Source organism: Manis pentadactyla, chromosome 2 (genome assembly GCF_030020395.1).
Source record: "Manis pentadactyla isolate mManPen7 chromosome 2, mManPen7.hap1, whole genome shotgun sequence".
NCBI lineage: Eukaryota > Metazoa > Chordata > Mammalia > Pholidota > Manidae > Manis > Manis pentadactyla.
The window spans coordinates 79,714,899-79,958,691 of record NC_080020.1 but is presented as its reverse complement, the minus strand read 5'-3'; the positions used below and the strand labels follow the sequence as shown (position 1 = coordinate 79,958,691).

Sequence of the window (243,793 nt, the reverse complement as noted above, 5' to 3'; positions counted from 1 at the left end):
ATTCCTGGGATAAGCTCCCATTTGGTCAAGATGCATTATTTTTTATTCTTATCTTATCTTTATATTATTTTCTCTCCACCCAACAACTGCAGAATACACATTGTGCACACTGAATATTTACCAGCTCGGACTACACTGTGGGTCACAGAATAAGTCTTAATAAATTTAAAATGATTCAAATTATTCTAAGTATGCTATTGATGGGATTAAATTGAACTAGACTAGAAATCAAACACAAAAAAATACCTGGAGAAGTCCTCAATATTTGGAGACTACATAACATAGAAACAACCCTGGGTCAAGGAAAAAATCTGTAAGGAACTTAGAAACTATTTTGAAGTGAAGGAAAATGAAAATACTGTGGGGTACAACTAAAGCAGTACTTTGAGGGACACTTACCCCGCCAAATATTCATATTACAAAAGAAGAAACATTTCAAATCAACCTCAGTCAAGAAACTATAAAATTAATTTAAAAACTTAAAGAAAAGAAGAAAGGAAATAATAAACCTAACAGCAAAAATCAGTGAAATAGAAAACAAAAATAATAGAGAAAATCCATGAAAGCAAAAGCTGGCTTTGAGATTTTGAATCAGGAAAGTTGGTAAGATTAATCAGGGAAAAAGATGACACAAACTACCAATTCAGGAATGAGGGGGGAGAGACTGAAGATATTAAAAGGACAATAAAGTAATACTGTTAACAGATTTTCATCAATCAAGTCAACAACTCAGATATTTTTACAACGATTATAGCTCACTCCATAAGAACATCAGATATTTGTTGAATTAGGGTATGTTGAGTCCAGGCTTTAGAAATAAAGCCATTTTCATCCCCAAGCAGCTCTCATCACTGGAAGGAAAAATAGCAAAGCTTAATACTGATGCGTGCAGAAGAGTGAGGGGCACGTGAGTCAGGAAAAGCTCTGGGGAGGAGTCACTTGGCTGAGGCATTTTTATCAGAAGAAGACCTGCTGTGCGTGAGCGTGGCAGGAGGCCTAAGGTAGCCCTCCAAAGCCAAATCCCTGCAGACTGCCTGCCTAGTGCCCCTTGTCTCAGACATGTCCTAGCCCTTTCCGTACGCACGCTCCCAGCGGCTGAAAGTCCTGCCGCTAAGTCGGACTTCGGCGGTCGTGCGCCTGCGCACTCGAGCAAAGCGCTCTCAGGAGTGGGGGAGGCGGCTGCCGGAAGTGTGACCTCTCGCTCCTGCTTAGTGTTCCTATCCGGGGTCAGGTAGGTCTTCCGGGTGTTACTGACCGGGCTCTCTACGCTGCTCTTTCGGCGACTTTTTGGTCTTCCGCTTCTTGCCACAGCCCCCAACTGACCATACTCCTGCTGGCCTTGCCTTTTTCTGTGTGTCGCTTCTTCCCGGCAGCCAAGCCCGGAGCTTAAATCTCTCTGAGTCCGGAGTCAGGCCTGGCCATTCCGCGGGCCACTATCTTCTTTGGCTCCCGCGGAACTACAACCGAGCGCGCCGGGCGGTCGCCGCTCCCGCCTCGGAGCTCCTGGGCGGGCAGTGCTGGTGTGCCCGTCTTAACTCTTAGCCGAAGACAGCTGTGAGGGGATTTCGGAGAGGGACGCAACCTTGCAGCCCAGATAGGGGGCGGTGCGCGGGCAAGTTTTTCTGAAACTGTACGGTTTTGTCTTGCGTGGGAGGTTCCGGCAGTGCATATTAGATATCCCAGACTTGTGGGTGGACGCCAGGCCGCTGTACTTCCTGAAGAATCTTAGGACCAATTACTTTTTTCACTCATTTCTCTTCCTTGCGCCTGCCCGCAGTCTAGGATCAAAAGAGGAATCTTGGGACTCTTGCATGGTGTTTCAAAGGGTGGTGAAGAACTAAGGTAAATATGTGAATTAATAATTTTAAAATTTAGGTTTTCAATTAAATGGGATTGACATTGCCTTAGTTCCTCACTTTACAGGGAAGTGCACAGGTTAGGACCCTGCCAGATTGTTGTATACTCTTCTTTTACCGTTTACTTAAGCCTCTGTAGATAGGCTTTTCATTTATTTTTCTAGGCCAGAACACAACGGGGTTTATGTGTCTCACAATTTCTGGATTATCCAAGTATCCTGCCTTGTTTTTCTCTCTTTCAGCTCTTTGTTTAGAATAGCAGTTGTTTAGATTGCCTATGCCATAGGGTGAACAAAAAAGAAACAGAGAAACTTTAAAACTCAGGCTAAATCGCCAACTTGTTAACAGATTCATGATAAATGATTTTGTGGAGAAAAGAGATCGTAATTTAATACTAAACCTGTGTATTTATATTACAGGTAGCATACTCTTTTTGTAAATACCATCATATTGTATGGTTTATTAGCACAAGGTTTTTGACATGTACTGATTAACAGCCAAAAGGCTCTTAATATGTATGTACTGATTAACAGCCAACAGTAGTAACATTACTTTGTTGGCACGATAGCCCCAGATTTGATCTGGATATGTTGTGTAACAGTCTCCATGTGAAACGGTTCATTTGTCAGTCATTTAGAAATGGCTATTTCAAACCATCTGACAGGATTACTTTTTAGCACTTTGATGGAATCTAATTCTTCATAAAAGTGAACATCCTTTGCAAAACCTGCAGGTGGTTTTGGAAGTGGGTGAGCAGGATTTAGGAATTGGACTATTTATATTGTGGAGAAAATAAGTGAGTTTAGGCGATCAAAGGTGTTGGAATAAAGTGAATAGGTAGCTTGATTTAGCCACTACAGTTCTGTTTTTTATGCTGGGTTGATTCTGTGAAATTCCAGGTGCTAAGTTACAGGACCAAATACTTTATCACTAGGGATTACTTTGTAATCTACTGTATTACAGCCTTCTCATGTAGGATTATTTACAAATAAACCTATATAGTTTCCAGTTGGGCCAATCTTAGTCAAGAAACAGTCCTTAAGATTCTTTCCTTAATGCAGGAACTAATGCAAGTTTTAAAACAGTTCAAAATTTACCTAGATAAATCTTCTTATAGTTAAGTACCTATTGAGAAACTGGTAACTTTCAAGCTAAGAAAAATAGGGCATGACTAATATCTGGATTTTATTGATCATAAAATTTCTTATACCTGGCACCACAAGTTAATGTGGATAGTGGTTCATATAGATCATTCTCTACTTAATGAAGAAGCCTTTCATTCAGAATGTAAAGAAAAAGAAAAAAATTTTGTGGAGGCCCCCTTAATTCTTCTATGGCCATAGTTTTGCTGTATTTTATACTCTGAAACTTTATATTCTGTTTAAAAAAATTGATCCCTTATTTATGACAGATTATTATTTTTGTGTCATTTTTATCTTCATCAAAACCAGTGTTGAAATGTAATAGAAAAAATGTTGAAATTCATGGGCTTTGGTTTACTTCCTTATCTCTAGAGGGTCATGCAGAATACCTATGTTGTGAAGCATTGAATGCCATTGGTTAAATTCTTCAGGAATAACCCTCCCTACTTTGAGGGTTAGCCTGGTTGAGCCAGATTTGAGGACCAAGATTCATATGCAGGAGAGCCTGACAGATATTTTGTGGAGGGACTCCAAAAGCTTTGGTACTTATCTGGAAATTTGGAATAGACAGACCTCGATATCTGCCTTAAAGTAAACTTATGGCTTTAGAATCATTCTAAGCTTTTAAGCCTTGGATAATTTGGTCATTAGCTTTATAGAGTACTTACGGGCCACAAAACATCTTTTGACTTATTCTTAGCTTGAGTATGGCGATGTGATGGGATAGAAATAAGGTGAGATATGGGCTATCTCATTTTGTGTCTTCAAGTCTGAAAGAGTGTGTATATGACTTTACTTGGGTCTAAAAGAAAAAACAAGCATATTATTTATAGGTATAAATAAAATGTCTAGAATTTTAACTGAACAGATCCAAATAAATCTGAAATTAGAACATTTTAATTCTAGTTTTTCTGAATTCAGATTCCTTCCTTTGATTAGATCTGTAGTATCTGTATTCCAACAAAATGAAATATCAAGCAAAATTCACTGTAATAAATTGTATTTAATGTCATTTTCTCATGGATCCTATGGAAAAGGAATTTTGTTTTATGGGGATCTGGGTCAGGGAAACAGAGTAAAGAAGGCCAAGAAAGAGGGTGAACCCGGCAAAGGGTAGAGCAAGGCTTTAGTTACTAGTCTTGAATTTGGCATATACTTTTCATAAAGGAGCCTCTGGAATCCTTCTGGTTCAAGGTATTTTCCTTTCCTCTGAGCAGTGAAAATCAGGCAGAACAGTTCAGCAGATATGATAGGATTGATATTTTCTTTAAATCTCAAACAAGAGATAAAGGCCTGCTGAAGAAAGCTGACAAACTCTTGTGTTCTGGAGGTAACACCTTGTTTCTGATCCAAACTGGAGAATTAGGCATTTGGTGTGAGGTCTTCATGGCTCTAGACCCTTGTCCACAATCTGTTATAAACCCTGGACTGGTCAATATCATCTGTGGCCAGCCTAGGGAATTTTAATTGTATAGAATTGAAAAAAACAAGGAAGAGAGTACATACAATTGATTTGTTTCTTCCCAGATTTTTCTCTTTTTTTCTCTGTTGTCTACTGCTCCAGTTTTTCTAACCGCCTGGTTTCAACCCACGGAGGCAAATGCCATTTCTTTTACCTGCTTAAGTGTTATTTTCCTCTTGTTATAAAAGAAAACAACAAAAACCTAACTTTTATAGCTCATTTGGATTGATACTGTACTGAAAATGAGATTTTAGCACCCTTGTGCTTTTAGCACCTTTCATAATAAATTGTGATGTATATAAACATGTAAATGTATGTAACATGTAGTATAAGAATATATGTAATTATCAAAGAAATACAATATATGGTAAATGAGGTATAATAAATACATTACAATTCGTTAAACCAGTATTTTCAGTGTGAGAACCAAGCAGGTACCTGATTCTATTTCCTTTTTTATATGATCTTTTGAGTGTGTTTTTTCTGTAGTTCAGTAATCTCTTTTATTTTTAACTTGCTGCTTTTCTATTCCTATATTTCTGCTCTGTTAGCAAACTACTGTCTGTGGTCAAATACGTCAGGTAATCTAACACTTAATTTTTAGTTTTTTCCCTCCTTGGATATCTCTTTGAAGCCCTCTATACTCCTGCTCTAATTTAAGCTGTTAAGCTTCCGTTCACCATCATCCTGGGGAATTTACTTTGTCTCTGGCCTGTATCAGTTCTTCCTTTTCCTAGATCGCAGATACTCTTTTTCACTTTTGATAACTTAAACGTCTAAAAAGGTTTTTAGTCACCCTTACATTGATAATAGCTGGGTACAGAATTATATATAGCTTGAGAGCATCTCCTTCAGAGACCTAAAAGGCGTTGACTTCATTGTCTTGTGGTTTCCACTGTTGTTAAGAGAAATTCAAATTCATTTTGATTACCAGCCCTTAGTTTATAACATTTTCCTCCTCTGTAATATTTTATAAGCCTCTTTTTCTTATATTCTGAAGTGTCACCATAACATGACCTATTTTTTTAATTAAAAATTTTTAAAAATTCTGCTTTGTACCCATTGGTTCCTATAAATCTAAGGATTGGTATTTTTCAGTTTTAGACATTTTCTTGTTTTATTGGCTTGTTAATTTCCTTCTCTGTATTTTCCCTGTTCTTTCTGGAACTTCCTTTATATTGGATGTTGGACCACATAGTTTCATTCTATTTTCTCTGTTCCCCCTGCTGTGACCAGTTTTTCCTTTTAGTTCTAAGAGATTTCCTCAATGTTGTCTTTTAATTTTCTGCTGGATATTTCTGCTTTCAATTTTATAATTTCCAAGAGCCCTTTCTGTTTTTTTAAACACCATATTATTGTTTTATTTATGCAACTTCTTGATTAATTATGGATATTTTGATTTGGTTTTTGTTTGTTCTTGGGATTATTTCTGTTTATTCCTAGGTCTTTGTTTTCTTCTGGTAGTCCGTGGATGTCCTTTTTAAGTGAGAGGTACTGGAAATCTAACTGGAAGCTCTGTGTGTGTGTTGGGGGGAGGGGTCATTCAGAGACTTCATTGTGGGTTGGTAGCAAGCTTAACTTTTTCTTGGTGGAAAACTATGACTATGTTATATGATTTCTCTCTCAGTTATTCCATAGATGAGTTTTCTAATTGCCTGTTGGGAAGGTAGTCTGGAGATCTTGTTTTCACTGTGTAGACTTTACTTAATACCTATTTTAATTTTGTTACCTTACCCTACTATTTGTAAGTTTATAGCCTTTTAGGATCAGTCACTCTAAAGAGTATTAATATGTAGTTCCCTGCCAAAGTCAGTGAATGGTTCTAATAGCTTTGTATAGTAGTGCCCCCTTATCCACAGGAGATACATTCCAAGGCCTACAGTGGATACCTCAAAACCCTACATATACTATTTTTTTCTTATGCATATATACCTATGATAACATTTAATTTATAAATTAGGCACAGTAAGAGATTGAGAACAACAATAACAAAGTAGAACAATTATAACAATATATTTTAATAAAAGTTATATGAATGTGGTCTTTCTCAAAATATTACTGTACTTGTGATGATGTGAGACGATAAAATGCCTCCATGATAAGCAGAAATGAGGTGATTTATATAGGCATTGTGATGTAGCATTAAGCTACTGTTGACCTTCTCAGAATATGTCAGGAGGATCATCTGATTCTAGGCCAAGGTTGACTTTGGAAAGTGAAAGCTTGCATGGAGGGGGAACTACTGTGCATGGGTTTTCTCCTGTATACATTCCTATGAAACAAACCCTCTTTCATCAGAAGTCCTTAATATAAGTTATTTATACTTTGAGAAGAACCTTAGAAATTTATAAACAGATATTAGGTGATACAAATTCCTTCCCTTGTTTGATCAGATCTAAATCCTAGGAATCATGTTATCATATGATGGCTTATACCTTTGAATAGATTAAATTGGGAATAAATGTAAAACTCTGTAAGATTTTATTAAATGTCTCCCTTGGGTGGTTTGTTTTTAATTATTAGAGTATGTGGTGATAACTTGATTTGTAAAAGATTTGTTGATATTAGGGTAAAATTATCAGGAATTAGAAACTTGCATATATTTTAGTATCATTTGAATAATATGCTTAACCTAGATTTAAAATTCATTATTAGTAAGTTTTTTTGTTACCTGTAGTGGGTCTTAAGAGAAATGTTTAAATTTTTAAAAGTAACTTTGCAAACACAATTCATAACTTCATAACTAATTGCTTACAAGAGCAGATACTAAAATGTTCAAATCTTGTGACTATAATCATTTGTCTTTAAAACTATTCTAGGTAGAAGAATACATGTTCCCAAACTCAATTTTGGGTCGCCCACCTTACACTCCAAACCATCAACAATCTAATGACTTCTCCCTGTCACCAACTTTTTATTCACACCAGCAGCAGCTTGTAGATGCACAGTTCAACTTTCAGAATGCAGAGTAAGTATGGTGATATTTTGGTTCATATCATTTCTAAATTTTGTTATCGGCTTGACAGATTTTTTTATATGAAACATTTCAAGTTAGAGAAAATATTCATTGCCTTGTTTTGATCAGTGAAATATTTTTCTGAAATTATTTTTTTGTTTTTAAAAGAAAAAATGTTTATTACTATTTTGTTTTTTGGTAGCTTGTCTAGAGCTGTGTCATTACAGCAGTTGACATATGGAAATGTCAGTCAAATACAGACCTCAACTTCTCCTTTATTTCGAGGAAGGAAGTAAGTACTTCTTTACTTATTTTATTAAGTCATAAATTATTTACTTAGTAAGTATTTAATAATTTTAAAAGGAAAATTTTTCATTTGTGAAAACTATGTAACAGTGTATCTTGTATTAAAATTGTATGGACACTGCCCTAAATTTGTTTTCTGGGACCTGCGTCCTATCACAGGATTTAAAAATGTCTATGAATTTAAAACATTTTGGGGACACTTGTTAATTTGTTCCCACCATTATAAGTTTTAGATGGAATGAAGCTATATTTCTTCAGAAAACTACTTTTAATTGAGATTTTTAACTAAGTTGGATAGCTTTCTGTATTTGCAAGGGCTGCCATAACAGAGTACAACAGACTGAGTGGCTTAAACAACAAATTTATTTTCTCACAATTCTGGAAGCTAGAAGTTTAAGATAAAGAGTAGGCAGGTTTGGTTTCTTCTGAGGCCTCCCTCCTTGACTTTTAGATGGCTGCTTCCTCTCTGTTTCCTCGCACGGTCATCCCTCTGTCTTGGGTCTTCTGTGTCCTGATCTCATCTTCTAAGGATACTAGTCTTACTGGATTTGGGCCCATCCCAATGACCCCATTTTAACTTAATTCTTCTTGGTGACTTACTTTATAGTCACATTTTGAGGTACTGGGAGTTTGAGCTTAACCATATGAATTTTAAAGGGAAGCAATTAAGCCCAAAGTACCTTCTTTCTAATAAAGTTTGCTATTTGACTTATCTAAATCTTAATACAGGTAAGTTTCCATGATAAATATTATTAGAGTGAAAATTTCTGCATGACATAAAGCTTTCTATAGAGAAGTCAGGAGCCAAATAATTTTAACCAGTTTGATTAAAATAAATTTATGTGTTACAAAGTATAATAGAACTTCAGAGGTGATTAGTAAAATAAGATTTGGCAATATTTGCAGGATGTTACTATTTAAAGCCTATATAAACATTCCGTAACTTTTATGTCCAATTAAATGTAACATTATTTAAGAATTACTGATCACTCACTGTGTAGTAGACATTGTTCTAAGGACTTGAATGATCTAAGTTTCACAGTACTTTATAAGGTAGGTACTGTTAGCCTATCCTTATGTTGAGGATAAAGCTGAAGCACACAGATATTAAGCAACTAGTATTCAGGTAGAAGTGGCATAGCTGGGACTTAAACCCAGATGGTCTTGCAGTAGATCCTATGCTTAGAAACACTATAAGTTCTTCAAAATTGTCATGGTGGAAGGCTATATATGATTAAAGTATTGACTTTATTCAGATTTTTATTTTCTAGAAATTGCCTTAGTAACCAATATATGAATCATGAGTGAAAAATAAATTCCATTAGTTCGTAGTTAACATGTATTTTTAAAATTAGAATTGGCATTTTCAATAGGAGATATTCATCACATAAAGCTCTAAATTACTTGTATGTTTAAAAAAGTATTAAATATACTCATACGTTTCTAGTACTACACACTTTTATGTATGAGTAGGAGTTCCAGTTATTTTGTGGGTCTGTCAAGGAGAGGAATTGGCATACTCCCAAAAGAGTTTTATAATAAAAAACTTCAAGTAGTTATGCATGACTCATTATATTTTAGAGCTTCAAAGGAATTATACCATTTCCTATGGCATAAAGTATTATGTATGTGAACTACTTAATATATCAATGAAGTAAATATCTTTTTTCCAACAAATAACTTCTTTTAAACAAATTTTCCCTTGCCTTTTTATTTTGAAAAATTTTAAGCCTCTAGAAAAATTTAAATAGTACAGTGAAAACCTGTATGCTCTTTATCTAGATGTATCAATTAAAATTTTGCTGCATCTGTTTTTTTCTGCTTCTTTCTCTCCTTACCCCGCATTTTTTTCTAGCTCATGTGAAAGTTATTGACATCATTTCACTTTACTCCAGAGTACATCAGTGCATTCCACTTAAGAACAAGGGTGCTGTCCTAATGACCAAAATATATTGGTCATGCTCAAGAAATATAGCATTTAATACAGTACTGTTCCCTGAAATGCAGTTTATTTTAGAATTCCCTTAGTTGTCCAATGTCTTTATAGCCTCTTTAAAAGTAAGTTTCTCTTAGTTTGGTCTTTTCTACTGATGAAGCAGAATATTGGTGGACTTACAGAGCCTTTTTTAAATATATACCACTCAGTTCACTTAAGTTTATCCTCCTTATGTTAGATTTTTGGCCTTTTTATTTATTGTTAGTTTTTCTATAGATAGAAATTTTCCTGCGAAGTTTTCACTGGTGAGATGAAACATTAGAGTAGTTCAAATTCAGGTGACTAGCCCTAATGAATATTTATGTAATTTGTTTTTTATATGCATTATTATGACACATTTTTCCTAAGGCATCTCTTGTACTGTAAATCAGTATTTTAAGATTCACATAAAGCTAATGTGGCCTTGCTGAGAAAGTCAGTATTGTCATCTGCCATTTACATTTTTTTAATTGTTTTCTATTTGCTGTCAGAAAATTATATCTTTAATCACTAAGGTATATTGCTTGTTTTCAGGAGATTAAGTGATGAAAAAAATATTCCTCTTCATGGTAAACGGCCACGTTTCTATTCACCTCACCAAGAGCCAACTGTAGTTAACCACATAGTGCCTTTATCAGGTGAAAGAAGATACTCAATGCCGCCATTGTTTAATACTCACTATGTACCAGATGTAGTCAGATGTGCTCCACCTTCTCAAGAAATACCATTTTTAGAACCTAGAGAAATCACACTGCCTGAGGCCAAAGATAAGGTAATAATAATGTTGATTTTAGTTTTATCTTTTGGGAAGTTAATATAAATAATGATTAAAAGTATCAGAAATAGCTAATGTCTTGGATTGTGTAGAACATGTCTTTTTTGCATTGTTTGAAATACTATTCAACACAGGTTTTCTGTCCAACTTCGATTTTTTGATTTTAGTTAACTTTTCTTTTATTAGAAGTGCAGCTTTCATATCAGGAAATGAAAAATTTTCTCTAATTCATAAAAGCCTAAAATGTTTGATTTCTTAGTTTAGAGAACTATTACTTATTAGTATAGAAAAACAAGTTTTCATATAGATACCATAAATAATAAAGCATTAAAAAACATTTTCTTTTGGGATATTTGTATTTGTTGTGAGGTTTTTGAATGTCAAAAATAGAGAATCTAGGAATTATTGAGGAAGTAATGTAGTCAAAGTGATATGATCAGGAAAGAAAGATTTGCAGAAACATGATTGGTAAAAAACATTTCAAATTAATTAAATGAAATATTTAATAATTCTTGGAAAATGACATTATCAGCTTTGGGGAACAATGAGTTATTTAACACAGTATTAGCATCTCTCTTCCCCTTCCATCATAGTTAGTGAAACAAAAAAATTGTAGATATTTTAGAATATAATGTAAATATTTGCATTCACTTGGCTCATTTATTATTTATATTTGCTGTTTTGCGTTTTCAAAGTTGCTCCACTCTTGAGAAATATGACATCTGTAGGCTAAGCCCCTGTCAATCGCCAGTTGATTATTTTATCTCTATGGATTTGCCTATTCTGGACATTTTTTATAAATGGAATCATACAGTGTGTGGGCTTGGATTTTTCACTTAGCATGTTTTCCAGGTTCATCCATGTCATAGCATGTATCAGCTCTTTATTTTTTAGAGCTGAATAATATTCCATTGTATAAATCATACCATATTTGTTTACACATTTCTCAGTTGATGGACTTTCGGACTGTTTCCATTTTTTGACTCTTCTGAATAATACTGCTATGAAAAATCTGTGTGCAAGTTTTTGTGCGGACATGTTTGCATTTCTTTGGGTGAATACCTAGGACTGAAATTTGCTTGGTTATGTGGTAATTGTATGTGTAACTTTTTGAGGACCTGCCTGAGTGTTTTCTAAAGTGGCTGTACCATTTTACATTCCCACCAACAGTGTATGGGTATTCCAATTTCTCTACATCCTTGTCAGCACTTCTTATTGTCTGTTTTTTTATTATAGCCATCCTGTTGTGTATGAAATGGTGTCTCATTGTGATTTTAATTTTCATTTCCCTAATTAATTATGTTGATAATCTTTTCCTGTGTGTTGGCCATTTATGTATCTTTTTTGGACAACTGTCTATTCAGATCCTTTGCCTGATTTTAATTGGGTTATTTTTTAATTGTTTGGTTGTAAGAGTTCTGTACATATTCTGAATTCTAGGCCTTATCATATATATGATTTGCAAATATATTCTCTCTATTCAGTAGTTTGTCTTTTTACTTTCTTGATGGTGTCCTTTGAAGCACAAAAGCTCTTCATTTTGAAGCAGTCCAGTTTATTCCTTGGTTGCTTGAGCTTTTGGTGATGTATCTAAGAAACCATTGCCTAATCCAAGGTCATAAAGATTAATGCCTGTGTGTTACTCTAAGAGCTTTTAGATTTAGGTCTTCTGTCCATTTTGAGTTAATTTCTTATATATTATGTAAAGTAAGGGTCCAACATCATTCTCTTGCTGTTAATCTTGTTGTCCCAGCACTCACTTATTTAAAAACAACTGTCATTCTTTTTTAACTATGAAGTAAGAAAAGCAATTACATGCAACCAGTGGGAGGGAGGATGAAGCAAAGTAAACTGGAAAAAAAGTAACTTGAGATGTTTTAGTACCATTTCCCCCCCCTCCCTTTTTCTCCTTTGTTTGCTTTTTTATTTTAAAGAAACTCTTGTAATGCTATAACATAAGAACCTGTGGTATAAATCAAATCAGATCAATTTGAATGAATGTATAAGAATCTTTTACTGTGTGTCAGTTTTTAATATATGTTGGTAGGTAGCCTCATTTTATATGGAAATTATTTTGCATAAGTATTGAAGCTCTGTGTTTTTGCTTGTATTTGTATTAGCACTAAATAACTTAGTTCAGCATATATGGACTAGGTATATGTTGAGTCTCGGTAAATTTAATAATAATTCACATTAGTCAGTATATGTCATTTAGTAAAGTATGGTTCCAAATCAGTAACTCCCTATTTTCTTTGTAGTATAGAAAAAGATTCTCTTAAATCTTACAGTTTTGGAATAACCATTTATCTAAGAGGGATTAAGATATATTTTGTTGTTGAACCAATTTCTTTGAGTGTTACTCTCTACTTAACTAGTTGTGGGACAAAGAAGGTAAGGGAGTAGTAGTTCTTTGTTCATTCTTTAAGTGAACACTTTGAAAACTAATGTTTACTGATGTCTCTTCTCTTCTAGGCATTCTACATATGCTATGTCATTTAGTCTTTTCAACAACCCGTGACATGGATATTATCCTAATTTTACTGAGGCTCAGAAAGCTAAATAACTTGCTCTAGGTCACGGCTAGTAAGTGACACAACCCAAGATTTGACCCTTGTCTCTAATGATGTAAAGAGGAGGAACTTAAGATGTTTAAAATCAGGGATAGGGAGATACCATTCTTAGAAGTAACTGTAATACCAGGTAATCTGTGACAATAATAGCTAATTTTTATTGAGAGTCTTTCTTTGCCACCAATGTACACAACAGTTTGTACAGTTTATCTTTGCTACAGTGTGAAGTGAATGAGAGTTTCAGTGCACAATAAAAGTGGAATATTGGTTTGGGGCCTTAAATGCACAGAATTCCATTGAAGGTCTTTGAGTAGAGAAATAACAATCAGATTTGCATTTTTGGGAAGATAGTTCTTGCAGTATAATGGAGTTTGGTTTGGATTTAGGAAGGCCTGAAATATGGGTGACTAACCTGCAAGATGCTAAATTCATTCAGATGAGAGGTGCTGAAGCTTTCAGTTACTACAAATAGTAGTGGAAAAGGTGTGAGAGACCATGCATAAGGGAAATTGATAGAATGTTTGGAGTGATTGAGTATAGAGGAGAGTGGGAGAGAGGGACATCAATAACTCAGTTGATTCTGGACTACTAACAGAGATAAGGAACCTAGATTTTGGGTGTATAAGCTAATTTAGGAACTAGTCAAGAGCAATCTGGAACTGAAGGAGAATATGCTATATAACATTTGTGCTCTTGAAAACCTTATGTTCTGTAAATTGCACACTGAGAATATAGGGCTATGGGAAGCCGGGGTTAGAGCAGTCTACTCAAAACTGCAATAATTTTATAACAAGAGCACAATGAAGAATAATAATTGATATCTTGGGAAATAACTTGGATAGACCAGGTAGGCAGCTAGCATGGCTGGATGCTGCGGCAGGGGATGTTAAAAATATGCAAAATAGAGATCAGATGTTGGCTTGCAGTGGGCATTGAGACAGGGCAGTTCAAAGTGAAGCTCTGAGTCAGTGAGGCTGCTATTTATTAAGGTAGACACAAAAGGAAATACACCAGCGGAGAGCTGTGTGGGGCTGTAGGTCTGCTTTATTGAAAGGGAATCCTCAATGCAGACACTTATTTTCAGTTGACTAAGATCTGTAAGGACTTCTGCCTGTGCAGCAGCCAAACTGAGGGCTTTTTTTCTTAATGGTGAAGGTTATAATTCCACAATTTCAGCTCCATGTACAAATCCCTCAACTGACACATTAAATTGATACCATTTCCCTATTTACCAGTGGTCTATAAGCTAATTGGTATTGTAGAAAAACATGTCGTAGCTGAACTGGCAGTATATATTTCAGAAGCAAGGGCAGAGCCAGAGAGATGAATCATGATGTCACCTCCATTAAAAGTGATAATAGAAACGCCTGAAGTAGATTAGATTCTGTATTTAGTATTGAACAGATATTTGTGGTGCTATGTGCTACAATGTTGTGCTAAGCATACAAGGTCTCTTCACCTGTGTACATACAGTATATGAGGGGAAAGCCATTAAAAAATAATCATGCATTAGCACACATAGTGTAGCGGGGGTGACGGGGAAGGCAGTACAGTACAGAGAAGACAAGTACTGACTCAGCATCTTACTACACTGATGGACAGTGACTGACTGCAGTGGGGTGTGTGTGGGGGGACTTGATAATATGGGTGAATGTAATAACCACAATGTTGCTCATGTGAAACCTTTATAAGATTGTATATCAATGATACCTTAATTTAAAAAATGTTAAAAAAATAATCACGCACATCACAGTTTTATTTATATATTTACAATTAAAATTGCTATGAAGGAGAATTGAAGAGTGATGAGAGAATGTATATGAGGTCTCATGCATGATTTAGGGGAAGTAATGTTTGACCTGAGATCTGAAGGATGAGTGGGAGTAACTAGTGAAAGAGTTGGGTGGGGGTGGGGGTGGAGAGAATGCTTCAGAGAGAAGGAACAACAGTTTGGAGTTCCTAATGTAAAAAGGAGCATGGAGTATGAAGTTCAGAGGTTTAGATGACCTAGTCTAACCTATCACCAAATCATATCAATTCCACTGCTCGAATACAGCTTTAAATTCACCAGTTTCTCTGTCTTAACTACCAGTACCTCCTAATTCAAGGCACCCTTTCACCTAGAGAATACTACAATAACATCTACATCCACTTGTTCAACTTCATACAATAAAGTCAGATTAATTTTAACTCCTCCCTTTTCTCTGCTTAAAAAAAACTTTGAAGAGCTTACTGCTGTTCATAGGCAGAAGACCAAAATGACATACAAGTACTCCTCTCCCCATTTTTCTTAACCACAGTTCAGCCATTCCCCCCTAATCAAACTCTAGCCACCTTGGCCTCAGTTCTTTGGATCCAAGACTGATTGAAATAGGTTGGGGAAAGAATGGGAAAACAGAAATGGAAATAAAGAGTATTAATAATTGTTTTGGGAAGTTTGGCTTTGAAGGGGAGGAGCTAAAGGTGGAAATGGAACAAAGGAGTTTTTTTTTTTCTTTAAGGTGGGAGAAACTTTAGCTACATATAAATTTTTATGAAAAAGATTCAATGGAGAGAGAAGGAATTGACTATTCTAGAAAGAACAAAGCAGTCATGAATAAAGTTTTTAAAAGGTAGAGAGGGTATGAGTCCTGCCTAAAGGTGGAGTGTTTGGCTTTGGGTATAAGAAAAGCTTTTTAGAACTGGAGGATTGGAGGAGAGGATAGGTATAGGTTTGTACATATGAAATGGAGACATCAGTGGAGATGAGGAGCTTCTTCCTGTTTTCTTTTTGAATTACTGTGCAAGGCCATCTGTTTAGAGTGGAGAACATGTAGTGGGATGAACAGGTTTGAGAATAATGGAGAAGGGTTGAAATAACGTTGACTGAGTGCAGAAAAGAAACTGACCAGAGAAACAAGAGTGGAGGTTTGAAACAGTATTTGCTGGGTAATATAGAGGGCTCACTTAAGTTTGGTAATAATAAATTTATTAGTACTAATAGTAAATCAGCTGATTCAGTCAACATAAGGAAAATATTTTGTTAGCAGTGTTAATTACTTTGAAACTCATATTCTGTGTTTTGCAACCTTAAAAAATGATATCCTCTGAGTTTAAATTTTTTTCTCCATTTTAAAATCTTTCATCTGTTTTTCAAGCTGCTGTCTTAAACAGACCTCTGTAAGTCAAAAACCTGAGTTCCTTTACTGAACTATTATTTCACTCTAGCTTTTAAGTGAATATATGGTTACTGGAACAAAAAAGAGGCTATAGAGGAATCTGAGTTAACCAAGCTCCTGAATTCTCTCATAACTGTTCTTTGGAAATTCTGGTTAGTTTGAAGATACTGTGTGAATTGAAGTAATTTATTTGAATTTTGAGTTGAGAAAAGATTAGGCCAAGGTTTTCTTGGTACTGATAAAATAACAGATGATTATGAATTATTAGAGATATCTTGTGTAGTGTTTAATTTTGGAAAGGTGCAAATTTCATGGAGCCTCTCGGCATTCTTGGAGGAACAGTTTGGGGACAGTTATCATACAGAGCTCTCAGAGTCTCTATCTTAAACATTTTTTCCCCTAAATTTCAATATCCCGCTTTATTTAGAAACAGAACAAATTGAAAAGGGGGATAAATTAAAATATTTGTAAAGCATTAGCTCACTGATTTTCAGATAAACTGTGTGTCGCCACATCTTCTACCAGTCTTTTTTGCAGCTTTACCAAGATGAGTGACAAATAAAAATTGTATATATTTAAGGTATACAATCCGATGTTTTGAAACATGTATACATTGTGAAATGATTGTCATAATCAAGCTAATTAACATATCCTTTACTTCACATATTTTTTTGTGGTAAGAACACTTGAGAGATACTCCTAGCAAATTTCAAGTGTACATTACATTGTTATTAACTATAGTCACCATACTGTACATTATGTCTCCAGAACTTACTCATCTTATTACTGAAAGTTTGTAACCTGACCAACATCTCTTCATGCCCACTCCCTCCAGCCCCTGATAACCACCATTCTGCTTGGTGCTATGAATTTGACTTTTTTGGATTCCACATATAAGAGAGATAATGCAGTGTTTGTCTTTCTTTATCTAACTTATTTCACTTAACATAATGTCTTCTAGGTTCATCTCTTGCAAATGGGAGAATTACCTTCTTTTTAGGCCAAATAATATCCCATTATATATATATTCCATTTTATATGTATTTATAGATAAATAAATCATATGATAGTTCTATTTTTAAGTTTTTGAGGAACCTTTATACTGTTTTCCAATATGGTTGTACCAACTTACATTCCCACCCATAGTGTATAAAGGTTCCCTTTTCTCTATATCCCTGCTAACACTTGTTATCTTCTGACATTTTGATAATAGCCTTTTAATAAGTGTGATCAGTAATGTTGAACATCTTTTCATGTATCTGTTGGTCATTTGTATGTCTTCTTTGGAAAAATGTCTGTTCAAGTCCTTGGCCACTTGTAAATCAGGTTATTTATTTTTTTGCTGTTGGGTTGTATGAGTTTCTTAAATATTTTGGATATTAACCCTTTATTGGATATATGAATTTCAGATATTTCCTCCCATTCTATAGGTTGGTTTTTCATTTTGTTTATTTTTTCTTTTGATGTGCAGAAACTTTCTAATTTGATACAGTCTCACTTACTGATTTTTGCTTTTGTGGCTTTTGCTTTTGGTGTCAAATCCAGTAATCATTGCCCAGACCAATGTCAAGAAGCTTTTCCCTATGTTTTCTAATAGGAGTTTTATAGTTTCAGGTCTTACATTTAACTATTTAATCCATTTTGAGTTGATTTTTGTGTATGGTGTAAGTGTATAATTTCATTCTTTTTGCATCAGGATATCCTGATCAGTTTTCCCAATTTTATTGAAGACTATCCTTTACCCACTGTGTAGTCATTATTCATTAACTGTTTATGTGTGGTTTTATTTTTGGGCACTCTGTTAAGTTCATTGGCCTTTATTATGTCTGTGTTTATGCAGGTATGTACTGTTTTGATTACTATAGATAAGTAATATGTTTTGAAATCAGGAAGTGTAATGCTTCCAGCTTTGTTTCGCTCAAGATTACTGTAGCTATCCTGGGTTCTTAGTTATTCTATATGCATTTTAGGATTGCTTTTTCCATTTCTGCCGTGGAAATTTTGATAGGGAATGCATCAAATCTGTAGATTGCATTGGGTACTATGAATATATTACCAATTTTATTTCTTCCAATCCATGAACACGGAGTATCTTTCCATTTATTTGTCATCTTCTATTTCCTTCATCAGTATTTTATAGTATTCAATGTATAGATCTTTTACTTCCTTGGTTAAATTTATTCTTACGGCTCTTTTTTTTTTTAAGGGAAGTATCATATATACAATCTTATATTGGTTTCAAATGTAAAACAAATGGTTCAGCAGTTACCCATAGTAAATCTTCACCCCTTCTAGTTACTATCTGTCAATGCAGAAATATGTTACAGAATCATTTACTATGTTCTCCATGCTGTACCATCTCCATGACCAACTTATATTATAATTACAAATTATTGTGCCCCTTTATGCCCCTCATCCTCCCCACCAATCCACGCCAACCCCTCCTTCTTGGTAACCACCAGTCCCTTCCCAGTGTCTGAGTCTACTGCTATTTTGTTCCTTCTGTTTTGCTTTGTTTTTATACTCTAAAAATGAATTAAATCATTCAGTATTTGTCTTCCTCCACCTGACTTATTTCACTGAGCATAATACCCTCTAGATCCATCCATGTTGTTGCAAATAGCAGGATTTCCTTTTTTTTTTAATGATTTTGTGTATATGTACCACATCTTTATCCATTCATCTACTGATGGACACTTTTTGCTTCTATATCTTGGCTGTTGTAAATAATGTGGCCATAAATATAGGGATGCATTTGTCTTTTTGGATCAGGGATTTTGTTTTCTTTGGTAAATTCCAAGAAATGAAATTGCTGGGTAAAATGTTATTTCTATTTTTATTTTTCTGAGGAACCTCCATACTGCTTTCCACAATGATTGCTCCAGTTTACATTCTCACCCAGGGTTCCCATTTCTCCACATTTCTTGCCAACATTTGTTATTTCTTGTCTTTTGGATAGCGGCCATTCTAACTGGTGTGAGGTAATATCTCACTGTAGTTTTGATTTGCATTTCTCTGATGATTAGTGATGTGGAGCATCTTTTCATGTGTCTGTTGACCATTTGTTTGTCTTCTTTGGAGAAATGTCTCTTCAGGTTCTTTGCCTATTTTTTAATTGGGTTATTTGTTTTTTTTTGTTAACCCCTTACCAGTTTGAGTCATCTACAAATATATTCTCCCATACTGTAAGATGCCTTTTTGCACTGCTGATGGTGTCCTTTGCTGTACAGAAGCCTCTTAGTTTGATGTAGTACCACTTGTTCATTTTTTATTTTGCTTCCCTTGCCCGAGGAGATGTGTTTGGGAAAAAGTTGCTCATACTTACGTTTACGAGATTTTTGCCTATGTTTCCTTCTAAGAGTTTTATGGTTTCATGACTTATTTCAGGTCTTTGATCTATTTCGAGTTTACTTTTGTGTATAGAGTTAGACAATAATCCATTTTCAATTCTCTTTTTCATGTAGCTGTCCAGTTTTGCCAACACCAGTTGTCGAAGAGGCTGTCTTTTCCCCATTTTATATTCATGGCTCCTTTATCATATATTAATTGACCGTATATGCATGGGTTTATATATGGGCTCTATTCTGTTCCATTAATCTATGGGTCTGTTCTTGTGCCAGTACCAAATTGTTTTGATTACTGTAGCATTGTCGTAGAGCTAAAAGCCTAAGGCCCCCAGCTTTGTTCTTCTTTCTCAGTATTGCTTTGGCTATTTGGGGTCTTTTGTGGTTCCAATTTTTAAAAAATTCCATATGAATTTTAGAACTATTTGTTCTATTTCATTGAAAAATGCTGTTGGTATTTTGATAGGGATTGCATTGAATCTATAAATTGCTTTGGGCAGAAAGGCCATTTTGACAAAATATATTAATTCTTCCTATCCATGAGCACAGGATAGTGTTCCATTTATTGGTATCTTCTTTAATTTCTTAATGAGTGTTTTATTCAGAGTATAGGTCTTTCACCTACTTGGTTAGGTTTATTCCTAGCTATTTTATTCTTTTTAATGCAGTCATAAATGGAGTTGTTTTCCTGATTTCTCTTTCTGCTATTTCATTTTTAGTACATAGAAACGCAACATATTTCTGTATATTAATTTTGTATCCTGCAACTTTGCTGAATTCAGTTATTAGTTCTGGTAATTTTTTGGTGGAGTCTTTAGGGTTTTCTATGAATAATAGTTATGTCATCTGCAAACAATGACAGTTTAACTTCTTCCTTACCAATTTGGATGCCTTTTATCTCTTTGTTTTGTCTGATTGCTGTGGCTAGAACCTCCAGTACTGTGTTGAATAAATGTAGTGAGAGTGGACATCCTTGTCTTGTTCCCTATCTTAGAGGAAAAGCTTTCAGCTTTTTGCTGTTGAGGATGTTGGCTGTGGGTTTGTTGTACATGGCCTTTATTATGTTGAGGTATGTACCCTCTATACCCATTTTGTTGAGAGTTTTTATCATGAATGGATGTTGAATTTTGTCAAATATTTTCTCAGCATCTATTGAGATGGTTATGTGGTTTTTATCCTTACTTTTGTTAGTGTGGCATATGACATTGATTGATTTATGACTATTGTACCATCCTTTCATCCCTGGAAGAAATCCCACTTGTTTGTGATGGATGATCCTTTTGATGTATTTCTGAATTTGGTTTGCTGATATTTTGTTGAGGATTTTTGCATCTATGTTCATCAGGGATATTGGTCTGTAATTTTCTTTTTTTGTGGTGTCTTTGGTTTTGGTATTAGAGTGATTCTGGCCCTCATAGAATGTGTTTGGAAGTATTCCCTCCTCTTCTACTTTTTGGAATACTTTAAGAAAGATGGGTATTAGCTCCTCCTCAAATGTTTGGTAAAATTCAGCTGTGAAGCCATGTGGACTTGGGATTTCGTTTTTTGGGAGTTTTTTTTTATTAGCAACTTAATTTCATTGCTGTTAATTGGTCTGTTAAGATTTTCTGTTTCTTCTTGGGTCAGTCTTGGAAAGCTGTATTTTTCTAGGAATTTTTCCATTTCTTCTAGGTTGTCTGAATCATTGGCATATAAATTTTCATAGTATTCTCTAATCTTTGTATTTCTATGGTATTTGTTGTGATTATTCCTTCTTCATTTCTGGTTTTGTGTATGTGTATACTCTTTTTCTAGATAAGTTTGGCTAGGGCTTCATGTTTTCTCAAATCACTGGTTGCTGGTTTCATTATTTTTTCCTATTGTTTTATTCTTCTCTATTTTATGTATGTCTGCTCTGATCCCTAGGGCTCTATTCATACAGTGTATGTTGTCTGTCAAAAAAGTTTTGAAAGCCACTAAGATGTAAATTTATCTCGAAATTGTAGACCAGGACTCAGCACAAAACATCAAGTGAAAACTTATTTTGTTTGTTTGTTTTCCATCCTTCTTTTATTAGGTAGTTCTTTCTTGGCCATATTATTTCTTGCTTTTTAGTATGTGCCTAAAGGCAATCACACATCTGGGAAAGAAATCAGTAATTATATTGCCTAACCAGCATGCCAATTTATAAATTAAGAAGGCTCTACACTGTGCCCATACAAAAACATAATAATACATTAACAAGGAGTTTGTCATTTTCAGCATGACATTTTCCTGATCTATTTTATTTTAATTTGAAGAGAGAGGAAATTCAGTATCAAGAATGAATTTATATTTTCTTTACATATCTAGCCTTATTTTGCTCAGTAATTAGTATCAACTTTTTCTAGTTACATGTGTAACTAAGATTAAGGTAATGAGAGAGCCTCAGGAGTTGCTAATTTTTGTTGAAATGTTTATGAACTAGTGACCTGGTTCTGTACTATATTCATTTTTTTTCTTCTGTCTTGAAAGTTCACTGCTAATTTGTGTTTGTTGTTTGTAGATAGTACTTATATTTAGCCAAATGCCTGTTACCACTTTTCATATGTTGTAGAATATAATCAGATTTTGGTAAACCCAGCTGAGAGGTTTTTTTCACTTTCTTTTTATGGGAGCCACGCTAACAGGGACAGATGGAGAAACTGCTGAGAATACAATGTGAAAGATGGGCCTTAAGGTTTTATTACTGACACAGGTTAAAACTTTTTTGAATCCAAATCCATACTTTACTTGTCCTTAATGGTTTTGTTGACCTCAGAAAATGATAACTTTATTGGTAATTTGACCTGAGTCTGACTTTGCAGACAGGTTATAATTTTAGGAAAAAGAACATATATATTTGGCATAAATACTAATTTTATATTTTAAAATACAAGTAAATCTTTTTCTATAATTTTAACAGATACAACTTTTACATATAGTGAGAAGGAGATACCTACTACAATTAATTTTAATGTAATAGGTCTTGGCAGGCAGGCTGAACAGGTAGTATTGTAGAAATTTTGAAAACTTTTAAGAGTAATCTATTTAATACTTGTTGGAATTGCTTTTTTAAAAATAATGATAAGGAAATATTTGCTTCTGAATGAAACAAAAGTGAAGTTACTGAAGTGTCATTATGCATAGCCAGCTTACTATTACATATATGATATAAATATTTGATGCCTGATATTCAGCCAAGGAGATTTCATAGCATACATTACTTTTTTTTTCGTAATTATCTCCTAAAATGTTTCTTTAAATTTAAGTAATAGAAGTCTTATTTCAGTATGTGTGTGTATTTCTTTTGAGTTTTTGTCTTAATTGGACTCTATTCTCTGTCTTCTGTTCAAGGATATAATAACAAAACTTGATAATGTGAATCCCTAAGTAAATGGCTAGATGTTGAGGAAAATATATAAAACTCTATTAGATCTTCATTATAGTAGTACTTCAGAGAGAAGATATGTTTCCATGAATGTAAAAAACAGAGAGGAGCAAATATGTGAAATTTCATATTTTACACATAATCAGAGTTTTTCACTTCTGACTGTTTCTACATGAACATGGTCATTCAGGTGAAAGAACTTTATAAATATAGTAAATTTCATTTGAGCATTGTAGTAAAGAAATTTATTTCTTTTTGTTATTCAAGAAATGTTGAATACCTACTATGACTTCTAGGATTGTGTTGATACGCCTAATTGATTCTCTAAGTCAGGGGGTTGGCAAAACTTTTTCTGTGAAGAGCAAAATAATAAATACTTTAGACATATGGGCTACATGGGGTCTCAGTCTCTTATTTTTTTTTCTTTGTATTTTAAACAGTGCTTAAAAACATAAAAATCATTTTAGCTTGTTGGACCTATAAGACAGTCCAGAGACAGTACTTGGTCTAAGTGCCATAGTTTGCCAACCCTGCTCTAGGTAAATAAAAAAAATCATTCAAGCATCTTTTAAAATTAGAAAATAACCACTTTTAGTGGAAATGTTTCACAAATCTTTTATAAACTTGGATGCCTTTTTTTTGGCTTTTTATTATGGAAAATATCAAATACATACAAAAAGTATAGTATTGTAAATCCTCATATCACTAAGCTTTAACAGTTACCAACATATGACCAATCTTATTTCATCTGTACATGCCTCCTCATTAGTTTGAAGCATATTAAAGGTGTCATATTATTTGTAATTATTTCAGTGTTCTGGTTTGTTATCTTTATTAATCACTTTGCCAGTACCATATTATATTGTAGCTATATAGTAAGTCTACAAGTTAGGTAAGGTAAATCCTCCAATTTTTTCATTCTTTTTCTTGGCTATTTTCAGTCTTTTGACTTTACAAATAAAATTTAAAATTGTTTTCACAATTTCTAGAGCCAAGCCTACTAGAGCCTACTAGGCTTTCATACACACACACACACAAACACAATTTTTTCCCCTTTTTTGATTGGATTGACTATAAATCAGTTTCAGGGGAATTGACATCTTAATAATAGTCTTCTGATCCACGAACCTGGCATATCTCTCCATTTATTCAGGTCTTTAATTTCTCTCATCACTATTCAGTAATTTCAGTGTATAGGTTCTTGTATATCTTTTGGTATATATATACTTCTAAATATTTCATGTTTTATTATCATTTTTTAAAATGTAAATTTCCAATTGTTTTTTGCTAGTACTAGTATATATACTTAGTTATTTTTTAGAAAATTAAAACATAAGAGAAAAAAACCTTGGTTTGATATGTTACATTAAAATTTCCATTAGTTTGTGGACACTTCTGGCTTTCTGGTGTGCTTTATTATCTGTAGAAATGTTACTCTGTTTATTCTCATTTTTCTTATAAAACTTGGTATGGGAATTGGCTATAATCCAGTTTAGGTGTTACTTGTCCAAATTTTTTTCTGTCTTCCTCCCATTCTCACCCCTCTTTCTGAGATCCCAGTTCTCTTCTCTTATTTGTGTTTAGGTGAGATGGCTTTTTCTGTACTATTTTTAGATGAGGAGGGTTGGGCAGGCTAGCTTTTCTAGGTCTATGGGTCTAGGAATCCTTTTCTGTTGTTAGGTAGTTTTAAGAAATATACTTCCTGAGACCATTTCTCTTCTTCTTAGCTTCTTATATCTAGAGCAGGATTTCTCACTCTTACAATATTGGCATTTTGGTTAGATAATCTTTGCTGTGAGAGATTGTCCTCTTTGTTATAGGATGTTCAGTGGCAGCCTGGCTTCTACTTACTACTTGCCAGTGACCACCCTGTGGTGCCTCCCGGCTGCCACCCACTGTAATTTTGGTAACCAAAAATGTTTGGAGGCATTGTCAAATGTCCTCCGGGAGTCAGAATTCTTCTAGTTCTAGATGTTGTTTCCTTTGTCCCAAATAGCTGTGTACTGCTTTGTTTATATTTTACATCTTGGCAGTTTATGCTTGGTGTGTTGCTTTGTCTTAAACGGGTGCTTCACTTAGATCTGAAATTTCTGATTTTACTGTGAAACTCTTGCATTTACCTGTGAATTGTAGCCAATGACATTCTACACTGAATTGGACTCCTCAGTACCTGGAGGCTGTTTGATTCATGGATGTTTTGGCTTCAGACTGCCCCAAATCCCTTTCCGCCTGTTCCTCTTAATGTTTCTGATATGATGTGGAACTTGCTGCTAAAGGTGTTTGGTCCCAGTGCTTCTTACTTTGCCTGTGAGTGATACATAGTCAATTAATTGTGTCATATTTATTGGTCATGTTTTTTTATTTATTTATTCTTATTCTTATTTTTATTTTTATTTTTTTATTTTGGTATCATTAATCTACAATTACATGAAGGACATTAGGTTTACTAGACTCCCCCCTTCACCAAGTCCCCCCCACATCCCCATTCACAGTCACTGTCCATCAACATAGTAAGATGCTGTAAAATCGCTACTTGTCTTCTCTGTGTTGCACAGCCCTCCCCGTGCCCCCCCAACACTATACATGCTATTCATAATGCCCCCTTTCTTTTCTGTACAGCAAAGGACACCATCAGTAGAACAAAAAGATATCCTACAGTATGGGAGAATATATTCGAAAATGACAGATCCGATAAAGGGTTGACATCCAAAATATATAAAGAGCTCATTCTCTTCTGTTGAGAAGTCTGATGATAACCTGATGGGTTTTCCTTTGTAGGTGACCTTTTTTTTCTCTCTGGCTGCCTTTAATACTTTGTCCTTGTCTTTGATCTTTGCCATTTTAATTATTATGTGTCTTGGTGTTGCCCTCCTTGGATCCCTTGTCATGGGAGTTCTGTGTACCTCTGTGGTCTGAGAGGCCATTTCCTCCCCTAGTTTGGGGAAGTTTTCAGCAATTATTTCTTCAAAAACACTTTCTGTCCCTTTTTCTCTCTCTTCTTCTGGTACCCCTATATTGCGGATATTGTTTGGTTTCGATTGGTCACTCAGCTCTCTTAAAATTCTTTCATTCCTGGAGATCCTTTTATCTCTCTCTGCATCAGCTTCCCTGTGTACCTGTTCTCTGTTTTCTAGTGCATTAATGGTCTCTTGCATCTCGTCCATTCTGTTTTGAAGTCCTTCCAGAGCTTGTTTTATTTCTGTATTCTCCCTCCTTAGTTCTTGCATATTTCTCTGCAAGTCCATCAGCATAGTTATGAATTTTGTTTTGAATTCTTTTTCAGGAAGACTGGTTAAATCTATCTCCCCGGGTTCCTTCTCAGGGGAAGATGTAGCAGATGCCGAAGCTGTCTGGGTTAGTCTTGTCTGGATCAAATTTTTTTGCCTTTTAATGTTGATAGGTGCAATGGTGACCTATTGACTTTCTGTCAGCTGGGAGAGCCAAGGCTTTCCACTTTGTCCTGGCCTTTCTTTACTGGGACAACTGCGACCCCTATTGGCTTGTGTTGGGCAATTGTGTGTAGACTGGGTCTCTGTATCTTGCCCAGCAGGTATGGAGGAAGCTCCCTTGCTGTGGGCGTGGCCAGCCTCAAGCTGCTGCTCTGCTATGTCGGGGCCCCGGAGGGGTAATAGACGGGGGGCTGTTTGGCTGTTTACCTCCGTGAGGGGTCTCAGAGCTGTTGCCCAGGAGGTTAGTGCACCCGGAGTTCCCTGGAATTTTCAGCTGCTGGACTGTGACCCAGGATGCTTCCGTTCAGCTGTGGCGTCCCTGTCCCTTTAAGACTTTCAAAAAGCACTCGCTTTTCTTTGGCACAGGGGTGCTGGCTTCGGGACCCGCTCAAAGGTCTTGCTGTCCTGTTTCCCTAGTTTCCAGCACTCCACGCATGCACTGTGTCTGTGCTCTGGTGCGGATGGCTAGGGCTGGGTGTTTAGCAGTCCTGGGCTCCCTCTCCCTCCCCGCTCTGACTCCTCTCCTCCCGCCGGGAGCTGGGGTGAGGGGTGCTCGGGTCCCGCCGGGCCGGGGCTTGTATCTTACCCCTTTCACCAGGCGCTGGGTTCTCACAGGTGTGGATGTAGTCTGGATGTTGTCCTGTGTCTTCTGGTCTCTCTTTTAGGATTAGTTGTCTTTGTTGTATTTTCAGAAATATATATGTTTTTGGGAGGAGCTTCCCACTGTCCTACTCATGCTGCCATCTTGGCTCTGCCCCTGTTGGTCATGTTTTATTTCTCTTTGGTTTAGTTAGATTTGTTCATTTTATTTTCCTAGATACTGTCTGTTTTGAGGGGAGAGGTATTCAGGGTCATTAAAAAATTATGTCCCATTCATCGCCCAGTTTCCCAGACTGCCTCTGCCTTCTTAAAATGAATATTCTAAACATGATTGAAGAAAATGTTCTAGATGGTGGGTGAGACTGGTGCCTATTCATGGATTTGAAGAAGGCCTAGATGGGGAGAGATTGAAAGGCAAGTGAGAGACTGAAAACCTGATGGAGGCATTTGTGCCTTGAGTAACCAGAGGGATTAGCTTTGAATAGGGGAAGAAGACAGTTTGTCTAACAGGAGAGGTAAGAGATGAGGTTTCACTCAAACATGCAAGTTTGCAAGTTTATGGTTAGGAAGCTAAGGAATGTCACATCTGGTACCCTCAATTGTCTTAGTGAACTTGAGTATAAAGTTGTCTGCTAAAGAAAGTAAGAGAACTGTAGAGGGCGTGAGGAAAGTAGCAAAGATTTTGGAATGGTGATGGTGAATATCTAACCAGAGAGATGGAAGTAATTGCTGAGTGATGCTAAGGGACGTCCTTAGGCTAATTCTTAAACTCTTAACTTTGAAAGATGCCAATTTTATGATTCTTAATCTTTTTTTTTTTAGTTTTATCTTTTAGCAACTTGAGTCAGAGAAGGTGTGTGTTTGTATTGACCTAAGATTAGGTTTTTGCAGTATAGGAGTTAAAGCATGACGAAAGGATAATGTTGTTAAGGCATGATAAAAGAGAGTGTGGTTTAAGGGATGCATTGTGGGATATAGATGGGATAGAAAAGGAAATCATGCCATTTGAGTGTTGATAGGTTAGGAAAATAGAGAGGATTCAAAGGAATCCAGTTCTGCATGGTTCTAGAACAGGTATGAGAGGAGTAAGAAATTAAGAAATGGACAGGAGATTGAAGCCAAGATAGAATACCAGAATTAAAAATTTCAGAGCTAGAGAAGTTTTGTTTTTTTTGTAAGACTACATTATGGCTATAAGAGTGTAGCACTGATGAAGAATATTGGGGTAGAAGAAGTTCAGAAATGATAGAAGTACGTTGTGATATGTAGTCCTTATAGATATAGAAATTACCTATGATGATGGCAAGAGTTGAGTTGGAGGAAAAAGTATGAACCAGATAGGTAGATCAACAGGAAGATTCATCCTTGGATGGCAACAAGAAAACAGGGATCAGGACTTTGTTGTAAGAATGGGAAAGAAGGTGGTTTGCCATAAGCACAGATGACCAGAGCCTTTTCTGTCATATTTAGTATTTGTAGTATGAATACCAGAGGTTGGGCAAACTTCTTTAAAGGGACAGATACTAGATATTTTAGACTTCACCACTCACATATGGTTTCTGTAACATATTTTTAAATATTTGTTTTTATAACCCTTTAAGAATGTAAAAACCTTACATTCTTAGCTAAATTTGTCTTCCCCAAACAAGTAGCACCCAAAGGTTATAGTTTGCTGGTCCATGGATTATACTCAGTGAATTATGTGTGACTGTACTTTTCTGTGACTTGTCAGTGATGCTTTACTGTGTAAAATTAGTAACTATTTCAGTTTCTCAGTAACTGTTGTTACCTGAGTAGTAGTAGTAGTTTTATTAAGGAGATAATATATTTATTTTTAAAGTACTCTCAATAGTATTGTTTTATACTTCTCAGTATGGAAATTACTTTTACATTTCTGAAAATTTTTTTTTTCCCATGGATTCAAGTTGAGTCAGCAGATATTAGAGTTATTTGAAGCATGTCAGCAGCAAGTAAGTGATTTAAAGAAGAAAGAACGCTGTCGAACACAGCTGCAGAGAGAAATTCAGCTGTTATTTCCACGTATGTTTCCCTGTTTTGCATGCCCTTTATGTATATACATTGCTATTTTAAATTTTATGTAGTACCTTATCATTCTCTCTGTTTCTCTAGGAAGCAGACTTTTTTTGGTTGGGTCTTCCTTAAATGGATTTGGTACCCGGAGCAGTGATGGTGATTTATGTCTGGTTGTTAAAGAGGAACCAGTAAGTAATGAAACATTTATTCCCACTGTGTTTCTCCTGTAAAATCATTTTAAAAAAATTCATAGAAAAGTCATTGAGGAAAAGAACTTGTTTCAATTATTTCTTTGAAGTCTCTGTTTATAGTAATTCAAGGAAAACCAAGAAATGTTTCTTTTTCTTTTAAGGCATGTACACAGTAAGCATCATGGAATTTAGTATTTATTTATTTCTGAATTGTTAATGTGAGATGCCTTCACTGTGTTTTTAAATAGCTCTGCCTCTGTTTTGAAATGTCATTGCACTGGATATGTAACCAGAATGCAGCAAAGAAGAACATGTGTCAGTATTATCTTCTTGATACATTTCTTTTCCATTGGAATTCTCAGTGATTCTATTTCTAATTTTGATTTTTTTTCTCCTTGAAAATACTTTGCACTTTAGAGTTCTTATTTGGGGAATATAAGAGAGAAATTTCACTGAAATTTAAAATGATCCTATTGTGATTTAATAATTTTTTCTGATATTCTGGCTTTATTTCTCTTTTTTTATTTAGCAACCAAGTTTTGTTATTTAGTATTATGTTTATTTGAATTTCTTGTTAGCCAATACTCTTGGGTATCCTTAATACCACAACAGTTGGTGTTCATAAAACTGACCTGAAGCAGTCTGTTGAATATGCTGAGGTCTCTTAAATTAATTTCAGTATAATTTTAAAATGCCTTACTATAGCCTACCTTTTTAAGAATACAAAAAAAGTCTGTTGAATGGTAATACATATTTTTACTATCTGTTCCTCTTGCTTCACTCACAAAATTGGCTTCCAGTTACTGCAAATCAGAAAGACATTCTAGGAAAGAAACTCTGGTTTTTTTCTAGGCTTTGAAATCATATAAAGGAAAAGTAGAAACAGAAAAACAGAACCTTAGAAATAATAAACATAGTAGAGAATACTAGAGTTGTAATGAAAACTTTCAGGAAGTTAAAGACTGCACTCAGGTACATACTGCTTAACCTCCAGTCATGTTCGCATGTCTGAATCATGTTGCCACACCTTATACAGAGACACCGTAGATTTGAACCTTATCTTTAAGCAGATGACAGTTGAGATAAGGAAGTAAAACATGTTACAGAAAGTTAAAATTCTATTCATTTTTCTTGAAAAATATTCCTTTTTGTATGTTTATACTAAGGGGGAAAATTACATAAATGGCTGTTAAAATATTTCTTTTAAAATTGTGTTTCAAATTTAAAATCAGGAACAGAGTTAGAAATGTTGATGTGAAAGACAGCATAAAAGTTGATAATTTTTTTCCTATAGTGTAATTTAGCATATATTGAAAAATAGCTCCAAAGAAAAGTATACTTTGTATGTTTTCTCTTTGTGGAGATATATTAAGAAAGTAAACTAAATTTAGAAAACTAATGAAAAGAAAACACCTTATTTTTAACTTTTCAGTGTTCTTTTTTCAGGTAAATCAGAAGACTGAAGCATGGCATATACTCACCTTAGTCCATAAACACTTCTGTACTAGACTTTGTAAGTCTGATATGCCTCAAGTTTATACGTCATCTGACAAAACTATTTAAAATGTCGCTTACTTTATGTATTTTCTAGTAAGAATTGTCTGTTTTCTGGTCAGGATAGATACAAAGTGGATCTTTAATTTTCAGATAAATTCCTTTTAATTCTTGTTTAAAAATAAGAGTAACCTTTTATCAATAATTCTTTATTGAGTTTGCTTACAAGATATCCCACTGAATGCACTGGGGAATTCAAAGATAAATAAACTTCAGTTCTTTTTCTCAAAAGATTATATACAGACTGTTAAGGCATGAGTATAAATAACTGTAGCACCAAGGATCCATGAAAAGCCAAAAGAGTGATACAGATGAAGTCTTGCAGGTGGTCATGTAAGGCAGAGAGAATTTCATCTGTTTTGCCTTGAGGTGTGATTTATGACATCAAATTTAAAAAATACGGTCACTGAACATGAAGCCCAAATGAATTACTACAACAGAAAGCAAAATTGTTGATGAGGCCATTTTATTGTAAGATTTTATTCTTTGAGTAAGATAACCAAGCAGATTTTAATCCACATAGTAAGCCATCTCAATTTATTTTAAACTTTCACAAAGTATTGAAGTCGCATAACTGTGTGATGTTGGAAAGACATTTGTCCATCTACTGAACAGGGATTACTTAATGTGTCAGGCTTTGAGCTGGAAAATACAAAGTCAAGTAATAAGTTACTGCCCTTGAAAAAATATCTATTGTAGAAGAGAAATAAATCAAGCAATTAATATCAATGGATTTTTTTTCACATCTGTAAAATAAAGTAATTTGTACCTTAAAGGCTTTTTAATAGCTATTATTAGAATGAGAAAATACTAAAAATGGAAGAGACCTAGAGATCATCTAACTCAAATGAATTTCAGTTAAAAGTTAATTTCAGTATAATTTAAAAATGCCTTACTGTAGCCTACCTTTTTAAGAATACAAAAAAAGTCTGTTGAATGGTAATACATATATTTACTATCTGTTCCTCTTGCTTCACTCACAAAATTGGCTTCCAGTTACTGCAAATCAGAAAGACATTCTAGGAAAGAAACTCTGGTTTTTTTCTAGGCTTTGAAATCATATAAAGGAAAAGTAGAAACAGAAAAACAGAACCTTAGAAATAATAAACATAGTAGAGAATACTAGAGTTGTAATGAAAACTTTCAGGAAGTTAAAGACTGCACTCAGGTACATACTACTTAACCTCCAGTCAAAAAAAAGTGTTTTTTTATTGTTTTTTAAGTAAACTGGTGATCAATGGTTTTAGTAACTTGCCTGAGGAATATAGTTTGTTGATGTTAGAACTTGTACTTGGAACTCAAGTTTTAACTCTAAATCTTATTTTTCGTTAAACCTCACTAAATTCCTGCAGTTGAATTGTACTGGAGGCCTGATGTATTCTGAACATTTTTAGTATTTTCCTAATTTTTTACAATCAATATGTATTGCTTTAAACTCAGGAAAAAAATTTCTTCAAATTTGAGGGAATAAAAAATACATATATGTGTGTGCTCTTCCTGTTAGAGATCATACTTATTAGAATGCATCACAGCCCCATTTATCATGTTGCAAGCATTTCCACACTTAAGATTCTTTGTAAATATGATTTCTATGGCTGCCATAATGTCTTGCCATGTGCTGTACTGAAAAAGCTGTCTGCCTGCTGCTAGCCTAGTTTTCCTGTTTATTTGCTGTGATGAACTTCCTCATAAATGTTATTAGATATTAGACCACATTTTTGAAAATAATTTTAATAAAGCCCTCTAAATGGTATTGGAAGTTCTAGTCTTAGATTTCGATACGTCCCTTCTTTGCTTTCTTCCTCAAAGACTATGTTTTCTTAAAATGTCTTAGCTTAGTAAAATACTACTTTTAAAATATGTACATTGGAACTATGGATTTGTGGAATATTCACAGATATTTACATTATCTTATATCCTTCAGCTGGCTACATTGAGAGACCTCAGCTGATTCGAGCAAAAGTGCCAATTGTGAAGTTCAGGGATAAAGTCAGGTAGGCAATTACCGAATTCCCTTTTTTCAGTTGCTTTAGATGGTTTTTAGATCTTCTTTGGATATAATTAAGAAATGTATGCTATAGCTTAATAACTTCATCAATTTTTAGATACCACTTTTAGAAGTTACCTATTATAATTTGGCCTTTGAAATGATTTCTTAAACTAGTTGGAGATATTCTTCATGCTTAACGGTACTTATTCTGCTTGACATTATGAGTATTTGAGACTGTCCAGTTTAAGAATATATGTATATTTACATTTCAGATTTTTAAATCTCTTACCTTTTGGAAATGTAATGTACTCTTCAGAACATATCTTAATTGATGAAATTTAATGTATATTTATATCAAGGTGATTATAAAATATATCTGTATAGTCTACCAGCCTGGGTTCTGAATTATTACGGGCATTTGAATTAGGGTCTTTTATATAACATAAATGTAAAATGTTAATAAATATTTATTTCATTGTTTAAAAGGATTTGTTGTTTTCTGAAAAATAAATAGGATTATGGTAAATCAGGGTTTTCTAGCCCAGATTTATAAAAGTGATACTGAAATTGTTATATGAATGTAGGGGTAAGTGTATATGCACAATTGATCTTCATTATTCATGGATTCTGTACTTAATGAATTTGCCTAGTTGATGAAATTTATTTTTTAACCTTCCCAGATTAACACTTACAGCACTTTCGTGATCATCAGTAGGCACACGCAAAGTGGGGAACATTTTGAGTCACCTGATACACTCTATTCCCAGCTGAGGTTAAGCAGTGTGTAAATACATAATACACTTTTTATCAAGTAAATAATGGTAGGGTTTTCTAAAGCACAAAGCTATGGAGGGATAAAACAAACCAAACATAAAAAAACTGTTAACTAATTGTGATTTAAAAAATACATGGTTTTAGTTATATAAACAACTTTATCCTCTTTCTATTTAAGATATTATGCAAGTTTTTTTCATGGTCAGATATTCTTTAAAAATAGCATTTTATAGTTCTTTATACAAGCCATTAAAAAAAAAACTCCACTTCTAACATCTAAAGATAACTGATGTTAACATTTTGGTGTAAACTTTTCAATCCCTTTTCTATGCATATGAATGCATGCAAGTTTTTAAATTAAACTTGAAATCATACTTTTTAAATTAACCATATATCATGGACACTTCCTGATATCATTGAATATTTTCTGGCTTTGTGTTTAATAGTTTTGTAGTATTTCTTTGAATATGTCATCATTAACTTATCCATTCCTCTGTTAGAAGTAGCATTTTATGCATAAAATTCTTTCCATACTAAGGATTTCTTTAGTATTTGCAAAAGTAGAATATGAAACAAGTAATGTGTATATTTTTAAAGCTCTGAATTCTTATTTTTAGAAAAGTTTTTAATTACAGACTAGTTTCCATCTAAATGTTTTTTTCCCTCTCTTTAAAGTTATACAGAGGAAGTACAGACTGGTTTCAATGTTAGATTTGCACAACATAATTAAAGAATGTTGCTCCATCGTTACCATAGTTTCCCAAAGCCAAATATATAATATCTGAAGTGTTAATACCACTATCCATTTTTATCAATGTGCATGGATAATTGAAAGATTATAGGATTTCTTTCCCCCAAATAAGAAAAATCTGGAATGGTAAATTTAAAAGTTTTATTATTAAAAGCTCTGGAAAGGAATTTTGTTAACATTTTATTTTAGGCATTCTTTTAATTGAAAAAACTCATTGTTAAGAAGTTGGTCCTGGAATTTTATCTAGAAAGAAATCAAAAAATTTAAAATTTCTTTTGTTAAGGATAATTAGAACTTTAACAGTATATTATGGGTCTTTCAACCATAATCCTATTTTGTATTTTTAATTTACTAAGTCATATGAAAATGATAAACCTACTCCTTTAAGTGCCTCATTTTAAGGCCTTTGGCCTTTGGGCCCATGCTATTTTTATATTATTGGATGGATGGATATTAATTTAGTTACTATAGGGAGTTAGCTGAATTTGTACTCGAGCTAAAGTGTGTTTTTCTTTCAATAGTTGTGTGGAGTTTGACTTGAATGTAAACAATATTGTTGGAATAAGAAATACATTCCTTCTCAGAACTTACGCATACCGTGAGTTTTTTATTTCCAAATAATTTTTGGCTTCTGTATTTATCCTTCATTCTGTATTCCTTTTTAAAGATGTTTGTAGTAAATCTTGACATCTCTTTAGTGGTGTCATTATGTTAATATATCATGTCTCATTATATGCATAATAAGTTGCTATGCTAGTCATACATACACTGCCAGAGTTACAGACCAATAAAATGAATGTTAATAGTTGGTAATTTTTAAAAGGTAACTAAAGTATGTTTTAGATGTAAGACACATTTATAGTAAACACAGTGTTTAGTACAGAGGGTGTCAGTGCTCTATTTATTGGCATAGAGTTAGTCAATGATGTAAACTTTCAAAGAAATGTAAAATCTTACCATTTTTAAGTTTTAATTTTACTTTCAGTTGAAAATCGAGTTCGTCCATTAGTACTGGTGATTAAGAAGTGGGCGAATCACCATGAGATAAACGATGCCAGTCGTGGTACTTTAAGCAGCTATAGTCTTGTACTGATGGTTTTGCACTATTTACAAAGTAAGTATTACAGGGTTTTCCCAATTGTTAAAATGGAAAGACAGTTAAACTTCATTATTGTGTCTTCCCTGTTGACTCTATTTAAAGTAGCATTTAAAAAGTTCTTTCTAAGGCCCATAAAAAACCATATTTCCTATTTTGTTGCTATGAACACATGTTTTAGAAATGTTATCCCCTGGAAAACATTATAAAGAAGTTTCACTGTATTTTTATTTTTTTGCATTGTCTATTCACTTTTGTATTCAAAGTACATTCATCACAGTATCGTGGACCTATTTACTTGAGGCAGGTGAATGTTCAGAAGGCCTATAAAAATAAGGTCAAGCACCATTAATCATGTTTTTTATTTTTCACTTGAGACAGGAATTATGATTTTCTTGTTGGTCAAAGAAGCTTTTATTCCGTGTGAGCTGGCATGGAGATTGGGTGAAAGACTTGATGTTCATGTAATAGAAGATCATACATAAGGATGTCTAGTGTCTGGTCTGTTCTGGGTTAATGATATTTCCACAGTTTAGAAAGCAGTATTGTAATATTTATGTTCATACCCTTTGACTCGATTCCATTTCTAGGAATTTATCCTAAGATAATAATTAGTGATGCATACATAGATTTATACATAAGGCTGTTTTTCTGGTGTTTGTTGAAATAATAAAAGATGAGAAATAATTAAGTTTATAAGAGTGGGGGAATGATTAATTAGAATACATCTTAGTATGAAATTTATGCAGCCACTAAAAATCATATTTTTAGGATTTAATAAAATATTCATATATGTAGGTCATATATAACATGATACCAATTTCATTTTTAAAATAGCTTTTTGGATTTTGTGTATATAATTCATATGTACACACATATTGAGAAGGTATGTGCCAAAAATTTATCAATGGTTAATTATGGATAGTAGAATTTTTCTTTATATGTTACTATACTTGTAGATGTTTTATAATATATATTAAATAAGAGTGTATTTCTGTTTGAATGATGGAGTAAGAAGAATTTTTTTGAGTTTAGTGAGAGAGACTTATACTAGTTAAATGGGCCAGTTTTATGAATTAGTCATCAGAAAGGTTAGTCTTCCTCTTTGTTGTTAAAAAATTTCCAGCTAATTATAATGCACGTATTATTGTTGCTGACCAGTTTGTATGTACACTAGTTTGATGATTGATTTGCCCCTCCAAAAGGATTTGAAACATAATGTTGGCTATTTTAGATAATGCTTTATATATCATAATCATTTTTTGTCCAATTTTGCAGTTCAGTCTGAAACATATATTATTATTGATGCTTTTTTAGTGGACTCTGTCCTCTTGTGGATTGCAGTTCACATTTATTAAAAATTGAATAGATTAAAAATATTTCTTTGAAGAATAATATGGCATTCATGTACCACCACATGGAGTCTATTCGATTTTTAGTTTTAGTTGTGACTTAAGAATTAGATTTGACTAAAGCACTTAACACATATGAACATCCATAATATGTGCCCTTTGCCTCCATTCTTATGGGTTACATTAGAAATTTTAATTTGATTGCCTTCTTTAGAAAAATGTGCTTTAATCACAGATGTCTCAGGGTGGTTTTACAAACAAGCTGAAAATTCAAACAGTATTTTATCAGTTTAATAAAATCATGTTAAATTTTGGTCTAGATTTTGTTAAACATTTTATTCTTAACAAAGTGATCCCATTTATCAGGGTGGTTTGTAGCTAATGGCACTATCATCAACCAATTTGTAGGTCTTTGTTAAAGGACATCAGCTATCAGAGCTAATGTGTAACTTTGTACTTTGACAAATTTAAGCCACCTTTCCTTAGAACAAATTAGAGAGATTGAAATAAGCTGTTGAATTTTTTGTCATACAAGAGCCTGCAAGGTGTATTGAGCAGTTCCAGCTCAGCCACAGTGAACTAACTAGTGTTTGTGATTTTGGCCAGGTCATTCTGTCTGTTTGGCCTTAATATTCTCATCTATATCAGGAATAGTTGGATTAGATGATCTTTAAGTTTTAACTTCTTAAGTGCTTTAATATCTTTTCAGCTATGAATAGAGAAAGGAAACAGGTCCTCTGTATGTAAAGCATTGAAAAGATTAAAGCATTTCCTAGGATGAATTTCAGCAGTCATCAATAGACTACAATATGCTTAAAAAGGTGACTGTTAAAAGTGTGAGGGAAAAGCCCATTGAGAAGAGATTTACTGATAATCTAAGACTGAGTTTGGGGCAAAAGTATCAATTGGTTAGAAATAATAATATAAATGAATATTCATAGAATATTTACCATGTAACCAGGTATAAAACTATTTCTTAGGCATTTTTTAATTACTGCATTTTCAAGATAAATGGTTGCATAGTGTTGTTGAAGATCTGTTTTTTTTTTTAAGTTGAAATTTTGATGAATCAGTATGCAATGTTTATGTGTATAAGTTTGTGGGGCCTGACCAACTCTTATTTGACCTGCAGGCAAAGTAAAATCTTGTATTTTAGGTATGCTCAAGGCATTATCTGTTGATCAGATGCTGCAATAATAAGCTTTATTTTGTCTTATTTTGCTTTTGAGAGAGAAATTTAAAAGATTGAAGTCCATATTTTTTGAGTAAAAGTAGATGGTATAGTCAGATTCTTCCAGAACATATATTGCTTTGAGTAAAATAAACATCTGAAAGACTACTGGACACTTTGAGCTTATCAGGTTAGTGTTAATAAATAACTGCCACAGTATAGTAATTGTTTCTGCAGTGTGGTGACCTTAAAAAACAAGAGCCAGTTATATAACCAGCAAAATGAGTTTATTTGGGAAAAGCAGAGGAATTGCAATTTGGGACAAATACAGCAAACCATAGGCAAGGCTGGAGAACAGAGGAAAAGCGCTCACTTTTATAGGGGAAAGGCGGGTAGTTGGGAGGGGCTCTTTCACTGAGTTCTCATTGGCTGGGTTGTTGCTGGGCAAGGAGAAGTTCTTACTACTTCTTGTTGGGGTTTTTAAAAAGTAAGCTGCTTCTTACTGGGTAATATGAGTTATGCTTCTTTTGGTGAGTGGTAGTGCATGACAGTCTCCTCTTCCAGGCTTCCAACTCCATTTTAAATGAGGGTTTCCTTTATTTATTTTCACAAAAAAAAGATTTTTGAATCTTTAAGGTTGTCACATAAGGGATTTACTAAGTGATATCCCTGCCCCCTACAGCTTCCAAATTGATTCGTTCTAAAGACTCCTGGCAATTAATTCTAAGACTCTGAACCAGTGTTTAGTATTTGTTTTGCTCTCTTAGCATTCTAGTTATATTTCTAGAATGGGGTAAATTTTGTTTTTAATTCTCTATAACCTTTTCTTTGTTCTTTTTTAAAGTATAATTTACTAGGAGAATTCAGTGGGAAAGGGACTCAGGTTTTTAATTAACTAAGTAAGTTCTAGTAAGATTTTCCAATATGACTTCTATATTTTAACAAAAATAATTAGAAAGCCATTAAAAATATAGAGACTTTTAGAATTAAAGTGACCGGGGCTTGAGTTTATTGGTAGAGTCTTCCAGAATTTTGATAATTTGAATGCCCATGGGAAAAAATATGTATCCATCCTACTTCCTAAGAGTCATTCTGGTAAGTAACAAGTGAGTTTTTCCCCTAATATTTTCAGTCATACTCTGTGAGTATTCTAGACTGTCATGGAATTTTTTTTAATTCTAATTTCAGTTGGCAAATGAAACAATACAGAAGGGAAATTGAAATATTTTGTGATAGAAATTTATACATATATAATAATAGAGATCATGTAAGTTGGTCATAATCGTAGATTATATGTACATTAATGTAGTCCAGAAGTCATTTTAAAAAGTTTTGCAAAATAGGAAACTAAAAGTGAATTAAAGATAGTTGCTGATTTTATATATGATGTATTTCTAATTCTTAAATACATAGTTTGTCATATGGCACTATATTTGGTCTTTAATATTAAATCTTGAAAACGCATTGTTTGTATCTTATGATACTTAAGACATTATATCTTACAGTTATTTCTTATATTGTGAATGAATATTAGGCACTTTGCCTTTTGTGGTATTCTATTTACATTATAATGTAAAATTAATATTACTGCATTTAATTAGGTTTTATTTAGATTAAGTTACTGAAGAGTGAAGAATGACAAAAAAATAAAGTAGGAAGATAATGATTCCTTTGTATGAAATTTTATTTTATAGCAGATTGGTGAAAATCTTCTGATTTGGTTTCTAACCTTTACAGAGGCCTTCTTTTTAAAAATTAATGAAGTTGAAAATTTGTTTTTCCAGTTTTTCTTTTTAATAAATCAGTTTTCCAAAGCTGTCTCACCTTTGGTGTTTTTTTTTTTTTTTAAGAGGAATTAAATAATAAGGACAATTAGGATACAGCTGTTGTTCTTTCATGATGTAGTATCATTGGACCGTACTTAAAAATTTTTTTGATAGTTAAATCCATCTTAGCAATGTCCATTCCGTATCTATAGAACAATCCTTGTCTTATTTTGTGTGTGTGTCTGATGTTCGACCAATTGATGTGTGTCCATTTATTGATGGCCTGTTCTGAAACCATGTAAGGAACATTGGTTTACATAGAAATATAAATAGTTTATTAACAAATCTTAAATTGTCAACTTAGGTATCTTATGAATTAAAATTTTTAGTGATCAGAATTAATTTCACAAAATATAAGGCAATTGTTGAATTTTAGCAGAAACCCTTTTAGTCTCATACCTGGGGTAGAGCTGACAAATTATTGCTTTGTAAAATGAATTATGTGAATCACAGAAGCTTTAAACTTTTTCTTTTTATAGCCCTACCTGAACCCATCCTTCCATCCATCCAAAAAATGTACCCAGTAAGTGTTTCTTATAAATTATTATAATACATATTATGACAAGTATATGTGGAACTATTATATGCAGTATTAATGTAAATATAAAAGTAGTAGTAGTAAACTTCTAAGTATATGATAACATTTCTATATAAGCTGAGGCATTGGCCACTAGAAAATTAAAAATGTTTCATATACTTTTTCAAAAGACTGATACTTTATTTGGTTAATGGCAGACAATCTGGTCATTTATCTTAATGATGTAATTTTTTGCATGGTGCTTATGAGTATCACTAATAGAAATTAAATATACTCAGTCAAGGCCAATTTAGACTTATTCCTGTTTTCATGCTATTTTTAAGTCTAGTTTTATAAGATTTCTTTAGTTAGAAACTCAGAAGTTTTTTAGCCCATTGTATATATACTATGAAAGCTTAGGAAAAATTAAGTAGTTGAACAATTGGATAATCATTTTATCTTTCATTCAGTCTTTCCAAATAATACACCACAAGCGGTAACATTAATACACTATCCTTGTCTGCAGAATATTAAGAATCCTGCTGAATTTGAAACATAACAGAAATGAAGTGTGCCTGCTAGAAAAAGTTAAGCATGTGTTCAGTTTGAGTTTAGGGAAAACTTAGGTAATGTACATATTCATAATTATATAAATTCTTTTGTTTCTTTTCCAGTTTTTTGTGTTCTTATTTTCCAGAATTCTCTGTTTTCTTATTTTATACCCCTACCATTTCTGTTTTCCTCCATAGTCATCCTTGTTCCTGGTTTTATTTGGAAATAATATTTAAGCTACTTGTTTAGAATGTTTAGCCAACCTTCTGAAACCATATAACTTTTACCTATTAGTTTCATTAACATAAAAGAAGAACTGTTTTCTAAACTTAATAAATGGTCATATTTACAAAGGAAAACGTCTAGCTTGAATGAACAGTTTCCAAAGAACTTAATTACTTTATATTATACAAAACATAATAGGTGTACTTCACATGGAACCTAATTATAATTGTTTGATAGTTAATAAGAACTGATGGTTTGCTTTTGAACATCATTTATCATTGTAATGCACACATGCGTTGTGCTGAATAGTAAAAGGTTCACTGTAATAGAGTTTTTTTTTTAAGGTGGTAAACTTTATGTTAAGTGTATTTTTTTAAATTTATTTATTTTTCTTTTGTTATTATTACTCTACAATTACATGAGGAACATTATGTTTACTAGACTCCCCCATCGCCAAGTTTCCCTCCCATTCCCCATTACAGTCATTGTCCATCAGCGTAGTAAGATGTTGTCGAATCACTACTTCTCTTTGTGTTGTACAGCCCTCCCCGTGACCCCCCCACATTATACATGCTAATCATAATGCCCCCTTTCTTTTTTCACCCCCCTTATCCTTCCCTTCCCTTCCCATCCATCCTCCCCAGTCCTTTTCTCTTTGGTAACTGTTAGTCCATTCTTGGGTTCTGTGTGAGTCTTCTGGTGTTTTGCTCCTTCAGTTTTTCCTTTGTTCTTATACTCCACAGATGAGTGAAATCATTTGATACTTGTCTTTCTCCGCCTGGCTTATTTCACTGAGCATAATATCCTCTAGCTCCATCCATGTTGTTGCAAATGGTAGGATTTGTTTTCTTCTTATGGCTGAATAATATTCCATTGTGTATATGTACCACATCATCTTTATCCATTCATCTACTGATGGACACTTAAGTTGCTTCCATTTCTTGGCTATTCTGAATAGTACTGCGATAAACATAGGGGTGCATTTGTCTTTTTCAAACTGGGCTGCTGTGTTCTTAGGGTAAATTCCTAGAAGTGGAATCCTGGGTCAAATGGTATTTCTATTTTGAGTTTTTTGAGGAACCTCCATACTGCAATGGTTGTACTAGTTTACATTCCCACCAGCAGTGTAGGAGGGTTCCCCTTTCTCCACATCCTCGCCAGCATTTGTTGTTGTTTGTCTATTGGTTGGTGGCCATCCTTACTAGTGTGAGGTGATACCTCATTGTGGTTTTAATTTGCATTTCTCTGATGATTAGTGATGTGGAGCATCTTTTCATGTGTCTGTTGGCCATCTGAATTTCTTCTTTGGAGAGCTGTCTGCTCAGCTTTTCTGCCCATTTTTTAATTGGATTATTTGCTTTTTGTTAGTTGAGGTGCGTGAGCTCTTTATATGTTTTGAATGTCAACCCTTTATCGGATCTGTCGTTTATGAATATATTCTCCCATACTGTAGGATGCCTTTTAGTTCTATTGGTGGTGCCTTTTGCTGTACTGAAGCTTTTCTGTGTCCTCTGCTGTACAAAAACCAAAAAATTTGAGTTTTTATCATGAATGGATGTTGAATTTTGTCGAATACTTTTTCAGCATCTATGGAGATGATCATGTGTTTTTTGTCCTTCTTTTTGTTGATGTGGTGGATGATGTTGATGGATTTTCGAATGTTGTACCATCCTTGCATCCCTGAGATGAATCCCACTTGGTCATGGTGTATGATCCTCTTGATGTATTTTTGAATTCGGTTTGTTAATTTTTTTTGAGTATTTTTGTGTCTATGTTCATCAGGGATATTGGTCTGTAATTTTCTTTTTTTGTAGTGTCTGCCTGGTTTTAGTATTAGAGTGAGGGTGGCTTCATAGAATGAGTTTCGAAGTATTCCCTCCTCTTCTATTTTATGGAAAACTTTAAGGAGAGTGGGTATTATGTCTTCTCTATATGTCTGATAAAATTCAGTGGTGAATCCATCTGACCCAGGGGTTTTGTTCTTGGGTAGTTTTTTGGTTACTGATTCAATTTCTTTGCTGGTAATTGGTCTGTTTAGATTTTGTGTTTCTTCCTTGGTTAGTCTTGGAAGGTTGTATTTTTCTAGGAAGTTGTTCATTTCTTCCAGGTTTTCCAGCTTGTTAGCATATAGATTTTCATAGTATTCTCTAATAATATTTGTATTTCTGTGGGGTCCATCATGATTTTTTCCTTTCTCATTTCTGATTCTGTTGATGTGTGTTGATTCTCTTTATCTCTTAATAAATCTGGTTAGGGGCTTATCTATTTTGTTTATTTTCTCAAAGAACCAACTCTTGGGTTCATTGCTTTTTTCTGTTGTTTTTATTCTTCTCAATTTTATTCATTTTTCTCTGATCTTTATTATTTCCCTCCTTCTGCTGACTTTGGGCCTCATTTGTTCTTCTTTTTCCAATTTCAATAAATGTGACTTTAGACTATTCATTTGGGATTGTTCTTCCTTCTTTAAATAGGCCTGGATTGCTATATACTTTCCTCTTAGAACTGCATTCACTGTGTCCCACAGAAGTTGGAGCTTTGTGCTGTTGTTGTTGTTTATTTCCATATATTGCTTAATTTCTGTTTTAATTTGGTCATTGATCCATTGATTATTTAGGAGCATGTTGTTAAGTGTCCATGTGTTTGTGAGCCGTTTTGCTTTCTTTGTGCTATTTATTTCTAGTTTTATGCCTTTGTGGTCTGAGAAGTTGGTTGGTAGAATTTCCATCTTTTTAAATTTACTGAGGCTCTTTTTGTGGCCTAGTATGTGGTCTATTCTGGAGAATGTTCCATGTGCATTTGAGAAGAATGTGTATTCTGCTGCTTTTGGGTGTAGAGTTCTATAGATGTCTATTAGGTCCATCTGTTCTAGTATGTTGTTTAGTGCCTCTGTGTCCTTATTTTCTGTCTGGTGGATCTATCCTTTGGAGTGAGTGGTGTGTTGAGGTCTCCTAGAACGAATGCCTTGCATTCTATTTTCTCCTTTAGTTCTGTTAGTATTTGTTTCACATATGTCAGTGCTCCTGTATTGGGTGCATATATGTTTATAATGGTTATATCCTCTTGTTGGACTGACCCCTTTATCATTATGTAATGTCCTTCTCTATCTCTTGTCACTATCTAACCGTCTAACTTAACTCTCTTATTAAGCTATTACAAACACAGTCTGATGATTCTTTATTTCTCTCCCTTCTTATTCCTCCTCCTCCATTCTTTATATGTTAGGTGTTTTATTCTGTACTCTTTTGTGTTTCCTTTGACTGCTTTTGTGAGTAGTTGATTTTATTTTTTGCTTTTAGTTAGTATTTGGTTGGTCTGCTTTCTTTGTTGTGATTTTATTTTCTCTATTGACATCTATCTAGCCTTAGGAGTGCTTCCATCTAGAGCAGTCCCTTTAAAATATCCTGTGGAGGTGGTCTGTGGGATTCCCTCAACTTTTGCTTGTCTGGGAATTGTTTAATCCCTCCTTCATATTTAAATAATAGTTGTGCTGGGTGCAGTATTCTTGGTTCAAGGCTCTTCTGTTTCATTGCATTAAATATATCATGCCATTCTCTTCTGGCCTATAAGATTTCTGTTGAGAAATCTGATGATAGCCTGATGGGTTTTCTTTTGTAGGTGACCTTTTTTCTCTTGCTGGCTGCCTTTAACACTCTGTCCTTGTCTTTGATCTTTGCCATTTTAATTATTATATGTCTTGGTGTTTTCTTCCTTGTGTCTCTTCTGTTGGAAGTTCTGTGGGCTTCCATAGTCTGAGAGACTATTTCCTCCCCCAGTTTTGGGAAGTTTTCAGCAATTATTTCCTCAAAGACAGTTTCTATCCCTTTTTCTCCCTCTTCTTCTTCTGGTACTCCTATAATGTGAATATTGTTCCATTTGGATTGGTCAAACAGTTCTCTTAATATTCTTTCATTCCTGGAGATCCTTTTATCTCTCTCTGTGTTAGCTTGTCTGTGTTCCTGTTCTCTGATTTATATTCCATTAACAGCCTCTTGCACCTCATCCAGTCTGCTCTTAAGTCCTTCCAGAGATTGTTTTATTTCTGTATTCTCCCTCCCAACTTGATCCTTTAGCTCTTGCATATTTCTCTGCAGCTCCATCGGCATGGTTATGACCTATATTTTGAATTATTTTTCAGGAAGATTGGTTAAATCTATCTCCCCAGGCCCTCTCTCGGGGTTTGTCAGGGTAATTCTGGACTGGACCAAATTCTTCTGCCTTTTCATGGCAGTAGAGGTAGTTGTAGGAAGGCAGTGCGTATGTCAGGTGGGAGAACAAAGTCCTTTCCTGCTTGCTGGTTGCCTTGCCCTTCTCTGCCCCCTGTGTCAGTTACCCCCACACCTGGCACAGCCTCCAGATTAATATCCTCAGCTGCCATGGGCGGGGTTGTCGTCAGGGTAGCCCAGAGCCCCTCGGGGAGTGGCAGGCGTGCTGGGTGTGCTCTCCTGCAAGAACGGCGCCTTGCCTCGGTTTCCTCTGCCTGTGTCGGGCTGTTGCGCATTGGCGGCGGCCTTTGGGTCTGGCCCAGGCAGCTGCACTCCAGGAGGAGATTCTGGTCGGTTGCTGTGGGCACCGCTGCTCCCCAGCTGCTCTGCCGCTGCATGCACATGCATGGCTGCTCAGCCACTGCCGCAGGGCCGCACCGTAAGGAGAACTGCCGGCAGGCTGTTGATCGTTGTGAGGGGCCTCAGGGCTGGGTTGCCTCCCAGGGGTCTGGGGTGCCCAAAGTTCCCTGGGATTCCCAGCTGCTGGGCTGAGTGTGCCAGGATGCTTCTGTCCAGCTGTGAGGCCCCTGTCCCTTTAAGACTTTCAAAAAGCACTTGCATTTCATTTGTCCCAGGGGTTCCGGCTATGGGGGATCCGCTTGCAGATTTTACTTTTCCGTTTCTGTAATATCCAGCACACCATGGAATGTGTGTCTGCACTCCCAGTGCGGATTAGTAGGGCTGGGTATTTAGGAGTCCTGTGCTTCCACTCCCTCCCCGCTCCGACTCCTCTCCTCCCACCGGGGAGCTGGAGGGGACGTGCTTGGGTCCCACTGGCTTCTGCTTGTATCTTACCCCCTTCGTGAGATGCTGAGTTCTCGCAGATGTAGATGTAGCCTTGCTGTTGTACTGTATCCTTTGGTCTCCCTTTTAGGAATAGTTGTATTTGTTGTATTTTCAAAAATATATATGGTTTTGGGAGGAGATTTCCGCTGCCCTACCCACGCTGCCATCTTGGCTCTTCTGTTAAGTGTATTTTTTGAAAATTTAATTGGTAGGTCATCCAGTTCTGGCTGTGGTTTATGGCAACAGTTTGGTGGTCAAACCTCACTTCTCCACTTACAGCCGTCAGACTTGGGCAAATGACTTAGCCTCTCTGAGCCTCAGTTTGCTCATTCGCTAACTCTGAGGAGTTTCACATCTGAGGCTTTGAAGGTTTTACAAGCTCTTCCTGGGCTGCATCTACAGGTAGGCGCTGGGTCCAGGTGTAGGTGGGGACACTGCTGGGGGCGCTGGGTTTGGGTGGAGGCACAGACGCTGGCCGGCTGCTGGGTCCAGGCGCTGGTGGGGACACCAGCAAGCACTGGTGGGGCGGCTCCGGCCAGGGGCACTCATCATCCCCCACCTCTGTCATAGAGTTTTGTTGTAGTGGGAACTTCCTATTTGTGGTAGGTCTTCTACTAGAAGGCATTTGTATCAAGAACCTTTTAGAATTTGGCTATCTTGTCTTCCTTTTAAAAACTTATTTGTGCTATTATGAAGAACAATTATAATAAGTCTCCAGTATAGCTAGGGATCAGTATTTATCCTTTCTTAAACATTATGAAAAATGAAGGCATCAGAAAGTATAGAAATAAAGGCAATGTGAGCAAAATTTTGGGCCTTATTCTTGAATGGTTTCCTCCCTTCATAGATTATTGATTCTTTAGATCATACTGAAAGGTCAAAGATAATGACCAGGTGTTTACTATTTCATTTTATTGTCCCAACTTCTTTTTTCTTTAAGACCTAGGTTTCAGGGTAGAAAGATCTGAGTATATTTTTTTCAGCAAAAGATTGTACTAGTTGAGGTTACCCTTTTAAAGAATATTATGTTTTGAAGAGATGCTTCCACAGAAATCTCACTTAAAATCCCATGCTACATGAAACTCTTTTTACTAATATAAAATAGTGATGAAATCTCACTTTAATGCACTATGCTTGGGAACAGAGATATTGGCTCTTATCATTAAGATACCTAAGTTCTTACTGTTATATTCTAGGTTGAAGAGCCTCATTTTTACTTGTTTTTCATTTTTCTTATTATCTAGCTTTCTTCTATGACAGAATCCTGACTTCCCTTCACATACAACACCTCTGACCCTGTATTCTCCATCCCTGGTTTGTTAATAATCTCATTTCTATACCTGTAAGAGGGAAATAGATATAATACTAGCTCAGCTCCTAGGCCTTAAAAAATACCAATAGCAAGACCTGTTAGATTTAAGAAAGTCTTAATTTGCTTCCAGGTGTAGTTACATTGTCATAAATAGTTAAAATACATTATATAGACTGTAAGATTTATGCTTACATAAACCCTGTCAGCTGATTACCAGAGTCCTTTTCCATCTGATGGAACAAGGAAATCTGTTTGTTTCTTATTACTAATAACTGTCATTTACTTAGTATCTATTTTATGTCAGTACACTGTGAATTTTATACACAGTATCTTTAATTCTAAACACATAAACTTGTAAGGTATTATCTTTGTTTCACAGATGAAGAAAGGTCTCAGAAAAGTTACATGACTGATCCAAGCTATGTAGTCACAGATTATGGATCCAGAAATTGGTATTTTTTCCTTTATACTATGCTTCTTAAGGAAAGGCAAAATGGTAGTATATCATTTATCTAATTCCTGTTGCTTGTTTTATTTGTGAGTCCTATTGTATATATGATTATTCATTACAGAGATACACCTTTCTTTAAGATAGGACAGAATTTTAGCTTGTATAAATAAATTTGGGAATGGTTTAAAACTTTACAGTAACAAAAGAAACTTTGTTACTTTACAAGGGAACAAAGTTCTTTTAAATTTTGAGCTTTTCTAATAGAGTTAAAATAGAATTTAAAAAGATAAAAATTTTGAAGTGGAATAAAATTTGTTCACCAATATGTTCTTTTTAGTCATTTTCATAAAATTTATGATAATTATTTTAAAAATTGGTATGGTATTTTGATTCAGTTACATTATGAAAGAAAAGGATGAAAGACTAAGTATAACTATCTTAAAGTATATCATGGTATCGCATTATTGATTATTACTAAATTCTTACAGACTTAAAAGAGCATGAATGTTAGAGGGCAGAATATTAAGGTAAAGAATGTAGTTGAGAAAGTTTATAAACTCAGATTAAGTTTATGAAGTGATCTTTATTTTAATGCAAGCATATTATTAAATTTATGCTAAGTAGATTTATCAAGACAACTTACTGTTTGTTAACTTCCCTAATGGTATCTTCATATTCTAGGAAGCCATTTATGATAGCAGAATAAAGATGTAAGAAAATAACCCTTTTTTTTGTAGTTATGAAATAAATAATTCTGAGAACGTAGAGTTCCTCTGTACAGTTGTATGTTGAAAATACATTAAATTGTACATTTATATGTGTGTATATATACATACATACACATCTGGAAGCTTTTCTCAGTTTTAGTATATGGATTTAGTTAGTTATGTAAAACAGGCTAAAAATGAATACCTTTGAAAAGAAAATAAAAAATTTTTGATGAAGATTTATTTTTTAAATGACAAAAAGCTAGTGTTTTAAAATTGACATTACTTAAATTTTAAAAATCATCAGGAAGTTAATTTTGAAATAATACCTCATTGAAAGTTTAAGGAGGTAACCATACTGCATTATTGTATAAATGCATAGTTACAATAATAATGATGCCTGGCATATACTAAATAATTATATAGGTAATGCTATTGCTGCTGTGCTTTACATACATTATATCATTTAATCTATCTAACAATTCTATGAGTTCTGTTGTTTTCCTTATATGATAGGTGAAGAATCAGAACCTTTGGAAAGCTAGGTGACTTGGTTGGGCTCATATAGCTAACTGAAAATGTCAAACCTAGGTCTGACTCCAAAGGTTATGCTCCTAACCACTTCATTATAGTACTTCTACTTTATCTTAAATACTTGTGTTGATTTCAAAACTTTAAAAATCTCATTAAAAGCAGGTATAAATTAAAGGGAATTTAATGATCAGTCTTTAATATACATCACCAGGTTAGTGGTGATCTGTTTAAAATAACAAAGCTTGGTAGAACTTTTAATATATCATATAGTTTTTTCTCTGTTCAGGCAAAATCCCACTTACGTACTCCATATCAGTTATATTTTTCTTTCAGATCTTCTTCAACATTTATTTCTAGGGTGTAATAACTCATATTGTTAGAAAATTGTGCAACTTAAATTTGTTTGCCTTGAGATGGAAAACAGTTATCTTTCATTTAAACCATACATTATTTTGAAGAACAGTGACCAAGTAAAAGGTATTAGCCAATCTAATTTATTCCAGAAAGTATTTAATTATCCAAGTTTCAAACTTTGAAGGTAAAGTAAGATATGGTCTGTTCTGAGAAAAATGATGGAATCTGGCAAAAGGTGTTGCCATTTTTGGTAAGAAATTGTATGGGCAAAAACAGTGAGACTTTTCAGGATTTTTAAACTTGACATTGATTGAAGAGAAAAGTCAAATATCTAAAAATATCAGCATTTAAGTACCAATTGGAAATGTGTTCAGAAATTAAGTCATTACACATTTGCTTTTTAGAGTAATAATAAGATATAGCTTGAAAATCAATAAAGATGTCTTCCCTATGTTAAGCAAACTGGCAGTAAATACCAGTAATCTGCCTCCCCCCCAGTTATTTAAGAAATAGATGTTACATTTTATCAGTTAAATTGTTTTCCCATGGATTTAGGTTGTAATTTTAAGGTTCCTTTTTTTCCCCATTGGCTTTTGGGTTCTGCTTTATGTGCTTTCTAAAATGTTAGCTGAAGTTCTTCCTGCGCCTGCCCGTCCTATCCAAAGTAGCATATATTATTCTTAAAGACATCGCAGTGGGGGAGCTCCCTTTAAAAATATATTCTTTGATGAAATTTTTCTCAAAGCAGAGAATCTTTCTGTAATGTGACTGATTACCAAAAAATGAGGATTTCGTAGGGTTAAATGGTGTTTCTGTTTACTTGTAGCTTTTTTGGTGTACCCTCCGCCTGCTCCCTGCCCCACTTTCTAAAGTTTGGATTTCTCCTGAAGTTTTTCCTCGGTATATATGACATGGCTCTTTTTGTATATAACTTATGAATAAGAACAGTGGGACTAAGAGACGACTGTCCAAACTGTTGGTCTAAAGTCATTCAGCATTTTAGTAGAGTAGGTCTCACACCTCTTCAGTGTTAATCTCACAATTGCTGGACAAAATAAAAATTTTAAAAAGGGCCAATTTTAAGCTTAAGGTAGGAAAATGTATTCTATTTCAGCATTAGTTCATAATTGAATATACTGTGCTAGGTTCTAGAAATCAGAAACTTTCAGAAGAAGGGATTCAACAATGACCCAGTTTTCTTTTCCTTGTCATTTGAATTTATGTTATACATTCTTGTATAATTTGCCAAAAAATAATATTTAAATTTTGCAATTTTAAACAATGTCCTAAGTGTATACTTAGTAAGTCAGAGACAAAGGATGGTAGAGGCAGCGCCCCTGCTCTTTCTGCTTTTACTCTTTATTGTTAAGTTGAGGCTTCTCTCCTATTCCACCTAGTCTTAGAAGCAATTAAGATTTCTACTTGAGTCTTGTAAAACCAAATCTGTTAGAAATGTAAGGGTAAGTCCCAGGCTTAGGAAGGCCAGCTTTATGATTATGGTTGGAGTAGAATTTCTTCTGAGGAAAAGGTTATCACTTCTTGGTAGTTAAAGATTATTGATAGAATTATAAGTAATGGGGCAAGGGAGGGGATTTTCTATTTTCTTGCTCCTTTGTACTGATGATTTTTGAGGACTACCATTAAATAGATACACTACCCTGTTTCTTGGTATTACATCTTAGTTGTTTAGGGAACCTCTATTTTTCAGTGTTAGAGTTATTGAGACATAACAATTGAATTGATATCTATAAACCCAGGGTTGACCTATTAGATAATTGGGAACTTTAAGTACAGCAGTCATTCTGCTGTTTTACCACTTGCTTTTTTTTTTTTCTTTATGTTTCTATTCTGATGGCAAAGGGGACTATAGAAAACCCTTCTTGAAGGCATTGTGCAAATTACTTAGATTATTTTCTAACATGGGTATGTATTACCTGAGAATCTCCATGATTCTTTAGAGCCAGAGCTTGGTGCTAATAGAGGAAAGATCAGATATGAAAATAAGTGGCATACCATAGACAAAAAGAATTAAGTACCCATTAGTATTCTTCTAATCAGTGTGTTGTCTGGGCCTGGATTACAAGCAAATGATATCCTCCTCTATGAACATTGTGGTGGAAGTTTGCTGAATATTGCTTGGTAATACAGTTTCCATCTTGTTTTCCCTATCCTGTTTGTCTTACAAGTTCAGTTTACATTGAAAGTCTATCTTATCTTCCCTCTAAGATACAAAATGCAAAAGTGAAATAAAACCCCAAATTTAAGTTAGCCAAAGTACTATTCACATATTAAAGTTACTTCAGTGGCCTTTAGAGAAATTTTAGGTGGCAGTTAAAAAAAGCTCTTAACCTTGTGCTTGATACATAGCCTTCATAAAGCAGAACTACTCTTTATAGAAATAATTAAGAAAGATTTATATTTATAAAGAAATTATATGTTATTGGATGGAATTTTGGTATGTACAGTAAGTTTTATTTACGAGTTAGAAAATCTTTGCTGCTGTAGAGATCCATTTGGTTAATAGAGTGATACACCTCAACGAATGATGGAATATCTTAGTTTTCCAGGTATTTTCTGACCTACTCTAAACACTGGTGAAATCTTTAGTGGAAGAAAATCTACAAATTGACAACATAAAATTTCTGCTGTCTTCTTCAGAGGGCTTTAGTTTAGGTCAGGATTTAAAAATTTTTCAGTGTGTGTTTTATGTGACATTTTTCTTTCTCTTTTGACAGGAATCTTTTAGTCCTGCTATACAACTGCACCTTGTACATCAGGTTCCATGTAATGTTCCTCCTTACCTCTCAAAGAATGAATCAAATCTTGGGGACCTCTTACTGGGCTTTCTGAAATACTATGCTACAGAATTTGAGTAAGTGAAAGTTCAAATTGTGTTTATATATAAATGAATGCTACACATTTGGTCAGAAGCAATATTTACCAATTTCAGTGCTATAAATTTGTCCAGAAATGTGTAGCTTATAAAATTTGATACCTAACAATTATTAGATGCTAAATAGATTTCATATTCCTAGCTAATAAAAAAGGTATAGTTCAGTAAGCCCAGTTTTAGTTTGTTTTAATAGCGATCCCATTTAATGTTTAGCTGACTCTTCATAGTAGGACCCGAGTAAATGTTTGTATTGGTCTAATGTAGGTGCTGTGTAGTTTGGAACATCTCTTTTTTTAGAAGTTCAAATTTTTAGTAAAACCAGCTAAGACAAACTTGGGAAAAGATATACTTAATACTTGACATTTGAAAAAATAGTTGTTAGTGTGTTATACAAATCAAAGGATAGTCCTTTTCCTGTTTTGTTTTTATTTCCTGAGGGTGATGTGGAAGCAGGAAACACTAAAGTGGGCATAGTTTAAGGACTGTACATAACTGAAAGTTCTAAAAATTCTTATGGGAATTCTTAGGCCAGATGGAGTGGGGTTAGGGATTGTTTAAAGCTCTCCTGATGAATTTAGAAAAACCTGAAGGAAAAAAAGAGGACTTAACTTTTAAGAGTTAGAGGAGTAGTGAGGTTTGTAGAGGGGAATATTAGTAGTAATAAATTGCTATTACCAGGTGGGAAAAACTGTTCCAAGCAGATTATATGTATTATCTCATTCAGTTTACATAATAACCATATGAGATGGTATTATTTAATGCCCATTTTACCAATGAGGCATATAGAAAGGTGAAGAAACTTGCCCCATATTCACACAGCGAGTAAGAGGAGTATTTCAAATAGTTTTGACTGCAAAATTTACTCTTAACTGTGATACTTTACTGCAAAGTTTCTATCGTCTTACCTGCTATGATTGAGTAGCTCTAGAGAAATATGACTCATATAAGATGATTTGAAACACAGGGCATTAATGAAGAGATGTTGTTTAAATTCCTCAAAGTAATTATACCAGACTGTTTGTACCTGTTTTGTTTACAGTTGTGTCTTCGGTACCTAGCCCATTGCCAGATAAGTGGGTATTAGAAAAGTAATTGGTACAAAATTATTAATTTTGAAGCAGAAAGTAAGATTATGGGTATGATTCAAAGATCCTCAAGATGACTTAAGAATTAAGATTTGGTTAAGAAAAGGAGTAGGAAAAGTGCTGGAGGAAAGTAGTAAGAATGAAGTTAACACTAAAAATGACCAGGACCAGAATGTAAGTCCAGGCAACAAGGATAAAATGGAAGGAGCCTCCATTTATATAAAGGGAGGGAAGATTTAAGACTATATAAAACATAAGAGACTATAAAGGTTATTCTAGAGTTAAGATTCTTTTAAGATATTATAATAACAGTTCCTCGTGTTTAGTGAGTATTTATCTAGTACCCTGCAGTATTTTGAGTGATTCCTGTACTGTTATATCATTTAACCCTCACAATAACCCCTGTCAACCTTCTTGTGTACTTGAAAGTTCCCTGTGGCAATTTAGCTAGATAGTGAGAGAATGGATTCAAATTTAGGTCTGATTCCAACCACATTCTTAATTGTTAGACTGTATTGGCATCATCTGTTGTGTCATATAAATTAGTCATCGAGGGAGATTTGTACAGAGGGAAAAAGAGTCCAAGAAGAAAAATATATTTCTGCCATGTATAGTTCATGATTAGAGCATCTGGATACAAATACCTTGAAAATTACCCACTTTGTTGGACTGAAACAAAATGGTAAATGTGTTAGTTTGGTATAACAGAAACTAGCTTGGCTGTGCCAAATGATAATGGCTGGGATGATGATGCTTGGAAAGAGGTTTTGAACTTTTGGACACATTTGTTAGTTCTATGATACATGACAGGAGACATCTTCACCTCTTTCATCATATAGTACATTTGTCAAGTGTGTTGTTTCATACCAAATACTTTCAGAAATTTGACTGTAGGGAGCACAGCCAAGAGTGTAGTTGTGGTATTGAACTAGGTGCTGTGCAAAAGAATTCTGGCAGTTGTTAGAAATACTTGTAAGGATTTCTTCTGAACTTTGACATAGTCAATTAAAAAAATTCTCTTTACTTGAAGACAGAATTAAGTGCCTGTTAAGAGATGCTTGAGTATATAATTTAATAAATGTTGCATAAAATTTATATGGCCATTAAAATATACTGAGATTTTCTTATTTACTTTACTCACACCTTTCTCCTAAACCTTGCTGCTGAAAATTCTTAAAGTGAAACCAAGCTTCTAGAGCTGCACTTGGAAAGGGGAACTGGCAAAGTAGGGTAAAAAGGAGCCAGGTGCCTCAGGGACTCTAGAACAAAATATAGTAAGAACATAATAATTTTGTATCAAAACAAAAGAAAAATTTAAGTACTAAATCCCTTATAGACTCATAGACACTGGAGATTCTAGGAAGCTTAAAGTTCTATTTTGTAATCTATTATTTTATAATGTTATATTTTATAATTGTGTTTTATAAGCCTCTTTATTCCCTGGGTACCTAATTACATGTTACTGCTATTAATCTACCTGCTGAATCAAAAATACATTCCTACATACTTAAAATTTTTTTAAAAAGGAAATTATATAAAGGCCTAATATTGCTATCTCCTTTCTTACTCAGATTTTTTCCTCTCATTTTATTTAATCAATAAATCATTTAGTACCTCCTGTATACCATGCTATTTTGTATGCACTGGGGATATAGCAGTGAACAAAATAGGCAAAAATCCGTGTCTTCATGGAGTTTACAGTGTATAGAAAATCAACAAACAAAATTACAGTATGTTATCATTTGGTGGTAAGCAGAGAAAAACAGAGCAAAAGCAGAAAGGAGGTGCAGATGTGTGTAGTTTTTGCAGTTTTAATACCTGTATTGTAATTGAATACTTAGCATGGTAAAGGAAAGTCCCACTGAAAAGGTGACCTTTGAACAAAGACTCAGTGGAGAGAAAGGTGTGCTTTACAGTCTGAGAGAAGAGCTTTTCAAAAAACGGAAAAGCAAGTGCAAAGACTCTGAGGTAGGGGTTTGCCTCAAGGAATGGCAGAAATGATGTCAGAAAGTTAGGGAAGTCAGCAGTTAATTTTGAAGCCTTTGGCTTTTCCTCTGGGAGAAATGGAGAACCACTGCAGGGATTCGGTAGAGAAATTACATAGTCTGATTTAGTTCATAACAGGTGAGAATAGACTGAAGGGAGCCAAGGGTAGAAGCAAGGAGACCACTAGAAGGATATTGCAATAATCTAGAGAAATGATGTGGCTTGGATAAAGGTAGTTGCAGGGGAAGTGGATGAGAAGTGGTCAGATTCTGTTTATTTTGTGTTATTCAATAGATTAGATGTGGCATTAAGAGAGAAGAGATGAGTGACTTCCAAGTTTTTGGTTTGAGCAACTGAAAGGATGGAGTCACCATTAGGTGTGATGGGGTAAGAGAAGGAGTGTTACTGAGTTTGAACTTTTTAAGATTGAGATACTATAAAATGTTCCAATGGAGATATTGAGTAGATAGTTCAATATGCAAATCAAGAGTTCAGGAGAGAGGTCACAGATCTGTACATTTGACAGTTGTTAGCTGATATTTAAAGGTTTGAAACTGAGAAAATCAAGAGAATATAGATATTAAAGAGAAAAGTCTCAAAGACTAAAACCTTTGATACTCCAGTGTTAAGAGATTTACAAGAAATAACAAGATATGGAAATATGTGACACATTGAGGAGAGAGACACAAATTCACAATGTAGGTATTCTGTGAAACAATTGGCCTAGTTTCTTAAAAAGTCAGTGTCATTAAAAAACAAAAGTAGAGGGAACTTTTCCAGACTGAAGAGGTGGAACAATAAATACAATGCATGAACCTTGATTAAAACCTGATTAGGGTGGAGGAGTTGTATAAGACACTTCAATTAGTGTTAACTCTAGATATTGTTTGTGTTGTAAAGGAGAATGGCCTTATTCTTATGAGATGTATATCCAAAAATAAATTTTAAAAAAAGTTTCATGCTGTCTACATCTTCATAAATGTTTCAGTTCAAAACATACACATTAATACACAAGCAAATGTGGGAACATGTTAACAGCTGTTGAATTGTTTTTGAATTTTATGTTTTTTAGTTTTTCTCTTTTAAAAGTTTCATAATACAAAGATGCAATTAAAATGTGATTAGGGATGAAAAGGAAATAATACATGTAGTCTAAAAAGAAAGAATAGTTGAGATAGGAGGAAAGCCAATAGAATGTATTTTCTTGGAATCCAGGGGAGAAAAGATGTTGCCAGGAGGAGGGAGTGATTATCTGTGACACATTTTTTGATAGATCAAGTATAAGATAGAGTCAGAAGCTGACTTTTGGAGCATTAGCCCATGTGGAGGCCACAGGACCCTTGTCAGAAGCAGTTTCTATAGGGTAATGGGGATAACAAGCATCACTGGTGTGGGCTCAAGAGAGAACAGGAAGAAGAGAATTAGATACAGATAGTGTAGTGTATGTAAACTCCTCTAGGGTAAAGAAGCTAACACATCTTGATAGCAAAATTGATGATACCAGAAAAATACGTAGTAAAAATATTGAACAGTTTGAGTTGAGAAGGGCTCAAAGCTAGAGTACAAGTGAAATAGGAGCACAGAGAATCATTAATAGTAATTTCATACCAGTACAGTAAGTACAATATGTAAATACAGAGGAATACAAGTGAATTGATGTAATGAGAGCTAGTGGAAATTATCTTTTGATTGCTTTTGTTATTCAATGAAAGGAAGCATGGACAGCAGCTGGGAATGATTGTGAGGGAGGAAATTTGAAAAGTGAGGAGGATGCATGCGTTGTTATGTCAGAGTAAATCAGTGAATTAATATGATTGGTGAGTAGTAGCCCATTTAGGGTCCTTTGAGATAATCATTAATTTAAAGTGATCATAAATTTAAAGGTCAGTATGTTTCATATTTTCCCCCATCCATGTTTACCTGCATGGGAAACGATTGGAGTGGGCAAAGATTTAATTATGATTGTGTTGTTTTAGCCAGGGAAGTTAGTGCAGGAAGGGGTGTGAGAGCATTGAGAGGATATGCAAGGGAGTGATTTTAATAATTAACCATGGACAGAATATATTAAATTTAGTCTTGAAAATACAGATACAGGGATGCCTGTATTTCTTCCATGTGGAAGTTTCCAATAGTTAATTGTAAAAATGATCCTGGGCTAGTAGAAAAGTCAGAGCTGGAGAAAAGGATTTAGAAAAAAAAACATCAGAATATTAAAGCCTTGGATGGGTGCTCTAACATTAGGAGAAGATTGAAAGAGGCAAGGCCCTGATGGACACCAGTATTTAAAGGGTCAGGCAGAGGAAGAGCCAGTCAAAACAAAATAAAACTCCAAGATTAGCGTATAGTTTTCTTTCTGCTTAAGAGGTTTGAAATCTCTAACAAAGTTTTCTTTTTGTTTGCTTCCCAGCCTGTAATAATGCAGAACTATATACATGTTCGCTTAATTTGACTAGGCTTAGTGTGTATGCAACCATATGGTGTCAGACCAATAATTGTGACTTTGTTAACCTTAATTTTTTCCTTGTAAAATTGCTGAAGACTACATTCAATTTAACCAATCATCTCCAAATACTTTGTCACAAAGAGAATGGCTAGAAGAGTATATAAGTGAGTACCAGTCTTTTATCATGATGAAAAAAAGAAGCAAGTATCCTACTAATAAAGTAATCTCAGTTTTATATTCAAAAGACTATCATGTATTATCAAGTTTACTTTAGATTAAATTAAGCTCCATACCTGTCCTTCTATAATTTTCTGACACATCCCTCTTTAAACTATCTTATTTTATTTACACTTTAATTATTGAGTGACAGTAACATTTTCACATGGCAAGCAAATTATGGTAGAGAAATATGGTATGGTAAAATGCTTAGGTTAGGGCCTGTTTTCAAGAATAAAATATTTAGGGAAAATACTTCTAATTACCTTTTGGATTTGACATTTGAATTCACCTCTAAAAGTAAAAATAGTATAGAGAGGAGCCAAGATGGCGGCGTGAGTAGAGCAGCGGAAATCTCCTCCCAAAACCATATATATTTTTGAAAATACGACAAATACAACTATTCCTAAAAGAGAGACCAGAAGATACAGTACAACAGCCAGACTACATCTAAACCTGCAAGAACCCAGTGCCTCACGAAGGGGGTAAGATACAAGCCGCAGCCCGGGTTGCACCCCTCACCCCAGTGCCCGGGGGAGGAGAGGAGTCGGAGCGGGGAGGGAGAGGGAGCCCAGGACTGCTAAATACCCAGCCCTAGCCATCCGCACTGGGAGCACAGACACACAGTGCGTGGTGTGCCGGATACTAGGGAAATGGGACAGTAAAACCTGCGAGCAGGTCCCCGCAGCAGGTGCCCTTGGGACAAAAGAAAAGCAAGTGCTTTTTGAAAGTCTTAAAGGGACAGGGGCCTCACAGCTGGGCGGAAGCATCCTGGTGCACTCAGCCCAGCAGCTGGGAATCCCAGGGAACTCCAGGTGCCCTAACCCCCTGGGCGGCAGCGCAGCTTGGAGGACCCTCACAGCGATAAACAGCCTCCCACACGTTTCCCCTCTGGTGCGGCCCTACCATAGTAGAGCAGCAGCCTGAGGCCAGCCATGCGCACAGCAGCCCCAGCCAGTATCAGAGACCCCGTCTGCACACAGCTGCCCAGCACAAGCCACTAGGGGTCACCATTCTCACAGGAGAGGAAGGCCACAAACCAGCAAAAAGGGATGTTCTCCCAGCTGACACATGCACCAACTCCCCACAACTACCTCTATTGCCATGAAAAGGCAGAAGAATTTGATCCAAACCAGACTAACAGAGACAACCCCTGAGAAGGAGCTTCGGGAGATAGACCTAACCAATCTTCCTGAAAAAGAATTCAAAATAAAGGTCATAACCATGCTGATGGAGCTGCAGAGAAAAATGGAAGAGCTAACCAACAAAGTAGGGAGGGAGACTACAGAAATAAAACAATCTCTGGAAGGACTTAAAAGCAGAATGGACGAGATACAAGAGGCTGTTAATGGAATAGAAACCAGAGAACAGGAACGCATAGAAGCTGACACACAGAGAGAGAAAAGGATCTCCAGGAATGAAACAGTATTAAGAGAACTGTGTGACAAATCCAAATGGAACAATATCTGCATTATAGGGGTACCAGAAGAAGAAGAGGGAGAAAAAGGGATAGAAAGTGTATTTGAAGAAATAATTGCTGAAAACTTCTCCAAAATGGGGTAGGAAATAGTCGCTCAGACCACGAGGCACACAGAACTCCCAACAGAAGGGTCCCAAGGAGGACAACACCAAGACACATAATAATTAAAATGGCAAAGATCAAGGAAAAGGACAGAGTTTTAAAGGCAGCTAGAGAGAGGAAAAAGGTCACCTACAAAGGAAAACCCATCAGGCTATCATCAGACTTCTCAACAGAAACCTTACAGGCCAGAAGAGAATGGCATGATATATTTAATGCAATGAAACAGAAGGGCCGTGAACCAAGAATACTGTATCCAGCACAATTATCATTTAAATATGAAGGAGGGATTAAACAACTCCCAGACAAGCAAAAGTTGAGGGAATTTGCCCCCCACAAACCACCTCTACAGGGTATTTTAGAGGGACTGCTCTAAATGGAAGCACTCCTAAGGCTAAATAGAATCAGAGGAATATAAAATCACAGCAAAGAAAGCAGATGAACCAAATAGTAACTAAAGGCAAAATCAGCTACCTGCAAAAGCAGTCAAAAGGTGCACAGAATAAAACACCTGACATATAAAGAATGGAGGAGGAGGAATAAGAAGGGAGAGAAATAAAGAAACATCAGACAGTGTTTATAATAGCTCACTAAGCGAGTTAAGTTAGACAGTAAGATAGTAAAGAAGCTAACCTTGAACTTTTGGTAACCACGAATCTAAAGCCTGCAATGGCAATAAGTACATATCTTTCAATAATCACCCTAAATGTAAATGGACTGAATGCACCAATCAAAAGACACAGAGTAATAGAATGGATAAAAAAGCAAGACCCATCTATATGCTGCTTACAAGAGACTCACCTCAAACTCAAAGACATGCACAGACTAAAGGTCAAGGGATGGAAAAAGATATTTCATGCAAACAACAGGGAGAAAAAAGCAGGTGTTGCAGTACTAGTATCAGAGAAAATAGACTTCAAAACAAAGTATAAAGCTCTACTACAAAGCCACAGTAATCAAGACAATTTGGTACTGGCAGAAGAACAGAGCCACAGACCAGTGGAACAGAATAGAGACTCCAAACATTAACCCTAACATATATGGTCAATTAATATATGATAAAGGAGCCATGGACATACAATGGGGAAATGACAGACTCTTCAACAGTGGGTGCTGGCAAAATTGGACAGCTACATGTAAGAGAATGAAACTGAATCATTGTCTAACCCCATACACAAAAGTAAATTCGAAATGAATTAAAGACCTGAATGTAAGTCATGAAACCATAAAACTCTTAGAAAAAAACATAGGCAAAAATCCCTTGGACATAAACATGAGCAACGACTTCATGAACACATCTCCCCGGACAAGGGAAACAAAAGCAAAAATGAACAAGTGGGACTATATCAAGCTGAAAAACTTCTGTACAGCAAAGGACACCATCAATAGAACAAAAAGGCATCATACTGTATGGGAGAATATATTCATAAATGACAGATCCGATAAAGGGTTGACATCCAAAATATATAAAGAGCTCATGCACCTCAACAAACAAAAAGCAAATATTCCAATTAAAAAATGGGCAGAGGAGCTGAACAGACAGTTCTCCAAAGAAGAAATTCAGATGGCCAACAGACACATGAAAAGATGCTCCACATCGCTTGTTATCAGAGAAATGCAAATTAAAACCACAATGAGATATCACCTCACACCAGTAAGGATTGCCACCATCCAAAAGACAAACAACAACAAATGTTGGTGAGGTTGTGGAGAAAGGGGAACCCTCCTACACTGCTGGTGGGAATGTAAATTAGTTCAACCATTGTGGAAAGCAGTTTGGAGGTTCCTCAGAATGCTCAAAATAGAAATACCATTTGACCCAGGAATTTACCCTAAGAATGCAGCAGCCCAGTCTGAAAAAGACAGATGCATCCCTATGTTTACCGCAGCACTATTTACCATAGCCAAGAAACGGAAGCAACCTAAGTGTCCATCAGTAGATGAATGGATAAAGAAGAGGTGGTACATATACACAATGGAATATTTTTCAGCCATAGGAGGAAAACAAATCCTACCATTTGCAACAACATGGATGGAGCTATAGGGTATTATGCTCAGTGAAATAAGCCAGGCAGAGAAAGATAAGTACCAAATGATTTCACTCATATGTGGAGTATAAGAACAAAGAAAAACTGAAGGAGCAAAACAGCAGCAGAATCACAGAACCCAAGAATGGACTAACAGTTACCAAAGGGAAAGGGACTGGGGAGGATGGGTGGGAAGGGAGGGATAAGTGTGGGGAAAAGGAAAGGGGGCATTACGATTAGCATGTATAACGTGAGGGTGGGGCATGGGGAGGGCTGTGCAACACACAGAAGACAAGTAGTGACTCTACAGAGTCTTACTACGCTGATGGACAGTGACTGTAATGGGGCTTGTGGGGGATATTTGGTGAAGGGGGAGCCTAGTAAACAATGTTCTTCATAAAATTGTAAATTAATGATACAAAAAAAATAGTATAGAAATTATATATCATATTTTATGATTTGAAATATATAATTTAGAAATATTTTAAATTTCTTTGGAAATTCAGTTGAATCACTCTAAATGGTAGTGATTTAAAAATTTTTTTTTTTTCCTCTGTGAAGTACTTCAAATGATAGTCATTTAAATAACTGCATTATTTGCAGTGATTATTGTTTGAAGCTTAGATGATAACCTGGTTAAGGATGATCAAGTGAATATAGGTACATCACATATGTTCTGTGATCTAGTTTTAGAACCAGGTACTGGCATGTAATATAAATTTGGGATTGGATTTAATAGATACAGAGTGGTGAGGAGAGTTCTTTGATTTGAGGAAGTAAAAGTTGTAATTTAACAGTAGGATACAGTATTTCCATATTCTGAACTTGCTAAAAGAAAATCTTTTAACATGTTCCCAGTTTTAATTCTACTGCAGATGGAACTATCCATAAGTAGACATTAGAAACAAGTAGTCTCAGGGAATGAAAGGAAGCATGGACATTTTAATAGTGAAATTTCCTTAAGTGATAAGAAGTGAAGTAGTTCAAAGTGTAATTCTACTGTAATGTTTGGTTCAGGGATGTGGTTAAATAGCTATCCCCTTTACATTTTTGTTCTTGATGAAAGTTTTAGAAACACTTGGGCCTATAGGGCAGTGTACTACTTTTCTGTTCAGAGGCCATAGTAAGGGAACTGCTGTACATGAAGAATCAAAAACTTCTTACTGTAACCAATACTAAATATTTCTCTTTGACAATCCTTTATTTCTAAAAAGCATAAATTCTGATAATATATTTTTAAAGAACTTAAAGCTGCCTTTGCAAAAGTATTTCTGAACTGAACTCATGATAAAAAATAGAAAATTATTCTTAAGGATTTTTTAAAATTCTCAAATGCTTCATAAGATGCAATCTTGGGCATCTTTTCTTGCATATTTAACATATAATTAATCAATTTTCCAGAAGCACATGCCATACTGGACCCATGATTATATGCTTTTGGAAGAGTAGGATTGGGAGAGTATTGGAGTTGGAAGGTCCTAAACCATGGTCTTTCTATTCTTACTAAAATCATGGAGAAAACTAAATATAGCTGAAAGAGATATCAGCTATTCCCCAAATTCATTTTTCTCTTGCATACAAGCTGAGAGGTCATATGTTCTAGAATGTTTTTGAAAACAAAGAAAATTGTACTTGTACAAAACTATTATAATCATAAACAACTTTTGAATAAACAGAATGTAAGATCTGTATGTACTTAAGACTGGATAATTTACCTTCAGGCATGCTGATAAAATTGTTTTACTTAAATAAAACTTCATTGTTAACAGCCACATATGATAGATAGCAATAATAGTATGTTTTTTGTAGAGTATTAATTTTGTTTTTCTAAAACAGCACCTACTTGCTTCTATTGGAAAATTTCAAAATTTTTTCCAAGTCATACAAATAAAAATGCAACTGAAAAAGGATTATTTTATACCAGAAAATGACACAAGAAGATTACCTCTCTCTTAAAAAATTCTAATGAACACAGTTTTTATATTTTTTGCTGACTGGTTTGTACTAAGTTACTAGTTGAACAGTGAAAAAAATACATAAATAATTCAGCGTCTTGGGGCTTTCTTTCTGTTTGGGGGAGATAACACAAGCAATCACATAAAAAAATAAGCAAATTGTTAGAATATAAGTGCTATGGAGAAAAAAGAAATGGAGAGGGACATTGGGGATTGTGCTGAGGGCTGAGGCAAATTTCAGTATTTTATGAGAAAATCAGATTATATGTCTTACTATTGATATAACAAAAGTAATAAGAAATAGTTAACATGATTAATATTTTTCTTCTTATAGCTGGAGCAGTCAGATGATTTCAGTTCGTGAAGCCAAATCCATTCCCAGGCCTGATGATTTTGAGTGGATAAATAAATACATCTGTGTAGAAGGTAGTTTGCTGTCTTGATACTTACTTACTTGAATAATTTCAATTTCTGAAGTGGTTTATAAGCCTTTTAGTTTAAAATTGTAATTTGATTTAAAAAATAATTTAAAATTCTTTAGTTGTAAAACATACTAAATATGAATCTAGGCATTTAATCTTTCTGTTGGTAAGATTTAAGCCATCTTTATGCATCCCTCATGCTTGTAGTTGATTGAAACTTAATTTCATGACTTGGAGATGAAAGAAAATAGTATTTTCATGTGATGATTGATATTCTATTAAAATAAAATGGGCTCTTATATTTTAAATATTGATACTTAATGCAGGGTAGGTTTTTATAAGTAAAATTGATTTTTACTTTAAAAATTAAATGCTCTGAAGATATTCTGTTCTCTAAAATTACATGTATTTAAACATTCCTTAAGTCAGTTGAAAACTGTTCAAGAGACAGAATTGTTCTCACAAATGACTCAAGTTGATGACTTGTAAGTCTTGAAGTTAAAAACAATAAAGGATTGAGATTCAGTACTTGTAGGAAAACGTTAAGTTTAGAATATTTTAATCTTGAATTATATCCAACATTTTAAGAGTTCGTGAATATGAAATGAAATCTCCTGCTTGAATGTTTGGTTTGCTAAATTGTACAATGCATATATATTATTTTGAATTATTTGAATATTAAACATTGACTTGTAAAGTGCTATGTGTGATATTCAATTTTTTAAAAGAAGACAGCAGTGAATTTGTCACACTGATTGGCTCTTCCTTTCACGAATGATTTCTGTGTAGCATGTGATGCTTTTTGATAGCATTTTATCCACAGTAGAACTTTCAAAATTAGAGTCAATCCTCTCAAACTCTGTCACTGCTTTTATAACTAAATTTATGTAATATTCCAAATTTTTTGTTGTTATTTCAACAGTCTCACAGCATCACCATGAGTAGATTCCATCTCAAGAAACCACTTTCTTGGCTCATCCATAAGAAGCAACTCCTCAGCCCTTAATGTTTTATCATGAGATAGCAGTTCAGTCACATCTTCAGGCCACTTCTGATTTCTGATTCTTGTTCTCTTGCTGCTTCTACCCCATCTGCAGTTACTTCCTCCACTGAAGTCTTGAACCCCTAAAAGTCATCCATGGGGATTGCAATCATTCTTTCTCTAAACTCCTATTAATGTTGATATTCTGATGTCTTCCCATTGGAACATTCTCATAAAGAATATTCTTAATGGCATCTAGAATGGTGAATCTGTTCCATTAGATTTTCAGTTTACTTTGCCCAGATCCATTGGAGAAATCACTGTCTATGGCAGTTACAGTGTTAATGAAATTATTTTTTAAATAATAAGGCTTTAAAGTCAAAATAAGTCCATGATACATGGGCTGCGGAATGACTGTTGTTTCAGCAAGCATGAAAACAATGTTAATCTAATTATATATCCATCAGAGTTCACAGGTGACCAGGTATATTGTCCATGAGCAGTAATTTTGTTACTTTTTTTCTTTTCTTTTTTTATTAAAATATTGTTTTAATGTACAACCATACATTGGTTTCACATGTACATCACAGTGGTTCAGCAGTCCCCATGATCAACTTATATTGTGATGGCAAATTATTGTGCCCTTTTATTCTCTCCACCCTCCGCATCAGCCATTCCCCCTTTGTAACTGCCACTCACTTCTCAGTGTCTGGGTCTACTGCCATTTTGTCCTTCTCTTTTGCTTTGTTTTTATATTCCACAAATAAGTGAAGTCATATGGTATTAGTCTTTCTCTGCCTGGCTAATTACCCTGAGCATAGTACCCTGTAGCTCCATCCATGTTGTTGCAAATGGCAGGATTTCTTTTCTTTTTATGGCTGAATAACATTCCATATGTATATATAGCACATCTTCTTTAGCCATTCATCTATTGATGGACATTTAGGTTGCTTCCATATCTTGGCTATTGCAAATAGTGTGGTTAAAAACATAGGGGTGCATATAGCTTTTCAAATCAGATTTTGTTTTCTTTAGGTAAATCCCTAAGAGTGGAATTACTGGATCAAATGGTATTTCTATTTTTAGTTTTTTGAGGACCCTCCATACTGCTTTCCACAGTGGTTGCACCATTTTGCATTCCTACCAACAGTGTAGGAGGGTTCCCATTTCTCCACATCTTTGCCAGCATTTGTCGTTTTTTGTCTTTTGGATAGTAGCCATCCTAATTGGTGTGAGGTGATATCTCATTGTGGTTTTAATTTGAAAATTCCTGATGATTAGTGATGTGGAGCATCTTTTCATGTGTCTGTTGGCTATTTGTATTTCTTTGGAGAAGTGTCTTTCATGTCCTTTGCCCATTTTTTAATCGGGTATTTGGTTTTCGCATGTTGAAGCATATGAGTTCTTTATATATTTTGGATGTTAACCCCTTATCAGATGAGTCATTTATGCATATATTCTCTCATACTGTAGGATGCCTTTTTGTTCTGCTGATGATGTCCTGTACTGTATAGAAGCTCTTTAGTTTGATGTAGTCTCACTTGTTCATTTTTGCTTTTGTTTCCCTTGCCTGAGATGTGTCCAGGAAAAAATTGCTCATGTTTATATTCAAGAGATTTTTACCTGTTTTAAGAGTTTCTTGGTTTCATGACTTATATTCAGGTCTTTGATCTATTTTGAGTTTACTTTTGTGTATGCAGTTAAACAATAATCCATTTTCATTCTTTTTTTTTCATGTAGCTGTCCAGTTTTCCCAGTACCAGTTGTTGAAGAGGCTGTCTTTTCCCCATTGTATATTCATGGCTCCTTTACCATGTATTAATTGATCATATATGCATTGGCTTATATCTGGGCTTTCTATTCTGTTCCATTGATCTATGGGTCTGTTCCTGTGCCAGTACCAAACTGTTTTGGGTACTATAGTTTTGTGCAGTAGAGCTTGAAGTCAGGGAGCCTAAGGCCCCCAGCTTTGTTCTTCTTTCTCAGCATTGCTTTGGCTATTTGGCGTCTTTTGTGGTTCCATGAATTATAGAACTATTTGTCCTGGTCCGTTGAAAAATGCTGTTGGTATTTTGGCAGGGTTAGCATTGAATCCATAAATTGCTTTGGGCAGGTGGCCATTTTGACAGTATTAATTCTCCCTATCCATCAGCACAGGATAGATTTCTGTTTATTTGTGTCTTCAATTTGTCTCATGAGTGTCTTGTAGTTTTCAGAGTACAGGTCTTTCATCTGCTTGTTCAGGCTTATTCCTAGGTATTTCATTCTTTTTGATGCAATTGTAAATTTTTTGTTTTCCTGATTTCTCTTTCTGCTAGTTTGTTGTTAGTATATAGGAATGCAACAGATTTCTGTGTATTTTGTATCCTGCAACTTTGCTGAATTCAGTTATTAGTTCTAGTAGTTTTTATTGGTGGAGTCTTTAGGGTTTTCTATGTATAATGTCATAGCCTCTGCAAATAGTGACAATATAACTTCTTCTTTACCAGTTTGGATGCCTTTTATCTCTTTGTGTTGTCTAATTGCCATGGCTAGGTCCTCCAGTACTGTACTGAATAGAAGTGGTGAGAGTGGGCATCCTTGTCTTGTTCCTGATCTTAGAGGAAAAGCTTTCAGTTTTTTGCTATTAAGGACAATGTTGGCTATGGGTTTGTTGTATATAGCCTTTATTACATTGAGGTACTTACCCTCTATACTCATTTTGTCGAGTTTTTATCATGAATTGATGTTGAATTTTGTCAATTGCTTTTTCAACATCTAATGAGATAATCATGTGGTTTTTATCCTTTTTGATGATATAGTGTATGATATCAATTGATTTACAAATATTGTACCATCCTTTCATCCCTGGAAGAAATCTCCCTTGGTCATGATAGATTATCATTTTGATGTACTATTGGATTCAGTTTGCTGATATTTTGTTGAGGATTTTTGCATCGATATTCATCAGGGATATTGGTCTATAATTTTTTATGTGTGGTGTCTTTGTCTGGTTTTGGTATTAGAGTGATGCTGGCCTCATAGAATTTTAGAAGTATTCCCTTCTCTTCTGCTTTTTGGAATACTTTAAGAAGGATGGATATTAGCTCTTTAAATGTTTGATAGAATTTGGCTGTGAAGTAATTAGGACCTGGAGTTTTGTTTTATCTGTTTTATTTATTTTTCTCAAACAGCTTCTGGTTTCATTGTTCTTTTTTCTGTTTTATTCTTTTTTATTCTATTTATTTCTGCTCTGATCTTTATTGTGTTCCTCCTTCTCCTGGCTTTGGGCTTAATTTGTTCTGCTTCCTCTAGTTTCTTTAATTGTGATTTTAGACTGTTTATTTGGGATTGTTGTTGTTTCTTGAGGTAAGCCTTTATTGCTATGTACTTTCCTCTTAGAACTGCCTTCACTGCCTCTCACAGATTTTGGGCTGTGGGGTTTTTGTTTTCATTTGTTTCTGTGTATTGCTTTATTTCTGTTTTAATTTGTTCATTGATCCATTGGTTATTTAGAAGCATGTTGTTTAGCCTCCATATGTTTGTAGGTCTTTTTGTTTCTTTGTGTAATTTATTTCTAGTTTCATAGCATTGTGATCTGCGAAGCTGCTTGATTCAATTCAACCTTTTTGAATTTATTGAGGCTCTTTGTGTGGCCTAGTACATGATCTGTTCTGAGAACGTTCCATGTTCTTGAGAAAAGTGTGTATTCTGCTGCTTTTGGGTGGGGTGTTCTGTAGATATTAAGTCCATTTGATATAATGTATTGTCAGTGCCTCTGTTTCCTTATTTATTTTCTGTCTGGTTGATCTGTTGATGTGAGTGGTGTTTTATAAGTCTCCTAAAATGAATGTGTTGCAGTCTCTTTCCCCCTTAAATTCTGGTAGTATTTGTTTTACATATGTAGATATTTATAGTGGTTATATCATCTTGGATTGATCCCTTTAGCATTATGTTGTGTCCTTCTTTGTCTCTTGTTACTTTGTTTTAAAATTAATTTTGTCTGATATGCATACTGCTAATCTTGTTTTTCTCCCCCTAGTATTTCCTTGGAATATCTTTTCCATCCCTTCACTTTTAGTCTGTGTATGTCTTTGGGTCTGACATGAGTCTCTTGTAGGCAGCATATAAATGGATCTTGTTTCCTTATCAGTTCTGCCACTCTTTATGTTTTTTGATTGGTGCATTTAGTCCATTTACATTTAAGGTGATTGTTGATAGATATGTACTTGTTGCCATTTTATTAATTGTCTTCTGGCTCTTTTTATAGCTCCTCTCAATTCCTTTCTTCTTCTGTTATACTCTTCTCTTGTTATTGATGGTTTTGTTTAGTGTTGTAATTTGATTTCTCTTTTTTAAAATTTATATTTTTCTGTGTGTTTGTATTGTAAGTTTTAGTTTTATTACCAAAGGTCAAGGATAGCTTCCTTACTATTTAGTAGTCTATTTTAAATTGCTGATTACTGTATTTCAAATGCAATCTAAAGGTACTTTTTTTCCCCTTCTTCCTCCTCCTCCACATTTTTTGTGTTAGATTTCATAATCTGCGCTTTTTGTGTATCCCTTTACTGATTTTGTGTATAGTTGATTTTGCTTCCTTTGTTTTGTTTTAATTTTGTACTTGCTTGGTAGTTAGTTGGTCTAGTACCTTTACTGTGGGTTTATTTTCACTGGTGAAAGATATTTAGCCTTAGAGTCATTTCCATCTATAGCAGTCCCTTTAATATATCCTGTAAGGCTGGCTTAGTGGGGGCAAAGTCCTTCAGCTTTTGTTTATCTGAAAATTCTTTAATACCTGTTTCAAACTTAAATGATAATCTTACTGGGTATAGGATTCTTGGCTGGAAGTCCTTCTGTTTCGGTATATTAAATATATCATGCCACTCCCTCCTGGCTTGTAGAGTTTCTGTTGAGAAGTCTGCTGATAGCCTGATGGATTTCCTTTATCTCTTTTCTCTCTTTGGCTGCTTTCAGCAGTCTTTTATCCTTGATCTTTGCTATTTTAATTATTATATGTCTTGATGTTGTCTTCCTGGGGTTCCGTTTATTAGAGGACCTCTGCATTTCCATGACCTGAGTGACTATTTCCTTCCCCAGATTGGGGAAGTTTTCAACAGTTATTTCCTTAAAGAGAGTTTCTATTCCTTTGTCTTTGTCTTGTCCCTCTGCTACCCCTATTATGCAAATATTGTTTTGTTTGGATTGGTCACATAGCTCTCTTAGCATTCTTTCATTTCTAGAGATACTTTTTTCTCTCTGTTCCTAAGCTTCTTTGTTTTCTTTCTCCAATTTCCATTTCATTTATCATCTCCTCTACATGATCTAATCTACTTTTATCCCTTCATTGTATATTTCATTTCAGATACTGTGTCTTCAGCTCTATGTGGCTGGTTTTTAGATCTTCTGTCTCTTTGTTGATGTCCCCCCTGAGGTCTTGAATCCTTTCTGTAAATCCATGAGCATGTTTATGATTTTTATTTTGAAATCTTTATCAAGAAGATTGGTGATCTCTGTTTCATTCATCCCTCTTTCTGGGGTTCTGTCTTATAGTTTTGTTTAGATCATATTCCTCTGTCTACTCATTTGTCAGGGCTTCTGTGTTTCTTCCTTTGTATTAATGTCTCTGCTATGCTTTCTGGCCTGTAGAGTAATAGCCTTATGTAGAAGACCTGCTATTCAGAAGCTCAAGATTCTTTACTCTCTAATGCCTGCTTCTATTTTGTGGGGCCCCCGGCTGTTGGCATGCCGTGGGCAGAACCACCTGTCTGTCTGGCATCTGTAGTGATCTCAGTCTGAGTGGGCAGTTTTCCTCAGCTGCTGCCTCTGTGATCATCTCAGGAGTCTCTTCTGAGCCTGCTGTAAGTGGGGCCCTCCCTCTGCCTGGCCTGCAGAAATGGCAGAACTGCAGGGTTAATGGGGTGGGTGGACTGATGTGTGGTTCTGCCCCAGCTGGACATGCCACACTGGTTTGGACAACTGCAGGGAGGAAGGATCTCTTTGGGCTGGCTCCTGCAGGCACCTCCCTGGTGTTGGGCTGAAATGGAACCAAGGAATCTGAGAGAGTCCTCCTCTGCCTGACAGGCAGCAAAGTATGATGCTGCCATTGGGCCAAGTGGTTGGCTCCTGGCAGTGCGCACAGGGAGAAGCCTTGGGGCTCTGTTGCCAGCAAGGGGGGCTCCCAAGAGTTCCCAATCTGCTGGGCCAAGGAAGAGCTGGGGGTGTACCCTCTACCTGCTCTTTCTCCTGAGGAGAGTTCCTTCCAACCCTCGCCCCTCTGGTATGCTGGCAAGTCTTTCAAATTGCCGCCTCTGCTTTGGTTCTCAGGACAGGCAGAGCATGCCTGCGCTCCTCACTGGCTGGAGTCTTTAGCCTCCCAGAGTGTTCCACCTGCCCCTGGTGTCCAGCCTTGTTAGTCACCAGAACCCAATATAATATGGGCTCATGCTCCTGGGGCAGACCTCCAGGGCTAGTTATGCAGTGCTCCTGGGCTCTTACCCACTCCTCACTCCATTCCTCTTTCTTTTGCCTGTAGATTGGGCTTGGGGGAAGGCTTGGGTCCTGTCTGATCTTGGCTTTGCCACTTTACCATTTTCTATTTGGTCTTCTTTTCTTCCTCAGGTGTAGGAGGTCTGTTCTGCAGTCTTCATGTCATTTTCAGGTTTAGTTGTGTTTGCTGTAGTTTCTTCTTTTATGTGTTTTTGGGAGGAGGTTTCTGCCTTGCCTTCCTTTTCCACCATCTTAATCCCTGAGCAGTAATATTTTGAAAGGAATCATTTTTTTATGAGTAGTAAGTCTCAACAGTGGGCTTAAAGATTTAGTAAACTATGTTGTAAACAGATGTGCTGTTGCCCAAGCTTTTGTTGCTCCATTTATAGAGCACAGGCAGAGTAGATTTGGCAGGATTCTTAAGGGCCCTAGGATTTGGGGAATGGTCAGTGGAGATTGGCTTCATTGAGTCTCTTCATAACAAGAGAGTCAGCCTGTCCTTTGAAGCTTTGAAGCTCTCTAACTATGAAAGTTCTAGATGGCATCTTCTCCCACTAGAAGATTGTTTGGTCTACATTGAAAATCTGTTCTTTAGGGTAGTCTCCTTCATTACTATCTTAGCTAGGTCTTCTGGATAACTTGATACAGCTGCTCCATTAGTATTTGCTGCTGCATCTTGCACTTTTATGTTATGGAGACAGCTTCTTCCCTTAAACCTCAAGAACCAACCTCTCCTAACTTCCAGCCTTTCTTCTGCAGCTTCCTTACCTCTCTTAGCCTTCATAAAATTAATGCTAGTTAGGGCCTTGATCTGGATTGGGCTTTTGCTTAAAGGAATGTTATGGCTGATTTTATCCTCTATCCAGACCACTAAAACTTTCTGGTATCAGCAATAAGACTAATTCACTTTCTTATCGTTCATGTGTTTCCTGGAGTGGCACTTTTAATTTCCTTCAAGAGCTTTACCTTTTCATTCACAATGTGACTAAGTGGTGAGAGTGTAAGAGGCCTAGCTTTAAGCCGGTCTTAGCTTTTGACATGCCTTCCTTACTAAATTTAGTCATTTTCAGGTTTTGATTGAAATGAGAGACATGTGAATCTTCCTTTCACTTAATTTAGAGGCCATTGTAAGCTTACTAATTCGCCTAATTTCAGTAATTGTGCCTCAGGGTATAGAGAGGCCCAAGTCGGGGGTGGGGGGTTGGGGGAGAGACAGGGCAGCAGCTGGCCAGTGCGGCAGTCAGAATACACACATTTATCAATTAAGCTTGCCATTCGAGATGGGCACAGTTTATGGTTCCCCAAAATAATTACAGTAGTGATACCAAAGATCACTCACTGATTGTCAATTACCATAATAAATATAATAATGAAAAAGTTTTAGGTATTACAAGAATTACCAAAATGTGACCCAAAGACTTGAAGTGAGTAAATGCTGTTGGAAGAATGGGGCTGATAACTTGCTCTTTGCAGGGTTGCCACAAATATTCATTTGTAAAAAACACAATAACTGTAAAATGCAATAAAGTAAAATACAATAAAATGAGGTATGCCTGTACTGTGAAACTAAACTTTTTTTTAAAACAACCTTTCTAAGCAATAAAATATAAATAAACAAAAGGAGTCTTTAAAATTATGGGCCTGCTTAGATTATATGACAAATCTAAAATCAATCAAATTTCCTGTTTCACAGGTCTTTCCTCACGGGTAGTTTCATCTCTTTCTAGCAACTTTGTAACTTTCTTCTGTCCCTTTCTTTAAGCTTTAAAAGGCATACATAGGTCTCTCATCCTTGAAAAATACTCTTTACTTGGTCTTCCATGGCTCTTCTAAGTACTTTTTTTCCTCTTTTTCAGTGCCAAAATTCTTGAACTCTGGTAGTTTTTACCTATTGCAAGCTCTGTGTCAGCTATCCCATCTATCTCACTTCTAATGCCTATAGTTATCCTTTTCTCTCTATTATCCTCAGTTTCCTTGTTCTACATAAAGACAGATTCCTTGTATCTATGTATGGACCCTTCTCTTGTGGGTGAAGGGTGAGCAGGGAGGGGATGAAGGTATGGAAGGTCATGTTGGAGACGTATGCAGAAATTCTTTATTTGTTTTTTTTTCTGGCTTTTCTTCTTGTTATCTTGTGTTTCTTCTTTCACAGCCAAGTTTTTCACACAAGTTACTGTTCTCACTGTATCCTCTCTCAACCATCCACTCACACCATAACTCTCAGCACTGTTTTCATCCTCACCAGTATTAAATCTCTACTTTCAAAGGTGTTAACCTTTCTCCTGCTGGACAAATCAATGGTCTTTTAAATTAAATGTTAATTTAAAATTACCTTTCTGTGGTATTTGACATTGACCACCTCTCTTGGATGTAGCGCTTTATTGTTTTTGATAACTGTTTATTTTTTAAACTAATTTTTAATCCCCGAAGGGTACGGGTAGGTTCTTGATGTTGTGTAATTCTTAAGAAATCTTACCACCTTTATGATTTAGACTTAACACATCTATGCTGATGACTTCATTTTTAGTTATCTTCTCACTTGCATTCTGTCTACCTTAATAGAATTGAGAACTATAAGATAGTAGGCTGAACCATTGCAATTGCTATTTTGTAGGTCAAAAACTGTCAAATATTGACAGTTTCATATAGTTCAGCCTCATAAAAAGACTGATGTTCTCATTTTAATAATTTTTTGTTTATCTGGGTGTTTAACATTGCAGAACCTTTTGATGGAACAAATACAGCCAGAGCTGTGCATGAAAGGCAGAAGTTTGACATGATCAAGGATCAATTTTTAAAGGTAAACAATGCATCAAGTTAACACAGAAACATTAGTGGACTAGTGTGCTTTGAAATGAAAAATATACACATAATAGTTGGACAGAATTGCCCTGGCTCCTATATTCTGAAGCCATTAATGTGGCACAATAGGGAATTTATTACTTGAATTTAAATACACTTTTCCTTCAGAAAGATCTGTCTTTCACTTTTGTGGAAATAAGCATTTCCTAATGAGCTTATTACGCTCTTAGAATGAGTGCTTAACACCAAATGATTCCTTTCCTCCCTAAAAAGCAGGGAACTTATTGTAGCCTTAATGGAAAGTGAAATGTGTTCCATGAGTTTCTTGTGCATATCCCACTCTAACAAGGAACTTGAGTGCCATTTTATCTTTGCTTATAGGTAGACATTAAAAAAAGTGTGTGTGTACACAAATGTTTTATATATATAAACTTAAGTCATATGTATATAAACTAGTTTATTCCTTAGCTCTTTAATCTACAGTTTTAGTTTATTCTTCAGTGATTTTGCCTGGTGTGGTTCCTGTCTTTGAGGATTCCACAGTACAGAGTAGAAACACATGATAGAAATATGTACTATGAGACATATAGGAGAGAATGCTTTATAGAAGAAAAAGGTGGGTAAATTGTGAAGATCATTTTAGAGGTGTACTTTTTCATTATCTGTTACACAAGTGGACTTTATTTTGATAATAATTAAAAATACAAGTATATCATATTATAAACTGTCCTTCAGATTAGGTCCTCACAGTTTGTCAACCAGAATAGAAAATTTTAAATGAATGGAATTCTGCCTGGCAAAACAAGAATCCAAAAGGGAATACTTTTATCAAATTAAGAACTCAAAAATAGCATTGCTACTTTGCTATTCTTGTTGATGGGTGAATTTTTATATACGATTGTTTAGTGGGAAAACCAGTACTTTCAGTCAAACAACTGAGGTGAAAACAAACTACAAAGATTTGTAGTCACCAAGTAGTGAGCCAGATTTTTAGTTTGTGAATACGAATTTCAGTTTTTCTTTATTTCTTACAAATTTTCTTTTACTCTTCTTCCTTAGAGCATATGCGAAGTGCTTTATTTATTATAGATTTACTCCTTCATAAATACTATTTTTAATTGCAAAAGCTTACTAGATGCAAACAGTTCAATCAAATAATTAAAGTACTCTTCCCTTACCCAGTGAAACCCAGAGGTTTTGTTTTAATTATCTTTTTATTTTAGGTGAAATTATTTAAACCTGGAGTGAATGTTAATATGTACCTTTCTATACCTATTTCCTTATTAATGAATTGGAACCATACAGGTATTGAGTTTTAAATAACTTTTTCTTTTCTGATGACAGAAATAATATCTCTACTGTGTTAGAAACCTGAAAGATAAAAAAAGAAAAGAAAAAAAAACACTTAAAATTTTACCACCTAGAAAGAACCATTATTAACATGCTAGTAACTCTCAGTCTTTTGTTCCATATATATTTTAGATTTTAAGAATGATTTTTTTTCTCTCTCCCAGTCATGGCACAGATTGAAAAACAAGAAAGACTTGAACAGTATACTACCTTTAAGAGCTGCTATCCTGAAAAGATAACTGGCCTCTCTATTTTTTAATAAATTCTTCTGAGAATTAAAGAACAATAGTAACATTGTAATGTGTTTTGTTTACCTCCATCATGGTTTCTTTTTAACTGTTCTTGTTTTTGTGTTTTATTTTTAAGAGGACATACTTATATAAAGATTGCATATTTTATTATGACATTTCTAATAAAACCCTTTGATTTAAAGATGTATTTTTGAAAACATTTACACTGATTAGTAATGTTACAGCATGAAATTTCAGATCAGATAAAATATTTTTGGGGTATTATCTGAATAAATAATAGGTTTTTAATATAACTTCAATTAATCATACCATATGTTAATACTGAAGAAATGTATATAATTTTGGAAAGAGTCTGATTCATACATACTTAAAGTATAACCTACAGTAGATAGATTGTTGCCTGTCCTTTAGTAAAGTGAAGGTTCAAGTCAGTTACTCAGTTACTTGAAGCAAAATAAAATCTTTTATTTCAGTGAAATCACTGCAGAGGCATGAAATACTGAAAATTGCCTTACTTCTTCATTTGAATCACCAGGATGGACTGAGGCTTTGGGTGTGTCTGTATTAGCATTTCATTAGTACCTCACTTGCTTTTGATATATGTACTCTTGAGATTGGTTTAAATTTTTTGTTGACACCAACAGTACATTTTGCACTATAGTAATATGAGCACTAACTCTGTATTGTACAGCAGTTAGTGAATTTTTTTAAAAAATCAGTTCATTGTAAACATTTTGAAAAGATTAAGTCCCCTGTGCTTTATGATAGCTTAGTACAATGTGCACTTTTGCTTTGCTTTGCTTTTCTGCTTTTATTTTTCCTGTGACATGAAGCAGTAGAAACTGGAAGATCAAAGTTGAGATTATATCCTATTGATAGTATCAGATTTTTTTACTGTGTACAGTTATACACAGTATAGGATTATAATCTAAACTGGAATTTTTAGTCAGTAAGCCACTATAACATGTTCTGGATAAGACAAAATTATTATAAATAAAAGCTTAATGTTTATAAAGATATCTTTTTTAGTATTTCTCTTCCACATGAAGTAATGGTGGCTGCTAAAAAGATAGTGTTTATTAAGGTTGTTTTTGGTTCATGTAAATATTTGTAAATTGGTCAGTGCCTGTACATTTAAATATGAAGGGTTGTCTTGAAAACAGTTTGAACTTTTTCAGGACTGTGTACAGTTTCTTTTAGACCTGCTGTGGCACAGTTTGTACCTCTAATATATTTGGTTTTTTGCAGACCAACTCAAATGCACTAAGAGTTGCTTTTCTTTGACTTGTAAAAGGTGCATTTTTACATTTTCTTCTTTAAGTCAAAATTTTTGACTCATGGAATAAAGTTTATATATGGACATTGATGTGTGTGTTTTTTTCTTTTTCTGTGAAAGTCTTTACTTTTGAGGTGAGATGGAGGCTGTAGCTATCATGTAGAACGAAACTGAGTTCAATTATTGTGCTTGATTATTTAGTTATACAGAGGATCTTGGAATGAAGTTCATTCTTGGTTAAGCCAATTAACTACATCAACATTGTACTTCTCTAGCATTATTAGGAATAAAGCTTTCCACATAGGTGATCTTTTTAGATTACTGATGTTTGACACTTTTGAAGCACTTAAGCTTTATACATTCTTTTTCTCGAAAATTTCCTAGGATGTATTGTACACACTTCTTTATCAGAAGGTATTGAGTATAATTAATATTCTGCTGATGACTGGATAAATCTGTATAGACAGTGAGTAATAGTCATGGTGCTCTGTATAGTACCATGTGGCTTTTAGGGATGGATAAGTGTGTACGGTGTTCTGCCTGTGCAGTATTACATTTCCTAATAAAGCCTCAGCATTTATCATGGTACTGACTCCTTCACCAGACTGTTTTCTCAGCTTTCAATGACACCAACACCTTCTTCCCCTGCAGTACTCACACTCAACTTGCTTCTGCTGTTCAGGTGTTTTACTCTAACAAATAGATCAAGAAATTAATAAACTTATACCCACTTCTAAATCAATAGACTGAAGCTTAAGGATTATGTATGTTGTGACAGCCAAATATGTCAGATAAGTGGGCTGTTAATATATGAGAGAATTTTTTTAACTTTTCAGTATGAATCACTTATTTAATCATGTCGTGAATAATCATTCTTTTATTTTTGTATTGATCTGGCCTTTTCTATATATTTGCATGTTTTATTACTCAAGAAAGTGTTGTTAGAAAGTTAGAAGTGTATGGTCTGTATTGCTATTCTAAATTTTGTATTGGTTTGAACTAGAATCTTTGCAAAGAAATCTTGTTGACTTTAGTGTCTCCAAGAAATTTTGAGTTCAATGGAAGGAGTATATGTTGGCTAGCTCTTGTTCTGATTAGTGTGTCACAGATTTCCATAGCTGGGATTGAGTTCTTTTTGTCCTGGGGAAGCAGTTGTTTGGGATTACGAATGGAAAAACCTAGCTTGTGTTAAGGGGGTGAACACTGCTGATACTAAACCTGGTTTAGTGAACTCTGAGTGCCTGGACTCTCCTGTCTTCCCTTTTCATGCACACCAGCTGATGCTCCTGTACTGCATCTGAATTATCTGCACTGTTTTGCCCACAGGCTTAACACATGCATACAAGCTAGTGTAACTGGGCAGTTACTATGTAACTTAACATTCATCATATTTAACTCTGAGTAAAATTTGCTGAAATTAAAAATAAATGTTAGCTGCTCTAGCCATAAAACCATCCTCTTGAAGAATAGCTTTGTAAAGATATTCTCTACCTGTTGTACATACTCAGCAGGTCTGGTCCTGTCCTCTTCAGGGAACATTTGTTAAGCACCTACTATGTGCTAAGTTCTTTGCTAGCTTCTAGGCTCCTAAGAGTTGGGGATGATGGGACAGAGATGAGTAACAAACTTACAGTCTACTTAGGGAAAGAGATACAGACATAATTTGAATTTAGGATAATGTGGGAACCTGGAAGAACAGGTATTGGGCTCAACCTGAGGATTTCAGAGAAGGTGGTCATCTTGAATGATGAGTAACCAAGTAAATAAGGGTAGGAAAAACCTTTTAGGCAGAAGGAACTGTGTAAATAAAGGCACAGAAGTGTGGCTTGGTAAGTGTTGGGAACTCGTGGCTCATTAAGAAGAGTTCAGACAAGTAAGACATGAGTTGTTTATCTTCATGGGGTGATTGGGCTTCAGTCGTTGAGCAGCGGGAACCCACTGAGGGTTTTTAAGCATGGGCATGACATCCAACCAAAGGTCTGGGACCTTTGGGTTGACTTTCAGACAAAACAGTCTCTGGCTATTGTGGAAAAATTATTCCTCTTCAAGGTTTAAGAGATGAATGGAGAAAAAATTTCTGGTGGCACAATTCAAGAGCCACAGGAAGACAATCACAAATTAATGATTTAAAAATATAAAGGAAGCTAATACTATGGTTCAAAACTGGGCTTTGAGTCAGACACGTGGAGCTTTGTTTTCCCATTGGGTCACCTTAATAGCCTTGAGGCCTTGAGCAAGTTAGCTACCCAAGCTTTTCTGAGTCTGTTTTTTCCTCTATAAAAGCATTGCAGTTAATCCTACCATAGCAGAGTTGTGAGGGAATAAGGAAAGCGAGACCCTTAACAGAATTCCTCAACTGGTAAGGGCTCTGCTCAGCAAGGAGTAGTTATTTTGGTCGGGATTAAGGGCCCCTCAAATAGCGCCGCTGGAAACCTAAAGCCTGACGAACCTGCTCTGCAGGAATGAGGCGGGGCCGGTGCCCTTCGTCCTTTCGACTCCCTGGGGCAGCCGGAGCCCGCGCCCCTTGGCTGGTGACTGCCCGTCGCCCAAAAGGCCCGCCGGCATCTGCCTAACCCGGGGCGGGGAGGGCTCGGGGAGGTTGGCAGACGCGCCGGGAAGAGGAGAAGCGGAGCCCAGGCCCCAGATGCTCAGTGGCGCAACTTCTTGACGCCTTCTATTTAAAGGCTCGGGGCTCGCCCGCCCCCCCGGCCGCGAACCCGAGGCGCCCCGCCGGGCCGGGCCGCGGCGCAGTCGGAGGGAGAACACCCGGCGCGGAGGGGCGGCCCGGCTCCGGCTCCGGCCCCGCAGGCGCGATGGCGAGCAGCGACAGCGACCACGCGGCGGAGAGCGCACTCGGCTCCGACCCGGACGAGGGGGCGACCCGAGAGCTGGAGACGGAGGAGGAGGACGACGACACGGCGGCGGAGTCGGAGGGGGAGCCGGACGCAAGGTAGCGCGCGCCTCTGCCCGGGCCGCAGCCGGGGAAGCGGCCCCGAGGGGCAGGTGCTTCGCCAGGAGCTTGGCGCTCCCTCTCCTTTTTAAGCGCTGGAGTTCGTTCCCTCGAGCTAATAAGCACTTTCTCTCTAGGGCGCTGCCTGGGCGAATAACTTGAAGGTGAAGGTGCTTTCTGTCAGCTGGAGTGACAGGCCCGCCTGCAGCCGCAAAGTTCCTCGCCGCCCCTCCCTTACTCTCTCCCGCCCCGCCAGCCCCGCTCCTTGTGACTGGCTGGTCTTGTTTATATCGAGATTTACTTGGGGCCCTGCCTAGCTGTACAAATACGCTGAAACGCTTACATTTGGATCAAGGCACAGGAGCAATCTTGAAAGCCCGAATTAGAGGAGAAGGCGGTGTGGGTGGAGGCATAGAAGGCCGCCTGGAACCTTCAGATGGCTGGCGGGCTCTTGGATACCTAATCTGGGCTAGGTTGCTATAAGGAGGCTTCATTTTGATACGAAGCCCATAAATTCTTTGGAGAAAAGAAGCGTGGGTTTCAATAACCCTGTTCTTAAAATCCTGCTTTTTGGGGAAGAATCCTGGCCCCAAATATTAGCGTTTCAATGAATGTGAATACAATTGTAGGTAATACTATATGGTCTTCCTTCACTTCCATCTCCTTCCCTCCCTCCTTCCCTTCATGTAGACCCCAACATGAAAATAACAAGAACCATCTCCTCTCTATTTTGATTTGTTTCTACTCTCACTGAGTATGGGGTTTGGCTGTTGCTGTTCTTTTTTAGTATGGGATTTTTTTTTGGTCTTGTGTTTTGTCAGTCAGTGATGTCCCTTACTCAATCTATTAATATCAGTAGAAAGGCTTTGTAGGTGACAGATGGATGTGCAGCATTTCAGAATACTCATCTTACCTTGAGTTAAAGTGCTGCCCAACCAAAGACAGCAGGGCTGAAGTTGAAAAAGCTCACAGAGTGGCATTGATTAGGGTGAATGGCCAGTCAGATAAGAAGTCTGAGATACCAGTCACATGTTTACCAAGGAAGTGCCAAGTGGGAAGCAGGCACAGTTCCTGCCCTCAAGGACTTTACGGAAAAAGTTAGAGAGCAATCTGAGGAGTATGAGACTATGTGCTAAATAAATGAAAAGCGAGGGCAGACAGACCATAGATACTGTGGAAGGTTGGAAGAGAGTGTGTAGATCTATGACTGCCTTGAGATGAAGGGGCCATAACCTGGGCCTTTGAGAATGGGCAGGAGAGGCAGAAAGGAAAAGCAGAAGAGAAAGCACCTGTGGAAATGGAATAGCAAGTAGGGACCTGTGATTCTGGTCAATACTGAGAAGGAAAACTGTCAATCCTAGACTTTCTAACCTTTTTTCCTTAATGGTGTCTGGGATCCTCATATCCTTGCCCAACCAAATTTGTCCCCTCTCCCAGAGAATCTGAAAACTCATATACTCCAAAATGTGAGCAGCTGACAGTGATCCAAAGCACCACTTTTGGATTGCATTGCTTTTTGACAAAGGTCAAGATCTTTAGGTAAATATATGATTTATTTACAGTAAACTTTGGCCTGCACTAAGATGGTTAGATGGACACTAGGGCAAGGGTCAGAATGGGTAAAGTGGAGGGGAGCATGCGGGAATGGGAAGGTGGTGATGAAGACCTTGAAAACCATCACATTTTTTTTACTTTAGATTTGATGGGTAGCAATAAATCAGTAAACTGAACAGGATTTAGAAGAACAGACTTGTTTTACTGGAAAATTAGGCCTATGGGCAGATTAGAAAGTTGGGTGTAGAAAGGCTTAGATCAGAGAGGCAATAGTGAAAATAAAGGAGTTGTCTAAGGATTGAACTACAGCAGGGTTTTGGGGAGGAGTCCGGGGGGCAAGGGGAAGGGAGATGGCAGTGGGAGAAACTCCGAGGGGAACTGGGAGCCCCTGAATTCCTCCTACCTCAAAGTGTCACAAATATACCATTTTGTTGTGAATTTACAAATATCCCCTAAAGTTCTTTTTTCATCTGAGATTAAAGGTCAGAACTTGGAATATTCTCTAAAGGATGGGAGGTAAGAATGTCTCCTCATTCTTCACCCTTTCCTCTTGGCTCTTCCACCAAAGTTTGACTTTAAAATAGGGTCTATTCTGTGCCAGTATCTGTGCTAAATGTTTACTTGTGTTTTCTCATTTTTATTTTTATTTTTTATTTATTTTTATTTATTTTTATTTATTTTTTTAAATAATTATTTTTTATTGAAGGGTAGTTGACGCACAGTATTACATTACATTAGTTTCAAGTGTACAACACAGCGGTAGAACATTTATATACATAATTCTAGGTTCCAGCTATCACCCTACCAAGCTGTTACAATATCTTGACTATATTCCTTATGCTATACATTACATCCCGGTTACTTATTTATTTTACCATTGGAAGTCTGTCCTTTTTTTTTTTTTTGTGAGGGCATCTCTCATATTTATTGATCAAATGGTTGTTAACGACAATAAAATTCTGTACAGGGGAGTCAATGCTCAATGCACAATCATTAATCCACCCCAAGCCTAATTTTCGTCAGTCTCCAATCTTCTGAGGCATAACAAACAAGTTCTTACATGTAGAACAAATTCTTACATAATGAATAAGTTACATAGTGAACAGTACAAGGGGAGTCATCACAGAAACTTTCGGTTTTGCTCATGCATTATGAACTCTAAACAGTCAGTTCAAATATGAACACTCATTTGGTTTTTATACTTGATTTATATGTGGATACCACATTTCTCTCTTTATTATTATTATTTTTAATAAAATGCTGAAGTGGTAGGTAGATACAAGATAAAGGTAGAAATCATACTTTAGTGTTGTAAGAGAGCAAATGTAGATGATCAGGTGTGTGCCTGTAGACTATGTGTTAATCCAAGCTAGGCAAGGGCAATAAGACATCCACGTATGCAGAAGATTTCTCTCAGAACAGGGGGGGTGAGGTTCTAAGCCTCACCTCTGTTGATCCCCAATTTCTCACCTGATGGCCCCCCTGCGACTGTGCCTGTCTTAGGTTGTTCCTCCCTTGAGGAATCTTACCCGTCTCTGGCTAACCAGTCATCTTCCGGGGCCATACAGGGAAATGTGAAGTTGGTAAGTGAGAGGGAAGCCTTATTGTTTGAAAAGGTTAGCTTTTTACTTCTTTGCATATTTATGCCCTGTGGCTTCTATGCCCAGCATTTGTCTTGAGGTATCTTTACCGCTTGGAGGAGTTATGATACTCGGTAAATTTGATATGAGGCACGAATTCTATTTAAGGGTTGTAATTAGGAAGGAAGAAGAAAAGCTATAGAAGTAGCAGACGGAAGAAAACATGGGAAGATTGATTATTTCTTTGACATATCTTCTTGTAGAGTAACTTCAGCATATATAGGTTTTAAGCTACTACTTAAATTGCGCACACACATTAACATAATAGGAGTATAGTTACATAACCAAAGCATATCTGTAATTACCAGCCATCTCCAGTGAAACCAAGAAAACCATTAAGGCACCTTAGGCATTTGTGAAAACTTATCTATGATATGGTGGATATTGTCCAACTGAACTTGAACAGTCTGAGAGAAATCAGACAAATTAAAACAACCCATTCCTGGGGACTGTTCACATGCCATATGTTCTTTTAACAGTAAATAGTCTGTAGTTGTAAGACTTTGGAGCGCTACAATTTGCACTTCTCCAAATTCTTGGTTGAGTTCCAACAGTATAGATCCAGTCAAATTTGTTGTTTTACTGTATGCACAGGCCAGCTTAGATATCTCCTTCATTCCCATGGCAAGTCCAGGAACTGGTGGGATGAGTGCATCTACAGCTGTAGCAGTGCGTGGATCTTTGTTGAGGTTTTTTGATGATCATCTTCTGGCATGAGTCTTCCAGAGAGTGCAGATGTTGGAAGTTCTTTTTCATATCGTATCTTAGTTCATTTTCGGGGTAGCCCAATTAGGCTTTGATCCTCTGTATAAACACAAACAGACCCTTTGCCTACAATTTTATATGCCCTTTATACCCTTGTGTAGAACTCGTTGGAGGTTACCACACAGGAACTGCCCTTTTTTTTTTTTTTTTTTTGCTTTGTTTTTGGTATCACTAATCGACACTTACATGACGAATATTATGTTTACTAGGCTCTCCCCTATACCAGGTCTCCCCTATAAACCCCTTTACAGTCACTGTCCATCAGCATAGCAAAATGTTGTAGAATCACTACTTGCCTTCTCTGTGTTGTACAGCCCTCCCTTTTCTCCTACCCCCCCATGTATGTTAATCTTAATACCCCCCTACTTCTCCCCCCCTTATCCCTCCCTACCCACCCATCCTCCCCAGTCCCTTTCCCTTTGGTACCTGTTAGTCCATTCTTGAGTTCTGTGATTCTGCTGCTGTTTTGTTCCTTCAGTTTTTCCTTTGTTCTTATATTCCACAGATAAGTGAAATCATTTGGTATTTCTCTTTCTCCGCTTGGCTTGTTTCACTGAGCATAATACCCTCCAGCTCCATCCATGTTGCTGCAAATGATTGGATTTGCCCTTTTCTTATGGCTGAGTAGTATTCCATTGTGTATATGTACCACATCTTCTTTATCCATTCATCTATTGATGGACATTTAGGTTGCTTCCAATTCTTGGCTATTGTAAATAGTGCTGCAATAAACATAGGGGTGCATCTTTCTTTCTCAAACTTGATTGCTGCGTTCTTAGGGTAAATTCCTAGGAGTGCAATTCCTGGGTCAAATGGTAAGTCTGTTTTGAGCATTTTGATATACCTCCATACTGCTTTCCACAATGGTTGAATTAGTTTACATTCCCACCAGCAGTGTAGGAGGGTTCCCCTTTCTCCACAGCCTCGCCACCATTTGTTGTTGTTTGTGTTTTGGATGGCAGCCATCCTTACTGGTGTGAGGTGATACCTCATTGTAGTTTTAATTTGCATTTCTCTGATAATTAGCGATGTGGAGCATCTTTTCATGTGTCTGTTGGCCATCTGTATTTCTTTTTTGGAGAACTGTCTGTTCAGTTCCTCTGCCCATTTTTTAATTGGGTTATTTGTTTTTTGTTTGTTGAGGCGTGTGAGCTCCTTATATATTCTGGACGTCAAGCCTTTATCGGATGTGTCATTTTCAAATATATTCTCCCATACTGTAGGGATCCTTCTTGTTCTATTGATGGTGTCTTTTGCTGTACAGAAGCTTTTCAGCTTAATATAGTCCCACTTACTCATTTTTGCTGTTGTTTTCCTTGCCCGGGGAGATATGTTCAAGAAGAGGTCACTCATGTTTATGTCTAAGAGGTTTTTGCCTATGTTTTCTTCCAAGAGTTTAATGGTTTCATGGCTTACATTCAGGTCTTTGATCCATTTTGAGTTTACTTTTGTATATGGGGTTAGACAATGGTCCAGTTTCATTCTCCTACATGTAGCTGTCCAGTTTTGCCAGCACCACCTGTTGAAGAGACTTTCATTTCGCCATTGTATGTCCATGGCTCCTTTATCAAATATTAATTGACCATATATGTCTGGGTTAATGTCTGGATTCTCTAGTCTGTTCCATTGGTCTGTGGCTCTGCTCTTGTGCCAGTACCAAATTGTCTTGATTACTATGGCTTTATAGTAGAGCTTGAAGTTGGGGAGTGAGATCCCCCCTACTTTATTCTTCTTTCTCAGGATTGCTTTGGCTATTCGGGGTCTTTGGTGTTTCCATATGAATTTTTGAATTATTTGTTCCAGTTCATTGAAGAATGTTGCTGGTAGTTTCATAGGGATTGCATCAAATCTGTATATTGCTTTGGGCAGGATGGCCATTTTAACGATATTAATTCTTCCTAGCCACGAGCATGGGATGAGTTTCCATCTGTTAGTGTCCCCTTTAATTTCTCTTAAGAGTGACTTGTAGTTTTCAGAGTATAAGTCTTTCACTTCTTTGGTTAGGTTTATTCCTAGGTATTTTATTTTTTTTGATGCAATTGTGAATGGAGTTGTTTTCCTGATTTCTCTCTCTGTTGGTTCATTGTTAGTATATAGGAAAGCCACAGATTTCTGTGTGTTGATTTTGTATCCTGCAACTTTGCTGTATTCCAATATCAGTTCTAGTAGTTTTGGGGTGGAGTCTTTAGGGTTTTTTATGTACAGTATCATGTCATCTGCAAATAGTGACAGTTTAACTTCTTCTTTACCAATCTGGATTCCTTGTATTTCTTTATTTTGTCTGATTGCCATGGCTAGGACCTCCAGTACTATGTTAAATAACAGTGGAGAGAGTGGGCATCCCTGTCTAGTTCCCGATCTCAGAGGAAATGCTTTCAGCTTCTCGCTGTTCAATATAATGTTGGCTGTGGTTTTATCATAGATGGCCTTTATTATGTTGAGGTACTTGCCCTCTATTCCCATTTTGCTGAGAGTTTTTAACATGAATGGATGTTGAACTTTGTCAAATGCTTTTTCAGCATCTATGGAGATGATCATGTGGTTTTTGTCTTTCTTTTTGTTGATGTGGTGGATGATGTTGATGGACTTTCGAATGTTGTACCATCCTTGCATCCCTGGGATGAATCCCACTTGGTCATGGTGTATGATCCTTTTGATGTATTTTTGAATTCGGTTTGCTAATATTTTGTTGAGTATTTTTGCATCTACGTTCATCAGGGATATTGGTCTGTAGTTTTCTTTTTTGGTGGGGTCTTTGCCTGGTTTTGGTATTAGGGTGATGTTAGCTTCATAGAATGAGTTTGGGAGTATCCCCTCCTCCTCTATTTTTTGGAAAACTTTAAGGAGAATGGGTATTATGTCTTCCCTGTATGTCTGATAAAATTCCGAGGTAAATCCATCTGGCCCGGGGGTTTTGTTCTTTGGTAGTTTTTTGATTACCGCTTCAATTTCGTTGCTGGTAATTGGTCTGTTTAGATTTTCTGTTTCTGTCTGGAAGGTTGTATTTTTCTAGGAAGTTGTCCATTTCTTCTAGGTTTCCCAGCTTGTTAGCATATAGGTTTTCATAGTATTCTCTAATAATTCTTTGTATTTCTGTGGGGTCCATTGTGATTTTTCCTTTCTTGTTTCTGATACTGTTGATTTGTGTTGACTCTCTTTTCCTCTTAATAAGTCTGGCTAGAGGCTTATCTATTTTCTTTATTTTCTCGAAGAACCAGCTCTTGGTTTCATTGACTTTTGCTATTGTTTTATTCTTCTCAATTTTATTTATTTCTTCTCTGATCTTTATTATGTCCCTCCTTCTGCTGACTTTAGGCCTCCTTTGTTCTTCTTTTTCCAATTTCTGTAATTGTGATGTTAGACTATTCATTAGGGATTGTTCTTCCTTCTTCAAGTGTGCCTGGATCGCTGTATACTTTCCTCTTAAAACTGCTTTCGCTGCGTCCCACAAAAGTTGGGGCTTTGTGTTGTTGTTGTCCTTTGTTTCTATATATTCCTTTATCTCTATTTTGATTTGTTCATTGATCCATTGATTATTTAGGAGCGTGTTGTTAAGCCTCCATGTGTTTGTGAGCCTTTTTGTTTTCTTTGTAGAATTAATTTCTAGTTTTATGCCTTTGTGGTCTGAAAAATTGGTTGGTAGGATTTCAGTATTTTGGATTTTGCTGAGGTTCTTTTTGTGGGCTAATATGAGGTCTATTATGTAGAATGTTCCATGTGCACTTGAGAAGAATGTATATCCTGTCTCTTTTGGATGTAGAGTTCTGTAGATGTCTATTAGGTCCATCTGTTCTACTGTGTTATTCAGTGCTTCTGTGTCCTTACTTGTTTTCTGCCCGGTGGATCTATCCTTTGGGGTGAGTGGTGTGTTGAAGTCTCCTAGAATGAATGTATTGCAGTCTATTTCCTCCTTTAATTCTGTTAGTATTTGTTTCACATATGCTGGTGCTCCTGTGTTGGGTGCATATATATTTAGAATGGTTATATCCTCTTGTTGGACTGAGCCCTTTATCATTATGTAGTGTCCTTCTTTATCTCTTGTTACTTTCTTTGTTTTGAAGTCTATTTTGTCTGATATTAGTACTGCAACCCCTGCTTTCTTCTCGCTGTTGTTTGCTTGAAATATGTTTTTCCATCCTTTGACTTTTAGTCTGTACATGTCTTTGGGTTTGAGGTGAGTTTCTTGTAAGCAGCATGTATATGGGTCTTGCTTTTTTATCCATTCTATTACTCTGTGTCTTTTGATTGGTACATTAAGTCCATTTACATTTAGGGTGACTATTGAAAGATATGTACTTATTGCCATTGCAGGCTTTAAATTCGTGGTTACCAAAGGTTCAAGGTTAGCCTCTTTAGTATCTTAGTGCCTAACTTAGCTCGCTTATTGAGCTGTTATATACACTGTCTGGAGATTCTTTTCTTCTCTCCCTTCTTGTTCCTCCTCCTCGATTCTTCATATGTTGGGTGTTTTGTGCTGTGCTCTTTCTAGGAGTGCTCCCATCTAGAGCAGTCCCTGTAAGATGTTCTGTAGAGGTGGTTTGTGGAAAGCAAATTCCCTCAGCTTTTGTTTGTCTGGGAATTGTTTAATCCCACCGTCATATTTGAATGATAGTCGTGCTGGATACAGTATCCTTGGTTCAAGGCCCTTCTGTTTCATTGTATTAAATATATCATGCCATTCTCTTCTGGCCTGTAGGGTTTCTGTTGAGAAATCTGACGTTAGCCTGATGGGTTTCCCTTTATAGGTGACCTTTTTCTCTCTAGCTGCCTTTAACACTCTTTCCTTGTCCTTGATCTTTGCCATTTTAATTATTATGTGTCTTGGTGTTGCCCTTCTTGGATCCTTTCTGTTGGGGGTTCTGTGTATTTCCGTGGTCTGTTCGATTACTTCCTCCCCCAGTGTGGGGAAGTTTTCAGCAATTATTTCTTCTAAGATACTTTCCATCTCTTTTCCTCTCTCTTCTTCTTCTGGGACCCCTATAATACAGATATTGTTCCTTTTGGATTGGTCACACAGTTCTCTTAATATTGTTTCATTCCTGGAGATCCTTTTGTCTCTCTCTATGTCAGCTTCTATGCGTTCCTGTTCTCTGATTTCAATTCCATCAATGGCCTCTTGCATTCTATCCATTCTGCTTATAAACCCTTCCAGAGTTTGTTTCATTTCTGCGATCTCCTTTCTGGCATCTGTGATCTCCTTCCGGACTTCATCCCATTTCTCTTGCGTATTTCTCTGCATCTCTGTCAGCATGTTTATGATTGTTATTTTGAATTCTTTTTCAGGGAGACTGGTTAGGTCTGTCTCCTTCTCTGGTGTTGTCTCTGTGATCTTTGTCTGCCTGTAGCTTTGCCTTTTCATGGTGATAGGAATAGTTTGCAGAGCTGGGACGAGTGACGGCTGGAAGGACTTCCCTTCTTGTTGGTTTGTGGCCCTCCTCTCCTGGGAGAACAGCGACCTCTAGTGGCTTGTGCTGCGCAGCTGCGCGCAGACAGGGTTTCTGCTTCCTGCCCGGCTGCTATGGAGTTTATCACCGCTGTTGCTGTGGGCGTGGCCTGGCTCGGGCAGCTACTCCAAAGTGGTGGAGTAGCGTTGGAGCAGAAGCGGCTGGGAGGCCATTTATCTCCGTATGGGGCCTCCCTGCTCCCTGCAGCCCAGGGGTTAGGGTGCCCAGAGATCCCGGATTCCCTACCTCTGGATTAAGTGACCCGCCCTGCCCCTTTAAGACTTCCAAAAAGCACCCGCCAAAACAAAACAACGCCCACCAAAAAAAAAAAGAAAAAAAAATTTTTTTAATTAAAAAAAAAAAAAAAAAAAAAAAAAAAAGGTGGTCTTTCGTTTTTCTTTATTCTGCGGTGCCAGCCTCAGGCCTCTGCTCACCGGTCTTTCTGCCTTGTTTCCCTAGTATTGGGGTCCCTATCCCTTTAAGACTTCCAAAAAGCGCTCGCCAAAACAAAACAGCAAAAAAGCAAAAAAAAATGGTCGCGCGCTTTTCTTATGCCCTCTGTCGCCCAGCCTCCAGTGCCTGCTCACTGTTCTTGCTGCCCTGTTTTCCTAGTATCGAGCGCCCTGCACTCTGGCCCGGATGGCTGGGGCTGGGTGTTCGGCAGCCCTGGGCTCCATCTCCCTCCCGCTCTGCCTGCTCTTCTCCCGCCGGGAGCTGGGGGGGATGGGCGCTCGGCTCCCGCGGGGCCGGGGCTTGTATCTTACCCCCTTCGCGAGGCGCTGGGTTCTCTCAGGTGCGGATGTGGTCTGGATATTGTCCTGTGTCCTCTGGTCTTTATTCTAGGAAGGGTTGTCTTTGTTATATTTTCATAGATATATGTTGTTTTGGGAGGAGATTTCCGCTGCTCTACTCACGCCGCCATCTTCTGCCCCTCCCTCGTGTTTTCTCATTTTTAACCTTCCTGGCAATATTATGAGGTGACTGTCCTGTTAAAGATGAGGAAACTGAGGTTTGTATAATTTCCTGAGGGTATAGGCAAGTCAGTGTAAGAACCAGGATATGAGCCTAGGTCTGTTTCCTCCAAGCCACAGCTAGACTTCACCACCTCCTTTCCTTTGGAGCAGAAACCCTTCCAAATTGTAGGTGCAACTTGAATGGCTTTAACTAGCTTCTACTTAGTTGTTAGAGCAAAAGGGAAGATTTCATTTCTTTGAATAATAGTGGGAGTTTTTCCCCTTCTTGAATGGAAGAGTTGTCAGCACTTCTCAGTGGAGAAAACCATTTCAAGAAGTTGAATTACAAAGTGACTTTTTAAAACAATTGTGAGGCACATAAAATGCATAGATGTATTATTGCATCTATTTGATGTGCTATTAAATCATTATTAAAATGCTACTTATGATTTCTAACAATATGGAACCATGTATCTAATGAATCTGAAAAAACATACATTGTGTAATTTAGAATGATCTCTCTATAAAATAAAATATGTATTGGAGAAGGCTTAAAAGCTTAATAAAGGTTACCATAATAAAAAACATAATAAAATTTATGATAACCTTTATTAACCTTAAGATTAAAAAAGGTTAATAGTAGTTGAGTGATAGAATAATGGTTGACTAAATTATTTTTTATATTTAGCTGTATTTTTTAATTTTTCTATAATGAATAGGTAGTTTATTATCAGAAAAACTAAGCTTTACTCTAAAAATTCAAAAGGCACAAAGTGTAATCTGCTTATAAATCTTTTCTTTACCTTTTCAAGAATAATACAGGGAGTTATCTATAGCCACCTTTCTGAATCAAGGGAAATAATCCCCCCAATTGTAAAAATGTTTTTCTGGTGCAGGAATGCTCACCATTACACATGACAGTACTTATACTGCATCAGAGAACTACCCTTCTGAAGTATCAGTCATTGATATGAATATAATATATGGCATGAAGAGGCCTGAGTGTAAATCCTTTTAGCCATTCTGTCATGGGGAAATCCCATATTCTCTCTGGGCCCCAATTTTCTCATCTGTAAAAATAATTCCTAATTCATAAGGTTGTCATAGGACTAAAGAAACTATGTGAACATGGGTAAGAGTGCTTGGCCTTTAGTGGGTTCCCAGTACGTTTCAGTTTCTTATGTCCCTTCAGATGAATCATCAGTGGCAGTAAAGCTTCACCTTCTGTCTACCATTCATCAATGAAGGATGAGTGATGGTCTTAGTTTTCAGTGTAAGTAATGATCCTATTTCCACTTTGGCTTTTCTGTATTCGTTCATTCACTAAACATTCATGGGATGCTTACTAATTGACATGGACCATGCAAGGTGCTTGCATACAGAAATTGCAAAGAATGCATTACTGTCTTCAAGGTGTTCACATTCTAGGTGGGGAAACAGGAAAGCATAATTATGTCATTAACTGTTATAAGAGAGTTAAGGAAGAAAAAGTCTGTGTGAAGTACCTTGATAGAGGGAGAAAGTCCTGGGATCCATCCTGCCTGGAAAAATTGGGGAAGGCTTCATCAGGAGCCTTTGGAGTAGAGTCTTAATCATACACAATGAAGTGCCCAGAAGTCTCCTAGTTTGTGAATATCAATAAAAGATTTTTATGTTGCTAAAACATATAAAAATTATATGTAAATAGCTCTATAAAACCAATAGGATTGTAGAGAGGGGAGAGGCCTTAGAAACACCTTTTCCCAACCAATCCTTTTTACAGATTCAGAAACAGTCAGGGGACATTCATCCAAAATTACACAACTTTTTAGTGGTAGAACTGGGATTAGATTCCGGGTCTTTAGCCTCCAACCTAATATCCATTAATTTATTCACTCACCAACTATTTATTGAACTCCTGCAATGTGTCAGACTCTTTCTAGACACAAAAAATACAGCAGTGAACAAAATAGCAATGTCTCTGCCCTGGGAGTGACTTTGCAGTTTGGAGGGACAAAGAAATATGTAATATCTCAGGCAGCAATAAGTGATAGGAGGACAAAGACAGCAGCATAAGGGTTATGCTGTTTTGGATGAGGTGGTGAGGAAAGGCTCTCTGATGTGACATTTGAGCAGAGACTGAAGGAATGGGTGTTGTAGGCAAAGGGAAGAGCTAGTGTGAGGGCACTGAGGCCGGAATGTGTGACTTGTTTGAGGAGCACAAGGTCAGATTGCTGGAGCAGAATAGAAAGGGGGTGGGGGCATGGTGGGAAATAAGCCTAAGAGGTAGCTGGGTTGCAGATAATGTAGGACTTCGTAGGGTGTGGTAAGGACTTCATATTTTATTCTGAGTGAAATAGGAAGCTGTGTTCTGTCTACCATACTATTCAGGTTTAAAAAAAGAAAAACAGTGATTGCAGAATTCCATTACATAGTAGATGCTTATATATTTATTCAACTAATATTTATGGAAGACCTACTGTGTGCCAAACACTGTGCTGACTGTTTTCAAATTGGTGGTCTCCTGCATGAAGAGAGATAGGTAAATAGGCACTCATTATTTTTGTATTTTATTGACTGTAAATCAATGAAGCCTGGTTCTTTTAGTCTTTCTCACAAATCCTTTAGACTTTTTTTAGTATTTTTGTTTTGGATCATTTTCTGTTGGTCAATTTTAATTTCCCTGTTTAAGCACAGAGGAAACTTAAAAATCACCTTCAGTTGCCGCTTGGTCTGTGCCTGTATAAATAATAGGTCTAAGCTGAAAGAATTAAGCTTATTAGTGATATTTACATTTAACCAAACATTGTAGGAAACAAACCTTTGGGAAGGTGAGGGGAGTTTGTAAATGTTTTTTGTTATCAGTACAGAGCACTCTGTTTCCTTCTATCTGTTTATATGATGTCTCACTGCTGTGCTTACCTAGGTGTTTTGACAAGGGTGTTATCTGAGCCAGGCCCTCTTTTGAGGTCAGTGGAAAGAGCTGAGATGGGAGGGGTGACTGTTTGGGATGCCAGAGACTGAGGGAGGAGAGATAAAACACAGTGCTTGGAGCCAGAAATTGAAGAGATATTTAAGTGTTGGCTGCATGAATATTACATGACCTTGGTAAGACTTTGACTTAATATAGCAGAATGCAGCAACAGTTGGATTTTTTAAAAAAAGCAGCAAACCTACTCAAGTGGAGGACATATTGACTGATAGAATTTTGTTTAAAAGTGTGTCATATTCCCTGGATGAGCAAGTGAATGAATAGTCACCCAGACTCCTGTGGGAAGCAAATTTAGTTGGCATGATGAACCTGTTAGATTAGGTAGAATTTCATTGGTTGTTGACCATTCACTTACCAAGGACTGACAATGTCTGGTGACTCTGGAAACTTGTAGCGTGGAGGGCACAGTGATAAGTATTGAGAGATTATTCAATTAGGATGTCTGTGGTCATCATCCCTACCTTCTGTGACCTGTCGGAAAGCTTCCCCTAGACTGACCCTTCAGCCAGATCATAGATGGAAGGATAAGAATAGGCTTTGCTTTTTGCCCAGAGAAAAGTCCTCTATTAAAACAGCTGGAGTATATTCAGTTCCAAAATTCCACATCCTAATCTGATAAAGTCTAAGATATGTGGGAAGATTAATTGATGCTACAGTTCAGTCTACCAAACTTAATGTTCGAAGCCCTCTTGTGGAGCCGTTACTATGTTGTCTTAGTTTAGGTATGCCTCTCAAAAAAAAATCCATATGCTAAACAGAAATTTACATCCCCACAAATTTCCTCTTAATGGCTGATTTTACTAGGGTGCTTATCATTGTTGATTTGTAAATAAAATTAATTTCCTCCTGTTATGACTTTGTTAAATTAACATTTGTTAAGTAGAGCATAGGGTACTGGTCAGTGAGCTGCAGATTGACAATCCTGGAAGAAGTACACAGCATACCTCGAGGGGCCACACAGGGAGATCAAGGCAGAATGCAGGCAGAGAGAGAGGAGCTGGGACACATATTTTTATCTGGGTCCATGGGTGGGGTGCTTTGGGGATCCCTGGCTAAGGCTCAGTCAATTCAAACCAAAGTGAGCAGGGTTTTGGTAAGTTCCGCAGAGGTCTTATCTAAGGGGCACATAAGGGGAAGACACTTGATGTGGGGGCTAGTGTTGATCACAAGGCCTGGTGAGGGAGTCACATCAGGAATACAGTCGCTTATGATTCTGCAGAGTATTGTCTAGGTCATGCACTTGCATAGGGATCTAATGTCAGTTTAAGGCCCCATAGGCCACTTGGCTAAACAAAATGGATGTCAAGGCAGCAATACCATAGAGTAACTCAGCTAAACTCATGACACTTCCAATTTCAGAGCTGTATCTACCATTAGACAAGAGGCTCTTTAATTCAGCAAATATGTATTAAGGGCCTACTGCATGTGATGCAATGTAAACATAGAGTGAGTGAACAAAAAAGAGTTCCTGTTCTTTGGAGTTTAGTCTCTGGAGAGGGCAGACATTAAATAAATAATCTTATGAGTAACTAATTAAAATGAATGCATTGGTAAATGGAATTAGAAGACTAGCTGTCCGATGTTAGTCCTGGAGAGCCTGGAGAGCTGAGGTAGGGGTCTACTGGCCCTTTGAGTCCTAGTCCCTGAAGCCTTCTTGCTCACTCCCCTGGAAGTTTTCTGTCAGCCTCTGGCCCGTCTTGCTAGCACTTCTCTACTTACAGCAAAAGGTTACACTATCCTGCAGTCCAAGTCTGGCAGGGAAGTCTGACTGCTGCTGACGCTTATCCTAGAAGGGACCTTACTATCATCTCCCTGATCTGCTTATGTTTCTGATGAGTGAACAGAGAGACCCAGAGGAAGGAAGAGAAACCAACACTTACTCAATGAATACCTGGTCTATTCCAAGCACTGTCACTTTTATTTTGAGTTATTCCTACAAATATCTCTGTGACACAGGTGTTGTTTTCATCTCCATTTGTGGTAGAGAAGATGGAGGCTTAGCAGTATTGAATAATCTACCTAACATCGGACAGCTAGTAAGCATGCCAAGATTCCAACCCTAGCCTAATGGCAAAGCCAGTGCTGAAACACTCATTGCTCAGGGCTTATCTCAGGATTTTATATATAAATGCACGCACACACACACGTGTAGACACATCTGGTCTTTATTAGCCAGTTTCCTTCTTTTTTTTGAGTATAAATTTACTTTTTAAAAATGATTTTAATTACTTCTAATTTTAAAAGTAAAGCATAAAAGACCCAGATAACCTGAAAGGAAAGGAGCAACACACAGCAGCAATTTACCGGAGAAATCCGCTTTATTGGGGAAGGGTGCTGGGTTATATAGGAAGGGGCATGGGGTGATTGTGGTGTTACTTCTACGGGGCTGGTGGCTATCAGCTAGGTGCTGGGAGTGGGAGGGGGGCGAGAGGTGATTGGTCTTTAGGTGGCACCGTCGGGAACTGAGGACCCGGAAGAGAAGCCGGAAGTTTGCCATCTTACTGGTGGGGGCCCTTCATAACCTAGTAGTAGCTAATCCTAACCAGCGTCTTAGCTATATTAAGTTTCCTAAAGTGTAATAGGGAGAGTAGACCTTAGGTTTAAAAATAGACATTAGGTACTCCAGTGTGATTGAATTTTCATAAGGTCAAACACTAAAATAACTTCTCTCTACATACTCTATGGGCTCATACAGTAAATGTTCAATTTGTATTTGCCATAATATCTATAAAATTCAGATCTTCTTTTAAAAGACAAACTGCACTGAATTTAACATAGTGCACTTTGAAGTTTTATATGTAGGCTTTTTGTCTTTTTTTTTTTCCTGCAAGAGAGAATGAGAAGAGAGTCTTCTTTGTCTCTTCTTAGAGTTTTGGAATCTCCAGGAGGGCTTCAATGAATCCCCTCTTCATCCAGCACCACTGTGGGCATAAACCAGATTATAATATAAAAATACCTGATAAGATTGAAAAGACCTAGATTATCATCCTGGGTCCGCCACTTACTAGCTGTGTGACTTGAGGCAAGATGCTTAACCTCTTTGCTTCTTTATCACAGCTTTCAAGGTGCTGTCTGACCTACTTGCCTCTCTCAGATCATCTCACCATTCTGCTATGTTTCCTACATTCCAGCCACATGTTAGGCCTGTTCCTGCATCCAGGTCTTTGCACTTGCTGTTTTCTCTCCCTGGAGTGCTTCTTCCCCAAATCCACTCCTCAGGTTTCAGTGCACGTGTCACTTTCATAAAGAGGCCTTCCTCAGCCACCCTGCCTCATGGGCTCTCTCCACATCTTTCACTATCACATGATTCACTGTTCCACATTGCTCTTTGTGAAATGGTAGCTTTTTGTTTATTCATTGTTTATTCGCCACCACTTAGTGGTGCAGAAGCCTTTGCTTCTCTGCTATATCTCCAGCAGCTAGAACACAGTGTCTGGCACACAGTAGGTGCTTAAGAAGTGATTGTTGAATGAATAAGTGTTGGATCTCATAACAAAGCATTTTATCCCAGGGTTTTTTTTTTCTCAGTTTTGTTCTCTCAGTTCAACATCACTCATATCCTTACACTCTTTTTTCTATTTTTAACCATTTTATTTATTTTAAATTTTTTATTAAGGTATGATTGATATACACTCTTATGAAGGTTTCACATGAAAAACATTGCGGTTACTACATTTACCCATATTATCAAGTCCCCACCCATACCCCAATGCAGTCACTGTCCATCAGTGTAGTAAGATGCCACAGATCCACTATGTGCCTTCTCTGTGCTACACTGTTCTCCCCGTGATACCCCGACCATGTGTACTAAACATAATACTCCTCAATCCCCTTCTCCCTCCCTCCACAGCCTCCCTCCCACACCCCTCTCCTTTGGTAACCACTAGTTCATTCATGGAGTCTCTGAGTCTGCTGCCATTTTGTTTCTTCAGTTTTGCTTCATTATTATACTCCACAAATGAGGGAAATCATTTGGCATTTGTCTTTCTCTGCCTGGCTTATTTCACTGAGCATAATATCCTCCAGCTCCATCCATGTTGTTGCAAATGGTAGGATTTGTTTCTTTCTTACGGCTGAACAGTATTCCATTGTGTATATGTACCACATCTTCTTTATCCATTCATCTACTGATGGACCTTAGGTTGCTTCCATATCTTGGCTATTGTAAAAAGTGCTGCAATAAACATAGGGGTGCATATGTCTTTTTGAATCTGAGAAGTTGTATTCTTTGGGTAAATTCCAAGGAGTGAGATTCTGGGGTCAAATGGTATTTCTATTTTTAGTTTTTTGAGGAACCTCCATATTGCTTTCCAGAATGGCTGAACTAGCTTACATTCCCACCAGCAATGTAGGAGGGTTCCCCTTCCTCCACTTCCTTGCCAGCATTTGTTGTTCTTAGTCTTTTTGATGCTGACCATCCTTCCTGGTATGAGGTGATATCTCATTGTGGTTTTAATTTGCATTTCCCTGATGATTAGTAATGTGGAGCATCTTTTCATGTGTCTGTTGGCCATTTGAATTTCTTCTTTGGAGAACTGTCTCTTCATATCCTCTGCCCATTTGTTAATCGGGTTATTTACTTTTTGGGTGTTGAGGAGTGTAAGTTCTTTATATACTTTGGATGTTAACCCCTTGTCAGCATATCCTTACACTCTTAACAAATTATCTTATTCTTAGGTGCCAGCACAAGTACATGGAGAAATGAGAACGGAGAAGTGGTCTTTGAATTGGCAAAATGCAAGTTAGTAGAAAGAGATAAATGACATAGAAATGCAAACACCTTTGAGAGGGTTAACAATTGAAACCTATCAGCATCTATTCTGGATTGGATCCTCTTTTGAAAAAAATCCATTCAAGTGCAGAATCTAAGACACTTTCCTGGGAGAAGAAGTCATCAGAAAGGGGGAAGTGGATGCTTAGGAATGAGAGGACACTATAGTTGTGCTTCAGTCTATCCTGATGAGAGGAGTGAGCTAAAGATATTACCCACAAAACTGCAGAAAATAGCTTTGTCCAAACACTAGGCCTTAAATTACTAATAACTGGGAGGGAGTGATATTCTTATTTCCCCTGTCTCCTTAGAGAATCCAATATACAAAAGGTGGGCTGGGGAGAAGTCATACCCCAAATTAACAGTGTTGATATATAAATTAAAATTGGCAATCAAATATGTAGTTAAATTGGTTGATAGAATTAGGGCTTCTACTTCCTTTACATACTTGACCCTTTAGTGGAGTCCTTGGTACCAACCTAGGTTGGCAGGAAGATGCAGGTAACACAGCCTCTATGGCTGCAGGACCAAGGCAGTGAGGGCACTGCAGGCATCAGCAGATCAGTGCCTGATCTTCTGGGTAACTGACAAGAATCAATGGTCTACTTTATCTTAGAGGAAAATGGCAATAATTTCCTAGAGTTTTCTTTCTATTTCTCTCTGCAGCAATTCCTACTTGCTGCTCAACCTGGCGAAGTTTCCATTGGTCAATCCCATAAATTCCCTTGGACTGAGTTTCTTTTAAGGTTAAAATCATGAATCAGAAACCCAGGGTTTAGTAATAGCACTGCCACTGAACAGGTTTCCATTTGCCAGAAAGCCTCACATAAGTGATTTTCTCTAGGTAAGGGCTGCTGCCTTGGTTTCCAGAGTCTGTGTCAGTCAGGGTTTTGAGTTGCAATAGAGGCTAACTGTGGCTGATTGAAGCAGAAAATGACTTTATTTAAAGGATATTGGTGCTCACAGAATCATGAGAAATATGGAAAAGTGGGCTTAGTAGCCAGGAACAACCCTTAAAACCACACCTCAAAACTGGTCTGATGAACTATACAACTCAATTATGAAAAGACAACCCAATTTGAAAATAGTAAAGGGTCCAAATAGATAGTTCTTCAAAGAAGATATACAAGTGTCCAATGAGCATGAAAAGATGTTCAGCATCATTAGCCATCAGGAAAATCTTTCAAAAATCACAACAACATACCACTTCATACCTAGTACTGTAACTATAATCAGAAAGAAAAATAATAACAGGTGTTGGTGAAAATATGGAAAAACTGGAATCCTTGTATACTGCTAGTGGGAGTGTAAAATGGTGCAACTGCTTTGGAAAAAAATCTGGCATTTCTTCAAACAATTCAGTATAGAGTTACCATATGACCTAGTAATTCTTCTCCTAGGTGTATACCCAAGAGAAATGAACACATATGTCCATGTAACAACTTGTACCCAAGTGTCCTTAATAGCATTATTCATACTAGCCCAAAAGGGGAAGCAACTGAAATGTCCATCAACTAATGAATGGAAAAGAAATATGATATATTTATATAATGGAATATTATTTGGGCCTTAAAAAGGTATAAAGTACTGATGCATGCTACAACATGGATGAACCTTAAAAACAGCATGTTAAGTGAAAGAAAACAGACACAATGGACCACATGTTGTGTTTTTCCATAAGATTCCCAGAACAGGCAAATCTGTAGAGGTAGAAAGTAGATTAGTGGTTGCCTAGGGCTAGAAGGAGATGGGAAGAGGATTGGAGGATGAGGTTTAATGGATGTGGCGTTGATTTTGGGGGGATGCTGAAAATGTTACAAAATTGTAGTGATGGTTGCACAACTCTGTGAGTATAATAAAAGCCAATGAATTACACATCTTAAGTTGGTGAGTTATGTGGTATGTGAATTACATCTCAGTAAAGTTACTTAAAAAATGTTCTCAGGTGAGGAAATGGTTGTTATTACTGTTGGGCACTAGATGTCACACTTTGTACTGTTGCATTTTCTAGCAACTCAGTGTTACAACAACTGCAACCTCTGCTACCATCAGAGAGAATGAGGAGCTTCACTGTCCATTTCTTTCATCAGTGGCTCTCAAGTCAGCCTGGATAGGGGATGAAGGTCATCACTGGGAGAGTATCTGGCATTGTCAGCTCTACTACTCCAGGACCCTGAGGTGGGGAGTTCACCAAATGAGAGGAGAGATCAGATGCTGGACTGTCAAAAGGGTATCAGATGTCTATTACACTAGTATAAAGCATTGGACCAGCTGTCTTCGGGTTTCATTATCTGATCCTCAAAACATTTAACACTTGATGCAGTAGATTTTGCTTTTTCTAAAAATGTACAACAATTTATACAAACAATAGAACAAAATATTTCCATAAGGAATTTAAGTGTAAATACAAAGCCGAGCAGTGACTAAATACAACCATATAAAGTATCTTTCTCCATTAAATATCAGCTGAATCTGATGATCATTGTTTATTTTAGCTTTGACTTTCCATTTTATGACAAAAACAAACAAGTCTTTAATTTAGACATCAACTTGTCCTGGCTTACATACATGGGTATCTCTGCTTTATGGTTTCAAAGCTGTATTGAAATCTTTCAACTGTTTGCTATTATCAGAAAGTAATTGCCTTCTAATTCTTTTAGTCTGTATACCCAGATCAATCAATCCTCCTCCAGAGAATTGTGCTCCAACTTACTAGGTGGGTTGCTATGACCCTAGTCAAGGAGAGGAATGAGACCCAAGTACTATCAGATTCTCTTTTCTGGTAACCTGAAAGTGGAGACACAAATTCTCTTTAGCAAGTTTTAGAAGAGAGGGGTTTGGGGGACAAGTTTCAACTTTTTGGTGATCTAGTCAACTTTATTTTGATATTTTCAATAATATTTTGTGATATAATATTGGTTTTTGTGTTTTTTTTTCAGAATTATTCAATAGTAATTTTTCCATTAATTGCAAAAAGATTCTAAATTTACATCTGTAAACTGTTCTAGAAGAACATTAGCTAAAATCACTGATCATAATTTGGTGTCTAAAGTGGTAACCAGAAAAAAAAAAAAAGATATTTAATGCTAAATAAAAACTATCTGTCAAAGCAGGGAGCCCAGAGTATAGGAGATGGGTGGGAAGGAGCCCCTATACAGTGGTGGGTAGGACTCTGAATGTATGTCCACCCCAGTGTGTTCCTAAAACCTTAACACAGTCCCCCAACAAGAGCGCCTACAAGGGATGCCTCTGGCCCAGAACCCTCTGACGGAGCACCTCTTACTGTCTCCTGTGTGTAAGAGAGGGCCTTGTTTGAACCTGTTCTGTCGCCCAGGAAGGGCTCTCTCCTTCATCGTGGCAGGTCATGCTGTCTTGCCTGAGGTGAGGTTATATTGCTTTTCCTACCCCTTTCTCTTTGTTCTTTGGAATATAGAGATTGGAAGAGGGAGAAGAAATTAAACACATTTTCGGAAAGCCAGTAACTTCAGTTTTTTTTTTTTGGTTGCTCTCTTCATCTCCTTGATAAATAATTGTTTGTTATAAATAAAAACAAAGAACGCCAGGACAATTCTTAGACTCAGGGACTGAAGGTGCCATTTGGTAGCAGCTGTGTTAAGCTATGTGCAAGACAAACAGAGGAAGATGTTGATGGAGAAGAGAGAGAGAGAAGTAGCTTCCTTGGTTCTCAATGTTTTCCTATTTCCTCTTCCTTGTGAGGCCTAGATACACCTCCTGCCCTTGGATTCCATAGAACCTCTATTTCCTTAAGATAAATCCCCTCTATTTAGGCTAGCTTGTGGGTGTATGTTCCTAAGCACCAAATGGGCCTAACCTTCTTAACATTTCTAACAGCTGTTTTTTCTCCTACAAACCTTGGTACACATGTGCCTTTCCTCAGGGCTAGCCAAAAGAACCTCCTAAGTGGGTACTCATGCCCCATTTTTCCAGAACTGCTCCCCCCCCCACCAATCAGGAATCTTTTGGACATCAATAGCCACAATATTGAAACGCAAAGCTGCCAATTGTTCATCATTACAACCAACAAAAATTTTTAAACCTGCTTCAGATCTGAAGGAGCAAACCCTTCCTGCCCACATGCCTCCCCATTACAAATCTTTTAAACTTTTGAATGGAGAGTTACAGACCAGCAGAGAAGCTTGTAATGACCCAACACCAACTTCAGCAAATACTATGCAGAAGTTGGTAACAAAAAGTTCTTGATCAATCTCAGTTTGACCTCAAGAATCAGAGTTCCAGACTTTCTCTGAATCTCTCCTGGAGTTGTTAAAGCTTTAGCATTCACCATTCTCCAAATATTCTGGTGAGAACTACTTGAGCTCTTTGAGGCTCAGACTCTGAAAGATGCAGATATGGTGGAGGATAAATGAGAATATGAATACACAAGGATATCACATGTTCCTGGAACAGAGCACAGCATGAGTGAGTTCTTCTTTCTTTCCTTCGATGTAACCTGTCAGCACCCACCAAGTGGAGCAGTTTCATGGGGTCATACTGCCATCTCTAGCAACATTATTGCCCACTGGCCAATGGGAGTACTCCTCTGGTGTACTCCCAGATGCACAAACTGTTCCTTCATTTGTGCTTTGATTTTGAGTTAAAACTAGGGGTGAACTTCAGCTTGGATGGCACCTATCTTAGTAGTGTCTTTTCTCCAATTTCCTTGGTCCGATTGTCAGAAAGTATCAAAGCTTTCTTGTTAGTATTTGAATACATTTTAGGGTCACATTAAAATATACTGGTCTTAAAGCCCTCCTGGAGTAATTGTCAGCTTTGAGCCAGAATAGGCCAGGAGTGATGTACCTGTGGCCACTGTGCTGTACAACTGGAACAGCTCTCAGCATGACTGAATTTTCTCTGCATTCAGGTCTCAACATGGTCAGAGAAGTGGCATTTGGGCACTAAAAATGATTACATTTTATGTTATGGTTTCATTCAGGGACTGTGTAATTTGTCTTTGGAGCACCTAGCACACACTCATAGATGTTGACTGACCAAGAAAATGAGTAATGATTGAGTGATACAGAGCAGAATAACTGGAAAGCTCATCAGTGTTGCTTAGTAACACTTCCCAGAGGTAATCATTACTAAAGACATGCCTTCTGTCTTAATTAATTATAGCCTTATTAAGTCTAAGTGAATTTGTAGATCCTCAAAGTTTGGACTTCACAAAGTTAATCCAACATGGTAAAGGAAAGGGAAGAGAACACACATATGGACATTTATTTGCCAAGTATTGTACAAGGTAATGTACACATACCATTTCAGGATAGCTGCCTTATGAAGTACACAGTCTCCTTGTTAGCTGATGATGACTGAGCTCAGGAAAGGAAGGAGAAGTAATTTGCCCAAGCTCACACATAGGAAGCAGTGAAGCCAGGATTTAAACCCAGGTCTCTCTTAGGTGAAAAATGCTATTTCCACCAATACCCCGCGCTGTCTCTATCCGGCGTCTCTATCTCTATCACTCAACACTGTGGTGTATATGAAGATAATGAGACTTAGTCTCTATCTCAAGCAACTTATTGTAAGTAGAAGACACATGGTAAATATTAATGGTAGCAGTGGGAAGTATTCACATCAATTCATTTAAAAATAAACTGTGGTAGAATCATCAAAGAGGTACTCTGCAAGCAGAGAATTCCAATCGATCTCAAGTACTGTATTTCATTAAGAGTGTGAGCTAACTAGCAGCCAACTCAGTCAACACTTTGATTTTCTAAAAACAACTCTCAAGACAAAGGATCACATGGTACCCAATGTTGATAAGAGTGTGGGTAAGAATGGAAAGTTCTTGTAAGGCTACTGATGGGATTGCTAATTAATTAACCTGGAGGGAATATTGACATGTATTAAAAGCCTGAAAAAATAACTTTGTTTTGGCCTTCAAATTCTACTTCCTGAGATGTTATTTTGAGGAAACAAATGTGCAGAAAGAGGTAACTATATTTGTTATAATATTTTCTCCAATAGCAGAAACTTAGAAACAATCTAAATGTCTGACAACAGGTTATTGGGTAAAGTACACTACTGTGGTAGAATGCTACATTAACCATTGCGTGTGGAGCTTTAGAGCTGCACTTGCGAAGTGTGGTTCCCTCTCAGGGTATCCTCAAGGTCAAAACTATTTTCATTGTAATAGTAGGACGTTTGCTATTTCCACTTTCATTCTCTGGCAAGCGTAGTGTATGAGAAGTTCATTGATTTTTTTTTTTAGATTACACATTGCAGCTAATCTTTAAAACACTACAACTTGTCAAGTTTTGGTGTGGTGTAAAGAAAATACCACAAAAATCTGAAAATTACTCCTCCTTTTTTCAACTACATATCTGTGTGAGGCTAGGTTTTCTTCATACACTTCTACTAAAAAGAATTTATCTACACTTGGAATACAATAGCGGATGTGAAAATTCAGCTGTCTTCTGCTAAGCCAAACATGAGAAGCATTTGCAAAAATTCAAAATAATGTCACTTTTCTCACTGAATATTTTTGTTTGTGTATTTTGCAAGTAGAATTCATTTTTATAAAATATGTCATTGATAGTGACCTATAATAAGTCACTTTATTTTTAAATGAATAAAATATTTTAAAGTTTCTGTTTTAATTGCTAATACTATAAATATTGATAAATACAAACCACATAAACAAAAACTTTTTTAAGTCCTCAATAATTTTTAAAAGTAGTTCTAAGATCAAAACATTTGAGAATAGCCATTGGAAAAGAGTATTTAATAGCATTGGAAAATGATCAGAATATATTTTTAAATTAAAAGACACATTAGAAAATATACCATTTGTGTTAAAAAAAAAAACACATCTCAGGAAGGAACAAGAATGAAAAAAATTCACCAATATATTAAAAGAGCCTATCTTTGAGTATTGGGATTGCCGATTATTTTAATTTTCTTTTTTGTGTGCTTTTCTGTTTTCCTACATATTCTATAGTGAAATTTATATTTGAAAATTAGGATAAATCTTTATTTTAAGAGACAGGGCCTAAAAATTTTGAATTTTCATCCGAATTCAATTGAGGAGTGAGGAGAAAACTATTAGCAATGACTGCCCATATTCTGCCTTTTAAAACATTTTACTAGATCACATATGTATCATTGTTTTGCTAGATTTTTCTTTCCCTTTTGTGAGTAATGAACTAGAGAATGTTATGGGAAACTCATCTTTGTTCTTAAAACTGCTTAAGAGATCTAAGTGCTTTAAAGTCTTGTAAAAATGATTTGGGAAATGCAGAATTTTACATTAATCCTATTTATCCCAACATAGTCCTCCATAAAAATGAAGTAAACTATTGAGTGTGTTTTGCTGACTCCCAGTTTCAAGATTTTAGAACCAAAAACAAAAAAAAGGCTAGACCAAGCTGCTGGCAGGTCATTTCTTATCATAGCAACAGGAATTCTATTTAATCCCTTCATTTCTTTCTCCCTCTGAAATTTGAAAGACTTCCTTTAATGATTTTGGTTTTGCCATCTGCATTATGTTATAGGCGAAAGGTTTCTTGTTTTTTTCTAGTGGTGGTGTGGGAGCCTGGTGGGGCCATCAGGTTGGTCACTGGGGAACGCTGGCTCCAGCCAGGCTTCTATGGTTTCAGCTTTGTAGGAACCAGGCACCCCTGCCACCAACTTACAGAATTCTTTTACTTTTTTCCTCCAATTTTATTGAGAAATAAATGACATACGTCCCTGTGTACGTTCAAGACATGCAGCATGATGGTTTGATTTACATGTATTGTGAAACAATTATTGCCATAGTCCAGCTAATATCCATCATTGCATCCAGATAAAGAAAAGAATTTCTCCTTGTGATAAGAACTCTTAGAATTTATTCTTGTAACAACTTTCGTATGTATCAGACAGCAGTGTTAGTGTTACTGAGCCCAGGCCCATGCCACGCACAGCATGACATGTCAGGAAATAGAAAGACAAGGTGTTGGTACAAGGAAAGCGACTTTTTTTGGCAAGCCAGCAGACTGAGAAGATGGCAGACTAATGTCGTAAAGCACCATCTTAACTCAGGTTTGTTTACAAGTTTCTTTTATGGTCAGGAAAGGGGGAGCAGGAGGTGGATGAAGGTTAGGGGGTAACTGAAGGCCGCAGGCATCTGGGCGCCAGCAAGGGTCCTAGGGGAGCTGAGAGACTGTGTCCTTGGTTTGTTGACTTGCTGACCTGGGTCTGCTCATGATGTTCCCAAAACTCTTCAACGAGGCAGTCATTGTTTTCATATGTATTTCCTTATCTCCTACAAGAGTCAAGCTTTGGGTTCGGAGCTATTTGCAGAAATCCCAAACTGTAAGCAAAATTCCTTTTGATGTCACTAAGCTTATGTACAGGGCTGCAGGGGGCTGCAGGGCTGAGCAAGAGCCCCTTTCCTTTTTTTGTTTCCTTTTGGTCCAAAGGTTAAGGAGACAAAGGAGACAAATCTCCATGAAGGCAGAGATGTCACCTTTTTCACTCAGTTACATTAACTATAGTCATCAAGATGTACATTACAGCCCTGCTACTTATAACTGGAAGCTTTTTATTTATCTTATAACTGGAAATTTGTACCTTTTGACTAGCTTCCTCCAAATCTCCCTCCCCTCTCCTCCACCTCTGGTAACCACTTTTTCTATGTTTGTTTTTTTTCTTTTTTTAGATTCCACATGTAAGTGAGATTTTAAAGTATTTGTCTTTCTCATTTCACTTAGCATAAATGCCTTCAAGGTCCATTTATGTTGTTGCAAATGGTAGTATTTCCTCATTTCCTGTGGCTGAAAGATACACGACAGAATTTGATTAAAATGTAATAACCACTAAATGTGTTAGAGCAAGTATAAGAATATCAATATCTAGATAATTATTTTGAAAGGTAAAGAGGAGAGATGCAAAGTTGTTATCAATATTGGTTTTATTACTAAACTTTATAAATTGTGTTCTTTCAGGTTGCAATTCTCCTCTAATTTTAAAGCCACATTAGAGAGGGAAATAAGCTGTATTAAGAAAGAAAAGATGGTGGTCCACTCGACTTTATAGGTCATTGGTTTAAGAATAAAGAAAAAAAATGGAGATATAAAAATGTTTCTAAACATTTTGTATATATACAAAAGAACATACTTTCTAACACTGCACTTGCAGAAACCACAAAGCTAATGGTGTTAACGAGTTATCATCGAGAGCCAATCTAGCAGAAAATGTCTGAGGATTTGTTGGTAACTGTAACACCATGATTAATTTTCCTTGATGGATTATTGGCAGCGTTAGTTCGGGGACTAGATAAAAGTCAATGCAGGAGCACTTGGAAATTACATAGAAAGTGTGTGGCTGTTGCTCAATCAGAATTTTCTGGTATGACTCCTCTCCCCTTCCATCTTGCACTCCTCCTCTCTCTACAGCACAGAAGGTTCTAAAGGATGTCCTCTCAGCAGCTGGAGGCTGTCCTCACCATGCCTCCCATGATGTCTCAGTGAGGTCGATGCAAACAGGCACAGGAGAGCCCCCCCCACCCCCAAAGCCTCTCTGCTGGCACAAGCAGACGGGTCCTTCCTCCAGAAGCTCCTGGGCTGGAAGGCTTGTCACCCATGGCTGCTCATCTCAGCAGCATCTGCTGGAATGAGGTCTTGGTGTGTTTTATTATTATTATTTCCTTTAAAAAAGTGACAGAGAAAAGACAAGTGTTGTCGTATACTATGCTAGGCATATGTTCAAACTCTCTTTCCATGTAATAGAAGAGCTGGGTTCTATTTTTAAAGGTATTATTCTTATTTTTGAGGCTACAATTGAAGGGCTCTTTCTTTGTTGCAAACTTAAGAAAAACTGTTATAGGGTCACTAAAGCAATGAGGATACCCCATCAGATTTCACCTCCTTTTTGGACCAATTAGCCCTCATCCTCTGTGCTTTTATGGAGTTATAATTGTAGTGAAAAAAAAAATGGCCGTAAAACAGAAGGGGAGAAATCTGTCCTGACTCACTGATTTATTTTTAAAAGATCCCAGACTGACACATTCTATTCAGATCAAGTGCTCTGTCTCTTAGTAACCACCACTCAACCTTCGCAGGAATTTGACAGTAGTGGCTGGTGGGGTACAGTTTCTGTTCTGTGCTAATACTCAGTAGCTGTTAAAGAATTCCAGTGGTAAAGAGCTAATCCTGTGTTTAACTCCTTCACTGAGAATCCCAGGATACCTTTTATCCTCCATGGTTTTTCACTTATATCCTCAGCCAAGTTAATGTTGCCTGTGGTTGATTGTTTCTTCTCTCACTCTTGGGTCTACCTGTCTATACCGGAGGTTCACAGTTAGTATAATTCTGAAGACATCCTTGGTTGTTATGACTGGAGGGTAGGGTTCTATTGGCATCCTGTAGATGGAGGCCAGGAACCATCCTCAGCACACAAAGAATGTATGTAGCTCCCCCACAACAAAGAATGTATGTAGCCCCAAATGTCAGTAGTGCCTCTACTGAGGAACTCCAAAGACTGCAAATAATTGACTTGCCTATGTTTTGGTCCCAGCTCATGGCCAAGCCTTGAACAGATACTCTCTAGCTATTTATAAGTTGACTGTTTATTCCAAAACCCAGATGTGCAGATAAATAGTTAGTATAATTCCAGAGTTATGATGGGCCATGTAACACTTTTTACTCACTAGTAAGGCACTAGTAGGTAGTATTTCCTAATTGAAATAAATGGAGAAGTTTCTGTATGTGGCCCACATGTAGTATTTTGGTTGGGCAGAGGTGGGGGTAGGAAAGGTGGAAGGTAGTCACTATTTTGAAACCTTGTGTTTCAAATGGATCACTACCTCATCTGGTCCTGGTAGTAAGGGCCAGTTCATGTGCTAGGTATTCAGTGACTCAAGTTACCTTACTGTTCATAACAAGTATATGTTAGTCCATCATTAGCCAATTACCAGGACTGTGTAAAGCCCTGGGAAAAACAGGTTGATGGGTATTTTCTAGTCTGCTTGGAGATTAGAGTAGCATTGGAAGCATCTGCATGATACTAACATATATGCCACTGGGTCCTTAGATTTTCAAGATTATGGACGTTTTTGCAAAGGGATGCTTTTCCAAAGCACACCCAGACGTACCATATGGTTTCACACCTCTCTTTGCATTTTTCTTTTTGTGATCTGAATTGTCCCCAACCACCCCAAACCTCATCCTCTTGGAAAACTCATTTTTATCCTGCAAAACCTTGCATCAGCCTTTTATACTCTATGATTATATTCTAGTCCCCTTCTCTCACACAGCCTGCCCCAACCCACTCCAAAGTTAAAACATCTCCTTTTCTGTGCATCCATATCTGACACCTTTTAGCACATTCTTTCTGTTATAGCATGTGTCCCACTGTATTTTAAGTACCTGTTTGCAGATGTATCTACATGCTGGCATCCAAGTTCCCTGAAGATAGGCACTGTGTTATTCCTCTTCATAGTTCCATCACTTTACATATCAGGAGTACTTGTTAGAATATAAAAACTCGTTAGAATGTCTATTTATTTTGCCAGGCTCAGTTTTTGTTTTGTTTTTTAATTTGCAAAATATTGTTGATTAACTGGGTTACTTCTGGTTATGGGACTTAAATAGGAGTTCTGGTAGTTAAGGGAGAGTTTGCTTATCAATCTTAGAAGAATTTTTTATACAGAATGTTTTCATTTCCTTGTGTAATCAAAATTTAAATTCTGGGTGTGTCTATATAACAAAAGAAGTGTTTTCTATGACAAGGAGTACAGATGTTTAGTGTTGGAGTGAGATGGTTAGTGAGACTGAGAGGTGTGATTAAGGTTTGTATAGATAACACTAGGTGCTATAACAAATGAAATCCTAGTGACTTAGCATAATGAAGTTTCTCTGGAACTCACTTAAAAGTCCAATGCAGACATCCCTGGTTGGACAGTTCTCTAAGTAGTGACTCAAGGACTGAGGCTTAGCTCTTGTGGCCTTCTTTAGTATGTGGCATTTAAGGCTGCCATGCTTCAACCTGTGCATGGGAAAAGTTACGAGGATCACATATGGGAGATTTTTAATGATCCATGCCTAGAAATGGCATACATTAGTAGTGCTCACTTTCCATTGACTAGAACTCTGTCATTCGGCTGCCATCTGGATACACCTAACTCAAGGGAGGCGGGGAAATGTAAACATCTGTAAGCCCAGAAAAAAGAGAAATAAGCTTGGTGAGAAGCTAGAGATCTCTAATAGTGAGCAAAGAAATGACTCTCTATATATCAAACAGAAAATGGAATCTATTAGAAGAATTTTAAAGAGCTCACAGAATGAATGGTAGACTAGAGAGCAGGGCAGGAACTACCAGAGTGCTGGGTTGGGTCTGGGGAACAAGAAAGACTGAGCATCTGGCCTAGGTGCCATGGATTTTCAGGCTTCCCATCTGTCTACTTAAGATTCAAATTTTTGATTGGGGTAGGGTTATGGGTAGATGGGGCACAACCAGCTCACCCTGAATAGCTGTCCATCTCTGAGCTACTAAAAGATGGCACAGCTGACAGTCCAATGGCTTACCATCTCATTCAGAGTAAAATCCAAATCCCTCCTGTGGTCTAGAAGCCCAGGTGACCTGGCTCCCAGCTACTGTTCTGATCTTGTCACCAGTCTCTCTCTCCCTTTGATCTGCTCCAGTGTACTCCCATCTTTGCTGTTTGTATTTATCAAGCAGGCTCATCTCAGCAACTTTAATACTGTCATTTGCTCTGCTCTTCTGACATTTTCATGCTCACTCCCTCACTCTCTTCACACTGCTCAGATGGATGTCTCTTAAAGTGAGAGATCTTCTCTGACCACCCTGTAGAACACAACTCCCCCACTCATAACCATGACCCTCTATCCCATTTACGCTGCTTTATTTCCTTCATAGCACTTATCACCACCTAACCTTTGTTTGCTTTATTGTTTCCTCTGTCTTCCCCTCTACTAGAATTTAAGCAACATTAGAGCAGGAACTGTTTTGTTTACATGCTGAAAACCAAACACTGGACGAGCATCAGAGGAAATGTGAGAATCCAGGTCTCCTTCCTCCGGTCAGCAGATGGTCCCAGAATCGGCTTTACGGGTAGCATCTCCCTAGGCTAAGTAACCAGAGGCATTTAGGAATACCAGGTTTTATCTTTTTTTCCATAATCTGACTCAAATTATCAACCCATACGCTTTTCAGTTCATGAACATCTTTGCGATGGATATAATTTTATTTATGACAGACCAAGGTAGTGAACTTCTAAAATTCATCTATGTTGCTTATAATGCATCATGTCAACAATTGTAGTTCTGGAGCTCTAAAATGCCATGCAAATAAAGATGTGCACATGCTTGTGTGACCCATGACACGCATGTGTTCAGGGCACTCCTGAGCTCTGATGGGTGAATTTCTCTTGGTCTGATTGGTCCACATGTTAGTTTATGGTGGAAACTCACAAGCTTGTAGGTTAGCTATCTTATATCTTACCTGTTCTTGCTGTCAAGTGATGTCTTCTAGGCTTTACCAACTGCTCTGCATGTGGCCATTCATATATATATTGGGTTTTGGCAAGTAGAATTACTATAATTCTGTAATTACTATAATTATCATCTTTTCCTTGCCAAAATTCTGAAACAATTGATAGATTAATCAAAGTAATGGCAGATAGAGGTCAAACATCAACTTTATTACTGATGAACCTAATAATATCAGAGAATGTGACTTAGGTATAGGACAAAAACATGCTTTGAAATACCAACTCCAAATTTCAGAAATAGACAGATTGATATACCGAGTCACAGGCTCTGAAGAACTATAGGCCTCTCCACACAAGGACAGGTTCTGTATACTTAACAGCACAAGGAACATAGTAAAATGGGGAAGAGTGATACAGGAAAGGTAGGCCAGGAAGGAGGCTTACACTACTAGCTGTCCTTCTACATGGAAACACCTGGAATGAAAAATTAGTTTTCCAACCAATGGTTTTTTGTTTTTTTTTCACTTTTTTTTTTTTGTAGATAATTATTTTTTATTGAAGGGTAGTTGACACACAGTATTACATTACATTAGTTTCAGGTGTACAACACAGTGATTCAACATTTATATACATGATAATTCTAGGTACCAGCTATCACCATCCAAGTTGTTACAATATTTTGACTATATTCCTTATGCTATACATTACATCCTGGTTACTTATTTATTTTGCAATTGGAAGTGTGGACTTTTTTTGTGTGTGTGTGAGGGCATCTCTCATATTTATTCATCAAATGGTTGTTAACAACAATAAAATTCTGTATAGGGGAGTCAATGCTCAATGCACAATCATTAATCCACCCCAAGCCTAATTTTCGTCAGTCTCCAATCTTCTGAAGCATAACGAACAAGTTCTTACATGGAGAACAAATTCTTACATAGTGAATAAGTTACATGGTGAACAGTACAAGGGCAGTCATCACAGAAACTTTCGGTTTTGCTTATGCATTGTGAACTATAAACAGTCAGTTCAAATATGAATACTCATTTGATTTTTATACTTGATTTATATGTGGATACCACATTTCTCTCTTTATTATTATTATTTTTAATAAAATGCTGAAGTGGTAGGTAGATACAAGATAAAGGTAGAAAACATAGTTTAGTTGTAAGAGAGCACATGTAGATGATCAGGTGTGTGCCTGTAGACTATGTGTTAATCCAAGCTAGACCAGGGCAATAAAACATCCACGTATGCAGAAGATTTCTCTCAGAACAGGGGGGGTGAGGTTCTAAGCCTCACCTCTGTTGATCCCCAATTTCTCATCTGATGACCCCCCTGTGACTGTGCCTGTCTTAGGTTGTTCCTCCCTTGAGGAATCTTACCTGTATCTGGCTAACCAGTCATCATCCGGGGCCATACAGGGAAATGTAAAGTTGGTAAGTGAGAGAGAAGCCTTATTGTTTGAAAAGGTTAGCTTTTTACTTCTTTGCATATTTATGCCCTGTGGCTTCTATGCCCAGCATTTGTCTTGAGGTATCTTTACCACTTGGAAGAATTATGATACTCGGTAAATTTGATATGAGGCACAAATTCTATTTAAGGGTTGTAATTAGGAAGGAAGAAGAAAATCTATAGAAGTAGCAGGCGGAAGAAAACATGGGAAGATTGATTATTTCTTTGACATATCTTCTTGTAGAGTAACTTCAGCATGTATAGGTTTTAAACTGCTAATTAAATTGCGCACACACATTAACATAATAGGAGTATAGTTACATAACCAAAGCATACCTGTAATTACCATCCATCTCCAGTGAAACCAAGAAAACCAGTTAGGCACCTTAGGCATTTGTGAAAACTTATCTATGATATGGTGGATATTGTCCAACTGAACTTGAACAGTCTGAGAGAAATCAGACAAATTAAAACAACACATTCCTGGGGACTGTTCACATCCCATATGTTCTTTTAACAGTAAATAGTCTGTAGTTGTAAGATTTTGGAGCGCGCTAAAATTTGCACTTCTCCTAATTCTTGGTTGAGTTCCAACAGTACAGATCCAGTCAAATTTGTTGTTTTACTGCATGCACAGGCCAGCTTAGATATATCCTTCTTCATTCCCATGGCAAGTCCAGGAACTGGTGGGATGAGTGCATCTACAGCTGTAGCAGTGCATGGATCTTTGTTGGGGTTTTTTGATGATCATCTTCTGGCATGAGTCTTCCAGAGAGTGCTGATGTTGGAAGTTCTCTTTCATATCGTATCTTAGTTCATTTTCGGGGTAGCCCAATTAGGCTTTGATCCTCTGTATAAACACAAACAGACCCTTTGCCTACACTTTTATATGCCCTTTATACCCTTGTGTAGAACTCATTGGAGGTTGCCACACAGGAACTGCCTTTTTTTTTTTTTTTTTTTGGTATCATTAATCTACACTTACATGATGAATATTATGTTTACTAGGCTCTCCCCTATACCAGGTCTCCCCTATAAACCCTTGTACAGTCACTGTCCATCAGCATAGCAAAATGTTGTAGAATCACTACTTGTCTTCTCTGTGTTGTACAGCCCTCCCCTTTCTCCCACCCCACCATGCATGCTAATCTTAATACCCCCTCTCTTCTCCCCCCCCTTATCCCTCCCTACCCACCCATCCTCCCCAGTCCCTTTCCCTTTGGTACCTGTTAGTTCATTTTTTTTTTTTTTTTTTTTTTATTGAAGGGTAGTTGACAACAGCATTGCATTACATTAGTTTCAGGTGTACAACACAGCGACTCAACATTTATATACATGATATTTCTAGGTACCAGGTATCACCATACCAAGTTGTTACAATATTTTGACTATATTCCTTATGCTATACATTACATCCCGGTTACTTATTTATTTTACAATTGGAAGTGTGTTTATATATATATATATATATATATATATATATATATATATATTGTGAGGGCATCTCTCATATTTATTGATCAAATAGTTGTTAACCACAACAAATCTCTGTATAGGGGGGTCAATACTCAATGCACAATCATTAATCCACCCCAAGCCCAATTTTCGTCAGTCTCCAATCTTCTGATGCATAACGAACAAATTCTTACATGGAGTACAAATTCTTACATAGTGAATAAGTTACATGGTGAACAGTGCAAGGGCAGTCATCACAGAAGCTTTCGGTTTTGTTAATGCATTATCAACTATACACAGTCAGTTCAAATATGAATATTCATTTGATTTTTAAACCTGATTTATATGTGGATACCACATTTCTCTATTATTATTATTTTTAATAAAATGCTGAAGTGGTAGGTAGATACGAGATAAAGGTAGAAAACAGAGTTTAGTGTTGTAAGAGAGCAAATGTAGATGATCAGGTGTGTGCCTGTAGACTATGTGTTAATCCGCGCTAGACGAGGGCAATAAACATCCATGTATGCAGAAGATTTCTCTCAGAACATGAGGGGGGAGGTTCTAAGCCTCACCTCTGCTGCTCCCCATTTTCTCACCTGATGGCCCCCCTGCGACTGTGCCTGTCTTAGGTTGTTCCTCCCTTGAGGAATCTTACCCGTCTCTGGCTAACCAGTCATCATCCGGGGCCATACAGGGAAATGTGAAGTTGGTAAGTGAGAGAGAAGCCTTATCGTTTGAAAAGGTTAGCTTTTTACTTCTTTGCATATTTATGCCCTGTGGCTTCTATGCCCAGCATTTGTCTTGAGGTGTCTTTACCACTTGGAAGAATTATGATACTCGGTAAATTCGACATGTGGCACGAGTTCTATTTAAAGGTTGTGATTAGGTAGGAAGAAGAAAAGCTACAGAAGTAGCAGGCAGAAGAAAACCTGGGAAGATTGATTATTTCTTTGACATATCTTCTTGTAGAGTAACTTCAGCATGGATAGGTTTTAAACGACTAATTAAATTGTGCACACACATTAACATAATAGGAATATAGTTACCTAACCAAAGCATACCTGTAATTACCAGCCATCTCCAGTGAAACCAAGAAAACCAGTTAGGCACCTTAGGCATTTGTGAAAACTTATCTATGATATGGTGGATATTGTCCGACTGAACTTAAACAGTCTGAGAGAATTCAGATAAACTAGAACACCCCATTCCTGGGGACTGTTCATATCCCATATGTTCTTTTAACGATAAATAGTCTGTGGTTGTAAGATTTTGGAGTGCTACAATTTGCACTTCTCCAAATTCTTGGTTGAGTTCCAACAGTATAGATCCAGTCCAATTTTTGTTTTACTGCATGCACAGGCCAGCTTAGATATCTCCTTCATCTTTCCCATGGCAAGTCCAGGAACTGGTGGGATGAGTGCATCTACACCTGTGACAGTGTGTGGATCTTTGTTGAAGTTTTTTTTTTTTTTTTTTTCTGATCATCTTCTGGCATGAGTCTTCCCGAGAGTGCTGATGTTGGAAGTTCTTTTTCATATCGTATCTTAGTTCATTTTCGGGGTAGCCAAATTAGGCTTTGATCCTCTGTATAAACACAAACAGACCCTTTGCCTACACTTTTATATGTCCTTTATATCATTGTGTAGAACTCATTAGAGGTCACCACATAGGAACTGCATTTTTTTTTTTTAATCATTAAACTACACTTACATGACGAATACTTTGTTTACTAGGCTCTCCCCTATACCAGGTCCCCCCTATATACTCCTTTACAGTCACTGTCCATCAGCATAGCAACCTGTTGTAGAATCACTACTTGTCTTCTCTGTGTTGTACAGCCCTCCCCTTTCTCCCACCCCGCTATGGATGCTAATCTTAATACCCCCCTACTTCTCCCCCCCTTATCCCTCCCTACCCACCCATCCTTCCCAGTCCCTTTCCCTTTGGTACCTGTTAGTTCATTCTTGAGTTCTGTGATTCTGCTGCTGTTTTGTTCCTTCAGTTTTTCCTTTGTTCTTATATTCCACAGATGAGTGAAATCATTTGGTATTTCTCTTTCTCCACTTGGCTTGTTTAACTGAGCATAATACCCTCCAGCTCCATCCATGTTGCTGCAAATGGTAGGATTTGCCCTTTTCTTATGGCCGAGTAGTATTGCATTGTGTATATGTACCACATATTCTTTATCCATTCATCTATCAATGGACATTTAGGTTGCTTCCAATTCTTGGCTATTGTAAATAGTGCTGCAGTAAACATAGGGGTGCATTGGTCTTTCTCATACTTGATTGCTGCATTCTTAGGGTAAATTCCTAGGAGTGCAATTCCTGGGTCAAATGGTAAGTCTGTTTTGAGCATTTTGATGTACCTCCATACTGCTTTCCACAATGGTTGAACTAATTTACATTCCCACCAGCAGTGTAGGAGGGTTCCCCTTTCTCCACAGCCTCGCCAACATTTGTTGTTGTTTGTCTTTTGGATGGCAGCCATCCTTACTGGTGTGAGGTGATACCTCCTTGTAGTTTTAATTTGCATTTCTCTGATAATTAGCGATGTGTAGCATCTTTTCATGTGTCTGTTGGCCATCTGCATTTCTTTTTTGGAGAACTGTCTGTTCATTTCCTCTGCCCATTTTTTAATTGGGTTATTTGTTTTTTGTTTGTTGAGGCGTGTGAGCTCTTTATATAATCTGGACGCCAAGCCTTTATCGGATGTGTCATTTTCAAATATATTCTCCCATACTGTAGGGTTCCTTTTTGTTCTATTGATGGTGTCTTTTGCTGTACAGAAGCTTTTCAGCTTAATATAGTCCCACTTGTTCATTTTTGCTGTTGTTTTCCTTGCCCAGGGAGATATGTTCAAGAAGAGGTCACTCATGTTTATGTCTGAGAGGTTTTTGCCTATGTTTTCTTCCAAGAGTTTAATGGTTTCATGACTTACATTCAGGTCTTTGTTCCATTTTGAGTTTACTTTTGTATATGGGTTTAGACAATGGTCCAGTTTCATTCTCCTACATGTAGCTGTCCAGTTTTGCCAGCACCACCTGTTGAAGAGACTGTCATTTTGCCATTGTATGTCCATGGCTCCTTTATCAAATATTAATTGACCATATATGTCTGGGTTAATGTCTGGATTCTCTAGTCTGTTCCATTGGTCTGTGGCTCTGTTCATGTGCCAGTACCAAATTGTCTTGATTACTATGGCTTTATAGTAGAGTTGAAGTTGGGGAGTGAGATCCCCCCTACTTTATTCTTCTTTCTCAGGATTGCTTTGGCTATTCAGGGTCTTTGGTGTTTCCATATGAATTTTTGAATTATTTGTTCCAGTTCATTGAAGAATGTTGCTGGTAGTTTCATAGGGATTGCATCAAATCTGTATATTGCTTTGGGCAGGATGGCCATTTTGACGATATTAATTCTTCCTAGCCACGAGCATGGGATGAGTTTCCACTTGTTAGTGTCCCCTTTAATTTCTCTTAAGAGTGACTTGTAGTTTTCAGAGTATAAGTCTTTCACTTCTTTGGTTAGGTTTATTCCTAGGTATTTTATTTTTTTTGATGCAATTGTGAATGGAGTTGTTTTCCTGATTTCTCTTTCTGTTGGTTCATTGTTAGTGTATAGGAAAGCCACAGATTTCTGTGTGTTGATTTTGTATCCTGCAACTTTGCTGTATTCCAGTATCAGTTCTAGTAGTTTTGGGGTGGAGTCTTTAGGGTTTTTTATGTACAGTATCATGTCATCTGCAAATAGTAACAGTTTAATTTCTTTACCAATCTGGATTCCTTGTATTTTTTTGTTTTGTCTGATTGCTGTGGCTAGGACCTCCAGTACTATGTTAAATAACAGTGGGGAGAGTGGGCATCCCTGTCTAGTTCCCGATCTCAGAGGAAATGCTTTCAGCTTCTCGCTGTTCAATATAATGTTGGCTGTGGGTTTATCATAGATGGCCTTTATTATGTTGAGGTACTTGCCCTCTATTCCCATTTTGCTGAGAGTTTTTATCATGAATGGATGTTGAACTTTGTCAAATGCTTTTTCAGCATCTATGGAGATGATCATGTGGTTTTTGTCTTTCTTTTTGTTCATGTGGTGGATGATGTTGATGGACTTTTGAATGTTGTACCATCCTTGCATCCCTGGGATGAATCCCACTTGGTCATGGTGTATGATCCTTTTGATGTATTTTTGAATTCGGTTTGCTAATATTTTGTTGAGTATTTTTGCATCTACGTTCATCAGGGATATTGGTGTGTAGTTTTCTTTTTTGGTGGGGTCTTTGCCTGGTTTTGGTATTAGGGTGATGTTAGCTTCATAGAATGAGTTTGGGAGTATCCCCTCCTCCTCTATTTTTTGGAAAACTTTAAGGAGAATGGGTATTATGTCTTCCCTGTATGTCTGATAAAATTCCGAGGTAAATCCATCTGGCCCGGGGGTTTTGTTCTTTGGTAGTTGTTTGATTATCGCTTCAATTTTTTTGCTTGTAATTGGTCTGTTTAGATTTTCTGTTTCTTTCTGGAAGGTTGTATTTTTCTAGGAAGTTGTCCATTTCTTCTAGGTTTCCCAGCTTGTTAGCATATAGGTTTTTATAGTATTCTCTAATAATTCTTTGTATTTCTGTGGGGTCCATTGTGATTTTTCCTTTCTTGTTTCTGATACTGTTGATTTGTGTTGACTCTCTTTTCCTCTTAATAAGTCTGGCTAGAGGCTTATCTATTTTCTTTATTTTCTCGAAGAACCAGCTCTTGGTTTCATTGACTTTTGCTATTGTTTTATTCTTCTCAATTTTATTTATTTCTTCTCTGATCTTTATTATGTCCCTCCTTCTGCTGACCTTAGGCCTCATTTGTTCTTCTTTTTCCAATTTCGATAGTTGTGACATTAGATCGTTCATTTGGGATTGCTCTTCCTTTTTTAAATATGCTTGGATTGCTATATACTTTCCTCTTAAGACTGCTTTTGCTGTGTCCCACAGAAGTTGGGGCTTAGTGTTGTTGTTGTCATTTGTTTCCATATATTGCTGGATCTCCATTTTGATTTGGTCATTGATCCATTGATTATTTAGGAGCGTGTTGTTTAGCCTCCATGTGTTTGTGAGCCTTTTTGCTTTCTTTGAACAGTTTATTTCTAGTTTAATGCCTTTGTGGTCTGAAAAGTTGGTTGGTAGGATTTCAATCTTTTGGAATTTACTGAGGCTCTTTTTGTGTCCTAGTATGTGGTCTATTCTGGAGAATGTTCCATGTGCACTTGAGAAGAACGTGTATCCTGTTGCTTTTGGATGTAGAGTTCTGTAGATGTCTATTAGGTCCATCTGTTCTAGTGTGTTGTTCAGTGCCTCTGTGTCCTTACTTATTTTCTGTCTGGTGGATCTGTCTTTTGGAGTGAGTGGTGTGTTGAAGTCTCCTAGAATGAATGCGTTGCATTCTATTTCCTCCTTTAGTTCTGTTAATATTTGTTTCAGGTATGTTGGTGCTCCTGTATTGGGTGCATATATATTTATAATGGTTATATCCTCTTGATGGACTGAGCCCTTTATCATTATGTAATGTCCTTCTTTGTCTTTTGTTACTTTCTTTATTTTGAAGTCTGTTTTGTCTGATACCAGAATTGCAACACCTGCTTTCTTCTCTCTGTTGTTTGGTTGAAATATCTTTTTCCATCCCTTGACTTTAAGTCTGTGCGCGTCTTTGGGTTTGAGGTGAGTCTCTTGTAAGCAGCATATGGATGGATCTTGCTTTTTTATCCATTCTATTACTCTGTGTCTTTTGATTGGTGCATTCAGTCCATTTACATTTAGGGTGATTATTGAAAGGTATGAATTTATTGCCATTGCAGGCTTTAAGTTTGTGGTTACCAAAGGTTTAGGGTTAGCTTCTTTACTGTCTTACTGTCTAACTTAACTCGCTTGTTGAGCTATTATAAACACAATCTGATGATTCTTTATTTCTCTCCCTTCTTATTCCTCCTCCTCCCTTCTTCATATGTTGGGTGTTTTGTTGTGTGCTCTTTTTAGGAGTGCTCCCATCTAGAGCAGTCCCTGTAGGATGCCCTGTAGAGGTGGTTTGTGGGAGGCAAATTCCCTCAACTTTTGCTTGTCTGGGAATTGTTTAATCCCTCCTTCATATTTAAATGATATTCGTGCTGGATACAGTAGTCTTGGTTCGAGGCCCTTCTGTTTCATTGCATTAAGTATATCATGCCATTCTCTTCTGGCCTGTAGGGTTTCTGTTGAGAAGTCTGATGATAGCCTGATGGGTTTTCCTTTGTAGGTAACCTTTTTTTTCTCTCTGGCTGCTTGTAATACTTTGTCCTTGTCTTTGATATTTGCCATTTTAATTATTATGTGTCTTGGTGTTGCCCTCCTTGGATCCCTTGTCATGGGAGTTCTGTGTACCTCTGTGGTCTGAGAGGCCATTTCTTCCCCTAGTTTGGGGAAATTTTCAGCAATTATTTCTTCAAAGACATTTTCTATCCCCTTTTCTCTCTCTACTTCTTCTGGAATGCCTATGATTCTTATATTATTTCTTTTATATTGATCACTCAGCTCTCTTGAAATTCTTTCATTCCTGGAGATCCTTTTATCTCTCTCTGCATCAGCTTCTCTGCGTTCCTGTTCTCTGTTTTCTAGTCCATTAATGGTCTCTTGCATCTCGTCCATTCTGTTTTGAAGTCCTTCCAGAGCTTGTTTTATTTCTGAATTCTCCTTCCTTAGTTCTTGCATATTTCTCTGCAAGTCCATCAGCATGGTTATGACTTTTGTTTTGAATTCTTTTTCAGGTAGACTGGCTAAATCTATCTCCCCAGATTCCTTCTCAGGGGAAGATGTAGCAGATGCTGAAGCTGTCTGGGTTAGTCTTGTCTGAATCATATTTTTTTGCCTTTTCATGTTGACAGGTGCTATTGACTGTCAGCTGGGAGGGCCAAAATTTTCACTTACTACTGGCCTTTCTTTACTGGGGCAACTGCGACCCCTAGTGGCTTGTGTTGGGTAATTGCGTGTAATTGTGTTGGGTAATCTTTGTGTCTTGCCCGGCCGGAAGGGAGAAATTTCCCTTTCTGTGGGCGGAATTTGTCTCAGGCTGCTTCTCTGCTTTCGCAGCGCCCGGTGGGGTGATGGATGGGGGGGCTGCTTGACTGTTTGCCTCCGTGAGGGGTCTCAGAGCTGTTGCCCAGGGGGTTAGTGCACCCGGTTTTCCCTGTAATTTCCAGCTGCTGTACTGTGACCTGGGTTGTTTCCGTCAAGCTGTTAAGTCCCTGTCCCTTTAAGACTTTCAAAAAGCCCCCGCTTTTCTTTGTCACAGGGGCATCAGCTTCAGCACCCGCTCTGAGGTCTTACCCCCTGTTCTCCCAGTATCCAGGGCCCCCTGGGCATATACTGTGTCTGCGCTCTGGCCCGGATGGCTGGGGCTGGGTGTTCGGCAGCCCTGGGCTCCGTCTCCCTCCCGCTCTGCCTATTGTTCTCCCGCCGGGAGCTGGGGGGAGGGGCGCTCGGGTCCCTCAGGCTGGGGCTTGTATCTTACCCCTTTCACCAGTCGCTGGGTTCTCGCTGGTGTAGCTGCAGTCTGGCCACTGTCCTGCGTCTTCTGGTCTCTCTTTTAGGGCTAGTTGTGTTTGTTGTATTTTCAAAAGTATATATGTTTTTGGGAGGAGATTCCCACTGTCCTACTCACGCCGCCATGTTGGCTCCGCCCCTCACCATTTTTCCAACAGCATTTGTTCACTTTGTGTCTCTGTGTCATATTTTGGTAATTTTTGTAATACTTCAAACTTTTTCAAAGTATTATATTTGTTACAGTGATCTATGATCAGTGATCTTTGATGATATCATTGTAATTGTTTAGGACACCATAAACTGCATCCATGTACAATAATAAACTTAATTGATAAATGTATGTGTTCTGACTGATAGGCCAAAAGCTAGGCCTCTTGCGCCAAACAGTTAGCCAAGTTGTGAATACAAAGGAAAAACTCTTGAAGGAAATTTAAAGTGCTACTCTGTGAACACATGAATGATAAAAAAAGTGAAACAGCCTTATTGCTGATAATGGAGAAAGTTTTTGTGGTCTGGATAGATGATCAAACCAGCCACAACATTACCTTAAGCTAAAGGCTAACCCACAGCAAGGCCCTAACTCCAATTCTATGGACATGAGAGAGATGAGGAAGCTGTGCAAGAAAAGTTGGAAGCTAGCAGAGGTTGGTTCATTAGGTTTAAGGGAAAAAGCTGTCTCCATATGCAATATAATGAGTTACATATATATATATATAAGAAATATGTACTTGGTCATTCAGATGAATGAATGAAAACACCAGAGACTTAAAGGTGAAATGGGTGTCTTGTCATGTTAATGAGAAACTTTTGGACCCCACCCAGGGGCGGGTCCTGGAGGCTGAATCAGCCAGTGGCCAATGATTTAGTCAGTCATGACTATGCAGTGAAGCGCTCACAGAAACCCATGAGAAGAGCCTGTCTTTTACATCCTGCTTCTCTGTTGGAGAGAGCTTCCACACTTGGGGAACCAGAATGCTCATGCCAGGCCCCAAGCTCCGTGAGGATAGAAGCTCCTTTATTTGGGACCTTGCCCTGTGTCTCTCTTCATCTGGCTGTTAACTTGTATTCTTTATTAAACTGGTAAATGTAAGTGTTTTCCTGAGTTCTGTGAGCAGCTCTAGCAAATTAATCAAACCTCAGGGGGAGGTCGCTGGCACCTCCAATCTGAGCCAGTTGGTCAGAAGCCCAGGCAACAGCCTAGGGCTTGGGACTGGCATCTGTAGTGTGTGTTGGGGAGGTGCGGGGAGGCAGGGGTGAGAGGGGGTGGAGCACAGTCTTGTACGATGGAGCCCTTATCCTGGGGAATTGGGCTATCTCCAGGCAGATAGCATTGGAATTGAGTTGAGTTCTTGGACACCCTGCTGGTGGTTCTAGAATTGCTTGGAAGACCCCCTCCCACACACAAATGCATTGGAATCAGGTCTGGGAACCCAAAAGGAGTTTCTGAGGGAATTTATCATAACATAAAAGTGCAAGGTCATGCAAATGCTCATGCAGAAGCTGCAGCAAATTATCCAGAAGATCTAGCTAAGGTAATTAAAGTAGGTGGCTATACTAAGCAACAGATTTTCAATGTAAACTAAACAGCCTTCTATTGGAAGAAGATGCCATCTAGGACTTTTACATTTAGAGAAGAGAAGCCCATGCCTGGCTTCAAAGCTTCAAAGGACAGGCTGACTCTCTTGTTATGAAGAGTCTCAATGGAGCCAATGTTCACTGACCATTCCCAAAATCTTAGGGTTATTAAGAATGCTGCTAAATCTACCCTGCCTGTGCTGTATAAAGGGAGCAAAAAGCCTGGACAACAACAGCACATCTGATTACAATATGGCTTACTGAATCTTTTAAGCCCACTTTTGGGACCCACTGTTCACAAAAAAGTGTTCCTTTCAAAATATTACTGCTCATGGGCAGTGCACCTGGTCACTCAAGAGCTATGATGGAGATGTACAAGAAGATTAATGTTGTTTTCATGCTTGCTGCCACAACATCCATTCTGCAGGTTGTGGATCGTAGAGTGATTTCAACTTTTAAGTTTCATTACTTAAGACATACATTTCATAAGGCTATATGTAACTGCCATAGATAGTGATTCATCTGATGGATCCGGGCAAAGTAAATAGAAAACCTTCTGGAAAAGATTCACCATTCTAGATGCCATTAAGAACATTTGTGTTTCATGGGAAGGGATCAAAATATAAACATTAATGAAAGTTTGGAAGAAATTGATTCCAATCCTCATGGATGACTTTGAGGGGTTCAAGATTTTAGTGGAGGAAGCATTGCAGATGTGGTAGAAATAGCAAGAGAACTAAAATTAAAAGTGGAGCTTGAAATTGTGACTGACTTGCTGAAATCCTATAATAAAATTTTAACACCCGACGAGTTGCTTTTTCTGGATGAGCAAAGAAAGTGGTTTCTTGGAATGCAATCTACTCCTGTGATGATGCTGTGAAGACTTGGAAATGACCACAAATGATTTAGAATATTACATAAACTTAGTTGATAAAGCAGTGGCAGGGTAGAGGTTTGACTCCAATTTTGAAAGAAATTCTATTGTGGGTAAAATGCTATCAAACAGCACCACATGCTACAGAGAAACTGTTAATGAAAGGAAGAGTCAATCAATGTGGCAAATTTCATTGTTGTTTTATTTTAACAAACTGCCACCACCAGTCTAACCTTCAGCAACCCCACCCTGGTCAGTCAGCAGCCATCAACCTAGAGACAAGTCCCTCCACCAGCAAAAAGATTACAATTTGCTGAAAGCTGAGCTGATGGTTGACATTTTTTAGCAATAAAGTATTTTTAAGTTATATACATTTCTTAGGCATAATGCTATTGCATACTTAATAGACTACTATAGTACAACCATAGCTGTTACATGCACTGGAAAACTACACATTTAATTTGATTCACTTTATTACAGTGGCCTGGAACTGAACCTGCAGTATCTCCAAGGTATGCATGTATTGCATTGTTTATTCATATGCCGTAATATACATAAAGTAGGAAAATGTTCACATACAACTGAGTGTTCTCAAGCTAAGCTGAGAGAACGTTGATTGTGTCTAGTGATGCTCCTGTATAAATGCAGGCCTAATCAAATACTTTACTGTGGAACAGCCTCCAGTAGCAAAATCCAAATACACCTGAGATTTCAGAAGAATAAAATAAGGAAAAGTTAATTTATAGTTCTACCATAAATCTGTAGCTCAGACCAAATTGATTAATTTTGTGTGAACAGTAAAGATCTTTTAGAGAATTTGCATCAAATGGTTATCTTGTGGTGATAAATCATGCCTAATATAGTGCCTAGCACGTAATTGGAACTCAATAAATACTTACCTGAATGAATGAATCTTGACTTTGGACCTCAACTTCAAATCAGTTGAAAATCAATGATGTTTGAAGAAGTTTTGTAGTCAAATTTGTTTGAAACAGAAATTCCATGGATGTAAATGCTAATGAATGGAAATGTATTCATAGAGTAATATAAGCTCTTTTAACTACTTTCCACTAAATCTATTGGCTAGAGTGACCAAAGCTCCCCATTTTTTCTGTGAAGCAGACTGATACCCAAAGGCAAGCTAACCACTCCCTGCAGCAGGCCACTTTATAATAATACCCATCATTTTGAGTTTGCATTTTTAGTAAGGGTCAGTTGTGATTATTCCCAAACATTTTATACTAGTTACACTTATTATTTTTACATGATTTAATTAAATATTACTGAAGCTGATGAAATGATTGCAAAAGTAAAAGAGTTGTTCCTCTGGAAATGAAGATGAATGTTTTGGAAAGACTTCATAAGAGGAGAGCCCCTGAAAGAACTGCTAAAAGACATGATCCCTGTGCACAGGTAGTTCACAACCTTGTGGAGTAGCTAAGATATATGTAAAAGGAATGCTAAAGGGTGGTAAATGCCATAACAGAAGATTACATGAAGATTCCAGGAGATCAGAGGAAGAAAATTACATTTGGCTCACAGAATTATTGACAGCTACATGGAGAAGTTGGTATATGAGCTGCTCTCTGAAAAGGGTGAAGTTAGAACATACGGAGGTCATTCATTCCAAATGAAGTAAAGGATGTAAGCAAAGGCATGAGAGGTAAGACCAGTGTTTGACTAGAGCACAGGGTTCATGAAGGGGAAGAGTGGGAGGTTAAGATAGAAAGATAACTGTGTTTTCTAATAGTAGAGAGTCCTAAATTCCAGGCTTACAAAATGTATTGTTATTGTGAAGATAAGATGCTTATTCTTCTCATCCACAAGGAACTTGAGTGGCTTTTAGTATACCTACAAAAAGAGCGCTTTATATTAGGGCATGACAATGTTGTATAGCAATTTTTCTCATTCATGGTTTCATGAAGTTTTTCTTAATCCCCTAATGGCATTTAAGCTCCTTTTAGCCTAAGCTATTTTATATTACTTTTGTTCAGCAAAGCATATGATTAATTTTCTGCTAAGGACATGGGTATTCAATTAATTCTTAGTGAAATATTAGTTGTTGAATTAGTGATTTCATTTTTAAGAACTCTTAGTTCATTTTTTAAGGCCCACATAAAATACTAACAATTTATATGACAAGATCACAAGCTTGCTTGTTTTATGCTTTAAAAATATGTTTTTCATAGTTTGCAATATAAACAAGATCATATGTGACATCATTGCTATGTTATAACAACTGATACTTAGTGTACTTTAACAGATTTGGTAGGAAAAAAATCCTGCCATACATACTTTTGTTTGATATACTTTCTGTTAGTGCACTGTGACTGCTTAGAGTAGACTAAGGCATCATGAAAATCTAAGGTATTGTTCATAATTCTATTCCTGTAAGGAACTTTAATGTCAGTTTTAACTGCTGAGAAAGGAACTTTTAGTTCCTGGAATACAAATCTTGAGCCCAATAGAAACAAAATATAATAGTTGCAAATCCTAGCCTTCAGATAAAAATAGATTGAAGATGGGTTTCACTTATTCAGAAATGTGGTTCTTTTCTTTAAGTAAAAAATGAGAGTAACAATTCAAAACGAAGGTGATGTAATAAGGGAAATTTCATTTTGGTAGCTCCACTTTAAAGGCTGGTCACTTTCCTATTTAGAAATTTCAATTTGTATATACTTGTACCTTTAACCCTTGAACAACACAGGTTTGAACTGTAGAGGTCAACTAATACACTGATTTTTTTCAATAAATATATTGGAAAATTTGAGGGAGTTTGCGACATTTTGAAAAAACATTTTCTTTTCTCTAGCTTACTTTATTGTAAGAATACAGTATATAATGCCTACAACATACAAAATATGTTAATTGACTGTTTATGTTATCAGTAAGTCTTCCAGTAAACAGAAGGCAATTAGTAGTTAAATTTTGGGGAGTCAAAAGTTATACATGGATTTTTGACTGCTGTAGGGTGGGGGGATGGTGCCCCTAACCTCCATCTTATTCAAGGTCAACTGTATTCTCTTTCTTTGGTTTCCTCACTTATAAAGTGAGGAATATTATGAAACCACAAGGCTCATTCCATTCATGAGTAATAATTTAATTTTCAATAAGTTACAAATCTCTGTTTTAGCTAAAGGGAAAAGAGAAAGGATGTATCTAGGGAGGGTGAGCAGTACTTAAACAGGAAATACAGGGATGTTTTGACATGGTCATGTTCCAGGACTTTATCCTTCATTTTGGAACTTCAGGAGTAAGACTTTTTCCAGCACATATAATTAAATTCATCTCTTGAAAACTGACATATACTAATGCAACTCACAAAAAGATAAATTTAGAAAATATAATGTCAATTTAATAGTGGCACATGAGAATATTACCAGCAAACATACCAAAACACTGTTCATTATTTATCACAGTCCTATTTCACTATATGAAGGGACAGGGACACACAAACTACTAAATCACACAACAAAATATAAATTAGGGTTTATGGGGGGAAATTTAGCTATGGGGGGTGGGTAATTTAGAAAATTATCAGAGAACATAAATCCTCCATGCTTTCATCCCACAAAGGATCATGCTTATTCAGGGGACAGCTGGATTGCTATGAAAAGGGAACGGCTCCAGGAGGTAGATGGGGCTCCTGTAATGCTTAAGTTATTTATAGGGAGAGGGGAACATGGCAGTAAAAGACAAGATTGAGAACTATGTCAAAGAACTGGAAACAAAAGAATGGAAATTCTAGGCTTTTGCAGAAAAAAGATGGAGTAGGAAAGCAAGGCAGAAATCTCTGCCCACACATGAAGGAAGCAACTACAGCAAATACAACTAACTATGAAAATGACCTGAAGACTGCAGAACAGACCATGTATCCCTGGTGAAGAAGAGAAGACCACACAGAGAAGGGTAAAGTGGCAGACCCACAATCATTTTGAACCCAAATTTTCCCAGCCAAGCCCACAGGTAGCAAGGAGAGGAATGTAGAGGAGAGGAATGGAAGTGTACAGGAACTCTGTACACCTGGCCCTGGAGATCTGCTCTGGGAACGTAAGTCCACATTGCATTGGGCTTTGGTGATTAACAGGTCTGGAAACCAGGGAGAGCTGGAGCACTCTGGGAGGCTGAGACTCCTGCCACTTGTGGAGGACAGGCATTCTCTGTGGGTCCTGCTGAGATCCAACACAGAGGCAACAGTTTGAAAGATTTACCAGCAGCAGGAAGGGTACTAGAGGGAGAGGGTCAGAGGGAGCTCTCTCCACAGGAGAAAAGGCAGGGGGACAATGAATTATTCCCCAACTTTTCCTCAGCCCAATTGGTTGGGCACTTGCAAGAGCTAACCCCAAATGCTCTACCCCCTTGCTGGTGGCTCAGTCCCAAAGTGCTTCCTGTGCACCCACTTGCCTGCCCAGCCTGCTTGGCCCAGCAGTAGTCAGACTTTGCTGCCTGATAGGCAGAGGTATTATGCCCTCTGACTTCACGCTATACTACAAAACTACAGTAGTCAAAACAGTATGGTACTGGCACAAGAACAGGCCCATTGATCAATGGACCGGAATAGAGTGCACAGAAATAAACTAATTAATATATGGTAAAGGAGCCATGACTATACAATAGGGAAAAGACAGTCTCTTCAATAACTGGTGTTGGGAAACCTGGACAACTACATGCAAGAGAACAAAACTGGATTATTGTCTAACACCATAGACAAAAGTTAACTTGAAATGGATTAAAGACCTAAATGTAAGATACAAAACCATAAAACTTTTAGAAGAAAACATAAGCAAAAATATCCTGAACATAAACATGAGCATTTTTTTTCTGGACATATCTTCCTGGGCAAGAGAAACAAAATAGAAATTGAAAAAGTGCAACTACATCAAACTAAAAAGACTTTGTATAGCAAGGGACACCATTGACAGAACAAAAAGGCATCCTACAGTATGGGAGAATATATTTGTAAATGACTTATCCAAAAGGGGTTAACATCCAAAATATATGAAGAACTCATATGCCTCAACACCAAAAAAAAAAATGGGTGGGTGACCTGAACAGACTTTTTCCAAAGAAACACTGATGGCCAACAGGCACATAAGAAGATGCGCCCATCACTAATTGTCCAGGACATGCACATCAAGCCACAGCACAGCCCCACTGCAAACCAGTCAGATGGCCACCATCCAACAACAACAAACAGATGAAACCAGTGGTGTGAGAAAGGGGCCCTCACGGTTGGGAGGCATGCACACTGGTGCAGCTGCTGTGGAAAGCAGTAGGGAGGGTCCTTGAAAAATTAAAAATAGATATACCATACAATGCAGCAATTTCACTTCTAGGGATTTACCCAAAGAAAACAAAATCTCTGATGTGAAAAGATATGTGCACCCCCTTGCTTATGACCACATTAGGTACAATAGCCAAGATATGGAAGCAACCTAAGTGTCTATCAGTAGATGAATAAAGATGTGGTACATATACACAATGGAATATTATTCAGCCATAAAAAAGAAAGAAATCCTGCTATTTGCAACAATATGGATAATATGGATGGGCCTAGAGGATATTCTGCTCAGTGAAATAAACCAGGTGAAGAAAGACAAGCATGGTATGATTTCATTTATTTGTGGAATATAAATACAAAGCAAAACAGAATGAACAAAATAGCAGTAGACTCATAGACACTGAGAACTGACTGGTGATTACCATGGGGGAGTGGGGGAATGGAGAGGTAAGGAGACATGAAAATTCTCAACTTGGTCATGGGGATGGTAGTACAGCTTGGAGAATATAGTCAATGATTCTTTAACATCTTCCTATGTTGACAGTTAGTAACTATATTATTGGCAATGAGGATTTAACAAGGTAGATAACTGTTGGACCACTGTGTTGTATACCTAAAGTCAATATAATATTGTATATCAACTATATCAATTAAAAATATTGAAATTCTAGAACTGAAAAATACAATAACAAAAAATAACATATTTGATAATTTTAGTAGCAGTTTTGATACATTTGAAGTCAGAATTAGTGTACTGAATGATAGAATGGAAGAGAAATCCCAATGAAGCAAAAATAGGGAACAGTGAGAAGTTGTAATTTATTCAGAAAAAGAGAAGAGCAACAAGGGAATGAAGCAATATTTGAGCAGAGTATGGCTTAGAATTTCTCATAAATGATGAAAGACATTAATCTACAGATTTGAGAAGCTATACAAACTCCAAGCAGAATAATATTTGTATACACTTGAAGATAATACTTGAGAAAATTTTAAAAAAGATCCTAAAAATAGCTTAGGGCTGATGGTGGGGAAACAATCCAGATTATATTCAGAAAAGCAACATTACATCACAGTTGATTTATCAATGAAATAGTGGAAAATAGAAGACAGTGGAATGATGTTTTTAAAAGTGTTGAGAGAAAATATCTGCCAATCTAGAATTTTATACCCTTAAAATATTCTTCAAGTATAGAAGTGTAAAAAGACTTTCAAGAAAAATGTAGGCAGAATTTGACACCAGCAGAATTACTCTAAAGGAAATACCAAAAGGGATTCTTTGGGTGGAGGAAACTGATTCCAGATGGAATGTTGGAGATGAAGAAAGGAATAAAACACAATTAAAAATATTCAGTATCTTTGTAAACCTAAATAAATATTGACAGTTTAAAACAATAAAATTATGTCTATGGGATTTCAAAACATTTATAGCATTAAAATATACAATTACAATATGTTAGTTGAAACTAAAGTGATTTATGGTCTTTGTGTTGTTTCTGAGGAGATAAAAATGCCAATTTATGTTATATAGTAATGAATAAAGGATGTGTATTTTAATCTCTAGAGTAATCACTAAAAGAATAGTTAAAAATAACTGCCAAGCTAATAGAGGTGAAAAATGGAATAATAATAAATATTCAATGCAAAATAAGGAAAGAAAGGGGAGGAAAAGGAACATAGAATAGGTAGTACAAATTGAATGCAAATACCAACATAGAAGATTTAACCCCAAATATTTGGAAATTATACTGGTAATCAAGTTCAAATGAATTAAATGCACCATTTAAATTGTCAGAGTTGATTTAAAAAATCTTTGTGCTGCTTACAAGAGACACATGTAAAATATAAAACTGCAGAAAAGCTAAAAATAAAAATGCAAAAAGATATACCATGGAAATATTAATCAAAACCTGGGTGGTAGAGCTTTATTCATATCAAAGCAAAATTTTATTACTATCAAAGTGCACTCTGAGCAAAAAATAATTACTTACAAATAAAATAGACATTCCATTATGTTTAAAAGTTAAATTTTCCAGAAAAATAAGTGTCTGATATTTACTAATACCTAATAACATAGCTTCAAAATATATAAATCCAATAGTAACAGAACAAAGAGAAACAAATTCATCATTATAATATGGAATTTTAATAGATCTCTCTCAGTAGCTGATAAACAGACAAATCGCTAAAGATAATACAAGACTTGAGTAAGACAACTAGTAAGTATGACTTACTTGATGTATATAAAATGCTGCTGAAAAGCTGGAAGACACGTTCTTTTCAAGAACACATTAAGGAAAAAAGTCAGCCATATAGCTATAAAGTAAATCTCAGCAGATCTTAAAGTATAAATTATCTGGCCACAATCCAATTAAACTAGAAATCACTAATAAAAAGATAGCTACTAAATCCCCATATTTTTAAATAATCTCTGGGGCAGATGAGAAATCAACCATGGAAATTCAAAAATACTTCAAAAATAATAATAATGAAAATATTATATGCCAACTTTTGTGTGATACATCAAAATACTTGCTTATAGAGAAATGCATAGCCTTAAGTTAATATATTTGAAAAGGATAAAAGTGGGAATCAATGATTTAAGAATCTATCTCAAGAAGATAGAAAAATAATTGCAAATTAAACTCAAAGAAAGTTGAGGAAAGGAAATAATGAAAAGGAGATAATGAAGCTATACTTTATTTGAAAAGATTACTAAATGATACCCTGTAGCAGTTCTTATAAAGAAAAAAAAGGAAAAGACATAAATAACCAATATTAGGAATGGAAAAATAGATAAAATTTTAGGTCTTATAAAAGGATATTATAAAAAAATTTAATCTGATATTCTTCTCAAATCACTTTTTAAAAATTTAGGTTAAATCAGTCAATTCTTAGAAAAATACAACATACCAAACTAACAGAAAAAGAGAAATTCCAAGTAGTCACATAACTATTAAATAAATTAAATTACTAATTTGAAATCTTACTTCAAAGACTCCAGGTCCAGATGACTGCATCAATAAAATATATGAAATACTCAAGGGAGAAATAATACAACCTTCCACAATCTCTTCCAGAGAATAATTAAGGAGAGAACACTTCCCAATTTGTTTTTAGAGGTAGCACAATATTGATACAAAAACCTGATAAGGTCATTGTAAGAAAGAGATTACAAGCCAATTATTCATGAATACAGGAACAAAATTTCTAAACAAAGTATTAGTAAACAAAATCCAGGATCACATGAAAGGTATAATACATTACAATCACATTAGGTCATTTCAGGAGTTGATTTGGTATCTGGAAATCAATCATAATTCACCATATTAACAGAATAAAGGATATGGTTGTCTCTGTCTCCACAGTTGCCTAAAATCTGTTCAATGAGATTTAACATTCATTCATTATTTAAAGAAATGAAAATTCTCAGCAAATAGGAATAGAAGGATACTTCCTTGTTCAGATAAAGTTTATCCTCAAAGGAAGGAAATGTCTTTGGCACTCAGCTCTGGTATCAGTCTGTTCTTTCCTGATCAAACTCTGACTTGTTGACCTTCCTTCTCCTTGTCCAACTGTTCAGCAAGAAAGAAATGATCTGAATCAAAATGTGTCTTTCCTCACTCCCATAGATAAATCTACATGGGAAACCAAATAATAATCAGAAGGTTGCTCTGGGAGAATCAGAGGAGAGTTGAATGAAATAATGTTCATAGCCAATATCGATTAAATATAAAAAGCTGACATGTACATTTACATAGATGAGATCTATTGTGTTCCTGAGTAACAAATACATTTCTGGACGCTATGGGGATCATTTCTCTTCTATTAAGAGAAACTGTTTCTTTAGACTGAGTGAAATGTGAATACTTGGGCTATGGCTTTACACATGCTAATATAGTCATTTTCTGATTCCTGTTGGCTCTGTCATTCTTTTATTTCTTTGCTTTCCTCCAGTAATCCAGATGTCTCAAAAATACTTAGGTTTCTCAGTGAGCCAGACTGATTTATTCATACATACATTTTGCATATCCTGTGACATTTCCCTGGAATGTCCTCCCCATCCTCACACCTCAGCCATTTGGCAAACTCCCTATTTCTTCTTCAAAATCCAACTCAAGAATCTCCTCTGTGAAATTTTCTCTTCTTTATGTTCTCACTGAATCTTGCCTCTCTTCTGTTACAGTACTTATCACACTGTATTAAAATGTTTAGTTCTGTCTCCTGTTAAATTTTGAATTTCTTGAGAGAAGACTCTGTGTCTTTATATTTGTATTCCTAGTATTCAAACTCAACACATTTTATTAAGTGGAGAAACAAATGATTGAGTGAACCCACCTCAGTAGGGCTCTATCTTTTCACATTCACCATTTGGGTATTCTGCTAAGCATTCATGAACTCATTCTAGCTAGTAATGGGAACTCTGGTTGAGTACATTGAATTTACAATCAATAATTAACTCTAAATTGAATTTATAATTGCTTTTGTAGTACTACTATAATCACAGGCATTCAAAATGCTGACTTCCCAGATTCATGTCATAACCTTAATTTTCAATTTCATCCTGCTTCTGTTAAGTTAAATAGAAGGGAGAAAGGGGTAGAAGGAATTGAAAATTCCGAGGAATAACTTTAATTAGGTATATTAAAGAGCCCAAAAAAACATTTGAAAATAAGTTTCAGTCCAGGACCAAGATAAGGTATTAATTCCTAATTAAGCTCAGTAGTTTAATACCAAAGCAAATAAGTGAGAGCAGAGTTACCAGGGAAATGGAGAAGCTAGTTCTTCTCACTGCTTTCCAGTCCTTCTTTCTCATGGCATGTATAGAAAATGAGATCATTTATAGTACATTAAGGTGAATGGATGAGGCTGCTTGCTATTGAAGACCAGTGGCACAGGGGTTCTGGCTTGCCAGTTCTAGCTCTTCAGTCTGAGGAGATAAGAAGATCAAATCTCAGCAGTCCATATGCTCTTTGCAAGAGGTTGCTGGGGAAACTGAAGTTTAAGAAAGGGAAGTAGAATGCACCTGCAAGGATTTGTGGTCTTGCCCTTAAGTCTAACATAACAAGCTAGGAGGAGGTTCAGAGCAAGCAAGAAAGGCATGTACTACTTAAGTTTCAAAGTTAGGACTGGTTAGGTGCATGATTTCCAACTCTGAATGTGTATTGGAGTCATTTGGAAGCTTATAAAAGAAAAACATAGAAAGCTCAGATCCTACCTTAGTAGAATTAAACCAGAGTCTCTGTGAGGAAGGGTATGGGGTGACATCAACGTTTTTTAAAAGCTCCCTGTTGATGATTCCAAAATGTGTCCAGAGTTGAGCCACTGATATAAGCAGTGACTGATTATAAAAAATTATTAGCAAGGGACCTAAACTGTAGCTATGTATGTTTTTTAAAAGTGCCCTAATTTAATGCTTACACTTAGTGTTTTTAGCATAAGGAGCTTTTTGTTTTTGTTTCTGTTGTTGTAGAAAAGGTATAAGCCAGTCAGTAGTTTGTTATTTATCTCAGATTGTAGCCATATGCTTAGAAGGAGATAGCCTTGGAGTTTTAATCTTGAACTTATGTTTATGAAGTGATGGTAAATATGACTGCTGAATTTGTCAAGAATAGTCATAGCAGATGTTTTTAAACTAAGCCTTGAAAGTTAGATAGAATTTAGATATACAGAAAAGAGTAAGGTCGGGGATAACAATTATAAATGGAGGAAAAGCATGAGCACAGGGGAGGAGCAATTCTAAAGAATTCTAAAGAAAATTCTAGAGAAGAGTGCCACACAGTCTAAGATTAGGGCCCAATGGCAACTGAAGCCAGCTATCTCTTGGGGAATATGGGGTAGGTCTAAGGAGACCACCTTTCCAAACACCTTTAGCAGTTGAAAATGACCACACACAGGCTCCCTTCGTCTCCAGTCCAAAGATTGTATGAAAGGCCTGACTACAGATAATGTTTCCTGGGCACTAGCCATATGCCAGGTACTTTTCCTAAGCATTTCATGTGCATTAACCAACTTAATTTTCAATGCAACCATATGAGGTTGGCTCTATTATGATCCCTGGCATATAGATGAGGCAAGCGCGGCACAGTAGGCTGATGTAGGCTGATTTTTGTTATGTCTCCATGTTCAGTGAGCTGTTTTGCTTTCATGACCCTGGCTCAGAGTTCCTGCAATATGTTTACTGGACAGTGAATTATGTAGTTAAAACAGTTGTGTACCATGTAGTGGTAGGGTGGAAGTGGGTACTTGGAAGTAAGGTCAGCTAGGGATTAAATTAAATATTTTGGGACTTTTCTTCCTACAGGTATTAGGAATTTACTAGGATTTTTGAGCAAGGAATGGCATGATGAAAATGTTTAGTAAAGCTGGTCTGAAACGATGGGTAGGTCATCCTCATTTGAGGGTGGGGGAGGGTAGGAGGTAAATGTGATACCAGCTGACTAGTGAGGAAGCTAATGAAATAACCTAAGGGTGAGTAATAAGAAGCTAGGTCAGGGTGGTGAAAGTTGTAACAGGCGACACAGGCACAGAGCCATTATGAAGGTTCTGGTGACCAGAGAGTGAGCCTGAGTGACTGAGGAGCCACGGAAGGTCTGGGGGGCAATCCTGATAAGGGAAGGGAGTGAATTTAACTTTAGCTTTCCTTTGAATTTGTGGAATATAGATTCCAGCCTTGGATGTGTTATTGTATTTGGTGTCCTGACTTCAATATTTGAACTTTATTTTGTATATGTCCCAATTTTTGGTATGGATAGCAATATTTATCTGCATAGATTAATTTCAGCTTAATCCTTTATGCAGTAAAAATAGGATATTTACTTATTATTGTAATATGTAATAAGTATAATGTAATTATTATTATTAATATACATGTAATTATTAATAATATTATTATTTACTATAGTTTATCAGACCAGGATGAAGAAGGCAAGATCAAGCAGAAGTGTATCATATCTGATCCCTCCTTTTCCATGGTGACAGTTCAACGGGACGATAGTGGAATAACCTGGGAGACCAATTCAAGCAGGTCTTCTACTCCTTGGGCCTCAGAAGAAAGTCAGACTTCTGGTGTGTATAGTCCAGAAGGGTCGACTATGAATTCTCCTCCAGGGAATGTTTCCTTTATTGTGGATGAGGTTAAAAAAGTTAGAAAAAGAAGGCCTAAGTCAAAGCATGGTTCACCATCATTGCATCGAAAAGGCAACAAAAAAAGAAATTCTTTTGAATCCCAAGATGTGCCAGCAAACAAAAAAGATCCTTTAATTTCAGAAACCCAGGTACTAAGTGCCCAGAAAGAGAAGTCATCTACTGGCATATATGATAAAATGAGAAAAAAGAAGACCACCTCAGATACACCTCCTATTACTGGGGCCATATACAAAGAACACAAGCCATTAGTGTTAAGGCCAGTCTACATAGGAACAGTAGAATATAAAATCAAGATGTTTAATTCAGTTAAAGAAGAATTGATTCCTCTACAATTTTATGGAACATTACCAAAGGGTTATGTAATTAAAGAAATACATTATAGGAAGGGGAAAGAGGCATCCATTAGTCTAGAGCCAGGTTTGGGCAGTCGTGATTCTAATATAGTTTCCAAAACAGGCAAATTAGTAGCCCAAAGCACAGAAGACGATAAAGTAAAAGAGCTTGCGTCACCCTGGAGAGGTGCACTCTCCAAACAATCAAAGTCCCTGACCTCCTTATTCAGGCATGAAGATCAACAGAAAATTTACTTTGATTCTCCCCTAAAGACTACGTCTGCCACCAAGCACACAAATAATCACACATCAGAACAAGAAACAGAGCTCAGCCCATCACAGTCCATGCAACAACAGCCAGGCAATGAAGCAAAACCCTGTGAAACTGTGCCTTCTTCTCTTCCATCTGATATATCTGCAACGGTGGTGCTGGAAGCAGCCAAGGAGGAATTTGAGCCTGATTCACAAGAAATTGTAACTTCAGAGTGTGACTCTTCAGTCTCACCAACTTTAATGGATGAGATAAAGAAGGAGGATGTGTATTCTGCTGACCATTCCATTTCACTGCAGGCAGAGAAGGAATCTCTGGAAACATGTGCACCAGGTCTGGCAGCATCTATCCCAGAAGATTTTGGCACAGAGAGAGAAGAACTGGACCTGACTTCACTAGAAAGGGCAGAACCAGTCTCGGAACAACTGGCTCCTCCTCATCTCAGTGTTAAAGGAAAGAAGGAAGAAAACATACCTGAGTCGTCCATTTCTCTTTCTGAACCTCTAGAGTTAGAGGAACCAGAAGAAGAAGAAACGGAAGCGTCTCTACCAATAGCTGCTTCCCCCGAACCTGAAGATTCCAATTTAGTGGAAGAAGAGATCATAGAGCCTGATTACCCAGGAAGTCCATCATTTTCAGAGAAGCCCTTCCCACCACGTTTGGCCCCTGAAGTGGACTGGAAAGAAGAGGAGACCACTCTCCCACTACTGACAACACCCGAACAGGTTGCTTTGTCTGCGGAAGAAAGAGAGGAAAATGAGTCTGTTTCCACTGATTCAGAGCATTCAGTCCCACAGGATTTGAACCATAAACTAGAGAAGCAAGAAGTTGAGCCAGTTTCTCTATTCAATAGAAAAGCTATATCTGAACATAAAGTTTTGTCAGAAGAGGAGAATGAGGAATTTGAACCTTATTCCCCCAGTGTAACCTCTGCCCCTGAACACTCTCTCTCACCGTCCACAAATGAGAAGCCTTCTGAGCGCCAGTCCCCACTGTTTTCAGCTGCTGCACCAGAACCCATGGTCCTGTCAGAAGAGGGCCTCGAATTTAAGTGCATCACACCAGATTCAGCACTGACTTCCCAATATGCAGTTCCACCAAATGTAACACAGGAGTCCTCAAAGGACATAATTGGTGATGTGTCCTCATTAACGTCAAAAGATGTTTCTGAGCACACGGTTCTCTCAGAAGAGGGGGAAGACACTGCATTGTACCCCCCAGATGTGGTCTCTGCATCTGATCACTCTCTCCCATCATGTGCACCAGAGAAGCATTCTGAGCACCAGTCCCCACTGGTTTCACCTGCTGCATCAGAACCCACGGTCCTGTCAGAAGAGGGCCTCAAATTTGAGTGCATCACACAAGATTCAGCACTGACTTCCCAATATGCAGTTCCACCAAATGTAACACAGGAATCCCCAAAGGAAATAATTGGTGATGTATCCCCATTAACGTCAAAAGATGTTTCTGAGCACACAGTTCTGTCAGAAGAGGGGGAAGACGCTGCATTGTACCCCCCAGATGTGGCCTCTGCATCTGATCACTCTCTCCCACCATGCGCACCAGAGAAGCCTTCTGGGCGCCAGTCCCCACTGCTTTCAGCTACCCCATCTGAACATGTGGTCCTATCAGAAGAAGAGATGGAGAGGTACACACCCTCTTCCACCTCTCTTTCTGAATTTTCAGTACCACCATGTGCATCACCAGAATCACAGGAGGAGGAAATTGTCTACAGATCCCCTTTAAATCTAAAAGGTGCCTCCTCACCCATGAATTTCTCAGAAGAAGAGCAAGAAGACATCGGACCTTTTTCTCCAGACTCCGCATTTGTGTCAGAATTCTCATTTCCACCCTATGCAATTCAGGAAACAGAGAAAAGAGAATTTGAGTGTGAGTCTCCAATATGCTTAACATCACCATCTGAACACACTATTTTATCAGATGAAAACACCGAAGAAGCTGAACTTTTTTCTCCAGACTCAGCTTCACAAGTTTCGATGCCCCCATATAGAACCTCAGAAACAAACAAAAATGAAATTGAGCACGACTCACTGTTCACTGCAGTATCTGCTTCAGGATATTCCTGCTTTTCAGAAGCAGCTGAGGAAGACATTGCGCCCACAGCTATTACACCTGTACCAGAGTATCCCAGTTCGTTACAGAAGCAACAAGCTGAACCTTCCCCTTCAGTGTCTGTACTTGAAGGTTTGAGTGTGCCACCTTCAACAAATAAAACAGAGATGGCAGAAATTAAGCCAGATGTTCAAACAATCTCAGCATCTGTATCTGAATATCTCATTTTGACACAGAAGCACTTAACTGAAACACTTGTAGAACCTGAGTCTGAAGACTCAATTCTGCCACATTTAACCAGTGAATTGGAGAAAGGAGAAATTAAGACTAGTCCATCAGTTGCTGTAACGCCTATTTCTTTACCTGCACAGTCGTCCACTGTAAAGGAAGAAACCAAACCTGTTTTGCCTGCCTCTCAGCATTCCATTTCACCTGATTCAGTCCTTGCAATTAAGAAAGAACAAGAACCCAATGCACCACTCACTCCAAAAGCTGCAAATGAACAGCTGGCTTTGTTGAAAGTTAAAAATAAGGAAGAAATTGTGCCTGATTCTCAAGAAGCTACAGTGCATGTATCACGGGATCAAGAAATGGAGCCTCAGTCCCCAAATGTTCCAGGGTCTGGGATGAAATACTCAGTTCTGCCTGACTTGGTAGATGAGCAGGAGAAAGATGTCAAACCCAGTTTAGCTTCATCTGTGACATCTGAACTGGAACAGAGGATGCTGTCAGAGAATGAGCCTAAACTGTTACAACCATGTTCACCTCAAAAGGAAACATCTTTATCTGGGCCTGAGAATTTTTCAGCAGTGAAAATGGAAGTGAAACATGATTCTAAAATAACTGGTACACCTAAAACACTGCAGTCATCTTCACCAGGAGTGGAGAAAGAAGTTGAACCTGGACCATCTGCACCAGAATTTTCAGCTTTATCAGAAGAAATAAAGAAAGAAATTGAATCCAGCTCTTCAATAACCACAACATCTATAACTAAGCATGATTCAAGCTTAATCAAATTAGCAAGAGAAGAAATCCCAACAGATTTACCTCCTCTTACCATGCCTATAGAACATCCAATCTTAACAAAAGTAGGAAAGAGTGAATTAGGAAGCAGTTTGCCAACACTGGTAATAGCTACAGATGAACATTCACTTTCTAAAGAAGAAGAAAAGGTAGCAAGTAAAGCTAATTCTTCTCCCACTGAAGCTTCTGGATCCAAATGTCAAATTTGGTCAGAAGCCAAGAAGGAAATTAAATTTGATTCACCTCCAAGCGTATCTTCTGTATCAGAGAATTCTATTTTGTCAAAGGTAGAAACTGAAGAAGTTAAACCTGGGTTGTCAGTAATCAAAACATTGTCTTCTCAGGATTCAGATGTATCAAAGGCAACAAGAGTGGAAAACAGTCAAAGTCTTTCATTTTCTACTGTCCTTGACTCTGAACGTTTGGTCTTATCACAGAAAAAGAATCACGTGTCTGCCTCAGAGGGGTCAGGGCCTGAACATGTGCCTTCTCTCTGCCTAGGTAGTAAGATAAAGAAAAAAGAAACTGAACTTCCTTCCTCACAAAATGTGTCACCTGCACCCAGACATATAGTTCCAAAAAGAGGCAAAAGTGAGGAAATGGCAACTTCTCCTCCCGAGTTGGAAAATTTAGTGTCAGAAAATTTAGCTCCAACATTACCAACCCTCAGTGATGATAAGAACAAACAGGCAATGGAGACATCTTCTCCAGCTCAGGGAGATTTCCTATCAGAAAAACAAGATCTTGCTCTGGCAGAGCTTTCTTTGGAAACTGAGGAGAAAGACAAGCCACCCCAAGTGTCAGAATTACCAAGTGCTGGGTCAGAATTCACTGGTGGTTGTGGTAGGGCAAGTGGATCCATAGATAAAAAACAGATAAAATCTCCCATAACTGAAATAGCTGATTCTGCCTTAGAAAAGGGCCTAGCTGAGCTTAGGAGCAGAGAAGAGGGAAAAGAAGAAAACAGGGAACTCCGTGTGTCAGCTACAGTGCCTGAAATTCCAGAGGTTCCATCATACCTTAGGAAGGAAACTCAGAATCAAGAAATTCAATCTTTCTCTCCCGAGGCAGTCAACTTAGGGTCAAAAGAAGCATTTACCTCTCTAGTTAAAGAAGACAGCCCAGAACTTCAGCCAAATACCTTTTCTTTAAGAGGATTATCAGAGGAGTTGAATCATTCAGATGACTTTAAAAAAGTAGTGAAACAAGAAATAAGCCCATTACTGCCAACAGAAAGCTTGAAGGCACAAGTGGCGGGAGATATTATAACAAAACTAAATGAAGAAACAGACCAACCAAATTCATTCCATGTGCCCCAGAGTATACCAGACCAATCGAAGACTGCTGCTTCTGTCCCTGTGGAAAAAGAGGATCCTGAAAGCATACTTTATTCAGATCAAGTTGTTAAATTACCTGATGTAAGCAGGTCTTTTGCAGATAAACAAGATCTGGGTATTAAACAATTTTTGTTTATGAAAGAGAATTTGCCTTTGGAAGAATCACAGCTGTTTATGACACCTGAGCCTACAGATGTTAAAGAAACACAAATGAAAGAGACCCTGCTTTCTCTAAAGAATGAAAACTGGCTGCTGGAAAAGCCAGAAAGGGACTTGACAAGTCATCCTGAAGGAAGAGTCCTGGGGTCTGTGCAGCTGGTTTCCTCTGCCAGCAGTGATCTGACTACAGGGCAGCTCAAGGCTGCTGTACCGGATAAAGACCGTACATGGGAAATCGGAAAGCAGGTTCAGCCACATTCTGCTGAAGAATCACCTTTATCATTCCAAGAATCAGTATCTACTCTCAATACCTCTAATGGTAACATAGAGACCTTATCAACTAAACCTTACTCTCCTGAAGAAATAAAACTGTCCCCCAAACCAAAGTCTTTAGTTCCAGCTGGAAATGTAGAGAGAAACGAAGCAGAGAGGAAGCAGACACTTTCTTTCGTAGAGAGTGAAAGCTTGATATTGGAGAAAGCAAACAAAGAATTTTCCCTGCCTTGCAAAGAAGACCTTAAGGAGGAAATAAAACTTCCTTCTGAAAGAATCATCCAGAAACCAGTGCCTGGCCCATCAATGGAACATGTCAAGTCAGAAACTATTCCCTCTCCTGCCAAAGCAGTCCATAACCTGGCAGGAGATGCAGAACCAGAATTGGGCAATGAAAAAGAACTACACAGGAGTGTATCTCCTTTACCTGGAGAGAAGCCATTAGAAGAGCCGCAAATGGTTCAGTCAAAGGTTGTAGATGATGCTAGTGAGAGAGGGAAACTAGCATCTGAAGTGAAAATACACACACCAATAAAACCCCTCTTCTCAACCCAGAAAAATGAAGAACCTCAACCTCCAGAGTCACTTGAGGTGACAGAAAAGCTGCCCAAGCAGCCCAAGGCAGTTGAGCCAGGCCTTTCTGAGGGAAAGGGAAAGAAAGGAATTTCATCTTTCACGTCATGGATGTCCAGTTTGTTTTTTGGATCGAGCACTCCGGATAACAAAGTTGCTGAAAAAGAAGATTTAGAAACTCAGCCAAGTCCATCTGTAGAAAAATTAGCAACTGCGATAGAGCCTAAAAGTACAGCTGCAGCTGACTTTAGTACAACTGGGAAACCAACTGATCATCTATTACCAGAGGCAGAACTTAAGACTGTTCAAGAATCCAGAGAAACTTTAGTTAAATCTGGTGAAGGTCAAAACTTTAAAGAAAAACCTACATTTTTATCAAATGTAGAAGCTTTACAGCAGCCAAAATCCAGGTTTGAGGTGCCTAGTAAAGATTATGGGAAGAAAGAAATCCTAGACTATTCAAAGGAAATGGACCTACACACAGTAGTTACCTCTCCTGATGGTGAGGAACACCTTGGAATTCAATCTTCTACCATGGGTGAGGAATCTAGTAGGGAAGAAGTGGAAAATGCTGTTCCTCTTCATGTAACTGATAGTAATAGGGCCCAGAAGCCAGAAATCGCTCCTCCATCTAAATGGAATATTTCTATTTTTAAGGAAGAGCCAAGAAGCAGTCAAAAGGAAAAGCCACTCTTTTCATTTGATGCAGGAGATCAGGTGCCACAACAGCCAAAATCAGCTTCAACGAGCTTCACAAGTAAAAATGTCATGAAGGAATCAGAGAAGCCAGAGACAATAATTTTGCCAGTAGAAGAATCTGAAAGCAGTTTAATTGATCTTGGTGAAGACAGACTGAAGAAAAAAATGCCAACACCTACTTCCTTGAAAATTTCTGAAGAGGAAATAAAATTCAGTTCTGTTAGTCCAACTGAGGAGAAAGATAACTTAGAAACCAGATCATGTTCCTTTGCAGAAAAGAAGGTTCTAGCAGAAAAACAAGAAATTATGGCCCCGTTAGAGCACAGAGATAACAACAGAATAGGGAAGGCAGAAATCACACATGGCTCTATCTCTATTAAACTGGAAGAATCAAAAGCTGCTGCTGTTCTGCAGCAAGTCTATCAAAGTGAAGAGCACAAAGAAAGACACAAAATTATTGAGGAGGAGAAAGGAAAAGAAGAAAAGCAGTTACATGCATTTTCAGAAGGAGAGAAGCAGCAGGAAATTCAGTCTTATTCTGCAAATGCAGCCAGGTTTATGTCTGAAGAATTAGATAACTCTTTGGGTGAAACTCAACCATTTTCATTAATTAAAACTACATCAATTATAGAAAAATCAGAAACCATTATTTCAGAGGCTCACCCAGCAATCAGGGAACCAAGGGCAGTAGGAACCGAACCACATCCATTAGAAAGTAATGTTTTGGTGGAGAAAACCAAGACTTTCCTTCCAGTGGATCTTCCTTATCACGATGAAATAGATGACCACTCTTTACCGAAGGAAGGTAATCTAGTATTGGAAGAGTCAAGGAAGGGTATGTTGAGACACAGTGAAGAAAAGGCACAGGTCACAGTGTTAGAATCATCAAAAGGTGGTTCAGTAGGTATCGCAAAAGAAAGTATGAAACAAGGATCTCCATCTAAAGAATCTGAAAGGATTTTAGTCTGTCCTTTTGATGAAACAAAGAGCTTAGAAACACTGCCATATTTGTTGTCATCTGTGAAAGAACAAATGCTTATTTCAGAAACTTCTTCTGAAATTAGTACAGTGAAGAAACAAGAAATGCCATGGTCAGAATTGACTGCAGACAGGCATACAGTACATGCTATTCAAACATTTAAAGATCTAACATCTGAAATGTCTAAACAATCTGTTCTTGTTTCAAAGCACCACTTGGAGGCTGTGAAAGATGTCCATGTAAATGAACCACAATCTTCAGCACGCAGCAACTATGCCCAATTTATAACTAATGCAACAATTAATACTGATGAAACAGTTTCTATTAGAGACATATCTGAAGAGCCTGAAGACCCCTATGTAAAAGATGGAACACTAACAATGACTAGTAAGCCAGCTGGATTTTCAGAAGATCAAAAGAGTGCCTTTAGTATCATTTCTGAAGGCTGTGAGATACTGAATATTCATGCTTCTGCATTTATTCCTTCAGTTGATCAGGAAGAAAGTGAAAAAATGCAAGATAAGTTAGAATATTTGGAAGAGAAGACCTCATTTAAACCTGTATCTCTCCTTGACAATAGTGAGGCAGTTGCTTTCCATAAAACAGGAAAGAGTAAGTTAGGAGATTCTGATAAAAAACTTACATCATTGAAAGAAAATAAACAACAGGAAACTCATAACACAGAAGAGGAGATGTCCACAGATTCAGAAACTGGTGATGTAGCCTTTAATCAGCTCACAAATCCCAGTGAAGAGGATTATTTTGAAAAATATACATTGATTGATTATAACATCTCTCCAGACCCAGAAAAACAGAAAGCTCCATGGAAATTAAGTGTTGAAGCAGAACTCTCAAAGGAAGTTACAGAAGATATTATCACTTTCCCAGAAAGTTCCGAGGAAAGTACCCTAGAACATGAATATGACTTGGTGAAATTAGATGAGAGTTTTTATGGAATGGAAAAGGACTACAGCAAATCATCTCACTCAGAGACCCACAAGCCTTTGGGTATCCAAAGGTCAGCTGACAGAGACACTCCAAAGAACATAAATAGAGATGTGGACTTGAAGTTGCATGGGATGCCTTTATTTGATGCAGAGGAAAGTGTTTTGTCACGAACCCAGATATTTCCTACCACTGCTAAAGCCATTAATCCTGAACTTCTAGAGGAGCCACCTGCACTTGCATTTTTATACAAGGATCTATATGAAGAAGCAGTTGGAGAGAAAAAGAAGGAAGGGGAGACAGCTTCTGAAGGTGACAGCGTGAATTCTGAGGCATCATTTCCAAGCAGAAATTCTGATCCTGATGATGGAACAGGAATATATTTTGAGAAGTACATACTCAAAGATGACATTCTCCATGACTTATCTGTAACTCAAAAGGACCAAGGCCAACGTCTAGAAGAAAAGCTAGTCAGCAAGGATGACTCATACCAACCACTAGCTGCAGCAGGCGATGCTTGGGGGAGGTTTGGACCTATCATGGGGGAGAAGAGTGTGGAAGAGGAACAGAAAGCTGCTTACAGGGAAGGAGAATCAGTAGACCATGTGGAGACCCTTGACAAGGTAGCTGTGCAGAAGAAAGCTCCCATCACTGAGGAAGTCACAGTGGTTACACAGCAGATAAGCTATGCAGTTCCATTTGCAGACACCCATCATGTCCTAGAGAGAGTAGATGAAACAAGCAGTCAGAGTAATGAAGCAGGAAATGCAAGTCCAGAAGTCAATCTGAATGTCCCAGTACAAGTGTCCTTCCCAGATGAAGAACTTGCATCTGGTACAGCTTGTGTTCAAGAAACACTGCAAGAAGAACCTACAATAATGGTCCCACCTGAACCAAGAGAAGATAGGCTGCGCAATAGCCCTGTTCAGGATGAGTATGAATTTTCTGAGTACCTGAATTATGAAGTGTTTTCTCAAGACACTCAATCAGAAGAACTGTATTCAGAATCCACACCTGAAGATATGTTATCTCAAGGAAAGGAATCTTTTGAACACGTCAGTGAAAATGAATTTGTGAGTGAGGTAGAACAAAGTATGTCTGCTGAACAGAGTGAGTTGGGCAGAGAAAGGACAGAACAAGACCAATTATCATCAGAGTTAATAAGTGAGAAGGAACAAAAGGAACCAAAAAGGGCCCAGGTTGACACATACTGCTACACTTGCAAAAGCCCGGTTTCTGCTGTTGACAAGATGCTTGGCACCCATGAAGACCATGAGGTCTCAACACTTGATACAGCTATAAGTGCTGTAAAGGTAAATAGATTGTAAAGCATGTGAGTATGTAATAATACATAGACATTTAATTTGTTTTCACATTTTCACAGTTAAAAAGAAAAAACCAATATTTGATACATTCATCTTCAGACATAATAGTTTGAAAGAAAACTTAGACTGTTGCCCTAGAATTTAGTGAAGATGAAACATTCATTTAGTTAAGACAAACGTTTATTGGATATACACTATGTGCCAGTTATTTTTCTAGGTTCTGAGGTTGCCAGGATAAATAACACAAGGGTCACTGTCTTTGAGGGATCTTATAGCATAGCCCTATATATTATCCAAAAAAGCCAAATAATTTTAAATGAAACATTACACTTTTGAGCATAAAACACAATTTATTTTCTATTACCTCCAATATCATTCTTTAAAAATACATATTTATATAACATTGTTTCATTGCAAATTTTATGAAGTACTCAAGACAGTAAGACATTTTAAATTTCAGTTTTCCCCATATTTCTTTATTTTTAAAACTGATGTTATAAAACAGAAAACTTTTGCATTCTTGCTGGCTATGTTTATAGACTTCCAATGTTAAAAATTAGTCAGAACACGTATCTTTCTGTTTATAATTATAAATACTCCACTTCCCCAGAGGTACTGTTGAAATCGATTGTTTAGTACTTGAGATTCTTATCTACCTTTCAATAACCTTCTAACTGAAATGCTCACTCCTGTCTCTTCAATTCATCCTCTGTACATTAGCCAGAGTGATCTTAAAATGCAAATAATAGGAAGAATTGAGTGCTGTGTGCTCGGCACTGTGTTAAACTCTTTACATACAAGATCTCTTTTAACCCTCACAAAAAGCCTGTCATTGTCAATTTGCAGAACAAAATGGGCTCAGAGAGTTTAGGTGATTTGGCAAAGATCATGGAAGACAGAACTAGGACTGGTACCCAGGTCTGTCTAATGCCAGAGCTCATGCTGCATCCATATTGCTCAGCCCATAGCCTTGCTAATTGTAGTGATTTTCAATATGATCATTCAATTAGCTTACTGTTAAACAATTATTAGGCTCATTTTGATTCAATAGGATAGCATATATTAGAATTTTGGCATTTTTTTTCCTCTGGAAAATTAAACCTTCTCAATTTGTCTGATACTGGTTCTATTTCTCCAGGGTGACATTTTGTTGAACGTTTACCTGGTAAAGTTTGGGGGTAGAGGATGGGACAGTCTCTTCTATGAAATAGAAGGCATTGGGATACATTAGCATCAGGGAAATGTGCTTGATTCTGTGATGACACTTAACTAACAACCACTGGGCACTGTCAGCAGAGAGGAGACTAGAGTTTTTCAACCTTCGTAATTATGTTTTGTTTATGTCTGTGAATTAGAAATTAAAAAATAAGTCTGTCTATTGTCAATTTAAAACAAATTTCAAAAGCAGGGATATATGATGTCTCCTACTTAAAACCATTGTTTGAAGTTTTTTTCCCTGATCTTCTCCAAACAGTATGACAAAGAGAGAAGAGTAGAAAACTAGTTAACTAAAGCCAAAAAAGCTTGCTTCATTTCATTAAATCAACTGTGAAGATTAGGAGTAGGTTGCCAACATTTTTAAATTAAAAATCAGTTTAAAAAGTTGTAACTTGAGAATGTGCTAGCATCTTGTGAGTAGGCCATTTGTGATTTTTGAGGAATTAATGGCTGCATTTACAGATTCTCCAGGTCCTTGCTTCTCCTCCCACTCAAGCCCCACTGTAAAAGCTTATCTCTGTCACTTTTTTACTTCTTTCACTCTCTCCCTTCCATCTTTCCCCATATTGATTACCTTCCCATTCTGTGTCAAGAACTGTGCTAGTCAATGGGAATGAAAACAAAAATAAAGGAAGATGGACTGGTAGTTCCCCCCAAATCAGTGCAGCATTATGGGAACATTGTGTTCCGAGAAACGAACCTTTGGGAAGTGGGTGAAATGGTGGAGTGGGACTGGGAGGGTTAGGGAAGTTGTGTCGAAAAGGTGAAGCTTATGAGAACCTTCAATCAGATGGGGTTCTTCCAGAAATCAAGGACAGTGAGGACATTCTAGAGTTGGGGAACACTATGTGATAAGGCACAAAGGTGAGAAAGAGTCCAAGGAAAAATGGTGCTTGTAGAGAAGAGGCAGGGACTACAGAGGGAAGCAGAGGCTACATCCTGAAGGGGCGTCCATCAGTGTAATTTCCCCCTCATTCTGTGGATAGTGAATAAGGTAGCTGATGCTCTGGTATTCTGTGTTGTTTCTTGTTAAATTTGGCAGGATAGAGTACAGCTAGATTTATGACTATGGCTAAAGTAGGTACCATCTTCCCCTGCCACCCATACATCTTCTAGTTAGCTATCACTCCTTGAGTATTTTAACCTTTTGAGGGGCATTAGAACCTTTTGATCTCTTTAGTAGACAGTTTCCACCATTTGGTGTGTTAGACTTCTGGCCTGATACTCTGACCACCTTCTCAGACACCTGAGGCCACTGGTGCAAATATGAGGAGACTACTCAGATATATAAAAACTAAGGCCTTACTAAGGAGAAAAAATTCAAATCAATAGTCTACTAACACAAGAATTTTTTGAACTCACCCATTTAATAAGCACTCCTTCCTCTTGCATGAGAAAATAAACTGGTCTTTCTATTGCTCTCGCTCACAAACCTCCTAATTGCTTATCATACAGAATTATCTGTAGTCAATTTAGATGAAGCAGCAAGGAGAATTTAAAGATTGATTTTCTAGTGAACATGGATTGTAAATCTCTACTAAACATACTACATTTATAAGGAAATTGGAGCTCAGTGCTTTAAGTTCTTTTCTCACATGTTGTACACTAAGGATCTCTTCATTCTTTTCTTCAGGTTCAGTTGGCAGAATTTCTAGAAAATTTACAAGAAAAGTCCTTGAGGATTGAAGCCTTTGTTAGTGAGATAGAATCCTTTTTTAATACCATTGAGGTAAGTCACCACATCCCTTCTACTTTAACCTGGTTTGTTCATGGCATCACAAGTAAATGATTCTGAGCTTAAAGAATCTGAATTGGGGTTTGTATGTGCAGGTGTGGTTTACCATTGGTTTTTTTCCCATCAAAAGTGAAGGTCCTGAAAGTCTTCCATTTGTGTATAATCAGTGAAACTACTTTATATCTAAGGATAAACAACTTGCCCTTAAAAACACATACACATTTATTGGGTACTTACTATGATAGGGCAAATGTTTTATATGCTTTATCCAATTAAACCCTCACAATAGCCATATATGGTAGGTGTTATTATTATTCACTTAACTCAAAGTCTATCTGTGAAATGGGAACCATAATAACAATTCCCATTTTATGGATATGAGACTTAGAATTAAGTATATTATCCAGGGTCCTAGTAAGTTGGAGCCAAGATTTGAATTCAGGTCTGAGTTCTTACTTGCTTCACCGTCCTGCCTTTCACTGGTTTAGCTCAGCAGAAATGCTCCAAGGCCATGCCCAGTGTTTCATACCCAGGACAAATGAGTGTCTTTCATGGTACCACTCTCTTTGATTAATTCATGCCCTCTTAGCTACTGGTCCCTGCTCCCTTCACAATGAAGTGAGGAGGCAGTAATCTCCATCCACATGTAGAGATGGCCGAGGCATCCTCACTGTCACTCAGGAGTGGCAGAGGGCCCCTGCAGAAGGCTGGTACAGTTTCCTTTTCTCTAGGGTGACTCCATGTCATAGTTTGTGAGAGGTCTGCTTAAGTCCTATCATAAATCAGTTAACACCTGCTAATTAATTTTAGTGCCTCCTCCCACCAAGTGACCCTTTTATATAGGAAATCATATAATCACCTTACCACTAGCCCTGTAGTGTGGATACCTAGGCATCTGGGTTTGTCCAGATGGGCAATAAAATTTTCCCCACTGTGGTGGAAGCTGCCCTCTCCCTGGAGAGCCTTGTGAATGTAGCATATTGTCCAATATCTGGCTGTTCCCTCCCTCATACTCTGATTTTAACAGAAAGGCAAAAATGGCACTAAATGCTCTTCACTACCTAAAGGCCATGGATCTTCCCCCATGTGAAGTCATTTTTAAGTTTTATCATGTAGGAATGCAGGTGGGCAAGACTTCTATACAACTCTTTTTTTGTGACTCATGAACGAAATCCTTCCTGATAACCCTCTTCCAGTGAATTTCATTGCAAGCTAACTATGGTGAAGGGGGTGGTCAGTTGGAAATTTAGACTATGTACATAATCTGTGATTCTCTTATCCAGATGCTGAGGTCAGTTCTTTAAAAGGCTAGTGTTTATTTCTCTTTGAAACAAACACACCAAACAAAAACCAACCAACAAACAAAACCCATGCACTTCTTCTTTCATTCTGAAGTGTTTTTGATTGTTTGACTGTTTTGTTTTTAGGAAAACTGTAGTAAAAACAAGAAAAGACTAGAAGAACAGAATGAGGAAATGATAAAGAAGGTTTTAGCACAGTATGATGAGAAAGCCCAGAGCTTTGAGGAAGTGAAGAAAAAGAAGATGGAGTTCCTGCATGATCAGATGGTCCACTTTCTGCAGAGCATGGACACCGCCAAGGACACCCTGGAGACCATCGTCAGGGAAGCAGAGGAGCTTGATGAGACTGTGTTCCTGACTGTAAGTACCAATTAAAACAGGCCCAAATACCTTGCACTCACTCTGACCCAAATCTGCTTCTTCAAATCCATCTTTCAATATTCCCTAAGATCATTTTATCTCTCTGTGGGGTTTATATAATTCTGACATTTAAAAATTATTAGGGCATACCTGGTGCCTAGGGAAAAGACCCAGCAAATCCTTAAACCCTTAACACCCAGATCCAGCTGAAGGACACATGGAAGTTAGACCACAGCATAATCTGTCCAATCTGTCATGATGGATTGATCACCTTCTAGGAGAGAGTGGGAACGCAGCCTGGAAACCGTATTTATCCATGCTTTCCCTCTGGGTGCCCGCCTGATCTTTCAGTGGCCAACATCCCCCTGCTGGCGCCTGAGCCAGGCCTCCCCACCCCGCTCCCTCATCTGGAGGGATGTCTCCTAGGGACCATTCCCTCTGAGCCTTACCAAATGGCCGGGAGCAGCGTTTCAGTGCACATTCAGTAGGCAAAAGGCTGGCGTAATGTGATACCACTCTCTGAAAACATGCTCCTGTTCACAAGTGTCTTTGTGAGGACCGGATTCCTTCATTTAACAAGTACCTTGTGGGCCTTTGGATGCTCCTCAAACTGCACTACAGAGGCTACTCTTTGCTCCCCTTATTCCTTAGAATATTCAGAAAAATATTCCTTCCCCCTGGAGCCAGGATTAACAGGAAGTAAAGGAGATGTTTTCCCTGAGGCCAGTCCCAAACTTAATTGTTAAATGGGAGGAAGGCACCATTTTACAATAAGTGGGGACCTCCCTTTCAAAGCTTCCCAGTCCTCTCAGCCCTCTAGTAAAGTCTGGAGACAGGACAAGGCGAAATGGGCCAATGTTAGGCTTTTGATTTGCCTCTGGTGACTCCCCCAGGCAGGGCAAATTTGGGGGAGGTGGATATGGCATCCTTAAAGGAGAACAAAATCACTCAGTTGCTTTATATTTAATTCAGGCAAAAATTTAATATTTTCAAATTAGGTACCTCTTATGAAGTATAACATTAATAAAATGCTTTGTGTTCCTTAAGAAACTTAGCTTTGTTTAAGAATATTTTCTTCTCTCTAGAAGAATAAATTGTGAAAAAGAAAGCATTTTTTTCTGTTTATGAAAGTAGTATATGGCCATTTTAGAAACTTTGGAAAATACAGAAAAACACAGAGAAGGAATCACCCAGAGATAACTACTGATTACATGTTTTGCCCACACTGAACAAATTTAAGTCATTTTTCTTGCTTTGGAGAATTCTCTTTTGGAAGCTAAGCCATTTATTAATGAATAGAGAGAAGCAGGATTGAGAGAGAAGCAATGAGAAGGCCGCTCAGTGCTGGCCTTGCTGATCATAGACAGTAGAGCCGAAATGGAAGCCAAAGCCCCCTCCATCCCTGCCCAACTCCCCTACCCCACTTCTGAGCAGTAATTCCCTTGCTGCCCAGGCTGGAGCCACCCACCCACGCAGGGGATACTGAGGAGTAATGATTTTAGAACATGCATAATCTTAACACTCAAGGTTGGTTTTTCTTTTTGTTGTTAATTAGTTTCTCTCTCTCTCTCTCTCTCTCTCTCTCTGTCTCATTGCCCCATAAGTCATTTGAGGAAATCAATGAAAGGTATATAAAACATGGCACAATGTAGTGGTGGCTGAGAATAGCATGACTGTGTGCTTTATTTTTTATATTTTGATGCTTTATGTTAAATGAGCTGCCAGTTAAAAAGTACATTTAGTGAGCTATTGGATTTTCACTTTTAAACACAGTGCTTTTAAAAGCTAAATGACAGCTCTGAAAGAAAATTGCATGTGCTTTAGTTAAATAACAATTATCATAATCCAGATTTTTAACTGCTTCCTTGAGATGTATTCTGGATTTTCAACCTAATCTAGACCATCTTTCATGTCACTGCATACAGAACATTTTGTAGATACTTAGACTTATTGTTTAAATATGAATATCTGAAAAAGTCATTCATATCTGCTTTGAGTAATTTTATGACTTACATAATCTTAATGGAATGTTCTCTCATTTTCTGTTCAAAAGACAAGCATGCTTTTATCTTCTCTTTCTGCTAAACTAACCTAAATGAATCGTCCTCTTTTGATTTTTGTTTTGGTTTTGTTGTTATTTTTAACACTTAATCTAAGAGAAACTCTTCATTCTTTTAAAAGGCAAAACACTCCATAAGAAACCAGGAAATGTTTATAAAAACATACTACATCAGGTCTACATTTATTTTTTGGAACATTTAATGTTGAAATGCTCAAACTGATCTGACACATTTTCCCTTTTGCCTCAGAGCCAGACCTGAGGTCTTTCTGGTTGAATCTAATGTTTCTATCAGTTTTACCCCATTTAATGTAATTTCTAAAATCATAAATATTATCCTCAATTTACTTCAGTGCCAAATAGTGAAACAGCATAAAGTAAAACCAGGAATTTTTATTTGTGATGTATTATAGAAAACTGAGTTTGGATTAGAAACCTGACTTTTTTAGATGATGAAAGTTGCACAGATGAATCCTGTTTACCTTTTTAAGAGTCTATTCAACACAATTTTGCCAGTATGTTTTAAAGAAATAATTTGTGTATTAATATTGGCATTAATCAATAAGGGTTTTATTACAGTGGCTCTGCTATAAATAGAATTACCTAGGGAGCTTTAAAAAATGGTGATGCCTAACTCTTACCTCTTGAGATTTTGTCTTAAATGGTCTGGAGGGTGGCCTGGGCATTTTTAAAGCTTCCTAGATGATTTTAATACACAACCAGTCTTGAGAACCACTAGTTTATACGATCTGTCCTCTGGCCCAGTGGTTCTCCATACTGGCCATGCCTGAATTACCTGTGCAGTTTGTTAAACCAAAGCTTCTAGAGCACCACCCCAGATCCACTACATGAGAATTCAGGGTGGGACAAGGCATCTGCACGCTTACCAATTCTCACACTGGAGTCTGAAGCACACCAGGCAGGCCTGGGAACTGATACCCAGGCTTTGCTCCAGTTTCCTATATATTTAAAATTTTATGTGTTTCTTCTAAATACTATCAATATTTATTTTTATTTAAAAAGTATGGATTTATAGTGCTCTTCCATATACATTGGACAGTGTAGATGAGTATCTGCCCATTTATATTTCATCCACACATTGAAGATACTTACTGGCAGGAAAATTTGGTGAATGAGTATTTGCAAATGCTTTTACCTTAAAAAATGCTTTAGTTCCTTTTTTACTTAACTTTGGAACATTAGCTTGCTAATATGAATTGACATCCATTTTATTCCAAATACCATTTCTTTGGTTTCATGCTTGAACTTGTTCACCTGTGTCATTTAATTGATTTGGTTTCAGTTTCCAATTGGTAAGGAATTAATCTTTGCTAATGCTGCATGTCTCCTAAAGGAGAGTACCTTTGGGATAACCATTATTTTCCTGTAAGGAAAAAAGACAACAGAATTTGGGATTTGATGAAGAAATATAAGCAATTAAAGAAAGCTCTGGTAAACATGCATGTGTGTGCACACATGATGAAGCTTGATTGCTTCTCTAAAAAGAAGACTTCATGTCCTCAAGACAACTCTGCCTCCATGTCTCAACGTATTTGGTGTTCCTTTCTATGAGAAGTGCTAATTATCTAGGTTTTTTTTTCACCTTGCTGCTTCTCCTTCCTCCCTTCATATTATCTCTAAAGGCAGTGCTTGTATATTAAATGATTTTTCTTGGCACTGAAAATACTTAAATTAAGGAATGCTGTCAAGCATATTTAGACTAAAAATTTGCATATTTTGAAAAACACCATGCCTTTATTTGCTTAGAAAATGCTGTTCTGTTAAGAGGATACATTTTTTTCCCTCTATTTTGCTCTTTTCTGTTATAATAATGAAAAAGGAAGAGAATCACAGTAATTGTAGGACCTGCTCAGAAAAAGATGCCCACTTATCCTTTCATATGCTGATGTTAAAATTGAACAGGTCAATGCAAAAGGAAGAACTAAAACATTTAACTTGTGGTGTCTACAAGCAGAGCTTTTGTGCTACAAAAATTCTCCCATTCAGTCAGTGAATCTGTGGGGACTGAGTGGGTTTAGTATATGCACTGGTTATCACTGTTTGTTCATCTGGAGTCCATCATTTCCAGTCAGCATCCCAAAGCCTTAATTTAGGCTCCTGCTGTCTCCCTAACCTCAAGCCTGTGGGGTCTTCCTGACCGACCTTACTCCTTTTCTAGTCTGCTTGCTCTGATCCTTCCTCAGACTTGTTCTAGGGTATTCTTCTAAACTTCCTTTGTGAGAACAACTTCTGTGGCTCTCCCTGCCTCAAAAGATAAAATGGAAACTCTCTGTGGCTATGAAAGGCTCTTCACGGTCAAGTCATAAACCCACCTTTCGATTTCATCTCGACAGATGACGAAATCCATTTCCCAGTTCTCAGGGTAGCCCATGGCCCCTCTGACCCTTGAATGTGCCATATGTTTTTACAACTCCAGGCCTTTATTCATGCTTTTCTATCCACAACACCCTTACTCCCTTGTCTGCCCAGGAAACTCCTACTCATTCTTTAAGACTCAGCCCCACCGTCACCTTTTCTTTGAAGCCCCTACTGAAACCTTCTCCCCTAAATCAGATGATAGTGAATTTTATTATTTCTAACACCAGTAAGCATAGTGGAAAATGTTTAAGTATTTCAGTTGTATTTTATTATCGTTTTCCCTTACACTGATAAAAAATTGACCAGACCTGAAATCCTGATAATCCTGATATTCTCACCCAAGTGAAACTTTGTCCTCTATTTATTCAAATATATTTATTAAATGCCTACTATGTGCCAAGCAACACATTACAAGACAGTGGTGAACAAAACAAAGTGATTTCCTGCATGTATATTATGTCCTGGTGAAGTAGAAAGATAAAACAAATGGGTGATGGTGGGTTTGAGGAAGTAAAACACAGCAGAGTAAGGGATGAAAGGACAGGTGCTGTCAGCGTACTCAGGGCCGTGTGTACACTCAGGAAGTGTGTACTTTTTTTGTGTGTGTGTGAGGGCATCTCTCATATTTATTGATCAAATGGTTGTTAACAACAATAAAATTCTGAGGTGCTGACAGCTGAACAGACACCTAAATTAAGTGAGGAAGAAGTTGTACAAGTTCTGAGGAAAAGGAAGTTCCAACAGCAAGTGCAAGGGCCTAGAGGTGCCCAAACCGAAAAGTCCATGATAATGTAGCTTATGGAGTTCCTCGAGGCTGGCTTGCTGCTGGAGGATGATTCAGTGCCCTGTGAGCAAGGTGGGCAGAGAACTAACCAAGTTCTAGGACCCTCAAGCTGAAGATAAATGCTTTGACAACCTCTCCTTGCCAATTTCCCTCTTTGAAATCAACCTGTTTTTTTTAAAAGCCCAGATTTCACCTGGATTCAAGTGGTTAGATTTAGTATTTGTTGGCAATCCTTTTAAGAATGTCTGAGTATATTAAAGCTGGCTTTAATATTTTACAACCTGGCTTGATGGTCTTTTAAGAATGTATAGGCTTTATCCTTCTTCACTGCTATATCCCCAGTTTTCAGAACAGTGCCTGGTACATAATAGGTGAACATATTTTTTGAAAGATTAAATGACTAGAAGCATAATAGTGAAGACTGAGAATGGCCAGGCCGTCATAGAGTGTATGAATTTCCAGACAGATTCTGAACCTTTATACTCTTTAGGAAATAAGCAAAAGTGTCATTAAAATATAGTAATTTTTAGGAATAACTTTATAAATGCAAAATTAAGACTGTATAATCTGATGGACTCTATTCAGGTTTAAAGATATGGGAATGGAATTTCTAATATAAGCAGTTACACCAAAGAATCCTAAGGATAAATATTTATTTCTAGACTTCAAAACAGTGTATATCCTTTTTAGATACAGTGCCTCACAAAACCAACAACAACTTTATTTTGAACAATGGTTTTAAGCTTTCATTCTGTATGTTAATGATTTCTTGACATATAAAAACATTTTCTCCTGATAGGTTGCTTTCTGCAATGGAGAGTACTGCTTCTTTAGAGAAAATGCCTGCTGCATTTTCACTTTTTGAACATTATGATGACAGCTCAGCAAGAAGTGACCGGATGTTAAAACAAGTGGCTGGTAGGAATTCTAACATAAATTATGTTGATGAAATTTGGCAGTTTTCCCTTGTTTGTTTTGTAAAGCTTTTGAATGTAAGGAAACATAACTGGAGAAAGAAAAACCTTAGTTGTAGACATTTAAAGCTGGGTGCTGAAACAAAGCGTGAGACTAGCATACCATTTCCATTATAAAACTGCATTTTCATTTGAACCTTTGTGACTGTCCTGGGATTCTGAGGACGTGGAAGGAAGTAACAATGGAACTAAAGAATCTCCTCTTTTTTTTTTTCTTTATAGAATAGGATTTCTCTTCCTCTCTTCTAGAGATTCTTTGCCTCATGCCAGTATCCAGGTACAAAAGGAAAAATAAATAAAATATTTTCGTATTTGTTGAACGGCTTTTTCCTGACAAGTGGTTTTCCCCTCTTCAATTGAGTTCTTCTCTCAAGCTAAACAGATTAGTTTAGACAACTAATAGCTCTGCCTCATGCCCTGTAGCCAGGAGCCTGCCACTCAGCTGTCAGAAGCATCTTGCCGGCTCTTCAAAATAATTTTTAATGCGCTATTTAAACAACAAGACAATGAAACTTACTTAGATTTCTCAAAGCTGCTGTGTTTCAGTGAAGTCACCAAGTTTTACTTACTGTAAAGTGTACCCAGAAATCCCCCTTAAAACATGCTGCGTTCTTTCAAAACCACCTTAAAGACAGCTGCTGTTTTTACATAGACAATTCCTTTCATTCCTCAATCTCAAAGGAAGAGTTTTACTTAGTAACTAGCAAAAGGCAACTGTGTCTCTAACACCCTCCCCACCCCACCCACAAAAAACACCCACCAACCCTTTATCAAGTGAAAAATTCAGTCATTTATCCTAATGGATTTCCTGTAGAAATGTCTCAAAACAAAAAGGGTGTTTTCTTGTAATGTCTTTAAGAGGCATTTAAATAGAGTAGTGATTGCAAACTAAAAAACTCTGATTAACAGAATAGATCTTTTGCTTTTAAGGGATTCATTATATGCTATGGTTCTCAGTTTCTGCACTTGAACCACTGCTTTACGCCAATGAGGTGGGGTGCGATGCTATGAAAGGAGGGGTGTTCATAGATTACTAACATCCAAGGCTCCCTTGACTCTGGCCCTCAGGGACTCTATTTTTAATTGCGGTAAATAGATATAACAGAAAATTTACCATCTTAACCACTTTGAAGTGTACCAAGTATATTCCCACCACTGTACAACCATCACCACTATCCATCTCCAGAATTCTTTTCATCTTGCAAAACTGAAACTCTGTTACCTATTAAATCTTAGCTTTCCATTCCTCCCACACCACAGCCCCTGGCAACCTCCATCCCATTTCCTGTCTCTAGGAATTTAACTGCTCTAGGTACCTTGTGTAAGTGGAGTCATACAGTATTAATCTTTTTGTGACTGGCTTATTTTACTTAGCATAACACCCTCAAGGTTCATCCATGTTGTAACGTGTCAGAATGTCCTTCCTTTTTAAGGCTGAATGATATTCTGTTGTACATCTATGCCACATTTTGCTTACCCATTCAACCTCGATGTATACTTGGGTTCTTCTGCCTTTGGCTACTGTACACTGCTGCTCTCAGGGGTATTTTTTTGAAAGCTAGGTTGAGTGGGAATGTGTATCTGCCCACATCCTGAAGTTCAAGTTAATCTAACACTTAGCTTCCCAAATGTAACAGCTCTTCGTGGGCACACTCATCAGGCAGAGGGAATCCATGGGGTGATACCTCTGTCCAATTCCTTAGCCTCTGGCAAAACACCCTTCAAATCCCATTTTGTATTTTTTGTCTTACTCTTATTCACGTGTATTACTACGGCAGTGTAAACAGAGTTAACATACACAGACTGGCTCTCTGATGTTCTTCTGCCACATAGGAATTGTAAATCCAACCATTTTTATCAGTTTACATATATGGAATATTCTTATTCCATTTTTAATTTTAGAATACTTTGAAAAGTTAAAAAGTTTCTTGTTTTTGAGAGAAGTTTGAACTTTTATGTTTTTTGGGAAAGGAACACATGAGGTGCAAAATTATTCCTAGCCTGCATGGCTTGCTTAATTCCCTGCAAGTACTTCTTCCTTAAAACGTATTGATTTTTTGGGGTCAGTTACTAGTTTTCAAGTTTGTCAAGCTACCTGAGGAGAGATATTTTTGAAAAGATGTTACCATTTTTAGAAAGCAGATATAGCTCAGTGTATAATTTATAGGAAAAAAGGGAGGTTTTCATTGCTCATGCCTCAAGGAATTCTCCAACACTGTTTCAGAGATAACTAATAGTTGAAGCACCGTGCTTTGGTTTTCCATTAACCTGGGCAACGTGAAAATTTACCGAACTATATTTATCTGGATGGACTCCATTGTAATGTGACACTGATTTCCTAATAGGAAAACAAATAGAAAAGTCAAATATAGTATAAGGGTCTCTGAATCATCAGTCCTTGAAGAGGTACTCTGACAGGCAGACTTCCTGCCTTAGTAGCAGCCTGCTCAGCATGTCTTACCTCTGTAGTCTCTCTGTGATTTACTAGGTGATGGATCCCTAGTTCAACTCCCATCTTCAGGGGCATCCTGTCCCCTTCTCTCCATTTTATGTGCTTCTGCCAAGGCCAGTTTGTCCCCTGAATGTTACCACGGGTTATGTGTCAAACACTACTAAGCACTTAGTATACATTATCTTGCTTCTTACAACAACTCTGGGAGGAAATGGTATTATTATTGTTTTCATATTGTAAAGGTGGGAAAACTGAGGCTAAGATAGCACAGCTAGTTAGTGGGGATTCTGGTCAACCTCTCTTCTCTAAAGCCCATGAACTTGACCACCCTGCTTTTTATTTGTCATAACTGTGTAGTTACTCAGCTCTTTACCTCGTTATTGTATCTGTTCAATTTATTTCTTTTTGTTTATTCTTTAGACCCATTTTTTTTTTTTTACTTTCTTGTTGATCTAACCTTTGTATTCTTTTTTTTCTTTTGGTATCATTAATCTACAGTTACATGAGCAACATTGTGATTACTAGATTTCCCCCATTATCAAGTCCCCACCACATATCACATTATCCTCACTGTCCATCAGCATAGTAAGATGCTATAGAGTCACTACTTGTCTTCTCTGTGCCATACTGCCTTCCCTGTGCCCCCCGCCTACATTATGTGTGCTAATCGTAATGCCCCTTATTCCCCTTCTCCCTTCCTTCCCACCCATCCTCCCTACTCCCTTTCCCTTTGGTAACTGTTAGTCCATTCTTGGGTTCTGTGAGTCTGCTGCTGTTTTGTTCCTTCAGTTTTTTCTTTGTTCTTATACTCCACAGATGAGTGAAATCATTTGGTACTTGTCTTTCTCCGCCTGGCTTATTTCACTGAGCATAATACCCTCCAGCTCCATCCATGTTGTTGCAAATGGTAGAATTTGTTTTCTTCTTTTGGCTGAATAATATTCTATTGTGTATATGTACCACATCTTCTTTATCCATTCATCTACTGATGGACACTTAGGTTGCTTCCATTTCTTGGCTATTGTAAATAGTGCTGCAATAAACATAGGGGTGCATTTGTCTTTTTCAAACTGGGCTCCTGCATTCTTAGGGTACATTCCTAGGAGTGGAATTCCTGGGTCAAATGGTATTTCTATTTTGAGCTTTCTGAGGAACCTCTATACTGCTTTCCACAATGGTTGAACTAATTTACATTCCCACCGTCAGTGTAGGAGGGTTCCACATCCTCGCCAGCATTTGTTGTTCCTTGTCTTTTGGATGGTGGCCATCCTTACTGGTGTGAGGTGATATCTCATTGTGGTTTTAATTTGCATTTCTCTGATGATTAGCGATGTGGAGCATCTTTTCATGTGCCTGTTGGCCATCTGAATTTCTTCTTTGGAGAAGTGTCTATTCAGATCCTCTGCACATTTTTTAATTGGATTATTTGCTTTTTGTTTGTTGAGGTATGTGAGCTCTTTATATATTTTGGATGTCAACCCCTTATTGAAGATGTCATTTATGAATATATTCTCCCATACTGTAGGATGCCTTTTTGTTCTGTTGATGGTGTCCTTTGCTGTACAGAAGCTTTTTAGTTTGATATAGTCTGACTTTTTCATTTTTGCTTTTGTTTCCCTTGCCCATGGAGATATGTTCATGAAGAAGTTGCTCATGTTTATATTCAAGAGAGTTTTGCCTATGTTTTCTTCTAAGAGTTTTATGGTGTCATGACTTACATTCAGGTCTTTGATCCATTTTGAGTTTACTTTAGTGTATGGGGTTAGACAGTAATCCAGTTTCATTCTCTTACATGTAGCTGTCCAGTTTTGCCAACACCAGCTGTTGAAGAGGCTGTCATTTCCCCACTGTATATCTATGGCTCCTTTATCGTACATTAATTGATCACATATGCTTGGGTTAATATCTGGATTCTCTATTCTGTTCCACTGGTCTGTGAGTCTGTTCTTGTGTCAGTACCAAATTGTCTTCATTACTGTGGCTTTGTAGTAGAGCTTGAAGTTGGGAAGCAAGATCCCCCCTGCTTTATTCTTCCTTCTCAGGATTGCTTTGGCTATTCAGGGTCCTTTGTGGTTCCATATGAATTCTAGAACTATTTGTTCCAGTTCATTGAAGAATGCTGTTGGTAATTTGATAGGGATTGCATTAAATCTGTAGATTGCTTTAGGCAGGATGGCCATTTTGACAATATTAATTCTTCCCACCCAAGAGCATAGGATGAATTTCCATTTGTTAGTGTCCTCTTTAATTTATCTTAAGAATGTCTTTTAGTTTTCAGAGTATAGGTCTTTTACTTCCTTGGTTAGGTTTATTCCTAGGTATTTTATTCTTTTTGATGCAATTGTAAATGGAATTGTTTTCCTGATTTCTCTTTCTGATAATTCATCATTAGTGTATAGGAATGCAACAGATTTCTGTGTATTAATTTTGTATCCTGCAACTTTGCTAAACTCAGATATTAGTTCTAGTAGTTTTGGAGTGGATTCTTTAGGGTATTTTATGTACAATATCATGTCATCTACAAGCAGTGACAGTTTGGCTTCTTCCTTGCCAATCTGGATGCCTTTTATTTCTTTGTGTTGTCTTATTGCCATGGCTACGACCTCCAGTACTTGTTGAATAAAAGCAAGGAGAGTGGGCATCCTTGTCTTGTTTCTGATCTTAGAGGAAGAGCTTTCAGCTTCTCACTGGTAAGTATGATGTTGGCTGTGGGTTTGTCATATATAGCCTTTATTATGTCGAAGTACTTGCCCTCTATACCCATTTTGTTGAGAGTTTTTATTATGAATAGATGTTGAATTTTGTCAAATGCTTTTTCAGCATCTATGGAAATGATCGTGTGATTTTTGTCCTTCTTTTTGTTGATGTGGTGGATGATGTTGATGGATTTTCAAATGTTGTACCATCCTTGCATCCCTTGGATGAAGCCCACTTGATCATGGTTTATGATCCTCTTGATGCATTTTTGAATTCGGTTTGCTAATATTTTGTTGAGTATTTTTGCATCTATGTTCATTATGGATATTGGTCTGTAGTTTCCCTTTTTTGTGGTGTCTTTGCCTGGTTTTGGTATTAGAGTGATGCTGGCTTCATAGAATGAGTTTGGAAGTATTCCTTCCTCTTCTGTTTTTTGGAAAACTTTAAGGAGAATGAGTATTATGTCTTAACCTTTGTATTCTTTTCTTTCAGTGTTGACTTTTAATAAAGTAATCTCATAAAATTTGGCCCATGTTATCTCAGTAAGCTTCTCCCTCAGGAAATTGTTGACTCGAAGAAATAACCACAAAGATTAATTTAAAATCATGACATCTTTCCAACTATGGGAATAACCTTTTCCTCTAATTTGTAAAATATGTTCAATGCTTTTTTTATCTCAAAAATTTTGGAGGAGAATTAGCCTAGGAGCTTGATTTATGGTGGTGTATATATCATTAATGTTCAATATGTATAATTATAAACTTTTAAAATCTGTAGTAAAACACTTGAGAATGTTGTCTTTAAAATTCAGAATAGAGTTATACTAGACATATTTGAATCAGTTAATAGGGTACTTTTTCACCTATATAATTCTTGCATTTGGTTTAATCTCTTTAAAATTTTGTAGGTATAGTCATGTTGGACAGAGGAAATGGGATAGATTCAGAAAGTGTGTTTGATATTTTATTCATGCAAGTCTCAGTTTTGATGATATAGCAGCTATATCTAAAAAGGGTTTCATTTATGTAGGAGGACACAACACTGGTTATCTAACAAAGCAACTCAAGTGTTTGTTTTGTAGGAAAACCAAATCATTTGATGCATCCTCTAACCTTTATAAGTTTATTACTCTCAGTAAAGAACTACAGAAGATCCCATTTTGGGTCCATTTTTGTTTATTACATGTGCACATATACAAATGCATTCAAAACATTTTGGAGGGATACACACTCAACTGTGACAGTGCTTGCCTCTAATGAGTATCTTTGGGGCTGCTGGGTGTTGAGAACAAGTGAGCCCTCCTTTTACTCCGTGTATTTCTGAATTGTTTGAATTTTTTTCAACAAGCATAAGTGACTTTTGCAAAAATAAAAAGAATCAATAAAAACAGCATTAGTTATAATAAATCTTGCTTATATTTCAGTTCCACAGCCTCCGAAATTAGAGCCTCAGGAACCAAATTCTGCCACCAGCACAACAATTGCAGTTTACTGGAGCATGAACAAGGAAGATGTCATTGACTCATTCCAGGTTTACTGCATGGAGGAGCCACAAGATGACCAAGAAGTCAATGGTAGGACCGTTAATACAAATACAGATGCATGGGTACATTTCTATCTTAATGTGAAGTATTTAAACACATATATATTATGACTCTCCACAGAACATGTATAGCCACTAATAAAAATGACAACAAAACAACAAATATATAATGAACTAACATATAAGCAAAATTTGGAAATCAGGATCAGGAAAACTAAAATGCATAAATACCATCATAATGGTGAACATGAATATCATAATTGAGATTCAGATTTGGCTTTGAGCTCTCAGGATAACAGCAGCAATTAAGTATTCCTCATTTTCAGAAAGGAGGTAACATGCCAGCATTTCAGGGAGAACAAAGTTTGAAACAGTATTCAAGTCTAAAAGACAAGTGGAATGTGTGCCACTTTGTAGAGGAGAAATGTACTGTATATAGGACAGTGTCTTCCACAATAATTTTAATGCAAAGGCACCATAGGATGTAACATGGTTGGCATTTTCTCAGATCCATCTTTGATAAAAGGTACAAATAGACCATTAAGATTAATTCAGGTTCACAGTTCTCAAGGCATGGGCCTAGACATGGTATAGTCTTCCGTTGTCCCAAATAAACGAGCAGATAGAAGTGGAAGTGCTTAGTAGGGTAAATGTGAGACATATCTTATAGTTGAGCCTCTGTAAATCTCTCTGTTCAGTAGGACTTCTAATAAGACCTGGAAACCAGTCAGTTTGAGGTTGGATTTCCTGATAAATCAGAGCTGGGTGTGCTGGCATTCAGTATTGCCTGTTGAAGACAGACCCATATATTTTAGAAACCAGATAAACATGTGACAGGATTGACATGCTATTACAAAACTCAGGAGCCCAATTTGTAATGAGGAATGAATTGTAATATATTTCACTGTTACCAATATTTAAGTCTTTTGAGATGTCATGTGACACTTATTTAAATTAGGAAAAAAGAGAAAGAAAAAACAACCATAGGCAAAGTGTAAAGTTGGCTAAGTTTGTCTGTAAGGACCCCTGTTTTACTGGGGATCAATTACCATATACCTGTCACAGTATTACAAGATAAGTGCTAATATCCTCATTTGCAAATGAGAAAACTGATTGAGGTTAAGTAATTTGCCCAAAGCCAAATAATTTGTACATGACTGGGGCAGGATTCACACACAGATCTTTCAGACTCCAAAGCTTATGTTTTTATTTGCTTGTCTCTGTGTTTGTTTTGTTACATCACACTCCTCTCCCTCTATAGCCAACTATATCATGAAATTCATGGCTCACCAAGACTCCTCTTAACAACAATTTATTGCCTGGAATACTTTTCTTAATTGTGTTACATCTTTATCCCCTAAACACTTACCTGTCCTGTGTCTATTCATTCAATGCCTTACCTCTGCTGATACCAGTGAGCTAACCTGATTTTCTATCCTGTGATAACATGCTGTGTGTAAGGTCTCTATCACATGTTATGTGCATCATTATAAGGAGTGCTGGTGTATCAGGACCTAGCCTTAAAGGATGATTCCTCTGGAAACTACAGTCACAATTTCTAGGCTGTGGGGGACATGTTTTTCAGTCCTTATGACATTCTTTAAATCGAACTTTCTATCCAGATGATATAGCTCATTGAGGCAAGGGGATGCAATTGAAGAAATGTGCTAGGTTGAAGAGTTCCTACATTTCCTTTAAAAGGAAACATCTGGGTTTCTTAACTGCAAAAGCTTTGAAAATGTGTAATTCAAGAGTAATACAGGAAGATAAACTGAAATTACCATAGGCTAATTTAGAAAATAGTTTTTTTTAAGGAGAGCAAATTTCAGTAAGAATAATCAGATTGACACAAAGGGACAGGTATTTAGAATGGTTTTAAGTAACGTTTACTACTAAAATATTGGAAGTAAAATAACTTAAGAAATTTTAGGAAATGTCTTGATTGAATTAATTGCTTCTTAGAATGGTTTATGACCTATTAAAGTTACTTAAGTATTCATAAATTGTGGAACTCTCTAGTTGAAAGAATTCTGGAATTCATGAGAAGAAACCAGGATTTGAAACTTTGAAAATCATACAGCATACTGAAATTATTTTACTAATCTGTAAGGATGCTTTATAACATTATAAGTTTAGAAAATATGGGGATTGTTCTTATTTTATCACATACTCTCCTGAAATATTGGCATTGCTTCTTAAAAATTCTCTTAAGAAATCAAAATTTAAGCTAACATAAACTCTATGCAATTTTAATATTTGCTATTAAAATAAGTTACTTTAATTGTGGTGTGTGAAGCTCAGAATCTTACTAATATGCTATTATATTCTGATAAGTGTTTACAAGTAATACTGTGCCATTCTAAATATCTCTTTTCAGCATGCTATTGCTTTCTTATGTTATTCTAAGTGCTAGCTATCACATAATGATATCTCTAAGTTTATCAGTCTGGTTTTCTACTGAAAAAAGTCGTTAACCAATTTTTCCAACAACTATAACTTCAGTTAACTTTGCAATACACCTTAGAGTTTATTATTACGTTTTATGCTAGAGTTGGTAGAAGAATACAGACTGACAGTGAAAGAAAGCTACTGTATTTTTGAAGATTTGGAACCTGACCGATGCTATCAAATATGGGTGATGGCTGTGAACTTCACCGGATGTAGCCTGCCCAGTGAAAGGGCAGTTTTTAGAACAGGTAAGGAGACGTTAAGGGGGTGTTGAGAGGTAATATTCAGTTCTTCAAAGACTATTAAGATCAATAAATAAGCATTTATTAAGCACCTATTGTATGCTGAGTATACAATGATGAATAAGATTGGGTTTCTGTTCTTAAGAAGTTTGTAGTCAAGTGTTGGGGATAGAAAACAGAAGATCATAAAAAGTTTGTGGTTAAGGGCCATGATCCAGTTACGCACAAATTATTATGAGAACAGTCTAGAGGGGTATCTAAGAGAGCCTGGAGCAGGGACAGGATCAGGAATGGCTTCTTAGAACAGATTTCTGAATGAAGCCCTTTAAAGAAGTAATGTGTTAAAACAGTACATTCCACTTGAAGAAGACGTGTGAACAGAAGCATCAAGGTAAGAAACATATGGAGTGTGCAGGACACTATATGAATTGTGGTATTATTTCTTCGACCTCAGAACAAGGAGAAGAAAAACATGAGGTTAGAAAGGTTAGTGTGTAGTGGCCATGTTTGCTCTGGCAAGAAGCTTGGGTGCTAGGAGCCGAGGAGTTTTTCAGCAAAGGTATTCACCTGGGAATGCATTCCCATGGTGGAGCTTTTTCAAAGGAGGCTAAAGCAGGTGTGGCATAAGCCAAGTGTGCATTTTCTTGAAGGTAATTTTAACTACCTCAGGGGGAAAAAATGACTTCTTTTCCACTGTTTTATCCTTTTTTCTTGCCTTTTAGATCAAATATGTACTGAATACCTACTGAAAGCAAGATCATAGCTAACTTTTGTATAAAGGGATGGGGGTCATGAATCTTTATTTTTACTTGCTTGTGTATGTATTAAGAAACTCTGGTCAGATTTATAGGAAGTTAATATTAGAGGCTATCTTGAGATGGATGAAAACTGAACATTTGGAAAGCAGGGGTGGGTGGGAGATTTTTCACTATGTAATTTTTTTCACATTTTTTGGGGGGTTATCATTACTCTACAATTACATTAGGAATATTATGTTTACTAGACTCCCCCCATCACCATGTTCCCCCCACATTCCTCATTGCAGTCATTGTCCATCAGCATTAAGATGTTGTAGAATCACTACTTGTCTTCTCTGTGTTGTACAGCCTTCCCTGTGCCCCCCCACATTATACATGCTAATTAAAATGCCCCCTTTCTTTTATCCCCCGCTTACCCCTCTCTTCCCACCCTTCCTCCTCAGTCCTTTTCCCTTTGGTAACTGTTAGTCCATTCTTGGGTTCTGTGAATCTTCTGGTGTTTTGCTCCTTCAGTTTTTCCTTTGTTCTTATACTCCACAGATGAGTGAAATCATTTGATACTTGTCTTTCTCCACCTGGCTTATTTCACTGAGCATAATACCCCCTAGCTCCATCCATGTTGTTGCAAATGGTAGGATTTGTTTTCTTCTTATAGCTGAATAATATTCCATTGTGTATATGTAGCACATCTTCTTTATCCATTCATCTACTAATGGACACTTAGGTTGCTTCCATTTATTGGCTACTGTGAATAGTGCTGTGATAAACATAGGGGTGCATTTGTCTTTTTCAAACTGGGCTGCTGCGTTCTTAGGGTAAATTCCTAGGAGTAGAATTCCTGGGTCAAATGGCATTTCAATTTTGAGCTTTTTGAGGAATCTCCATACTGCTTTCCACAGTGGTTGAACTAGTTTACATTCCCACCAGCAGTGTAGGAGGGTTCCCCTTTCTCTACAACCTCACCAACATTTGTTGTTGTTTGTCTTTTGGATGGTGGCGATCCTGACTAGTGTGAGGTGACATCTCATTGTGGTTTTAATTTGCGTTTCTCTGATGACTAGCGATGTGGAGCATCTTTTCATGTGTCTGTTGACCATCTGAATTTCTTCTTTGGAGAACTGTCTGTTCAGCTCCTCTGACCATTTTTTAATTGGATTATTTGCTTTTTGTTTGTTGAAGTGCATGAACTCTTTATATATTTTGGATGTCAACCCTTTATCAGATCTGTCATTTATGAATATATTCTCCCATACTGTAGGATACCTTTTTGTTCTATTGGTGGTGTCCTTTGCTGTACAGAAGCTTTCAGTTTGATGTAGTCCCACTTGTTCAATTTTGCTTTTGTTTCACTTTCCCGAGGAGATATATTCATGAAGAAGTCACTCATGTTTATGTCCAAGAGATTTTTGCCTGTTTTTTTCTAAGAGTTTTATGGTTTCATGGCTTACATTCAGGTCTTTGATCCATTTCTAATTTACTTTTGTGTATGGGGTTAGACAATGATCCAGTTTCATTCTCTTACATGTAGCTGTCCAGTTTTGCCAACACCAGCTGTTGAAGAGGGTGTCATTTCCCCATTGTATGTCCATGGCTACTTTATCATATATTAATTGACCATATATGTTTGGGTTAATATCTGGACTCTCTATTCTGTTCCACTGGTCTGTGGTCTGTTCTTGTGCCAGTACCAAATTGTCTTGATTACTGTGGCTTTGTAGTAGAGCTTAAAGTTGGAAAGCGAGATCCCCCTTGCTTTATTCTTCCTTCTCAGGATTGCTTTGGCTATTCAGGGTCTTTTGTGGTTCCATATGAATTTTAAAACAATTTGTTCCAGTTTGTTGAAGAATACTGTTGGTATTTTTCACTATGTAATTTTTATATCTTTTGAATTTTCGACTCCCCAAAAATGTACTTTTTAATAAAAAATTCAAGTAAAATCATGATGCAGCATTCTTTCCTGTGTACCAGGGAAGCAGAGCTGGCATCTGTTATTCCACAGCTGACTTGGTTCTCTCTTGGCAGCACCCTCCACACCTGTGATCCGAGCTGAGGACTGTACTGTGTGTTGGAACACAGCCACCATCCGATGGCGGCCTGCCAACCCAGAGGGCCCTGAGACCTATACTCTGGAGTACTGCAGACAGCACTCTCCAGAGGGCGAGGGTCTCAGGTAAGGATCCCTCTCCACAGAGAGACCCCACCTCTCCATAGGGAGAGCCCAGGGTGCCAGGAACCTAGCTCCAGGCCCTAAGCTAACCTCTGAGCTTCTGCTCACAGAGGGAGAAGAGCTTCCAAAAATCCTGCTGAGCGAATTAAGTTGTTGACTTGATTTGCAACTCCATCACTATGCATCAATGAATTCCAAGTTTGTAATAAAACACAGGCTATAATACAGCATAATAACTCCCTGTAAGAAAAATATATGTAAATTTTAATAAAAGAGAACATTTTATGAGGTTTATTTAGCTTGAATCATTAGACAGGATTTATCTATATTTTATGTATTTTTTAGTAGTTATATCAGAAAAGATACCACCTGACTCAGTAAACTAATTGTGAGCTTGTATATAATGTAAATCTAAATGTCTTCATGATATGTTGGTAATACAAAGGAGGTAATTACATATATATTATCACAGAGACATCCCTGCCTCTCCAAGAGCCTGAAGAATCTAAGGAGATTTTTCCAAGAAAAAAAGAAATGTGAAGCTCTCTCACTAAAATTATGAAGCTAAAACATTTCAAAAAAGGGCTGTATATCCAGGGGGCATTTGATAAATGTTAATTCATTTACTGAGATGGTGTTTTCTTAACCTCCAATCCATGGCAGTAGGGCAACTTCACATTCCATAATTAATATTCAGATCATTATTTCTAATATTTATATTTTGATAGAGACATTTCTGGCTTTTTTTTTAAACTAAGTTTACCAGGATAAACTATTTTGGTAAGATATGGAACTTAGAAATACTGGTATGAAATTAGACAGTTTTTTATAAAGTCTATTATTTAAGCTCCTGGCTGTCTTCATGACCAATCAACAACTATTTATTTAGTTATACTGCGAGGTTTCATACAACTGAGCAATAATTATAGTTTCTTTCAAGTTTCTGAAAATAGGTTTCACAAAATAATGATCAATAAAATGAATTAATGTTGAGTTGGGTGTGTATGGATGGGATGTAGGCATTTCAGCAGAAATGAGAACATAGTATATATACAAGAAAACATCTCCATTACTAATGTGCCAACTGCTGGAAGGCAGACTTCAATAATCAGCAGGTAGAGGAGAGGTGAGTTCTGATCAGGATGGGGAAAAGGAAGGGAGAGGGGAAAGGGGGGAGAGAGAGAGAGAGACAACAGAGAGATTATAACTGACTTGTATTGAGTATTTATGAAGTGCCAGTCACTGTCCTAAATGCTTTATGCATGTTACCCTATTTATTCATAAGAAGTCAGAGAAAATAGACACTTGGAGAGGCTACTCAGCTAGTGAGTACCAATAAGGATTCAACCCCCGTTTTGTTAGATTTCCAAGTCTAAGCTGCTAACTCCTGTTTAATGTCACTTAAGGGAGTCCTGAACCTTCTTTACAAAGAACCCTTTCTATATGAGAACACTGGATCTGGAGCCCGGGTCCCCAGCCATCTCTACCACCATTCTCTACCATCAGTGAGGAAGACCTAGTTCCTTCTGAGGCAGATCAGGCTGTTAGTCTAGGCTCTGAAATGACTCATCCTTATTATGGCATCAGTCTCCAGCTGGCATTTGCATAAATAATCTCAGCACAGTTGGATTCTTAAATCAGCAGAAATCTGGAAAGACAGACCTAGTAGCCATCTCACTGAGGGGACTGTGATATCATCTTACAAATGTGGCTACAGGGAGAAGGAAAAGAGAGAGCAGAAGGGGAAATGGCATCAGCTGAGGGCCTTCAAAATGCCAGAAACTGTGCTAAATCTCATTTAACCCTCTCAACAGTCCTGGAAGGGAGGTAATACTCTCTATTAAATGAGATTCAGGGAGATTACATGTAGCCAAGGCATTAAATGATGGAGTGAGAGTTTGGAGTCAGGATTCAAACTCAGATCTGTCTTACTCTTTCCCCCAGTTCTAAAACCGGTGTGATTACAGACTGAGTTACTATACCTCAACAGCCTGACAACGGGGAATTATTGTGTGTCCTTAATGTCCCTTGCCACATGAAAAACAGGTCTAAAGAGAGAATGAAGTAAATTCAAACCCCATTGATTAATGTTTTTCATTCCCTGGCCATCCTAAGGCCCTCAAAACAAAACAAAACAAACAAAGGTTCATCTGATATCAAAAATGAAGAATGTGTCCCAAACATATCCTATCAAAGCCAAAGAAACCAATGGCAGTTCCATTGGTAGGGAAAAAAATGACCATCCACCAATTTCATTAAGACAAAAGTTGAGCTTATTAAAACATAAGGTTTGTCATTAGTTTATTCTATTTGAGATTTTGCCAGTGGGTTCGTTTTTATTTTTTTGTTAAAGAAGAGCATCTGGAGGCTGGGTAAGCAGAAGTTTATAGCAGTTATGGAACAACACAAGGATCCTTTGTTATTGAATGGATACAGTCCAGCAAGTTTACAAGTGAGGGGAAATTCCACATGCAGAGCCTTGTTGATAGTTTGGAGCTGTGTTAGAGATGGAGCTGTTTTCCAATTAGGTGCTAAAAGACCCCTTAGTGCCAGGACGTGGAGTGGTATGTCCAATTCACTGTCCAGGGATAACTCTCCAGGCTCTGGATCCTTGCTGAGTCTGATGGAAGATAATTTCTTGAAGCAAGCACAATTTTTTTGGCCTCAAATCAGTACCCTATTCATCTGCTAAGTCTGTTGCTGACGCCCCATGTCAGAGCCATCTCATCAATACAAGGAGTCTCAACGTCTTATACCCGAGGCTGGCATCAAATGACTGTAAAATTATTCATCCTTAATCTCAGAGGCCTGGGACTGGCAAAAGGCATTTGTACCTCTTTTGTTTCTGTGATTTAAGAGTTCAGGAAAGAGGGAACGTTCTCTTCCTTAGGAGAGGCCATGTGTCTTAAGCTTTTTGACCATCTGGTCCTACCACGAATTTTTTAAATGTTCCTTACAAGGTCTGATGGTTCCAAACTCTATAAAACTAATGACTTAACTATAATGTATATTGCTCAAGCTCTACAGTGTCAGCTGTAGATAGTTAGAGCAGAATTGGTAAACAGAGACTGAAAACTTGATCACCTGTAGTCAACAAATGCAAACAATCCCTACTTTTCCATTCTATCACAACCACACTCTTCACTGGTTTTCTGCATAGCAGTGCATAATCAAAGCTATTTTGTGTATTGGAAAGAATAGCAAGCCAAGAGTTGTGTGATCCCACTTGCTTGTTGGCTCCATGAAAGGATCATTATGTAAATTTGCAGCTTCAGTGCCTAGGACAATATCTGGCATATTGCAGCTACTCAATAAATATGTCTTACTTGAATGGGTAAATACCAATTAGCATTTAAAACATAGTACTGACACCAGTAAAAAAAGTTAGGCTAGCTTTGAGGGTAATCCTTTATTTGAAATGGAAAAAAAATAAGCTGAGCCAACAAAGTAAAGAATGGAAAATGAGTTAATTTTAATGTTTGGATACTCAATTAGGAGACAGGACTAGTCTAGTAGTCGGTGTGCTGGAAACCTTTCAATGGATCATAGGGAAGGGCACTTATAATCTTACTTATCCCTTGGTTACACAACCTTTACACAAGTTCTTGATTCTATGCAAAAGCTCTATGCTTAACCAGATCCAAAAATTGATCCAGAAGTCACTGCAGAGGAGTAAGGGGGATCAACTATTACTTCTTTTTGATTTGGCTCCATTTGACTGGTTGAGGATGGGGACCTTATTTGTGTAGCTATTCCATCAAGGTCTGTTGAATGAATAAATGAGTGATGGGATTAGTCAGTCTCCTTTTTCCATTGCCAACTTCAAGTCATCTAACTGGCTAGAATACCCAGCAACGGAGAGAGGGAGAACTAAAGAGAACTAAGAAATAAATGCATTCACATCTCTTTCTCATCTGCAATCCCTTAAAAGCTCTGGTCTGGAGTAGTAGGAAGAGAAGTTGAAATGAAATGGAAAGAATGCAAAAAAGGAAAAGTAATATGAACACACACACACACACACACACACACACACAGGGAGGGCACTGGTTACCCTACAGAACAGAAACACATCTCTACCTTCAGAGCTGCATTCATTCATTCTCCCAGTATGATGACCTCTAGGTAATTCCAATTTAATACCAAAGGTACTGCTGAACTTATGATAGGCATATGAATGGAATGAGCCTACTGTGCCCCCAAGGTCCATGACATAATGTCTGAAATGGCTGAGCAATTGCCTCCATTCCACATCCTCTCAGAAAGTACTTTTGCATATTTTGGTGTGTGGGCACCATGGCTTGGTCCCAGCAGTCAGCGCCTGTGGGGACTCGGGGTAGGCGGGAGTGACAATCCCTGGCTTGTGTGCGGGGGCTGAGGGAGCTCCTACTCTCCCTTTCCTGTTTTTCTTTGAATGCTCTCCTCAGGTTGGGTGGGCTCAAAACACTTTCAAAAATTTTCCACCGCTCGGCTGTTTCCTCAGCTGTTCTGTCTCTCCTGTGTGGAGAGAAGTCAGCAGAACTGTGGGTGGAGGAGGGAAAACTGAGAGAAATATAGTACAGGGATTAGCTGTGTGGGCTGTGCAGAGAGAAGCTGTGTATGGAATGACAAATCTGTGAGACTCAATACCCACAACGAGGTAGGGAGCGCACTTCCTGCTTCCCGCCCTAGCTGAGGCTGTGGGAGGGGAGACCCTCCTTGGGCCCCCTTCCCATGAGCATCTCCAGAGTAATTTTGGCTCTGAATGCTGGGCCTGTAAGTTTATGTTCCTCCTGCTTCCAGCTTTTGGGGGCCACATGTGGTGGGACAAGAACAGAATTGTCTGTCCCAACTGTGTGCCAGCTGGGGACACCTGTCATTCTGTCTGTATAACAAGGACACATACGTGCGAGTTTCCAAATGAATTTAGTGCCTGAGCAGGAGATAAAGAATCCCAGTGTTTCTTTTTATGAGACTGACACGCTACCTACTGCGCAACGGGGCACCTCCAGTGTTTCTTTTTAAAAAAAACTTCTTACCAAACTTTCAGCTGGATAGGTGATGAATGACATCAAGGGCAAATGATTTGACCTTCTCTACAACCTGTGGGTAAAGGAGGCAGTTGTTCCTGCCCTATGCTTGCTTCACAGGGTGACAGGAAGGCCACAGAGATGACTGGGCAAAAATTCATTGAGTAATTAAAAGCTAATAGCTGATCTTTATGTGGAATCATTTTCCTGACCCAGGCTCTAATGTCCTTCTGCAGGGGGTGCTTGGGAGAGTGTTATGAGATGATTTCCGCCGCCCTCCCCACACCTACCCTCGCCCGCAGCATTTTGAGCATTCAGCTTTTCCTGAATGAAAATTTTCTTCCCAAAATGAACCTGATTTAACTTTGATCATTTAAAATCCTATCCGCCTCTTGGTTGCATAGTAAAACCTCAGTCAGTGGAAGCCCAACCTGTTCCTTTACTTCTAGCTTATGTTCTGTCAATTTCCAAAAGTATTCAAGTCTTCACAGTAAAAGACCCAAACATAATAGAACCACTAAAAACAGCCCTGTAAGTACAAGAGCCAGATGATGTAGGGGTGAAGAGATTGTATCAGAAAGTGCAGGTTAAGAACAGTACCTCAACAGAACATGAAATTTAAATTTGAATTCCCTGGCAGCTGAGGTGAAAACAGAAGAGAGGGGAAGAGAGCAGGAGTGAGAAAGAGATTACATAACTCATCCTTTTATAAAAAGGGTGCACAACACTTCACTAAGAGAGACAATTATATTTCTTGACATTCAGCTCTAAGATGAATTTTTCATGTAGATCTTTATATAAGGGCTATTGAACAAGATAATAGTGATTGTCTTTAAAAACAGTTTTGCAGAAGTTGCAAAACATTCCCCATATAACCATTTTTAAAACTGGATCTGAAGGTATAATGTTGAATCACTGTTCTGTGCAAGCAGTTCTGTGGGGTCCTCAAGTAATTGTCCACATATGTGGCCTTGCAGCACTCAGAGAATCCAGAGGGATGAATGTTAACTCGGTTCTTGTGATTCTCTGCCTGAAAGAGAAGTGGTGTCATTCAGGCTTTGTAGGGTAACCATAGAGAAAACAAAAATCCAAGACCCTTCTGCTGGAATCCTATGGCTCTCTTTGATTTTGTGAGAGACTGTAATTACAGGAAAGCCTGTGTCCCATGGCTGGCAGCATTTAGCCTTCATGTTATGTATCCACACTATTATGAACTAACAGTGTCTAGTTAACACTGAGTCTTGTGATATCCTCATTTATCAAAAGAAAAATCATCCTGTTCAAACATTTTTATCAAGTTCTTTGAAAATGAAAATCAATATGTAAAGAATTTTCTTCTTAACCCTGATTTAACCAAAAAGTTTTATCTTAAACAGAAAGTTCCATATTTATTGCTAGTTAAGGTTTATAAATGTCTTCCAACAGCTTGAGCTATTTAGTTAGTTGTTCTTCTATCTAATGTTGCTTATGTTCTCATGGATTTTTCTTCTTTTTCCTGTTTCTCCCTCTCACCCCTTCTTACCCCACATTATCTTATAATTACATTTCCCAAACCTAACTAATCATAAAAATCTATAGGGATGCTTGTTAAAGTTTAGATTTGCAGGCCCCTAGTAAGAGATCCCAAATCAGAAGGTTTGGGAAATAGTACTTTACTAGCTGGTCCCCATAGGGCCCAGCAGTGTGCTCTGTTCACAGTTCACCTTAAATGGGGGTGGCTGACTGGCTAAATGTTGGTGCTGCCAACAGGAATGCCAGTAAGAGCCCACTGTGTTGTTAAAAAGCAATTCCTACTCAGCCATCTGCTGTGCACTGCAGTGAGAGCACCATTTGTAGGCTGCTCCTAGGAGTCATGGCACTGGAGTCCTCCATTTCATTTGCATACATGCCACCTTCTTCCTCCAGGGAGAAAATGTGCCTTGACCCAGGTACTAAACAAGGCAGTGCAAAGGACAATCACTGCTCATGGTTACCAGCCCCTCTAATTACCTTAAGCACATATATACTGTTGCCTTCCATCCCAGACAAATTGTTGAATTATCAAATTCCTAGAGAAGCTACTTCACAAAGTTCACACAAATGTTCATACTGAAAAAACATTCAAGCAGTTCCTGAATTCCTGAGCTTGTAATATAGCTCTCAAAGTAAATACTTCATTAATTTTGGATAGATATTATGTAAGTATGGCAATTTCAAAAGATACAAAGGCAACAGTAAGAATCAAGTCTCCTTTCTACCTGTACTTTAGCTACTCAGTTCTCCTCTTCAGAGATTATTATTGTTTCCTGATTCATATTTATCCTCTCAGATAGTCTGTGCATATACAAGCATCTGTACTTTTTTCAACAAAATATAGAATGCTATATATATTTCTACCACCTTGGTTTTCTTGTTTAAAATATTTCTTGATGAATATGCCATGTCAGTATGTATGGAATTGCCTCAATTTTAAAACAGTTCCATAGTATTCTGTTTCAAGACTATAATTTAATTTGACCAATTGAAAGGCACTTATTTCCATTCTCTTGCTATCACAAATAATACTGCAGAAAAACCCTTGTCATATATCATTTCACACTTGTCCAATTATATATCTGTAGGATAAATTCCTAGAAGTAGATTGACTTGTTAAAAGGTATGTGCATTTTGAATTTTGATGGATATTACCAAACTGTCTCCATAGAGGCTGTAGTTTCCATCCAGCCTAGCAACATTGGAGAGTGCTTGGTTTTTCATACCCTTGCCTACACAGGGTGTGATAAAACTTTTTATCTTTGACAATTTGTTAGGTAGAAAGTGAAATCTTATTATAATTTAATCATGGATTTCTATTACTAGGTTGAACATATTTTCATATGTTTCAGAGTCATATTCTTTCTTTTTTATGATCTATTCATGTACTTTACTCATTTTTTTCCTGTTGAAGTGTAGTGGTTTTTTTTTTTTCTTATTGATTTATAGAGGCTCTTAGTTTTTTAAAGAATATTAGCCCTAGTATTTGATGTTTTTTCCATGCATTTTTAAATCAATATGTAGTTGACATACAATATTATATTAATTTCAGGTGTACAACATAGTGATTTAACATTTATATACATTATGAAGCCATCACCACAATAAATCTAGCTACCATTTGTCACCATACAAAGTTGTTATATATTATTAGCTATATTCCCTATGCTGTACATTGTATCCCCATGTCTTATTTATTTTATAACTGAAGATCTGTACCTTTTATTCCCTGTCCCCTATTTCACCCATCCCTCTGCTCTTCTCCCCTCTGGCAACCACCAGATTGTTCCATGAATCTGTTTCTGTTTTGTTTTGGTTTCTTTTTGTTTCTTCATATTTATTTATTTATTTATTTAGATTCCACATATAAGTGAAATCATGCAGTACTTTTCTTTCTATGTCTGACATTTCACTTGCCATAATACCCTCTAGGTCCCTCATGTTACAAATGGTAAAATTTCATTCTTTTTTTCTGGCTGAGTAACATTCCATTGTAAAGACAAACCACTACTTCTTTATTCATTCTTCAATGGGCATTTAGGCTATTTCCATATCTTGGCTATAGTAAATAATGCTGCAGTGAACATAGGGGTTCATATATCTTTTTGAATTAGTGTTTTCATTTTCTTTGGATAAATACTCAGAAGTGAAATTGCTGAATCATATGGTAGTCTTTTTCTAATTTTTGAAGGACCATCCATACTGTTTTCTGTAGTGGCTGCACCATTTTGTGTACTAATAGTGTACAAGTGTTCCCTTTTCTCCATATCCTCACAACACCTCACATGATATTTCTTGTCTTTTTGATACTATCCATTCCAACAGGAGTGAGGTGATATCTCATTGTGATTTTGATTTGCATTTCTCTGATGACTAGTGATTTTGCATAATGTGATGCATGTTTTTTTAATGTTAAGTTAGTTCAATTTATCAATATCTTTTAAAATAGCTTTTAGTTTTTGTGTATTCTTTTTAAATCCCTCCTTTCTCTCCCTTTCTCACTCTCTCTATATATCTATATAACTGTGAATATGTGTGTGTGTATATATATTCTCCAGTGTTTTTTGTAATATCCAATGATTTCATTTTTTAAAACTAGATCTTTATCATCTGGAATTTATTTCAGTAGAAAGTGTAAAATAGGTTATCCAACTTAATTTTTTTTCGTATGGCTATCCAGCTATTCCAACAAGAAAACTCATCATTTTCCCTTCTGTTTTGAAATGCTTCCATTATTATATACTCAAGAGACTGTGTGTTTGGCTGTATTCCTGACCTTTATAATCTGTTCCATCGATCCATCTGTTTATGCCCCAGTACCCTGCAGTTTTCATTTACAGCTTACAATTTAGAACTCCTGGTAAGTTAGGTTGCCCCTGCATGACTGCTGTGTGTGTGTGAATGTGTTTGTGTTTGCTTTGGTAATTTTAGAGATCATGTTAAACTGATAGATTAACTTAGGAAAAATTGAAATTTTTGTGATGTTGCATTTTTCTGTCTAAGAACCATTATGCCTCTCCCTTTATTCAAGTCTTCTGTGTGTTTTCCCTCAGTACTACCTTTTAAAATGTTATTTGTATAAATCTTGTGTATTTCATTATGTTTGCCACTATTTTAAGTAAGATTTTATCTTCTATGTAGTTGTTTTCTGCATATGAAGTCTTTTGATTTCCTATAGTAGTTTCACACCTAACTGTCTTACTGATTTCTCTTATTATGTAAGAATTTCTCAGCTGACTTTCTTGAGTTTTCTAGATAAACAGTCATATCATCTGCAACTGGTAATAGTTTTTCCTCCTATCTCACATTTTTTCCCCTCATGTCTGTCTCTCTGACTTAATGAGAATGCTTATAGTATGTTCCCATTAAGCACTAGGTCCCTGATGGTTTTTTGCTTCATAAAGATCCGTTTCAGTTCCCATATAAAATGATTCTTGCCCTATTGTCTTTACTTAGTTGTGTCATACTTTTCAATCATCCCTTCCAAAAACTAAACAAGGTAAGGGCTCAAGCCAGAAAGGCCTTCATCATATTGAGCAGATATGAGCCTCCTGGTGGCTTGCCTTCTGAAATAAAAGAGGAGACCAGTGTCATTCAACTGGCTTTCAGACTTCTGAGGAGACAGTGGGTCTCCTTTAAATAATTTATTGCTGCTTTACAACATCGGAGTTTAACAAATGTGCTTCATCCTGCCAAGAGGTGAGTACGTTGAGAGTCCTTTGAAGACCTGCTGGGCACAGAGCTCTGTGATTATACATTACGGTGTGCTTCTGCTCCACCAGCAATCAATTAATTTGCTGATGCATCAGGACTTCTACATCTTCCTTGTCCTCACATTCCTGGAAACTACACACATAAAGCAATCCTTCCCACTACACTCTCGCACTTGAAGGGAGAATCCCACACTTCAGGCACAAAATGGGACCATTTGAGTCATATTTCTTGCCTTTTGAATTTTACTTCTAACATAGATTGGTCACAGTATTGATAAGACTAAAATCCCTTCTTCTAAGTACCAACTTGCTGTGGTTCAATTTGCTGTCAAATCATTCACTCAGTCTGGATATGTGAATTTGAATTCTACTGCAAACTATGCAAAGCTCATTATAAGTCATGTGGATTCCTTTGTAATTATGATGTTTTTGTTTTTGAAATTTAAAAAGTCGTAATCTATTAAAGGCTGCTGCTCTTCAGATTTCAAATTCCAAAATTTTTGAGGTTTTCTTTTGGCTAAACAGCAGGGAGAGCTGATGTGAAGGGTTTTGTGGCATTTAAGTTAGGTCAGACTTAGTAAATAGACATGGAAAGGAACCATTTGTATCTGAGCTTTTTTGCTTGTTCTTGGTACTTAAGCATAACATAGCAACTTGTAAGCAGTAAAACATCACCACATTTCATATTACTTCCATTTTTATGCCTGGTGCTTTTATTTCACAGATTCAAAGAAGATGTTATACATATTTGTCAAGTCTACATGACCTGTTCATGCACTGCAAGCAGGCTCTGATCCCATATTTTGATTTCAGTACCATGAGAAATTTTATTCTCTAAATCAGTGATAAGATATAACATGCAGTTAACTATATATGGAATTTCCTCCTTGACAGACTTCATAAAACTTAGAAATAAGCATCCCCAAAACCATATCCTTGGTATTTAACAATCTTGTTTTTACATAATGAAGCCGGTATGACTGAAACAGAAACTTGCTCATCTATCCTTGCTATTCCCAGCCTGAGGCTTCAGGGTAGCAGGCAGAGACAGGGCCTGGGCATGTGATAAGTGATCGATAGATATTTATTGAATGTGTGAATAAAGCCTGAAATTCAATTCAGGCCCAAGTGTGCTTATTGAGACAATAATTTCATTACTTACTATAATTTACGTTAAAACATCTCTTCAGTTATCAGTTCAAATAAGATAAGCAATACATCTACCCCAGAATAATATTCTAGATATTAGTTGGGATTACGTTCTCATTCACAGGACATGGTTTTTCATTAACTAACCAAAGTATAATTAGTTGTCAGTGAACATGTGACTCGATTTCATGCTCAGTGCATCTAAAGATAGCAAGCACTCCCTGAGGGCCAAGTTACATGGTAGGTTCCAAAATAACAATCAATAACATTTTAGGAGGTTGCACTGACCTTTTCGAGACAAAAGCATGAAATAACAGATACACAGATAGACCCAGTCTGCCCCCTCCACTGCCCCTACTGGGGCAACACACTGGGAGGTTTTGTACTTTTAGACATGGGGAGGGGAGAGCACTGCTGTACAGATTTTCTGCTTTTAAAACCTTCTAAATTACTTTATTATCTGAGTCAGTGATGCTTTTTCCTTTTTTCTGGTTCTCCACGGTATTCTAAGATGGGTGTTGAGAAGTGGAGTCAACACAAGTAGAAATAATCTGAAAAAAATCTCTGTGGATGAACCGTGGTCTTTTCCATTCTAACACTTCTGTGGTACATTCATCAATAACAAAACAAACATAAAGCAAACAAACAGATGAAAAGCCCTAGCCTTCTGAGAACGAACATGAAGGCTACTGTACCGTTGTTTTTATGACCATCGTCTGCTGTACATGTCCCAGAACAGGACCCTGGTGCTAGCACTCAGGTCAGGAATTCTTCCGTTAGAAAGGAGCCTACCTTGTAACTCTCCCCAAAGCCTCCCAAAAGGAAGCTGAAAGGAAGAGCACTCATGGACTTTGTTTGTTTAAATGTCCTAGGCCACAGTGTCAAGCAGATTAAAGAGATGGAAAAGAGGCACAAAACTACTCCAGCTCTTGGGCAAGTTCAGAGAGCTCCATCTTCAAATCCACAAGTCCATATGTGTTTAAATGATTGGGCTGTTATAGTGCACTTGCTAAGCCCACTGCCAGTTAGATGCTACTAACACTTTTAATGTAAATGGGAGATTTAGGAATGGCAAGTCCTTGAGAATTTTATTTGGCAATTAAAATTATCTTATCTTGCCAGAATAAAGCTTGCCTTAAAAGGTATTGTCTTCTTTGGAGATCTTCAGTTTCCAACTTCGGTGGTTTTGGCATGATGGCCATGTGCAAAATCATCTCTCACCTTAGGTTTTCCACCATTCCAATCTGTTAATCAGATAATTAGGATCCTTTGTTTTATAGATTGGCTTAGCATCATCTTAATCCAAAAGTGTCCACTCAGCCAAAAATTGATAAGAGAAAACATATTCTTAGAGACTCATTCACCACAAAATCAGTCTGCTTTCTAAATTAAAAAAAAAAAATCTGGTTCTATTCCAAAGAGCATTCTGGAAGCTATTATATTGGAAAAAATGGATAAAGGTAGAAATCATTTGATAAAGTAATCTTAGTGGAAATGACCATTTTATAAAATCTGGTTTGCTGATCCATGGTCATGAGAAGGGAAAAATAAGTTATTTGTTGTTAATAAAAGATGTCCTTTCACTGCAGGATTGAAATATGATGAGTTGTTTAGCATGTGGCATTTTATTTTAAATTATTGTTTCCTTTTGTATTTAGATCTTTCTCTGGAATTAAAAGACTCCAGCTGAAAGTTAACCTCCAACCCAATGATAATTATTTTTTCTATGTGAGAGCCATCAATGCATTTGGGGCAAGTGAGCAGAGTGAAGCTGCCCTCATTTCCACCAAAGGTAACCTTCTCACTCCTTCCTTTCCACCATCCAGAGAAGACACCTGTGGGAAAAACAGAAGTTCCTATGGCCAGGATCCTCACCTGACCCTAAATTACTTGGCCTACTGCTAGGGTAATGCTCCCAAACCCCTTGGCAAAGAACTACTGTTGACCGAATCACTATATAAAGAGCTCTCTGCACAGTGCTCTGGGCAGGAGCAGACACGGAGGTGGATTACGGACCTGCAGACTGCTGGCTGCAGACGTGATTCCAGTGCTCAATCTACCATCGGGAGAATAAAGCTGGGTATAAACCTTTTACCCCAAGAACATTCTGTTGTCATATCTCAGTATCACTAATTCATAGTGATCTTGCCTTGGGCTGGAACCCTCAGGAAAGACAACACCCTAGAGAGCAACTTCTTAAAGGCCCCAGCCTACTGGCAGTGTTAGGTTTTGGTATGAAGACCCAAGATTGGTCAAAGATCAAGATGCCTTTTTTATTTTTCTGGTTTAAGAGATTCACAGCCTTTGCTACCCATTAGCAACCAGTCAGAGTGCTTAAAAAATACTAATGTCTGGGCCCCTTTCCTGGAGATCCTGATCTAATTGATCTGGAGATGGGCTCTGATGTGTGTTTTTAATCCTAGAGATGATTCTTGTTTGGCTTGAAATGAACTATAATTTGTAGGTATGTACTGAGTGTGGGTGTGTTGGGGGATGTGTAGGGTGTTATTACACTGTGAACTCTATGAACAAGTTCCCAGTCTTATTCTTCTGTTTACTTTTGGTACCTATTACATAGCTTGTACCAACTAATGTTTGTTGAATGAATGAATAACTCAAAAAATGATAAAAACTGTTCAATGACATTTTGGGGAAAATACCCAACAAAAATGCCAATAGAAAATGTTTGGCTGTCCTTAACGACTATAAAAAGAAGGGAGGATTCGAAAGGTGATCGTTTAACTATCTTATCCTAGACCTAAAGATGGCAGAAGACTGAGGGTGACACATTAAAGGATTTGCTTAACAAGCAAAAACTTGTACATGTGCCTTGTTTATGATGTGGTTAGGGCCAGCATGACATTTATAAAGAGAAGATATGGGGCTGCCTCCCCATACTGCTTCCTATAGGCCCAATATGGCACCTAGGCTTTCCATTGTGAGAACCACACTTTTAGGTCACACTGGTGCATCCCCAAACTTTAACATGCATGTGAATCTCCTGAAGAGCCTGTGAAAATACGGGTTCTATTCAGTAGGTCTCAGGTGGGGCCTGAGATTCTAATTGCTAACTGGTTTCCAGATGATGTAGGTAATGCTTAACAGAGTGAGCTCTAGTCCAGGAACCGTTCCTGCTGCACTGGTAGAGGTTACCAGCCATTGGCATTCACTAGGGCCTTGGAGTGAATGCCACCATGGATGACAGTGTCCACCTGCAGATCTAAAAAAACTGAGCAGGGGAGTTTGATGTCATACAAAAGGGAGACTAAGGTCTGAAATGTGGGGCTTGGCCTAGGGACAGTGCTTGACATCAGGATAATGTTACAATCCTGTTTTCTTAACTGCAACAGGAACCAGATTTCTCTTGTTGAGAGAAACGGCTCATCCTGCTCTGCAGATTTCCTCAGATGGGACAGTGATTAGCTTCTCTGAGAGGAGACGGCTGACAGAGTAAGTAGAAGGCACAAGATGCCTCAGCAGGAGAGTCTTCTGAGGCTGTGGCTTCACCTAAGCGTATACCAGGCCTAATGCACATGCCTGGATGTATGCCTTCAGACATGCATGCATGTGCACCCATACGGTGTGGCTGTGGTTCATCACGGTGGTGGGGGTTGGGGGGCAGAATATGGTCACCATGGGGAGCAAGTGTCAGTGTCATTATTTTTATTACAAGTACAAGCACAGATAGTTTTGTTTAAAACAGGCTGTTTTAAGGAATTATCTCTAGTTTAATGAGAAAAGAGTCCAGGTTTATTCTTGTTACTCTCAATAGCAGACCAGTTTTTTATCCATCCACTTGAAAAGGAATAGAGGAGAATGACATTTTGTTGAGTTTCTGGTTCTGACCACTTGCCCAACTTTCAGACTTCTCACACTATCTTGTCCCCCTTCCACCCCCTTAGTAACTCCCACAAAAACAAGTATCAAAGTAAAAATGAACCATAGGCTGAGGACACGATGGGCAGACTGCTCTGCAATTTGCCTGCACTCTGTCATGGTTATTCTGAGGGTCAGAATGGTCAAATGGCAGAGAGTACGTGCAGGACTTTTGAAAGCTGTGACACGTGAAGCCCAGGCTGTCGTTGGCAGTGATGCACCGTGCCGTGCGCTGCCAGCACGCTCTTGCAGTACGGCACAGAGCCAGCCAGCAGTGACTGGCACTGTTTTCCTTTTGGGTTGCTATTCACCTGTGTAGGGCCCAGCTCAGGTGTTATTACCTGCTCTGGGAAATGGCTAAGCCTGCTCTGGGCCCTGGCACCCTTTGGCCTTGTCTGTGAAAAGATTTGAGCCCATGTGGAGTTATTTGTCAGCCACTCAATCTTGAATAATCTTCAAACAGCAGCCCTATCTTCTGCGTCTTTGAACCCTCAAATCTAGCATGGGGCCTGGAACATTGTAAGTACTAAAAATATACAAATAAGTGAATTCAGAAAAAGAAAGATTTAAGAAATAGATTTGGCTTTTCTGTCTTCTTTTGATTCCTCTAAAAATCAAAAAGGAAAGAAATAGACTGGCAGTTGGTAAGTTCATAGATAATAACTGATGATAGCTGTGATGTATTTCATAGAACTCTATTTATTTATTATTAACCTGAAAATTAGCTCATAAATATCAGGCAGTCACACTTTGCTCCAGAGACCAAGGGCCTGTCAGCAGCCACCTCTCTGAAATGAGGCTGTTGGGTAAAGACATGAGAAAGTAAAATACATTCCCTTACATTAATCATCTTCTCATCTGTTAACGGGGAGAGGGAGAAGGAGCTGACTGAATATTAACACTGCTTAAATTTAAAATGCTTCCTTGCTATCTCAGCCATTTCAAAGCAAAATTTAGCAGTTCCTGGAAACAAGGTCACCCATCAGCAACTGAAAGTGCTTGAGTTCATTTTACCATGTCTGTTATAAAAATAGCTAAGGTGAGACAAAAACGAGCCTTTCAACAACCTCCTGGGTACACCTCCTACAGTCCACAGAGGCCAGAGTCCCAGAGACTGTTGACCACAGCTTCTGCAAAGCACACTCATCACGCCTGGTTAGTTCCACACTCAGCTGTGCGCTGGCCTCACCAGCCATCTTGCTGTTGAAGAGCTACACCTATTTGGTCTCTGTGCCCAGGAAGGTCAGCAAACTGGAACTCATTGTTAAAAAAGATTTTGGAGACTCTTTTTTTTGCAAGTTTTGGAAAAAACCTTTGTAAGTCATTTTCTCTTGGAACTCCCCCCCAGCCTCCCTGGAACTGCCTCACTCTCCTTGAAAGCAGAGATTGTATCATTTCATTTTGTCCTGCTGTTATTCTTGTTATTTTCTGGTTCACACCTTCACGAGATGCAAGTTACATGTGGCAGTGGAAATATGTCGAATGCATGAGGGTTTAGGGAATTCTCTAGTGATCACATCAAGGTTGGGAGCACAAGAAACAACGGATGTCTTTAGTCAAAGTCCAGCAGTTTCCAAGGATGGAATCCTGCCTAAACTGTATGTAAGTTTGTGAATGATCTTTATGAGATTAAGGCTGGCACTTCCTGTGCCACACTTAACCTGATCACCTTTGCCTGCAGCATCCCATCAGTGCTGGGTGAGGAGCTGCCTGCCTGTGGGCAGCATTACTGGGAGACCACGGTCACGGACTGCCCAGCTTATCGCCTTGGCATCTGCTCCGGCTCTGCCATGCAGGCGGGGGCCGTGGGACAAGCGGAGGCCTCATGGTACATGCACTGCTCGGGGCCGCAGAGGTAAGCTGCCCCTCCCTTCTCAGGCAGTGTCATGAGCTGATATCCAGGCAGAGGTCTCTGAAGGGCCTGATAAAGAACATCTTACTTCACTGCCCAACTTCTGAGCCAACACAGAGAGAAAACAAAAGTCAAGGATATGAAGGCTAAACCACTACTCAATTACTGAGGAAACCAGTTTTAGAGAATGCGGTTCACACCTAAGGATGAGGTTTCTTATATCGAACCCTATTAATAGACAGACTTGTACCCACCCAGAGCCTTGGCCAGGTCAGCTTCCTCATCCCACAGGGCAAAGATGGCCCCTGGAGAAACAGAGGAGGATGTATGTTTCCTTGGGAAACTCCTAACCAAGAGATAGGGAAAAAGAAGGGGCTTCTGGGCTATGAACAGCCAGGTTTTTCTTCCAAACTCACCCCAGGGTGGGGAGAGACTACAAGGGTAATACTAAGAGTGCCCCCTCCACAGAGGTGGGAGTGAGGCAGAAGTGGGCCTCCGCACATCGGTCCAGATCAGGAGTCAGCAAACTACAGCCCATAGGCCAAATGCGAGCCACCGCCTTTTTTGATAAAGTTTTATTGGAACACAATCATGCTCATTTGTTTACATATTTTCTATGGTTGCTTTTGTGCTGCAATGGCAGAGTTGGCGAGCTGCAACAGAGACCAAATAGCCTCCAAAGCCTGAGACATTTGCTATCTGGCTTTTATAGAACAAAGTTGCTAACTATATTTATTATTAGTAGTAGTATTGGTTGATGTGAAAAAACCATTAACCTGTGTTAGTCTCAGAGAGCTAAGGCAAGCATGTTATGATCTAAATGCATTCACAGGATGGTCTAATAAAAGAGCACTGGACTGGGAGACAGAAACCTGATTTTAGTCTCAGCTCCATCCTTGACTAGCCTTTTATTCGCTGCTAACCAGAAGTTGGTTAACCCTTTGAGCAGGCCCAATAGGCCTCAGCTATCTTGTCAGGAGACTGGTGCTTGGTCCTCTACCTTTCAGATTGTGAGCATCACATGAAATCAGGTAGAGGGAAGAGTTTTGAAAGTGTTAAGTGTCATACAAATGTGAGGCATTATTCAAATGGAATGCTTTAAAAAGAAGCCTTCAGTGCTTGAAGTTCCCAGAAAAAGGCCCACAGATTGGGATTTTGCATATCTCTGGCTGCACATTTCTCCCTGCATCCTACTTGATAGAATTTGATTTTCTGACATGGTTCATAAGGACTCCATCTCCAAGAGCTATTTAAAGTCACATTTCATCAAATCAGAGTAATTGTGATGAACTGATGTTCCATGCTGTGCAGTGCTCAAGGACCCAGCCCCTGCCCAGGATTTAAAATCACTCAAACTTAGAGTTTATAATCCATAGATTTAGAACTGGGCATTGATGTCACAAACATTTCCTTAGATGCTTGAAGCCTTGAGAACACCAACCAAAGACTAGCCTCCGATAATAAGTTTCCAGACTTCTAGAAAATACAATTGTATCTTCTGTTTAACAGGTTCAACGACTTTGGTCTTTGACCCTTTCAGGCCCAGGGGAGTTCCCATAGCTTGTGGGGGCAAGTGTGTGCCCACCTGGGTGGCCACAGCACAGAGATGTCAGGTCTTAGTGCCTCCATTTCATGTTCCCAATAGAGCAGCCCTGGCCTCTCGGGCAACAAGAGAACTGCTATGGTAGACCGCCTATGTATTTTCACTCTTTCTGGCTTCATGATTTGAAACCAAACTGATATTCTCTTGATTCTACTTGCATAGAATCCAAGCTTTAAGATGTTACAACTGGAAAAGAGAACTGAATACTCTGAGGAGAAAGAATCAGTTGGATTTCTCCCTGTCCATTCCTAACCTTACCACCCTGGTTTGTGGCTCCACACGCCCTTTCCCAGGTTTACCCACAGCCACCAGGCCTGTACCCTTCCTCTAGCCTACACCCCTCCCAGGCTATCCTGGGGCCACAGCTTGCAAGCACTTCTAAAGGCTCATTTTCATCATGTCTCTTCCTTTTTTACTCAAAAATCTTCAAACATCTACCATGGTGTCAGTACTCAGATGGAACCACAGTACAAAAGGGAAGCCAGGGAGAATGTCACCAGGCTGGGGGATGAGGGGCCTAAGAGGAGCAGCCACCAGGCTGCAAGGGGCCTGGCCCTGCAGCGGGATCCACGGGGTGGGTCTGCCTTGGGGTGGGGGCCTGCACAGACCGTTCCAGGGTTACACAGGGCGCTAGAGTCGGGCTGCTGGGCGATCTTTGTTTGAATAGGAACCAGCAGTCCCATGGAAGGCAGGCAAAAGCTGGATAGGGAGTTAGAACCAAGCAGACAGGCCTGGTTTCAGACCAGAAGCAGGGCCAGGCAGATTCCAGGCCCTGTGGAACTGGTGGGACCACGGCTTCACGGAATGCCTTTCCCTCCTTGGCCTCCATGAGGGGGACTGGCTCAGGGACCAACTGGGGCTGGGCCTATGGGCACCAGGGGCCTTCCAAGAAGGGGTAGGAAATGGCTCATTTGGGTATTCAGAGCCCTCTAGACCTGAGCTGTGCAATCGGACATTGTGCAAAAATAGAGAAATTGTGTCGCCTGTGGCTATTGAACACTTGAAATGTGGCTAGTAGGACTGAAGAAATGGATATTGAATTGTATTTAGTTTCAATTAGTTTTAATTTAAGTGGCCACATGTGACTAGTGCCTATTGTGTTGGACAGGGCAGGCCTAGATTCTAGCCCCTGACTTACCCATCTATGTAATATCCTCAAAGTCATTCTCATGTCTCCTCTAAACCTGGCAGGCAGGTGGTGATACTCGCTACAACATGTAGGCTTATTCTGCCTCCTCATCACAGCTTCTGCTGCCCGTGCTTCTTAGATCTCCCCCTTCCACTTTTCCACCCATCCAGTCCTGACCATTCTTTTTGGCTCAGTAGAAGCCTGTCTGCTCCCAAAACATTCTGTAGGAGCCCCAGCCTACACTGCACCCCATCATTGCCACCTGCCACCTTGTCTGCTCCACAGGTTCCAGAACTTCATAATGTTCTATCATCTCTCTCATTAGCTAAGCATTGAAAAGGTCCTTTATCATGTGTATCTTGCTTATCTTCCCATCCCTGGGAACCTCGGCCCTATCACGTGAGCTTCATTCTGCTGTGAAGTTACCAATTGCCCATTTTCTAAATAAACCTACACTCAAGCTTCTGGGCCTTTAAGACAGACATCACAGGTCTTACAGGTCCTTGGCTTCCTCTGCCATTCCAGAGTCATGTACCCAGGTTGTAAGGCCCCGTTGTTGCTGGGGTGCACCCCTCAGACCTCCCCTGTCCAGACCTTTCTGTCATCTCTTTTCTTCTCTTCCATCTCATTTCTTTCGCTGCTTTCAGGGTCCCACCCTCTGATTCTAAACTGCCAGGAGAAAACTCCAAACTTGTGTTACTTTTTGCACAGAGCAGTTTAGCTGCTTCTGTTCATCAATTTCTCCTTCACAGCCTGGCCTTGAACTTCTCCTTTCACAGCCAAGCAGGTCCATTAATGTGTTTAGTAAACACTTTACTGATCTGTGCCCTGAGATGGATCCTCAGCCTTACCCTATATTTAAGTCATCAACAGTTTTTTTCTTCCTGATCAATAGGGTATGGGTTCCCAGAGGGTGAGGACAGTACTCTGTGGGCCTTCCCAGAAGGCCTGGTAAGGTGCTGGACACTCACACGTGCCTAATGAATGCTTGTTGAATTGAATGTATTTGAACTGAAGAGAGAGCTCAAAGGCAGTCCCCACCTCCTATGGCTTCAAGGCTGTAGAAAACATTCAGAAGATGAAAAGAAAGTTGGTTTTGGACAGGGGAAGCATACACAGAGGTTGACATTGGGCAAAAATAATGAAATATTTCTTAAACTTCATAAAGGCCCTTATGTAAGTTACTTATAAATTTTTTGAACTATAAAATGAATATATTTTATGGAAGGCAAGGCTGCAGTACTTTTTAGAATACATGGCAGCCTCAGAGGAGTTTTTTTTAAAAGAGTGACACACCTTGAATGCGGTAGTTAAAACATGTGGGCAGCTGGGAAAGAATTAGAATGTGGAGCAAAATCAGAAGGGGGGCATATGCTGGTTATTCTGGGACCACCTCCTAATGAAGAAGGAGCAAAATTATTAAAAGTGCTCATCTGTTGAGATGAGCTATGAATTTTAGCATCTAAGAAGGATCTGGTTCAAGTATTTGGGACAATATTGCATCTCATTATTGGGAATTGAAGTTAATATCTGAAAAACTGGTTTCCTCCAAGTGATTTTCTTTATCATGATCCTTCAAGATATCCAATTCTGTTTTTAATTTCCTATTCTGTTTCATTTCAGATACACATTTTTCTACAGTGGCATTGTGAGCGATGTTCATGTGACCGAGCATCCTGCCAGAGTGGGCATTCTACTGGACTACAATAACCAGAGGCTTCTGTTTATTAATGCTGAAAGTGGACAGTTGCTCTTCATCATTAGGCACAGGTTTAATGAGGGTGTTCACCCTGCCTTTGCCCTGGAGAAACCTGGAAAATGTACTTTGCACCTGGGAATCAAGCCGCCAGATTCCACAAGACACAAGTGATCACTGACCTACAGAGTTTGTTAGAGCAATAATTCAAAACCTGGGGGTTTGTTGTTCCTTCCCTTGGGTGCTGTACGTCATTCAGAATATCTCCCACACATTCACACTAGTAATAGCCACATATACAGTGATCAACACGTGAACAACACACCATGAAAACCTTGGCATTTTAGGGGAGTATGAGAGCAAAGAGGATGGAAAAACAACCTCCACCTTTTGCTTTGTATATTTAGTTGTTCCCTATATTAAAGCATTTATAAAGACTTGAGAACCAAAATAGAGAAAAGGATTTCCACCTGTTTCATAGGTAAAAGAAATTCTTGATGGACAGGTCTGAGTGAAGGGAAGGTTGTGCTAGTAACACATCTCCTCTGACAAGAAACACTGACTTTTCCACAAGAAAAATGTCACCTCACTTCACTAACGGATGATGAATCCTAATCATTAGAGAAAGTGTTTTAGCCATTTTAAGTTGATAATGAACTGTTTTGTAAAAGTATATGCTGTAGAACACAAGTCTCTTTTCCCTGAAATTTTAAATGTAGACAAGTACTAGATATTAGAAATTTCCGTTTTGTTAAATAAATGGTTAGAGTCTATAAAACAAAACACATTATATGAACTTCTTATGTGTCTTACCCATCTGGCATAGTGGACTGAGACAAACTGCAGAGTAAATGACCATCACACTTGAGTAGGTTGCACTACTACTAATTTTCATTTAAGAATTTTACATACATGCCTTAAAATCTAAACACTTTCAGCCCATAGTTACAGTCAACTGCAGAAAGATGGGAATCTCTTTTTGCCAAATGAAATGGTCATTTTCAGACATTTTTGAAATGTCTGAAAGCCTTCTAAAATATGTTGATAAATCTAGAATGCATGTTGATATGATTGCCTCATGTTTAATATAAATAATTTGATCATATTTATAGATTTTTTTAACATTATGAATTCAGTTTTTGTTTCTTGATTGAGAAATAATATCCTGGTCTGGGGATATATTCAAAAATCTATTGTTTAATAGCTAGAAAATTCAAACTGGATCTGTACCTGCATTAATAGATGCCCTGTAAAGCTATGACCACTCTGCTTTAAAATTACAGCAGCTTCTGGCAAGATGGATACTTAGTGAAATAGGAACTATGATTTACTCTTCTCTTAAGAACATTCTCTTTTTTCAGACCTTAAAAGTGTTATCAGGTTCTGACTGATCAGCAACCCATAGTCATTATTACTTTTTATTTTTTGGTGGGAAAGTAGTGTAATTAAAAACAGTAACAACAGTAGCAGTAACTAATGAATTTTAGAGTTTGTCTCAGTTTGGGTTCCTCCCCAACAGACCTCAAGATACAGTGCTGGTTGTTTACAAAAGAGGTGGTTGGGGAAGCACACGTGAGGAAGTGGGGAAAGTGAGACAATAAGGGAAAGAGCCGATAGAGGACATACTAGATGAGTGGGTTGTTATTACTGTGAGCAATGGGGTCTCACTTGTCCTGGGGGCACTCCTGGAAACCATGTGGAACATGCCACATGTTGGCATTTCACCACTCCTGTCTAACCCCTGTTGGTTTAGGGTTGCCCCAGGGAGCATTACTTTCCCACCCCCACATTTCCAGGTTGTGTTCCTTGCAAACTCCCATGGTCTCAAGAAAGCCCTCAGACAAAAGGAAATGAAAAACAAAGGTGCCTGACACAGAGCTGTCAGCGTGCTGACAACTGTCTCATGCGGCTGTACCCAAGGGGCTGGCTGAGAGCTGGGAGTACTGGGGCAGGGCACCAGCAGTGTCTGCCATGGAGTGCAAGCAGCTCTGGTGCTAAGGAGAGAGCCATGAAAATGCAAAGAACTGGGTTTAAATCTTGATGCAGCCTTTATTAGGTGATGACTTGGGCAACTCAGATTCTTTAGTTATGCCTTTCTCAGGGTAACTATAAACATCAGATTAAATAAGCATATGAAATGTCATAGCATTCTGTAGTTTATAAAACACCCTGTCAAGGGACTCTAGAGATCCTCTGAGGCCAGCCCTCCACCAGCCACAGTGAGTGGCCCTCCTGTCTATGACTCCATGGCAAGTGGACAGTGGAAGGTCGGAGTCTGGGGTCAGGAGATCCACGTTTCAGTTACCTCTACCTGCTGATGATGGGAGATTTCCTGGTTGGTTCCTAGGCAATTATTCCAGTGTAGACAAGTAGAGCAAAGTGAATGCCAACTCTTTCCCCACATCCACAAGCAGTTCTTTCCTCCTTGGCCCTGCTTCTCTGAGGCCATTTTTCCTCCTTGTCCTTCCTCTTCAATACAACACAGACCCTCAGAGAGAGGAAAGGAAGTCAGCAGATTTTGGTCAAAAGGATATCTGTCAGCAATGTTTATTAGTTTAATAACATTATGGAACATCCATTTTCTTCTTTTAATCTTCATCACAACCTTGCACAGTAAAAATCATTGCCATCTTGCAGATGAGGAAACCAGTCTCAGAGCAGTTATATAACTTGCTCACACTCACAGCCGGCAGGTGGCAGAGTGTGCATTTAAATATAGCTTAAATCCTGAGCTCAGAGAATAAAATAATTACATTGTTTCATATTGTATCACAGATCATATTTTCCACATACATGTGGTGTGTGAAAATTACATGTCTACACACACTCTCCCTCACTCCCACATAGGTATGTATACCTGTGCAGACATACAGTCAGACGTACACCTTCTCTTTCCTTCTAAACTGACTTCCTTCCCAAACCTCTGTTTTGTTGTCGATGGTGTCACAGGATTACCTTTGGTTCTTTCTTCAATACCAGTGACCTTAATTAGGATTCAGAAAAGTCTATAACATTCTGTCTGTGGAGAAAAGACTTTCATACATGGAACCAGAAGGCTTCTTCTAAGAGGCACAGGGCCAAAATAAGGAGTTTGCAGGAAAAAGAGAAAGAAATGAGGATTGACACTGTGGTCCTTGTCTGTTTGCATGCACACCTGGCAACCCAGGAGAGATACGTTCTTTGTCAAAGGCAGAAGTATTTTTCTGGTGGAGCAAATCAGAACGTGTCCCTGTTGTTCCTCTGGAGGTGCTTGCAGAACATCCAACAGATCAGAAATATCGCACAGGACACTGACTTACAAAATTGTATGCTTTAGGCATTAACACAAACCTCTCCAGAGCGTCAGAAGCATCCTTTAGGTCAGAGGGGCCTGTTTCAGAACTCACTTCGCATCCTTACTGTGTTAATTCTCTGCTAATCATCTCAAGTATTCACTTGCTGAACAAGACTCAGTTTACACTCATGAAAGAGCTTCACGACAGGCAAACCATGCAGTGAAGCCTGGCGCAGGAAGGCCTGGTGGCTGTGGAAGGAGCCCTGTGTCTGGAGGGCAGGCTGCTTGGCCCTCCCACTGCTGGGCGGCACAGTGGGCACATTGTCTGCAGGCTCACACCTCCACGTGGCACCAGGAAGCCCAAGTTGATTCTGCTGCCGGTGGCGGGCAGGGCTCTCCTACATGCGTGGGTCGCATAGGCACTTCCTCATTCTGCGACTGGCCCTTAACCTTTGCAACTCACCTCCCGGCTCCCCACAGGCTCCACCCAAACCAGTGCAAATCCTAAACCTGCTGGCTTTTACTAAGGGATACTGAGAGACTGATAAAACGATGGATCCGTGGCTACAGAATGTACTTATTTTTGGTTAATAGATTCCATGGCGTTAACCAAGAATCAGTAACTCTGTGGATACACATGTGGTCAATTGAGGCTAGCAGAAATGAACCCATGCTAAGCACTTCCTGCCCTGCATTCCTGAGCTCAGCAGCTGCGGAGTGTTTCAGGAATAATGTTAGAGCTGAGTGCCTCTGCCACTGAGAGCCATCCCCCCAGTCCCTGGTCTGATGACTGTTAGGGGTGATCCCGGGCACATCCTGAGGTGAGTGAGGAGGGAAAATACATGTCCTCAGCTCTTTTCAGAGTAGATCACACCTCTCATTTTCCTTTACTGCTCTCAAAGTGTATGCGGTTGTGTCTGTAGTTTGGTCATAAGTGAATTTCCCTTCTGTGCTGAACTTGTTTTTCCAACTGATATCAGGCATTTCAGATCCCCAAATAGTATATGAACTGTAAGAATAACTAAGAAAGATGGAGGATTCATAATAACTTGGAGTAAAGATATCTTACTGAAGGATATAATGGGTCTTCAGAGATTTGAGGAGCTATTTTGTGGAAGGAATTAAGCTTATTTTGACTTTTTACCTAGGACCAGTGGGCAGAAGTCCCAGGGTTGAGGACTTCAGTTTAAGAAAGGATAAACACCCCACCAGTGACAGCTAGCTAATGGACATGCTGCTCAGCAGGTAATGAGTACTCAGAGTCAGGTTGAATGATCAACTGTCTGAAATATTAAAGAGTATATTCTTGCTTTAGATTTTAGATCCATGGTCTTATACTGTGTTCCTGGAGTCCTGGGATTCCACAGAGATGTCTGAGGGTCAGTGTGGCTCCAAGGTGATCCAGTGGGAGAGCCAAGTGGGCATAAACTCAAACCCTTATTCCCTTTCATCACAGCAGCTCAACCTTGACCTATTTTACACATTGATTTCTATATAATTACTTGATGAAAAGATTTCTATGGTTAAATGAAGTTTGAAAAGTAGATGGCCATGAGATTCAAGTCCTAATTTTGGGATTCAGGGCCCCTAAGTCCTGCCCTTTCTTTTAGAGTCCCATTTCCTTTTCTACCCAATACTGGTATCATATTGATGACAGGAAATTCTGTTTCCTATCCCAAATTTCAAGACATTCTGTAGATGGCTACATTCTTCTGGCTAACATCTCTGACCTCCTGCTTCTGAGTTCTCCTCCCTCACCTCCAGCCACCTCACTCACCACCTCTTCACGCTTCCCGAGCCCCCTTTAGCCTTCGCCATCCCTGGACCTTGGCACAGGGCTCCACTGATTCCTTATGGCAGCGCTAACCCAAGACTCACGCTGGTAATGGCAAACACGGCTCTTGTTGAAGACTTGTGGCTAATGGGGGAGAGTTCTAGACCATGAAACAAAACAAAGCTAAATGTGAAGCATCCACCATTGCTAGGAGCCCCTTATTTTCTCTTCTTCAGCCCAGTCTTCTACATGCTGAGTAGACTGACCTCCCCATTCCACCCTAAGTTTCTGGCTTCTGTTCCAACTTTGTTTTCAGATCAGTCAGAATGGAACTAGAAAACATCAAATTATAAAACCTCTCTTACCAACATAGACATCTTTTATAATAGAATGAGAGCAAAATTTTGCCCTCCTATTTCAGCCTCTTCTATCCTGCCCAGACTCTAGGCCTCTCTTTGCAGAGCTAAAAGGCCTATTAAAGCAATTCCCTAAACCAAATAACACTCCTCTCCAAAGATGGATTTGGCCATTACCCCTTAAAATGGTTTTAGAATCCCCTTAATGTTTTCCCTTTAGTGAATTTCTATGGAACCAGCTAATGACCAAAAATCCTTTCTTAGCCGACCCTGATCTCTCAGACTTCATGTGGGGCTACCCTGACACTGCAGAGGACTTGACTGCATGCTAAGCACTTCAAGGAGAATGATACCCTTCTAGAGTCAACATGTTAGCTGAGGATTTTATAACCTTGGAGGCAAAGGATAAAATAATTAGGAAAAAGAAAAATGGAGAAGGAGAACTGCAATTCATTTATTAAGTACATGTTTATTGAGTACTTACTGTGGGCTGGCCACTATTCTAGGCCCTAGGGAAATGGCAGTCATCAAGTCAGAAAAAAATCCCTGCTTTCAAGAAGCTTATATTCTGGTGGAGGAAGACAGATAATAAACACATATATAATATGTCTGTGGGAGTAAGAACTAGGAAGAAAAATGAATCAGCATAAGAGAATAAAGAGCAATAGGAGATAGGAGCTGCTTTATATTTTAGGTATTATGGGAAAGTATCCCTGATAAGTTAGTATTTGAGTAAAGAGCTAAATGAAGTGAAGGAGCAAGAGTTGGGGAAGAATAATCATGCAGAAGGAGCATCAAGGGCAGAGGTCCTGAGGCAGCAGCATACAGTGTGTCAGAGGACCGCTGAGGAGGCCAGTGGGGCTTGAGGAGAGAATGCTGTGAACCCCCTGAGTTCTGAGGGAAGCTGGGGACCAGGTCATAATGGCCTTAAAGGCTTTAGCTTACATTCTGGTAGGCTAACAAGGAGTAACAGCTGTGAGGGGTAGACTTAATGGCAATCTCAGAGAATTGGCTTTTCAAATGTTTGGGTATTATGTTTTTCAATATTAAACAGGATGTTCTATTTAGGCCCCCTGGGCTGTCCTTTGCCAGCTGTCAGCTCCTGCGGAGAAAGGGTCTGGTGTAGGTGGGAGAGACTAAAGGGTGTTCTTTGTGTCCTTCTCAGCTCTGTCCAGGAACCCTGTGGCCCTACTCACTTCCTGCCTCGAGGGGAGCAGCCCCTGCTGACTGACTGCCCCTGGGACCAGCCTAGTGCAGAACTGTGGGGGGAAACTGCTATTGTACCAGGGCTGACTTTTTGCATGCCCTTAACGAAAAGTTGGCAACCACCAAAGATGGAGAAATACAAGATATCTGAAGGAAATGTTTCATATCCTTTCAACTGCATGATTTTGCAGTTATAGAGAAGATGAGTAATGATGTCATCCAGGGTGGCTGCCTGGTCAAACAGGGTCTCATAAGTATGTGTGTGTGTGTGTGTGTGTGTGTCTGTGTGTATGTCTGTTTGCATCTGTATGTTGTCATATGTGTTACTGTGTGTATATATCTGTATATAGACATCTGTATGCCTGTAAGTGTATTAGGGGTAAAATTGCCATTACCAATCAGGCTGATTTTCCCACTGAAGGTCTAGCAACTGGGCTTGCTAGAGCTCCCAAAGGTTGTCAGGTCCACAAGGACTCACCCACATTAATCAAACCCACAAAAATTTCATTAATAATTTTGAATGCCAATCACTTAATTTATAGTGAGAAGTCAAATTACCGAAGGGACTGGAGAACAATGTCTGCCGGTAGGAGGATTCTCCCTCAAGGCCCCTGAGTTCCAAGACCTGGACGCACCCACCAAGGTTGGTGTTGGGCTGCACACACTCCCTGTGGCTGTTTACCTCTCAAATCCCACATGCTCAGGAGAACTGACATATTTTCATGTGGAAGGGTCTGTGATAGCCAAAAGACTGTTTGGTGATCAAGCCAACTTAGGTGGATGATCATAAGGACCAGTACTAGTAAAGGTCCATGGCCATTCATGGGTTCGCTGCTCTGAGAACTTTCTTCCTGCATCAGCACTGAGCTTCCCCGAGAAATATTCATCCTGTAAGGGTGCTTATCTATTCAGTCCAACTTCTTACATTCACAATCAAAAACAAAAAAAAAATTGTTTTCTAGGCTATTGTTTTCTTCTTCATTTAGTGAATACTGGATTCTGTTTCTAGGCCCTGACCCTCCTGCTTTTGACCTGAAAGGTATCGTGCTTGTTATGATGACTATTGCAGATGACAGACCATCATCTATTATGTGAAGATCTTACTTAATCTGTTAGTCAGAGGAAACATACCTGTGAGTTCTCATGTGACATCTCACTCTTCCATGGATTGACTGCACATGGGGCGAAGAGGACACTTTCATTCAAGATTTTGTTGTAATTGATGAGAGAGAGTGGTTCAGAATACAGACCTGGGAATCGTGTAGATCTGGGCTGGGTAATGGCTCTGCTTCATTTTTGTGACTTGGAGCAAATTGTTCAGCCTCTTTTAGAGCCCTCATTGTAAAATAGTGGTAGCACTAGTTATTATGTCATAAGGTCCATACATTCATTCATCTGAGCACTAACTAAGGTGCCAGGTGCTGCTGTAGGTACTAGGGATCTAGCAATAACCAGAGTAAACACATGCCACTGCCCTCAGGAAGTGTCTGTCCCAGTGAGAGGAGCAACATACAGTAAAGATAAATGAGTAAACTGTTTAGTGCCAGAAAGTGATAAGTACTATAAAGAAAAATAAAGCTGGGAAGGGTTTTTTGTGACATATAAATGAAAGAAGTAATATATGTAGTTCTTAGCAGAGTGCCTGGCATATAACAATAGCAAAGAGTTTATTAATTCACTTACAATGCAGGGAATTCTTACAATGAAAGAGCTTAGTGTACCTCTCAGAATAACACAATGTCCTCAAACCTCAAACACTTGGCATGTAGTTAGGCTACCCACAACCACTGTATGTGCAATAAAAGTTTAATATTTTCCTGTTTTTACTCATTGCAAAATTTAGAAAAAAGTATTTAGAACAAAAGATAAATCATCCTTAATTCCTCTACTCAGAGAGAAGTGATTTAACATTTGGTGTGTATCCTCCCAGGCTCTTCTTCTCATTTTCCCTTTGGATACACACACACACGCACACACACAGACGCACACACACACAAACACACATGCACACACTTTAATGTAAATCAAATCACTGTTACATAATCTGATTTTGTCACTTAAAGTTGTGTTATGAACCTTTCATACCAACAAACAGATTCACTTCACTATTTTAATTCCCTGTTGGAGTCCACCAGAATGATGGATCTTTAACAACTTACCCAGTCTGTTACTGATAGATATTCAATTGTCTTCCAAGTTTTCATTTCCATAAAAATGCTTTGGTATTAAGGCACCAACTTCACTATCTGACTTAAAGTTTTCCTTGCTTTGTCATGGAAAATTGTATTGTTTCCATATTTACTATGAACTTCAATAACTTTTCATAAACACAGCTGGAAAGAATGAATATAAATTCCTTCATAGGGGAAGCTTGGTGCCCAGTTTAATTTAGAGTCAATTCAATGTAATTATATTTGACTATACTCAATTTAAATATATTTTTTAATGTCTACCATGTCAGAACAGCATACTGATTCCTGTGGGGAACCAAGGGGAGTGAGACACCTCTCTGCACAGGTATCTACAGCCAGCATGGAGACCAGAAGAATCACGGCATTACAGAGAAGGAAGAGAATGTACCTGTCTGCTGTGACCAAATAGTAATAACTGTTAGTCACTAGCAGTTGAATAAGCAAGATTCCTGAGATACAGTCATAAAAGACATTTTATTTTTGTCTCTCTGTGCCCTTTTAAGTGTATTCATTGGAAGGAAGTTCTAACTTAAACTGTAGGCAAAGGAACTTGGGAAGACATAGGTGGGCTTTCTTAGAAGAAATGTCTGAGTTAAGACCTGATGGCTGAGAAGTTAGCCCCATTGAGGGGGGTGAGGACAGGAGGAGGGAAGAGGAGAATGTTCCAGATCCAAAGGTGAGGAGGTAAGAAAAAGCCTGATGCCTTAGAGGGACTCAGAGATCAGTATAGCCAGGGAGTGTGGTGGGGGAGTGACTGTGGGATGATGTAGGGTGTGGCTGTGAAGGGCTCCTGGATACCCCAGGTTTTAGCTTAGTGCCTCATACAAGTGGGAAATTGTTGAAAATGCAGTCTGAAAATCATAGAGGTTTTAACATAATTGCCCTTCTCACAATTCAGAACTAGTATGTATCAACTTCCCACTTCTCTTCACTGAAAAATGTGAGGTCTATCTCTAAATGGTTCTTGGATTTTAAGTCAGAGTGGGGAAAATGTCTGTCCTTCAAGCAGAAGCTTCCAAGGAATTTGTTTGCTGGTAACCAAGTTTTCTCAGGTAGTAATGACTGAAGGTGAGTGCAGGACTGAAGCCTAAGGGTCAAGAATTATCATTCAGATAGAGGGAATAAATTTGACTCATGCAAAACACATGCTATTTCAAAGGTCATTTTCTTTAAAAAATTGTTGATCTATGTTATCTTTGAGGATATCAACTCTGTTGAAATATAATTTATACTGCTTTCTACCTTCATCTTTTTTCAGTGAATTAAACTATAACCAAGCTCATTTCTTCATTTACATTTCTCTTTAATTATTCTGAGCTAAGTTCTACCCTGCAGAGCTCCAGAAAATGGATAAAATATGCATTTGAGAGCTGAACAGCAGCGGCAGACACCTACACACCAAACCCTGCCTGTGTGGGATGCTGCCATTTTCCCCAAGTCATTTCAGGTCAGAAACACCTCTGCTCCCAAAGAACAGCATTTAGGGCCCCCCACGCAAGGCCTTTGTATGCACCACATAATATGAGAATCAAGGAGTATATTGTGCTGTACCTGCCCAACAATAAGTTCAGGGCTACTTTTCTCCCTCTACAGGCATTAGAGGGATTCTGCAATTATTCAGCCCAATGGGAGACCTTGTGAATTAGCTCTCTAGTTGAAGTTCAAAGTAAGAACATGATTTTGCTTTATTCGCAACCAATTAGCAGAACTTTCTTTTGAAAATAGCATTAATACATATGATTACAGAACTTCTGAAAACTATAGATAATTATGATGACTCATGTAAAAAGTATTCACAATTCTGCGTACTTAGACTTGGTATTTTCTTTGGCTTTGGGCCTTTTCCTTCTGCCTTCCTCTAATGCCTAGAGGTGTCATAGGTATTTTGCAAATCTGAGGATGAAATTCACATGCTGTGGATGAGGCTAGGAGCCTGGATTCTCAAGGTCGTTTTGAGACACCATTCTGTTTCTCTACTGCCTACATCTAAACTCTTTGTTGCTTGAGATAAATAAACCTCTACCTTTTAAGCCATTAAATAGCTTTCTTTTGAAATATAACATACATTCAGAAAAGCACATCACAACTTTACAGCATGATGAGTTTTTGCAAAAGCTGATAAATGCATAGACATGTAGGATATTAATACGTGTGTGGACATGTGTTGTATGTATAATCAAGAAAAAGAACATTACAATAATTACCTCCCAGTTACTACCACTTCCTTAAGTAACCAGTCTGAAAGTAACCATACATTAGTTTTGTCTGTCTTTGAACTTTATATGAATGAAATCATAGTGTTTTTTTCTTTATTTCTGGTGTCTTCTGTTCACTATGATATTTATCCATGCTATTGTGTGTAGCATTATTTTATTCTCTTTGCTGTATAGTAGTGTAATTTATGAATATACTACAATTTATTCTTTCTGCTCTGGATGGACATTTGAGTGGTTTCTAGTTTGGAGCTATTACAAGTAGTACTCTTAGGAGCATTTTTGTACATATCTTTTAGTGAATATGTATACACTTGCTGTTGGGTAAATACCTAGGAATAGAATTGCTGGGTCATGGCACACGTATGTTCAGCTTCAGTAGATGCTGCCAAAATGTTCCCGAAGTAAGTTCCAATTTACACTACAACCAGTGCCATATGAGAGTTTCAGTTGCTTCATATCCTTGCTACCAGTTGGTATATTTGTCTATTTCATTTCAACCATGCTGATGGATACACAGTGGTAGCACATTGTGGTTTAAAGTTGCGTTTCCCTGATGGTTATAGAAGCTGAACACCTTGATCTATAGTTATTGACCATTTTGATGCATATTTTTTTAAGTTTCTGTTAAAATTGCCCATTTTTTCCCATTGGGTTATGTAGCATTATTTTGTTGATGTGTCTATCTTTTTTGTATGTTTTCTGCATATATCCTGGATCTGAGTCCTTTGTTGATGTATACTTTGCAAACACCCCCTCCCCCACATTCTGTAGCTTAATTTTTCACTCTCTTATTGATGAACAGAAGTTTTTTATTTTAGTAAGATTCAGCTTATCTTCTTTTGCTTTATGGTTGACTTTTGTGTTCAATTTAAGAAAGCTTTTCCAGCCTATGGTCATCATGGAGATATTTTTGTATGTTTCTTTTTTTTGTCTTTTTTTTTTTTCAATTTCAAGAGCTTGGTAAATGCCTTTGCAAAGAGTACAAGATGTTTCAAAGTGTAGGTCCAACCTCAAAAAATTGTATTGCATTCTCTCATCAGCTAGATCAGTTTGAGAATGCACGGATGAAGTTATAGTAGTCGATCTTGTCTTCTCCATGAGAGCACATCCTGATCAGCTCCTTAATCAAGGAATCATCAACTGGGAGGTTAAGAGAGTCACAGATTTTAAAGAATGTCTCTTTGTCCACATATCCCGATGCTTCCTTGTCATGTTCTTGAAATGCTTCGTGAATGTTGTCTGTGCATGGATGATCTTTCAGTTGCTTCTGGATTGTATCTATTAATGCTTCCAGTTCTTGCACGCCTGGATCCTCTTCAGTTTGCTTGCTTTCCAAATCTAGTGCAGGAGTTTCTTGCTTACGAATATGGTTCTGAATTGACAAGAGTGCTTCTGGTGAAAGCTGGGCAGTATTGCTCTCCATGTACTTCAAAACTTAGTTGTTTGCATCAAGGATGATGAAGCGGTGGCCAAACACCTCAATCACAGCACCAATGAAGAAGTCACTAGGGCCATAGTAGGCAGGGTTTTCCACAGAAGAGTATGGTTTAACAACTTTGGTTCTGCCAAGGTACTTGCGCCCAAAGATACCAGAATTGCGAACAGGAGGCTCAAAGATACTGATCCTGTCAGTGGCTAAAAAATAAGAGAAGACAAATCGGCGGTCTTTGTCTTCTGGGATGGGGGATTCCAGTGCAGCCAAATAACGAAGGACCTTGTTATCATTCATCAGCATTTTAAGAACATCTCTTTTTGGAGGTTTTGGAATGAGAGCAAAGCAAATTTGAGCAGAGTCTTCAACTAATCCATAACCGTTATAGGGAGGCAATTCCTGTTTTATAGGTGGTGGTTCCTTCTTGTTCACGTCAATGCGCGGTAAATCGGAGATTCCAAACTTTTCTTTGTAATACTGTCGAGTAAATGGGTCACAATTATAAATGAAAAAAGTTCTCCCAAGGAGAGTGACTGGTTTCCCAACAATGAAGTCTTTGGCAGTGTACCATTCCAACACCTCTTGATCAGAGATTTCTAGCACACACTGAGGGACGTTCTTTGCATTCTCCACTAAAACCTTAGGTATACGCTGGCGGTTCATCAGAAGTGGGACGGGATCTCTCCCATTATTTCTTTCATAGACTTCTCGAATTTCCACTGTATCATCCATAAGATAGTAATGAATGACATAGGTCCGACATTCCCCAAACATGCTGTCTGTATCATCCCAGATTGCATAGAATCGAAGAACTTGTTTGTCAAAGGTGAGAAACTGCTTGAGTTGATCAAAGTCCGATGGAGTGACATATTTACGGAGAGGCTGTTTCCGGAGTTTAGTGTAAGGATCGAGAGCCATTTTCTCTGGTGGATTTAATTCAATCCCTTGACTTTCCAAAAACACCTGTGTGAATTGGTTGCAGTCAACAATGTGGAAAGTTTTGCCATAAATTGTAATGTCTATTCCTCGATTTAGGTCTTTCCAATGGTAATGGTCTCCCTGGTAATTCTTGGGTAGCTGCTGACGTTTGATTAACTTGCCTTGAGGGATCCCAGAGTTTTCCACAACAGGCTCTATGATAGACATGCTGTCATCTTCTAGGTAGTAGTAAATGTTCACATGACAGATCCTGTAATGCTCTTCAGTTGACATGGGAACATCTTCCTGGAAGTAGGCATCAAATTTCAGGACCTTTTTGTCAAAAGCCACATGTGCAGGAATAAAACTGGCAGGTGGGGCCTGCTTAGGTTGGCCGTTAAGTTAGAACTGGTGCCTTATTGGCCAACTCATCCCTATCAGCTTGGGATAGCTGGTTGATCTGGAGCCGGTCCCCACCTATCCCAACTGTTGGACGTCTAACAATCGCATAGCTGTTCCTGTAGCCCAACGTCTGGCTTCTATGAAATGCTGTTTTCGTGGAGTCCGTAAAGGACATTCCCTGGGAGAAAGGGCAGGCTGTGCACAGAGTTGGACACCATCTCAGCAGTTAGTGCCGCCGCCACCGCCTCTGTCCAGTTTGGTCGTCCCAGGTTGCCCGGGCGACGAGCCGCATTTGTCGGCCCCTTGAAGCTCCATGGTAACGCCAAACAACCTGAGCAGCTGCCCGGGGAGGGCGGGGCCCTAGGGGTAGTAGTAACGGATGTGGATGTGTGCGTGTCACACGCAGGACTCCGCTCTGCTTTGTCTTTTTAAAGGAGACTTTCTCCCCTAAGCTTTTTAATCACAATTGTGGAGTTTTTGTACCAGACATTCAGTACTCTTTCTATTTATCTTCTTTTCTTGAATTTCCCTTACTTAAAATAGCTATTTATAATTATAACCTTAAAGTTTCATTGGACTAAATCCTAGTGGGAATTACAAAAATGAATGAAGGGAAGCAATGTATGGTATGGTATAAGCAGTAGAGGCCCTCATAATCTTTTTTTTTAAATCTTTTTTTATTTTGGTATCATTAATCTACAATTACATGAAGAACATTATGTTTACTAGGCTCCCCACTTCACCAAGTCCCCCCCCCACATACCCCTTCACAGTTACTGTCCATCTGCATAGTAAGATGCTGTAAAATCACTACTTGTCTTCTCTGTGTTGCACAGCCCTCCCCATGCCCCCCCCGACACTATACATGCTACTCATGATGCCCCCTTTCTTTTTCCCTGCCCTTATCCCTCCCTACCCTCCCATCCTCCCCCATCCCTTTCCCTTTGGTAACTGTTAGTCCATTCTTGGGTTCTGTGATTCTGCTGCTGTTTTGTTCCTTCACTTTTCCTTTGTTCTTATACTCCACATATGAGTGAAATCATTTGGTACTTGTCTTTCTCTGCCTGGCTTATTTCACTGAGCATAATACCCTCTAGCTACATCTATGTTGTTGCAAATGGTAGGATCTGTTTTTTTCTTATGGCTGAGTAATATTCCATTGTGTATATGTACCACATCTTCTTTATCCATTCGTCTACTTATGGACATTTAGGTTGCTCCCATATCTTGGCTATTGTAAATAGTGCCGCGATAAACATAGGGGTGCATCTGTCTTTTTCAAACTGGAGTGCTGCATTCTTAGGGTAAATTCCTAGAAGTGCAATTCCTGGGTCAAATGGTATTTCTGTTTTGAGCATTCTGGAGAACCTCCATACTGCTTTCCACAATGGTTGAACTAATTTACATTCCCACCAGCAGTGTAGGAGGGTTCCCCTTTCTCCACAACCTTGCCAACATTTGTTGTTGTTTGTCTTTTCAATGATGGCGATCCTTACTGGTGTGAGGTGATATCTCATTGTGGCTTTAATTTGCATATCTCTGGTGATTAGCGATGTGGAGCATCTTTTCATGTGTCTGTTGGCCATCTGGATTTCTTCTTTAGAGAACTGTCTATTCAGCTTCTCTGCCCATTTTTAATTGGATTATTTGCTTTTTGTTTGTTGAGGCATGTGAGTTCTTTATATATTTTGGATGTCAATCCTTTATCAGATCTGTCATTTATGAATATGTTCTCCCATACTGTAGGATACCTTTTTGTTCTATTGATGGTATCCTTTGCTGTACAGAAGATTTTTAGCTTGATATAGTCCCACTTGTTAATTTTTGCCTTTGTTTCCCTTGCCTGGGGAGATATGTTCATGAAGAAGTCACTCATGTTTATGTCCATGAGATTTTTGCCTATGTTTGTTTCTAAGAGTTTTATGGTTTCATGTCTCACATTCAGGTCTTTGATCCATTTGGAGTTTACTTTTGTGTATGGGGTTAGACAGTGATCCAGTTTCATTCTTTTACATGTAGCTGTCCAGTTTTGCCATCACCATCTGTTGAAGAGACTGTCATTTCCCCATTGTATGTCCATGGCTCCTTTATCGTATATTAATTGGCCATATATGTTTGGGTTAATGTCTAGAGTCTCTATTCTTCTGTTCCACTGGTCTGTGGCTCTGCTCTTGTGCCAGTACCAAATTGTATTGATTACTGTGGCTTTGTAGTAGAGCTTGAAGTTGGGGAGCGAGATCCCCCCCACTTTATTCTTCCTTCTCAGGATTGCTTTGGCTATTCGGGGTCTTTGGCAGTTCCATATGAATTTTTGAACTATTTGTTCCAGTTCATTAAAGAATGCTGTTGGTAATTTGATAGGGACTGCATCAAATCTGTATATTGCTTTGGGCAGGATGGCCATTTTGACGATATTAATTCTTCCTAGCCACGAGCATGGGATGAGTTTCCATTTGTTAGGGACCTCTTTAATTTCTCTTAAGGGTGTCTTGTAGTTTTCAGGGTATAGGTCTTTCATTTCCTTGGTTAGGTTTATTCCTGTGTATTTTATTCTTTTTGATGCTATTGTGAATGGTGTTGTTTTCCTGATTTCTCTTTCTATTAGTTCATTGTTAGTGTATAGGAAAGCCACAGATTTCTGTGTGTTAATTTTGTATCCTGCAACTTTGCTGAATTCCGATATTAGTTCTAGTAGTTTTGGAGTGGAGTCTTTAGGGTTTTTTATGTACAATATCATGTCATCGCAAATAGTGACAGTTTGACTTCTTCTTTACCAATCTGGATTCCTTGTATTTCTTTGTTTTGTCTGATTGCCATGGCTAGGACCTCCAGTACCACGTTGAATAACAGTGGGGAGAGTGGGCATCCCTGTCTTGTTCCCAATCTCAGAGGAAAAGCTTTCAGCCTCTTGCTGTTCAGTATGATGTTAGCTGTGGGTTTATCATATATGGCCTTTATTATGTTGAGGTACTTGCCCTCTGTGCCCATTTTGTTGAGAGTTTTTATCATGAATGGATGTTGAATTTTGTAGAATGCTTTTTCAGCATCTATGGAGATGATCATGTGGTTTTTGTCCTTCTTTTTGTTGATGTGGTGGATGATGTTGATGGATTTTCTAATGTTGTACCATCCTTGCATCTCTGGGATGAATCCCACTTGGTCATGGTGTATGATCCTCTTGATGTATTTTTGAATTTGGTTTGCTTATATTTTGTTGAGTATTTTTGCATCTACGTTCATCAGGTATATTGGTCTGTAGTTTTCTTTTTTGGTGGGATCTTTGCCTGGTTTTGGTATTAGGGTGATGTTGGCTTCATAGAATGAGTTTGGGAGTATTCCTTCCTATTTTTTTGGAAAAGTTTAAGGAGAATGGGTATTATGTCTTCTCTGTATGTCTGATAAAATTCTGCTGTAAATCCATCTGACCTGGGGGTTTTGTTCTTGGAAAGTTTTTTGATTACCACTTCAATTTCGTTGCTGGTAATTGGTCTGTTTATTAGTTCTCAGCAATTATTTCTTCAGAGACACTCTCTATCCCTTTTTCTCTCTCTTCTTCCTCTGGTACCCCTATAATGCGGATATTGTTCCTTTTGGATTGGTCACACCGTTCTCTTAATATTGTTTCATTCCTGGAGATCCTTTTATCTCTCTCTGCATCTGCTTCTATGCATTCCTGTTCTCTGGTTTCTATTCCATCAATGGCCTCTTGCAACTTATCCATTCTGCTTATAAATCCTTCCAGAGTTTGTTTCACTTCTGTAATCTCCCTCCAGACTTCATCCCTGAGCTCTTGCATATTTCTCTGCAGCTCTGTCAGCATGTTTATGATTTTATTTTGAATTCTTTTTCAGGAAGACTGGTTAGGTCTGCCTCTGCAGATCATTTCTGAGGTGTTGTTTGAACTATCTTGGACTGGACTAAATTTTTTTGCCTTTTCATGGTGATAGTGGTGGCTGTAGGCAGGTTGCGGGTATGTCAGCTGGGAGAAGAAAGTCCTTTCCTGCTTGCTGGATGCCTTGCCCTTCTCCGCTGCCTATGACGGTTACCCGCACTCCTGCAGCAGCCACTGGGTTAGTCCCCTAAGCTGCTCTGGGTGGGGTCTCCGTCAGAGTAGCACGGAGCCCTGTGGGGAGTGGCAGGCATGCCAGGTGTGCTCCTCCGTGCTAGCGGCACCCCTGCCAGGCAGCTCTGTCCCAGCAGCAGCCTTTGGGTCTGGCCTGGGTGGCTGTGCTTTGGTCTGGGATTCCTGTCAGCTGCTGGGAGCATGCTTGCTCCCTCTGGCTCCGCTGCAGGTGCGCGCAGGCCTCTACCAGGCTCCTCTGGCTCCACCCACCGGTACATGCAAGCTGCTCCCAGGCTGTTCGGTCGCGCCTCTGCGGGCTCGCACAAGCCTCTCCTGGTCCCCTCCTGCACCGTTGGCACACGGATCTGCTCACGGTCCCTTCAGGCGCCGCCGTCCCCAGCACACAGTGCCGCTCTCCCGCTACTGGGCCGGTGTGTCAGGGTCCACGCCAGTTGGAGGAACGACTGGCAGGCTGCTTAGTGCCGTGAGGGGCTTCAGAGCTGCACTGCCTCCCCAGGGTTTAGGGTGCCTAAATTTCCCCGTGATTCCCAGCTGCTGGCTAAGTGTGCCAGGACAACTTCATCCAGCTATGAGGTCCCTGTCTCTTTAAGACTTGCAGAATGCACTCGTTTTTCTTTTGTCTCAGGGGTGCCAGTTGCGGGGAACTGCCCACAGGTTTTGCTTTTCAGTTTTTCTAATATCCAGCACCCTGTGCACCTTGTGTCTGCATTCTGAGTGCAGATTTCTGGAGCTGATTGTTTAGCAGTCCTGGGCTTTCACTCCCTCCCCATTCTGACTCCTTTCTTCCTGCCAGGTTTTGGGGTGGGGGAGCGTTCGGGTCCCACCTGGCCGCAGCTTGTATCTTACCCCATTCGTGTGATGTTGAGTTCTCACAGGTGTAGATGTGTCCTGGCTGTTGTACTGCATCCACTGGTGTCTCTTTTAGGAATAGTTGTATTTATTGTATTTTCATAAATATATATGTTTTGGGGAGGAGATTTCCTCTGAACTACTCATGCCACCATCTTCCCGTGATCCTGTATGTTTCTTTTTAAAAGTTTTACTGTTTTATTTTAGCTTTCACATTTAGGTTGTGTGTGTGTGTGTGTGTGTGTGTGTGTAGATACACACATATAAAATTTATATATCTATATGTATATATATATATATAATTGATTTGTTTGTATATGGAACAAAGCAAAGTTCAAAATACATGGCAGAAAGAATTGATCCAGCTCATTTATGAAAGACCCCTTTCCCCCAATGCACTACAGTGTCACTTTTGTCACATAGCAGCCAGAGAATCGCATCTGATGTGTGTGTATGTATATGAATGTGTACACACATATATTTTCCTTAATATCCTTACATATTCATTAATGGTATAGTTTTTAATATGTGCTAAATATTCCACTTATTCCAATATATGTATCCTCATCTATTTAACCAATACTTTGATGGTGGACATGTGTTTTCAACTTTTGGTTATTTTAAATGAATATCCTTATCCAAAAATATTTGCACATATATCTCATTATTTTCTTTGAACTTCTAGAAATGGAATTGTGAGCTAAATGTACAAACTTTTAAGGGCATTTGTTAGAAACTAACAAATCAGCAGAGTTAAGTAGCAATAGATATAAACACAACCTGAAAAAACATGAAGAATGTGCTTTTAAAGTGCAATTCTGCAGTTAAGAAACCAATAACACCACTTTAAAAATACAAATATATTTATTGAACTTTTTTTCTAATAAACTACGACTGCAGAGTAATTGCTGTTGCCTCCACGAGGCTAGAGCAGCCTGAGCCACAGGTGCCACCCTGCTCATCTGCTGTTTTGGGAACAGCCCCTTCTGGGGTAGAGGGGGCCCTCTCTGTTGCTGGGACAATGCAGGATTTGGTGGGAGGGCTCTAACTTACCTTTACAAAGATGGGGGGTTATTCTTCAGAGGAAGGTCAAAACTACATCCCTCAAGGTTTAAGGCAAGGGTCTTTGAAATGCTCAAAAGGGGCTACCTGGAGCCTAAGCCACAGCACCACTACTGCGGGCTCTCTAACTTTGCTGGGCCAGCCCAGAGAAATCTGGCCCCAGAGGAAGGGCCTATGAATTGTCTGTGCTGGATCTAAAACAGCAGTGCTTGGGCAATAATTATAAGCATCTGGGAGAAAGCTGTTCACTTACGTTTCTGGCTGAGGCAGGTGGTGGAGCAGCTGGGAGCTCCTGGAGAAGCACGGAGGCTTGTATGCCTTTCAGGAGTGGCTCAGCTCAGCCACCACTATGGACATCGAGGAAGGCACCATGCCTGGAGAGGTAGGAGCCCTCTAAGGAAGAGACAGAAATGGAGGCTTTGGGAGGTGCTCCCCAGGGGAATTTCATGGGCAATAGTAGTAAAGATGAACTATGGCCAGACATCAGCAATCTTTGAGTAAACCTCTCCATTTTCATGCTTTTATACTTTTTATCTGTGGGGAAGTTGGGGTTCCTATGGCCAGGATCCTCACTGACCTTAAACCACCTGATGATGTAACTGGCCTGTTGCTAGGCTACCTCTTTCACACCTGTAGGCAATAAGCTATTACTGTGCTATATAGAGAGCTTGGCCCAGTGCTCTGGGCGGAGTTAGAGGTGCTAGTGCTCGACCTACCGCCGGGAGAACAAGCCGGGTAATAAACCCTCTCACCCCAAAGAACGTTTTGCTGTCAGTTTCTTTGGTCACATTGAATCCACAGCGAACTTGTCCGGGGCTGAAATACATTGGCAAGACACTATGGCATTATTGTTGGTGTTTGTTTGTTTGTGTTTGTTTTTATTTTCTTTATTATGTTCCTTTTGAAAATCTCTGATTTTTGTGTTGGCCAAAGAAATTTGAAAAAAAAAAATTCCTGTACTGTTGTGGGTTGAATTGTCTCAAAAAAGATTGTTGAAGTCCTAAATCCTGGTACCTATGAACATGACCTGATGTGGGAATGGTGTCTGGCAGGAGTTAACATCTGGAATAGGGTGCACCCGAAGTCCAGTGAGCGGTGTCCTTGTAAGGAGAGGGAGATTTGGAGACCCAGAAATACAGGGAAGAAGCCCACGTGGAGGTAGAGGTAGAGGTTGGAGTGACGCATCTATCTGTCAAGGAATGCCAAGGATTGTGGACAATCTAGAGCCATAGGAAGGAGCACAGCACTGCTGACGCCGGGACTGGCCTTCCAGCCTCGAGAACTTTGAAAGAATAATTTTCTGTTGTTTTAAGTCAGCCAGTATGTGGAAATTTGTTACAGCAGCCCCAGCGAACTCACGTACAGGCTGTGGGGCTTAGAGCACCCCCGGTGAGGTGAATGTCCCAGCTGGAGATGTGGACAAATACACGGATCGAGCAAAGCTAGAACTCCACTGAGCTACAGCACAACTCCAGATGGCAGCATTCCCGACAGCTTGACTCACCCAAATTTATGCAGGTTCAGAGGTCCTGGGACCTTACAAGGCACATTACATAGATCTAGATGGACCTGAATTTTTTTTAATTGTAGTAAAGAGCACCTAACATAAATTTTACCCTCTTAGCTATTTTTAATGGTACCGTTCAGTAATGCTAAATATATTCACATTGTTGTGGGATCTGAATGTTTTCTCAGGGTCAGAAGATACTATACTTTTTGAAAGTGCTTGTCATAGAATTATTCTTACTCCTCACTCCTTAAAGATTGAATACAAGCCTGAGTCTTCGTGATAATTCTGTCTTAAGGGTACAAAGTTTACACTGAGTCAAACAGGTTAATATGAGGTTTCTGATTTTGAAATTTTAATTAGGTAATCTCATAGCAACTAAGCTTAAAGCTAATGTCATGCTTCCTTTGAAATTGTATGTTAAATTGGCTTTGGTCAATCAATGCTAAGTTTAAAAAATAAGAGAGGATGTGTGGGATGTTCTTGCTCCATTATGATAAATGTTGTGACTACTCAAGGATATTGCTGTGGACATGGGCTGTAGAACTCAATGTCGCACAGTGCCCACTGCTTTTCAGAATGGGAAGAAAGCTGACAGTCATCTGAAGAAAAGGGGGATGTGTCATTAGAGCTGACCTTCAGGAACAAGTCCAATGTTGTGACAGGCAATCCTCAGTTGGTTATTACAGGAAGTGGAGTGGAGATGACTGGATGAGAGGTGAAAAGCACATGTGGGCCCTCCTGAGGAAGCCAGCAGATAGCTGCCCCAAGCCAGAAGTCATCCAGCTTATTCTGAGCTTAACTCAGGTCTGTGTGGAGAGCCTCATAAACCAAGACAGGTGTATGTGGGTGTCTTGCCAATGCATTTCAGCCCTGGACAAGTTTGCTATGGATTCAGTGTGACCAAAGAAATTGACATCAAAACATTCTTGGGGTGAAAGGGTTATACCCAACTTTATTTCCAGGTGGGAGGTCAGTCACTAGAATCCCATTCACTCAGAACGAGTCTGCAGGCAGCAAGCCAGTCTCTGCCTCTGGGCCCCTCTGTCTGCACAGCTGTCCCACACAGCCGTCCTCTGGACCTCTGTCCTCAGCGCTGCCACCACTCCAGCCTCTGCTCTGCTCTCCTCTCCTGCAGCCTTGCAGCCCTGCCACCGTGTCACGCCCAGAGCACTGGGTGGAGCTCTTTATATAGAGTCAACAGCCATGTATTGCCCACAGGTGTGCAGTAAGATAGTCAACCAGGGCCTGGTGAGAATCCTGGCCACAGGAACTCTCATTTTATCCACAGTGGGTGAGGGGAAGACCCCTCTCAGTCTCTTTTTCAGCATTCTGGGTCTGACTTCTCCAGGGTATGCCAGCTGAGGTTGAAGAAGGAGCACATATCAACTTCTTCCCAAGTGCCTGAGCTGCCCGAGTTGACCACACTGAGTTCTTAATGCTGAAGTTCCTCAAGCAGGAGCCCACCAGAAGGAAGGGGCATGGCCACAGCATTCCGTCTGGTTCCCTCCCATCAGGTAAGACATCATCATAGCTGGTGCTCATCTCCTGGATGTAGTGCTAATGGATGGCATAGTGATCACCTGTCCGCACTGTGGCCTGGCTAGACTGAGGTCCCATCTGGTCACTTGCCCAGGGAGGGGCTAAGACTTGGTCGGGTCAAGAATCTTCTCTCTAGCCAGAACATACCCACCATAGTGGCCCAGTTCTGCTGCCTTTTTTGTCCAGGGATGCAGAATAGGGCTAACTGGTCCCATTTAAAGAAGAGTGGGGAAAAAAATCTGTTTCTTTAATCAGGATAGTACCTCAACAACAAAACCCTGGAGGCCCTCACAGTTCACAATCCAAAGTTTGATTTCTCGTGTTTGATGTTTTGTCCATTGTGGGTCGGCTGTGGCTCCATCCCATATTATCTTTACCTTGGGACCCAGGCTGACACAGCATACCCGACCTGGAACATATCTATCTCCTGCAGGTGAGGAACTTAGTGAACCACCCGTTAGCTCTTAAAACTTCTGCTTGGAAGTGATCCAAGGCTCTTCTGCTCCGATTCTGTTGGCTAAAGTCAGTCAAATGGCCAGGTTTGCTGTCAGCTGGTTAGGGAAGGGCTAATCCTCATCCAGGGAGCAGCATGGAGTATCTGTGAAAAATAATACAATGTATTGGTCACCAAGGGAGGTGCTCCTGAATTACATCATAAAATTATGTTCCTCAACTTACACATATTGCCGGGATCTTTATTTGCCATCTTATGAAACAGTAGGAGAATCTGAGTGGTGAGTATCACTGTCCAGTTGGTTGGTGAAGGTCTCTGAGGTTAGTGAGGAGTGGAACATTAGCAGATTCAAACTGCAGTGTGTGATTTAGGTTGGAGGAATGGAGTGGGAGGCAAGATTGGGGAAGAAAGTCGAGCCTGCATGTGAAGGGCCTTGGGCCCTAGGGGTTTAGAGTCATTCTTTAGGCAGTGATGTTTCATGGAAGATTTTAGAGTGTTGGATGCATACTCTTCCTAGGAAGATCCCTGAAGGCATTATAAAGGATGAACTGAAGCTGGGTACCAGAAAGAAAACATCACTAGGAAAATATTAATAATGGAGGCCTGGTTTTAGAGCTCCTTTGGGAGATAGGGGCTGTTAAAATTCAGAATTTGACTTCAGTTTCAGACAGATTTAAGTTCAAGGTCTGCCTTTGAAATTTCACAGCTGGATCATTCTGGGGAAGCTCCTCTGTCTCGTTAAACCTCAGTTTCCTCTGTGTAAGGTGGGAATGATAATAGTATTGCCTTCCAAGGTTTGTTGTGGGGATTAAATAAAGTAGCATACAAAAAGTGCTTAATGAAAAGCAGTACACCTAGAAAGCCCTTACACATGGAGAAACAGGGACGTTGGAGATTTAGAATCACTAGGACTTGGTGACCATATGTGAAGAGTGAGGATGAGGAGGATTTGGAGAAGGTACCAGGGTTTTCTGGCTGGGGAATGGCAATGCCATTCATCTATAGGGGCTGCTGATGGTTGAGGGAGAAGCAATACTGAGTCTGAGATTCCAGGAAGACATTCATGGGGAAGGTTCCCAGCAGGTGCTTAAAAATCTGAGCTGGGCTCAGGAGATGGGACTCCTACAATGAGTCATGTGCTGATTGTGTGGACAGATGGCTCTTGGGGGCTTTGCTGCAGAAAACACTTAATTTTATACATTTGAGCACATTTTGTGTACCCTAAAGAGCTAGGCAAGAGGCTGTTCTCCAGGCTGCCAGTCCCTTAGATCAGTGGTTCTGACTTGAGTGCATCAGAATTACCTGCAGGGCTTCTTAAAGCCCAGAGTTTCTGATTCAGTAGGTGGGGGGATTGTCCTGAGAAGCTGTATTTCTGACAAGTTCCCAGGTGGCACTGCTGCTGGTGAGGAGACCACCTTCGGGAACTACTCCCCTAGGCTGGTAGAGGGCTCCAAAAGGCCCCAGCTCACCTGTGCACTGGGGCCTAACAGCTCCAGGGCAGAAGAGGCCTTCATAGTCTGTTTTCCTTGTTCGCAGGCTTTCCTAATCAGTGAGCACTATATTAACCAAGCGCTACTACTTTTCAAAGATGTTGAGTGTTTTATTTCCAAGCATAGAATGTCCTGGAGGGGTCCAGAACCAAGGGGACATCACCAGTAAGAAAGGTACAGGCAGGAGCCAAAATTCTTGCTGACTGTGTGTTTGTCGAGAAGACAAAGGGGTGCAAGGCTGCTCCTCCAGAAATGGCATCCAGGTTCCCAGGCTTGGTGTGTGTATGAGAAACAGAAAGCAAGCAGTGTCTTGATGGTTAACATGTGGGATAAAAGGAAGGGGGAGGGCTGGGGCAGAATTCTGAGCCCCATCGTGATACAAATTGATTGTAAGTGACTTTTAATTTTTCTTACACCAAAATCTTCAAGAAAAATGAACATGATTCTATGGCTGAAACACACAGAAAGGCAAATGGGATGGAATACCCAGATAGTGACCCAATATATATATGGAAACTTGAGATACCGTAGAAGTGGCATTGATCAGTGTGGTCAAAGGATGGTCTATTTAATAAATGGTACCAGAACATTTATGTATTTGAAAAAAATTAGATCCTATAAAGTTCATGTTTATATTTCCTATAAGCAAGAACATTCTCCTATTTAACCACAATATAACCACCCAAATCAGAAAATTAGTATTGATACATTATTATCATCTACTTCTCAGATTCCCATTCAAGTTTCATTAGTGGTCCGAATACAGCAAAAGTATATAGTTCTGAAACACACATTGCATTTAGTTATGTCTCTTTAGTCTTCATCAATCTGGAACAATTCTTCAGTGTTCTTGACTTTCATAATCTTGACCATTTTGAAAATTACAAGAAAGTTGTTTTGTAGACCATCCCACAATTTGGCTTTTCTTGATGTCTCCTTATGATTAGATTCAGATTGTTCTTTATTTGGCAGGAATAATGCAGAAGTGACGCTGTATTCGTCCCAATGCATAACATGTTAGGCAAAAAAATATATATATAAATACATACTGAACAATCACTCCATTTACATATTTTTTTAAATCTGCAAAGCTAAATAATGTATAGATACACATATATTTAGAAGTGCTATTAAGAAAAGCAAGAGAATGATATACACAAATTCAAGTTAATGACAAACACAAATTCAGGATAATGATAAAATCTAGGAAAGAAGGAGGGAAATGTGTTTGGGAAAGTTTTTAGTGGCTTCAATGGTTAATTTTTTCTTTATACCTTATACATAAATTATAAATCTTTTGCTTGAATGAATTATTTCACAATATTTTTAAAAAATAAAACTCATTTCAGACCTCATTTTTCTGAGTTTGCAGTGGGCTAATGGAAGTTTTATCTGCTCTTTGGTCTAGCATTTGGAAACAATGCCTGAGCTCGGAATGATGGTACAAAATGATAGCCTTTGCATACACCCATTGCCCCAGCCTAACTATTAATAGTGCTTTCAAAAGTCTTCTGGTTTGAGGGATATTATATCAAGTTCTACCTATGTATATATAGCACCTTCATTCTCAAGAGTTCAGAGTGCTTAAGAAACGATTTCCTCCTCTCAGATCTCATCCACTTACAGATGACAGAAAAGCATCCCTGAAAGAATCAGTGATTGAACTTGGTCCTGGTTAGCCAGTCCCAAAGCTGGGCTGGAACCTGGGTCTCCTCACTTCCTCCAAGTGTTCTGCCCTTGCGCTGCATCTGCCGTAACTGAGTCTCACAGTAGGCCTGGAAAATGCTGACCCTACACACAGGAGTGATTGCAGTAGCACCACTGATCCTCATGCCTAGAACAAGATTTAGGGAAATGGCCTTTTGAGAGTTCACAGCAGATTGCTGGGAGATTGGCAGCAATTCAACATGACAAGTGCACCATATTTTTTGATTTGTAATAACTCTAGGTTGTAATTCATAGAATGATGAGTCTTGGCCTATGAACCTATGCAGGAGATATCATCATCACAATGAGCTAAAAAATCCACAAAACCACAATAAATGCCTCTTGTGTATGGACCTTTGTCTATCCCACTTAAGATTCTATCTTTGGCAGCAGCCATTGTTACAAAAGATATCTTTTCCTTTTTGGCATGAGAGGGGATGAGAAGTTGGGATGGAAGGAGTGACAGTCCTAAGCTCTCCTTAATAACAAAAAACGCACCCATTCACATACCTGAAGTACTTAGAGTTTGAGCCTGAATGTGAAAACTTCTCTTAGTTTACTATTGACTATGTAAAATACGGTAATTCTTTCATTTGTCCAAAGGATCACCTAGTAGAAGCTTCTAAAGGTTCCCATTTTTTTTGCAGTGTTATTGAGGTATAATTGACATTCAATAAACTGCACATACTTGAAGTATATGATGTGATGAGTTTTGACTTACATTCACGTCCATAAAGCCACCACCACACTTAAGATGGTGATCATATCCATTACCCTAAAAATTTCCTTGTGCCCTTCGTAATCCATTCCCACTGCCTGCACAACCCTGGCCCCAAGCACTGATCCACCTTCTATCACTACAGATTGGTTTGCATTTTCTAGAATTTCATATAAATGGAATCACATAATATATCCTCTTTTTCTTTGGGTTCTTTCACTTAGCCTAAGTGTTTTGAGATTCATCCACCTTGTTGTATGTATCAATAATTATTTTCTATTTCTTGCTGACAGGTATTCCATTGTACGGATATACTCCATTTGGTTATTTGCCTATTGATGGGCATGTAAGTTATTTTTTAATTTTTGGCTATTACAAGTAAAACTGCTATGAACATTCATATACAAATCTATGTATAGACAGATGCTTTTGTCACTCTTGGGTAAATACCTAGGAGTGGTATGTCTGGATAATGTGGTAATCGTAATTTAAAGTTTTAAAGGAACTGCCTAAATTTCTGAAGTGATTGAACTATTTAAGATTCCCACCAACAGAGTTCCAATTTTTCCATATTCTAGTCAACATTTAGTTTGGTCAGTCTTTTCATTTTAGCCATCCTAGTGGATGTATAGAGATATCTCACTGTGGTTTTAATTTGCATTTCCCTGATGATTAATGATTTTGATCATTTTCTCATGTGCTGCTTGCTATTCACACATATATATATATGTATATAGTGGGTGTGTGTGTATAAATTGTCCATGTTTAAATTGGACTGTTTGACTTGTTAGTGAGTTGCTGTAAGTTTTAAAAAATATATTCTAGATACAAGTCCTGCATCCAGTATATGTTTTTGAAATATTGTTTTCCCAATCTGTGGCTTGCCTTTTTCATTTTCAGAACAGTATTGTATGAAGAGCAAACAATTTTACTCTGAGGTAGTCCAGTTTGTTGTTTTTCTATTTGTGTCTCAGTAATCCAAAATTACTAAGATTTTTCATATGTTTTCTTCGAGAATTTTATAGTCTTAGTCCTTATATTTAAGTCTATAATCCATTCTGAGTAAATTTTTGTATATGGTTTGTAAGGATCAAGATTAATCTTTTTACATAGCTCTAACCAGTTGTTTCAGCACCATTTGTTGAAAAAATTATCTTTTCCCCATTGAACGGCTGCTGCTGAAAATCAATAGGTCAAATATGTGTGAAATCTCTCTTCCATTCCATTGATCTATATGTCTTTCTGTATGCCAATACCACATTATCATAATTACTTTTTTACTTTATACGTATGTTTATTTTATTACTTACAATATTTTAAAATCAGTTCCTCTGGTTATTTTTTGATATGAAGCCTACCAAAATCTTTCAGAGTTTTACAAACTTTAATCAAAATCCCTTATACCTTTGTCTCTCTAAACAGAGAGGTCTTGACTTTTCTGTTTTTTCCCCTATCCAGAACTTGATAATAATTATCTTAGTGGTTTTTTTTATCCTATTGCTTCTACTCCATAATGTTTGATTTATGTATGTATATATATATATATATATTTGGCGCTTGAGTAGACACAACATAGTAGCTTCTCTTCCCCCTATTGTTATTATCTTTATCACTACTATTGTCACTATCATTATTGCACACACATTTTGGTTTCTGACACCCTTCCTAAATATACAAAACATTCACTTTAGTTTTGGCCCCAGCAATTGAACCAGATGAATTTCTTTAATAAACCTGTAATGACTCCTAGGTTCCATATGGGCTCTTCTAGTGGACATACTGAGGTATCTCATTGTGGTGTTAATTTGCATTTCCCTATGATTAATGATGTTGATTAGAACGATGGTGTATGCTTCCTGGGACATAATAGAAAACTCAGATATTATTATTTTATAAGTATAATTTAAATTATTTCTCCCTAAATATATTACCGAATGCTTTTTTACACTGATCCTTTTTCAAGGATCTTGCCTGTTCACTGATCTTTGAAAGGCCATTCTGTGGTAAACCCTAGTCATATTATCACTTAATAACCCAAAAAGACTTCTGAAAACTGGAGGTTTCATATTTCTTACTTTACATTTGATTTTTTAAATGGAAATAAAAATTCTCTTACAGTGTGGCTTCTCCCCATTGAGACATGAATTTACTTGTCCCTATGCTATGTTTTCTGTCTTAAACCAATGTTCTATTCACGACAAAATTTTTCAATCCCCAGCCCAATTCCTAAAAATACAGTTTTTAAGAGTGGTGTGTGTGTGCAATTATGTAAAAAGTTTGGGAAAATGCAGATGATGGACTCACTCAACAATATCAGGCTTAGATCCCATGCTGAAACCAGTCAAATTTTTGTTTCAGCAAAATTCCACCCTAAGCGATGTTATGACTTCAAGTGGGGTAAACTCCTTTCAGCTCTCTTATAGAAATTTGGAGGAAAAGGAAGGGAGGCTGACAGGCAAAGTTGTTAAATGTTAAATCAAAAGCTGAAAAGTCATTGAATGCAAAATAATTTAAACTCCAAATGAGAGTTTGGGAGGGACATCTCAGAAGCAAGGGGAAAAAATGTCAAACCAGCAGTAACTGAGGGAAAAGTCAGATGGAGGAGGATTCCTCCCTTCTCAGAAAAAAGGACTTCTCTGTCTCTATTGCTCTCCCACTCTTCCTTTTTTTAAATTAGAGATGAGGAAGGTGACAAACTCGAGAGAAGACAGACGGTGGGGGAGCAGAAGAGAGCGCTGCCTCTGCAGGACTGCCGGGCGGGAGCCGGAGGAGGGGGCCCGCCTTGGGCTTCAAAGGGTCTGAGAGCTGGGTGAAAGGCTGCCAACCGCAGGAATGTGAATTAAGGAGGGTGACCTTGCAGAAATAGAAAAAATGACCTCTCTGTAAAATCTAGAGGGAAAATATGAGGATGTTAACTAGTTAGGATAAAAGCCATTGTATATTGGAGTATGAAAAGAACTTAGAGGTCACAAAAACCAAGCCCTGCATTTTACAGATGGGCCAACAGCCCAGGACAAGCCATCAGAGTCCAGACTGGTCTGCCACTGTCTGATATGCTTGCATTTGAGCTTATAAAAAATAATGCTCCCCAATATTCAAAGAAATCGTATTTTCTTAAAAGATACACCCTTCTTATCTTGGGGCTTTTTGTGACACTGAGCACCATTATACCTCTCTTTGAGAAGCACCAGATTAATTGATTTGCCCAAGAGCTACAGCTAGTTTCATGAGATTGTTTTAAATTTTGTTAAGTTTTGGAAAGAATCATCATCATCATATTTGGTGCTTCATGAATAGCTCCATTCATTTTCATTATTTTCATAAATAGGTGTGATACCTGAACAGTTGTGGTATCGAGTTCAGTGCTGCATACCCGAGTGGATTAGGGCCAAGGAAGATGAGGGTCTTCACCATGCTACCCTCACACGTCACCTGGGCCCAGCTTGGGCTGCTAGAACAGCCTCCAGTTAATCTTCTTGCCTCCTGTCTGGCCTCCTTGCAATCCATCTTTTGCAGCAGTCCTCAGAGTGACGTTTTTTTAAATGCAAATCTAATCATATCACTCACTAACCGCAGGTTAGATTCTTAACTCCTTAACTTCCAGATCCTCCCTCCCTCATCCCCTCCTCACCCATGGTTCCCATCCTACCACCATACACGCAAGCTTTAGTGATCTTCTATTACTTGTAGCTCATCAGGCCAGCTTCAGATGGCTGTATCTTGGCTAACAGCTCTCCCACCTAGGATGTCCTACTTTCCTTCCTCCTCTACCTGGAGAACATCTACTCACTGCTCAAAGTTCAAAGCGACACTTCCCTTACTCTCCCAGTTAAAAGTGGCCATCCTTTACTAGTGTCTCCCTCCCTCCTAGATATACATACAGCCTAAAACCTATAATATTTAAATGCATTATTTATTCATATATCTGTGTTAGAAATACCACTGGTTTCAAACTTCAAAGCACATAGTGCACAGAAGAATCATCTAGGAGTCTCTTTAAAATGCACATTTCTTGGCCTCGCCCTCAGAGATTCTGATTCTGATTCGGTAGGTCTGGCATCACAGGTGTTTCTGGATATCTGTGAGCCTACTTTAATGAGGTGAGTCTTCACCTGGCTGATGCACCATTTTTCCAAGGGCACAGAACGCTGCTGGTTTGTTCCACCTGCTTCTCTCCAGTCATTGACTCACAAGAGTATCAGTTTGAGAGATCCCAACACCCACTTCCTCCCCTCCCACTCTCTTGGGGGTAAAATTTGCAAAACTCATTTATATTCCCACAGGTAGGTGAGAATAACATTCTGGGCCATCACCATTCAATAATGGAAGCTTTGTGCAAAGTAGTGACAGGTGAGAGGAATGATTTCATTTTTCACTTTGACAATTGGATGAAGCAGATTCCTGGCAGTTCTGCAAGGTTTTATGCCCACATAGTTACCCAGGGGATCTGCTTAGCAACCAAGAGATGCTGCAAGGAGAGGAAAAGCAGATTCTTCTTTCAGTGGAAGTTTGTAACTGAAATGCTGAAGCGCAGAGAGGAGAGAGAGGGAAGCTCTGACCTGGGGTTCCTGCTTACTCCCTGGTCTTCAGAGAGGCCTGCCTGAATTCCCTGGCCCCTCTCCTCTCTGCAGAGACTGGGCAGAACTCACTGGGGAGCATCATTCTCAGGGGGCTTCACTATGCTTGGTTAGATTTCTTCTTTATACAACTATTTTTTTCTGACTAGAAAATTCAACCCATTTTTTGGTAGTTTTGAGAGAGTCCAATATAGCATCCCTCTTCCATGCTTGGGTTGGGTTTTAAACTGAGAAGACAAAAAAAGTAGGCACTTGGCAAACCAAATATGACCAGTTCTCTGGTAAAGTTGATATTGGAGAAGGGACCTTATATCTGCAGGCATGTGGGCTTCCTAATACTGAACCCCAGAACTAAACTGAACCCCCCGAACAACAGCCCTTCCAACCCTCCTCCCCAGAGCTGGGGTGATCTAGAGGATGTGGACTTGGCTGGTAGGTGGGCTCCCTGGAGGAAAGGGAGTGGCAGGGCTGCCAAGTCTTCTAAACTCACCAATCTGGTGGCTCCTTCAGATGGGGTACAGAGGGTGAGGGGCAGGGAGAAACCAGTGTGGTGCCCGCTTCACCTGGCAGGAAATATCAGATGTGGGTCCAGGCATTCCCTAACCCAACTGCATACACTGTTAGAGATTTGCAGAATTCAAAAAAGCATAAAAATAAAACAAGGATCAGTAGTAATTCCAGAGATATACTACATTTTTTCTAAGACACATATTTCTTACCTTCAAATGTTTCTAATGTTTTTCTTAAGTTGGGATGCATTTTACAATTGATGTAAGTTTAATGTGCTATTATTATTTCTTCCTAGAAGACTTTTGTTAAGGCTCTGGGGCCACTTTTAGTTGTTAGTGTCTTAGAAATGAGGAAATATGGTAAATTTCAGTTATTTTCCAAAGATAGGGTTTATACTAGAGCATCTTCCTGTATTATAGGTTGTGAAAACCTGATGTATAAAGATTGTAAAATATTCCACTTTCAGAATATACTAGAATATATTTAATCTCTACCCCTTGGCATTTAAGTTGTGTGGGAGGGGTTTGTTTTGATTTTAATATTATACATAAAGCTATAGTAAACTTCCTTGTACCTAAGTCTTTGCTCCAAAATATGATTTCTTTCCCCCTTAAGAATTGGTCCTTGAATTCAGGATATTAATTTTTTGAAAGCATTAGTTTAATGTGACTATGTTGTCCTCTGGAAAAGTTATCCAGTATAACCTCCCATTAGGACTGAGAGTATGCCTCTCTCACCGTGCTTAGTACCGCAGCATATAATGGGGCAGTGTTATAAGATGGATAGTCTTTTTCTGAATTAGAGGTTTGTCAATATTCAAAGCCTATTCTGCCACTCCTTGTCAACCCAACCTCCTTTCCTCCAGAGTCCAGAGTTCCCTGGGAGAAGTGACAGGCACAGCAGATGAGGCCAAGCATAGGCAGGCTCACTGTTGCCACAAACCTTTGCTGCCCAACCCAATATAGTACCCCAATGGGTTAGGCTCACTGACGGAGAGAAAGATGCCCCCGAATGGCCCGGACCCAAAGCCAGCACAGGAGCACTCACAGCAGCTTTCCCCTGTGTCCACACTCGCAGCTGCAGTAGCCAGGCAGCACTGTAGCAACGGAGCCTAGGAAGGTGTCAGGAGAGCGCTGGTCCAATGCCTAGAGCAGCAGCTGGCTGCGGTTCCTCTCTCACCCCCGGGACTCAGGACTGGACGAAGCTGAGCTTCCTCTGGAAGCCAAGGAGCACGACTGTTGTGGATGCTGTATCTTGGTCTCCATCTAGCTGGCCCAGGGGAAGAGGCAGCAAAGGGAGGCTTAGCAGCCTGTGTTCCATGCCATGCAACACATTTTAATGAGCATCTGCCATGTGAAGGGCAGTATTAAGTGCTATAGGAAAAATAAGGTTTTATTATTTTGGCACCAGCTGCATGGATCCCCCCACAGCCCATCTGCTCACTCCCGGATACAGGCAGGAGACTCTTCCAGGGAGGAGCCGTTGTAAGAACCAACGGCCTTATTCCAGTCTGCGCTTCCCCCCCAGTGAGGAGACGAAGGCCATGGCAGATCAATGCAACAAGCAAGAGGTTTATTATTCCAGCTAGCTGTGGTCCAAGTGTCTACCCGATGCAGCGGGTTTCAACAAGGACCCTGAGCACTCAAAGCCAAGGGTTTATATAGCATTTTCAAAACACTTAACTCATAGTAATTTTCCACAGCTGCACATTATTTTTGCAAGTCATACATCCTGGGATTAAGCGAGAGCAAGAAAAGACCACTCTTCAATTGTTAGGGAGGTTCTGCACGATAAGCTTGGTATGTAAGATTAGCTGACCAAGGTTAGCTGACCAAGGTTCACAGCTGCCCACCACCTGGTGTTCATGATTAGCTTATTTTTCAAGGCCTTACCCAGTTCCAGTTGTTTTTTTTTAAGTCACATGCTCAGGAAATGGCTTCTAGGCCCTTAAGATGGCTACGCTTATGCTAACTTATTTCCATTCTTACATTCCCCTCTTCTTGTATCTATTTCAAACATGAAACTAGAGGTCATCTGTTTGGTCAACACTCTGATAGTTCTGTCTCAACACCATGATTTGCACAGTGCTAATGCATTCTTTGATAAAGGTAACTAGGCGGTTTAGAATGCAGGGGCCAAAAGTTAGAATCAATATTAAGATTATTAGTGGCCCTACTAGAGTAGAGATGAGGGTAGTGAACCATGGCGAGGAGTTAAACCAGGACTCAAACCACCCTTGGTTTTGTTCTCTTTCTCTTTTTCTTTTAGCTAACCCTTCTCTAACTTTGGCCATGGAGTCTTTTACTACTCCTGAATGATCTACATAGAAGCAACATTCTTCTTTAAGGGCAGCGCACAGTCCGCCTTGTTGGAGGAATAGCATGTCTAACCCTCTTCTATTTTGCAGGACTACTTCTGATAAAGAAGTTAAAGAGTCTTGCAGGGTGGATATGGATTTCTCTATTTCTTCTAAATCTGCATCTATGGCTTCTCTGAGACTGTGGTAATGCTGGTTCTGGAGAACTAGTGAGGATGCTCCTGTAGCTGCCCCTGCTGCCCCTCGGCCAAGGCCTAGTAAGAGGGAGATAGTCAGACTCACGGGTTCTCGTTTGACTTGGGGTAAAGACTGGCTTAGTTGGGACAGGACTTCATCATAAGGTTGGTAAATAAGGCGGGGTATTAATTGTACTAGAACGCAAAAGTCAGACATTTCTCTTAACTTCTGGGAATGAACACATGGAGTGACTCCGGTTTGGCAGGCCCACCAACCGTTAGATGGGGGAATATAATAAGTTGGGGTGGTGCTTATTACTTCTGTCTTGTTGCAGAGGGAGGTGTAAGTTTTAGGAACTTTCCCAATGCAGGTTCCTTGCCCACTTACAGAGGATAAAGTGAGTCTTGGTCCTTTCTGCTGCCATCTACACTGGGAGGGGTCAGAAGACTGGTTGAGAGCATTAACAAACGCTATACCTTCTTAGTAAGGGGGAGCAACATCATAGCATAACCAGCAGGAGCGAGTTAGCTAGGGATGGGAATTGTTGACAACTTGGAAAGCGCCTCTGATTAGACTAAGAAGCCGGGATGGCTGGCTTGCTATAGCGGGGGCTGGTGTCCAAGCTGGGCTCAGGCTCTGGGGAAGGGACTTAGGGGGCTGTGTCACTTTGAGGGGCTGTCTAGAGGTTTTGGGTGCTTCGGATTTCAATAATTTATTTGGACCTAAGGCTATCTCGACTATTGGTTCAACTTTTAATTTGACTTGGATAAGGGTTCCAAAAGGAGGAGTCTGATAAACATATAGGCCCCAGATTAACCCTGACTGCCATCGGGTGTCTTTTTTCCCTTGTTCTGTGAACTGGAGCCTGAGCAGATTACAGTCTGGACTGTACCTGGTTCGGGTGCACGGTTTAACGAATGAGAGAGTGATGAGCTGGGGAGTTACTCGCCACTTCCACTCCCCGTCATTGGTGGTAACACAACTCCAGCGTGCACAGTATCGGGACTCGGCCCCTCCGCACTGCTGCTTCTCTGGCCCTGTTCAAAACCCCGGGCAGGCATAAAACCCATTTCGACTCACAGAGACTCGGTGCTGTTTTTCTCGCCAGTCTCCTCCTCCCTTTCCAACTGGACAGAGCTGGGGGCGCAGGGAAGAGGGGGGCCTGAATGCTGACTCCTGCCCTTCCCGCCTCTCTTTTCTAAGTCTGCTACTCTATCTAGGTTAAAGTACAGGTTAGGGAACCACGTGCCTAAGGGGGTTGTGTGGGAAGTGCGGTTGTAGATTTCATGAGTTTCCCAGTTCTCTATTTCCCAGGTGAGCCGATAGGGGACATGGGGGTTAGGGTCGCTGAGTGCAATAGGGGAAAGGCACAATATATATAAGATGAGCGGCGCAGTCTTAGCTTTTGTAAGTTGTCTTTGTCTAGCTGATGTGGTCATCTTGGAATAGAGTCTTTGGGAACGGTGCGTGAGTCAGCTGAACGGCGCTGGTGTCTCCAGACGTGCACCTGGTCACTTTAGGGGTCTTCTGGTGATTTTAAGCTGGAGAGGATTCTCAGTAGACTGGGCTCTCCACGCGAGATGGTCGTCAGCTGTCTCGGCTGGGACAACAGGTTTCACATGAGATGCGTGAATCCAGGCGGCAATCCCGTCGACTTTGACTGCTGTTGGGGTAGTCAGCAACACTAAGTAGGGTCCTTTCCACCGTGGCTCCAGGGTCTGTGCTCGGTGCCGCCTTACAAACACAAAGTCTCCAACTTGGAACGGGTGGGCTGCTTCTGGAGTGCCAGGCTCGTAGACTGCTTTTAGTTGGGTCCACACTTCTCTTTGGACTGCCTGGAGAGCTTTCAACCTATTATATAAATCGCGGTTGTCAGTCTGGGTAATGGGGAGGGGGTCATGCAGGCAAGTAAGCGGGGCAGGGGAGCCATACAAGATTTCAAAGGGGCTTAGATTGAGATGAGTAGGGGTGTTCCGAGCTCGGAACAAGGCCAGGGAAGGAGCACCACCCAGTCTGAGCCAGTCTCTATGGTCAATTTAGTTAAGGTCTCTTTTAGGGTTCAATTCATCCTTTCTACTTGCCCTGAACTCTGGGATCTGTACATGCAATGTAATTTCCAATCGGTCCCCAAATACTTAGCAACTCCCTGACTTATCCGGGCGATGAAAGCGGGTCCGTTGTCAGATCCTATTACCTTAGGTATCCCGAACCGAGGAAATATTTCTTCTAATATTTTCTTTGTTACTACTGCAGCTGTTTCCTGCCTTGTTGGAAAGGCTTTGACCCATCCTGAAAAGGTATCTACAAACACTAGGAGATACTTAAATTTATACTTCCCTGGTTTAATTTCAGTAAAGTCTATTTCCCAAAACTTTCCAGGCCGGTTCCCCCTTGCCTGTTTTCTAGTCCATTTCTTCTTCCCAGGCAAGTTTGTTTCTTGACAAGGAACACACGGCTTAACTACGGATTCAGCTATCTGCTGCAGGTTCGGCACATACCACCCAGAATTTAAAACAGTCTGAGTAAGTTTTTGCACTCCTAAGTGTGTCCACTGGTGCATCTGTTTGATTATGGCTTTGGCAGTTGCTTGGGGCAAGATGATTTTTCTATCTTGGGTGCACCAGGCTCTCTTCTGTTCATCAAAATAGTGAGTACAATCTTTGGAGATTAGTTCTAAATCTGCTGGGCTATATTGATAGGGTTGCAGGCTTGGCTCAGGCTGAGTTTCAGAGAGGAAGATTTCTACAGTCTTTGCGGCCGCTTCTCGGGCAGCTTGATCAGCCATATTATTGCCTACAGCGATGTAGGACTTCCCGTGTTGGTGAGCGGGGCAATGAATTATACTTACTTTGGCTGGTTTGTGCAGAGCTTCTAAGAGTGCCGTGATTTCCGGCTTGTTTTTTATTTCTCTTCCTTCAGAGGTGAGGAGTCCTCTTTGTTGGTAAATGGCTCCATGCACATGTGCCGTCGCAAAGGCGTACCTGCTATCTGTATAGATGTTAATTTTCTTTCCAGACCCCAGTTCTAGCGCCCTCGTAAGAGCAATGAGCTCAGCTTTCTGTACCGAGGTTCCCTCGGGGAGGGCCTGAGCCCACACTATCTTTTCTCCATCTACTACAGCCGCTCCTGCCTTACACATTCCTTGGTCTAGGTAGCTGCTTCCATCTGTGAACCAGGTGGCTTCAGCATCTGGTAAAGGCAGGTCAGTCAAGTCTTTACACCACCCATGGGCTTCGGCTAACACTTGCTGACAGTCATGCACTGGGGGTTCAAGATCAGGGTCTGGCAGCAAAGTGGCCGGATTGAGACTGGTGGGCGGAGAGAATGTCACCTGGTTGGAGTTGAGCAACAGGGCTTGGTAGTGAGTTATCCGAGCATTCGTAAGCCACCGATGCAGGGGCTGCCGGATTATGCTTTCTAGTGTATGTGGAGCAGTCACAGTTAGATTTTGCCCTAGGGTCAATTTGTCTGCATCTTTTACTAGTACTGCTGCTGCAGCGATTATTTTCAAGCATGCAGGCCAGCCGGCGGCTACTGGATCTAGTTTTTTAGACAGGTATGCTATGGGTCATTTCCATGGTCCGAGCTTCTGAGTCAGCACCCCTTTGGCTATCCCCCTGTTCTCCGCCACGAACAGGTGGAAGGGTTTTGTCACATCTGGGAGTCCCAGAGCTGGGGCGGACATTAATGCCAACTTAGTGGCATCAAACGCCTTCTGTTCTTTCTCTCCCCAAGAGAACAGTCCAGCTTTGGTGAGAGGGTAAAGGGGGGCTGCCATCTCTGTGAACCCGGGGATCCATAGCCTGCAAAATCCTGTGGTCCCCAGGAATTCTCTGACTTGTTTAGGGGTCTCAGGCGGGGGGATATGGAGAACAGTCTCTTTCCTTGCATCTGACAGCCACCTCTTCCCTTCTCGTAACACATAGCCCAGGTAGCTTACCTGTCATTTGCAGATTTGTGCTTTCTTGGCTGATGCCCGATATCCTAGAGTTCCTAATTCTGACAGAAGTTTCTCCGTCCCTTTCAGGCAATCTTCTCTCGTTTCGGCTGCAAGCAGAAGATCATCAACATATTGCAACAAGGTAACCTGGGGGTTAGCTTCTCGATATAGCTCCAGGTCTTGGTTGAGAGCTTCATCGAAGATGGTGGGGGAATTTTTGAATCCCTGCGGGATCCGGGTCCACATGAGTTGCCCCATCACTCCTCCGTCTGGGTCTCTCCATTCAAAGGTGAAAAGCTCTTGACTCTTCGGCACAAGTTGGAGCCAGAAGAAGGTGTCTTTTAAATCTAAAATGGTATACCAGCCTCGGAGAGGTGGCAGGGAACTTAAAAGATTATAAGGATTAGGAAACATGGGATGAATGTCCATTACCTGCTTGTTAACTTCTCGCAGGTCTTGGACTGGGCGGTATTCATTTGTGCCTGGCTTCCTGATAGGAAGAAGGGGGGTGTTCCAGGCAGATTAACATCTGCGCAATATCCCCAACTGGAGGAATCGGGTGATATGGGGCCGGATTCCCTCTCTGGCTTCTCTCGGCATAGGGTACTGGCGAACGGCTATGGGGGTGGCTTGTGGTTTTAGTTCAACATCGACGGGCAGCCTATGTTTAGCCTTCCCGATTCCTGCTGTCTCTGCCCACGCCTGAGGGAACTTTCTTAGCCACAGGTTGAGGTCTCCTGAGCCTGGGTTCTCTTTTTTTGAATTCAAAGAGTCTATACTCATCTTCTAACATCACAGTCAATATCTGGATGGGGTCCTCTGAGGGCCTTTTAAGCTGTGGCCCCTCTGGCAGGAAATGGATCTGGGCTTTCATTTTTGTGAGCAAGTCTCTTCCCAATAAAGGATATGGGCAACCCGGGATCACGAGGAAAGAGTGAGACACTAATCCTGTTCCCAGGTCTACCGTCCGTGAGGTGGTCCAAGAGTACAATTTACTTCCCGTGGCTCCCTGGACCCATGATTTCCGATTTGAGAGCAGTCCATCAGCTTGTTGCAATACTGAGTGTTGTGCCCCAGTGTCTACTAAGAATCGAGTAGGTTTCCCCTCCACAGTTAGGGTTACCCTAGGTTCGGGGAGGGGCTCCGAACCCCATCCCCCCAATCACTGTTTTCGTGCATGGTCAGAATCTTAGGGTGGGCAATGGGTTTTTCCCACTGCTGAGGTTTCTTTCTCTTGTTTGGGCATTCTCTGGCCCAATGTCCTTTCTCTTTACAGTATGCACACTGATCCTTATCTAGCTGTTGTCTCCTGCCGCCTGACTCTGGTTTAGGTTCTCTGGTTTCTCTCACAACAGTGGTGAGGATTTTATGGAGGTTGCGTTCTTGCCGTCTTTCTTTCCTCAGCTCTCTTTCCTCAGTCTCTCGCAGCTTCCTACCTTCTTTTTCCTCCTCAGTCTCTCTATTATGATATACTTTCTCTGCCACCTGTACTAAGTCTCACAGGGTTTTGTCCTGCAGTCCTTCTAGCCTCTGCAATTTCCTCCTGATGTCTTTACTAGATTGATCTATAAAAGCTACAATAACTGTGGCTTTATGTTCCTCACTGAATGGATCATACGGAGTGTACTGCTGAAAAGCTTCCATGAGTCTTTCTAAAAATGCTGAGGGGGATTCATCGGGTCCTTGAAGGACTCCCCTTACCTTAGCCAAATTGGTGGGGCACCTCACCGCTCCCCTGAGACCTGCCATCAGAGCCTGGCAGAAGACTTTCAGGTGCTCCTTACCTTCCGGGGTGTTGAAGTCCCAATCAGGTCTGGTCAGGGGGAACCCCTCCTCAATAATGGCTGGGTTCTGAGTGGGTCGCCCATCGACCCCCCAGTACATTCTTCCGGGCCTCTAGGAGGATCCGGTCTTTTTCTTCCGTGGTGAACAGGACCTATAACAACTGGTTGCAGTCATCCCAAGTGGGCTGATGGGTGAAAAGTAAAGATTCAGTCAGATTGATCAACCCTCTGGGATTTTCTGAAAAAGGGGAATTTTGGGCCTTCCAGTTGTATAGGTCTGAGGAAGAAAAAGGCCAATACTGTAGGAGTTGCTGGCCATCCTCAGAGGGGGCGCCAAGGGCTCGAAGGGGAAGTGCCACAGCGGCCCCTGGCGACGGGGCCTGGTGGCTCCTTGTCCCTCCAGCTGGGCCAACGTTCTGCCCTCCACTGGCCTGAGGGGTCAGAGGAGGTGGGGGAATGACGGGAACGGGAGGGACAGGAGGAACAGGAGAGAGAGGTGGGGAAGGAATAGGGACCCGGGGGGCGGCAGGTTGGGGAGGAGCGGTAGGAGGGTATGGAGGGGGAGAATCGAGGAGGAGGAGATCTGCATCAGGGGGTGAAGGCAGAACTTTCTTAGGTTATTTCAGGTCTTTGCGGAGCGCAAAAACCTGTGAAGATGGGTGGGGTAAGAAGGGCTGAACCCAAGAGGGGGGTTCTGTGACTAAGCTTTCCCAAACAAGAATATAAGGAGTCTGGTCTTGGCGTGCGCGGGATCCAGTAACGAAAACTTTCTTCTTGACTGCCTGTATAAGAGGAAGAGAGAAAGGTCCCCCAGGAGGCCAGACAACCTGAAAGGCTGGCCAATCAACTGAGTCCAGAGTGTTCCATTTATCCTTTTTAACAAGAACAGACATATTATTTGCTCTACTCTTTACGTACCCCCAGTGTCTTAAAGTCAAGTCTAAAGGAGTCATCTGCGTCTGTCCCATTTCTTCCGTCAGCAACAAAACTAGGATAAACACAATAGCTAACAAACAGGCGCCTACAGAAAAGAATCTACCACGGCCGCGGAGGCAAAACTGAAACTGAGTTGAGGGCCTGTTGGACTGCAGCCGCAGCCAACTTTCCTCACAGATGAGGACCTCGTCCTCCAGACGGGGGCAAGGGACGTCTCCCAAGACCCTTGGCCGGTGACCTGCCAGCGCGTCCGCCTAAGTCAGTGCTGACCCAGATACAGATTGGAGCTCCCACAGGCTTTATACAGGTTTCAGGCTTGTTCGCGAACAAAACACTGGGTGCCGCTCACCATCCAGCAAGGCACTTTCTGATTAAACACAGAATGTTCTTACAGGTTTGACAAGAGACACACGGACACAAACACAGTAATACCTGGCCAGGGCAAGCCTCCAATCCTTGGCTTGTCGTTCCTCCGGCGGGGGCACACGATCCCGGATGAGCCCCCAAATGTAAGACCCAACGGCCTTATTCTGGTCTGCGCTCCCCCCGCCCCAGTGAGGAGACGAAGGCCATGGCAGATCAATGCAACAAGCAAGAGGTTTATTATTCCAGCTAGCTGGGGTCCAAGTGTCTACCCGACACAGCAGGTTTCAACAAGGACCCCGAGCACTCAAAGCCAAGGGTTTATATAGAATTTTCAAAACACTTAACTCATAGTAATTTTCCACAGCTGCACATTATTTTTGCAAGTCATACATCCTGGGGTTAAGCGAGAGCAAGAAAAGACCACTCTTCAATTGTTAGGGAGGTTCTACACGATAAGCTTGGTATGTAAGATTAGCTGACCAAGGTTAGCTGACCAAGGTTCACAGCTGCCCACCACCTGGTGTTCATGATTAGCTTGTTTTTCAAGGCCTTACCCAGTTCCAGTTTTTTTTTTTAAGTCACATACTCAGAAAATGGCTTCTAGGCCCTTAAGATGGCTACGCTTATGCTAACTTATTTCCATTCTTACACCGTGTGTACTCCTCAGGACCACGGGCAGCAGCAGACTGGTCTGTGGCAAGGGTGAACCTGGAATGTTTACTGGAAAGAAATCTTTTTAGCTCTTGGTTCCCTGGAGAACAATGTACCAAATCCTGTGGACATTCCTCAGTGGGATGATTCCTGTCCAGGCTAAGTAGAGAATTCCAGGGCCTAACTATGCCCAAACTGCACTGTATTTTTTACCTGCTTTCCACTATGGTACATATTCTCTTATTTGATACTAGAGTTAACTGAGGGCTTTAGGTCAAGCTTTTTAGAGTAGAACTGGCTGGGCATTCACCGGTAAGATGGCTCACCAGAACTGGTGGTCCAAGCTCCTTCAAGCTATGACAATTTATGTTTGAGCAGTTTTTAGAATTAAGGGGACTCATGGTATTTCTGAACCAGGAACCTGCACTGGGGTAAAGCTCACTGATAACAGAGCCAAAGAGGTATTGTCAAGGGGCACTACCAGGGACAGAGGCTGTGGACAGAGAGAAGGGCAGTTTGAGTGGCCAGCCTCTTGATCAGAGAAGCATCAGGAAGATACCCTTTCCCAAAACAGAGAGCAGAGTGCTGGATTATGCGGTGGTGGGGCAGGCCCATCTTGGGGAGGATAGCTGCCTTGGGAATTCCTCCAAAGGCACTTGGTGGAGATTTGGAGGCAAGCTGCACAATGTCGGCATCTCATCAGTTCAGCAGGGCCCTGAGAGTCGATACTCGGTCTCCTCAGAGTGGCATCCTGCTCCCTGCTGGCAAAGCAGAGAAGAATGGGGGAGCTTGGAGTCAGACACTCAGATCTCAGCCAGGCCCCACAGGTCCTCAAGCGCCTGGGAGGGACAGAAATGGAGGCCACAGGATTATTTTTCCTAAAGTTCCATCTGTTCAATGAGGTTGACTGCCTAGGGGCAGAGTGTGGATGAACTCTCGGATCTCTCCAGCCAACTGAGAGGGTCTTTGTCAAGCAACCCTTGACTGGGCTGGTGTCACTGCTAGCAGAACAGGGAAGAGCCCGCAGGGGCAGCGGGAGGGGTGGGTCCTCTGACTGATCACTGGGGGCCTCCAACCATAAACACTCCCAGGGCCACACTATCTGCTAACTGTTTAAGCAGCAAATAATGGGACATTTTAAAGTATCAAAGAAAAACAGAAAGATACACTTAATTTCAATAAAAAAAAAGAAGACTAAAAGAGTAAGATGGCCTTAAAAGCAAGCATTTTAAAACATGAAAAGACATTTCAAAATAAGCTTAAAAATAAGGAACTTTTAAATTTCAATATAAATAAAGGAAGAAAAAGTAACTAAAATAAATCGGATTTAAAAATGGATAAATAAAAGGCATCAACTTCAGGAAAATAAAATTTAAGAAATTTTCTATCCAGGAAATTGGAAGAAAAGTTACAATTCCAGGAAAAGAATATTAAGAGTTTTTTCAAAAGAGAAGCTACAACTAGATGAGATTTAAAATTAAGACAAATGGCTGAACGCCAATAAGAAATTAAAAACATAAAAAAGAAAAGCTATACATGATTAAAATAAAACCCAAAGAGCCATGAAGTGAAAAGTTAAAAACATGTTAGTGAGTGAAGCTATTAAGAATGTAGGATTTGTAAACACTACCAAACAAAAAAGGAGAAAATATGTAGGCTAAAGTGAAAATGGAGAGTTTTTAAATATAGAGTCAGGTGAAAGCTAACAGGGGTGAGGAGCGAACAGCAGGCAATAAGCTCCTGTGGACACAGGTTCCGGGCTGCTCCTTCTTCTTCTGGAAACTGGCCTCCACTTCAAGGGGCGCCATTTACTTTGGAGATGAAGAGCCAGGTGGCAAAGTCAAGAGGTCTTCTTCCGTTCCTGGTCCTAGACGTTACCCCATAGGCTTCAGGCTTGGTCCAACTCTGACTGTATTTCTCTTAGCTCCTTAATTCACCATATCTAATATATGAGAGGCCCGAAGAAAAGGAGCCACTACAACGGTGCATCAGAAGAAACAGCCTTAGATTCTGCCTTGTCCCCACCCAACCCCCACTCTCACAGGAATAGGAGAAGATACAGAAATGGGTGAAGAGGAAATCAAATATGGATTGAGGATAAAATGTCTAGAATATTCACTAATACCTCTCTTTGATGTCTTCTGCATCAGAACATAAATACAGTGACCAAAGTTCATCTTCTGTAAAGTTGCTAAAATTATCCCATAATTATATGATTTTACTGTTTTGGCTCAAAATTGTGCAGAATAAAGTATAACCTAAAGAGAAACCAAATAGTTACTTGGTTTCCTTTGCCAAATTTCCTTGAAAAATGTAAACCCATCAGTTTAAAATCAGGTAGTCAACGAATGAGTATTTGTGGAGTATCTTGTGTTTGGAGGCCTGCAAGTCTCCGTGGAAGTGATGAGGACAGGCATCCTGGCCTTGCTAGGCACAGATGGCACCAGACCCAGTCAGGGTGGTTTCCATTGCTGTGACTTACTTTCCACCAGTCTGAAAGCCAAAAAATGTATTTGGACATGTTTGTTCCTCCAGGGTCTCCTCTTCATCCATTACCAAGACACCCAGGTGTTTTGGGTTTTTTTTTTAATTCTCTATGAAGAGAGATTATTTCTGCAAGCAAGTGGGCATTTTACCAAAGGGCCATGTTCTGTTTTACTTTCTCAGCTCGCTTTCTTCTTCCTCAGTTCGGTCTGCAGTTTCAACCTCACAGCCAAGCAGCAGCAGGTAAGGGCCTTTGATAAGAGCTTGGATTACATTTTAAATTAATTTCAGACGTTCATGTTTCTGTTTACTGCTGTGTAACCTTATTTCTCCAAGCCTGACTAGCCTGTTGGTAACAGAGAAGTCCTGTGAACCATGGTAACCCAGTAATAACCTTATAAATGCACCTCTAGGTCACCCGTATTTCAGGGAGGGCCCTGGCAGCTCACACCAGGCCACTTGAGTCCTTTGCATGTCAGTTATGAATATCAAGTGACATCATTGATGACTGAGTACTTTTAAAAAGCCCTGTATAACACTGAGTTGGAGAAAACTAGTAATTGGTTGCTTTATTTTCCTTTTTTAGCCCAGAGTGGCAGACTTGGGGGGAGCATTCATTTCCTTTCCCTAATTCAATCTGGCTGGCCTTGTTTCATCTTTTTAAATGACACATTAACTTTATATGAATTATTTATATATTTTAGTAGTATCTTTCCAAGAGACTTAAAAATTTCACAGATACTGGGGTCAGGAGTTTGGTGGTGGTTTGGAAAGGGAGACAAACATTAGGGAGAAAAGAGAGAGAAAGAAAACAAGAGGCTGTTGGAAAATAAGTGAAACTGTATGGGCCCTAAAGTACCTGAATAGAATATGCTGGGTACATACAAGTTGATTAGTTCACTAGTTTGCTAAGCAAAGCTACTACAAGATTGACTGTGAGGTTGGCAAACCCAAGAACCAGTCCCACCACTTCCCCTGTGCCAGCAGCCATGGCAGACATTGCTAACGGATGTGAGCTAGAAGTTGACCTCACATTCCTTCTCACAAAAATGCTTAGTAGTTTGGATTGCAATTAGCATCCTAGATGAAAGTAACTTTTTATGCTAAAAATTTTGAAGAATACAGTGAGACTAGGATAGTTCATATAACAACAGTAGCTGGAAGCTACAGTCATTAAAAAAAAAAAAAGAACCTTGCGGCCATATGCTAGAGAAAACTGCTTCATGAACTCCTCAGGCAATGGCTGGTGGTGCATGGGAGGACCACAGGACAAAAGAAGACCAAGAGAGGAGGGAAGGGCTCAAAGCCTGCTGCTGTAGGATCCTAGCACTGCTCACCTCCCTGGGGCCTCTCCCAACACACACACATAACTAGTCCCTTAACTTTGTCACATACTTAATTACTTAACCTTAGATTTAGATTTAAATTAATATAAGTGAAATAAACTTAAAAATTCTGTTTCTCAGTTCCACCAGCCACATTTCAAGAGCTCACTAGCCATATGTGGCTAGTGCTACTTTGGTGGGCAGTGCAGATATAGAACATTTCCATCATCACAGAACAGTTTATAGACAACCTAAAACAAATCCCACTGTGTGTCTTACTCATAACACTGCTTAACAGCCTGGCATCATAGGGCTGTCCTTTCCTGATGGGAGTTAGTCACACAGTATTAACAGATACTCAATTCTGACTCCCTCCTTGGCCTTCACCTATGCAGAAAGAGGGAATCAGGCTGGGGGAAAGAGAGGAAATAACGCAATTTCTAGAATTGAAATTATTTTCCTTCAACGTGAAAGTTACAGAAAGAACAGATGGCAATTTTTAAAAAATTAAAATCTGGGATCAAAGAGAAGGAAAGAGCCAAATATGAGTCTCAGGGCTGCTGTTGATTTTTCCTGACCAACTCAGCCAACTCATCGTTGGTTCCGTGAAATACACAAATGTTCTTAGTTTCAAGATTTGGGTTGCAGAGAGAACTCATAATTTTGCATTCAATTGAAAAGAAGATGCTTGCTTTTACCCAAACTTCTCATGATTTCTGTTATTTCCCATCCTGCCTGCCTGGTGGCTGTTTTGCATTTGAAGCAGAACAGATAAGCTTTGACCTTGGAGCAGCTCCGTGGGATTTTCTGCAGATGGTTCTCAATAATAAGGTGTTTGCTCATTTGTTTCTAGATTCTTTTATTTCAAATAAGAGTACAGCTAAATTGACCCATGGGGAGAAAATAGATTAGGCAGAAAATAGCATCTCTTTAGATTTCTTACTCTAACACACTCTGATTCCACCCGTGAAATTGTCCCACCAGGATGCCGGCACTAACAGACCAAGGCAGGCCAAGGGGAGGGCAAGCAGAGACCCTAGTTCCGAGGGCCAGGAAAGTCAGCTAAGGCTGAAAGGACAGGCAGGGGCAGTGGGTTTAGCATGAGAGAAGGATCCAGAGCCCAGGAGGTCCGTGGGAGGGCAAGCCCCTGCTGTTCCAGCAGCCTCCGCAGAGCCAGGTTTCCCCCACAGCCAGATCTGGGTGGCCTGGAGCCCCTAGGGGTATCTGGGTGTGGGTCCTGGCCCTGACTGAGGCACAGAAGAGATGGAATGCTGGCATAGTAGCTGAAGGGGATTTCAGGAACCTCTGCTGTATTCCCCAGAATAGCCTGAAGATCAGAAGCACCCTGTATGCCTGTGAAGCACAGAGCCACGCCTCCTAAAGCTTGGTCACCTGGATATCTGATGAGCACCTCAAGTGCCTCTGATCTCAGAACACTCATCTATGCCATGGTTTCCAGGCTGGGCCCCAAGGAGCCCTGAGTTCTCGAAACACTCCTATAGAGCAGCGGAAAGATGCAGTAAGAAGGTGGGGGAAAGACTGATAGTGTGAAACTTGAGCCACCCCCTACCTGGCTACCATCTGATAATGCTTATCAAACCCCTCAGTGCAGGTGCTATACCTGTATCATCTCATTAATCCTTACACTAACTCTATGACGTAGGCATAATGATAATCTCTATTTTATAGAGAAAACTAAGGGTTGGTAAGTAACATGTACAAGGTCATACAACTAGTATGTGGCACAGCTGAAATTTGAATGATAAAACTCCCTACCATCATGTTATATTAGTCTTGAAGAAGCTCCTTTTATATCTGTTTTATTTGTGATTGGGTATCTTGTAGTGTTTAGTCTATAAAATGGACTAAAATTTAGACTATGGACTAGACTATAATATAGTCCAAAACTATTCTACTCCTAATGAAGTTGTGAAAATACATACCTAGTCTGATATGTGTGTGTGTGCCTTTTATACAAGAAGATTCAACCTCAAGGCCCAGAGAGGTTCAGCGATCTGGCCCTAACAAGGTTGGTAGCTCCCCCAGCAGGCCATCTCTGAACTCAGCTCTGCCCTGAGCCAGCAGTGTGCCCTGGGCTGACATGGTCTGTGACCTTTCCACCTGCAGACTGGAGGGCCTAAGCCTGACAGATGCCATCTGCTGAGAAAGAGTTATGGCTCCTGTTGAGGGCTGGATTGGGAGCTAGGAACATTAGCCAAAGGGGTAAACAAAGCTGACAGTCATTGTGAATAATTTTCTCCTCTTGTTACATGGGACCATGACTTCTCTTCAGCCTGTCTCCAGTCCCTAAAACTGTAACTGAATCTGATCCTCTTTCATTCCTGTTCTAATTAATATCCATGTGGCTTGGGGCTTCCTGAAAGAGTGAAATATTTTCTTCTAGAGGTGGCTGTGTTTCAGGACTGGTTATTTCTTCTTCCCTTGGACTGGTTCATCAATCACTTGGAGATATTTTGCAACCAAAGGGCGAATGCTTTTCTTAGAACAGCAGCCTCTACCCTAGTCCCCAAGCCAAAGCTGGGTGATCAGGAGAGGGCTTGGGGAACAGCCAGCCCCTGTCTTCCAAAACCCACCATCTGGGAAGTGAATGTGCTGCTGTTTGCTCCCCCTGAGGAATGGACACTCTGCAAGATGCCTGCGAACCCTGCTCCTGGAACATTTGGGTCTCCGTCTGCCTACTGTCTCTCAGAGGAGGAGAAGGAAGTTTGAGAAGCTACACATTCTTTGCTTGAGGAATCCAGCTGAGGTTCCAAGTTGATTTATTTGATTACGTGTCCAGGACCCAGTGTTTTTTCCAGGGCTGCTGTCAAAACTATCTTTCCATGTTGAGAAATCAATTTTCTTCCCCAGCTGAAATGGCTTTACAAAATGTATGCTCAAGAGAGGCCTTCATTTTATAAGATACTTCTTGAATGGTGTGCCTCTTGACACGTACTCTCTCCTGGAGGGGCTTAGATGAGATGGAGTCTTGACTCCATTTATGGCCTCTTCCTCCTCTTAGGTTTCTAAAGAAGGTGGTTCCACCAGATAGCTTTTAAGCAGCTCTTCTCATTGCCTAACAGATAGATTGCATGCAAATTCTACCTGCATTTTTCCAAGTAGTAATATCCCTGAGATATCTTAGCAGCAAGTCCCATGCCAAGGAAATGTGACATTTGCAGTAAGAAACAACACTGCTATGCCACACATCCATGGGACAGTCTGGGAAGAAGGATGAGTAGATAAAATGAGAACAGGAGAACAAGGTGGATTTGGAAGGGAGCGGTTGTAGGGGAGGCAAACTTTTCCCTTTACTGTCTTAGGGTTCTTTTTGGCTGGGCCTGAGAATTAAATCAACATAAGAGAGATCAACAGGAAAACAACATACAGTTTTATTTAATACAAGTTTTATGTGAAACGGGAGCCTTCATAAGAAAATAAAGACTCAAGGAAATGGTGAAACCTATTTGCTTTTGTATTAGGTTAAACAAAGAACAACTGTGAAAAAGTGACTAAACTATGTGGGGAGATGAAAGGAAGAGAAGAATTATTTTAACAAGATCTGTTTGCATAGAATTCTGTCAACCTCAATTTATCATTGATATAAATGTTACTTTCCTTCTGGCGGAGGGAACACATCTTTCATATGGGGATTTCATCTCCTGCTTTTAAGAAAAAGAAAAATGGTCAAGGGGTTTTCCTTGTATTTGCTGTTTTTCAGGTATGTTTACCTCAAAGTAGTCAATATGCCAGAGTGGTGTATTTTAGGGTGCCGTGTTCTGAACTCCTTCACAACACAGTATGAAGTGAAGTGGTAAAGGTGGTAGTTAAAAACACTAGGCTTCTGACCAAGCTGGGTTTGAATCCTGGCTCTGCCACTCACCAGCTGAGTTCCTACAAGTTCTTTACTGTCTTCATGGCAACTGCATCTGAAGACAGAATTTACTTCATGGAGTTGTTAGTGTTAAATGATATAACAGATATAAAACTTTTGGCACAGTGCCTGGCACATAGCATGTGCTCAATAAACATTTGTCGTTACTATTCACCCCTTCTGGGGACGTAATAGTGGATCCCTGGTTTAGTGTGAGGAGCTGGCCAGGAAGTTTTGATTCATCCTCAACTGTGATTTCTTAGCCACTTGGGCTGCCATGTTTTCCCGGGAAGCAGCAAACGGCCGGGACTACTGGCACCTTGCTATGAGACATTGCATTCAGCTTCCTAAAAGTAAGGAGGCTGGAAGGCAGGTGATGTACTCAGAGGTGAATGCTCCTTGGTCTCCGGCCCACTTCATTCTGCCATTCAGAAGGGATTTTTCAGTTAATACAAGAGGAGAGAGCAAGTCCAGTCAGCTCTGCCTTTCTAGAGAGACTTGCCAGTACCTTTACAAGCCCTGCCTCATCCCAGCCTCCCATCCCTCAGGGCAGAGCATGTATGTCTCTACTTCAGTCTCCTCGAAAGGACGAACAACTCTCAGATAAATACAATAAATGGCAAGAATAATTAAATCTGGCAGTGTTTGAAGTAAAACCCTGGCTTCTTACTGTCCTTTTACCCCCACGGGTCTCTTATTCCAAGCCTGCGCCGAGTCCTTGAGCAGAAAGAAATAACAAACACTCCGGGCGCTTGAGGCAAGGAACAGTCAACCGTGCCCATCAGCTGCCAGGCGAGTCCCCGGACGAGAGCCTCGGGGCTGCCCTGCGGGGTGATGCAGCTGTCTAATAAAAGGCCATTTTCGTAATCAGTGTTCGGTGCAAACGAACCGTTTTCATTTATAGAAACAGTGAAGCCACCTGCTATTTAAAGGCCCCGTCCTCCTCCTCTTCCTCATCCCGGGGCTGAATCTTCCCGCCCCCTCCCTCGGCCGGCTGTGTCTCGTCAGAGTTCCCATCTCCTCGCGCAGCAGCGTAAATCTCTGACCGGCCACCGCCCGTGCATTGCTTCTTACACTCGATTTGGGCTCTGGGATTATGGCCTCTTCCACGAAAACAGCTCCCGTGAGAGCGGTCAGCCGAGGAGGAACTGGGTGTCCCTTCCCGCCCGGAGAGTGAGCAGACCGCGCGCCTCCCTGGGCGTCCCGGCCGCGGCTTCCCTCCCACCCGTCCCCCGCGGCTCCGCCGAGTCGGGCGCTGACGCCGGAGGCGGGGCGGAGAGGAGGAGAAAGCGCTGCCGCCGAGGCAGGAGCGCCGGAACCCCGAGCGAAAGGAAGGGCCTTGGAGCAAACGGCAGGAAGACGGCAAAACAAAAACACAGGTGCAGCAAAACCTGTTAGCCAGCCACTCCCGAGAATGGGACGTTGTGGCTGGTGGAGGTTTCTAGTTAATTGTGAACGGAGTCAAAATCTTTTTGCCTCAACTTAGAAAACCTTTCTGCACAATGTTAGTTCACTTTCTTATATCAGTTACAGATGGAAACATGGGACCTTACAGCACCTCAAAGGGTGGAAGTCCAAGTGGGAATAACCAATTGCAGGATGGAGAGCCTGTGAAAGGAAGCGTCCCTGCCTGGGTGAAATATATGCTGAACCCCTCTGCTTATCCTGAAAGCAAAAATCTCTGATACAAACTTGCTTTTCCATGCTTTTTACTTAATCATGGATTGTTGAGAATCTGTTAAAAGTGTAACAGCATAGTACACTCCTATTCATTCTTTAAATCTCAACTTGAATATCACCTCCTCTCTGAAGCCCTTCTGATTATTCCTTCCTCTCTCCCCTCAGGCCCACCCACCCCAGGTATTTCCCTCTTTGCTTAGCATACTTTGTCAACATGGCACATAGTGGGCAGGTGACTGAGGGACGCTTCCGGCTGTGACCCTGCTTAAGAAGCTGAGCTCCAAGTCTTTGTTTTGTGATGATAATAAACTCCAATTACTTGTGAAGTCCCAGGAGACAGAAAATCGGTCCTGTT

General features: G+C 38.8%; 3 protein-coding genes and 1 pseudogene across 11 annotated transcripts; 2 read left to right on the top strand and 2 right to left on the bottom strand.

Moving 5' to 3' along the window:
- The first annotated feature begins 1,237 nt into the window (after positions 1-1,237).
- TENT2 (terminal nucleotidyltransferase 2) lies at positions 1,238-76,581 on the top strand. 3 transcript variants are annotated; one of them, XM_057494022.1, is made up of 17 exons: positions 1,238-1,554; positions 1,778-1,842; positions 5,904-5,951; positions 7,280-7,428; positions 7,619-7,708; positions 10,232-10,469; positions 28,907-29,021; positions 29,112-29,203; positions 30,653-30,719; positions 32,685-32,754; positions 34,797-34,873; positions 35,261-35,389; positions 40,200-40,243; positions 52,156-52,292; positions 63,939-64,030; positions 74,194-74,273; positions 75,790-76,581. In XM_057494022.1, the coding sequence occupies exons 4-17, from the start codon at positions 7,292-7,294 to the stop codon at positions 75,862-75,864; spliced, it is 1,443 nt and encodes a 480-aa protein (XP_057350005.1). In that variant the 5' UTR covers positions 1,238-1,554; positions 1,778-1,842; positions 5,904-5,951; positions 7,280-7,291; the 3' UTR covers positions 75,865-76,581. The 3 variants fall into 3 exon arrangements, with proteins under 3 accessions (XP_057350005.1, XP_036770048.2, XP_036770047.2); XM_036914153.2 differs by lacking the exon at positions 5,904-5,951 and having other exon boundaries at positions 1,783-1,842; XM_036914152.2 differs by lacking the exon at positions 5,904-5,951.
- A 2,533-nt stretch (positions 76,582-79,114) lies between these two features.
- CMYA5 (cardiomyopathy associated 5) lies at positions 79,115-192,417 on the top strand. Of its 3 annotated transcripts, XM_036914156.2 has the most exons (13): positions 79,115-80,102; positions 136,749-146,970; positions 149,834-149,929; positions 151,363-151,596; positions 153,201-153,223; positions 157,618-157,736; positions 164,365-164,514; positions 167,033-167,179; positions 169,954-170,101; positions 183,137-183,270; positions 184,829-184,928; positions 187,036-187,209; positions 191,562-192,417. In XM_036914156.2, exons 1-13 carry the CDS (start codon positions 79,966-79,968, stop codon positions 191,806-191,808), a joined length of 11,931 nt encoding a protein of 3,976 aa, XP_036770051.2. In that variant the 5' UTR covers positions 79,115-79,965; the 3' UTR covers positions 191,809-192,417. The 3 variants fall into 3 exon arrangements, 2 of the variants coding, with proteins under 2 accessions (XP_036770051.2, XP_057349978.1); XM_057493995.1 differs by lacking the exons at positions 79,115-80,102; positions 183,137-183,270; positions 184,829-184,928; positions 187,036-187,209; positions 191,562-192,417 and adding an exon at positions 182,601-182,728 and having other exon boundaries at positions 136,919-146,970; XR_008994345.1 differs by lacking the exons at positions 79,115-80,102; positions 153,201-153,223; positions 167,033-167,179; ... (3 more) ...; positions 187,036-187,209; positions 191,562-192,417 and having other exon boundaries at positions 136,919-146,970; positions 164,365-164,503.
- A 10,970-nt stretch (positions 192,418-203,387) lies between these two features.
- LOC118926792 (EF-hand domain-containing protein 1-like) lies at positions 203,388-205,622 on the bottom strand (annotated as a pseudogene).
- A 21,253-nt stretch (positions 205,623-226,875) lies between these two features.
- On the bottom strand, positions 226,876-233,587 carry LOC118926793 (uncharacterized). 5 transcript variants are annotated; one of them, XM_057494032.1, is made up of 5 exons: positions 232,123-232,450; positions 230,771-230,828; positions 230,339-230,445; positions 229,247-229,587; positions 226,876-228,249 (listed from the first exon to the last, which is right to left on the bottom strand). In XM_057494032.1, exons 1-5 carry the CDS (start codon positions 232,220-232,222, stop codon positions 227,986-227,988), a joined length of 870 nt encoding a protein of 289 aa, XP_057350015.1. In that variant the 5' UTR covers positions 232,223-232,450; the 3' UTR covers positions 226,876-227,985. The 5 variants fall into 5 exon arrangements, with proteins under 5 accessions (XP_057350015.1, XP_057350007.1, XP_057350011.1 ...); XM_057494024.1 differs by adding an exon at positions 233,491-233,587 and having other exon boundaries at positions 228,102-229,587; positions 232,123-232,274; XM_057494028.1 differs by adding an exon at positions 233,491-233,581 and having other exon boundaries at positions 228,102-229,587; positions 232,123-232,307.
- Between the last annotated feature and the right edge of the window lie 10,206 nt (positions 233,588-243,793).

Bases quoted from the DNA above. Each gene is read 5' to 3' on its own strand.
- TENT2 (XM_036914153.2), top strand. From the start codon at position 7,292: ATGTTCCCAAACTCAATTTTGGGTCGCCCACCTTACACTCCAAACCAT. The intron at 7,709-10,231 runs GTAAGTACTTCT...GCTTGTTTTCAG, and splicing joins CCTTTATTTCGAGGAAGGAA to GAGATTAAGTGATGAAAAAA. The intron at 52,293-63,938 runs GTAAGTGAAAGT...TTCTTCTTATAG, and splicing joins TACTATGCTACAGAATTTGA to CTGGAGCAGTCAGATGATTT.
- CMYA5 (XM_036914156.2), top strand. From the start codon at position 79,966: ATGGCGAGCAGCGACAGCGACCACGCGGCGGAGAGCGCACTCGGCTCC. The intron at 149,930-151,362 runs GTAAGTCACCAC...TTTTGTTTTTAG, and splicing joins CCTTTTTTAATACCATTGAG to GAAAACTGTAGTAAAAACAA. The intron at 167,180-169,953 runs GTAAGGAGACGT...CTCTCTTGGCAG, and splicing joins AAGGGCAGTTTTTAGAACAG to CACCCTCCACACCTGTGATC.
- LOC118926793 (XM_057494024.1), bottom strand. From the start codon at position 232,222: ATGTACTGGGGGGTCGATGGGCGACCCACTCAGAACCCAGCCATTATT. The intron at 230,829-232,122 runs GTAAGGAGCACC...TCTTCCTATCAG, and splicing joins GGACTTCAACACCCCGGAAG to GAAGCCAGGCACAAATGAAT. The intron at 230,446-230,770 runs GTAATGGACATT...TTCTGCTTGCAG, and splicing joins TGCGAGAAGTTAACAAGCAG to CCGAAACGAGAGAAGATTGC.